Source organism: Prinia subflava, chromosome 2 (genome assembly GCF_021018805.1).
Source record: "Prinia subflava isolate CZ2003 ecotype Zambia chromosome 2, Cam_Psub_1.2, whole genome shotgun sequence".
Classification (NCBI taxonomy): Eukaryota; Metazoa; Chordata; class Aves; order Passeriformes; family Cisticolidae; genus Prinia; species Prinia subflava.
Window position 1 is genome coordinate 55,966,900 of NC_086248.1, and position 288,358 is coordinate 56,255,257.

Consider the following 288,358-nt stretch of genomic DNA (forward strand, 5'->3'; position numbering starts at 1 on the left):
TTTTCATTCCAGAAAGGGAACATTTTCTTGCCAAGAGAAGAAAAAAAATTAAAATGTTTTCCAAGTTATGTCATGCTAATAAACCTTAGAACCATTACAGAGAGAAATGTTAACAAGTCAGTAGTAATGATGGACTACAGTCTAGCAATGAATTTTGTGAATGAAGAATAAGAACAAGATTCAAATGCAGTTGTTGGTTTAAAATGGCACATGCTGCAATGCTAAACTTTGGGTACCAAGGTAATGCTCTGAATATCCCCAAACCAATGTCCCCTTCTGGAAAGGTCAGCCATGGATTCTACTGCACTGACATTTAAGTTAAGGTCATGCTGACCTTAGAGAAAGTTGCCTCTTGCATCCTATTCATATTGGGCTTTTCGGGGAGTAGGTTTTTTGTATCAAGTTTTTGTAAATATTTTTAGTTTTCCTTTTGTAAGACTGGCCTCTGGATAGGCAGCTTCCTGTTATGTCCTTGCAACATTTCCAAAATATAAGCATGTCCTTAAAGCATTTTTCAGGTTCTCCAAATATGAGCTTTTTTCAATGTCCACACTTCCACACAAAACAAAACTGTTGAAAAGAGGGTAGTTTGTTTAGCTGTTCAGGATTTGTTCTCCCAAACGTGAGGCGTGTGAATCAGTAGATTGTGTTTTACTGTGTCTCCACAAGTATTTCCACACACTCTAATAAAGCACAGCAATGTAAAAGGTGTAAACCCACTTACAGCCTATTCCACTGATTTTCTTCCATACTCACAACCTTGCTGTTTTCTGGATTCACCCTTGGGAATAGCTTTTCACTATCTAACAGTAGGAGTTAGAGTTTCCCTGAAATCTCTTTATGACTCATGTTGTTGGTCTATTTTAAGAAAGCCATCCCATTTCCAAAATTCAGTCACTTCTAATATCCCCTGCCATGTTCACCTGCCACTCCTGGCTGCTCTTCAGCAGCTAATCTGCACACCACACAAGCATTTAGAATTTGCAGTTAAACTGGGAATAAGATATCAGCACTTGGCATAGTTGATGACCTTTCTGATAATGACATAAACAGATTAAGAGGTATTTTTTTAAAACAGAGGACCTCCCCCGCCCCAAAACACCAGCAAGACTTTACTTGTAGGAGTCATGCATCAGGTCCTGACTCATTTGCTATTCTAAATGGCTGACACAATTATCTTATGCTTAAAATATTAGTGCTGTAAATAAAGCTTTTAATGCTTATGTGGTTTTCTAGGAAGGCCTTACTAAGAGATTTCATTTTTTGTCAATCCTTGTAGTAGACAAAAGTCTAGAGGCCCAATCTCTGTCTAGACACTACCCCCTTAATATCATACACACAAAGTCTGTATTGCATTTCTCCATAATAAGCTATCTAGTCCACAAACAGCATGGCACTAGTAAGAAGATATGAAATGTCTAGCTCCACACCTCAGGCCAAATCTTTTCAATTTCACACAAAGATAAATAAAAGGAGGTTAATGTTAAAAACAACTAGACAAAAGGAGAATCTATTGTTTTTCTCTGTAGTAAATAACCAGAGGTCAGGAGTACTGTTGGAAGTGTTTCTGAACTTCATAGGCTGTGAATTCTCCACAATATGAAGCCAGTTGCCAAGTCATTTCTCTTGCTCGGAGGAAATGAAACATTGACACAGAAAAACAACTTTCTGTCACCTCTCCTGCCTTTTAATGAAGGAACCAGGTAAAAGAATTTTTATTGATACAGAGTGACTTGTGCTATTTAAAAATGAAAATCATGATTTGCTTTACTTTGGAAAGCTGAGGGAATAAACTGCCTCTGGACATGCAAGCATTGAACAGAAGGCAACTGATGACTGGGGCCATGAGGTATTAACTTCAGTGCAGATGCTGGGGCCTCTGCAAGCTTGGCCCTAGCCCCTGACTCAGATGCATAGCTGTCTGCCTCTGTGCCCCAGGTCAGCTTGGCTCCAAGCTCCCTAGAGCGTGAGTTTCCATGAGTTACAAGCTGTGGGATTAGCAAAGACTATACGATTGTATGGGTTGACAGCACTGTATTTTAACTGCTCCCTGCAACTGTTAATTGCTATAAAATTTGAAGCATTTGAAAGGGCTTCCAAATACAAGGAACACACTTGCAGAAAATGTATTTTAACAATGTCAAAAATACATCCCCAAAAAGAAGTGAGTGTTAGATCGTTTTAGGAAATTCTGAGTTCCTTTACTTAATGCGAAAGAGAGGTGGTAATAATTTAATTTTTAGTTGGTGGTACCCATTAAAACCAGTTCTAGGCTAGAGAGAAAGAGGACAAGGTTCACTGTCCAACAGGGAAAATGTTCAAGGACTGAAGTAATGTACAGATACTGATAATGTGTTTTAATATCTTTTTATTGCAACAATACTGTGAGAAAGACAGCCATGATATCTCTCCTGGTAAGATGGCAGTTGTGTTCCACTCTGAAGCTTTAACCCATTTAATTTATGGCATAGGAAAAGGTACAGAGACCAGTCTGTAAGGTAGTAGAGGAGACATACACACTGTAAAGTATTTTATCATAAAACTCATAGCAGGAATGTCCACTGTTGCCCTGCAGCAATAAATTCTGTTCAACAGACAAGCTATCAGAGAATTGTTTTAAAAATTAACTTTGATCAAAACTCTCAAGGATTGGCTAAAAGCTCTGGTAAACCTAAAGAAATAGAAATCATGGAGACCCTGCTCTTACTAGAAGAGCTGAGGTAAACTTCCTCATAGCCAGAAGCCTTGCTGAGAGGATTGATTGGAATCTCTACTGGTAAAATAAATAAATAAAACTTTGCATGTCAGCACATAGACTTTCACACACAGCACAGAAGATCTGTGAGTAGGTCTAGAAAAATGATGGGAAAAGAGAGAGAAGAGTATTTTCTCAGGAGCATGATGCCAGCAGGTCATCCAGTGTTGTCAAGGAGAAGCAGTTTCCTTTCTGGACATCCTCTCTCATTATGCTGAGAATATATCTCACAGTAAATCTGGAGATGATGAAAAAAACTAATTTGTTCTTATTATTTCTTTTTTTGTTTTCTTCCTTTCTTTGGAAGTTCTTCCACCTGTGCTATCTTTTACTGAAATTTGAGTTGCATGGTGACTTGTCTGCACCTTTTCATTCTGCCACTCATCTGAACTTTTTAAACCAGCCTTGTTTACCACTAAACCTCCCTGGGCAATGTGAGGAAGGTGTTTGTAGCCTGCAAGAAGTCCTTTATTCATGTTGCACCTGCAAAAGTCACAAAAGGAAATAATGAGCAATTCGTTCACATGAATTTCTACAAAAATGCCATCCATCAGTGTGCTTCTAAGAGAGCAGATTTTTCTAACAGCTTTAATTGCATAGCATAAAGAATTTACTGCAAAGAAAAAGAGACCCTCAGAAGGTTGTTTTTCACCACAAAGTATTCAAGTTCTTCTGAAGACCACATATAACTTGCTAGAAAGCTTAGAAATCCTTTATTATTTTCTTTTCAGAAGTGTAAAAAAATATTCTGAAGTACATATATGGACTGAACACAGATTTACTGCCACTAGCTCTTTGTAAGGCAGCCGGAACGAGGCTGCTCGTCTACATAAATGAGTCCAGCTGGTACATTTACTGGCAGCTTTATAAGAACACCTCCAGAACTGCTGAATGCTTGTGAAAGGTAGGGTATCAAACAAACTAGACTGGACATGTGGGCCAGTTGATGGGCAAGGCACTATAAACCTATCCATAATTTGTGCAGCTGTGACTATAAAACTTTTCAGAAAACCCCCCAAAAATCAGACACACAAACATTTAATGAATTTCAAATGAAAAACCTGGAATGCTTAGAGGGATCACATAATGATTTTGGGGGAGTCCATTATAGGTCACACTTAAAACAAGAAGTGAGGTTTAGTAGTCAATATATTTTGTTGCTTCCTTTAATCAGGCTCAATTAAAATTTCCCAGCAACAATTAACTTTCTATTTTTAAAATCACATTTCAGAGTGCAGCCTGTTATTAATATCCAACAAAACAAGGGGACCTCTTTAATATTGCCGCCAAGAGAGTGGTAGCATTGTGGTTCAAAGGCAAGCTTTGCGTAGTTGTGTTAAACAGAGAAAGCAAAGCCATTTGCCTTGTGTAATAAAAGCCTATCTGAAATTTATTCTTCCTCTACTAGTGAAGTGCCCACATCTGGTCACTGCAGTGCTCCTCAATGAAAGTTTATGTCCTCAGGAACGATTGTTTATTTAACTTTTTCCCACCCCAAGTGTCAGCCATTGGTGGTCAAACCCTGAGGACTGATTGCAATATGTTATCATCTGCACCTTTCCTTTGCATGAACAGGCAAATGGGAACTAATTATTTTATAGACTTAGCAAGGTATTTGTAGAGATGCCTGTTGTGAGTGCACAGCAGTAGGATCTCTTCAAGTTCTGAAAGAACCAAGAAAACTTTATGAACCTAGTCTAAGACATATCTGACCATAGACCTCAGACTGGTTCAAAGATAGTGAGCAAAATGGGAAATATTTCCCAACAAGGATCCAGAGAAAACATTTCAGTATAGTAGCAGTGAACAAAGCAGGACTTTGTAGCAGTATGTGTAGACAAGATTTACTTCTAGCACCATTCTTGGGCAATGGCTCTGAAGAATATCACAGTGATTACAACCTGCACAGCATCCTTGCTTAGCTTCACTTTCTTTAGGATGGGAAATTTCCCCATCCCCTTTTGCTCCGTAGGATGCTGAACACCCCAGTCAGGCCCCATATGCAGGGGCAGCTCAGGGGCCATCATGTCCCTGATCGTGGGATCCAGTCCTCCATACCTAGCCTGAGCCATAAAAAGCACTGATTGTGCAGCCAGACACAAGGTATGTTTCAGTTCTTTGGAAAATTGCCAGAGCCCATGTTTCTGAGGGACTCATAGCCTAAGTCTCCGCAGAGTTTGGAAGCTACTTCACAATTCCTGAGATGGTACTGCTGAGAGATGAAATTACTCTGGGGACTGTCATTAAGATAAAAATGTTCTGCAAATTGAACCTGGCTAAGCAGACAGACCAAGCCTCTATAATAAAAGGGAGATAAAAACTGTCTTGGAGGATCTTTCTGACCGTGGTACATCATGGAAAATGGCTGTATTTCATTCTTATCTGAAATGCTCTCTTAATATAGCCTCAGACACATCTGTATGAGGAGAATGAAGACAGAGCATGTCCTCTAGCAGCATGCTGGTGTTCAGGCACCATGCAGATCATCTTCTCCATGCACAGTTCATCTGCTCAAACCTGCTACAAGCCAGACAATTTTCACACAATAAAGTTGTCCAGAGACAAAAAATTTTGAGACTATCAAATCATATTAAGAATATCTTCTTCAAGAATGAGGTGCTCACTTTTCATTACACTGACATGTTACAGCTTCCTAACCAGGGTAGTAAAGCCAGGGGAGTAAAAGCAGCTGAGAGGGCTGCAGTTTCCCTGCTCTACACAGGTTCAGTGGAATGAGTGAAATATAAAAAAGTTGCCAGTTTGTTTTCTAAATAAACCCATTGATAAACTACTCCCTGAAATACAGTAATAGATCAACTGATCCTGTGCTTCAGCTTCTCAACTCCTCACCTATGACCTGCAAGGCTTCTTCTGTAACAAGCAGGTGCTAAGAAAATACACAAACTTCAAAAGTAATTCCTTCTCTTTGCCTGGACTTTTTAACCTTAATTTTCTGCTATTCCTGGCAATCAGGAGTCTCTATTTTTACTCTTGTCCTAGTCTTTTTGAATTGGATCAGCAGCAGTACACAACAATGCAACTCTGGGGAGCTATGTTTATTTATGCTGGCTCTGGGGCTGGCCTCAAAGCATTCAAATACCAAAAGATTTGACTCAGTAATAAATATTCCTGCTAAGATCCTTCCTCTTCCTTGGGATTTTTCACTCTGGCAGAAGCAAAAGAAAGGGAGGAAAGTGCATTGTTTACCTCAAACTAGAGGCCAAATTCCAAATTTTCATTTCCTGCTGCTAACGCATGAATTGTGGGGCAAGAACAGTTTCACGTAGGCTTGAAAAGGCTATCTCCAGCAGAACCCCTGCTCAGGCACTGTCAGAGTCAGGCCATGTAGTTATCTCCCTTTAGCATTTTGAGTTTGGATTATAATTTCTTCCACTTCAGCTGACAGACCATCTTGAAGTCCCATGCTGGATTAGTAGTGATAATCTTTCCTTCTTTGGGTGAAGTCCACAATGGTGGGAACACAGCCAATCTCTCATCTCACATAGTCCTTGTCTAATTCACCCTCAATGCAGACATCTATTTATTTGTTCTCAAAACCAGGAGTCAAAAGCTGCGGCTTGTCTTAAATACACAACGTGTTTGTTGGGAACTGCAAACCATCTGGACATCTGGTTTTAAAAATCGCATGTAAACTAGATGATGTGGCTTCAGAGGGATTGGCATCATATCCTGCTTATTCACCCAGGTAACTTACCAACTTCCGGGTATCTGCTTGTGATATTTATTCTGGTAATTTCTTCCACCAATGACTTTGTTTCCTCATGTAAAACTTTTATTCAAACAGACAAAATTGAAAGTAGCAAACCACTGATACAATTTTCTGACTACTGGACAATTGGTGACTCAGTCAGCATGAGCTCTCTGATTCCTTTGATCAACATGACAATTAAAATGTTCTAATGTAATCCCAAACACTATGAAACCAGCCCACACAGAGAATCTGCTCCCCTCCTTCCTGCTATTCTTTCACCACCTCAACATGATTAATATGAAACATTGCTGCTTGGGTTGACACAAGCTATAATAAGAGCAGCAATATTATTTTGAAAGATATCTGCTTCATCACTCAGTATTTTTGCTAACATTCGCTCTCTAGGTAAGATGTCCTTAATAAAAATTTACCCACTCCAATTTGCTATCATTATATTTAATTGTGGGTGCAGAAAAGCCTTCAGTCTGCACCCTTGCTGATCATTCTTCTTAGAGATGTGGGGATACAATAAAGATACTGCAGTGTGAGCAACAGGAGCTGCAGTGCGAAGAACTAACACAGTGCTGTGCAGAAATGCTTCCTAAAGAACAATGCCCCACATGCTGGGTAGATCATATAGTGATGTGGACCATGGCCAAACTTCAAATGAATCAGGTTATAAACTGTGGAGTCTGATAGGACCTCCACCAGCCTCTGCATCTGACACCATTTCTGTGAAACTATACACTTTAAGGAGAGTTTTTCTCTATTTCTCCATTACTGGCACCAGAATACCCCTATGGCACACTGGTACAGTTTTTTCTTCTAGTGAAATTTTAGAGGTCACTGCACTCACCAGTCTCAGACACCAGTCCAGGAATCTGTCCTGAGATATCTTTCCAAGTGATAACCTGACTGCGTTGTTTTGCACACACAAAATATTTAGGTGCATGTCTATTTGTATCACCCTGTAATAAGAGTAACTTGCTTAAAACTGACGTTGATTGTGTTGGTATCATAAATATCTCAGCAAAATTACATTGCAAGCCGCACTGCTACAATGTGGTTTGCTAATCCAGCAGTGTGTTTTTCTAACTCTGTGATTTATGTCAAGGTTGTATCAATCAAGGATTGCAAATGCATAAATCTAATTGGTTTTGTGATTTGTTTTTGGAGAGTGCACTGAATACTAGCTGCAATAATACACTCCAGGCTACACATTTCCAGAGGATTACTGAACTTATTACTCTTCTTGGGTGGTTAAAGTCAGTCAGTCAGACAAATACCTTTATAACGCTGCATATAGAGGGCAATATTTTTATGTCACAGTATATGAAAGAGATAATTTCAATGGATAACGGCCTCCTACCACTTCATAAATGTTGAGGCAAAACCAGGACTTTATTAGAAAAGGAAATTGATCTCAAGACAATATTCTATTGGAGTTGCTGAAGATCACAGCTATGTTATTACAACAAGTTCAGCTTACTATATGACAGATGAAGGGGAGCTAGCTCTTGTGGCCTTAAACCTGCAGAAAGAAGCCTAGGAGACTGCATGTGCAAGTGAAACCAAAATGCTCAGCATGCGAAGATGGAGAGGACACTGGTTCTGTGTTAATAAATGTCCTGCAGTGGTGCTACTGCACTACTCCTGTGCGCCACTGAAGGAGGAAAAGCTAACAGGGAATCCCCTGTTAGTGGGACAGGCAGAGTGGAGATAACAGATAAAGTATGAGATCTAGTGAAAAAAATGGGAATTTTCTCCTTGGATCTTAATCTACATCCTTTGCCAGTTTCAACTCCTGAAGATGCTGATTTATGCCGTTCCTCAGAGATAATGACTGAACATCAGGGAAAAGCAAGATCCTGCTTACGCTCTGTGCAGGCAGCCTCACGCAGACATGCATGGCTGTGCAGCACAGCTGGACCAAGGCTTTGCACCTCTGGCAGCCCCAGTCCTGCGTGTGGGCTGTGGGAGTCAGGCACACTTAACTTCTGCTAACTTACTGTCTTCAGCTGGGCTGCCGTGCATGCCATGCAATTAGGAGCCAATCAATCTCAGAAATACGTATCTGATGATGTCCTGCCTCTTGAGCAGAGAAGGGAGTACTGGAATTGTTGCATTGGATCCGTGGGTTGGGTCTGACCATGATCCCTGGCAGGTGCTCAGCAGATGCCAGCGTACCACAGTTGGCAGATGTGGGATAATATCTACTCCACACACATTAGGCCTCATCCTGATCTCAGGCTTAAACTCTGAATCAAGAGGTTTAATGGCTGGACTGCTTCCAGTGGGCCAATATTATTTATGTAACTGAATTGGGGTTTGTCCACACAGCAAGATAAAAGCGGAAGGACATCATGTTTTGGAAGCACTGGTTTAGCACATGGACTGCAGCCAGGTCAGGGGAGTGCCCCTTGTATACCAAATGGACTAGATGGATGAGTCAGGCCCTGACCCTGAAAAATAGTGTGTTTAAAGAAATCCCACTGAGTTTTCCCAAGGAACTGGAGTATGTCCATGATATTTCCAGTGCTTTAGCACTCTGGCCAGCTCAGGCTGTGATGCATGCAAATGGCAGGAGCCCTTCCAGTGCCTGCTGCCAGGCACCTCCCTGGCCTCATGCCCCTGCTCCCCAGCAGGATGGCAGCTGTGTCCCAACAGCCTTGCTTCCACTGGTGTACATCCTGCTGGATCCAGATGGCAGGGGGTGACAGGATCTGCCAGTTTTCCTTGACGTGAAAGCCCAGGTCTGGAGTACACAGAGCCTCCAGCACAGGTTTTAGAACAGATTCAGTCTAACCTTGCAATGCATACAGTGATAGGACTTAGCAGGTTGTTTTGCCAGGTTCACGTAATCAATTGTCTTGTCAGAGAAGTCCAGCAGGTAGAGTAATACCAGACAGGTATTTATTAATATTGGAACCATACTTCCTCATGCCATTTGATCTCATCAGCTCCTGATGTTTCCTGCTTAGCAGAGACAATTGTCAACTGACATCCTTTGTTTGGCACATGAATCTCTTGTATTTCACCTCCCTGTTCACAGGTGATAAAATAAAAGAGAAAGGGAAAAGTAGGGTTTACATGGTTGTCCCTGCTGGGCAGTGGGAACACTGAGTGAGGTTGGTCTCATTTTCCATTCCAAGCACCCAGAGGCATGATAGGGATGGGTACCTGTGGTGGCAGATACTACGGGGAACAGATGAGGGTACCCCTAACTTCTAGGTGGCATACCAGGATTACAGGCCTTGGACACACTTTTTTGATAGAAGTGTCATTTTAAGATGATGTCTGGAAAGGCCCATGGGAAGAGCTTAAAGCTGTAAGATGTGGGGTGGAACAGGAAATGTAGCCACTTGCAACCCAAAGGGGCAAAGATTTATCTGTGTGTTTGATTTTACACAAGTGATCCAGAAGCTGGGGAGAGACTGGTGACTTAGAGGATTTTGTATCAGATGCATGAATGTTTCAATCATCCAAATGTGACAGGCATGGAGTCATAAATATATGCCTTCTTTTTTTTTTTTTTTCCCTTAGTTTTTTTCAGAACTTGGTATGAACAAATGAAATTCTTGTTCCTGTATCTATTTTAGCAAATTAACCCTTTATGGATTCATTTTTTTTAATGCTTGCTGTTCTCCAGCAATAAAACTCTTCTGCTATCAATATGTATCCAAAGACAACTCCCTTTAGACTACCCAGATTGTTTGGAGTTTTTTGAAACAGGCCACAGTGTTAAGATGATGTTCTTAACATACATGTTATATATTAAACATATAGATCCTAGACGAATTTTTCATTATGTCTTCCTTCCTGCCTAATTGAGGTATTGTTGAATGCTTACAGCCCATGTTTGTTGCAGTAATTAGGTGGAATTTAGGGTAGCTCTTGGGGTGATAATTGGTAGAAATAGATGTTTTGGCAGTACAAAGGAGAGTACTGGAATAGTTTGGTGGTTTGGGGTTTTTTTATTTTTATGGCATTTAGTTTTGCAAAATTTAAAAGTTATATTCAGAGAGATGGAACACAGGGAAGAAGAGAAATATGTTTGTGCCTTTGGAGGAAAAATATTTTTCATTCATGATGCAATAGCTTAGTGAAACTTCATCATAGGTGGAAGTTTAAAGAGAGCTCTTACAGGATAAAAAATTTCAGGCAATGTACATCCTGGAGCACTGCTGAAGGGATCTCAGCTGCTCCCTGCCAGTGCAAAGCCCACCTAGGCTTGGTGAAGACAGAGATTTCACCATGGGATGGTTACTTGGTGTGACATTCAGTGACCAGCAATGCTGGTTCCTTTCGGTAGGTGTGGGACTCATCAAGTCCTTGCCTGTATTGCCATGTTTGTTAAAGGCCTGAGTCCCACAGCTTTAAAGCTAGACCCTAATGGATGGAGGTAATGAGCCCCTCTGGCTCCAAATAGCAGCCAGAGGTGTAAAGCAGTGGGAAATGAACAAACACACAAACTAAAATCAAAGAAAGAAAGAAAACAAGAACCACTGTAAATGCATCGATCCATGCACGGAGTCACTTCAATCCTGAGTGCACAATTGCATATCTTCATTATAACACCAGAAGTCCCTTCTCTCAGGTACTAACTTCACAGCCTTCACGAGGAGACTAGCTCTGTAACCTAGAAGTCTGCAGCCATGAACCTATTCTGCAAACCTTAGGAGAAAAAAGTGAAATTCTCCCCCTTTCACGGCCACAAAGAGAGCAGACATTTGTATCTCTATGTAAAAATCCTTTGGATTTCTTTATGTATTATAATTCAGAGCCTTTATTCTACTCTTAAAACAAGGTTAAGAGAAGAAATTAAAATGATAGGTGTACTCATCTGTTCCTTATGTTGTTCTTATTCTCATTTCTACTAGATCTCACCTCAGCAATTATATCTGGCTCACCTACTTGACAAATCTGCTTTTGTAGCTACTGTGTTTGGTGTGTTTGCTATGTGATAATATTTTGTCTTTTTAAGTCTCATACAAATTGACTCCATTGTAATATCAGAAAAAAGTCTGAAACACTTTCATTGACACAGGAAACTTCCACAAGACCTTTCATAAACAAGGAAATTAGCTGTAATTTTTAAGTATGGGCCTTTTGTGGGATTACTTTTTTTTCTGACTTCATTCTGACACTGCTTCTAAAGTATCTCATTTATCACTAACCAGGTAGAAATATTCTTTTGCATGTGTGATTTTACAATGATATATGTATAGACATAAATAATTTCGGGAGCCAAAAAACGCCAGGAAAATATTACTTCCAGTGCTAGTGTTGAAACAGTGCCAAGCCTAAAGTTTTGTAAATTAGGCTGTAAGTGTGAAATCCCTCCAGCTGTTAAAAGTATTCCATATCTAATTATATGCACAGTTTTTCAGACTATTCTCTCCATTTGGATAATCCTGAAATTACATACTGTATGCCTGGAAGTGAGGGCCACATGTGTTCTGTGAAAACATCCAAACACATAAAGAAAGCAAATAGTCAAAATAGATAAGCCACATTTTTGTATGGTTTTGTATGGTTTTGTCAGTGTTTTCCTATGTGGCTTTCTTTGTTTTCAAAACATTTCTTTCTAAACATCATTTACTGTAATGTGCCCACCCTGTCATTCCAGATGCTGCCAACAGCTATATGTAAGGAAGTTATTTTTTTAAACCTATTTGTACAGGAGGCTAAAACAACAGCTGCATGAGAGCAGTGAAGCACCAAAAGAAGAGGAACTTTTTTGTAGTCACTGCTCCAGCCCTCAGAAATCAACTGTGAAAGCTCTTTGTGAGCACCAAATAGTACAGTCAGAAAGGGGGTAAGCTGTCCATTTTGTGGAATAACTTAATCAGACTGATCGGAATTCCATTTTTTAAAATTAGTTACAAAACTTCCTGGTTGTATCTGATCCTCTGCATTTTCATATTGCAACAAAACTGTGTCACTTATTAGTAAAGATACTCAGTGCAATCTCTTAATAGGAGCCTAGTGACAGAAGCATTAAATAAAAGCTAAGTCCTACACCTTAAAAAGAGCAATATGTTGGCAAGACTGGGACGATGCAAAAACCATTTGTCTTCAAAAACATTTGCCATCATACTTTCATTGTTCTCCTCTGACTACACTACAGTTCTAAATATTTCCTAGGTAGAAACTTATATGTGTGTATGTGTATCTTATATATGAGGCTTTATTTATTCCTTTGTTGAACATCTGAAATTTTCTGAAACAAATACATGTTCTCCAAGATCCTATTGAAGGTTCCTATTGAAGACTGTTCCCGTGTCGCTTTAGTTTGAGCACACCTTCACTGCATACATATTTTAGTAATTTTAACAAAAAGCAAACAAACAAAAAAGTAAGCAATTTACCTCATCTATTGTCTCATATGAAAAATACAACTTTCATTCAAAGGTTCTTTGAACAACAACCCTGTGGTACCTGACAACACATATAACTGGCAGCCTGGACTGTCTTGCCCATTTTGCAATTTAAATAGCTCAGGAGTTAAATGCATTGAATTCGAAATACAGACAAAGGACTGATTAGGTCACCCAAGTAAATTTGCACTACCTTGCAAGGTAAACTGCTTTATTACAAATACACCTAGCAAGGCTGGCATCCCAGCATCCAACTCATGGAAAATTCCACAATGTATTACAAGCAGGGATAGCTTTTCCCTCCTTTATCTAGGTCCTTTCTCTGCAGGAAAGGGTGACTTCCCATCCCCAACAAGGATTCTTGTCCCACTGCTGTCTCCTTCTGTGCCCAGCTGTACACCCCTTCTGGACCACTCATGAACTTGGAACTGAGGGATCCCCAGAGGAACCAAGCTACAGAAAGGATCCATCTTTCTGATTCCCCAAGCCAGCCTGACCCTCTGCTGCTCTTAGTTTTGCCCAGTGGGGAAGAGTAGAGAGCAGAGGCAGATGTCAGCAAGGAAAAAACAGTGTATAGGGAAAGAGCACGTATGAGAGAGAGCCTGTGGTGTCAGCAGGGACTCCAGAGGCACAGGGGACAGAGAATGGAAATTTTGGGGAAGGAGTGCTCAGTCCTTATTTTATGAAAGACAAGTATAGACATTTAGCTCAAGAAGGCTTTGAAAATCAATACAGATATCAAGAAAACATGGTGAGATTTTCAAGTAGCTAAAGGAAAAAGCTCTGTACAGCATAACTTCTCTCCATATCATGGTCCAGTGAGGGTGGCTGTGCTGCTCCCATGGGCTGCTGCTCTCCTCCTCGCTGGGGCCTGCACTATCTGCAGCCATGCCAGACAAACCTGAAGATATTCTGAAACTCAGGGAAAAGCATGGTGGCACCTGCACTCCTGATATGTATTAAGCAGAGCTGGAAAGCATTTTGATTTTTCCAGAGCTTTCTGTTTCTGGCAAGACCAGGAAGTGTCATGACTAATATTCTTAGGAAATCTCTGATCTGCAGAGGCAGGGCTCACTACAACCAGAAAGCAGAGCAGTATTAACAGTTGTAGGAGAAGAAAACACTTTTACAACCTTCCATGACACATCCATGGGTTTGCACATAGCCAAGGTTGTAGCTAAGTCAGAAATATTGATGTGCCTACACACGTGAACAAATTGAAAATTTTGAGGGTTGAAATGTTCTGAAGTAAAAATATTTGGCACATTGACTGAAGGATCCATTTATTATTCAGCTTCTTCTGTTCTACCAAGTGTGACATTAAGTTGAAAATAAAATTCTGAATAATGTGTTCACCCTGGACTTGATTTTATTTTTTGCTGCACTGTGGTAACTTTAGAGCAATCCTGTTGATGAGTCTTTTTAACACTCAGAACACTGCAGAACTGACCTAGCTGTTTTCAACAAGACCAAATTATTCTCAACAAATTCTCATGGTAATTAGCATATTTTTGTGAAGGATCTCATTGTGAAATCATTTTCAGATAGAAAATATTCAAGTAATAATTTAAAAGAACTGGACATAGAAATGTTCTTATTTTAATGATCCTACCCTAATTTAGAATATCCCACCCATATTTTTACATGCAGTCACAGTACTTATTTTGCTTTCCATGATTCCCATTCATTAAAAAAAAAAAAGAAACAAAAACAAAAAACCCAAGCCATCACCAGCATATACATCTGGCCTGCAAAACCACAGCATTCCAGGCAAATCCAGGGGTGTACTCGTGCCAGAGGGCCCCAGGAGTGCACGCTTATGCTGTGCAGTCAACGTAAAATCACTTCAGAGTTCACGCAAATACAACTTGCTTGGTTGTTGACAATCAGCTTTACCTAACACATGGTACATTTAGTAGTTTTTGTTACTAACCTATGAAAAAAGATTGTTGGAAGGGTTTGGTGGTTGTTTTGATTTAATTCCAATGCATAAGAACATCTTTGTTTTGCTGCTGCTGTGGTTAATCATTGCCATATTGTAGGATTTCCTTGATTGGTTTATATGTCTTATATTTCAGTTTTCTATTTCTAAGAGGGTATTTTATTTATTTTCTTGCCACAAACAATAAACACCCATTAAATGTGTAGATAAGGAGAACTGTACAGGACAATACCCTGCTATAGACCAGCAATGAAATAAAAGCGCATAGAAGTGCTGTGGCTAGTAAACTAAGGGGATGCCTTAAGACCTAATACACAAGAACTGGGGCAGTTAGGCACATTAATGTTTTAATCTGATCAAGCTCCCATCCAAAAGCTGTGTTTTAAAAACCTGGCAAGATGATTCAGGGTATTTTTGCCAGGGACAGGCATCAGGCCTTCAGCATTAAAACGAGCCTGCCATTTACAGCACATTATGTCAATGAAAGTTTTCCAAGAGACCTAAATAAACCAGGGATGTCTGCAGGAGCAGGAAGAATATGAAAATGTCTACTAAGGCTAAGTGTCAGGCAAGTTTGAAACAAGCTATTTTACTTTTCAGCCATTCACTACCATGAATGGAAAAATTGACATTTCCTTGGATCAAATTTCTTTCATTTCAGATATTAATGTTTCTATTCCAATATATAAAGTATAAAATCAAAAACGACGTTTTGTGGCTAAACTCAAAAGCACGTGTATCTTGTCATTCACTTTAGAAACAAAATGTTTTTAAAATCAGCACATTCCTCAGAAACTTTTGATCTTGACAGAGCAGCATATCTATTAAAAATTTTATAGCCAAAACCACTATGTAGCTATGCGTAGCCAGAATAAAAACTCATTTGACTTTGCCTTTTGCCATGCATGTAAATATTTTTCCTTTCTGTAGCATATGTTTATGCCACTTTCTTTAATTTGAAAGTGTTACATCCCAGTCCTGCCACTTGCTTTGTGTGTGTGTGTTATTGCACCTATGTATCCTTTGAAGTCATGCCTGTTTAGTAGATTAGTCAAGCATATGTGACAAATAGATTTTCTTTGTGAAATATATTATCTAATAAATCTTTGATATACGACAAAATCATTGGTGTGTTTCTGGTTGCTTTCAGTCTTCCTTTGAGATCAGAAAAGGAATGTTTTGATAAAATGATCAGTCAAATACATCATCACTTTTTCTATCAAACTTTAATGTTTCAAGTGTGTATTAACCTCTAGTATAGTAAAGAATAACAAAAAATCTTTTCTCAGATTTTAAAAAATGCTTTCAGCACCAAAGAACTGCAGCCATCTAAATCTTACAAGTCCATTTTTCATGGGCAATGAAAGTGTAATTGCTGCAACGTTTACATATTTGGCAACTGCCACAGTGAGTTCTTAAAGCTCCAGAAAATGGATAATGTAGAAGTTCTCAAAAAGAACATAACTAATCATAAGATAAACAAAACTATAAAACTACTGCTCTGAATTTGAAACATGGCAGTTAACTTAAAAGGGAAAAGAAAAGCAGAAATTTATTCTGTATGTTGTGATGCTGTTCATATAGAATAGGTTCTATACAGCTTCTATGAAATAGATTTGGTTAGTTCCAATACATTCTATGTGTCTTCAATGAAATGCTTGATTCTTTGACCATTTTCCTTTTTTTATGTTGAAAGTAAAGAGCTGTAGCAAATTTGGAGGCAATAGCACAGTCCTTCCTCTGAGGCTTACAAGTGTGAAGTTGGCAGGAGACATCAGAAACTGGAAGATCCTTTACAATGCTAGAAGCTGGGAACAACCTTCTTGTTCCTAGAAGCATTCAGTTCAACAAGTCCTGCCCCAAGCTTGTACCAGAGCTGCACACAGGGTCCAAGGATGAAATGCTGAGAACATGTTCCCCTGAAGGTCATGTCCCCTCCTGTCACACAGGGTTGTCCCACAGCAATTTCTGTGCACCACATGGTCTGGAGCTAGCTCTTCACCTGTTGCTGGGTGTACATGTGAGGCAGAGATTGACTCTCTTCACTCAGGACATCCAGTGTTCACTGTGTACATTTAAGCTACCTAGTGGTCCTTCCCATTCATCTTGTCCTGAGATCCCTCTCTCAGATAAAGCAGATTTTTTGCCTCTTATTTCTTTCTACTGCCCATAAAGGAGGCTTGATATGGCCACCTATGAGCTGGGCTGTGTCAGCATTAGAAAATAATTCCAAGTATCCTCTTGCAAGAGGAGCAGACCAGGAGAACAAAGCAGTTTTGGTGCTCAGCCCCCAGCATCAGTACTGCATGCTCACAGGATTCAAAACCACGTTGCTGCCTGCAATTAAAATGCTGATGTAGGCACAGTCTCCACCAGACAACTTTCATAAGTCTCAAATTACATCAGGTAAATCTTTACCAATGAACATAAATTTGGACCTTACTAAATACCTGTCTCTTCATAGATGCATTTTGAGACAACCCAAGCTAAAGGAAAAGAACATCACCCTTTTTTAGGTTCAAGTGCAGCAGTTAAATGGCCTGTCCTTGTTTTAATGAGCTGAGGGGATGTAAAAGCCATATACTTTTTGGGGGACCTTCAGGACCATCAATATTCTTGATGTTGAAAGAAAAGCAACAGGCAACTGAACAGATTGTGAAAAAAAAAATCTATTAAAAATGCACCATTAGAGTTTATAGTACCTGTTCTTACAAATCATCTGAGGGGAGGGGAACATTTACACTTAAAATTATGTATGGAGCACAGGTACTTAATATACAGGACAGCACACTCTCTGAGGAAACCTTGGAGTTGAGCTTGATAAACCCTTGAAGTGGCAGCTTTTAATTTCTTATTCATCCTTCTCTGCTGAATAAGATATCTTAATGTAACCACAGAGAAGTGAAAATTAGTTTGTTAGAAGAGACAGCAGTTAAGGTAGTGCTATGCAGGCTTTATCTGGCTAAACTGTACTTTCTAAGCCTGTATGACAGCCACTTCCTTGGAAACTGTGCATACATTTGTGTGTTTGCCTGCACAGCCCTGTGTAACGGAGCCCTGGATATTGGATTACATCTGCACATCCTTATCTGTCTGCCATGGCTTCTGCATCTTTAGAGTAGGAAGATGTATTCTTGTATCTCTTTCTAGTATAGTTTGCAGGGCTGCTCAGTCATAGGAGAAGGGCTTTGGTCCCACTTGAATCATAATTTTTAATTAGAAAAAAATTTCTGAGCATGATTTCATCTGCTCCAGCAGGCAGATCAGCTATTTATACATGCAGACATACGTTTCCCTTCATCTGATGAGTATGCCATGTTGTGGTCTCTGGCTGCATGGCCCAGCCCAAGGTTCTTTGAAGCCAAGGGAAAGACATTTGTTCATTTGACAGCAGCAGGATCAGGCTAAGACATAAAAAATAGTGCAAAAAGACCTTTCCTGTAGAATTCCTGGTCTCGTCTGAAGGAAGTAGTGCTAAATATTTCTCAAGAAAGCCTGATCCTGCAATCTAATTTTAGACATGATGTAATAGGAGCATGTACTAAACAACAGGAGAGAAGGAGGGGAATTAAGGACAAGGATAGAAGTAATAAGAGCATGTCTTTCTCCAGCCTTGTTATTTGTGCCTATTGGTAGCTCTACTGAATGGGAAGATGTAGTTATTAACTTATATATTTAGGACTTACTTTGCCGTATGTAGCAACAATATGTGGAGACTATGCCTGCTGTTGTGAAACTTATTTTCTCATCTCCTGATGGACAGTTTCTTTACAGGTATAATGAATAAATATGTACAATGTGTAAAGTGTTCTGGACATTGGTGCTGACTCCCTCTGCCAGGTCCTGTCCAGCACCCACCAACATTTTCTTCATGTACATGGCACATAGGCAGCAGTAGGCAGGGGGGGACCAAGTTTTTGAGACAGCTCTTTTTCTCCTCCTACGTACTAGGTCACAAGGCACAGCCTTCAGCTGAGTTCTGGAGGTGGATGCTGGGAACAGTGGTTGCAGAGGACCTCACAAAAGGCCTGTGCTGGCTGGGAAGAGGGCAGGGTATGGAAACTACAGGCATTTGGGGTGCAAGAGCACAGTGGCACCAGCACCCTTGGTGACCAGTAAGACCACTGTTTTCATGTCTGCTACAAATCTCTGTTTCCATGGCTTCTTGGTGAATAATGCAAGTTTCCACTTGCAAAATAAAACAGTTCTTTCTTCAAATGTTCCCTGCTCACACCTACAGCAAGTGTGTGTGCTGGATTAAGAGCTCAGCGTGGTTTTCATAATGTGGGAGATGCTGCTTTGTACAGAAATCCGTGGAATGGCATTCTTTCTTCAAGTGGATTGTGCAGCTCTCTGCGAGCCAAATCAAACATTAATAACATTCAATCAACATTTCCATATGTAGATATTTTTATCAAACCACAGTCTCTTTCATTGTTATTTTTCAGTATCGCTTTGGTCTCTTGCACGTATTATACATTGACCAAAGTAAATAGCAGTGTAGCTTTATGAAATGTTGCTTCACATTTATGGGCATTTCTAAAAGTTTCTGATTTTGTTACTCTTGCCAGTACCAGTAAATGTGTTTGAAGTCCTTCACATGTTGCTTTGTTTATAATAGAAACACCACATTTTGCTGAGGAACACATCTCCCTATTAAAAAAAAGAAAAAAAAAGGAAAAAAAAAAGGAAAAAAAAAAGAAAAAAAAAAAACCTGACGTTTTAAAAGTTTGTGTCCATTTTTGTTAATGATCTCATGAGTTTTGCTAGTTAAAACTGAAAGCAAAGAAACCAGGACTGATGCTTAACTGGCAAGAAGCCAGTACAATGAAATTAATAACATATGTTGAAGAACCCATTTGTAACAATTTTTCCATTAAAAAAAAAAGTGGCAGCTTAAAACCACTGACAAGACTGTCTTTTCTTTTTTCCTTTCCTTTGCTTCTTCCCCTCCCCCTTTCCCTTCACTAGATAGGACACTTTGGCTTATGTCCAACTATGCAGTACCAAACTTGTCTCAGAGTTCAGATTAATGCTTTATGCAATTTTAAGTGATCCTCTTGCAGCTGCTGCTCAGGGAAATATTGTACTGGACGTGTTTGCTCTGAGGAGCCGGTGGCAAAGCCACAGATGCAGCAGCCATCCCTTGGCAAGCAACAGATGTGGGGTGTGACGTGTTCAGCCCATCCTCGACACTTACCTTACTCCTGAGCAATGTGTGGGGCCAGCTCACTGACCCAGCTTGCTGCCTTCCACGCACAAATTCAGCCTGAATGTGTTTGGCTTGTGAAATTTTTGTCTTGATTGCTCTCTTCTCACATGCAAGCAAATCTTTTTTATCGATACCTGCATTTAAGGCTGAGAAGTGAGGACCTTGGCTGCCTCTGTCATTACCCTCTGGGATATGTCACCTCCCTGTATTTTTATCTTCCTTCTTAGGCATTGTGTGTTTTCATTGCTGTTCGGATTGGCTTCTTTCCCCACTCCCTCTAGAGACTGTGTTGTATGTCCTTTGGGGCAAAGTACTCCCTCTGGCTAAGCTCCCCATCACATTTTCTATGTGGAGCTCCAGGCACACCGGGGCTTCCTGGCTGTGCTGGGATTCTCCCACTGAGAGTCTTGAGTGCCTTCATTTTGGTCATCAGAGCTGACAGGAGAAAAGCATTGTGTTTTGAGAAATTGCTGCTCGGCACAGGGGAGACACCTTAGGTTTTCAAAGTGGCCAGGGAGTTGGGAAGATTCTTTAAGGATACCCTGGTGGTTTATAACCAGGGCACAGGGAATTACAGGAGAATTCCCAGCTGTGGAAGTGCAGTGAGATGCCTGGAGATAACTAGGGTATGGGGAAGTGAGTGAGCTCATAAGGTAAGGCAGCTAATAAAGCTGTAGATGTCCAACAGGTTGGAGGCATTGAATGACACTGAAGATTATTTGGGAAGTGAAGCATCACTGCACAATGGGTGGAGACACCAAGCAGACAAAATAAGGGAAAGAGAGTTAAAATTGCCAGATACTACAAATGAAATTTAAGTTTTCAAGGCAATTAGTGTTCATAGTGGGCTGGGAAAATAAGTTAAAGCCTTTTTAATACTGAATTGAACTCCTCTTTGTGTAATTTCTCTGACTTCAGTGGCTTGTACAGAGTGGTACTATTCTGAACCTGGCCCAAAAATCAAAATGAAGTTAAATGCAGCTATCATGCTGTGCCCTGACTTGGAAAGAAACTGCAAAGATTGTGAATAGGAAAATCTTCAATCATCAGTTCATTGTATGACTTCAGTAGAAAAGGAAAACAGGTGTAGCAGAGTGGAGAAAGAAGACTGACTGTATGAATGAGGAGAGAAATCCAAATTAGTTCCAGTGTTTGGAGACTGTATGAGGTGCTAGCTCCATTTCCTCCACAAAACTGGACACATTGGGTCTTCTCACAGAAAGTATAGCTTTGCTCTGGAGATGGAACAGCTCTTGGAAAACACTGGAGACTAAAGCTGTTTTCCACTGGAGAAGGAAAACCAAGATAACAATGTGCAGTATTTTTATAACCGGTGGTCTGCAGGGGCTGGTTGACACTTAAAAATATAATTTCTGATAGGCAGAGTGAGTGTTTAAAATACATTTAGCACTGGGAAAAATGGAAACTTTTAAAAATATTTGGATGATGAGGAGGTATCTAAATCACAGGATAATCACAGCCAATGGCTAACACAGCCATGTAACATTGTTTAATATTTGCCTTGCACCCTGGCCAAGGTACCAGTCAGCAACAGGAACACCTGTGTGCAGAATTGTAGAGAGTGTCTGTATGGGCTGCACACTACATTTCATTAAAAAGTGGCCAAAAATGAAGTGCAAAAATGACAGGAGGGAAAAAAGTGGCTACAAAAAATATTTAGAGCATAAAGTCTAAGGATGACTGAGGATATTTTGAAAAGGTGTCCCTTTTCAAACATGGTAGACAGGCCAGGTCAGGGCTTTTAGGTATAATTGACAAATGCATATTTTATAGTGTCTAGGCATAGAAAATCACCTTCTATTCACCATGGCTTACCACGCATATTCAGGTTTAAACCACACTCCTGTTAATTTTAACCTCTTTTTTTGTTGTTGTTATTTCATGGGTTTATTACTGCATCTATTATTCTGTCAATCTAATGTCTGACTTCAGGAGTATTTTTCTTTCCAAGTTTCAGCAGTAAGTTGAACAAACCACATTTCTAGGTGCATGTGCAGTTCTATATCTAAGCTGTAAGAAGCTCTGTGAAATCAAAAGAAAAAGTGGCTGAAATACAGCCCTTATTCGAATCAATTACCAAAACCTCACTGACTGCAGCATAGTCAAGACATTGTGTATGTGGTGAATTATTCCAGACAGCTCAGCTCCGTTGTTATCTGTTCTCGTGTCCTCCAGCTGGCCACAGAAAGTGCAGGCACCACACTTGATTCCTAGCAATTGACTTCCAAAGTTAAATTAATCCAACTCCTTAAAAGAACTCTGTAGAACGGCCTTTTCATTTTCAGGTAGCTAACTGGATGAAAATGAAACTGAGGCTCTATTATTTCACATTTTACTTTGGCAATTTTTAGTCCCTCTTTTTTTCCCTTTACTTGAAAAATGCATAGCATTAACTTATATTCACAGATTTGCAAATCTCTCCTTTTCTATAACCATTAAAACAGTTTTTCTTAGACTTCTGCACATTACATAAAACTGTTTTTATAACAGTAATTTATTAGGTTAAGTTGGAGAGCTTCTACTGCTCTTTATATAAAAAGACTGGGCTGATTTTGGATCTCTTTAATGTGGCCCTTTAGATGTAGTAGCTCTGACATTAGAACTTTCTGGGAATGTATGCCCAGTAGCTTGGTAATGTGTAAAATATACCAAGGAAGCCCATTTCCTTTCAGGATAAAAGGGCATTGTTCTCATTCATTATGCATAGGAGTAAAAATGCCACCAGGAATGTCCACGGAAAAAGGGTCTGATGCCCAAAAGACAGTTTTTGTGGCCCTCTGTGCTGAGATAGATCTGCAGGCCACAGTAAAAAGGCTGGGTCAAACTGGAAAATGATTTGCTGAGCAGAAAGGCTGAATTATAATATGCATGCAAAAAGGCTAAGATGAAAAATGTGATCAGCTGTTAGAGATCTTGGGGCAGAAGAAAAGTTTGTGTAAACAAATGTGTTTTGCCACTCTCCCACAGGAATCCCCCATGCAAGGTCAAGTCCTTTCCACCTCACCTATAGGATGTCATTCAAGAGACACCTCTATATCTGTCACCATGTTATTAATCACACAAAACCTCTAAGACATTACACAGTGATGAGGTTAGGAGAGGAATTAAGTTTAAGGAGTCATTGGCAACTACTGACTGTGCCAGTCTCCAGAGATCCAGTCTCCATTTCTTTGCATATGTCGCTTTAAGGACAGAATCCTCTCTTTGAGTCAAACACTTTAGCCTGGTTAAATTATTTACTTTAAATTAACGACTTTGTAATTCCAGAGTGAGGAGATATTTCCAAATTTTTTTTATTATTGTTGTTAATTGAAGAAAAGCATCAATGTAATATGGAATATTCTTCATGGTCAATTCTGAAATAAAATGTTGAAGTAAAAAACCATAACTATGTGCAATTATTCAGGACAACAAAAGTCTTATTTTATGTAAGCCTTACTTTATGTTTGCAGGCGGTTGTTTTGGCATTTAAGTTATTCTTTCCTTTCTTCCTTTTCCTTCTTCCAGGATGGGAAGGCAGCATCTCTGTGATAAAGGCCAGTACAAGACTTACAGGAATTAAAGGTCATCCTAGGGCTGAATGAAAATCCTTCTATAATTAGAGCTGATTAGATTGCTTTTAACAATGAGGCTGGCATAAAACTTGTCCCTTTTAGGAATTTCTGTAGTATTCCAGTATCCAACTTTCTTTGTCTTCTTTCAGTTGTTTGTGGGGTTGTACTCTCAGTGAGGGTTCTTTAGTTAAAAAAAAAGCCCTAAATTTTAAAGCTTACTGGGGTGTACTTGACTCTAGTCATGCCCTGCTCTTACATTTTTGGGGATCTGTTTAACCTGGATATCAAAGACACAATGTGTCATCACCTCCTGTTGTGGAAAACAGTTTCAGAGCTAAAGTTGTGCAAGGAGATGGAAAATGCACGTAGCCATGTTTTCAGCTTTTGGCACTGTGTGTCGAATGATTTAATGTGATGTTTGTGGGTTACTTTAACTGGGGCTGAATTCTGGCTTGCACTTCTTTGTGGTTTGGTTTGTAAGTATGGAACCAAGCTGTCCAGAAGCAAAAGTCAGCACTGCACAGCATGCATGATCTAATATTAGACTTAAGTAATTTTAACTTTTGCTGAACTCTGTTAACTAGCCACTTTAGGGCAAAACTGCTATAAATCATACAATTTGAAAGGTGTAAATCAAAGTTACAAACACTCACATTAGCCATTCTACCTAACAAGGAATCAACTGCTTCATGCCGTAGCTCACATGAATATCTAAATTACTAGGAATGTCCCTATGGTTCAGCCTGATAGATGAAGTTACCTGACAGGTATTTAAAAGCAAAGTGAAAGATTCTGATAAAATATAAGTATGCACATCCTCTCTGGCTTTTGAAATTGGTGAAAATATGAAAAGCGATAATGAACTTTATAAGCACTTCCCACAGTATTTCACAGTCTATATTTAATTTTTGTGTTATAGTAAGTCTTCCAATACAAAATATTTATTTGCTTTTAACTGGTGATTTATTTGTTTTTAATGTGAAATTCATTACTTGACCAACACACATCAACACGTATTTCTGAAAAGTGAATTGCTCTTTAAAGAAGCACAGGAAGATTTATCATAGAAGTTGTGAGTTTTTTGTCTTTTATAAATGAAGACATCGGGTGGGGTTCTTTTTACTAAACTGAAATCAAAAATATGCCTACCTAAGTGGGAAAACACAGGACATACTGAAAAAGAATGACTAATTTGGGGTTTTTTTTGTTTTGTTTCATTTTGGTGGGTTTTTTTGGTTTTTTTTGTTTGGGTTTTTTTGGGGGGTTTTTTTTGGGGTTTTTTTGGTTTTTTGGGTTTTTTTTTTTTTTGTTTGTTTTTTTGTTTTGTTTTGGTTTTTTTTGTTTTGGTTTGGTTTTTTTGTGTTTTTTTTTTTTTGGTTTTTTGTGGGGTTTTTTTTGTTTGGTTTTTTTTTTGCCATGTAGGCTTTATATTAAATAAATTTTTGGATCCTCTGAATTCTTTATGTAGGAATGTAGGAATTCCTTGAAGAACCAAAGTGTGTGAATGAGCCTATTATAACACTACCACTTTAGTGCCTGAAATGTTAACTTGCTCGCGGAAAAGTCCCTCCCAGTCATGGCACATGCCATTAATTTGATTTGATTCAGTCTCTTACAGTTTAGACCAATAAAAGCTGTAGCTTAGTTAATACTTGTTCAGGTAGGTAGGCTGAGCTAATCATGTGTCCCTGAGGAGTGTCTTGTCTCCCACTGTCACAGAAGTTGGCCTGTCCATAAACCCCTTGAATGTACCTGGGGTGACTTGTCATGTTCCAGGTAACACTCAGACTTGTTCCTGAATCCTGGAGCAGCAAAACAGGCCAGGAAGAGGGAGTTCCATTTGACAACTCTGTTGTACATTACACAAGGATTTACATGGAAAAAATATGTAACAAAAGAGCAGTTTCTGAACTCAAAGCTATGAAAAAAACAAATGTCAGAGCTTTTTTCATTTGCACCTTTGATGACATACAAAGACTTGTGGCACAGTTTCAACAAAGCACTTTGGCACATGGTCAGTTAGAAGAGGGCATGTCCCCCTGTGCTCAGTCAAACATTTGAGCACATGCTTAACTTCAACCACATTAAATGGCTTCACTGAAGTCAAGTGGTGGAAGCAAAATGATTTAGAGTGAGACTTAAACTTCATGTTTCACAGATTGATAGCATTGAAGGTCAGGAAGAATCCTAATAGTCATGTAGCCTGACCTATGGAATACAGGACCAAAAGGTTTTGCAAAGTGTTCCCAATATGAAATCGACTTCTGCTGCTGCCGGAACAGTAACTGTGCTGGGAACTTCACAGGAGAGAGAATACATTGTATTCCAAGATAAGATTGTTTTAGCCATGAAGAACCTTCATGAAAACCAGCTGTATCCTTGAATGCTGATCTAAATTTGTTGAGATCCAGCTTCCATCTGTAATAACCTTTCCCATTTAGTTAAAAAGATTCTCACATTTTCTTTCTACATAAGTATTATCAGACCATCATTATTCAAATCTTAATCTGCACTTTTCGGTGATTAAATTAAGATGCCTTTTTCTCTTCCTTCTGTGACTGAAGTTTTGTTTGAAACTCTCTTCTGAATATTTTTCAAATAGCCAACATCCTACTTAAATGCCTGCACTCAAAAGTGGAGAGAGCTATCCCAATAATAGTCTTACTAGTTTTGGTATTCCCCAGTAGTAAAACTCCTGTATTTCTACCTGATAGTCTCCTCCCATACAAACATCCAGGACAGCATTTGCTAGCTCAGCCTCTCTGTTGCCCTGAGATTTCTTCTTTGTCTGTTTGTACACCAAAACCACCAAATCCTTTCCTGAGTCACTTTTTGCCTAACGACTGTCAACCACTCTGTAAATAGAATCTGTATAATTCATCCTCAATGAGAGGTCTTTTAATGAAGGCCAGCATTTCATGTGGCATTTAACAGTGATATAGGGGAGGCCAACTTACAAATCAGCGGATCTTTCTGTGTAGTACTGGTATCTCTTCATCACTACACACGTTTTCCAATTTTTGGTGTAATTTGTAATGATTTTATATCTTCTTCTATATCTTTTTAAAGACCTCAATCCTGTTGAGCAACAAATTTATGCTACAGAATGTTCCCATTTAATCATTATTTATTAATAATATTTGATTTTTTTTTGAGATGCATTGCCTATCAGAGGGAAGGGAGAGAGAACATTTGCTATGCTCTTTGCATATGAAAAAAAATAACTGGTCAACTCTATTGACAGAATGAGCCAAAAAAAAATGCGCAAGGAAAAGTAAAATAAACAGTGAAAAGTCTTTATTATGAATTAATACTGTTGGTGACAAATTTTTCATCCTGAACTTAGTTGTTCTGCTGTAACATATTCTGCTTTAACAGTAACTATTTCTTTGGCTTTCATCACATGGCTTTCCAGGAGAAAGTGAATTGGGTAATTGTGAGTGAGTTTTCCAGATTTAGGGACTTCAGTTAATATCATGGAGAAGGGCTCTTAAAAATATGTGGAAATTAGAGATTCAATTGATTTCATTGATGATTCAAAAGAGACAATGTGATGATGTAGCACTGAGGCATTTATTTTACCTTAAGAAATAGTTATGTCCCGATTGGTTAGTTTTTAATTGCCTTTTTAAAAATGTGATTATTTCCCAGCTGGCTGCTTTCCCCATTCATTTTCTTTCTAAATTAGAACAATTAGCACAAGAAATGAAATGGACTCTTACATCATATACGAGAAACATGCTTGAGCCTGACTGACTCAAAACTATTTTTGCAATCTCTCTTTAACTGGTGAATATCATCACCATCAATATATGAACAGTAAAAACTCATTCCTGGTTGAGATATTTTGTAGAGCACCTTCTAAATACAACCCTGACACTTGAGAGGAAGGAGTTTTATAGTCCTTTAAGTCACTTGCCTCCTTGCACAATTTGTTTTTTCTCCTTGTGACTAAGTTTTCAATTTAAAAAACCCAATAATAATCTTACCTTCTTATATGAAGTGCTTTGAGCTCTGTCATGGAAAAGTGCTTTGTCAAGCAGAATTATTATGCAGACCCCCTGTAGCTTCAGTTTTTTTAGAAGGTAGTTTTAGTTTGGCTAAGGACACTTGTGTGACGACAGGTCATACCATCCTCTATTGGGCAACTTCTGGATGCTTCTGACCGTGTACCTCGGCCACACAGAGGAAAAATGGCCTAGGGCACTGGCAGACAGGTTTGTAATTTAAAAGACTAATTTAAACAGAGAAGCAGTCACTTATTTCCCTTTCCAAGAGGCCCAAAACTGAGTGCAAGGGACCATGACACTCTTGGCTTAGTTTTTGAACAAAATCCCCTCTATTCCTGAATAGTTGTGTTTCCAAATAGCAATTATTATTCACTGTCGAGGAGGGAAGGAGTGCAAAGTAGATGAACACTGGAGACTCACACAATATCCAGAGAACTTTTATCACTGCAGAAGTGCAGGGTAGAAAGCAATAAAGATTGGAATCCTCAACTTTTACATGAATTGTAATTTACCAAGTAATACCTTTATCACAGTCATATCACCCCAAACTCCCTCCCTGCTTCCTGCTGTTCCTGCAGCCTCCAGGACTTCAGTGGCCTTTGGGTTTTCTTTTTTACTTTTTTCCTTTCTTTTTTTTTATTCTTCAGAAACATATATTTTAATAAAAATATCAAAGACATACTTATCAATGACTGAGGAGAGAGAGCTGCAGTGCAAGCTATTTTTTAACTGGAACACGCACCATGCTGTGACACACTCATCCAGGAGCAGAAGATTGATGGCTAGACATGTGGAGAGAACTGCCACTGATTGAAATCAGACAACTGCAAGCTGTGAGGGAGATCCAGGGGAAACCATTTTAACCACAGCAGTCCAGTCTTAGCACACTTGGACAGGGGCTTTCCTCTGTCTGAAGTCTGCACTGCAGGACACAAAGAAACTCGGCAGTACACTGAGGCCAAAGGCAAAATGTAAAACTATGACAACGTGGAAGATATATGTGTACATCTCTATCTATCTCACCTCAGCAAATTATTTCCTTCACTAACAGATAATAGATCAGAAATTTCATTTCTCAAGTACCAGTCATCTTACACCCTCCAGATTCTTCCTCAAAGACTAGAAGAAAGAAAGAAAGAAAGAAAGAAAAGAAAAAAAAAAAAAAAAAAGAAAAAAAAAAAAAGAGTGGTACTAGAAACCTGATTTTCAGAAGTACTGAGCACCTGGAGGGTCAATTACAGTTTCTGTGAGCTGGAACTGTTCACCATGTCTAAAGACACCAGACTGCTGCCACACAAAATCGTGGTTTACTTAATTCCAGTTTGGAAACATATCTCGTATTTGCTGCAAAAGAGAAAGAAAAGCATGGTGTGGAAGGGCATGTTCCCCAGCACCCATCCCTGGGACTGCCAGGGTGGGTGTTGGTAGCAATTTCACAGCCGCACACTTGCACCGAGACATTTTTATTTCATTACGGGTGTCAGTTTACAGCCATTAGCTAAGCAGATTGGCCTGGACCAAAATGCCTCCTTTTTGTGTGCATGCATGTGTCTTATCACTAGATCTTACTTCCATTATTCAAGTATTTAAAGAAAAAAAAAAAAAAAGGGAAGGAAGGAAGGAAAGAAAAGACGAGAAAATGAAGGGAGAAAATAAAGGGAGAAAATAAAGGCTTTATTTGCATTATGTTTTGTGGCTTATCCCCGTCCTCTAGCCAGAACAGTCTGAAATAGATTTTATTGGAAATCATTACCTAAATTCCAGCAATGAGAAGAATATTGATCTCTTCTACATAATGGTTACCAGACTGCAGAAAGTAGCAAAGAGGGCTCCAAGTGGGCCGACAGAATGTCAGTGACAATTCATTTTTTTTACTAATTAGGATTCTGGTTTAATATCCTTAAGTAAAAGGCACTTAATGCCAGGCTTTTCACAGCATCTGTCCGGCCCTGGCGGCGGCAGGGGGCTGCTCCTGGGTTGGGGGCTGGCAGACGCATCGGAGATCAGCTTGGCAGAGCCCCGGCATTCCCCCGGCACCCCGCACGCGCTCACCAGCTGTCCCAACTTTCCAAGGCCCTTCTCAATTTTCTAAATATGTGTCACATAAAAATAAAAATTCGGACAGTGATGGTCAGAGGAGCCCCGTGCCTGCAGTGCATAATTCATTCACAGTGTCCATAGCCCATTATTCCCACATTCCTCCTGCAGAGCTATCAATTTCATCTCTGGCCAAACTGGAATCTGAATCTTGGGAGAGCAGTGAAGTGGTGGTGCTGTGGTTATGCCACTTTTCCTTTTTTCTTGCCCCACTCTTTTTTGACTGCTCTGTAAGGAATGTTACATTTTGTGTTTGCAGACATGAGCTGCTTAGAAAGAGGCACATAAGTAGCTCCAGATTCCCAGATTTGGTAGATTTCAGGGGAATAAAAATATGCGACTGTCCATTAGATGCTGAACCACACTGAGAAAAATATGATCTTCTTCCCAAAATAAAACTACCAGTTGTTCGATGCATTTCTCACCCACCAACTCCCATGGGAAGTCAGTGCTTTGCTAATGAGGTTTCTGCTCATCTCACAAAATGTGTGAGGATTCCTACATATTTCCCTGCATTAATCATTTCAGTAACCAGAAGCACACAACTTCCCAGAGATATCAGTGGCATTTAATTAACATAGTGCCTTGGACACCTGCCCCAGTGCTGCAATGCAAAAACCAGTGCAGAATGATTTGTACTGCATTTAACCAGGACAGCAACCAGGACAGCAAACTACAGTGCAAATTTGTGTCAGTTCTCCTAGCTCTTTTATCCCCCATCAGCCATGCTGAAAATATCATCAAAACACTGTCACAGAAAGGCTGATCCACTGCACAGCAAAACAGCAAAGGCTGCTCATATGAAAGAAATTAGGACAGATGAAGAGATATTAAGGACTAATGAAGGAGCTGGCAAAGCAATGTCATAATGGATTTCAAGTCTGTTATCTGTACCCTGACCAACTCTCTACTTGCTGTGTTTAGCAAAAACAATTCCTTTTTTTCCGTCAGAAATGAACATTCTTAGTTTAAGTTGTTCTACCTTTTTTTTTCTAATGGCGGTAACTTAAATATTAAATTTCTTTATATTAAATTTCTTTATATTAAACATAAATCACTATGTTTAACCAGTAATAGAAAAATTGATAGCAGTGACTCTGTTCAAAACCCATCTGGACACGGTGCTGGGCAGCCAGCTGTAGGTGGCCCTGTTTGAGAAGGGGAGTTGCACCAGGTCACATTCAGAGGTGCCTTCCAAACCGTTCTATGATTCTGTGATTCCTATATGTACAATTATGTGTTTACACTGAACCACACATTTCTAGCACAGGAGCACTGAAAGGTCAGAGCCAAATGCTAACAATCTGAGGCAGACAAAATGTTATTTTTAGTCCTATTTGGCAGCGTGAGAAGCATGTAGAGATGCAGTGTTAGAATTCATCATGTGTAATATCAGCCATCTCAAATTTGGGCATTTAGTCTAAGGCAGCTCTTTTGTAATCATGTCTCTACAGAAATAGCAGAGGCTGATGATGCCCAGCTGAGTGCCTACTGCATGGAGCAGACTCTGAGGCAAAGCTCTCCATTCATGCTCAGGGTTTGTCTTGGAAGGACACTGGGAGAAAATTGGTGCCTACACAGAACATCAGAGGCACAGAGACACAGCCCACGCAGAATCTAGAAAGGGCTGTGAAATGTATTCTAGCTTTAGAACAACAGACTGTATGAGTAAGTACAATAACTAACTTGGGGAAGAAGTTCCCTTTTGTGCTGTTTTTGGCCAGAATAGAGTTAATTTTCTTCTTAGTATGGGGTTGTGTTTTGGATTTGTCCTGAATACTGGGTTGATAACATAGAAATGTTTTTGGTTTTGCTGAGCAGGGCTTACACAGAGCCAAGGCCTTTTGCATTTTTCATTCTCATGCATGAGAGGTTGGGAGCAGACAAAGCTGGGACAGGTGACCCCAACAGACCAAAGGGATACCCCAGATCATACGGAATGCTCAGTATGTAGTGGGGGGAAGAAGGAGGAACATTTCGAATGATGGTGGTTGTATTCCCAAGTCATTGGTACGTGTGATGCAGCCCTGCCCTCCTGGAGATGGCTGAACACCTGCCTGCCCATGGGAAGCAGGGAATTAATGCCTTGTTTTGCTCTGCTTGTTTGCATGGCTTTTGCTTTCTTCATTAAACTCTCTTTATCTGATCCCACAGGTCCTCCTGCTTTTACCCTTCTGATTCTCTCTCCAGCCCAACTGGTGGAGGAGTGAGTGAGCAGCTGTGTGGGGCTTGGTTACTGATTGGGCTTAAACCACAACAGCATTCTAGATGACAAAGTCAGGTGAGATGGATCTGGATCCTGATGTCTTGCCTAAGACATTCAATTGCATAGAAGGTCCAGGGCAAAAATAAAACCTGCAACTACATAGAAGATCCAGGGCAGAAATAAACCTGAGCTATGTTTTCCAAATTCTAGTCCGCCAGGACAGACTTTTTGCTACCAACGATCCTCCACTATGAATATCTATAGGTTCCTTCTTATCATTTTCAAAAGAAAAAAAATCATCAATTTAGTACAGTCTTTTCTGTTATTTCTTTTGATGTTCTTAATTGTTCTTCTGAAACTGAGAGGCATATAGAACATGTAAAGAATAACTCATATGCAGTTTCCAGGAACAAACATATTACAGAATCAAGACATTAATAGTGCCTCTCCAGTAGTCCTCTAAAAATCATTACAGATTTTAAAGAATTCTAATTAGGCATGTCTGAAGTGCCAAATCCAGGTGGATTTTCACCCACTTCCAATAATATGGCCACTCTGAGCCCTCACTGAAATAGATCATATCTCTGGAATCTAGCTGTAATGGAGATCAGGTTCTGACTTATCCCATAACCTCCCAAAATAAAGTGAAGTTGCTCTGATGCAGCGTGTTTTAAAGCTCTGTGGGGGTTCCAGCTGCATGCCTGTTAACATATCCTCCAGTTGCTTTCATCTAGTAGCTATGAAACATAGCACTAAGGCAGAGAGGAGAATGGAGAGATGGGTCATTCTTCTCCTCTCTTTCCCCTGATTTTCTGAGTTTGCTGTGTGCTCATATGGCACTTTCCTGCACACACCTATGGAGTAACGCTGTATTGTCAGCATCTGCTTCTCACCTGAAGCAGTATGGGACTGCAGCTGCAGCATGCAAGGGGAAGAAATGTCATTTCTATCCATGGTTTTATTTTTGCTTAACAACTGTTCCACGATGAATATTTTAAGGTAAGAAAAGTGCCATTTCCATAAAAAGGCCCTGTCATCAACTGTTATAATGCCTGAATCGATATTTAATCAACAAATCTCTGTTCCTACAAAATCTTTCTTGTAAGCTAAACTAAAGAAGTCTAAACATATGTCTTCAACGTGGCCAGGGTGAAAGGAATTCAAGGAAACAATCTCAGTGGATTTGTACTCTCTTGTACTCAATGTAAAGAAGAACCATTTCAAAAATCTAAATCACTGCATAAAGTTAGGCAAATTCTACATACCCTGCCAGTCAAACACAGTCTGCAATATTAAGAAGGCCCTCATTTAAAAAGATATGTAAGTACAAATGGAGTCAATCAAGACACAATTTCAAATATTATTACTATTATTTATTATTATTACTATTATTTTTTATTATTATGACAAAATAACATGAAATCTATGAAGTCTGATGTTCTGAAACAAGTACATCTTCATACAGAAATCATCTCAGGTAGACAAGAAGATGTAGCATATTTTCTTTAGATCGTTGTCTGATCTGATTCTGCTGTTGCCTTGCTACCAGATGAACTGGGTGTGGGTAGAAACAACTTGTTTCTGAGTGCATCAAGGATGTTGCAGTTGGGAAGAAGCTGTGATGGTTCCTCCTGACCCTGTCACAAATCCCCTTCCTACGTTTAGAGAACACATATTTTTTAAACTCACATATTAAATCTGATGATAAATATGCAAAATTATTTTCAATGAGGCAATGAAATTCACAGATATACTGTGAATGCACTCATCATTGTTTGCTTAATAAAAGCAATTAAACGCCAGGAAAAAAAAATTACATTAGATACAAATACTTTCGGTAAGCCACATAACACGACCAAAATATGGTTGCGCCTCTTTCTTTATTTATAAACTAGTCACTAGGTTGACTACGTGACACACACTAAAGGTAACTTTTAAATATTAAATCTTCACTTAGGAAATAATTTAAAGGAACAAGAGCTGCCTAAAACCTGGCAAAGGCTGCATTATTGTTCACATATGCCATTCACAGTGCTTTAATGAGGAATTACAAATGTTTTGAGGTTGTCAAAACACCTGTCTGAGGGTCAGGAATAGACTGTCCAGTCTGATGACATGTGAGCCTTTGCCAAACAATGCTTGCAGGACAAAGGACAGCATGGGGAAATAAATGTTCTAAATGTTACTTAGACATTAAACTTTAGGGGAAAAAAAAAAAGCATAATAATTCTACCCATCTGAATGCTCTTAAAATGGCCTTGTAATATGCACAGCTTAACCAGGGATGCATATTGTATCATATTGTATTTGATTTTGGAAAAATTTAGTTATGATTAAAGGTAATAACAATGATGATGATCATCACATGCTATTGTTCTTGTTTCTATACTGCACAATAGACACATATTGAACTAAACCCCAGTGCAGAGAGAATCAATGCTCTCATTTAGATCTGTGTGGCCAGCAGGTAAACAGGCTGCACTACTTGTGGGTACAGCCTGTTTCACTGGAAGAGCTGAAATATATTCCATGCATCCCTGTGCAAACTTAGATTGGAGATAAATCTCAAGGTTACATATCAAGCTGATGTCCATGCTATAGGCATTCTATCAGGCTAAACTGCACAGCCTGCAAGACTTCAAAAATGGAGCCCATGGTTCTACTCTCAGCTCTGTGACCACACTACTGAAATATGAATACTAGCAGGAAGGACTGTAATTGCAACAGGACAAATAGTTCCCCAGTGACTTTACTGAAAGCAGAGTCTTTGTAAATGCAAATGAATTAACATTTCCTGAAGATAAGGCTGGAGGAGTGAGAAAAAGATACTCTTCCAAGGGTAAAGTCTTGAATAGGTAGAAACAAGGCTGGTGTCATATGACCTGGGGTTTTTTGGCTGAGATCAATAATGATTTTTAGGGCTATTAATGTGTCACTCTTTATTGCTCCAAATATTATTAACCATTTGATACAAAAAGGCCCAAACAACTAATAAAATATGGTTTCTAGTGTATCTAAATATCCAGTCCTAATATTGCTCTTTTTTTATTACCTTGTGAACAATCATTAGCTGAAATGGCATCATTGTTTGTAGGAACATTATGAGAAGAGCACCTCAGAGTCCCTTTGAAAAGGGGAAAGTAGCTTAGCAATGTTTAGAAGATCTGTCAGACAAGATTAGATGGCTGGAACTTGCTAACAAAGGGTCTCTGGATGTACATTTTCACAGGTCTGAACAAACAAACACAAAGGTTATTTTTTTGCTAGAATTGAGGTAGACTTTTGCACGTGTCATATGTACCAATATAATGAAGTCCAAAGAATGCCACACAGGTACTGGATAAATTTCCAGAATGCTTTTGTTCTGTCACACCATGAGGAAAACTGTACCATGGCCAAGTATCTTTAGGCTGTTGTGTCCAAATGTTGCTCGTACAACAGCTCTTGGGCCTCACTGACAAAGCTCCACCAGCCATGGAAATGCACTGCCCTGTTCTCTTAATGGCACAATGACTCTGAGCTCCTATCACTGAGCTTGAATGTGCAGGAGAAGGATGAAGATCCCTTAAGAGGAAGCTCTTAGTGTTACACTACCACTGGGGCTAACACCAAGATACACAAGCCCCTAGCATGTTGCTGTAGCATTCTTCCCCTCACCCGTTTGACTATGATTCTAATACATGACACTTTTACCCAGCTTGTGAGACAGCACAGAAGGAAACTGTTGCTCAGATTAGTCTCTTTGACCTTTGGCACAGTCAGTAAGTTTCTAAAATTGTTTTAAAAATCATGGTCAGTTAGTCTGCTTCTTTCCCAGATTTTCAGCATCTTCAGCTTCAGCCAACAAGTGGAGCTTCTGCTCACATAGATGATGTTTCAATGATGTCCACCTCTCACTGCTGGCTTGCCACCTCTTGACACTTCAAGAGTCGTGCAGCCACTTTATCACTTCTTCACCTCGATCCCTGCTGGACAGGGGGGAGAATCAGAAGGGTAAAAAGCTGGAGAACTTTTGGGTTCAGATAAAGACAGTTCAGTGAAGAAAGCAAAAGCCATGCATACAAGCAAAGCAAACAAGGCATTAATTCCCTGCTTCCCCTGGGCAGGTAGGTGTTCAGCCATCTCCAGGAGGGCAGGGCCCCATCACATGTAACAATGACTTGGGAATACAAACACCATCATTCCAAACGTCCCTCCTTCCTCTCTGTTCCCCCCACATTATATACTGAGCATTCCATATGATCTGGGGTATCCCTTTGGTCAGTTTGGGTCACATGCACCTGCTGTGTCTCCTCCCAGCCTCCTGTGCACCCTCCACCCCCTTGCCAGTGTCACAGTAGGAAAAGCACAAAAGGCCTTGGCTCTGTGTAAGCCCTACTCAGGAATAACAAATATATCTCTTCATATATATTCAGCACAATATTTGTGCTGAACCCTGTGTTCAGCACAAATCCAAAACACAGCCCCATACTCACCACTGTGAAGAAAGGTAACTCTACACCAGCACGAACCAGCACAGTCCCAAACAATTTTTTGACGCAAAGTTACCTAAGATTTGCATAAGTAACTGATTTTCTTCTCTCTATTTCTTCTTTTCTATTTGCCTACCCATTTGGTAGACAGCCTATGGCCATTTGGTGGATGAAATAGGAAAATGTGAGCTGTCACTAGAGCTGGAGGTGTCAGAGAAATTGGCATGAGCCTGTGATCTAGCACTGCGAGGTTAAGTAGTCAGGTCAACATCCTGACCAACCATAAAATCATCCATTAATGAAACATCCCTTTGACACGGTGGACAGGCTGATCCAAAAGCTGTGGAAACCCAGCTGGCTGCAACAGGCTTAAGAGGAAATTTTCATGAGTTTCCTAAACCCTTGCCTTGTAAAGCCTGTCTTGCAGATGAAATTCTTAAGGGAAAGATACTGGAAGATTTGATTGAAACAAGAGCTTTAATCAGATTTCCTAGCTGCCAAAATGCAGTGAATTGGAATATCAAGGATTCCAGGTCTGAAGAGCTTCAGCTGACATCCCCGTCTACTCCACTTTATACTGTATATTTCCCATCATGTGAGCTCTTAGTGGAACAAATCCACTGTTTTTGTCAACAGCATCACACAATGAGCCTCTTATAAAGTGTGAATTGAACAAAATCTATGAGTACTCTCAGAAATAGGATGGCACACGGCAAATATTTCTCATTTGCTTGCTCCAAATGTAACTCAACATCATTTCCTCTGGTTTGCCTTGAAGATGTATTTTGTCTTCAAGTCAGAAAAAACATCTATTTCTAACACTGCCTTTCTGTGCTTTTTAAGCATGTGAATTTAAAACTTTTAATTGTTGCTTTTAAATAGAATGATTTATGTGTAAGAGCACTACATCTGAAATAGATATTTTTAGACATCTGAAGTGACGTGCAATGCAAAAAAATAGCTCTGTCTGCTTTCAAATGAGCTCAAGGTTGGAAACAATGCTCCATTGCCTGCCTATGAATCAAACAGTGAAAGAATAAAAAATTCTTTCTGTCTCAGCTTTGTACGCCAAATGTTGGATGCATCTCTGTTGCACACAGGACCACAGCAGGAGAAGGAATAGAGTGTCTCTGTGTATTAGGGAGCATTTTTCATCTCATATATCACTGTCATTTTGGTGCTGTAATTCCAGAAAGTCAGCTAATCTTCTACATTCACATCAACACAAATAATTTAAAAGACTAAATTGAGGTGTTGGGTTTTTTTTTATAATTTGTCTTCCCCACAACTCCTCCTGCCTGCTCTTCCCTCCACAACAGATGGATAAAGCAGATGTGGCAGCAATGAGCTTTTTTAGCCAAATGTCTTGTTGAGTTCAACCCACGTGTCTGCCTAACAACGAGTACAGCATTTCTTGTAGTGGTCTTGCAGCATTACAAAAGGATTTAGTGTCACCACTTTCCAAGCTGCATAACAATTCCTTATAAAATATTACAGCAAATAATAAAAGGACTCTCTCGTACACACCTCAGCTCAAAGGAAACCATTCAAAAGTGAGCAGAATGACTGAAAGAGTTACTTCAGTGAAGTGTTTTCTGCGATTTTTTTAGAACACCAACCAAAGTCCACTTGTCACTGGCCATGCACAAATTGCTTCTTGTGAGGATTGCTGGAAGAGGAAAGTTAATATGAGAGCTGCTGGCAAGAATAGTAGAGAAACCACTGCTGGCTACAGGAATCTGCTTAGGGCTCTGAAAACAAAAGGTAATCAGACAGCAAAGAGAAAGGGTCAGTTCTCTGTGGCTGGGCAAAGCTGGATTGAAGAGCTGGGAAAAGGGAAGAGTATTCCTGAGTAGTGTAGATCAAAGAGGGAAGATGTATTCTTAGAGGCATGAGAAGCATCGGGTTTCTCAGGCAGACAAAGATGAACCTGGGTGCTTGTAAGCAAAAGTATAACTGAAGACTTTTGTAGCTGGTGAATCAATTATCTCAGTGGGGAAGATTTAGGCAGTGAAGAGCTGGAAGAGATGATGGAGGGATTCAGCAGTTTTGACACTGGGAAATTTTTAACATGCAAAGACTGGAAAGGTGAAACAAAGGAGTCTCAGAGCAGAGGCTTAGTGGAATTATAGCAAGATGGGAAAAATGCACTGTGGTGCTCCGCCTACGTAGAGGCTTCTGGGCTATTTGATGCCTAAACACATTACATCTGATTTCCAGAACCGTGGTGAGATTTGCTCTGAAAACTTAACTTTTCCAAACAATGTAACAAAGTTGCAAAAGTTAAAAATGAAAGCAAAAACTTCTAAATGGATCAGCTAATTTGAACCTTTCAGCGGACAAAATAAATAGGAGTAGAGAGTGTCATCCTTGGAGCTGTGGATGTTTCCTCACAGCTGCCTAAAATGCATGGAGACTTTCAGGCTCAGCTTTCTGCCTGTGCTGTGCAGAGCAGCTCTGTTGTACTTCCGAGCCATGAAGTGCAGGAAGAGTCTCTGCCTGGCAGAGTCTGGGGCGCTGGCTCAGCCCGCAGCAGCGTGACCTGAAGTGACACCTGATGATTGCTGAGGCTCATATTGTCGGGCTCCTCCAGTGCGTGCTGCGGGCTGCAGGGGGTAGGCAGCGCTCGGACGGCACACATCTGTCTATGCGATCAGAATGACCAATCCACCTTTATGAGATTCCTTTAAAACAAAGAATGATCTTTGTTGGGCCCTGGGGGGCCCTTACCGCCAGTGTGAAGGGTACTTATGAACCATAAAACCGTGTTTAAACTGATAATATTCAATATTCCTTTGGGGGAACGAAAATCACCATGCCTGCTTGAGCAAAGATAACTGTGACACAGAACCAACAGAGAGACCTCCACCCCAGCCTGTGGCCCCAAGCTCTCCAGACATGACTGCTGACCCCTAGCTTTGCTAGACTGACTGCATCAGAAGTGGTCTCCCCATGCATTTAAATTAAATTGGGTTCTGAATATTGTCAGTTAATTCTGTGATTTCTTGCCTGTACAACTTCACTAGGGGTATACCTGATTTCGAAATCACCTCTGTACTTATATTTAGTCTCTACACAGATAATCACAGCAGTGTGGTATGTGGCATCATTATGGCTGGCCACCTCATATTGTCTCCCCTGTGTCAAAGGGAAGGAGATTTTGTCCTCTTAGACTATTTATTTTTCCATTTTTTTCTTTAATCCAGAGCTTTCAGTAGCATTGAAACAAAGGACTGAAATGCTTTTGAAAGTTACGTGAAAAATTCAGGCCTTCTTTTACCAATTTCTCTTCGTTTTGTGATCTCCCAGAGCACGGTGGGACATTGTGGAAAATACGGATAGGAAGAAATAGTGCATTAGGAGCAAAATGCAAACATGATAAAATGACTCTAGAAAGAAAATAAGGAACAGAGAGTCACAAGGAATTATTTCCAAAACATTTCTAAATGTGTAGGTCTTTATGCCATACCAATGTCAACGTGTGCTGACACAGCCATTAGAGCAGTCTCTCTGGGACTCAGCATTTCAGAAGGTTAGAAATCATGTAGAGAAGAGACATGTGTCTTTCTCACTCTACATTTCCATTGAAGAGGAATAGGAACATGCGGGCTTGGATAGACTTGGATTCCGTTTGGATTCTCTTTAGAGGGAAGGAGGGTGAAGCAAGACATAAATTCGGATTATCAAACCTCTTATACCTTAAGTTCTTGCACATTTAGTCCTACGTAATACAAGTAGTCTCTAGAAGGAATTAAGGATCAGATCCCCAGAAAAGCTCATGATTTATCTGTATAAATAGGAATTAGGGAGAAGCCCCAGTAGGCATCCTCCACAAATCTGTGTGCAAAATGGTAAACTCTTCTTCATAAGCTCAGAATCAGAAGCATTGTGACACCAATTTACAGCACCTGGCAATATTTTGCAACAGACAAATCTGTATAAAATTATTCCCTTTAATCTGAACAAAACTTCGCTGGTGGGTTGGCAGTTCTGTAGTAAATTTCTTTACGAGTTTGTGTTGACTCTGATATTTTGAATTTTTTTTCTTCACTGAGGTCATATGATAGACAGGAGACAACACCCACAAATTCCCAGCATGGGAAAGGAAACAATAGTAAAAATTCCCCTATAGCGTAACACTAGCAGTGAAGAAGTACAAATGTATAGATATCTGTGAGGCCTCCTTGGAAAACAAAGAATGTAATCTATAACTAGCAATTTGCTTTCCCGTGAGACCACAGTACAAGTCAGAGTCAGACCTGGAGGTGACACATAGATGTTTCATGCTAATCTGCATACTTTAAGGGGCTATTGAAAATACTTAGCAGCCTAGAGTACACTTTAAAATATTACAGAAGGCTGAGCAGAGATGGAATATAAAATATAATTATTAACAATTTAGGCATATATTTGTATATGTGGAAGAATGTCTATACAGTAATTAAAAGAAAATGCAGTAACTATCAAATATAAAAAAGCACCAATCATAATGAAATGCAAGGTCAGGTATTGAAAGGAAACCACTACAAAGGTCAGGGTTGACTGCCTGAATCCTAAAGAGATAAGTCATTGACAGCTACAAAAAATGGCTTAACACTATGACAGCTCATTTAGTTGTTTTTGTGCATGTGGGAGATATCCATTTCAGTTGCTGAAATACTGGCTACTCTTAAAGCCAATTTTTGCATTAGACCTTCTTCAAAATGTGGACAGTGTGTGCCATTGTGCGGTGATGAGCACAAAGGAGGAGGAAGGTGCACTTTTTATTTGTGCAGCTGCCAGATAAAGTCAACGGCAGTGAAGCAGAGTAAATTAAATACCAGGAGTGGCAAACAGAAGAACAGGGACTGCAAGTGAAATCATCTATTCGTAATTAAAAATTGATTGGAGACATAGATTCCTTGTGGTTAAAATAAAAGAAATCACTTCATGCCTAGCTGAGAATGGAGTTCAGTTTGGCAGTGACTGAAGACTGTCATGTCACTGGCCCTTTATAATCCTAACCACATGCTTCCTCTCTTAGCTCCATCACAAAAAATCCCAACCAGGTTAAGCATTAATTACCTCTTTCCTTCATTCACAGGTGCTATAAAGAATTCAGTCTCAATGTAGCACCCACACTGCATTTTCATTAAACTGATGGAGCTGCAAACTGAAATACGTAAGTAGGAGATGCCATAATGGTGGCACTCATCTGCAGTGTTTCATGAAGGTCCCCTAGAGATTTGTGGGATTTATGTAGGAGATTTTAGGGCAACACTATATCCCTCAGTACATGGTGCTACTGAGAGAAGCTCCTTCACTCACCTAGTGCTGGGTTGAGCTTCATTATGCTGGGGACCTGATTTTGGCTGGCTGCAGGGTCCCCCATTAGGGTGTGTGCAGCAGGATGGAACAGGGTGGCCCTAGAGGGGTTCTAGGCCAGTGCCTGGCACCACGGGGGGCTCCGGCTGCCACAGCATTCCTGTGGGCCAGAGAGTGGGTTACCTGGGAACACTACAGCTCCTCAGGGCTGCCATTTAGGAGGGAGAAAGGGAACTGGGAAAACATGCTCCCCAGAAATAATGGAGAAGACAAATGCACCTTCACTGCTGGGTTTCTTTTGCATTTCCTTTCAATGAGACAGGATTTGAATGAGTCCTCATCATCCCTGCATGCTCCTAAAATCCTTTCCACATGCCTCCCCTTTCCCTTCAGATTTAGTCTCACCACTGTGTTCACATGACACAAAAACCTATCTTCGCTAGTGCATCATTTTCAGATACCCAAAAGGCTCTTTCTTTGCATAAATACCTGGAATTTGGATTAAAAATAATGATTAATAATTTTATTCCTAAAGCACTCCCCCTGCTGATGGACTTCGAGAGAACTGTACTATATATTTAAGTATATGATAAAATGTAGGAAAACATAAGAACACTGAATAAACCTTGATAACCTGTAAGAGGCATAAAGTAAGACAGTGAAAGGGACTGAATCCCAAGAAAAAAGAGCAAAGATTGTGGTAGGAAAACACGAATATGGAATAATCATGTCAAAAATTTGCTAAGAGGTAAGAGACCTTTCTCACATTTCTCAGTTAGGAGAAAAAGGGATCTTTGAATTCAGTGCAGAGTAACTTCAGCAGCCTAGGACCATTCCTGCACACTCCTTGCTGCTGGAGTGTGGCATTCCCTGAGGTGGAAGTGCTTGGAGGAGGTTGCTGCATGTGAAGGGCTTGGTGTGTGCTGAGGGAATTCAATGGGTGTGAGCTCAGGGAGGATGTCGTGAATGCTGCCAGGGCCAGGACTGTTCCCAGCTCCTAGGAGCCCTTCCCTCCCTACTTTAAAATCAAGCAGTTTCTTCTTAGGCTGTCCATGTAAAACAATCCTGTAACACACTAATGGCTAAAAATGGAGGCCTGAGCAAGCATGCATGTTGACAGCTCTGAAACACAGAGAAAGGAACAGAGAGCATGGGAGAGGTGTGGAAGGGGCCCTTACTGACAATCATGATAAATGTTTGTGGCTTTTCTTTCACACTTCGAAGTGTAACAAACACCAGGCTAAGCATTTGCAGGTAGGAATTTGGGCAATCTTTATTTAATGTTAAATTCTATGTGTAATACTATTGTGCGGCTTTATTATTACAATCTGTTCCTACCTCTCCCTCTCCTTGTGCCTAATCCCCCCAGCTCCCAGTGCAGTCAGACATGGAAACTACGGATGACCTGTTTCTACTGACAACCTCCTCTCACATCTTTAGAAACAATCAAGCCTTTTTAAAGGGCTGTAAATATAGTTCTCATAGTATTGCTTAAAAATCTATCCAGCTCTTATTTTCACAGGAACTGTTTTTCACAATATCCAACAGTCCTTCCTGTTGGTAGCCTTTCCAAAAGAAGGAAAAGTGTCACAATGGTAAGTCATCAGAATGGGGGAAAAAAACAAACAAAAAATAATTGGAAAGTTTTCCATGGCATTACCCAGATAATCCAGTCCACATGTAGCTCTGCACATGAGCAAGTGACCCCATGGACTGGAGCAGGTCTCCACACACATATGTAAATCAAGGCAGCATAGTTTTGTTTGCAGGCTCCGAGTTCTGCTTCAGTTCTGAAAGAGAGTAAAATTCACATGGTTGTGATTCACATTGAGTTTGAGCCTCAAATTTGAACAGGCCAGCTTGTCATCAAGCTAGCTGCCTTTATTTTACTTTTGGCGTTTCCTTTGTCAGTGCAAGCTTCTTATATTTCAGACATATATGTATTTTGTGAGGCAGCTCAGTCTGCTGAGCCAGGATCTTTCATCAAGGAAAGAAAAGTGCATTGCTTGATTCTTAGAGAAAGAAGAAAACATTACTTGCTTTTTGGAATACATCCAAACTGTCTGTGACACCTTAAAATACCATACAAGTAGTGCAATTTGTCATAAATTAAACTATAAATGGGCTTTAAAACATACATAGTCTGATTAGCATGAGACCATGTATAGCAGTCAATAGCAGTCAATAATATATCCTGATACAATTCTACAGCTCTAGTGGTCTCTAAGGATTTTCCTGAATCTTCTGTGTTTAAAAAGAATAATGGATTCACTGTTTTGCAGCATAATTCTCATTTTTATTGCAATGTCCCTCCTAATTTTGTCCTCAAATCTTCTGGAAGCCATGGTTGGATATTTTCTCATCTTTGTTCCTCAGCTCTCCATAGGCAACAATGCCACCACCACAAAGAGAATCCCCAATACCAAATTTTGACTCTGTCATTAAGATATTAAGCAAGCAATCAATTAATATTTTCTTGTAAGGAAGCCAAAATAGTTCAGTTATTTCCATAGTGATGGAGGAGCAAAAAGAAATATGGTTACCCTTTCCAGTTCTGCATCAGGTCCACAATTTATCCTCTCATTACAGGCTGAAGGCTGTGGCAGAGATTCCCACTTCAGGCACCATGCATCACTGCCGTGACTGTGTGGCTTAAGGGCAAGCCTAGGATCACATTTGGACAATCAGATTAAGATTAGAAGCTAGGAAACTCACTACCATCTCATGTCTGTGAGGACATGAGCAGTAAAAGAAGCTGTATTTCTGCTTTACTTCTCTATCATAGCCCTATGGAATTAAGTGTCAATTAAAGGATGTGAACATAATGTGTGGCCTTGCTATATTATTCCAGAGTTCCAATCTGTGCTAGGGAACCTTTCCCAGTCTCCTCCAGGTGGGGTTCCTTCCCCCAGATCCATATTGAACATCCAAGATTAGCCCTGGGGAAAACGTCATTGAATAGAAGCCATATTTTAGTAATAAACAGACATTTTTCATTTTACAATAACTTTAAACTAGAGTGAAGAAAACTGAAAATTTCATCATGAAGCTGCAAACTGCTTTTCTGCAGAACTGCTTTTATTAAATTTGTCCATTTCTCACAATTACGGTAGAAATAAAGAAAAGACCATGACTGCTATGCTTCAGTTTATTTTACTTGAAATTTCATGAGCAGTTTTCATTACCCCTATCACACAGATACCTTCTTCCTAAGATACATTAATGTATTGGTGACCATGGAAAAACTGAAGAGTCAAAAGCACAATCTCATCTCTGCATCTTCTAGTCAACAAAAATAATACTGTGAGTACACATTAAAACAACAGCAATTTGCTAATTTAATAGTAGCTATGTGAAATGTCATGTGTGGTCAACATGCTTTGAACTATAAAATATCTTTATATGTTTAAAGGATAGAAATGTACAAGATATTTCATGTAGCATTTTATAGCATACCAATACATCTTTTAATACGTGTGCCAGAGAATCAAAGAGATCTTTTGACTGCATACTATGTGATGTTTTCATTAGATACTTTTATAATGTGGTGGTCATTCTAGAATTTATCTCTCTATGGTACAGTCCACTGCCTGGCTCTTTTTCTCAAGAGCTTCCTTATGGCTAGGTGATGGTTTGAAAACCTGGGATTACTTCCAAAATGCATAAGCAGAAGAGAGTTGTTCTAACTGAAAACAATTTTGCTAAATAAAGAAGAATACTTCTATAAATATATGTCAACTGTAGACTTGCTTAATTTATTTGTTTTCGGATTAGTTCTGCTTTTGTGTATTGGATATGGTAGAATATTGTACAAAATTCAGCCCTTTCACATGACTGTATTGAAATCAACACAATGGGATAATTGTGAAGAATTTCCAGCAAATTATATGACCTCAAACAAACAAACAAACAAACAAACACACAAACAAACCACAAAACAACAAAAAACACTAGGATAAATCAAGTATCTAATTAGATACTTGAAACTGCCTTTTCCCTTCCCTTCCCTTCCCTTCCCTTCCCTTCCCTTCCCTTCCCTTCCCTTCCCTTCCCTTCCCTTCCCTTCCCTTCCCTTCCCTTCCCTTCCCTTCCCTTCCCTTCCCTTCCCTTCCCTTCCCTTCCCTTCCCTTCCCTTCCCTTCCCTTCCCTTCCCTTCCCTTCCCTTCCCTTCCCTTCCCTTCCCTTCCCTTCCCTTCCCTTCCCTTCCCTTCCCTTCCCTTCCCTTCCCTTCCCTTCCCTTCCCTTCCCTTCCCTTCCCTTCCCTTCCCTTCCCTTCCCTTCCCTTCCCTTCCCTTCCCTTCCCTTCCCTTCCCTTCCCTTCCCTTCCCTTCCCTTCCCTTCCCTGCAGGCCTAGAGGATGGTGATGAAATCTAAGCAGTACTTGAGCCCAATACAGACAGAAGTCTGTCAGTTATGGCTGAGGGATTTAACTACTTTGAATTGAAATAAAAATAATGCAAGCTAGAGCAGGATTTGAACAGACTCAGCAAAATCAAAAACAACTTGCAACTTCTAACCACAGCCACCAGGGAGAATACAAACAAGTTTGTATTCCTCGGTTTGCTTTGTGTTTTGCTTTGGGAGCTTTACAGACACCAGACTTTGATTTTTCCCAACCAGGAGTAGGTATACATTGAGTTTTTTAAGCATATACTTAGAGTATTTATGGATACCGCTTCCATTTCAAGTCAAAACAACACAGATCCTTCTCTGGTATGAAATGCTTCTTTCAGAGAAGAAATGACAAGTAACACTGGTGATTTTCAAGTCACATTTGGGATCTCTGCCACAGGTCAAACAGCTGTCAAATTTATTGCTGCTCCAAATCAACAGACAAAGCACACATTTTCACATCTGTTCAAACCACCAAACCAATTGTTTTGTCCTTTGCTTGCTTGCAGACTAAGGCTCAAAATGCAGTTAAGGCTCTGTGCCCAAACCATGTCAGAACTATTAGAGTTAAAAGCATATCTGATGGTAAACTGAGGAAAAGCTTACAAAGATGAAAAAATTGGGACACAATTTTGGTCAAGCTCTGCTTCAAAAAGAAGAAATCCATGATATACAGCCTGGCATCTGGCCTAAATTATTTAATCTGTTACAAGGTTGACAGTTTTGGCATCTCTGTCTTTCAGTGTTCCTTACAAGTTTGTAATGCCTGGGTCACCGGCATTCCTGGTAGGCTCTGGAAGCCCTTCCCTACAAGAAGGCCGTTCATCCTTGTCTCTCTAAGCAGTCTGGGGTCTCCAACTTCAGACACAGAGCTGCCCTTGGAGCAGAACAGAGAGTGTGCTGTTAACTATTTAACTGTTACCCAAATGAAACTCGTATATTACAGTCTTAGAGTAAAAATAAAACAGAACAACACAGTTTTAATTGCTATTTCTACAATAAAATTGTGGCTTATTTATAAGTTGGGATTTTATTACCTACTGCAATTTATACATGCTTTATCTGGAAGTTCATGGTGGGCAACAAAGGACTGCTCACTTTTTTTTTTTGTAATTTTTCCATGAAAGCATAACTGAATCTTAAAATATGGTAAAGTAGTTTATAAATGAAATGAAAAAAGCTTACATGGAAGATTACATAAAATACATCTGTCTTTTCAAACCATTGAGATATATAAGCAACTCATTAAAAACTGAAAAAGCCAAAGAAAAGGACAAAAGACCTTTTAATGAGAAGCCATTTTGAACAGACATTTTTCTGCTTTTTAAAAGGCAGGACGTTACATTGTTCCTAGGAAGATGATCTCAAATGATCAGGAAAAATACCAAAAATTTCAGTGAGTACTGTCCCTAAGGGAGCTTATGCTAAAGCAAAAAAAAAAAAAAAAAAAAAAAAAAAAAAAAAAAAAAAAAAAAAAAAAAAAAAAAAAAAAAATTGCAAGTGGAGATGTCATTTTAAATAGAATCCAGGCTCTTATTTTTCCATTGCAAAGAGTTTTCTTTCATGTCAAATGAAATTTTAAGATCACCTATGAATTTGCAACTGAAGACTTTACTGCCAAATCTGATTCCAATCCCTAAAAAATCTGTTTCTGTAATATGGCCAGCAATGCAGTAACTTCTAAAAGGTAGCCAGACATATTGGCAAAAAAATATATGTGGTTAATCAACTAAAACTATGTAGTAGTTTGGGAACAATCAATCAATTTCCAGAAACTTTAAGGCATGCAGTTGCTGTGAGGATATCCAAGAACAATAGTAATACAAATGGCTAAAGTACACAGATGTTTTTGAGATGGCCTTGTCTTTATTTTTTTATTTTCAAGGTGCTTCTGCACAATTTTAAGCTCTGTTGTTAGACAAAAATAAACCCATCACAAATAAATTCCAGACAATAATACAAATGTAGAGGGACAGTAGGTGTCACTTTGCACCAAGGTAAAATAAGCACTGTCAAAAAGATAGTGTTCAACCAGTGGTGTTTTCTCAATCTGTACTCACCCACATAAGGGCTTGCAGACTTAAGCAGGGTCTTAGGCAAAAATGCAGAGAACTGCATACAACATTGGGATACTGAAACTCTCTGAGTTAGTCCTTGAGCCATCATAGCTGGTAACTTGAAAGATGCTTAAGCAACTCAAAAACTGTTCTGTCTAAATGCAGAAAATTTCTCATTTTTAGTAAATAAAGCTGAGCTGCTCACTTCCACCTTCACACTTCCAGGAACTCTCTGCTAAATTCCTTGAGGGGCTCATTAAGATACATTGTACAAAGTCACCTCTAAAACAGGGCAGTAAGGACCAGTAACCCATAAAACATAGTAGCACTTTCTGGAGTTCTTTAGAATAGTTGGGGGAGGATTCCAACCACTCTTATGCCCCCTTAATACTGTAATACTGTGGTCTGAGATCTGACCAAAGAGATGTGTGACCAAGGTTCACTTCCTGGCTATATCTCAGAGAATTTTAACTCCCATTTACCACTTCCTGACTCTTTATACATCAGGTTGCTGGCTTCCATCCTGAGAGTGGTCTGTGTATGTACATTACATTAAACTTTTCTTGGATAAGTTAGCAGACTCAGCAGACAAACCAAGAGATAGGCAAAAGCAGCATCCGTGTGAGGACAGTACCTAATTCACTGTGTGTTCTACTGTCAATTATGGAATTGCCTTTAATCTCCTTAAAAACACTTTCAGAAACCTGTGATCAAAGTAGACATAATAGCCCTGTCACATGAAATGAAAACCCAGATTTTTGCACTTAAACCACCATAATCCTGTTTAGGTCATCTGAGAATGAAAAAGTGCTTGGGTTCTACAGTTTTGCTTTCCCTGATGAAACCAGCTGCTTTTCCACTCTAGAGTCCTGATTCTGATGGAGGCTACTTTGGCAACAATTGCTGCAGAGATGGTCTTCCCTTGAACTGGCGTCATCTAGTTGTTTTGGGCTTTTTATTGGAATCAGTGGGTACCGGATTGTGCCTAGCAGGCAGATGAACTGAAAATTACTGAAGTATTTTGGCAAAAAAAACTGTAAAAAATTGTGCCAAACATGTAGCTTTAATTTTCTGCATGAATTTGGCAAGCTGCATCATTGTTAATATGATGATTTTTAAAATCAATTTAAGATGTTTCCAAAGCTACTATGGTCACTCAGATCAAGGTAGAAGATTGGGTTAAACTTTACCTGAGTATTTTGGAAACACAACTTTTATGACATAGAACCCAATTATTCTTTTTAAATGTTTTTTCTCTTGCCATAACTCCATTTGTTTCAGAGGTCACAGTTAAAATTTTAAAGATTTTCAGGTGATTTTGATTCATATTTCCTTGATAAACATTAATAAAGCAGATCAGATTACTCTGCCCAATGAGTCAGTTAACTATACTTCTATTTATTTGAGGAGCAGTTCTTGTTCTCAGGTATGTAAAAACATTTTATATCCTAGAATATTTTTTTTCTTTTCTCTTAAAGGTTAGCAGCAATTCTCTTGTACATGGAACATTTGTGATCCCAAATAATTAACAGAATCTGTGTCTAGACTAAATACTACACTTTAAAGCAAAGTATTTCAAAAACCAGCTACTCCTCGATTTACATACCCAGGCTTAAATTTTAGGTGTTTGTTTCCACTGTAGCAGATGATGATGTCATTAACACCTAAATCAGGACAGAAAAATGCCTGGTTTTAGGTGTTAGTGACATCATAACTAATTCAGGGAGCACATTGCACCCAGAAATTCTAGGCCTGGCAAGAAAAAGAACTGATGTCAAAACACACTTACTTGTGTAAAAGATACTCATGTCTAAGACAAAACTAACGAGGATCTCGCAGTGGAGATCTTAAACACTTAAAAAAAAAGTTTAAAAAATTGCTGTTCAGAAAGAAAAGGGTTGAAAATATGTGTAAAACATATGTTTTGGTGTTTTGAAGTGCTTTGCTTCTAACAATAGAACTGCACACTCATCACTGGTCATGGGATAAATGTGGTTTGGGGGATCTGTGTTATGCCAAGACTCAAAGCATTTAACATGAGCTTTGTTTTGGAGCAATGGCAACAGCGAAAGTGAGCTGACATGCAGACAGTGGTGACTTCAAGCTTCTGAAACCTACATGATCACTTAAGATCCAAAGCTTCGAAAAGTCCCGTGTGACATGAAAACCTCTGACCCACTAAGCAGCTGCAAGGCCTTCCCAGACTCTCATCAGCAGATGTACCTTTGCAAGCTCTGCTAGAGCCCAAAGGAGGGTGAACTCCCTTCCTGCACAAGACTTTTGCAACTCTCAGTGGGCTGTGCTTCATCTCTTTGCATAAATAGACAGGTCTATGTCTGTTACTGGCTTTGTACCACATCTCAGAGGGAAAGCTCAAGGGCTGCTAGTGCCTACAATAGTTAACTAGCCTAGTGTGCCAGAAAGCACAAGCACACAATTATTTTCCAAATGCAATGTGCATTTTACACAGACTTAAATATTGTGTGTCTATGGATATATATCCAAACACTTTACGATATATAGTCTATCATTTACTTATTATATGTATTCTCCATTTTGTGTCCCCCTGCATACATTCACACACTTGCAGAGCCACCTATGTTATTTGCACATTTTTCCCTGCTCAGTTTTAATTTGTTGGGCCCCAATTCCTACTTGTAATGGAAGAAGGTGTTCAACACAGACACAGAGCCCTCAAGAGTGTTCGACATCTTTTAATCCAGACCTATCTTTTCCTCTCTAAGGCTCCCTGCCCCTCACCCATACAACTCTGCAAAATATGGTCACAGCTACAAGGCTGAAATAGACTGAGAAGAAATTTTGGGTCACCTGAGAAAATGAAACAAAGAGAACTAAGAGTCTTTGAGTGTCTGTGCTGCTCTCCTGTGTCACCGTAGGAAAGTAATGAAAGGAGCCAATGTTATCTTGTTTTTTCATGTGCCTCACATTTTGCTTTACACCAAATTTGGGTAAAAATGCAAGGATTGAAAAGACCAGCAAAAGCAGGTCATCAGCACAGTCTGAATTTGCTTGCCTTACTCAGGTAAGTAAATACCATGATGTTAACACATAGTAAAACCCCATTATCCCCCATACATGAAGTTCTTGCAGGCTTAGGTCTCCCACTGGAGACTCGAGTGCTTCAAAACAAGTAAATAGTGAGGAGAGACAGGAAAGGAGAGAAAAAATTCTGATGAAGCATGAATGGAAAAAAGAGTGGCAATAACATCAACCGCTGAAGTACCACTTATGTTCATGATACAAGGTCTCACCCATCTGTCATTTCATTTAACACAGAAGGTGGGGGCAGCCCCTCCATGTCCAGTCCTGTAGTCTGCATATTTCTTTAACCTTTAAAATCACTTCCGCAATTTCTTTTAAACAGGGATTACCAAACTGGCAACAAACTATAAAAGTAAATGCATTTACAATATGCCCTCTAGGTAGCTTTACTGTCACGGAAATAGTTTTGCTGTGACCATGGGCTGTAGGAGCAAAAGGCTGGCAAAATTACATGGTTTGCAATGATAAAATTCAGGTTTCAGCCAAATATTTTGCTTCTAACCTATAGCCATCTCAGCTGTGAAGTGCTTATTAAGTTCCTCTCGTGACCACAGGACCTGCAGTTTGTAAATGCTGCAAGTGTGAAGGCATTGTGTGGCAGTTTTAGGTTAGAGAAAGAAGATTGTTATTCATGGATGAAATATTCCATTTATTCCGTGGAAGAGGAGTAATGTGTGTGGGGGTGGAGAGTGCAAAGCTGATGATAGAAAGACATAAATAGAAACAGACTTCTACAGAGCACCTCAGCCGTTCCATTGCATTGCTGCTTCAAGCTTTTAAGTCACCCCTCAATGGCCAAGCACTGTGATTTTCCTCTAAAGACACAAACTTGCTGGATCTCCTGTCACTAAACTATTTTTAAAAGTTTACCTAATCTTACTTAATTGTTTTAGAGTAACAGTAATAGTGCCAGACCATAATAAAGCAGCGGCTTCTATATCTTTTTCTATATCTTCTGTAGAAGATATAGAGTGTGATCAGACTGTCATCCACTCTCATTCACGTAGAAAGACATCACCAGAAATCTGTGACTGAGAGTAGGCTTCATAAATACAGTATAATTTTAGAGTTATATACCCAGAGGTTGGTGGAGGACTTCTGATGGACAAGTGTATTTTTCTGCTTTCAATGAGATCTTGAGAGTGTCTTTGACATATCACTATGAAGTTGTTAAGATAGAATATATGAATGTTTGCTGAACTTTTTATCAGGCTAGCAGTGTAAAAAATACATTACCTGTAGATATACTATATGTATCAAAGGGCAGAACACTGAAAAGGGATGTTTTTATACTTAATTCCTCATTTTTAATTTTTTTTTTCTAATTTGGCTACAGGCCTGCGGGACTCTGAATTTTTCAGTTCGAAGTGTGTTGCATTTTTAAGTCAGCTGGGGAAGGGGGAAGCAAATATGCTGGCTGACATACTAAAGTATTGACAAACCCCACCAAAAAAAAAAAAAAAAAAAAAAAAGGCATATCAAAGTAGATGATGTAGACAAACATCTAACATGACTTAAGTTTAAAGAGTAGTTCAGAAAACTGAACTGAGGTGGGTTAACACTGAAACCACTCCAAGCTGAGTAACACAGCAGATTCCCTTACTTACGTCTCTTCCACATTACTGGCGGCTGCTGAGTAGGCAGCAATATTGCTCATTACTAACATCAGATGGAGAATATTCTGTCCCTGTGAAGCTAGCAGAAACTTAAGCAACATCCGAATTCACCTGGCATTCACATTAAAGGAGGGGGGTGTGTCTCAGCCAGGACACCAGCTTATTTTCTGCTAGATCATGAAATCTTCACAATTGTCAGAGCCTCAACACCTCATTCACAAGACAAGGACATGATTAAGTATCAACTCAAGGAGACTAATACCTCCTCTCCAGTTACCAGCATATATCCCCCTGCACCATTTGCAAGACCCTAAGCACTGATGGGAGCAAATGCTTAGCAGCAAGATTCCAGCAAATCACCCATAATAGCACTAAAGCTGGAAGACAATAGTTACAGAAATAGGAACAACAATGGCACATTCATCTGTTTTTTAGCAAAGGTGGTTTTTTTTTAGCGTTTAAACATATAACAGTACATTACAAGCCTGAATCAAAAGACAAGTGGAAGAGAATTTTGAACTCTCATTTCTTTCAGACACATATTACTTCAGGCATCTGAAGAAAGTGTCGAACAGCTTCCCCACCCACTTTCTCAAAGTGGAGGAGAAATTGCTCTCAAATGTTGGTTATAAACTTGTAATCTGAACTCCAGCCACTCGGCAGGGCTGCAGAAGAATTTATGATGTGCTAAATATTTCCTTTGTTCTTCCCAGTGGTAGCCTGCTGTAGCAATTAGAAATCAACTGACTGCACATGTAAACTGTGCCTCTTTTCTAAAGAATTGTTGATAATTGTTAGAAGCCTTCTTAAGCAGGACTTGCTCTGTTAATACTGCAAGACTTTAGATATGCCTGTATTAATTGTCTGTATGATTTTTTTCTCATCTTCTAACCTTAGTCATGTCCTCTAGGTACCTTACTACTGGGACTGCAAGCAGGCACAACTGTCGACCATTGCTATAATATAGCCATTACTAACTGGGTTCCTGAATCCCTCTGTCTTTACTGGGCACCTAGGTAGCTTCCATAGGAACGATGTATCTTTCATGGTTTTAACCACTAAAAAAATATTTGTTTCCATTGATGCATGAATACAATACAAAATAAAATGCAATTCTTCTGATTCCAACAAAGAAAGCAGTGTCCTAAGCCATTCTGTTGCATGCTGAGAGCACAGGATATCGAGCCCCGTGGTGGCAAATTTAATGTAAGCTTGCTATGAAGGAAATTGCAAAGAAACGTGCCTTGGAAAGACTGCAGGCGTTGCAAATAGAAAAGATGGCTTTAGGAGATATCCCTCCACCAGCAGCCATTGCCTTAGCCATGTAATAAACAATGTATATTAATTTGTGTTTTTGGTGTATATAAAATGTGAATATGTTTTGTGAAATAAAATATACAAGCTAGTCGGGCACGAAACGGACTAGTTTCAGGATGGGCAACACCCGGAGCCTGCTATTCCGGGAAAGACAATACTCTGCCAGGAATCAGAAAGCCCAATATTGACACCAGGATAATGAGTAAGTCAAGACTGGAATCAGTCCTCAGGGGGCTGTGGAACTGTGAAGTGCCCTGCCATCATGGGAGATACAATTGGGAGAATGCCTCTCATTCAGAACTTCACCTTCCAGTCATACACCGGAGGAACGAACTTAACATTCATCTTTATGAACCCCATTCAGCAGACCGACGGCAGAGATGAATTTGAAGAAACCAACCCAAAGACAAAGAACTGTGAGGAAATCATCTGGCACCAGCCAAATAAACTGTATAAAAAGGGGACCCCAAAAAGGGCCAATTTGTGAACAAGGGGAGTTACAGTGCGATAGAGGCCATAACTGAGGTTCACCCAGTGCCGATCCCAGGCATCGGCACTGTGCTTCCAATTGTTGGTTTGCCCAAAATTTTGTCCTGTAATTCTTTAATTAATAAAATTTTATTTTATGAATTGGAATTGGTTTGGCATTTATAACAGCCACAACTACAGACAAGGTAATAAGCAGGGCAAAGCAGATAAACTGGTACAGCTGCCATAGCAGCAGCACAGGACATGCTGAAGGTGGCAGCCACTAGCAAGAAGATAATAAACAAATGCACTAGCAAGAAGATAATAAACAAATGCACCAAGAAGTGACACCACTGCTCTCCTGGGAGTGGAAGCTCACAGTGAGGAATATGTTAGTTCTGCTGGGAGCAGCTTTAGCAAGCTTTTTGCAGTTGGTCACCTTCTGCCCAGGGCTCAGTATGCAGGTGCTGGCCAGGACCCAAGGGCAGCCCCACAACCCTGCTCCAAAAGAGGTTGAGAGCAGCGAGGAAGCCAGAGGGAAAGCTTCCTCTGCGTGCCAGCAGCAGGATCCATGGGATTTGACCTTGGAATTCCTGTGGAGTCTTAACCACTGCATCAAAGTCAGCTTCTTGGCATTTTGATCCCATTGCTTAGCCCCCTGGCTTTCCTAATCCTGGGGATGTTGTACCATATTTTCCCTCTGAAGTCTGAGGGAAACATAGCTCCCTAGTCAAAAAGCAGCCAACATACATTGAAAGACAGCAAAATACCACCTCTGGCAGGTGACCTTCAATGTAAACCACCGGACATACAAGTTGAAAGCAAGCTTTCACAGACAGGGTTTGATGAGAGCACATGCTCCTCTATGGTGGCCTCCACCCTGTTGCACCACCTGGCAATGTCTGGAATCAAGTTATTTATAGTCTATACAATGAGAAGCTGAGTGAGTTGGATGGTTCAGAGTTTCAGTAATGAGATACAGAGATTTCTGTTTTGGGCTTGCCGGGTCAGACTCAGGCTGGACTGGTATTAAGGAGTGGAAGTCATTGCCATCCTGTTGCTTCTCAGCAATACATGTGAAATGGATTTTGTTTGTGCACCCTTCCTTTGAAGGCTCTGCAGACAAGCCAAGGAGGAAGGCAGACTGAATATTCTCTTTCTTCCCTAGATTTGACCCTTACCAGGCAGAGCGAAGATGCTCCACAGCCAGTGCTTTAACACCTTCCTAAGAATTTGGTGAGACACATTTTCCAGAGAAGATCCAAACTCCTGGTGATGAAGTTGGTGGAATAGATCACAGCTTGTGCTACTGCCTCGTATACTTTAAGTGTAAGCATGAATGAAGAGACTCCCCAGATAACACTCACAGCTATCCATCTGCCACAAGAACATGTCATGCTTTTACTTTGTGCTATTGCATTGGCTGTGGTATTTCAAACACAGTCCTGCCATCGATGCTTTCATTCAAGACACTAACCAGTTTACTTCTTCAACTGGCCAGTTTCCCATTGGTGTTATGAACTTGTATTTCTTTGCATTTTTAGGGCAAATTGATAGCCTCTGAGATCAAACCATCCTCTGTGCCAGTGTGAGTGCTGAATATTGTTGTGGTTTGTTCTCACAGGACTAAAGAGTTCATCATCCTGACACTCCAATCTCAAAAGATGCTTTGAAGCATAACCCATCTGCAGCTGCCATGTTGCAGGGAGAATCCTGATGATCCCCTCTTTTTGCAATTTTAATAGTGATGTGAACAAAAACTTAATATTTCCTTCCTTTTGTGTCATCAGCAAACTACCGTATATGTGTCCTGGATGGCTTTTAATATTCAGCTCTCTCATATATAAAAATAAAGAAACACCAGGTGAGAGGAAGAAATCAGAACAAGGAACAAAATTCAGTGAGAGCTGAAGAGAAAGGTAACACTTAGAGGCTATGTTCAAAAGACTGCAATTAACACATGGAACAAAGGGTATCTATTTCATATTCTTAAAGCTCATTTATTACTTGTTTCTTGGAGATGTATGCTTCTGTCTCAGTTTTATATTGCAGGAGCACTGACATCATATGCATTCCCTCACTACTTTTTTTTTTTTCTTGCTTTGACCTACTGAGAGGAGCACTTCTCTGCAGGCTCTGCCAGCGTAAGAGGATATCACTTGTCTCCTGGACTGTAACTTTCCATCAAACTGCAGTTGTAAATCTAAGCTCTAAATTGATTAATTTTTAGCACTATGTGCTAAGGCAGAGCCAACAAGGCCAAAATATGATTAACTCATTAGGTACCACAGACACATTTCAATCGTCCTTGCTGCAAATAAGACAGACCACAGATGTAAGGAAAAACAGAGGCAAAGTGAACAACATAACTCATCTAAATTCTAGAAAGAGCTCTGAATAACACAATAACATTTGATGATACATCACCAAAAAATCTAAACGAGATCCTACATTTTGGCTCTTTTTTAGCAGAATTGCATAAAGATGTTTGAAAGACATTGTGTTATGCATTTCCTCTTATAAATTGATTGTCTATGTCATAGCATTTCTATTAGTAGTCTCTTACCAAGGATTTTAAACAACTACCATTTAGTGCAACCTCCTCATTCTCCAATGTGTGGATAAATACTGATCTCAATTTACATATTGTAGCCTAGAAAGTCAGGAGGTTGACTTAGCCTTCCTCTAGAGAATTAAAGCCAAGGCAAGATTCCAGGAGCAACATGTGTGGTTTTGCCTACTCAATAGGTGACATTTGCTTTGCATTCTACTGACTTATTTTGTAGTTATTCAGTGTTGGGGTCATCACTTTCAAGGCTTAAAGTGTGTTGTTTTAGGCTCAGAGGTGTAGGAAACCTGGATGGAGACAGAGGAGGAATAAGTCACTGTCTTTCACATGAAACAGCTGTAGAGAGTGGCAGAGAAAGCACAGGTTAATATGACAGCAGTGATTTAACAGCATGTGTGATGAAAGAAAAATCCTTCCCATTCGTTTTTTCAGGTAGCTGTGATAAAACATGGTCATATTGTTTATTTTTACCTCACAGATCACTGCATTTAGAATATCAGCAAGAAGGACTCCAACAATGAAACTAAAGTTACCAATGCACTGTTAAATTTCATCCACTTGAACATCAGCTAAAGTCACAGTACTCTGTGCCAACAGCCTCTGATTATTTTTATACTTTGTTTGACAGACACTTCTGGAAATGTCTTCTTGTTTTACGTCGTCAGCAGAGCTCTCAGGCTAAGTTCCTTACGTATCTCTCAATGCTGCTAAGCTGATTGGCATTTACTTGTGCCCCCTCACTGTAAGAATCATGGAGTCTGGCTTGGCAAGAACCATCTCCTTTTTTTTTCTTTATTTTGTTTTGAATAGAACAGCTGCCCTCCAAACTTAAGCCCATCTGGTCTTATTTGAAAAATGAAGGGGCAAAAATTAAAATCAGTTCTCACTAATTAGAGGAAAGTTGTGCATAAACAATTGAAAGGTCTTTTCATACTTATGGCCTGACATTTCCACAAAAAGCTTAATTGCTTGCATGGGCCTAAAGGGTTATGTTCTTTTTTAAGTTGCATATGCTGTCTGCCAAATACTAGCTTGGACATGCTGTGAGTGATTTTTGGATCACCAGCAGCTCTATTTTAGGCTCTGTCACAGCTTGAAATTGTAATTAATTTTGAGGATCCTGACAATCATAATTATGACCATCCTGGTTTCTGATAAGGCTCGTTTTGCGCCTTTTTTTTTTTTTCTGGGTAGGAAATCTTTGGGTTTAATGTCGGGAAAAAATCCATACTGCAGATTATCACGCTGCAATAAATCTTTAATTTAAAAATTAAACACCTGTCATAGAGTTAGGCAGGAAACATGGTTCTTGTACCATGAAATTTGTAAAGTTTTTATAAATGTTCCTGTCATGAATTCAAAATTCTCTGAAGTTCTATTCATAACATCATGTAAAGGAAAAGCCAATCAAAAGTGACTTGTCATTGCAGTTTTGGATGCTTAAGATGCATAAAAGAGACAATTACAGGTTTATGCAGGTGGAACCATCTATATTTTTGTGAAAGTAAGCACTAACTTGAGCTGACTCTTTAGCCAATGCCTTTCTCTGTACCTCATTAAGTTTCTTTTGCTATTTTGGGTTTTCTATCACTCTTTTCATCATATTCTTCGGTTTCCCTCTAGTTTTGATTAGGAAATCAAGTTTTGGACCTGAGAGATCCTGAAATATTGTACTGAATTTGTGTTCCAATTGAGAGTTTCCATTACCCTGCATATTTTCCTGTGGTATAAAAAAAATATAAAGTTTTGAAAAATTCTCATTTTTTCCCCTGAAACTTAAAAAAACCATTGTGTTCTTCTATGACTGGTGAAAATTCATGATGCTTCCAGTATGGCTTACATTTTGACTTCACATCACTTGCAATTTGTAATAGCAATAATGGCAGGAGTATATTTCCTTTCTGTTTTTTTAGACACATTGAACTAAAAAAATCACAGGAGTTGGGTAGTGAAACAAGTATAGAGTGAAAAGAAAATATTTGTTGGACCTTTGATTCACTTCTGATGGCCCTGGGAAATAATAATGTCCCTCAGCTGTTCTGTGGCCCTTGAAGAGAGAAAAGCAGACTTCATTTGCCTAACTGGTTAAGTAAGGACATGCGTCACGCTGTAGTCACTGTTTTCTGAGATTTATCCTCCCTCTTTAGCAGCTCCCATTAATAGCAGAAGGAATGACACAGTTACAGAAGGAGGATGTCCCTTCTGAAAGAATACTGCTGTGCGTTATTTGAAATACAACACTCAAGGCCAGCTTGTACCTAGCAGGTTTTGGCTGATTTAGGAGACTGCAGAGCCTCAGTGTAAGTAAGGAAGTAGCTCAAGGATCTTCCTAGGGTATGTATTCCTAGCCTGAGATGACACCTGGTTAAGGAAGAGAAGACAGGCAGTTCTGTGCAATCCCCTGCCTGTGAAAACAGAGTTTGGCTGCCCCAGGGTTCAAGAAAGAGAGAAAAGAAATGCCTACCTTCTCATCTGATCCAGGGGCATTTCCTCCATTGCTGGGATCAAGAGAAGTTTTTTCTATGTTTCCCCAGCACAGCAACACCAATTCTACTTGCTTTCATAGCATCCTTTTGTTTCCCTTGAGAAAGAGTTAACCTTTAGGACACTAAATATAGGTCTGCTTTCCTATTCATACCATATTCAAACAGTTCTTCCAGGAACCTTAAGCCCTAGTATCATTCACATTTGAAAGGATTATTTTTGATTTTTTTTTTTAAATAAATAATGTGAGTTTCTAGCTCCTTTTTCTTCACCAAGAGTCTTCCGGTGTAAACTAAGTAGATACTAAATCCTGTGGGAAAAACACCTGTAGAAACAAACAGGCTGTTACTTGTTAGGGTTTCTAAAGGAGCTTTGTGATTTTGTTTGAATTCAGATTTTTTCAACGCCCAGAACTAGTAAGCCTGGTTACATATTTACTAAACAGCATTAAAGCATTCAAATCTCTCCTCATTTTATTTGGAGTGGGTACAGCTTGGAACTTACCATTTTTATTCGGTGAAAAACTCAGATCTAAACATGCCCAGCTTTCAGGTCTAAGTGTAGATGTGAGAAATTCATAGGTGATGTCATAGATCCACTTCAGAGCTACAGCCATGAAGAACCTTTCTGTCAGAGAGATTTTTAACCTCCTTCTCACTTTTTGCCCAATCCTATTTAAATGTTTTATTTTTAAATTTCTGAGCAGCCAAAAATCTGCTGTTGGATATACCCAGAAACCCTTTTTTACAGGATAAACAGTTTGCTAGTTTCTCATTCATGAAGCTCAATGGGATTTGCAAATTAGTTGTAGCTACACTAGGTTATCAAATGATATTTTCTTGGTAGCCAGTTCTTTAATACCCTTAAATATTCAAGCCCAGCAAAACTATAACACCAAAGAGATTAGTAGTGGTTACAATATTTATACAACTTTGGTTCCATCCTTTATCTGCCTTTTTCATACACAAGGTTTCAGTCTGTCCTGCAGTATGAATTCCCTCCTCTTAAAACAGCTGCAGACTTTCAAATGAAGCCATCACATCCAGTAATAATACTGGAAACCAGGCTGTCCTTTCTTATCGCAGGTTGTCTGCCATCAACTGATTCTACTCAAACTTTTATTTAGGCCAGTATATTAAAATACCTATTTTTCTCTCCCAGTGTAGCCTCTAGACTGGCTGTTGTAACATTTCTTGATGATGAAAAAGAAAACACTGAACCCAGAGTGGGAAGTGCTGAAGCCACTGGGTGACTAATGATAAAGGAGGAATGAGACGCATGATAGTTATCAGCTCTAAGGCTGTACATATTGAAATGCCTCTTTAGATATTCCACTTTATTTCACATATAATTTTTACTGTGTGTACTTGATTAAGGATAGTGAAGTTTCACAGAGCTACTTCAGCATCAAGTTCTGGGTACTTGTCCTGTTCCTCTTCACAGCCATCCACTCAGTGTAAATGTCCCATCAGGACTGTCACTGCACTCCGTTGTATGTCGATTTCAGCCTCAAACTGTTGCACTGCACAAAGACTAATACACATTCTGAAATATCTGAGAAGCTTCTGGAGTGCTAAACATCACACACTGTGGATCTCTGCATGTGTGTTTTGCCAAGCCTGCAGATTCTGCTGCACGCAGCCTCTGAAGGTGACTGTGCAAAGCCTTTGGGGGACCTCACCAGTAACAGCGACAGAAGTAAAAAAGAAGCACAGCTACACAAGCACAGCTCTGAGGGCAAACGTCCTGCTTCTTGTGCTTTTCCATATATTTCCAGATTGGGGTATTCCTGAAACATAAGGAGCTCTCCTTATATTGCCTCCGCCTAAGAAATCTTCAGGAAGGATTAAACAACTAATCCTTGGTTGTCAAAAAAAGAAAGGAGAGAACATTCCAGGTACCTCGCTCCAGAAGGGGACATCACCAATCCTGCTGCCCTGCAGCCAGGGTAAAGCATCTGTGCCCTAGAAAGTCCTGACATGACACACCATGGTCCCTGCTCATTGTGCCACCTGCTGTGAATTCCTCCAGGCCCCGACGCAGGCAGGCACTGCCATGGAAAGAATTACAAGGCCAAAATTCCGTTTTATGCTTTGGCCCGTGGATGCTTGAGATTAGGCAGAGCACCACCCTGTGCTGCCATGGAGCCCTTCGCAGGCCCAGCCCTCAGAGCACAATTTCCCTCCAGATGTAAACGTGTAACAGGCAACTTAGGAGGTAACCACTTAATTGTCCTTTAGCTAGTAACTCTCTGTCCTGGTCATTAAAACATTTTATATACTGCTCAGAGTATGTACATTGTAGTGGCAATTATACCAAAATAGATAAAATAAAACAGACTGATAAACTTGACTGTTTGTTTTCCCTTACTTTTCTTTCCAGACCTGCTATAATTGTTTGCAATAACAGAAAGAGTAGCAATAATGCTGGTTAAAAGGGTTGTTGTTAAGTCATGGAGTGGATTTTGCTCAAAGCTCACAACAGAATTCCCATATATATCCTGAACCAAAGCTTCCAGTCTTCTTGTAAAGGGAAAAGAACACTCAATTTTTTACCTATTTTATGCGTGCCTTGTTCCCTGAGAAGTATTGGATTGGGGCTTGATCGTCACATCTGCCATAGGAATCTTCTTCAGAACATTCTCTGATTGTTCAGACCTCTGTTTGGGCTCAAAACTTCACTTTACATTGCAACTCCCACCAGTACTTCACTGGTTGCACTGCATGTCCAAAATCTATGTAGTACAAATCCAGATGCAAAGCCTTCCCTACTCTGTAGAAAGAGTCTGCTTGGTATATCCAAAACCAAATAATTTGCTATCATTTCAATCTAAATTATGCTCAGCCTGTCCGGAAAGTTGTGGAGAAATGCTAGCTGAGTAACTAACGTAAAAGCATTAAAAAGGCACCCTATTTATTTTACTTGAACAAGTTTAATATGATAAAATGGTGCCTCAAATAAAATGAAACAAAACAAAACCCCTCAGTAGTATTAAATTTTTTGTTCTCACAGAAATCTAACCATTCACTAAAACATAAATTATTTTTATCATCCATACTATCACAAATATATAAGATTTATAGACTTTAAATCTAAAAGGGAAAATTATGGTTGATGACCCCAAAAGAACACAAATTATATAACTACATATAACTGTAATTCATGAACAAAATAATGCTGTTTACCATAGCATCAAGACTTGTTTAGAAAGATACAAAGAGATGGTGCAGGTTTTATTTCCTCAGGGAGTTTGTTCCTATGACAAACATCCCTTACATATGAAAATATGTGTGTTTCAACTTCAATGCATTTAAATTTCACACATTTGTCCTTCCTAATTCTTTTTTCTACCACATGCAGTAGGTATCCAGTAATTCTCTATACTCTGAACATCACCAAACATCACTGAACATCAACACCATGAAGACATCACCAGTGGTCTCCACAAATGCTTAAAACTAATTGGATTTTCTGATGGGCTCCTGGAAGGAGATCTGTTTCCAACTAGTTTAGACTGTGCCAAAGTCCAAGGCTCTTGCAGACAATACCTTGCATGAAGTCACGGACAACAAAATGTTCTAAGACTTGAAAAGCCAGACCCAGATAGGAATTAATATCCTAAATTTATGAATAAGTAATTATAAAGATTAGAAAAGCATTGCAAAAGAGCCTGTGGAATCATTATTTAGCTCCATTATCCATTTATTAGTAAAGAATTAAATGGCATTGCCCTTACTAGCTGAAATCGGTCAAGTACTCTTGAACATTCGCAAAGAAAAAGAGAAACTTATTCCTAACTTCAAGCTGACACCAGAAGGCATCTAGTTTGTTCTGTGAAGAGGATCAGTTACATGTTTATTTATAGCCTGTGAACCAGGATGACAAAATGTGGGCCCATACCTGGGATGGGCTCCCAATGCTTGCTGTTGGAGCATTGCGCAACAGTCCCACACGGAGCACGTGGTCACCCTGCTTTTCGGGATGAGAATGCAACTGCTCCTCTGTGCCTGCCCCAAACAGCAAAGGTGTCCAAGCACGGCTAACATCATGTAGCACTTCAACTTCTCTCATCTTCTGAGAGCTAAAGTTGAAGGTCTAACCCTGTTATCCTATTCTATACATATGATATTTATATTTATTCAGTTAGCCTTTTAAAGTGATCCTCTTTTTCTTTTATTTCCTTTAATTTCCTTCCAATACCTATTTTCTTTTTTTTGGTTATATTACTGCTTCTACTGTTTGAATCATCTGCATATCATGCAGTCACAGAGCAACATGAGAGAATCCCTCCAGCTTCAAAATTTATGTTCCTGACGCCCCTGTCTGGCTTTCAGATATGATTTGCTTCCCATTTGCACTTAGGAAATAGGGCCACGGCAAAGATTAAAGGTTGTGCTGTAGTGCAGACACACTGCCTAGATGAGATCTTGTAGTTTAAGAGGTCTTGATAGAGGTAAATTCCAAAACAGCATCATAGGTCCTCCCTTTCATTTGATGGGACAAGGAGTATCTGGAGAATCCCCATGGGACTCTTGCTTCTAACATCATCTGATGCTACCTTACTCCTGCCTAAGCTTTTGTCATCTCTTTGATCTTGGAACCAGAATCAGGGCTCAAACATTATAAAATCAAGCAGTGGCCTTACTAACACTAGTTTCTTTGGAAAAAAGAAAGTTAGAAGTGTCACTGCACCTTTATAGGAACACTGTTTCACTGAGCCATGGTTTTTCTGGTTGAATGAGGAACGAAATTAACTACTCATTTTGCAATCCTCACATCAGCAAAAGCCATGTGTTGAGAATTACCAAAATCATAGAATCATAGAATCATCAAGGTTGAAAGAGACCTTTAAGATCACCCAGTTCAGCTGTCAACCCAGCACTGCCACTGTAACCCCATAACCATTAAACCACATCACCCAGAGACAGATCCAGACACTACTAAAGAACCTCCAGTTGGGCAACCTATTGTGGTGCCTGACCACCCTAACAGTGAAAATTTCTTTTCTAATACCCAATCTGAACCTCCCCTGCCTAAGGCCATCCCCTCTGGTCCTTTGGCTGCAGGCATGGCAGGAAACACCACTCCCCACCCCACTGCAAACTCCTTTCAGGGAGTTGTAGAGAGCAATGACGTCTCCCCTGAGCTTCCTCTTCTTGAGACTAAACAAATCCAGCTCCCTCAGCTCTTCTCATGTAAGTTTTCTGGACCCTTCATGGGCTATGTTGACCTTTGCTGGATCTCTGTTAGCTCATATCTGGGATTGTGTCATGGGCATGCTTGGGGGGAAAAACCATGGTATTCCTAGGACAGCTGCTTTTCCAGCAGCTTCATGAAAACCAGTAGTTTCAAAACCATTTGTTCATACTGAAAATTCAGTTGATGCAGATTAACCTGGGGAAGGGACGTCAAAGGGTCCTGTTAGCATGAGCTGCCTCTGCTTTCTGATGAATGTGCTGTTATAGGCCTTCACAGCCCTCCAGTCAGACTGGACACTGTGGCTGCAGCTCATTATTTTCCTAAATATTTCTGAGCCTATAAAAGTTGAAGAAGTTTCCTGACAGGCTCTGGTTTTGGTAGTTGGAGGAAAGTATTCAGAAGTGATGATGGTATTAATTTTTAAAGGAAAAGGCAAGGAAAGAGCACATAGATATTCCTTCTTAAATAAGAAGTGGTCAGAATGTGTGATGGGTCCCAGCCAGGTCCTTAATAAAAAGGATGATGTCTGAGTTCCCCAGAGGGCTCATGACGCCACTTTGGAGTTTGCACTCAGCAAGAAGCAGCTCATATTGCACACCGCATGACACTGGAATAGGACTAACAAACATCAGGAAGTCCCCAACGGCTGCGAATTTGGCAGCGCTGTCTGAACAGGCCCATCGCAGTGTTCATGGACCTTGTGAACCTACTTGGGCCCAGTTTCAAGCAAATAGCAGAACCCTGGCTTTTTGATTTAAGGCACTTCACTGTTTCAAAGAACGTGGAAACTGAAATAATACAGGTTGCCTCTGAGGCCCAAGGTGCACCGGCTAAATCATAAGGAGCTGAAACTTGTTCAATGACTGTCTGGTTTAAATAAGACCATTAACATTCCTCGCTAGCATTCATATGCATGCATTCATATTAAAATTCTAATAAAAATATTCAAACCACATCTGGGAACTAGTATTCCAGGTCGGCACCACTATTGTAAATTTTCAGCTAAGCCACTGACTTCTCAAAAAGAGCTTCTAATGGAAATGTTGACAGGCCATTAGCTAAGTACAGTGGTGAGAATGGCACTGACCATGAGACAGTTTAACAAATAATAAAATACTAGCAAACAGATGAGGCTTTAAGCCTATTCATTAGGCTCACTTTCTGATGAGTTAAAACAGACTGCTTATTTCGTGTCCATAAACACCCTCAGGCAGTGGAAATCTGTCATGGGTAGGGCTGGTATGACAAAGTTTGTTTAGTTGTAGAATACAGTAGTCAGAAATATGCAAGAAACCACATATGGTGACATAGCGCCCTTAAGTCTGTAAAGTTGGAGGGAAATTTTCTGGTTAAAAATTCTGATATGTTATCCTACTAAAAATTAGATATCTGTGGGACTAGTTTAGAACAATGAGGCTGCTAAGAATATCATTACTAAAAAGTGAAACCATTGTCAGAAACAGTCTCCGGCTGGAGGGTTGTGTGGTGGGAAAATATTTTAACAGGGTTTCCTATTAGTGTGATTGTTTTCAAGATGCAGCACTCGTACTGGAATACAGTGGAATGTTCACCATGTGTGTCTCACTAATAGATGGCAAGTACTTCATGGTGATTTTGTTTTTAAAACCCCCTCTTTCTGATTTTTGCTCCATAAATTCACAGGCTAACACAGTATGTGCTTACTTGATGTACTTACACTAGAGAAGCAAATGTTAGAGAGCAGGATAGGCAGATCTGTGGAAAAAAGAGGAAGCCTCAGAGCTTAAGATGTATACTAAGACTGTATGGTGTAGCTCATAGGATCCAAAGCCAAGCCTACCCCTGCCAACAGTTCTTAGCCAAAACTTCTTAGCCTGCAAATCCACACAATTTGCAACTACTCACGCAGAAAATATTTGCAGTACAGCTCTGCAAGCAGATAAGATGTAGGTAAAATCTGGCAAAAGTAGGAGGGGAAGAAGGAAACTGGCTCATTTTTATTAGTTCCATTCTTCTGTCACTTGCCTATTGGCCATAGTATATAAACTTGTAGCAATATGTTCCATTAGTAGGTTTATTTATACAGCAGTAAGTTCAAACCCCATTTTATATATCTGGAGTAGATTTTTATATTGATGGTGGATTTCTGTGCAACATAGCAAATACATGCTATGATAGTTTTGGTGGTAATGAATGCTAGGATATTTCCATGTTACGATACTTTATTTATGCCTAAGGCTTCTTACAGTCTTTTATTTTTTCCAGCCCTGTGAAAACATTTTTCCTTGAATTGGAATGGCAGAACTGACAGATTCTCAGTGGAGAACAGCTTTGGTTAAGCTGTTACCCACTTTTACCACTTACAAAACTAGTACCTTCCGTAGGCTATCTTAAGTACCCTTCCAAGACTGGTGAAGTGGAGATTCTTTTTCTTAAGGAGATCTTCCTCACAGAGATCTCCTTTGGGATGGCAAAACTGAGCAGTTTAATCTTCTTTTCAGAGCACTGGTCTTCTAAGTGCCTACACTTCTCCAACCATGGAGGTATATTTAAGATAGACCACTATAACGATGGACTTCGAGTTGTCTCTTACTGTTGAGATTATGAACAGAAACAAAAGAGGATGAAACTCCTCAGTCCAGCATTATGCAAATGACACGTGTTCACCAGTTCTGCACTTCTTTGGAGATCACAGAACTTATCCTATGGTCTCCATGAGTAGAGTTTGTCTCCTACAGAAAAAAAAACCTAGACTGCACGAATTATTCATGCAGATGTTTTGCTACAGTTCCATCTTTAGTTGCACTTGCCTTTGATTTCACTATTCATGTAATTTAGTGAGGGATCTATGCTAACTAAAATACAAATGGAATTTGCACTGTACACGTCAATGCATCTATGGCATGGCACTTTCCCGGGTGTAAATTACAGTATCTTGGCCTAGTTAGTATACACATAATTTAATTTTGCTTACTCTAAGTTCATGCTGAGTGAAATTCTGATCTACCAGAAGTCAACAGTAATTCTGCCTTTGATTTTCATCAAGTAGCCCAGGACTTCCTATCCTGTGTTTCCAGTGGGGTTTTGATTTTTTTTTTCAGAGCTCTATGTTATGCTAATTACTTTTCTTGGATGGTTGCTGATAAGTGGTTCTTGCTTTGGTTGTTTTATTTCGAAGTCTTATGGATCATATGCAGTGGGGAAAACTCACTGTTTAAAGTATTTGTATCTCCCATTAATTCAGGTTTCATCAGTATTAGGAAAACTTAAAAAATAAGTGTTTTGTGAAATATTTCTCAGATTCCCTTTTGTGCTAGGACATCCTAATCTCCTTCTGCAAGTACATGAATAAGCATGTAATGTAATGAAATTGGGAAACATCTTCTGTAGCACTTGTCTTAGCAATTTTAGTGGTTTTTACAATGTGAAATCTATCTCCTTTCACAACTCAAAGCAGTTTTAAACTTGTTTATTAGAAAGAGAGAAGAGCAGTCCATCCGTGGCGAACATTGTCATCATTAAGGACATGCCTTTGAAGATTTTTTTCACAGTTCCATCATGGCAGAAGTTTCCTTTAATATATAGTAAGTGTAGTCCTACAGTGTTAACATGCTTCAAGAAGAAAAGAATTTAACAATAAAGTGGAGATTTAAAAGAAATTCTCTCCTGTGCCAGATTCTGCTTTGCTTCTGTAAGACAGTCTGAGGAGATCCACTGAAACCTAGGAGACTGTTTACAGAGCAAGAGCTAATGTAGCTAAAGCTATTTCTATGTCTGGCCTGAGTTTTGGTAGAATATCAGGCTGTCTTACTGATCAGTGTTTGTTCATCTTCCAGTTGTATTCTTCTCTGTTGTTTTTTCAGTCCTGAGTACCCTCTTCTCCAAACAGCTGTCAAAAGATGACTGGCCATATTGTGGTCAGGGCAGTAGCTCTGTACCTCACTATAAAAAGGGTATCAGACCTTTTCAGATCTCCTGGTTTTGCTGAAACTTCTACTAAAAACACTCCTCCTGAATCTTGGGGTGTGGTGGTGCCCTCCCCTCTCCCCCTCAGTGGCTGCCACCAGGGACAGAAAACATGCTGTCAGGTTCTCACACTAGGACCTCTGCCATATGAGATAAAAGTGGTCTAATTTCAGCAGAACTGAACATCGAGGGCACAGCTTATGCAGCATTTTTACCCAAATGCTTAACAGGTGAAGAAAAATATCTTAGAAAAGTTCTTAGGATAGTCCTATTACTTAATCCCATGCCCTTTTTGTTGATACTCACACTCAGGCTAATAAAAGGACCACTCTTTTCTACATTGCGGAAGTGATTGAGATACAGATTAATATGAAAGCATTCCAGAGCCACAGTATAATTTCTTCTACACTATTACTTTAGAGAGCCTGCTTCCATAATTTTTCCTTATCAAACAGATCCTTTGTCTTTAGTGTCATGAATCCTAGGCTGGCATGTGTTGGAAGGGGCCTTGAAGACCATGTAGTCCCAACGCCAGCCCCCGTGGGTAGACAAGATTTGTCCATAAGTGAGGATGTGCTGGTTGTCTCCAATCACCTCCTTGTCTTGCACAAGCCTTGATGTTTCATCTGTTTTTCTGAGAAATAATGGCAAAACATGAAGCTAATAGTGCGTTTATATACATAAAAACATTACCAGAGGCTGTTAAACAGGAGACTTTGGTTAGTCTTTCACAGGAGTTCTTTGTACACTTCAAGTTGGTGCACGTTTACAGCTCTTTACACCCTTGACAGTGACAAGCAACACTTTTGAACACTCAGCTGTTTAAAGATGGCACAGACTTCCTACCTATAAGTGAAATGTAAATGAGAAAAATGGGATTTATTCATATTTAAACATTTCATGGTGACTTTACTAGTTGTACTTTTTAAAATCTCTGACTTTGAAGTGGAAAAAGAAGGTTAAGCACAAAAATTTATAAATATCTTTTCCAGTCGGACTTTTCAGTCCATGCATGGATGGAAATTAAACAGATTCTTTTTTTTTTTGTGCTGAAGGGCAAAACAGAGGTGTTGCAGTGGTAGAAACAGAAAGAAAACAAAAGGCTGAACAGCCTTAGTAGTAAAACAATTTTTCTATATTTCATAAAAGCAAAATCAAGAATTTCATGGAGAAATTCTGAAAAACACCTTGGACCTTTGGTGTTCATAAAATTACAAATTATTTTACCAGACAAAAAATTAGATCAAACCAAGAATTAGAATTGTATGTTTTCAAGAGGTTTCTTTTTTCACACCAAAAATTAGCAGTTGCTGGTTTTCAAATGTTTTTTAATCAGTCTGTTGAAGGCAACTCTAATGGGGAAACATTCAGCTTCAATAAGAATATAAGAGGATGTACCAAACATATTTATCCTACGTCAAAAAACAAAAAATCAAACATATCTTTTCCCAGTGTAGTATAGAACTAGGAAGACTGGTTTAGAAGGTTTGTTTTTAATCAGAAACATCTGTGTTTCAAACAAAATAATATGGTACCAGCAATAATGGGGAAATAGGTCCTAAATACTGTAACTAAAGACTCCTGGCAAGATTTTTAGTAGAAGTAGCCACTTAGACAAGCTGTGTGGAAAAGTTTTTTTGCAGTAATTCCAGAGACACGAGTTTAGATTATGCTGGAGACAATCTTTCAGCTAGGTAAGGCAAGTAGGTACTTTGTCAGACAGACTGAGGAGCTAGATCTTACCAACACTTTAAGTCTATTGTTATTACTGCCTATACAGCAGAAAGCCTGTCTTAGTTCAAAAAGTGTTTGCACAACACTCTCAGGCACAGGTGTGACTCTTGGGGTGTCCCATGCTGGGCTAGGAGTAGGACTCAATGATCCTGATGGATCCCTTTGAACTCAGCACATTCTGTGTTTCCATGACTCAAGCTGTCTTGACCGTTCGAGCTTCTCAGGCAAGTTGCTAGTGCTTTGAAAACTAGCAAACATACAAATCCTAGTCATAAATGAACCCAGGGCAGAATATTTTTTATTTCCACTATTTTCTTCAATATTCTACCCTCATTCCTCCATCATTTAAGCAGAAATGCAAGATGAATGGAGAAAAGTGCCCTAAGTGTTATGATATTTTATGAGCTTTTATCCAGTTTTTAATCTATTAGATAGGGATAGGTTCTTATTTGATGAGTTGTGCCATTGGTCTTCACTCTGACACAAAAATCGTAGGTACCTCAAAGAAGGTATGTGAGAAGACTAAGGAAGAGGCCTTTCATGATTTGTGGTGGTTTCTTTAGTTAAATGCTTTGAGCAGAAATGGAGATCTACAGTAGGAGCAATTCAACTCTGTTAACACTGAAGCATGCTGCAGCATGTGGCTCAAGCCATGTAGGGCTGGCTTGTTCATCTGTGTAAATTACTATTTTTTAGCCTTGTGATTTTTTTAAATCAGCTAACACATATTTACAAGGCTACTTCTAGCAAAAAAAAGATACATGACTCTGCCCATTCATTTTGCCCACTAACATGATGATAGTTTATTTTAACAGAGCTGCAGTGCTAATATCAAAAATAGTCCTTGTTCTCTTCTACAGTAAGTTTAGTCTTGTGCAGTCTATTCATGCTAATAGTTAATGGTAATTGTAACAGGAATAAAGCCTAGAGGGCCATAACACTTAATTGTTTTTGCATAGGTAATGCAAAACAGAAGATAATTCTACATTTTGAAAGAGGGGGGATACAATCTATTCTGCAACTCTGAAAATTAGAAAAAAAAAGCCTAATAATTTGAGAATGAAAATTCCTATTTATTATACTTCCCATGTTTAGAATGCATGATACCACTGGACAAATATTGTTTGACAGGAAGCATGGTTTCTGCTTCAACTAATGGTACTGAGGAATTATTTTACTTTAACTATTCTATGTTTGTCTTCCTGCACCCTTGAATCTGAAGTTCTGCAAGGAGGTTTCTTTTGTTTTCACTAGATGGTCACTTAACACTCAATATAACAAGAGCCTCACCCTAGAAAGTGACACATATTTTATTTCCCAAAGCAAGAATAAATTTGGAATTCTCTATTATCCCACAACAGTGTTAATTTCAGTTGTATAAATCTCACATATGGAAACTTTGATATGGAAGCTAGGGACAAACAGCATCCTATTTAGTATCCCTTTATCTGCCTCTGTAGGATCATCTCATCAACCCTGTGGGGACTTGCCAACATTTGATTTTTCTTTCTTTCGTTTAACAGCTTTTCCTCAGGACTCATATATTATATGAGATTGTTCTATTTGATGGGGGCTGAGAGGGTTCTTTTCAGAGCTCATCAGTGCTTCTCTTCAATTAGCCAGAAAGACCACTGCTGAGTGACAGCAGAATATTCTTCCCACAGGTTTCCCCATCCCAGCTGCTACAGGGCATATGAGATGGGACCTGAAGGGCAGCAGCCAATTTCTTGTTTCCAGACTCACACTGTCAGCAGATAACCTCCCGAAGTCATGACGCCAGTACTACAGCTGACGGAAGGTTTTTCAAATTAAGACTTCCGATGCTGCAAACTTACCCCCTCTTTCAGTAATTTTAGGGGAACTATAATAAACATGTAGAAAGAAATAGCCACTAAACCTGTTGATATCTGAGAGATTTATTTTTCACACATCCATGGCTTTTTCTCTTTTCTTGACTTTTGACATTTTTCTCATACACTTCCTATTCCTACACTTGCCCAAGAACCAGGGCAATGACTAACTTAGGATTCCCATGGAGGTGTAGGAAGTCTTGTTGACAGCATTCACCACCTGTCTCCTCTGTAAACAGAGGATTTGTTTACAGCCTTATGACAAGCAGTACCTCAGTAACCAAAGCTCTGGACCTCCGCAAGGTCTGCAAACTCATATTTTGTAGTTTCCAGAAAATAATTATTCTTGCCTTATTTCCTTGGTTTTCATAAAATAATGATAGAAATATTTATGCACATTTCAGGGGGTACATTTTATATCACCAATGTAAAATTGTCAGGGAAATATCTAAAAACTGTAAAGTATTCCTTTAATTAAATGCAGCTTCTACATTCTGACAATACTAATGGAATTATGCTAAATGTGAGTGGAAGATGTCAAAAACTAAAATGAAAAAAAATCAGAGAAAAAAGACAGAGAATGAACTAGCTGTACTAAAGAGACTAAATTAGGGCATCTAAAGAATGATGTCTTAATCTCAAAGGAAATTCTACTAAATATGAATTATTACTAAGCTATCTAATAGTCTTGCTAAACTGACATAAAGGTCTAATTTAACTGAAATACAAATATAATTTAGAGAATTAAATATAATAAGCTCCATAAATCTCTCAAGCATTTGTATACAAACTACAAGTGTGATATTTGCAGTACAGACGTGACACACATTGAGTCACTTCAAAGAGAAGGGGATTACAAGGAGAATAAGTATGGGCCAACGTCAACACCTTGTTATGTCAGCATTATAAATTTCACCAAGCTCAGCTGCTACAAGAATCCTTCTTTCATGGGCATTTCTTGCAGATAATAATGCAGGCTGTACATACTATAGAAACTCAGCAGAATTCAGAGCAAGAACTCTGTCCCACCACAGATCTCTTTTAATGTTCTTCTTTAGGCCTGTTTCTCCATCATTAAAATCTGCAAGAATGTAAATTGCCAAGCACTTCCCAGAATTAAAGTTACAGAGACCACTTCTTCTTACTCTAATTTTCACCCAAATATTAGTGACGATAGGGGAAAAAGCCCTTATCACATTTCTACTTACAGGGACTGAGGAAATTCTTTTTTTCTGATGGAGGAAATCTCCATCAGAGATACCCCCTCTATAGGGAACTAACAGGTATGTCAGGGCAATATTGCTTTGCTTTTCCAGATTGTTCTACTTGAGAATAATTGCTGAAATAAACCCCTTTTTGTAATAAATCCTTCCCTTAAGAAAGTATTAATTACTTCAACACTACTGCTCACTTCTAGAAGTCCTGTTTCCCATTATGTTTCATTTAGAGCTGTATGCCTGATACCAAACAGGACAACTAAGAAGGGTTCTGAATACTTGAGCAAGCTTAGTACCTCACTTGCCTTCTCTGAATCTATTCCTCCTGAAAGTCTTTCATCACAACAAGACTTTTTTAAACTTTCGAACAGGTGAAAGCAAATCTGATACATGAACATTCCTGATTTTCTCCTGGCTCTCTGACAAAGGTGCTGTTACTGTTCATTTTCAGAAGTGAAGGTTCCAGGAAGGAATAAGAGAAAACATCTCTGTCCCATCATCTGGAACCTGGTGGATGAAGAAAGGGCTCCAGCACTGGTCACCCTCCTCCTTACCAATTCATCAAAGTCAGTTCTTCTCTGACTTTGCATAACTAACTGCATGTTTACACAACTGAAAAAGCATCTCCTCTTGCTGCCAACTATGGTAATGCCAGGTCTTAACTCCTACACTCTCAGAGCAAAGCCATGACACCATACATCAGAGCATCATAACTGTGGTTTATATTACCTAAGATATGAAAGTATTTATTAATTCTCACCCTTAAGTCAGTAATATTAAATTCTATTCACAATACAATTCATAGTGCAATTATTTTAAAAGTTGTTGCCTGTTTTCAAAAACAAAACTTAGGGAAAATTGATATGTTTAGAAAAAGAGAAAAATATTATTAATAGGATACATAATGAAGAGGACTGCTATAAGGATTTTACTATTTGTCTGCTAAGGTTGAGTAAATTGCCTATAAATTATTCAGTCTTCACAAGCTCTGAGCAGTGACACACTGTGTACCTCTAATATCCAATCTGAAGTTCATTTATCAACAACTGCTCTTTTGTAAACAATCCATGGAGAAACCTGACTCTTTTTTAACTTGTTATTGATGATCTTTCAAAACTCAGAAACTGCGTCCTCTTCAATTTCCTACCAAATTCCTAGGTAATCACCATATCAATAGTTCTCAACAAAAAGAATTGTTTCCAGAACAAAACTCTCTCCAGAATTTGGGTTCTTTAAGTTGGTCCCTCTCAGAGTTTCAAAAATGTGAAATATGAAAATGGGTATTTAAAAAAAGTCTCAGAACGTGTATATGCTTTTATGAAGTCAGAAGTGGAGAAAAGTTTTCCCAGAACAGGATATGGGGCACTGAAAATGAAACACAGGCCTTTTAGGATATGTGATTAATTTTTTTGTTTTGGTTTGTTTTTTTACCATGAAGTTCAATCTTCATTTACACAGGAGCACAGGCCATTCAAATGCAAATAAGGCACTCACATTTACAGTCAGTCCCAAATGTAGCCAGCTAATGGAAAGGTGAGGAAGAGAACGGTGTATGCCTTTTAATGAAGTGGTGTGCTATAGGACAAGGAGTGGAGATTTACACTAACTGCTTTGTTCTCATCTGAGGTCCACTTCCCTAGTGTCCATTTCCTCCACTCTCTCTTTTTCACCGTAGTAGCAAAGATGTTCTGAAACCAGAGCTGAAGCAGCCACTTCAGGCTGTAGGTCTCAGAACTATTTAGAAACTATGGTAAAACCTACACAATTTGGTTTTAATTGCTCAAAAAAACTCGTAAGTATTTGAAGTTGGAAAAGGAGAATATCATGGGAAGGGTGAGGAAGGATAAAGGTTTTAGAGAGCACATGTACCTCGATGAACCTCTGCCTCCTGTTTTAAAGTACTCAGGACTGCTTTGGAGACTGTTGTCAAAAGCATCCTTTTCCTGTCCCAGAACAGCTGTTGTCCAAAAACAAACTCATGGTGAGAAAGATGTGCATGTACCATTGCATCAACACTCATTCACACGCAGCCACGTGTCTGACAAATTCTTCTACCCCAAAAACTGAGAAGGTACAAAATATCTACTTGTCCAATTTGGGAAAATTGACAAAGTGCTGCTCAGGTAGGTCTCATAGCCCTTGATGTATTGACATTGTTATGTTAGCTGAAACAAAGTTATTATGGCCTTATGTAGTTTCACATAAGTATCTTCTCATCTTGCTTATAATTAGGAGCTGATGGTTTCAGGAAGTACATTGAACAATTAGCCACTTCTCTGCTGAAAGACTGTTCCATCAGCTGTGCAGTCCAGTAGTTACAGGAAAAATGCCCCCACAAAACCTATGGATATACATCAAGGCATGTTCCAGTTAATACTAGAACTGAAGTGTTTCTTTACATCACCTGCAATCAGTGGATAACCATGCCAGAGGAAACTGTGTTACTAATTTCTTTTGTGTGGTTTACATGGGGCTAGCTGGTAAGATCCCCAGGGCAGGGACTGTGCCTACCTCTGCATTTACCAAGTGCAGTAAAGACCCCCCAGCAGAGTGTATAAATTATGGGTAAATGTTAATAAGTAACCAAAAGTAAATATAATAACTACATTAACAACTACTAATATGTTACATTAATAGACACATTGGAAAAATGCAGAAACCATGAACATTACTGATTCATTCAAAGTACACTTATTACTTCACAGCCAGGACAAAACAAACTTTCCTCTTGCTGGATATCTCAAGATTTCAATGCATAAAGAATGATTTAGTAAAATGTGTAATCTCAGGATTAACTAAGAGACATACAAACTAGACCTCTACAACTACTGTTTAAATGCCCTTAAAATAAGAGCTTTATTTCTAATTTATATCTCTGAGATTCAGGATGAGGTTCTCACAGAAACCAACACCTAAAGAATCTGGTCAGGAGTATCCCAATGCAAGACAACATTGCAATACTTGCTACAAAGGAAGGGTAATTGCCCCTAAATGCTACGTCTGGCTTTCTGCCTACTACCATTCTGACAGTGCTGCAAATAAACTCGCAGTTTAAATCCATAAATGCTTATAGATTATACTGGAGCTGTAACTTACACGTTCAGAAATGTCTGAAGTCTTTGAACAGAACATTTTAACAGGAGAAAGGAACTTGTACTTTGAAATAAAACAGGTTTTCTGAAAATAGTCTTTGACATAATTTTTTTGAATCCCTGTTTTTCATTTTATAGTTTTTCTCTGTTTCCTTTCTCTATTGCACACCACCTGCAAATAAATGAGCGAAATTGCCTGAGCTTCATTTAATCTTATGCTACTAGGAGAATTGAATTCAATCATGCTGCTGGAAGTAACAGAGCTATTTTTAGTGTAATGGTAACATATAATGTCATTTGTAGCATCATTTGGCAATGACATTTTTACTTCTGTAAAACATGTTAAAAAACTTAGGGCAAATCATTCCTTGCTGTCTATATGTTATTATATTATAATGCAATACAGCAACAACATGATGCTACAGTGTAGTAAAAGATCTTGGTATGAATCTTTATTTTGAGTTTATTGCATAACAAGCTCTATCCTGCTGACAACAACACTGATGAATGCTTCACTATTGGTTTCACTGAAAACCTCAACATGCCTGAAAGTTGACTAACACACACAAATACGGGCTTACCCAGACCATTTCTGATCAATGACAGTAAAATGAAGTCTCTGGTTTATGCTACCTATATGTGTAATAAAAACCATTTTCAAAATGCCAAGTTTTACATCTCACAGATTTTGAAGCTGCTTTAAATACATTTTTAGGAATATTATGATGGCCATCTCAGAGTTATTCCATTGAAGAATCTTGTAAATGGATAAAAATAACCACAGAGAAGTTTTAAAAGATGGTGGAAATTCCTAGAAGTAATCAGAAGTGAGGAAAGTACATCTAACATAAAACTGATTAAAAAGGCAAATTCAAAGGAATTACACTAAGCAGCAGCACAAACATTTAATGGTACAGCTTAAAATGTTCACATTTTTATAAATCATCCAAGGATTGCTCTTTATTTTATTTGTAATGAAATGAAATCTGAAACAAGTTTCTACAGCCAGAATAAACATGGATGGATGTGGGGCACACCCTCAGTCCTTCCCCAGTGCCAGAGGCTCTGGAGGTGAGGTAATGCCAGCCCTGACGTTTCTCCTGCCTCCCCAACAACCTGACCCAATGTTGTCTCTGGAACATGTCTGAGAGTGACTTTCAGGCTACAGCTGCACAAGGAAATTTTCTGAAGATTGCTTCTTCTGACCTAAGGCCATCTGTCAGAGCAATGTTTCTGTTTGGCCAAGATTCTCAATATCAGCTCTCTAATTCATTCAGCGTAGGATGGATGCGTGGGCTAGACAAAGAACCAGGAATGGTCCCTCACCCACACCATAATCTGAATTGGACCAGGGCATTTCTTAGGAGAATGCTAATTGGTGAGAACAAATCTACAACAAGAAGTAGGCTAACAGATCTGTGTGCTACCCCTGATCATAGGTTTTGTATCCCACAATTATCAGGGAACACATGGATCATCAAACAAAAACACATGACCCAACATTTTCCCTGGGTCAGATCCATAGATTACTTAAATGAAACTTCATGCAACTTCCATGAAACATGATGGAAAGGTATATTGCAGGGAGCAGAGTGGGTCTCTCCCAGGAAAGAAAAAAAGATCCTGGTGAAATGGCAGGATACAAATTAAGATTGTAGAGCACACCTCATTCTGCCTGCATGGCTGAGAGCTGAAACAATGCAGACTTTCCTTTGCACTTAGCCAGCTTTGTTTTAGCCAGGCTTTAGAGACAAAACTTGCAGTAATGTCAGTGGGACCTTTGTCTGTGTATGGCATGCAGAACAGAGCCCTCTCCTGGTAAGCACTGGAGATAATTGAGGACATCCCTGGCACCGTATTTGGCACTGTCTGCAGCACATATCTCTGTGATGAAGTATTGAATGTAGGCACTCAAAATAAAATATTAGAAAAGCTCAGCTATTTGGAGCCATGGAACCTTATGATTGAGGTCAGATTTGTTTGGATTAAAAAATATATGGAAATCTAAGTAACACTGAAATGATGGCACACTTGAAAACTGAAACCAAAAAATAGGTTATATAACATACTTAAAGGCACAGTTGGCATTTCAAGATCACAATGACTAGCCAGTTGTAACCTGTTTCTGAACCCACAGCTGAATCCTGCATGTTGAATTACTGAAAAGGGTGGGTCACCTTCTTTTTAAACCTGAAATCTGATAACCAAGTCAAAAGAACCCCCATTCATTCTTTCTTTTTATGACTATAAAGCCATGAAACACCAATAATAACCTAAGTATATAGATCAACACTCTTTGTCTAATTAACATGCTTTTGGATTTCATACTTGAACCTGAAAATAAGAAACCATATTTCAAAGCCCTGCTTTTGCAAAACAATATTTGCAACAGGTACCTAATCTGGATGCAGGACGTGGCAGGCACTTCAACAAATCATAATAATGATCCATTGTCAAAATAGTGGCAATTTTCTCAGATTAACTTTACCATAATCCCTTTGCTTAAAGAGCAACACAACCTTGTCACTGAGATGCAACACAAAAGAATATTGGTTTAATTTAAAAATTATTTATCAATATTCCAAAATCCACATTGTTTTTTAGCAAAATATGCAAACATATTCTCTGGAGCCACACTACTTATGGCTGTAATCTCACTAGATTTCACAAGGTAAGAAGGGTTGGGTCTGTAGTATTTGCATGGAAGACTTCCAAGGAAATTCCAGGTTACTCTCTGAAATGGTATTTGCACAGGGTGGCATTCTTCTGCTGGCGCAGTATTGAACCAGCAGACAGAATATGATCACAAGTTCTGCCTTTAATTAAGAGGTAAAACCAAGGATACTGAGCACTTGTGGGCATTAAACACCCTATGGCACTTTTTGCCAGTGTAGGAGTGCCCGGCCAAATACCAGTCTAGATAATTACATCCTGCCTACTTACATTCCCATGTTGCTTTAAATGGACAAGGCATTATTCTTCTGTTCTGGTGTAAAAGTGGATCCTTCCTTGAGCTCTGTTAGGGCTATTTCTAGCATGACCTTCTCCATGGCCACACAGAGTCATTTATGTGAACCAGTGCATTGTACCACATTTTGGATTTGCTGCTTTCTGAAATCACTTCCACTGAGCTCGTGGGAATTTATTTCAGCCTAAAGACATTGACTTAACCGATATCACCATTCAATTACTGCCTTTGAAAGTCATATATACAATGAATCTCTGCAAAAAACCCTGTCTGTCTATCAGATCAGTTTCTGTAGGACTCCCTTTAGTATCTGGGGCGCTCAGTTTCGGCATGACCCTGCCCACTCTCACCAAAATCAACAGCAAAACAGCAGCATGGCTCAATGGCATCAAGACCAGGCTCCTTACTGGGAGATTTGCCTTGGGACCACACCATGTACCAGCAGTGCAGGCCTCCCACACCTCCTCAATTTGAAGCAAGTTACACTGAACAAAGATATAGATAATTTTTTAGGTCAGCTGCATATTTTAAGATAGAGCATAACAAATGGTTAAGAGCTTGCTTTAAATATGTCTGTTAAAACAACCAATGTTACTACAGGACTGGTCCCCACAACAGGAATTTGTTTCGTTGAAGTGGAAGGAAACCAGACTTCACAAAACCTTCATTACCATGTTGGAGTACCTTGCACTAGACCACCGTGCTGCCACTCACCAAAGTCCTCTCGAAAGGAAGGAGTTGTTAGCATGTTTCCCTGCAGAAGGAGCCTGTTAGCAAGATGGGTGCTGGCATTACTCACAACTTAGTCTGTGGCAGGGTTGTCAATCATGATTATTCCTCCAAATCTGAGTTTTCTCCCCTTCCAGTTACTCTCTGAACTCTCATTTTCAAAATTAATTTCCTATTTCTGGCTCGTCCTACACTGTGTCAATTTGAAGGCTGACTTTAGAAGGCTTTTTTAGTTTAAAAGTTTTTCTAGCTGTATTTGTGTAGGTCAAAAGAGTTTTCCAAGTCTGTTCTCTTTCTGAGTGGCGAGTCTCCCAAGACAGCAAATACAGGGCTTTTACAGACTTGTTTTCATGAAGATTAAGTCATGTGAAATCTGAAATTACTTAGGAGAAAGATGACCATTTTAGTACAATTCATAGAATGCAAATTATGAAATTCAAAGGCTTGAGTAAAGTTAAATAGTATCACCAAATGCAAAGTGAGAGAAGGCAGGTAGGAAAGAATTTTCACAAATCCATACTTTATTCCCCCTTCATTTCATGTGACTTGCTGACTCAAAAAGCTTCTAACATTCATGACTTCTAAAGCCCAAGACTTTTCTCTCACATCTCTCTCCAAATATAGGGCCTAACTTTTGCCTCTTCTTTTAAATCATTTACTTAGACCCTTTGGAGATTGAAGTCAAATTGACAGAAAGAGGGAGATGCAGCTGGTTGAACAAGAGCCACTCAATCCACTCAGTGAAACTGTAGTCAGAAGATAATACAAGGTGAAGGGCAAGAGTATGAAACGTGACTAAGCAATTACGGATTTTCTTCCGCTTCCCTACACAAAGGAGCAAAGAGGACCAAAGGCAGCTGCTGAATTTCTTGCAGGGAAGAGCATTCAGTTTCAGAGCAGGAAAGGACTTTGCCTTCATCCACACTGACCAGCTTGAGAGAAATGAGACAAACATATCCTATAAAAGGGTACGCCAACCAGACATGTCATGTAGCATTTGATCATACTTGATCATTCAAACTCAGGATTACTTTAGAGTCTTGGTTTCTTCTAGAAAAAAAAAATGGAAAAAGTGAGGTGCAGACTTCACTACCTGTACTCCAGTGGACTGGCATTAATCAATCACTACCCTTCAGGTCCCCCTCCTTTGCTCCCATCATTACCAACTGCGGATGTCAGGGAGCAGCGAAGTTAAAAGGTCCAGGCCGCGGGCTGCGAGGCCGAGGACCGCGGGAGGGACACTTTGGAGCAGTGTGGTGGCCGGGTCAGGCGGCGGTCGGTGCCCGCCGCGGTGTTGCGAGCCCGGGGCAGGGCGGTGCGGAGAGCCGAGCGGGGCAGCGGCGGGTGGGCAGCGGGGCTGCCGTGCCCGCAGGGGCCGGCACAGGGAGCAGCCCCTGCCGCAGCTCCGGCACAAGTGCGGAGCAGCGCCCCGGCACTGCGCTGGCTGCCGGCTCTCGCCCCTTACCTCTGCGCTCCCGGGACGGCCTTTTTGGGCGGGAGGGCGGGAGGGGGTTACCTTTTCTTAGGGAAGTCCCATCCCTTGCCAGGGAAACTTTTTACGTTCCTGTGCATGAGAGGCAACTAGTTGCACTCACTGAAGTGCGAGGAGTGTTTGGCTTATCCCGTACCAGCCTCCTCCTCCATCTACCCCCCCGCCCCGAATTTCCCCTCCCGTTTCGCTCCGAGTTGCGCTTTATTTGTGTGTGGAGCAAGGGGTGGGGGGGACGACTTGTAGGGGGGATGTTCTGGTTTTGCCAGAGGAACAGTGCAAAAGGGGAGCCTCGGCTCGGAGAAGGTACGAGAGTAAATAAATAAGGAGCGGCCCTAAAATAAAGGTAGCGGCATATCCCGGCAGCGAGAAGGTGAGTGTCTGACTTCCCTGTCCCCAGGTCTCCCTCCCACCCCTTCTGCTCGGAGGTGGAGGAAAAGGGTTCCCTGCCGCATGTGCATGTGTCCGTGGAGGGGTGTGTGCGTCTGCTTGTACTTAGCGTTTATTTAGCTCTGTTTTCGTGTCGGTTCGATGACAGCAGCAGCAACAATAACAAAGTTGCTGTAAAACAAATGGGATGGCAGGGAGCAGCGGAGCCGTCCGTCGCGGGGTAGAGACGAGCTTTCACGCCGGCCTCATGCGAGTTTAATTGCAAAAACCAAACTGGTTTTTCATGCCGACGGCGTGACTTTTTCCACGCCCAACAGGACTTTCTGCCTCTGTCCAGGTGATGTTCCCTGCCGTTCTGCCTCACCGCTCTTCGGCTGGGCGCTACTGGGGTTGCTGGGGTGAAGTCCCAAGACGGGAGCCAGCCGCGACGGCTGCCGTCGCATTGTTCCCGGCTAGCGCTCCCGCTCACTCCGGGCGCGGCGGGAGCGGGGGGCCCGGGCAGCGCCCCGCGACCACCGCTGGGTGCCTGCGGCGGGGCTCTGGGCCGCCGGGTCGCTCCGCCGCCCGCCTGCCCCTGCGAGGGCCGGCCACGGGGCCAGCGGCGGCCTGACCGCAGGCTGTGAGGAAACGACGTTTGTGCCCCTCCGGACAGAGCGGCATGAAAACACGCAGGGGTGGCAGTCCCTTCCCCAAACCACCGCTGCTCCAACGAGGGTCCGGGCAGCGCGGCGCCGAGGCAGCCCGGCCGGGACGCGGCGGCACGGGGGCAGCGGCAGAGGGCTCGCCCGGTTCCGCCGCCCGCCCTCGGCGCCGCGCTGCCCCGGCGGAGCTCGGGGGTCTCCGCTGCCCGCCTGCCCCGGGGCGGGGCGCTGCCGCGGCCGGGGTGCCGGTGACCGGGGCAGGCTGCCCCGCTGCCTCCTGACCGGCAGCGCCGCGGGGGCTCCAGCGGCCTCTTTTCCCGGTGTCCGAAGGCAGCGGGGACAGAGCTGCTCGCTGTTTTCGTTCCTCTCCGTTTCCTCTCCCTGAGTCTTTTGCCCTTCCCCTCCCCCGCCCCGGCTTGTTTTCTTGTGGTTTAAATACAAAACGTTGCATTTTCGGGTCGTCCCACCGCACCCCCGCCCCCGCCGCGGTGCCCCGCTGCGCCGGCGGACGGGCACGGGGAAGCCCCGGCGCGGGGGTCCCGCCGCCTTTTCCATGCGATGCGGGGACTTGTGTTTTGGTTAGAAAGCGTTTCCACGTGGGTAAGCCTTGTGTGTGTGTGCGGGTGTGTGCGCATACTTGATCCTCGAGGAGGTAACAGGATTCTCCGTGTTCGAAACCAGTGGGCTCCTAGCCATTAATCTCCCTCTCCCGCTGTCATTACAGACACTTCCCAAGTCAGACACCCGCGGAGAACCGCCAGCTGCGTTTCACACGGCGGTTCTCCCCAAGCCGCGGGGCTTTCGCGCCGTGCCCGGCCGGACTCGGGGCTGCCCGGGGAGCAGCCCCGCGGCGCCTTCCGCCGGGAAGGGAGAGCGGGATCCCACGGCATCGCCGCTGCCAATCGGTAGTTGGCATCTAAAGTTTCATTTACGTTTATGAAGCTGCCGGCCCGAGCCAAGCAGGCGCGGCGCTGCCGGCTCCGTCCCCGCGGGCAGCGCCTGCAGCCGAGCGCACGGAGGGACGCGCGTGGCGGCGTGGAATAGCTGTGTTTACAAAAATCCCGGGACGCACGCTGTACCTGACAAGGGAGCGACTCGGCCGGTTCCAGTTTAAGTATGAAGTCATGCTAGAACAGTAAGGAACCAGTATTTACAGTTTTCTGAGTTTTGTTTTGCGTGTTTCATTTGGGGAGACTAGAAGGCGTATCTAAGGTAAACTGATCAGCAGTTCAGATTTAGAGGGAGTTATACAAAGAAGGCATCTTTACTGTTTGGCAAATAGCATTTCTTTGTGACCTCGGAGTTTGATGTTAGAAGCATGTACTTTGCAATAAATCCAGGCCGTATCTTTGTTTCATTTCCTTAACACTCAAAAGTTTCTCAAAATTGCTGTGGGTTTAACTCGTCCCCTAGTATTTCTGAAAATGCTGCTGAATAACAAATGTTTTCATACTTGCAATATATATCATACTGTGAGTAAAGTGGAAATACAGGCTGACATTTCTCTCTCTTCTCGATGATTTTTTCTCTGTTTGACATCTGACATTCGCTGGACTATGTCTGAAACAGGTCTTTGTGCTTTTTACTTTTTTTTTTAATTGTGGTATTTATGTTACCAAATGTTCTTCAACCAAATTTAACAGAAAGGAAGGTGGAGTATGTTGATGAATCTTTTCTGTATCTTTGTTCAGATAATTTATATGCAGTTGTTAATTGTTGCAGGTATATGGTGGTACTGATAATAAATTTAGTTTAAGGTCACTCTTGCTGGATTTGTATTTATTAATGACCTTACAACACTTTGCAGTATAAATTTATTCTCTATGGATAATGCCAAAGGTATAAATAAATCTTAAACAAGCAATGTATTGAGTAGGGCGCTGGTGGGTTCTCAGTTAATTGCAGTTCTCAGTTAAAATATTTCAAACAAGGCAACTGTAGAAATACAGCTATAGATAGTATCATGTGGCATATTTTTAGCGTCTGATGCAAGTGTTAAAGTTTAACTCTTTAAACTTTACGCAACTTTTAAAACTGTATGCAAGTCCTCGAATTAATGTTAAACATTGGCATTTGGTGAGGGAAAGGTACCTGTCTGTTTCCTTGATGAGCTGGTGGTATTGGATGATGTTGTTGTGCGCAATCCTCCAGTGCTAAAATTTAAACAGCATTTTACTCTCTTAAATACAAAAGTTACCACAGAAAGAAAAAACAAATTCCTGGAATTTATGTTAAATGCTCTAGGACACAGCTAATAATTTTTTTTCATGTGTTATCTTTTTCCTTCTTGAAAGTAAGGATTTTATGAACTCAGGGTAAAGCAGGTCTCCCTTTTTATAAGGAGCGTTTATTCAGCATACTTCTATATTGCAGCTGCTGATCATATTTCATGGAGCTGTTAAAGCACTTAAAACCTAAAATTAGGTACTGTCTGGTAGTAAATATTTCAAATCACTCCTTGAAGAAATGGGCTTAAAAAAGACATTTTGAAATATATTGTTAAGGAAAAGTAATCTTGCATTGCTTTTACTCATTGCAATACCAACCTAAATCACTGATTTCAACACAGTGTACTTTTTTCCTTAGGTTTTCTTAATCTCATGGATTTTTATTGTGATTATATGCTGGCTTTGGTGATATCATAACCAACTACTTTGTTCAAGCTATGTTTACGACGGCAACGCTTGAATTAACAGGTGTCGAATTAACTTCTAACATACATGTATTTCCAATGAGTATTCTTGAGATCCTAAGAGCTGAAATGTAAGTTTCCTAAATGTAAGTTTCCTCGCTTCCTGGTGTGCGTGTCTCTGGCTGTTAGTTGTAGGAAGTGTACACTTGCTTTTTTCCACATTTTGGATGAGTTAATTTACAGATTAGTATTTTCAAATTGAAGGGTGGGGTTAAGTTTGTTTTTTAGTTGAGCATAGGAATAGGTTTATTTGCTCATTAGCTTTCGTTTTTGGTACTGTCGGTTTGCAAGAAAAATGCAAACGCAGGAGCATCAGACTGACAGACATATGTCAAGTTGGTAAGCATTTTTAAAGCTTTTTGGACGTTCACCACTAAACCAAGTCTGGTAGCAGCAACATTCAGATGTCTTTGCTTTTTTTCTTTGTACTTGAGAATCCAGTAGTATTTCTCCTACCTAATATATCTGTAATCTTCTTGACATTTTGTGTTAAAAAATCCCGGTATTTATGGTATGCAACTGGAAGAAGAGTGTTGATATTCAGTCATTGATCAAGAGGTTTATAAAAATGCCTAAAAAGAGCTATTTTTCTTTTTTGGATTTAAATATTGTGTAAATGTGTGCCCAACTTAACCTTTTTCTGTCATTGAAAAGCGCTAATTGATCTTGCTGACCCTGACATAATAGTATAGTTTGATATTCGAAACCTTTCAGCTTTGGCATGGCCCTTTTATCACCCCTGAGATTTCAGGGCATGGTTCTACTGAAGGCATAAACTACTACTCTTTGAAAAATTGAATAAAAATGGTTATTAAAAATAAATTATGGTCTTTTAAAGTCAATAGATGTTCTACCTATCAAAGCCTCAGGCTTTACAATATACGTTAAAAACTTTCTGATTTACTTGTATGTATTAGGTGACATTTTGGATGTTGCTGTACAGAAATCAGATTTTTATGAAATAATCTTTGGCCAATTCCACACTTCTGTGTTGCAATGTTATTAAATCTGTCATTAAATCAGAAGTGGTTAAAGGAACTTGGACCCACTTTGCAGTGCAAAAGCTCAGATAAGAAGAGTGCTTATATGTCAAATAAATAATAAAATCTGTTTGAAAAGGCAGTAAAACTCATATTTTTAGTCTACATTGTAATTTGCAGTGCTGCCAGAAGGATTGCTTTTGGCATGCCTGTAATATAGGACCTTAAAGGCAAAAACTATTTTAAAGCATTTTCTTCTTTTTATTTCTAAGCCTGAGAAATGTGTGGAATAGCTGGCTGCCTTTTTGCTTCAACGTTAAACAGTGAAAATTACTTTGATGACTGGTTAACCTATATTGAAATGCATCACTGGGCAGTCTCAGTCACAGGATTGTAGAGGCTACTTATCAGGCTTTTGAGCAAAATGTCAAATGCTAATGGCTGTCTGAGGAATAATAAAGCATTTTATTTTCAATTTGTTAAAAATTTCCTTATTTCTCCAAGGGAAGATTATAATGACTAGTGATTATCTTCAGAGCTTCTCACTCCATAAGCCAGTGAGACTTTTTTGGGTTTTAGGCTGTTAGGCTTGGGTACTAGACACAAAAGTTTGAGTTAGGCTGCAATTACCATGGATTTGAAAAGAAGTAGTTTGGAGGGTTTCTATACATAAATTAATTTGGAGATCTATGTCTTTTCCCTAGAACTAACTAACTAAATACTATTACAGTGACTTTTCATTAAACAGCTGTCTGTAGAACTACTGTGGAGGGCAGTTCAGTGGGATGTAATTTAAATGCTGTCTCTGAAGAACTCGGTCTGCCTGGGCTGACTGAGTATCTCTTTGCACTAGGGTTGTGCAGGACTCTACAATTTGACAAATTTGGATCAGAAAATTATAAAAAACCTCCCAGGGCAACCTGAAAATATTCACACAAAGATTGATTTTTGCATAGGTGTTAACTTATTACTTATGTATTTAACTTAGAACGCACTAGATTTTTAGCAGCACTAAAATTGAAGTACTATGGTGATGTGACCCAGTGTAAGCTCACATTCTCAGCAGTGTAAAAAATTACTACTGCCTTTTTTTTTTAATTGGGTAGACCAACGAGTAGCTACTCTGCCCTTGACATATATATAATTAAACCACAAAAACCTACATTAAAATACCATGAAGGGTCTGATTTAGACCATAAAAGTAAAAGAAACACAGAGCTGAGTTTGCAATTTTTCAAATAATTCTCCTCTATGACTGTGTGTATATAACTATTGAAATCAATGCTGATCCATGAGGTAATTGGAAACTTAACTTGATGTTTTGTGCCAGATCCTTAGCTGTTGCAAATTGGAGCAGGAATGCTGAAATTACTGGAGTGGTCTCACATTATGCCAGATGAGTATCTAGTCCTCTATTCTTAGTTCAGCCTGCTTTTTTGGTCGGGTATTGCAATATACATTATATGTGGGAGATCACATGCAGAGAAATAATCCTGCAATACTTAGAAAAAAAAAAGAGAGTTAGGTATAAATGTCCAAATTATATAATTTTTTTCTTTCAAGGCATTTTCATATGGCTGCTGAGATGATTTGGCGCCACTCTCAAACTTTTTTTTTGTAGCATTTTATAAATGGCAGCAGAAATACTCTTTACAGTAACTGTATTTTTGAAAATGATGCAGTTGGAAATATTGCTGAATGTCTGTATTCTTTTAATTCTGTTAAGGCAACTCTGTTGTTCAAAGGAATGAGTAATTAGGTTGTGCTTATTTAGGGACATTTCATGAATACCAAGCCTATTCAATGAAAGGCGTGAAGTCTGTATTAAATCCCATCTGGATATTTCTTTTTATTCACTGTAGTATATTCCCAGAACATCACAGAATATGAAGTTTACCTTACTCCAGAGAGAGCAGCTGAACCAGCCTCTGTACGCTTCAGTTTATGCATCTTGACATCATGCTGTATGTCAGGTCTTTCTTCCAGCGCTCCTGAGTGTCCCAGCATAGACATGGTCTCACAAAATCAGGCACAGCTCAGGGAGATTATGCATATTTCTTCTGCCAAGTCCTACCACTGCAACTCAACCTAGCATTTCTGTTCTGATCTTCTTAGCACAGAGAACTGGGAAGTTGAGAACTAATAGGGCTGAATGATAAAGATTTTACAAATGCAGTGATTATATTCTGGGAAAGGATCTTGAAAATAACATTTCTTGTTACCCCAAGACAAGATTTAGACTGTGGTAGGTTTTCCAAATGGGAAGAGGAAAGTAGTTTTCCACTCACCCACCTATTTTTATGTTTATTTTAATCTGGCGTGATAGAAGGATCTAGTATAATGTTCAAATTATTTTTTTCAGTTAATGGCACCTTCAGAGAAGCAATTTTTGTGTTCAAAGCACCATCTGAATCCTGAGCTCACTGTGCAGCAGTGTGTCTGGGAGTCACCTGCAACATGAGATCTTTCAGCTGAAATGGCTAGATGCTGTGTTTCTTACTAATTTCTGGTATCTAGTTAGCTATGATTCAGCTTGTTTTCCAATTTTCGGACTAAATGATAGTCTGATTTCTCCAAGGGCTAGATGAGCAGTCAGATTTTTGGCATCAAACAAATGAAATAGAAGAGTTTGCTCCCTGATGGTTGTGAAACTGCCCAACTTTTTGAAGGAAGTCCAGGACTGGAACAGCAGCTTGCGAGGTTTCAGATCAGGACTAAGTCTGAAATAGTTTGATTGTAAGGTCTGTAGGAAGAGATCCAGCATTTTTCTGTTCTTACATCATTATCTAGGGATATTGGTTCATATAAGCATCAATAGCAGGAATCTCATGTGTGGCTAACCCTCTCTGAAGTCCTGCTTGTCTGTTTCCTGCGGTAGAGGACAGAGAAGCGTGAAGCCGTGGTTTCACGTTTGGTGGCAGCGCTTCTGAAGCGGCCCCTTAACCCGCCTGTGCCGGCCACTCGTTTGGGTTGGACCCGTTCTTGCTGTGGTTCACAAACAGCTGTGCTGGCAGCGAGGCAAAGGTCGGGATGAGTGGCAGCACCCGTGCTGCTGAGCCTGGCAGCGGTGCTGCAGAAATAGCTGCAGAACCACAGTCTCCGTTACCTAATCTGCCACCTCTGTTAACTGAAGTGCAGGGTCAAGTCTGCGGGATAGGTGGAATTTTTCAGAATGAAAACATTGTCTACAAAAATGATCCCTTGATCTTTAATCAAAAGGTTGTGTTGATGCAAGGATTTTTGACTAAAATCGAAGTAGCTGCAAATAATTTGCAGGTACGTGTGCAAGTTAAAACAATAGGGAAAGTACTGGGGCCTTTGGAGGGGACAGCAATGATTTTCCTGAGGGAAGGCAGGAGTTCAGACGTGATACCAGATGACAGAACTTTTCCAGATCTTTGCACTGCTGTCCAAAAGCTGGGCTTGCAGGGAACAGGCGGAGCATAACTCCACTAAATGTAGGACGTCAGTGCCAAGGGCTGCAGCGCTCGTGACAGGCTGCATTCTTTTATCACTATTCCTGGGGAAAGAAGTGCAATAATTTCTCAGAAGTGGCCATTACATAGCTGTCACTGTAGACAAGTGCCTAATTTATGGTAACTATTTTTTATTAGTCTCCACTGTCACAAAGTATTAACTTACAGGCTATCACGTTCCAAATGCCTTTTTTTATGTTGTTCCCATATAACACTGAAATATGCATACTACACCACATCATGGGTTTGTGAACACTCAGGCAAGCCAAACCAGTGATATTATTTTTGATGTGAGTACAAGTTTGATTTCCAAAGATAAGTGTAGTGATGTAATAAAGTTCTGTAAGTCTGTCTTGAGTTGACATGACTTTTTGATTAATAAAGTTGAAGGATACAAAATCAACTTGGCGCAAATGAAATGGATTAAACAGCAAACGAAAGCATAGATTTCACAAATAGTTACTTGTTAACCAGTCTTTAAAAAGCATGCTATTACAAAGGGTTTTTCAGGAGGCAATCATCAAGTCAAAGTCTATTTATTATTTTAACAGTGACACCAAGATTAGTAAGTTCTACAAGAAGTAATACCCTTGATTAGAACAATTGCTGACCTAATAAAAGATATTTTTCTTCTTACAGACTTCCTTATACTTCTGTTGTTACACTGTAATGCCTAAAGTACTGCTACTACAAAGACCAAGGGATTGGTAAATGAGGGGAGCAGATTGGTGAGAGTAGTCTGGCTTACTGAGTAAACTGAGAGCAAGCAAATAGTAGGTACTTCACTAAAAGCCAGCAGTTTATTTAAAAAAAAAAAGTGAAGCAAAAATGGAGGCCGTAGAAAATGATAATGATGGTATTGTAATCAAGAAAAAGGAATAGTAACTTAAACTAAGTACTCAGCAGAGTGGGTTACATTAGCTGTGTAGGTAGTATGAGTGCAGCTACTACTGCAAAGCTGTACTCTTTCGTAGCTCTAGAAAGGAAGCTTAAAAAAACTGGAGGTTTCAGATTTAAGAACAGAGGAGTAATTATCCACTGGAAAATGTTTCTTCCAGGGAATTAACAAATGTTAATTGGCCAAAGGAGAATGTAACATAGTTTGATCATAACTAATAAATACCTAAATGAGGAAAAGGAAATGTGGTAAGGGTGCATTGTTGAAGCAGTTATTTTAGTTAAAATCTGCAAGTACCTTTTTCTTGCAATTACTTTTTGTGGCACACTTACTGCTGGCTCATAGTAGAAGAGATTTGCCTGTAGGATTGCAAGCTGTTCCATGGATGTCACAACATTTCAGTTGCCTGTGGGGACTGCTGATGGGCCAGGAGCCGAAATGAGTGCAGACAGCTCATGTGAGGATCAGCAGCATAAAAATGAAGATTACACAGGACATCTGGTATGGGGTTTTGCATTTTCTTTGTGCTGGACAAAAGTGGTACATAGAAAATTTTCTACTTGCAGTCATTGTGTTCTGATGGTTAGTTTGACTTAATGGGTGGGGTGCAGCAGTGTTAGTTTTGGTGAGTAATAATTGTCATTCTGTTGTGTCAGGAACACCCGAGCTGCATGCTGGCACCAGAAGGAGTTCCGTATGCTGGGACAGTTCTGCATTCACACTTCTTGTTTCCCATTGTTCATGGAATGAAAACATAACAAAAAAACATAACAGTTTCTCAAATGCAATATTTAGGGGCTACTGTCAACTTTAGTTAAGAAAAACATTTCCTTTGTTCTACAAACCAGAACCAAAGTACCCAGGTTTCTTTTTGGTGAGTTTACTTTGTATTTCTTTCTGACATTTCAAAATGTTCTGTTCAAGAATCTCATGTGAGACACTTGGCAGTAGCAGGAGTAGCAGCTGCTGAGCAATGACTCTCACACCTAAAAAGGATGGGCATGCTGCAAACTTCCTCCTTCACCAGGATGTTTCTTGTAAGCCTAGCGAGTATTTAAGCTTCTGCAGTAACTCTTATCGCATCCTCATACTGCTGAATACACTCCTCAAACTGGCATGATTTTTAAAGCAGATAGGATGAATAGGTACTATGCTGTCACAGCTTTCATGATACCATGTGGTTGGGTTCTTTGCACAAAGTTTTTCAGCTTTGTTGCTTTTACCTTGTGGATGTGCTCATTTTTAGGTTTTCCTAAAGTTTCTGTTTTAGAAATAACTTTTATTGTTATTTTATATTTATTTTGTGTCACAAGGTTTTTGAATTTTTTTTTATGTGTAAAAGGTGAATTTGACACCTTTTTAGGGAGAGAGAATAAGAAATAATGAATATTTTTAAGTTGACAGTGTGTCTTTAAACATTCTGGCTAAGCAAGTATAGCTTTTTCCTTTCTGTTTTCAATGGCTTGTTTATAAATAATTGAAATGTTTTCTTTGGTTTGTTCACAGCCATTTCCTACAAAAAAAAAAAAAAGAAAAAGGAAAAAAAAAAAAAAGAGAGAGAAGAAAATTGTCTCAGAAGTTAACCAAGATATGCTGTGTATCCAAAATCCTCCTCCCTAAAAAGATCTGTTTAAATTGTTGTTTAAAGCATTGAAATGGCCAGCTCATAGGAAAATAAAAAAATAATAAAAGAATGTTAAGGAGTGTGCTTCTATCTATGGCGTCTTTGCATTACGTGTTTGGGTTTTGTTTCTTTTCCCTTGGAACCACCTTTCTTTCTCTTTATTTTTAGGAAAACACAGTGGGATTCTAGATTAGATTTGTTTATAAATTGAGACCAGAAACAGTGTCATCATTTGTTTTATTCATCTATTTCTAGCTGGAAAATTCTGTAATTGATTAATTTGGAATGCGATAGGTGAAGTCTGTGTAGCTGCATGCCCTATCTAAGCATGAGTGAAGAGGTCTCTCACAGTTGGAAAGCACCCAAGCATCAGTGGATTTGTAGGTCTGGTCTCAGCAATTTCACAGTGTGTTGTGTATTGCTAGGATAAGGGAGGTATTGCTGAGTTTATAATTCTGTATTCTGAAATTCTCAAAGTTATTCCTTCTTATTCGTTACATGTATGGGATGAGAGGAGTAGGAAGAGTAGGGGAATCATTTTGGATGCCTGTAAAATCATATTTGGGTACCTGTAAACTTGGAACCCAGGTCTGCAAAAGATCAATGCTGCACCAGCACATTCTTTTACAAAACTAAAGTAAATGAGATCCAGTGCTTGTAGTTGTGTGCCGTTTGCCAGGAAGTCTTTCTGCTTTCCCCATTTTTTGTTGAATGATGGTAGTATCAGCAGGCACATCTGGCATAGATCCTTTCTGTTCCTTACCTGGTTTACGTACCTAACTGATGCAGGGACAGCCTGGTCTGTGTTGCTCTGCTTTTTTTGTCTTGGTGCCTGCTTTTGACTGGTACCAAATGGTTTTATGGTGGTGTGACTTGTTTCTATGTTGGAAGTACCTGATGCAGAGTGGCAATACCATCTTAATTTTTCTCGAATAAAATGTCCACAAATGCTACACAAGCAATGACACCCTTCAGCAAACTCAGTTCAAGGAAGCAAATTACACTAAAGTGACAATTATACAAATATTTATTGAAGACCATGCAGAATTTGCAAGACTGTGTCTAACAAATGTATAGTGACTTGCATGAAAGTCAATAATTTGATTTGAATTTTGAGGAGCTTTCAGTTTATTGCAGTTTGGTGGCACGAATTGTGTGTTTTGATTACTGTATTTAATGTCTGTCATTAATTCACATGCTCAGAAAGGAAGACAGAAGTAACAAATTATGTCACAGCTACGGATGTTGGTGTTTTTCAGGAGAAGGTAGAAGGAAACTAGATGAGCTCAGAACTGTAAATGTGTGGTGGATGTTGAAGACCCCATGCCTGTTCTTAACATGCATCCTAACCCAAGATCTGAAAAGAAATGTTGCATTAGCAGGAGCAAGCACTGTTTCATCTCCAGCAGTGATTGTAGCAAGACTCTAAATCCTGTAATGTCTGACACTGCACCTTGAAGCTTATTAATTTCAGGAGCACAGTTTCTAGATACATTAGAATATACACCATGTACCCAGTTTAGATATATTCATGTTCTCACACACATCCATGCTGGATACATGCTGGGATGAGGACGCTGAACGGGTCCTAAAGGGTTCCCTGCACAGCCCCCTCCAAGTAACCAGCACACTGTTACCCAAGTATTTACTGTGAAAATGAGGGCTGTTTGTAGAGAAAGCAGCTGGGTGGGTCCAATTGCTTTTCAGCTCATCCTGGAAATTCCTCCTGTATTCCTTCCCTGTTTGCAACAGTGTATATGACTAAAGGAGGGTATTCATAAGTTGGTCTGTGAAATCCAAGCATAATTAAGATTATTCAAAATAAGGAGTAATCCATTTTCTCTATTTAGGCAATGCATCTGCAAATGCAAATCAATGTAGGCAGGTGCTCAGCAGAACACAAAACCCAGGGAAGACTATTTCATTCCATCAGGGCTTGCTGGAAATGCCTGGAGCTAAAATCAGTGGTACATGGTATTGTGTCTTGCTGTCCTCTCCACTGCATGCCAAGTGTTGCCATGATAACAACAGCCAAGGGCTCTGGGTGAGGAAGGAGCTCAGTTTTTTGGAAGTCATCAATATAGAAGTGGGAACTGGATGTGCTGCAAAGGGTTCCAGAATGCTCTAAAACTTCTCTGGGAGTAAAATTCTCATCCTCAGCAAGCTAATGGTAGACTGAAATCAAACTGATCCAAAGACATCCATATTTAACCTCTACAGAGGAGGGCCCGAGGAAAGGAAAGAAAGTCCTAGAAGAAGAGGAAGGGAAAGACTATATTCCTGTTAATTCTCTAGTTTGTGGAGCAAGATTTGTTTCTATAATGAAATAGGAGGTTTTCAGGAGGATCATTTCACTCATACTGATACCAGATAGTAGACACCAGCTAAGTAAAGGACCTCAGGTAAACCTAAATACACGTGCAAAATTCCTGAGCCACTTCTGTTTTCGGCAAGAATCCTGGAATGAGAGAAGAAAAAAATTTGAGAATTAAAATAATTTAAAAATTTTTAGTTAATTTCTGCTCACCTGCCAGTTTTCCTGAGGAGAGAGTACATGTCCCTGACAAGGTCATACTGTCAGGATGGCTTTGTTTGACAGACAAAGTTGAAGTTCTAATAAATCAGTGTTTGGTTTCCTTTTAATTTAGGTTGTATTTTATCTTTTTCACATGAGGCTTCCTGTGATAGGCATACAGACAACCAGAAGAATGTTTTTTAAGGTAGGAAATTACTGAAGATTAGGCAGAGCCTGTTTGTTACTGCCCCTAGCCTTTCCCCTGTTCCTTCAAAGAAATGGGTTTCATGGGAAACAAACAGCATGAAATAATCTAATTTAATGAGGTTGCCGTGCATATGCACTAGTTTCTTGTATCGATTCTAAAGCAATTTTCTCATTACCTGTCTTGCATAACCTTTCACAGTGCCTTAAATGTGCTTTATTCTACTCAGATATTCTGTAGGTGGTGCAACCCAAAGTGAGACTTGCCTGAGAGACTGTGAGAGTTTGAGCCCTGGAGCCTGTCCTCACTTACTGGTTCACATCCTGCATTAATTCAGTGGCAGCTATCAGCACTGAGTACTAGTACTATCACAGGTTTCTGAAGTGGAGCACTAGAAAATGAGAAGTTGCTCTATTTCTGACCATTTCTCTCTTCACATTTTGACTCCCAACCTGGGGCTGTGACAGAAATAAGTTCTTCTATGTGACTGAATGAAGTATGTACACCACAGAAGCATCCTTCTACCAGGCTTATTACCAACATGTTTCAAAAAGTGTAAAACAACATAGTATATTTGTCTAGGATCATGAAATTTCTGAACCATATTGCCAGAGCATCACATGATATCTTTATCTTTAGATAAATAGTATCTTTATCCTTAGATAAAACAGAATAAAAAGAATATGAAAACGTGCCCAAGATAATCATAATGTGAAAAAAAAGAAGAGCGATAGAAGCTGAGGATAATGCTCCCCCTGCCCCTGAATTTCTTTTCAGAAGACCAATTCCTAGTGGCCAAAGAGAGGACTTTCTTACCAAGTTTTTGTGTTGAAGTGAAATGGGAGAGATCTTTTGTCTAATGGCCAAATCCCTCTTCCAGATGATGGATTCTTCTTGGAGATCTGTATCCCTGTCTGGCCGACTGGAGGACCTGAAGCAGCCTCTGAGATATTCTTGGGAAATGCCAAGTGCTTTAAGGCTAGTTTTTTACCTGTGCGTCCCCAAGTTACACATTCTATCTTGAGCCTGTGGAAGTTGAAGCACAGGATCATAGTAGACATCCCATAGAAAATAAAATTGCATTACATTTTCAGTCATTTATAAAGCAGTGTGCAGGGGATCCTCAAGTAGTTTATTTTCTTTAACTTATGTGTGTATCTCTGGAAGGAAACACATGTTTCTCCTCATGGTCAAGTCCTGGAAGTTGCAGTTTAAATTTAATGAAGTGTTTTATTCCCCCAGATAAAAACAAATAAATAAAAAATTAGATTTAAATGCATTTGTTGACGAGGAAAGTCAGGAATCCTCCTAATTAAGACATTTCTTAGAAAGGTAAAATTTTTATCTGGGAGCATAAAACACTTCATCAGTTTTAAAGCCACATCTGCAAGGAGTGGATAAAGAGGAGAAACAGGCATTTTTCTTCGTTCTGGCTTGTCTGTGAGTTTAAGACTTTTAACAGCAGTTTTAAAAATATTTAAACCCAGTTAGAAACACTTGCAACATAATGGGGATAAGAGTGCCCTCCCTCCCTCTGTTTTTAATCTGGTTCTCTTGATGGGATAAACTACAAGGTTGAATTGGTAACTGGATTATTGCCTCATAAAACAGCACGAGGTTACTATTATCCTTTAATTTTATATCTTTATTAGGGAGTAATGTTGGTCTTATTTAAATCACTGACTTCTCTAATGGTTTTTCTCCCTTTTTACAAATTTATAAAACTAAACCCTAAAGGATTTGGTCTAAGTGCAATTGGCATAACTGCCATTATAAAAATCTTTGTGTTAGCAGTTGGTTATAATCAGCCACTTTAACTGGGCTCAGAATGCAGCAGGATTTAGCTGTTGATAGGTATAATAATGCTGATAAAATATTATTTCTGAATTTTACTTTAAAAAGCTCCCATTTTTCAGAAGTAAGAACTTCTGAATTTTGAGGCAGTGTGAAGATGAACAGCAGTCCCCTGGAAACTTATAATTTAGCCCGTTTGTGCAAACAATGTATTTAACATATTGTATATTTCTGCAAAGATTTTAAAAAGTTTGTCTTTGTCTTGCAATTTAGTAAAGTAACTTTGAAAATTCACAGAAGTTAGTCTTTTTTATAAGGCGACTAATACAAGTGGCATATTTAATGATGTGTCCCAGTGAATACTCCCCACCTGAATTTTGGGACACAGCACATACTGCAGGTATGGATTATTGCCATACCTGTAATAAACTTAGTAATAAAACTCCTATTGGATTTGTGTCATCAGGATGTATTTAAAATTTTGATATGCTGGGTTTTTTTGGAAAAATGTGACCTCCATCTGTTGATCTCAGTGTGTTTTGATTAAGCATCTATAAATAGGGAAAGAAACATGTGTCTGTCTGTTCTGGTATAGCTCTGTAGTTGAGTTATAGTTGAGTTTTATACAGAAAGTGAAGTATGTGCCACCTTCAGTGACAGACTGACAGAATTAGAGCATTTACTGTTTGAATGAGAGCCAGGTACTGACTTTTCAGTCAGTACTTAGAAACTAGTCATATAATTTGTTACAAATTTTGTATTTTGACCATTTTTTCTCCAGGCAATCTTACCAGTGCAATAACATGAACACACTACAAACTTTTAATTAAATCAAAGCAGATTTTTATGTTTAAGTTACTAATGGAATATTTTAGTATCAGTAGTGAAAATCTCTGTGTTTGCAGTTGCCTGCTTTGATTGGGACTGCAGCAGGCAATGCCAGGTAGAGCTGCTTTCTCTTAAAATACCCATTGTTCATGGCAGGCTCCTTTCTGAAATTTGCCTAGAGTGGGTGTTTTAAAGAACCCCTTCAATTCCCCTTTTAGCTTCATTGAACAAAGATTGGAGAAGATGTTTACAAATACAGGAGTGTGGGCTCCACATTGACCAAAAAATCATGGGCAGTGATTACAGTTTTGGTGAAGACAGTGTGGGGGACAACATAGATGTCTTGGATCCCTCTGAAACTGAGAGGAGATGGAAACCATTCTGAAAAACAGAGATTATTTTTCAGCTGTATGATATGGTGAAATACATGCAACATGATTTTCTTGCTTTTCCTTATGTAAAATCATGGCAAAAAATAATGAAATGTGAACGAAAATAATTTTTAAACTTAGCAAGAGGCAAGAAAGACAGGAGGATGTCATTTGGTGGCAGGAAAAATCTAGGTGAAACTTGAAAGCAAAGTAGACTAGGGCTGTGCAGTTGTGTGTGTTCTAGAAAATATCTAGCGCAAAACAAAATGAATTTTTGGGAGTTACATTTTGGGGAGTAAGTAAAAGTATGGTAAGTAAGAGTCACTTGAGATTAAGAGAGGAGATGCTCACAGGGCAATGCAGGGCAGTGGGTGAGAATATGTGGGTGCCATGGCTTGTTCCACATAGGTCCCATGGCTCAGGTTCCTTTCAAGTATTGCAAGTGCCAATACAGCAGTACATGTTTTATCCTCACTTGCTTGCTGGTCAGAATTCAAAACAGAGATCCATAATATCTTAATGTAATTGAGCATAGTCGCAGGTAATGCCTTGTGGTGCCTTCTTGAGAAACAAATCTAGATAATATTGATAATCAAGTCCAGGATGTTTGGGTTTGTTAATGTAGGTGTTTACATATTAGTTTTTTTAATGTAACATGAGCTTTGATTAATAATATGATTATTGCATATATGAAATATCCCTGCCACTTTTTTTTTCTAAATTATGCAAATTTGCATAACTCCAAAATGTATCCTTTCTGAGAACTGAGATTGCAACATAATCATGTAGCTTTATAGTTAGGGTTACCATGATCATTCACAGGCAGAACTCCTGGAAAATAGAATTTTCCTACTGGAGATCTCCATATTTGATGAGAATGATTCACCCTATGAGAGAAGACATAGACATAGCAGATAATTAGGATAATGTCTGTTATTTTGCACTTTGTAGGGAACTGCTTGTTATAAACCACTTTGTGTATTTAATTTAATCCTAAAGGAATTTAATGAACCTTAGAGAGGGGACTTCATGCTGATAATTGCATAATAACCCATTTTTCTGCCAGACACTTAATGGCTAAGAGGTTATCATTAAATGTGTAATAAGCAGTTCTGTTCTATAACTGTCTTTCCAAGATGTTCTCTCAAGGGTTATCATTTGTTGACTACTTAAACAGCTGTCTGCATTCAACATTTTTGCTTCTTTACTGGTTTGTTTACTGAGCTATTTTTTTCTCTTGAAGGAGTCAAAGAAAAGTCCCTATTTCTGTTGGTGTATTTTAGTTCCCAAAATAATACTGAAGGTGCTGAAGCACTTTACATGAAATTAGTTTTCATATGGGAAATTTGCTTAGGGTTTTGGTGAAGCCACAGCCTCTGTTAGAGTGTTTGTTTATTGCAGATTTGCCTTAGGAGTGAGAACCATAGACTAACATATCTTTTTTAATCTTCTCTTTTAATTCAGACTACTGAGCTGTAAATTGAAAGAAAGATAATTTCTGCTTGTGGAGGAAAAGTGAATAACCTCAATGGAAGACTCTCAGGATCTAAGTGAACAGTCAGTAAGTACAAATGTTGCTAAACTGAATGGAATAAATTGAACTCTGTTTGACCAAGTTGTGTGAAAGGATTTTGCTTTGGATTTGAAAATTATAGTAGGGTCTGAGGAAATCTTTTGAGCTCCTAGTTTTAAACCTTTTAGTTTGTACATTAAATTTGTGGTTTTAATCTTTTTTCCCTATTGAAAAGGAACAAGATCTTTATTTATATAAGATCTTGTTATATATAAGATCTTATATATAACAAGAGATCTTATATTATATAAAATTTTGCAGAACTACAATAGCTGGAGGGATATAATTAAGGTACATTGGAAGAATAAAATGTTAGAAACGTGCACAGTGGTATGCCTTGTTCAAATAACTGCATTAAAATGAATATCCATAGTGGTCTGTCAGTTTTTCCAAATCAAGGGTTACCAAAAACAGAAACAAAATATTTCAAATGGTCAGACTGCGGCAGATGACATGCACTAATTTTTCAGGATTCTCTTGGACTTCCAGGAGTTTGTGAGAAGTGGTAGTCTATCTCCCTGTCCTATATCAGAGGCAGATTCTTCTTGTCACTGATGACATTTCTGGGAAAAATGGGGTGGACATTTCATCTCTTTTTTTCGTTTGCCTTTAAGGATATCATTTCCAAACCTCCTCACCACCAGACTGTGGTTCTGAGGAGACAGCAGGCTCTGAGCAAATTCAAAGCTATCTGGGCTTGCTATCCACTGCATTGGGCTTTTTAGCAACTTAATTTTCTGCTGTTTCCTACTGGTCACAACATTTTGCCAGTTCCGTGATCCCTACAATTCTTAGCTTGGACTTAGTGTACTAAAGATGAACAAAGGGATTAAGTATTTCTATTTCTGACATGCTGAAGGAAGTTATCTGTGCAATAAACTAGTTTGAATATATGTATATTTTTAGACTTTTATGGGTAACACAAGTGCAAGGAAGTGGGAAGAGTTGCATGTATTTCTAAAATGTCAGTAACTTTCTTTAATAAGGAGTACTTCACTCCTGGCTGTGTAGCTCCTCTCTGAGACTTTATCTTGGACTAGAGTTTTATTACTGATTTTAAATGGTACAGGACTGGAAAGTCTTAACAGTGTCTTAAGTCCCCATGGTGGCACTACTTGGGACAGCTGCACATATTTATGTATTTAAAGTGTTCCCAAGCAAAACTTTAGAGCCCGTAAAAGCTACATGGCTTCATAATTTAATAAAGTTTTATAAAGGTCATAAAAGATTAGGCAGAAGTTCATCTCTTGCAGTCTGTGAAACATTTTTTCTGTGGAGTATTCATGGTGCGATTATTAATAGGAAGTAGATGAGCCAGTTTAGGTTACAGCAGAAACATCTTTCCATAGTAGTTAAAATGTTTTTGCAACACTGGATGCCTGATAAATGCATATTTTAGAAGCAATTTTACTACTCCATCATAGTATAATCTCTGTAGTATTTCTCACAATTTTTTCATAGCTGTATACTACATGTGAAAATGGTCTGCACCTTGCAAATTGAGGTGAAATCTGTGCTGTGTTGCATATGAAGGTAGGATTTGCTGTCTTTATGCTCGTGTCACAGAAAATCATGATTCAAGACAAGTTTATTCCTCTTACTCTTCACTAACAGTGTCAGAATTTGAAGGTAATGGGTGAGAGAGCCATTTCCTCACTCCCTTTATCCAGGTGGGCACTGAGGGTAAAATCTCACCAGGAGCCTGGGCACTGTCCTGGGCAAAGGGCTTGTGTTAGGCCTGTCTGCCTAGAGCAGGCACTAAGCCTTCATTTCCCAACTTCAAAAGCCATTTCACTGTTATGTTAAACCTGTCTGGGAGCCAATTTTCAAAAAAGAAAATAGCGTCTCTGGCTTAGTTCTTCAAAGCCACAGGGTATGGCTTGGGCTAGAGATCCCAGGAAGCAGGAGGCTTTTGGTGGTTTAAACTCTAAGAAGGTGTCAGATCTATCTGCTTGAAGTGTAGCTGGTGGTGTTTCGTACTGGTTAATGTGTTTTATACTGGTTAGCTCTGGGCAGTTTCTGCCCATCAGGCAGGATTTCTAATTCTTGACGTGTTCACGGGGCATAAATACTTAATCACAGCCTCAAATTTTCCTTTGGGAGCTAAATGCATGACATTTAGTGTGTGAAAATTCATGGAGGATAAGGATCTGTTGCATGTGTATTAGATTGTGTGAATAAGCATGAGTGCAAGACCTGTGCTCAAACCTGTGCTGGTACCTTGGCTTTGAATAGTCTAGGCCTTGGTTACTTTAAAGACTCATCTCTGCAGCTGAGATGAGTTAGAAGGTGTTTGCTTTTGCATGGTGTGTTTGATGGACAGTTGAGTTTTCCAAAGAGAAAGATTCTTTTATTGGATTAATTTCCCTGGGCATTCTGTTAAGGAATCTTTCATCCTTGGGAAAAGAAGCCAGGCACAGTTCCTTGGTACAGTGAGCAAGATTAATTTGCAAGTTTTTATTTAAAGAAAGGAAATTATTCTAATATTTGAGAGTAGATCCTCCTCTTGAAGCATGATATACTGTAATGTACCTTTTATTCTGACAGTCTTCAATGTAAGTTTGAGATCACTATCATTATTTTAACTAAAAAAATACACCAACGAAAAGGATTGGTTCTGTGATTCCTATCCTGAAGGTATATCAGTTAGGTGAAACTTATATGATCATACCTATGAGCAATTCCACACCATCCCTGTTGCCATATAAGAAATAAATTCTTCTCCTTTTGTCTTAGACCAGTGACTGCATGACCATACGCTGCTTCAGAAATCTGTGCTCCTCTGTTCTCAGAGCCTCTGAAGAGTTGTGTTTGAATTGAGCAGCTGCTGTTTTTTGAGATGCTAGCTTGATTAGATGTAATATATATATATATATATATATATATATATACACCATTTATGACACTAGGTCAGTAATTTATTTGTTTTTCCTATTTTTGACCAGAAGTCAGCCTACTTGCCTAACTGTTGTGCTGTGGAGCCTCTTGTGCCCCCTTTCCTTTGCCTTCTCCTGGGTGGCAGAGGTAGGGGAATCAAATCTTAAGATCATTCAGCAAGAAAAAGAGTCTGAATCAGAATAGAGTTTATTACACTGTGGCTTTCCTGTCTTTACTCACAACTGACTAGGTGAATAGCTCTATTTTGAAGAGCAGCAGGAAAATGATGCAAGCTGATGCAGAGGTGAGCTGGGATCCATCAGGCATAGCTGAGATCCAGTGGATCCTTGCAGCTGGCTTAGAGCAGTCTGGGATGAGGCCTATCATGCTGCTGTACTTTCTAGGGTGGGTTTTTATCCAAAAAAGCTCACAACTCTCTTTTTCTTTACAATTCAGATGCACAATATATTTGTACATCCATGCATGGGATTTTCTTTTGATTTATGGGAAGACTCAGTTAATAGTACTCTGAGTGAAAAAGAGGAAAAATAGTAAGACATGTATTGCACAGACAGAAGAAAATAACCAAATGGTCCTTTTCATGTTCTGGTGTGAGGTCTGCCACCAGGTGCAGGCTGCACCTGGTTACCAAGTGAAAGAATACTTAAAACCACATAAATTGGTCTTACATGGACAATGAGGCTATGTTAAAAGTTTGCTTTGTTTTGAAATGAAAGAGAAGGAAATTTTACAGATCTTGTTTTTATGAAGAGGAGGAGACAAAAGTTTTTCAGGACTGGTCTTGGAGATGGTAAATAAAACGATAAATTTTTAGCACCTGAATTGTCCTCTGATGTGCTTTGGTATAGCAGACACAGTTAGGATTTTGAGAACTACTGGTTTACACTCTTTGTTTTGTCTCTTTTAGTCATCACTTTCTGTTCAGTCTGTATTAATAGAAGAAGAACAATTTGGCTGCTAACTTGCTAGTTTAGGGTTTCAAAGAGCCTTATTAGAAACTGGTGTAATTTCATCCCCTGGCCCTTTTATATAACAGCCTGCATATTTAGATTACTTCATTTTAACCTAGAATTAAACAATAGATTGCAGTGCTGTAGGACAGGACACTAGCAGATGTGAAGCTCAACCTGAATGAACAGGTTTTTATTTTTGTGACATTTGGACAATCATCCCCCTTGTGCCCAGGGTAAGTTATTTGGTTTTTATCAGATTGTACAGACTGTTATATCTGTTACTTGCATTTATAGCCCACTTGCAGATGGACGACCCTTGGCAACCTTTTTTGGACAGTGTTGTTTCCCCGTTTTCGTTTTGTTTTAACGTCTGAAGCTGTCAGATGTGATCCCTTTGCAGATCAGTTTTCAGATGCAGCTACTTCTCTGTTGCACTGTATCTGCAGCATTTAATCTTCCCCACCTCTGGGGTGGGCAGCCTGCTAGCCCTTTGGCTGGAGCTCATTGCAAGGAAATGAAAATTAGTTTAAACTCTTTAACTGAATTTTAAAATGCTTTGTTTCACTGTTCTGCATTGCAGCGTAGCATTTTGTAGTTCTTATATCTGTTATATCAGTATTTGTAGGACTTGGAATCTTATAGGCAAATCATCTTCTCAAGTTAGTGATGTTGCTTAAAAGAGATATCTGGAAGTCATCTTGTCTAGCTTCTGGTCATGAAATGCTGGCAGTATGCACAAATACTTCAGTTATGAAAGCAAAGAACATTTAGGATAGGTAAGTGAAGAAATTATAGATTTAACAAGAAAAACAATACTTTCCTTAATGAGTTATTATTTGCTTTTAATTGAGATCAGTCTTTGAAGAAAAATGCCATAACTTCAAGTCAGCTGCAATGGAAAGTAATAGAAAACCAGCCTGGTTTTTTGAAGGTTTATTTCAAAGTATTTTTGAGAATTGTGTAGGTGTTTCACTACCTCCTTTCTACAGACACAGTAATTGGCAGAGAGGTGGCTTGCCACAGAGGATCCGAAATTATCACCCATTTTGAATTACAGTAGATCAAGAATAAAGTGTAATATCATAATTCCTTGTCTCTCATCTAACAGGAATTTGAGGTAGAAACACCACTGTTGTTCTCTCTCACCTGGAAGACCTTTATATATGATGTAACAACTTCTGTGAACACACATTTTTTTTCTCTTTCCTTTGTCCTCTATCACTTCAGCATTCTGTCCTTTCTATACAATAATCCATCACTGTTAAATTTGAAGACTTTTTTTTTCAAACTACATTGGTAGTTTTACACATATTTTATTTCTGTCATTTGCCAAATGGGACAGACCAAATGAGACAGCACTCAGAAACAATTAATTCTTTTGACATGCAGAATAAACTGAGTTGACTTGTGTGTCGTATGAATTGCATATCATTGGAGAAGTAGTTTGGCATGAAGATACAAATGTTCACTGTTTACATATATGTAATAGAAATGTGCATTTTTTCTGAGTTGATTAAAATTCTAATTTGAAAGCATCTAAGTAGAATAAAATTCTAATTTGAAGCATCTAATTTGAAAAGTTTCTTTAAAAGCTAAGTAGGCAATCACTTAAAAATGTATCCAAGAGAATTCTACAGAATAATATCCATAGCTTGTAAACTTGCGAGATGGGATGAGAAGAGGGGTTGGCAAACAAACAGAAGTGCTCCTGTCATTGTCACTGTCATGTTTCCTCTGCTTCAGCTCCCTGCCTGTCTTCTGGAAGATGTTACCATGTCAGTATCAGAGGTTTAAATGGAAAGGCACTGCATGGGCTTTATTTAATAACAAGGAAAACCAATAAAATAAAATGTTCTGCTGTCACATACTGTCCTTGGACTGCTGACAAGGACTGACACATAGCTACTATATAGTTTGTTATGGCTGGTATTTCTGGCTACAGAAAGGCCCCAGACTAGAATTTTAGGGGTAGAGCTACTTGGGAAAATTGCCACTGCCATAAGCTACATGAACTTTCCCCAAGGTAGATATTGTCTTCTGCACAGGGGTCTCCAGGGTTCCCAGAACATGAAATTCTCTATTACTAGTGATGTTACACCTCTGATGTGATATGGCTATCAGAAGTGACTTCTATTGTATTGTAACAGATAACACCACTAGAAAAAATAATGGCAAAATGTTGCAGGTGGAAAAAATGGTCTTCAAGGCCTGAAAACTGGGCCAGCTTAGACCTTCTTTGAATCCTCCACAACGACGTGTTCACCTAAGGAATGGTTTGTATGTATGAATGCATGCATACGATTTGGAACAAATAAGTCAGTCTAATGAAGGTATTATCTCTCTCTATAAATGGTGGTTTTTTAGAATAAATCATCAGAATCACATCACACAGACACATCCCAAGCTCTGGAGATGAATTTTGCTTGTATAGTATGACACTTGTTCAAGCATTTAAAATACTGAATTTGTAAATGCTATACTTCTATTTGATTTTGATATTGAATTTTAACTTAAAATTACTCAAAAAATTTCCAAAAGTGTCCACATTTATCTTACTTGTGAATGCAAAATGAAAATACGAGTTTCCTTAGCACAGGGATTGTACATCACCTTAGGATGCTGATTTTGACAGTGTCCAGGTGAAGTTAACATGTTAAGAAGTGTTTTCTTCAGTAAAAAAAGTCAGGGTTTTGTAATGAAAATAAAATATTCAACAACATGACAGCAAATCAGTCTCCTCTAGGTTTTTCATTTTTCAAGGCTAAATGCTCAGTGCCTTCATGCCTATTAAATAACTAAGTCTACATTTTCACATGAAAAGCATGGTTTACACTGAACATACATTTGGTTCCTACTCATTTGATTATTGTAAGAAGTCCAGATGCAGCAGTGTGCTGAAGAATGTGTGGGACTTAGGGGATGTGATTAAGCCCATTTAAATCAATGGGATTTTTCATGTGCTTTAAGTTAGCCATGTGCTTAAATACTTTTCTGGAAAAGACTTAGAAATACAGTACAAAAGAAAAGCAATAATTTCAGAAATATTTTACTAGCAAATACATCTGAATGATTTGTGGCTGTGGCTAATATTTATTCAGCATCATGTAACAGTCATGGTTTCTTTCCTCTCCTTATATTAGTTTTTATCTGAGCTCTACCTCCATATCCAAGTGGTTGACTTGCAAGTCAACTTGTATTAAAAAGAGAAGAATGACAGGGAGAAATGTTAAATAATTTTTGAATAATAAAATGACACTAGGCAAAGAATCTGATTTCCTATTTCATAAAGTATGTCTTCATTGGCCACATGCAGACCCATTAAACCACATTCACATCCATGTCCTCTTTTGTATTTGGTTAAATCTTTAGCAACGTGAGGAAGACATTAAAAGCATTGAAATGTTATGTCTACAGTGAATGGAAAGAGCTTTGCCATAATATAACTTCAGGCAGAATTTATCCCAGAGGATCCCATTGGGTATAACTCATGTTGTTTATTTAGTTATTTATTAATTAGTCAAATAGTTCATTTTAAGATTTGTTCACGCTCCTCCATGGTCCTGAAAGCAACACCTGATGCTCTGTGAAAATATTGTCATGGCAGCATCCTTTTCCTTGTGTCAGCACTTGGAGTTCAGCAGTGATTGTGCTTTAGGCAGAGGTCACCAACCCAAACAGGAAGCCACTTGCGTCTGAGAGACCCAGAGATTTGTGTTGGAGTATTACTATTATAAAGGCAAGCTCTAGCTGAGAAACTGAGAAACTAGGTTAAGTGAAGACTGAACAAACCTCTTCTTAAATGTGGCAGCAAATCTACTTTATCGGATCTCTCCTTTTCTTTTTTGTGTATTTTAACAGCAGAGGAATGAATGTTAGCTGACCATGATTTTTTGATTCTTTTTTTTTTTTGGTTTGGTTTGGTTTTGGTACTGGAAGCAGTGACTAATGGGATTTCTGTCATGAAAAAGAGCATCTTTTACAGTGCAGGTCTTTAGTTGCTCCTGTTTTTGTGAAACCTTACTTGGCTTTAAATTTTTAGTCTTTGGTTCTGGGCCACATGAAATTTTTCTTTATGTGATTCAGTCAAAGTATACAAGAGAAGGAGCTAAAGCAAACATCACTTATTTCTGAAATGAAAAAGAATGTTTTTATATTTCAGTTAGCAATGCTGTTAAAAAATTATACAGGTTTTTAAGTTTCAGTTTGTCATGCAGTCACCTTCCCTGTGGGACTACTCATGGCTTGCAGTGAAATGTGTTGAGCTGCCACCTGAGCATTTTGGGGATTTACATAGTAACAGCCCACAGCCTGGGAGCCTTGTGTTGCTGGACACGGCAGTGCAGATACTAAATTCCATCCATTAAAAAGTCAAACTCTGCTTGTAGTTCAAAATCCAGTAATGTGTGCTTTAACTGTTTTTCAGGGATCCTTTTTACTGACTCTGTGCAAATAGGATTTGTGCATTTACCCGCCCAGATAGGATCAAGTGTGAGAAAGAACTTGCTCACTAAATGGTGATCCTCATAGTGGCTCTTGAGCAGTTAGGAAAACCTCTTCTTGCTCTTTTTCCATCCATTCAAAGACTCCTACTCTGTTAAAATGCGTCCAGCAGCCTGTGCCTTGAGTGCGGCACATTGCTTTCCCAGAAGTTCAGGCCTTTGCTTGAGTGGAATGGGCTGTCATTTCATCTCCTCCTTTTTAGTTTGTTTTCTTTCAGTTGTGAAATAAACTTGACAGTATGACAATTTTTGAAACAGTGCAATGAAATGTGTGGAGTATTTCTATCATTCAGTGGGTTTTACCATCAGAGGCAGCAATGTGTTCTGTAGTTAATGGTTAGTTATATTGGTATCCTCTGTTTTACTTCAACCACTGTTTATTTATGTAAACAGCCTGGCCCTGACAGGCCCTGATGCATAAGGGGCATCTGAGCTTCACTTGCCATCTCTTGCTCACCCTGGTTGCCACGGATCATTCCAGGATGCTTTTGATTTCATGAACTGGATTCACTGAGCCTTCACTGCTGTGGACACAGGAGCCTCTGTTCTCAGGGGAGTCCAGCACACAGGAAGCGTGAATGCTGTGCACAGTCAGTCAGATGCTGTATACAGGGGTACAAGTGTTCAGGACCTCAAATCCAACTACAGTTTCCCTTTACATGCATTTAATCAGTTTCTAATACACACACTGAGCTGCTGGTTATCTGCTTCCATTATCTATTTATTTTCTGCTTTTCAAGAGATTAGTTACTCAGGCTAAGCTCAAGTCATTAGCACATTCACAAGTTCAAGCCTATGCTAAATAATCTCAAGAGCTGTATTTGTTTGTGTCTTTCTGAATGTACTTTTCTTCCATGTAGTAGTAGTGGTTGTGGTGCTACTGGAGCTTTGGTGGGCTATGGACATGCAGATAATCCTGCTGTTTATACTGTGATCTAACTGCTTGCCTGCCGTGTTCTCAAATTCATTGCTCACATTAAACAGCTTTGATAATGAGTTTTCATGGGTTTTTAACCACATCAGTGTAAAACTAATGATCAGCCTGTAGCCTCTGTAGTGTGGCACCTGCATGGTTTCATAAAAATAAAACTAATTTTATCCCCTCATCCCATAGCTTTGAAGGTGCAAGAGCGAGCTTGTAATTTCAAATGGAATGCTTATCGATGACTGCAGCAAATGATAATTTCAACCGTACTCCTTGGGGCATCACAAATGAAAATCGTAGGCTTTCAAGAAGCTGATGCCATATTGCATTTCATGCATAACTTGCTTTTAAGTCAAGGAATCCACAGTTTAATTAATTGAAGGAAAATTACACATTTTCCTTGCAAGCTAATAGATTTAATCTGAAGATAACTGCAAATTGAAAGTAGAAGTAGAGGAAATAGTCCTTGTAGGATCAAGGGCAGTTATGTGATGCACCATTGGCTGATTGTTCATAAACTCTTCAGTTCTTTCTTCTTAGTACTAGGGTTCAACAGTACTCAATTTTGATAAAAGCAAACACATGAAGACTTAACATTGACCTGAACTTCTCCAGGTTGAAATAATACTTAATTCTAGAATAAACAGGGTAGAATTAGCTAGCATTTTGAGAACTTTAGACTAAACTATTTACTGAAAATCTCTCCATTCATGTAATTAAAGTGTATTTTTAAACATGTCTATGGAAGCAGATGTATTACAATGGTGATACACTTCATCTGCTTTTCCAGTGCTGCTGGATATCTTCTGTTTTGGACATTAAAGATATCAAGAGTTCTGTTGAAAGTCCTGGTGTTGAGCTGTGATAAATAAGACTGAATAACTGTATAACAAGACATCCTACCAAATATAACAGATTTGAAAAAGTGACTTGTTCCCAGTTGACAGTCTACAGATCTGCTTTGTATTTTTATCTAAATACCTGTGTATTGATGAAAGAAGACTTAGAATTGCTTTGAATATTGGCATTTGAAAATTTTGTAGCAATGCAGCTGTGGTTAACCAGTTACGTCTACGAAAATTAAATGCAAATCTAGTGCCTGTTTCCAACATAGTTATCCTGCTATTCAGGTAAAATTCACCTATTGCTGAAAGCCCATCAGTAGGGTACCAAGTAGAGCTACCATCCAAAAAGCTTGTGTCAGCACTTAAAAAGAGTAGGATAGAAAAAATAAGTATGTTTAGATTGTGGTAATTGCTACTTTCATGTTCTGTAGTGTATGGGAAATTGTGTATTTTTTCAGACAAGGAAATCTTGATGTGGTCATGCGAAAATATACCAGATAAAAAACAGACTAAAATGGTTAGGAAGCTTGTACTACATGCTCTTTAATGGATGAATTAATTTCTTATGCCTGCTGTGCAGGTCAAAAAGGACCTCTGTAAATATGTCTATGTTGAATTCCATTTGTAACTGGTCTTGCAATAGTATTCAGTCAGTAGTGCAGGTATGACCTGATTGTGGATCTGCAAATCATGCTGCAAAATTCAACAAGCTTACCTTTTGAGAGCTTGGAGCTGAGAAATACATGTAATTATCCCGGGGTAGTGCTGTATTCCTTGCTGTCTGGTTTCACCTAGCATGATGTGCACTGAAGAGAAAGGATGCCAGATGGTTGTGAAAGGGCTGCAGCCCAGCTTCTTTAAAATCACCAGTTGCAGAAATCCATCTGGCATATGCCAAGAGCAGGAGCTGACCAAGTAGCTGTCCTCTGATTTCTAGCAGTCTCAGGAGACATTCTTGGGGTCTTGAGTGAATATGTGATGCAGTGCCTAACCAGGAACACTGTAGCATTTCAAAACATCTGACATTTTCAGCTGAGTGCCTCACAGTCCTCAGAAATTATACTAGCTGATAATTATACTTGCATGATCTCAGAAAAAGATAAGAAAAAATATCAACATCTGTAATATCTCAATTCTTTTGGAACATTTACATTTTCACAGAGGACATCATCAATGGAGAGTATACATAGGAATGCATGGGTTATGGATGATTTTCCTGCAAATTTTCAGTGCTGAAAGAAAGCAAAAGATGGAAAATAGCATCCATGGGGAAAAACATAACCAACTGTGTAAATGATGACTGTGAGGATACTTTGATCAAGTATATACAGTAATGCAGAAAAGTGAAATGCAGCAATGCTGCCTGCTGGGGTGAATAATACAGACAGGGCTCCTTGGCTGTTGGTTTCACTAAGCCACTGTGTTTACTTTTCATTTTTTATACTTTTCAGTGCTTCTGCTGTAGCAAAACATCAAAGGGCCGTGACTAATACTTGAAAAATGAAATGTGTGTCATCTAGGGGAGGCCACTGGAACATTGCCTGTTGTTTGGGGCTTTGTCTGTTTCTAGTATGCACTTGTCCTTTACTACTAACTGCTGGGACAGAATGGGAGAATCAGTGGCCGCTATTCTGCTGCTGCTCAGTGGTAGCTTTGTATGTATCTCAGACAATCAGAACATTATAAAAGTCTTGAAGATCGTTAGAGGCCCAGATGTGTTAGTATATGCAGAGAAAATCTCCCGTTGCTTAATCTTTATTTTAGTTTTTTTTTTTCATATCCTTCTTTGTGTCTCTCTCAGAGGAGCATAAACAATTACCCTTGAAATTTGGGGTCAGAAAATGATCTTCAACAGAGGCCACAGGGCAAAGCAGGCAGCAAAGGTTTGTGTGTAAATCTGTGTAAAGAAGGGTGTTTTATGATGGTGATAAGGACCTCTGCAGTAATCTTTTCTCTGTTACAAATACTCTGCAGAGATGAGGCCTTTGTATTTGGCTGCATGGGAAGGTAACTGTCATGTGAAGACCAAAAAAGTTTCTGCCATTGTCTTCCATTGGTCTACAGTAAGCTTTGTCCATCTGGAGGAAAAGACTACATGGTCTTCTCGTCTATAAATGTTAGTAATGTCAACTGGTAACTTTACATGTATGATTTTTCCACTTTTCCAGAAGAAAATGCCTTCATTCAAATTAGAGAAGCCCAATGAGTGATTTACTCAATTCCAGACTAAGGTATGCTTGTGAGTTTGAATATATGAACTCCACTGGAACTTGGCTTTATTCCCAGGGCTTCCCATTTAACATCATGGGGTACATACTATGAAGGTATAATACCCTGTAAGTCAGAGACTTAATGATGTCAGATTAAAGGGGAAAATGGAGAAAAGATCCATCTTAGAAATTAAGAGAAGTAGCTGCCTTCCACATGGAAAGCAAATGATGGAATAAATCATTCTTGCATTCCTGGAACAGACAGGACTATTCTGCATTAATAAAAAGTGAATACAAAAAGTGCAATAATGGTATCGTGCAGTGTGTAGTATTTGGCGCCGCTTTTCACTGAAGGGATACATAACTAGTTAGATGTCATGTGGGCTTGTAACCATCCTTCAGCTTGTTTCTTCTTTTTGTACTTCTCTTAGTTGCCTGAAGAAAGCTACACACTATTCTAATGACAGCATTTACTAGAACACAAGAGATTACTGCTGTGCTTTCTCTGCTCAGTACCCACACTAGGGATGTGTAGCAAAGAAGATGTGCTGTTTTGGTGCAGAGAAATAGAAATCATTGTGGCACAACTAGCATTAAAGGGTTCTGGTTTAGGTGGTATAATAAGAAAGCACGGAAAATATGTGTCTGCTTCACCCAATCAGCTCTCTATCCCTACCTACCTCTGTACCGTATAAAGAAACACACTTTTCACACTTGCTGTCAGTGTAAATATTTTCATGTATAATATTTGGTGGTTTGAAGATAGTTTGAAGATAGTTTTTTATGGATTGATTTTAACATCTGTTACATCTCCAACAAAAAAAGTCACTGTTTAAATACTGAGGTATGTTAATATTTTGAATATTGAATTTTGGTAAGCCAGTAAACATCTGCTAATTCAGTAGGAAATTCTTGACTATCAAAATAACAGTAAACAAAGAAACAAAATACATGGTAACCAAAGCAAGCCCTACAGATCCTTCACTGCATTATGCAGTGGAATTAACAAGTATGTGCACTTTATATGCCAGTGTTTTGTAGTTTATACTGGAAATATTTGTCACGTGAGTAAATTCAGCCTAAAGATGAGAGAAAATCCAGCAATTTTTTTGAAATGTAATCAAGCACTTTTGTACTGCAATAGCATGTGTGCCCAGCACATATCTGTAAATTCTTGCTGTATTTTGGCTAGTAAGAGAAATTGGTGCAAAGAACGAATTGAAGAAAATCATGAGGAAAACCAAAAATCCAGCCCAGAGTATTTGTAATTAGCATGGCTGTAGGATGTGATGGGCTTCGAGGACCACCGGAAGGAAACAACCTCAAACAGAGAAGCTATTAGGCTGTAGTCTTCATACTCAGAGAAGAGGAACTTTTACATCCTTGTTTGCCATGCTAAAAGCACACAGTTAAGAAACTGCTGCATGATTCCATGGGTTTGTGGCTTGATACATGATCCTCTAGAGATCCTTCAGTGATTGTTGCATGATGATAAGTAAAGCCTTCAGAAACTCCAAGTCAGACTATGGTAGCAAAACATTAATTGGTACACAGACTTTGCAGCCCTCTGCTGTTTCTCTCCTACCTACTTGTTATGTTGCTGTGACTTAACAGAGCCTTGCTTCTCTCTCTGAAGTACGTTTGCAGCCCTGGTATTCTGCTCAGGTTATACACACCTTTCCATTACATAGGTTTGGGTTGGCCATCAGGATCTCAGTTCATGAGGACTGCCCATTGAAAAACTGTTCTGTTGGTTTAGTTGTGTGATGTTATGATTTGATAGGTGTAACTAAAAATAATATCTCATTACCATGGCTTTCAATCTTTCAAGATTGATTTGAATAAGTACGCTTATAACACTGCAATGGAATTGTACAAAACCCTCTGCATTTTAATAGATGGACTGATTGCAAAAATATGTTAGTAATGTTGTGAGAGTTTGTGTAGCTTCTGGTTCATGAAATACAAAGTTTAGAGTATCCAGTACTTAATAAAATTTCTGCTGGTTTTTCAGTGTTAATAAAAATTGCCAAGGAATGAAACTGCAACATATATTAAAATTATATTTCTCTTGCATTGAAGGAGATTCCAGTTCTAGCCTTTATCTCTTTGATCAAAGCTCTTGTGGGCAGCAGAATATTTTTAAACTTTGTGGCTCTCAGTGTAAAGTTTTGAATGGTTCTGCTGTTACATAGTTTTATTCAGCTTGAAATTATTTTTTAGTGATAGAAAGTCAGTGTGAACTAGGTGAAAAAGGTATCTTTTTTTTAGCAAAACAGTTATTTGAAAGTAAATGAGGGGTCTGGTATTCCCATACATGGGCATAATTACCATTCTAAGACTTGGGTTTCCCCAGTGCAGACCGCAGGGTTTTCCTGCTGGTTTATAATCACATGCAGATATGACAGCATATCTAAACTTGGCATTTCTCAGACGTTGCCAGTGGCTCTTAATCTGCCTGGCCCTTTATGTGTCCTGCATCAGCTCCCTGCTTTGCCTGGAGCAGCTGCTGAGCAACTTCACTTGCTGGTGGCCAGCTTCTTTTATGGCTTTGGATTTGTCAGAGAGCAGCATTGAAAGGAATGGAAAATGCAGAGATTTTTGCTCTGTAATGCTGCAAGTGAAAAAGGAATGACCTTTCTGAAGACATCTTCCCTGTTGCTCGATCAACACGTCCAGAGTAGTTTCCTTCCTTGCCTCCCTGTTTGTGCTGGCTCTAACTGGGTGTGCAACAGTAGATTCAAACCTTGTGACAAGCAGCTCTTTTATCCCCATTGACAACCCCATTGATCCCTTGTGACAACCAGTCATTTATCCCCATTACATCAATATGCCCAAAGATGTCCATCTGCTGGAAAATGAAATAACGTGAACAAAAGGTGCTCTGCATCTTTTTCAGCACTTTTCTGCAGTGGATTAGGTATGTGAAGATACCAATTAGGTCCTGGGATCTGATTATACTCCTTTTGTCCATGCTGCATTTTACCGAGTTGTGTGCTCAGCTGTTCTATGTCTTAAGCAGTGCATCATATCTTAAAAATACAAAGGTACATAAATGAAAGCTTATGCTCTGGGCCTATGTTCTCAGTTACTTTTACTCATGCATTTTATGTCTGTTATACCCATTTCCTGTGGTACTGTGGACCTGATTCAGAAAAGCATATAAGCATGTGCTTAATTAAGTGCTTTCCTGAGTAGGTATGCTTTTCTGAATTGGAGCCCATGAGTAACTGGCATTTGGGCTGTAATCTCCCACCTGGGACATTCTGGGGGTGGATATTAGAAGACAAACCAAGTTTTTTCTGTTTCCTGCTTTCTGGAAGTCTCCTCCTGCACTAGATGATTTCAGTTTTTTGATAATATGCATTCATCTTGAGCTGAATCAGACTTTATATTTATGGTATTCATAATTTAAATCCCTTTTTTTTGAATAAATACAGGTTGTAATTGATAGAAAATATATTTGCATTTCATGTTAGAAAGCTAGGTGCCATGGATACTCTTGAAAGAAATTAAAACAAGCTTTCTTAACCTGGAAATCACTTTCATGCCTTGGTTTTGGTATTTAGTATGGCTTAGGGTTTTTTTACAACAAAATTAATTTAGTTATTTTGAAGATCATGTGATCGACTGCCTAGAGTGTGTTCTTTGGCACAGTTCCAGATCCTTGTTCTCTTTTGGAAGTGTTACAGCTGCAATAAATTTGATTTCACTCTTGATAATTTCTATAATGTGTAGTAATAATGTATTGCTGATTTAGTGTTGTTGCCTTTCTACTAAGAAAAAAAAGGGTCACAAATCACAAAATTGCAAATGTTATTATATTTACCACACTTAAGTAGTTGTATATACATGAAACTCAAATATGCTTCAAGATTTGTTTGGTGTCTAGTTTTGGGAGGTTATTCAAATAACATAAACTCTGCAGTTTGCATGTTACTTGTCACTTCTGAGAATTCTGGTAGGTTCCATTGCTTCCTTTGAGGTCTCTGTTGAGTATGTAATAGAAAAAATGGAAAATAATCAAGATTATTTGCCTCTGTATTCATGAAACACAAAATATTTTTTAAACTTGGCAATTTAATGGAATGTTACAAAGTACATATATGAAAAAGGATCTTTAGATGAGTGGAAAAAAATGGCTTTTTATTTTGGTAAATCATTTATTTGGGGGGGGTGGGTGGTGTTATTTTTTGGTTGTTTTGGGGGTTTTGTTTGTTTGGGGTTTTTTTGTTGTTTTGGGGTAAAGCTGTTCTGTGGTCTTGGTGAGGTTATGCTCATTTCATAGTTGCGACATTTCTTCCAAACTGCCTTTCTGTTGTGTAGTTAACAACCTATTGCATTGCTTGCACAGACACATCTCAACATCGTAAGCTTATTTTTTCTTTTTCTTGGAAAAATGTTGCATACTTTATAAACTTTGCTAAAGGGATTGTCTTACGAGGGAAACTTAGCCCTGGAACAGAGGGGAAGACTACAAAAAGGAGAGTGACCAAACCACCCCTCCCAAATCCCAGAGTTCTCTGTGGTAATGTGGGACTTTCTCCATGAAGGCTGGTTGTACTTGCTGGGTGAACATTACCACTCGGTGTTTAGTCCCATTAAAGAAAATTTTGGCAGGTAAGATGGATTATGTGTTTCTCCTAGTTAGCAGTTGTTAATGTATGGGTTTGCCAATGCTTTGCAGCCCTGTGGAACACGGATTGTTCAAAGGCTTGACAGTCACTGGTCCTCCTGCCATGCCCATGTGCCACCCCTATGTGGTTATTTTTTCCATATTTAAACCTGTCCTCTGCTAGAGACCCCCCCATTTGTTGTTCATGTACCTGGTAGCAAAGAAAGGGCTTTGGACTCCTCCCTTTTCATGGTATTTCTACCTGCTACCTGTTTTACAGCTTTTCAGGAGTAGGTATCAGTAGAGATAATTCCCTTATACAACCTTTAGGGCATGTGGTGCTGTGATAGCACTGGAGCAGTAGCCTCATTTTTGTAACCCTTGAGGTGCAAGAGCTGCTGAATATGAAGAGGATCATGAGACATTATAAGTCAATATAACCAGGGAAAATAATGATTTCCCCTCAGGAAGAAATTTATTACAAGACGACATCTCTTGGTCTTCTGTTTCACCTATTTTTTATTTCCCTCTTCTGTAAATAGAAAAATAAGGCAAAAGGCATGAAACAACCTTTCAAGGGCATCTCTCCTCAGCTGCCCATTCAGCCTGGCAGGTTTTGCGAAACCAGAACCTTCCTTTGCTTCATTAGCTGCAAAGGAAGGTCCTTCTTTCCTTTGTTGTTCAGAGCACATTTTAAATAATTTAATAAGCACAAGTGATTAAGGCATTAAGAATTAAAGTAGCTGCAGAATGAGACTGTGGTAATGGAGAAGCATTGCCTAAGTTCCCAGCTGAGCAGAAAATGGGAAAAAGCCTTACCTATTCACCTAACTCTTGTGAAAGAGGCAAGGGATTAATGGAAAGAACCTGACTCAAAACCACATTTTCAGAAAAAAAAAAAATCCAGAGCAATGCTTGTTGAATTAAAGTTTCATGTTCACTCCTCTGTGAGTTCATTCATAGAAAGCACATATTTTTGGCATCATGTATTTTACTAGAAAATTCTAAATTAAAAATATCAGTCCTTACTCTTTCAAGATTTGGGTCATCAGTGTCACCCTAGCATTCTTTCAACCCTTCATTAATAATTCAGTTTTCTGAGTCTTCACAGACCATAGCTAAATAAGTAATAGAAATACTGTTAATGAAAATGCTGGTTTTACTATTCGATGGATGCCAGAAAAGTTACTCTGAGGGAAAAATATTTGCATCAAAATGTAAATGAATTATTGTTTCACTTTGTACCCAGTGGATGCAGAGCTGTGTTCTGTCTGTAAAACTGAATGTCAAAGCAAATATCTACTACTTTCTTGGTCTGCTGCTGAATTGATGTAATATGAACAATTCTGTGACGATATAAATTGTACTAAAATAATTTCACTTATTTGCTGAATTGCTAAACTTCAGGAAAATCATTCAAAGAAAAATTGGTAAGAAGGCAATCCGTTTTTAGTCATGGTCCCATAACTATATATGGTATAAAATAAAATTATTCCCAGGGAGACAAAATCAAAAGGAATCATAATCAATATCCCTAGGAGATGGAAAGCTCCCAAGAGGAGCAATAAGCTTTTCTTTTTTAAACAGAGCTTTGAGAGACTGAGCAGAATTACAGAAGCAAGTGCATACCCTTCCTTTTCCAGTCTTTTTGTTCTGCCTCTTCCACCTCTGTTCTTTGTAATTCATGACTCTGGCAGTATATTGGTGGAAAAGAGTTACACATCTCATTTTTGTGAGAGCACTGTTCCTTGTCACTGGTGAGTATTTCTTTCTTGCCTCAGAGGGCCAGTGGGTGGTCCTGTGGCAGGAAGGTTGGAACTAGGTGTTCTCCAAGGTCCCTTCCAACCCAAACCATTCTGTAATTCTATGATTCTAAAGGGAATAAGAGCAGGGCATGCCCAACAAACACAAATCTTTTCAAGTAAACAAAAGCATCAACTGCTGTAGCCCATGTTGGACTGGTCTAAGAAATCACTCAGGTGTGTTGTCTAAAATGTGGCATCTCTCTTCCTTTGAATTTTTCTGTTACCAGTATTAAATGGTTTCTGTGCAAGAGACATCAATAATTGCAATTACCTGTTTGAAGGCAGGATGGCTGTGAGCTCTGTAGTTCTTCTCCCTGAGTCTTTGCATGCTTTCTGCTTACGTTCAGTTACAATCATTCCTTGCTGGAGAAACAGCTTTTCCATCAGAAAAATGCAAGTAGAGATAGACTCAAGAGCGAACAAGGTATGTAAGGGAGAAAACAAATTCATCTCTGATCCACCTTAGTTTAGTGACCAGACTGTAATTTCTTATACATCGTTATACTAGCAATGTCCACTCATTTTGATCTACAATAATATGGAGTTGACTGAAGTAGTTGTTGCTGGTCTCCTAAACCACCAATACAGAGTTCTAGAGATGGTGGGCAAAGCACAGAATTGATTCATGCAGGCTCAAATAAATGGGATTAATGCACTTTCCCCTAACTGTGCAGCAGTTAGGTTGGTGTTTCAGTAGCATTGTTTTAAAACTCCACGATAATACCTCAGAATGTTTTCTTTCTTTAGTGTAAGGTTACCGCAGGGAGCACTCTATAATTCTTCAAGAAAATAGGATGACATAGCTCATACATCACATTTTTCATTTCTTTTTCCTGCTGTGCCCGAGGAAAACCAGAAGGTGTGTATTCTGGTGAGTACAAAAGCTTCTTTGCCAAAGCTTCTTTAAGGAAGAGAAGACAGAATGTAATTTTGTCTGCTCACTACTACATTATCTTAAAAGCACAATAAGATGTAGAAAATCTCTGTGCGTTAACTTTATTTTCAACTGCTCTGTAATAGATTTTTTTTTTGTCTGGGTTTGCTGACAATCCAGAATATCAGTTTTGTTTTGCCTTTATTTTTCTCCTTTGCAATGACACTTTTTTAGAGAAGTTACCTCTTGAAAGAACTTGGCATGCCTGCACCACGCAGTGGTACAAAGCAGGAGCACACAGAGGTGTCTGGGATAGTTAAAAGGCTGGAAGCAATGTGCTGAGCCCTGCCTGGTAAGATGTGTGGAAAGGTAGATAGAGTGTGAAACTGGAAACGTGAAGAAGCAGCTTTAACTGCTTTAACAACTTGAATTGTGGTGAAAATCCTAGAACTGGAATGTTATGTTTTTTCTATAAAACTACTAATAACTACTAATAAAATTTTCAATAAAAATATTGAAACCAGAAGAACAATTAAATGGGATTTTTTTCCCCCTCTCATTTTTCAGAGGAATAAAGCCATGAAAATTCAGAAAATAAGGACATATATGTCTTCCCTTTTTTTTTTTTTTTTTTTTTTTGGTAGTGTTTTCAGCAGAGAAATTGTATTTTTGATAAAGAGATATATATTATAATGTTTAAAATTTGACAGTGATCAGTGATGATAATTTGTGATGACGAGCTATTAAATGAAAGTGTAAGTGAAACTAGGGCTTCAGAATGACTAAAACGCAGCTATAGGAAAAGAAGCTGCTACAACAGGCAGTGGAACCAGGGAACTGACAAAATTAAACAGTGATTTTCTATATTTCCCATTTTAGGTAGTAGTTTGTTGCTGAGAATCTGGTCAAAAGGTGTTAAAGGACCGATGTTAAAGGACCATTAATTTTACAAATGGTAAGAGAGGATTAGAACAGATTTGTAGAACATAGGTGTTTGTTTCTGTAATGTTTGAACAAATATTTTGTATGAATACTTTAAAAATTCATACAGATATCGAATTATTGAGATTATATATATATATATGTATAAAAGCAGTTTCCAAAGATACTTGCAAGAATATTGAAGATGCATCATTCTATGATGCTTCATGGCGATAAACCAAGAGAGTTTTATCAATTTTTCAATATAAGACATTTCTGGCTTTGTGCAGAATAAGAGATATAACGTCAAGAAGAATAACACCTATTAAATAGTGGGAGTTTTGAGCAGTGCAGTTTTAGATGATGGCACGTACTACTCCATTCACTACCTGTCTCATTTTTGCATAAAAGCCAGTAGAAGGCTCCAAAGGAGTTCAAGGATGATGGTGAAGGGCCTTGAGGAGAAGCCATATGGAGAGCAGCTGAGGTCACTTGGTGTGTTCAGCCTGAGAAGAGGAGACTGAGAGGAGACCTCACTGAGGTTAAAATTTGCTCTAGAGGGGAAGAGCCAGGGCAGGCACTGATCTCATCTGTGGTGCCCAGTGACAGGACCTGAGGAATAGGCCTGAAGCTGTGTCAGGGGAGGTTTTTGCTGGATGTTAGTGAATGGTTCTTCACCCATAGGGTGACTGGGCACTGGAACAGATTCCCCAGAGAAGTGGTCACAGCACCAAGCCTGACAGAGTTCAAGAGGCATTTGGACAATGCTCTCAGGCACAGGGTGTCACATCTGATGTGATTCTGTGCATGGCCAGGGGTTGAACTCCATGATCCTTGGTGTTGTCTTCCAACTCAGGATATTTTATAGTTCTATGACTTCATGGGGCAATAAGGCATTAAGGCCCTTGGGGGAGATGGACTGTGCCTTCTCTGTGCCTTATTCTCTGTCTTTGATATATTCAAAGATTGTTTGGTGATCGTGAACTTAAATATTTGTGGTGCTTTTCATATACTAAGTTGTGTTTTGATAGAGTAGTAACATGTAGCAGATTGAGAGCTGGCTGCTGGTCATGCCTTAGGAAAATGCAGTTGCCTAAAAGTACCACTGCTAGCCCACATGCACTTACCTATTAGAGTGGTGCACCCTAATAATTCAGCTTCATACGTTTTCATTTTTCCTGACACTAAGACTTTTTAAAAAGGTCTGTGAGGTTTTTCTGGAATGTAAACTGTCACTGTGAGATATTGGACACTGGAGAAATATTAAAGAAAACACTTTCCCACTATTTCGAACCTGCATGTCACTGAATTTGGTGTCACTGCTTGCTCTTTGTTTGCTCTGTGGTTTATGAAACACCTTCATTATCAGGCCTGTTCTGATTGGATTGATTCACTAGCAGCTGCTATTCGACCATATTATTTTTTCTTTTTTAGTTAATTATCAGGAGAAAAACTGCATAGGATTATGAAAATGGTAATGGGAAGTATGGTACAGCCGGGTTCATGTTCCTCTGCTACCAGCAGATGTGACAAGAATGTGACAACATTCTTGTTGTCACTCGTCTATTTGCTGCAGTTCTTGAGACACTGAATTTGGAAATCTAGAGTAATTTTCTACTAAACTATCTGAAATAGATTATTTTGCAGCTGTCTCAGCTGCTTTGTACTCAGCTTACAAGGTTAGAGTTCCTTCAAACAAACTTGAAGCTGATCTTCTTATACTTCCTCATGCCACACAGCGAGAGCCTGTATAAGTATAAGCCTGTATGAGTATAAATAAACCTTTATTTATACTTGGAAGTGCCCATCTCACCTTATGTGAATAATATTTCGTTTTGTGTGCTTTGCCTATAAAAATTGCTATAAATCTGTTAAATAACATAGTGTTTCAGGTTAGGAGTAAACCCTTATAAATCTGTGTCATCAGCAGCATCTTTTAAAAGATGGCACAAATGGTGACATCTGGGAGCCAATTCATCATTTAATTAAATTATCCTGTAATGAAATCTGCCTTAATGAGATTAATTTTAATTATTAATCAGGAGCTGACATGGACACAAGGCGCCATAAATAATAAATGGGAGCTGCGTCTGGTCTGTTTCTAAGAAAAGACCTACTTTAGAAGAGCAGTGCTTTTCATGAAGCTGTGTTATTATGGGGTTTTTTGTGATTTTTTTTCTGTTTCAAATTTTAAGGCAGAATATTATTCTTCCTTCTGTTGAGCAGCTGTTCTTTTGTAATATTTCATTTAATTCAATCCTTTTATAACCAATCACCTTTGTTCTTCAAGAAATAATTTCTTATTTCTGTACTTAATTATCATAAGTATATTTTAGAGGTAAGCAGTGTAGGTACAGTTTGTTGAGTCTCTGCCCAAAATGTGTGAGACTTTGGGCTGGTCTGTGGTGTCACACCTATGTTTATATGCATTCATGTGCTCACACTGGTGCAACTTCTCCCACCTTCTGCTGTAAAGTCCACATTCCTGTGGACTGCATTAGTGTTTGTATTATGAATGCTGTCTACAAGGACTTTTGTGCTTGGCCATAACAGAAGTTTATTGAGGAAGTATGGATGGCCTAGGAGAAATGGCCTTTAGGGGTACCAGCCACAAATTCTCTGTAAGTCTTATATGAGGAGTGAGCCTTTTTGCCTTTATCTCCATTAACAAGCAGAGCACCACAGTGCACTCACTTGCCAATTGCAAACTGGTTCCACAAGTCCAGAGCTGATTATTTGCTGCTCATAGAGTGTTTTTTCCTTTGGCCTCCTGGGCTGGGCTCACCTGCCCATCTGTATTTGTTTTGTAGGAACTGCTATTTGTTTTAGTTTCAGCATTTCATGAATATTTGGTTTCCCTTCATTATCTCTTGTTGAAAAATCATTTTCCTTTAGAAAGAATCAAAAGACCAAAGTTAGAAAAAGAGCTGTTGGTGCTGAGGAGTGTCAGTAACAACCTCGCACATAAGGCAGCTCCTGATGGCAATTTTTGTATGCTACCATTAACCTGGTAGCACAACCCGTGTTTGGGCCTCATTGGATGAGAGAAGGAACGCATACAGAGTTCCAGAATGTTCTCAGTTGGAAGGGAGCTGCAATGTTCATCAGGTCCTGGGCTGAGGTAACTATCATATTCTTCAATGACACACAGCACTTGCCCCCAAAGAATTTCCCAGCTTTGTCAGCAGTGGTGACTGGAGAAGGTAGTGAATCCTAGTACCACCTTTATGTATCCTTTCCTTCCTAGAAAACTCCACAGTCACTCCATGATAACTGTGTGGCTTTTTAGAAAGGATAAACTGATTTGTAATCAAGTTCTTTACACTGCTAGGTATGTGATAGAGGGTGGCTTTGTTTCTTCATACCTCCCAAACTCTCAAAAACATAAATATACCATTATAGCAGCTGGACCTTATGATGACTTATCACTTCCATCAAACAGTGGAAAGAGCAGAAGGAGATAGAAATAATAGACTGAAATTACTTCCTCTCATTTTAGGACTTTTGAAAATTATTTGTAACAGGAATAGTTTCTATTCCAGAGAGTTTCTTGTCTGTGTCCGATAGTATTCTCAAGTGCCAAGGATTTTGGGAAGGACATTTTTTACTCTTTTGTCAGCTGCCATAGATTCTAAGGGGACATAATTGTTAACATAATACAGTTACGTTTGGACTATTTGTTCTGTGGAGTCCATGCTATATGATAGGAGTAATTAAAAGTATTATACAGGATAATTCTATTATGCTTTAAGTAAGCCGACTATGCAATACGATTCAGTAAAATTTTGTAAGATGCAAATTAAAGAAAGAAACATGTCTCAGCCTGAAAGAGTTCTTTGTCTCATTTAAATAAGTAAATTCTAAAAGTTCTGATGAAAAACCAAACCAGTTCTGATGAACCATGCCAAACTCTTGATGAAATTCTTCTGGTGGGTTGTTTGTTTGTTTGTTTGTTTGTTTTGGCTTTAATTTTTTTTTTTATTTTTTTTCTACAAGAAGATTGTTTTGGATTTTTTTTTTTATTAAAATCTTACAAATTTCTCAGTATATGTGACATATAGCATATACTTTGGTATGCATAATTCAAAATGAACTTTCCATCTAGTAAGAATTTTAGGTCTCCTTTCACCCCCAATTCCTCTTTTATGGGATTGTACAGAAGAGAGTTAACAGGTTTGCATGCCTCACTGTTGTTTTAGAATCCTCTCAAGAGAAGGAGATCTGGCTGATCAGTTTTTCATGCAGTTTAAAAGGCATACAGAAGTGTTTTGCATGGAACTGTTTGCTGAGGACATTTGACAGGCTTGGAAAGGAGAGGGTAGATTCTCAAATGGATAAAATTTTAATTTGAAGATTAGGAAACAAGTGAAATGGTCAAAAGAGATTGGTTGACATAATGGAAAGAATTATTCTTTAAGTGTCATTTTAAATAGCTAAGATGAGAGGGTTGGAGAATATCTTGGGTAAACATCACTATGTGATTTCCTTGTTCTTGCACATTTTCAGCATCTGCTGAAGGCATGATGTTCAGCTCAATGTGGGTTTTTTTGGTATTTTGAACATATATAGGTTCTTAGAGAGTTGACTGCAGAAAGTTTACGTTAATTTGGATCATGTCTGAGAAGCTCATGAGGCATAATGCAATAGCACAGTTTCCCAAGCTGACTGCAGGGAGATCACACATTCTGGGAATGCAGCATGACTCACTGCTAGCACAGTGTGTATCCATTTGGGATCTGCATGTGCCTTCAAACAGAATACCTTGTGCCTCATTAGAGGGGCTCATTTTCCTTGGTTCTGAGCCACTGAGCTCAGTGGCCAGTTGGCCCTTGTGTCGCTGCGTTCTGTTGAAATGCAGGATATACCACTGTGTGTCAGCAGACAGGTTTATTATTCTGCATCTGGTGGATTCCTGCATACATGTGTGCATTGCAGTCAAACTTTAAGTTGGCTTTGTTTTCCAGAAGCTGATCCAAAGCTTACTGATACTTAGAGGAGTCTTCCAAGTAACTGCTGTAGGGTTTGGAACAAGTCAAGTATTATAATATATGGCTGGGAACATTCAAAGAAAAACCACATTTTCACACATGCACACACACACACACACAAACTTAGATTTGTTCAAAAGATTCATTATCCAAAGGCTATGGAGACTATTTTGTTCAACAAACTGCACATAAAAATAATACTGTCCAATCAGAAGAGAGAAAACTCACTTCTGGCATGGTGGCTTGGCAGTATCTGGTTTGGAGGGTGGGTGTGCACCCACACCCAGTGTGTCTGTGTTTGCAAAGTTGTCTGCTGATCCAATTCATTTGCAGCATCCAGGGAGAACTACTATTGCAAGATTTCAGTGATCTCTGGATTTATTTTAAAGGTTGTAGTTTTTTGTCCAGCTTCTCCCAGATGCATTCAATAGATGACAGATTTGAGAGTAATACTGGCTAGTCTTTATATATTTAACACTCTGTCCTATTCTTTCATCAGGCACATGCTGAGATCCGGACAAATGTTTAATATCATTGTTAAGTTGCAAAATTAGACCTTGGCCAGTGGGACACCCTCTACTTGGAAGAGTTCAGCTCTGCAGAACCTTCTGGTGTTCTTGGGCAGGACAGCCATAATGCTGTGCAGTCCCCTTCAATTGCATTGGCTCAAAGTCAAAACAATTCCCATGCTGTTAACTTAGCCTTCCCTTAACTGCTGAGAAGTGCCTGCTCCCCACAGGATGTGGGCCTAAACTCTCTGCATTTGGACTTGTACCCATTTACCTTTTTTTCCGTGTTCTGGAGTCCCCTTTGGCTCCTACTGAGTATAAAATATGCCATCTGAAACCATGTTTTCATTAGGCTTATCACCCTTGCATACGGATCTGCTTTTGATCTCATGGAGTCTGTGTCTGTTCCATAATTGGTTTGCCCACATTTCCTAATGTATAAATGGATAAGGAGATTTTAGGTGAGATATCTAACTTGCCAAGAAATTGGAATTTGTAAGTTCAGCCAATCTAGATTTCCACCCACTTTCTGCTGTATACTTGTGAATGTAAATTGGTTTCAGTCACTTTAATTTACATACCAAAGAGCCACAAGAAGGTGTAAGTTACTATAGGAATGGATAACTAACTTATTAATGTGTGCTCCTTTTAGTTGCATTACCTGCTCATCCTTTCTCGTCACCCTACACTGTATCAGCAACATTTTTATAAGCTGAAATGCAGTAACTTGAATTCAGAAATTACACATATAAAGATGTAATCTACAATCTGTGAATGAGTCTGGATTTAAATTTGCCTATGTGATGGTTATAGAGTCACTCATACCCGTCTTAAGGCCTGTTCTGCCACCTGGCCTATGGCATCCATGGTAGACCTGCTCTTGACTTCAGTGATGGAAGATCAGATGTTAAAAATTTTAGTCTTCTTGTTCTTGTATAAGGCTTTGTAGAATTAACTCAAGTCATTTAGCTTCCCAGTTGCCTGGTTTCAGTCAAAGTGTTTTAAACAACAATTCTATCTGCAGTTTGAAGCCCCCAACAGAAAAAAAAAAAAAAAAAACAACCAAAAAACCCAAGAATTTGTTTTGCTTTTTATGAGTATTTTAAAATTGGATTTTTCTTCTCCTTGACAATATATTCATGAAATGTCTACCTGTCTCACATCACTACTGAAAAAGAAGTAATTTTTCAGTCTTACTCAACCTCTGATTCTCAGTTGAAATATTGTTAAAAAACAAGGATACTACATTTGTTATTTTTCAGTTCAAATCTAAATTTGAACTAATTATTTGGATCAACCTGCAGTTTAGATGCAAATTAGGGTTCCAGACAAATACAGAAAAACAATATTTAATTTCTTTTATTAAAATAAGTTAGTCATAAATAGTTTGTATATATAACAAAAATATTTACATGAAAGTCTAAAGGATTTATTAGACAAGAGAATTATTAATGGCAGATACTAAGTGAACTAATCATCATATTTAGACAGATTTTCAAAGCCATCTGGATACATGAAGGTGTTGAAAGATATACAGGAGGATTTTCATATGTTACAAATTAAATTGATTGTTGACCTCTGAAAAAATGACTTTGAATTGCCAATTAGTTTTTTTCCTGCTTAGATGCCTTTGAAGATCCATGTATCAGAAACCTTCAAAATATTACTTTGACTAGTGAAGCTCAGCTCAGCTTCTAATTTTTTGTCCATTATATGGATTGGAAAGGAAAAAAAATCCTGCTTTTGTGTATCTTAATTGAATTCCTTTACATTAGAGGAAGAAGGAATTTATTTCCATTGCTTTTCTGTCAGTCTTCTTAAACTGAAATTAAAAGTGTCTAGGAAAGCTCATTTCTGTGCAAGTGACAACAAAATGTTTCTCTGAAAAACAAATAATTACAAGGTTTTATCCATTATGATTAAAACATTTACCTATTAGGTATAGTTAGATTTGTAGTTTACTTCTTAGTCTTGGGGTGTACTTAGAAATTTTTCTTGCTATTTGTGTGCGAGATTAAAAATGGAAGTTCTTGTTTATGTGTTTAATAATGTCTCATTACCACAATTTTTTTAAAATGCTCAGTATTTACTACTCAGTAATTGTAGTTAGTTTTGGAACTGTCTAGTTACAAAGATAATTTAACATACTTGAAACAAATACAAAATATTTAAATTGCAGAAAATGCCTGTACTTTGAAATGTGACTTCTCTGACAGTTTTTGTATATGGTAGACACAAGTCTTTTAAAATGTTTTGATACCTTTCATTATTTCTGCTGCCTTTCCAGGTACTCTAATAGCCCTATAAAGAAACCGGCCCTCATTTAGCAAAACAGATATGAAGAAAGATCACCATGTCCACCATGCCTTCCAAGAGTTTGCATGAGTGAAATTGGTGCCTTCTTTCCTCCTCAGTCTTATCCTGGTAGACTTTCAGACCAGCTTAAATTTGGAGGGGCATATGAATCAGCTCATGAACCAGCTCTTCATAACCTCCTGACCCTGTAAAATTTAATCATCAAGACAAAACCCAGAAGGTGCTTCTCTGTAAACCCACTGTATACCATAATCCACCAACAGCCAAGGGCAGCAGGTTAGGGACTAGGGGGTTGTTAGGGTCCCTTACAACTCAGGCCATTCTTTGGTAATGGTTGTGCTGGTTTATGCTCACAGTTAGTCAATTTTAGTTGTATTTTATAAAAATATGACACCTTTGGGGTTTTTAAGTCGCTCTCCAGCTCTAATTCTTTTGTGCTGATTCAATTAGTTGTGTGTCTTTTTATTTAGCCAAGAAGCGACTATGAAAACTCTGCTTTAGTGACTGAAATGTCAGAAAAACCTGTGATTTAGTGCCCAAAATTCCTAGGTATGTTTAAAAAATCTCCCAGACTGTAACATTTTTGTAGTAACCATTTTCTGCCTTTTTGCTGTTAGTACAGCTCCTGTTTTTATATTCATTCTTATTTTTATTCCCTTTGAGTTGATTTAGCCATCTGAATTTGCTCTCTGGCCTTCAGAAAATGGCTTCTGATTAACTTAATTTTGATGAAGAAATCCTCAGCTGATTTATTTATTAAATTCTGAAATCTAAAAATCTGTAATATTTTATTAGAAAAACAGACATGTAATGAAAAATTCAATTTTCCATCTTCAACTTTTAACGACCCCTGATTTCATTTTTGTCTGTGCTGAGGAGATGCATATGATAAACATCTAGAGAAAGCAAGACACAGAGTTTTTTATATGCAGTAGGAAGCTGTATGATTTTTTCACATAGTGCCAAAAGGAAGGCATGAGTTAATGTTTTCCAAATGCTCAAGGTTGATTGTTCATTCACACATATGGTCTTTGAAACAGTCCTTCAGCTCTTATTTCTGTTTGATTCCCTACATTCTGTTGAGGTAGTAGCTGTTTCAAGCTGCTTGTCCCCTCCTATAGAATTCTGTTTTGAGCTGGTGCTTAGGTTATTCTTACACTTGGTGCACCTCCAGATCCTATTTATGTTCCTCTCTCAATAACCAGCTCTGAGACAATGTGTCCCTCTGAGCTTGAAAAACTAACATACTAATCTGTGGTTGTCACTCCCTTTTTGTCTATATGGTAAATCTTACTACAGAAACCAGAAATTTAGGTTTTGTTTAACTAACAACTAAAGTATCAGCGTCAAGGTTCACCGTGTTGGGTTTCTTTTCCAGTAAGAAAAAAATTAAATCCATGCCTTGTGTTCAATTCTATTTGCTCAGCATGCTAAGGATTTGGAAGAATTACAGATATGAGATATGAGAACTGGAAATTAATAAAGATATTCAAACCCCTAACCCTCCTTTATGGACTGTGACAGATACAGCTGACAGATGAGTGCAGTAATGTGTATGCAATAATTACTACAATAGAGTCAGTGATGCAATATAAGGAGTATGAAGAGAAAGTGAAATGTATTTCAACCTAGTAAAAAGGAATATTTTTCTACCAACAGATAATAAAGATTTAGAATTCACTGCCACTAGAGAACATGGATGTCTCTATGTCTGAAATTATTTCATGAAAAATAAAACATTCACAAATGTTAAATAGTTTTGTTTTGGTCAGATAGAAATATTTGTATTTCACAACAACAAATCCATAGTATATAGGTAAGTTTGAACTTCTTGTCCTGGAAGATTGTTCCATAACTTCACCAGACCAGGGGCTGACCCTTGGATCTACTTTAAAAATTATCAGTATCATCCACTTTCATAAGCATGTCATTGTATCCTGTATTACTCAAAGATCTAATCTGGTAATCTAATTCGTAGTAGAGAATGAAGGCAGAGATATCACAGTTGGTATCTTCTAAACTGAGCTCTCAGCCAGCTCTGGAGTCCAGCATTCACTGAGAAAAAAAAAAAAAAAAAAGAGAAAAAAAAAAAAGTCTATTCCTTTTCTATTGGCAGTGGTAACTGCTCCACTCACACGGGAATTCTGGGCGGTAGAACTGCATTTGGGACTGTCTGTTCTCCTACCCTGCCCTTCTGTGCAGGCATAGCCAGGCACTCATGTAATTTTTTTAAAATGCTCTTGGAAGGTTGTTTCCATTTTCCTTTTTTCCTTTTATCTCTCAGTTGGTTTACTACAGCATTTGTGCATTCCCAGCAGAGACAGAAAGCAGAACTGCAGTTACACCCAGTACCAGGGTACTGGTTGGGGTTATGCCCTGCTCTGTCCAGATGCGACAGTTTTGGGCCAAGTCACCATAAACCTTGCATACATGCTTCTCCCAGTCAGCCACTCTGAATAGGTGATGCCATTTTTCTTGCAGTGAAAACAGTTCTGCTTTATTTTAGCTACATATTTTCGTTGCCAAGTTGCATATTTTCTCTCTCTGCTGTGCACCTTAAGTTATTTAAAATACTCCTTGGTATTTTCTAATATTCCCTTGAACTCTTGCTAAAACTGAAGATATTTATAGCTGATTCATTTTGAATTGGTATATGTGTGCTTGAAATGTTTCAAATCTCTGAAGTAATATTTTCATCCACTATATATATTTCTTTTAGTAATATCTCAAGGTGTTTGTACATCTCTAGAAATAAGTGTGAGCAGTTAAGTCTCATTTCTAATTGCATATACCACAGTGCTGTGTCTTTTTTGTTGAAAACAAGTATTACAAATCTGGATAGGAAAATAGACTGAAATCCCTGGTAGAAACTTAACACTTTTTCAATTCAGATTCCATTCTTGTGGTGATTTACACATATGCCTAACTGCACACTGAATTAAACACTTACTAAAGCCAGTGAAACAACTCACATGTGAAGAAATAGTCACATGCATATGCTTTTTAATAGATTATGTTGAATACTTGTATTGGCATAGAAGCCAATATTTTGAAAATTTTTTGCTTAAATGTGTATCTCCAAACCACTCCCTTAAATCCTAAAAATTGTCAAAATATAGTTATGACTGTGTGAGAGAGAAGAAAAAGGTTTATTTGTACTCTCCTTGTTAGGTAAATCACCAGATTACTTTCAAGGTTAAGAGAAATTGCTTTCAGATACAATGAGGAAATACCATCAATGGTTTTTTACCTGTATTCCATTTGGGTTTAGTACTTGGTTCCCAGTTTGGACAGTTTTGTTTGCATGCAAAGTTTACTAGGTTTTATTCTTTCATTTTGTGTGTTCATTCTTTCATTTCAGTTTAGTTCTTTCTATGAAGAATAAAAAAAAATAAGTCTCTACATTTTATTCTCAGTTTTTAAAAGATATTGTTTGATATAATGAAAATTCCAGTTGGAAAAGCAGAATTCAAAGAACCCTGATTAGACCTTAATAAAAACTTTTAGAAGTCTGTTTCAAGGGAATATAAATGTTAAAGCATACAATATAAAAACTCTCATTGTGGGATTTTATTTTTTTTTTAAATTTGAAACACTGTGTAAGCAAGGCAGTGACAGAAACCTGATTTCATTAAAGCTGCCGAATCATGTTATGAAATACTATGATTTGTGATACTTTATTCTTCATTTATATGTGCAGATCTAACTAGTAGATAAAAGCAACTTATTTTCATTTCTGCACTTGTGTCCAGAAATAGAGATGATGATGTAAAACAAGTAGTTCTTCCAAATGCTTGTGCTGATGCTGAGAGATTTGTTATGATGATGGAGGATGTTTGCTCTCCAGCTCTAGTCACTTGTAAGATGATCCACCTTTGAAGCTGCGGTAAAATCTCTGAAACACTATATTTTTGAGGAGGGTGGTGTTGAAATCCGTATCCTGGTCCAGATTTTGTTCTCACAACAGTGCAGCCCCATTGAGTGTAGCAGAATTGCAAGTGTGATGAGAAGAAAACCGGATACAACAAAATAAAATTTTATACACAGAAATTTAATTCTTTATAAACAGAAATACTAGGTAAAAAATAAAACGCAGCAAGGGCCAAATTCTGCTACTCTATCATGGATAGTTTTAGATGGATGCATTACTCAAGGAGAGTGTTGTCATAAGGGGACATTAATATAATTGTATTTCCAGTTGCAAATCTATATGTTTGAAAAATACTGAAGGAGTGTAGAATTCTTAGATGTTTTACAAATTTAAAAAGCTTGTAGTTTTAGTAATACTGTTAGTCACTCACTATACTGTAGTGATCAGTTTAATGCAATGAACTTATGGCAAAACTATCCACATTCTGCTCTGGATTACTGGGGTACATTCCACCAAAAAAATGATGAGTGCCTCTAAAGAACAGAATACGACCCTGTGTTTTTCCGTGTTTCCTAGGAATAAAAAAAATAACTTAGGCTTCAGAATAGCTTAAAGCAAAGGGAGAATTTAATAAAATTGCAGAGGGAGGAGTAAGCAATGTGCTGCCACTGGAGGAGAAGGGAATAAAAGGCTATAGTTTAGCACAGTAGAAAAAGGAGCAAGCTGCTGAAAGCTTGGATAATTTGGGGATATAGAGATGTCACTTCCTTCCTTTGCCAGGCTGTGAAATTCTTTGTAATTCCCATTGGTAAAGTTGCCAACACAAACAAAGGCAAAAATGGAAACTTCCACCCAAGTCCTCCCTTGATGAATAAAAAGACATAGACATTCAAGGGGACAAATTTGTCTTCACCATCTTCCCCAAATCAAGAAAGAATTTGTCAATCAAGAAAATTTGTCAATTACTTATGGTGAAAGATTGTTAGAATTATGCTTTTAAGAAATTACTTTAGTATCAGATGTATATCTAAAAAATGTAAAATACTAACTTGTCTAAAAGCTACAGTATCATCTGTAGCTTTGGGAGAAAAATGGCTGTGTGATACCAGAGGATTTTGTTTTTTTAACTAGCTGTTAGCCTCTTTATATAAAAAGACTGAGACCTCAGTGGTTATTATGACTCAGCAGGACTTTCAGAGTATGGATTCTTTATTAAAGCATTCATAACATATTGCATAAAAGCTAAAAAGAACATAGTATCAAAAACTGTTTAATTTATTCTTCTTATTTTTGATATATCATTTGTTAACAATAGGTAGGATAGTGTTTTGTAATTGCCTGAGAAGAGCTGTTTCCAGTAAAGGCTGAGTTGACTGACCAGTATGCAGCTGGAATGTCCACAAGTAGGGATGGAGAAACTCAAGAATTTTCACCATGTAACTCATGTTTGCGGTTGCTTTTTACTTAAGGCTTCTTTTCAAGTTTTGTATACAGCAAAAATAATTTCTTTATATAAGGTGACTAGTTTCCCTAAATATATGAAAGATAAGCTTCATTCACTCACAACCAAAACTTTTCTCTGGTTGTGTTTAAGGGAGTTAATGTACTGACAATTTTTTTTGTTCTTTTTTAAACTGGTTTAGTTTTAGTGCATGCATAAATTTACCTTGTTTCATTGCAAGTTTATATTTTTAAAAAAAGGAAAATGGAATTTTTCTTACATACTTACATATCAAGGGAAGAGCCTTCAGTAAAAAGTGCTGACTGTATTAATCCTTTAAACTGAAGAAGGCCTAAAAGAAAAAGAGTTTATTTGCTAGGAAAGAGGCATATAGCGGATCTTTTTCAAAGTCAGCCATTCCTTAATTCCCATGTCTCCCAAGTCAGAACCTAAACACCATCTTTTCCATCATGCAAAAAGCACTTCCCCTACCACACTAGATTTTGCTCCAGGCACAAATAAACAGTGTGAGTCCTAGCACTGTGCCCAGAAAGGTTGGGATCTGTTGCTGCTGCTCCCGCTTTCCCCTGCCCCGGCACAAAAGTACCACCTTGAAGTGGTTTGCATACCGCAGCGTAGGAATCCCTGCTTTGGTTGTCTCCAACCTGATACTGCTCCAGCGTTCTGTTGAGAAGGTCTGTGGTAATTATGGAAGTGCCAGTCAGCCTTCAAAATAAACAGTGTGTTAAAGCAGGGATACAGCCCTTGTTTTACATGAAAAATCTATGGTGCTGTTCCTCAGACCATCATTTTGGGCTGTGTTCACTGTAGTAGTCATGTATGCACAGAGGGAGAGGGCTGAGGGAGGAGAGCTGGTCCTGAAGCAGAACAAAAGCTGAAAGAAGGGCTCTGTACAGGTGGTGAAGAGCATTGTACACATCTGAAAACACGAGAGATGCAAACGGGCTGCATTTTGTGTACTCAGACTGGGTGTTACCTGGAACAGGAGGCGTGACTGAGAGCAGTCAGATACGCAGACACTCTGACTGAACATCTTTGAACACTTAAGGGTTAAAAGGATAGAAAACGGGGCCTGGTGATAAGGAGTTCAAGTCAAAAACTCTAAATGGTTCACACTCTTCCTTCTCTTGCAGCTTTTGAGATCCACTTCAAAAATTGCAACTTGTTCTGAACTTTCACATCCAGTCTCTCCTGTACTTACTTAAATAAACTTTTTATTTGGTCATGATCTAAACTTGGAAGATTATACTAGAGTTGACTCTAGAGCCATAAATAAAACTTAAGATTTCAGAGTTGGGATCATATTTGTGCCTAGCACCGATCACTGAACACATTACTCATCTTAATTGTAACCCTAAAAAATGTGGTGATAAAAACATGTAATAATTAGCAGGGATTAGAACGAATACTCTTGCCTTTTTTTTTTTTTTACCTTGGATGCCTTTTAGAGATAGGGTGTCATATATCAACTTTCCCTAAGGAGAAATTTTATGAAAAACCTTTTCAGAAAGTTTGCACCTTGAACTTGACCTGCATTTTATAAAGCTCAGATTTATTTGTTTATTTCAAATTAGAATTAATATCACAGATACTTAAAATGGCAGGTGTAAATGACTGGTAAATGAGTAATTTTTAGAAAAAGATTCAGTGAAACCAGTGGAAGTAACAGAGATGGAGACAAAATATTTTGTTGCCCATTGCAACAGTTTTATTGTGTTGGTCATTAATGTTTCAAGTTGAAGGCTTGATATTTCAGTTTAAAGGCTGAATCGCAAGACTGCAGAAATAAATCAGAAGTTATTGGTGCTGAGAAAATGGAAGACAAAATAGAAAGACCTCTAAACTTTCATTTAAAAAGTAGTGTTTTAAAGTTCGTTCAGGAATGTTAGTTGTAAATATATATCATTTGTTGTTCTTATAAATTTTTGTTTACTGTGTGTAATTCTTATGTTTAGAAACTTTTTCAGTTACCACTGAAAATCTGATATGCACAGTTGTCTATTTTTTTCTTTGAACTTAAAATGTAGCTGTCTTCCATCAGTTTTTCAATTATTTTACTGAGATTTAGAATCATAGAATCACAGATCTTTCTTTCCATCTGTTTTCAATCTCTTTTCTGAGATTTACTCGGTTTTTAGTTTTTGAAAACAGTTTCAGTTGTGAAAAAGGTGCATGTTTTAAAATCCATATAGTATCCACGTTTTGTTATTGTTCTCTGTATCCAAGAAGAGTCTCTCTGCAAGGCCAAGGTGAACAAGGAGAGGGAAACCGGGGGGACTGTGATGGAACCACAGACTTTGCTCTTGGAAGCCTCAGGCTGGTCAGTGCCCAGGCAGAACGTAACACAGATTTAGCGGTGGCTGGAGGGTATAATAAATGTAGCATCATGTATAGATAGAAGTACTAGAATAGGAATGATTTTGTTTTGATTCCTTGATTTTACAGACAAGTCCTGGAGCAGCTGGGAGGCATTCATAAAGTGAAATTCAAATGGTAGTTTTTCTTTCTGTAAAGTGTGATGAATTGTCAGATAAAGCCCAGATAAAACAAACAAAACAAAAGTTACAAGTCGACAAAGCCATCTTGGAGAGGGTTGTAAATTTAAATCTAATTTAAATTTCTTGAAAAAGCACATTAGTTTGGTTCTGGGAATTTGTCATTTATCTTTGAACTAAAAATACAAACTAACAAGAAAAGGTAAAAGCAATTGAGTTAGGTTTTTGGAAAAAACAAGGCATGTTGGAGGTGCTGTTATAACATCATCCATTCTATAACTAAAATTTGCCTCCTCCCAGGGTCTGTGGTGACTTGCCAGAGCCAGCCAGCCAGGGAAATGTGGACAGACCTCAAAGAGGAGAGAATTAGAGGGTGTTGCAACTCTCTTGATCAAAACATCTTGAAAACCTCTAAATGCAAGATCCACGAAAGAATTCAGGAACATACCTGCTTGTCAGTGAATTTGATCTTCAGTTACAAAAGTATTGGCAAACCCAAAATCTCACAGGGATCGCTTTCTCCAAAAGTATCTCTACTTACTTTTTTTTTTTTGTGATTTTTATCATTCTGTTGCTTGAAAACTGACTCAAAATGGGAAGTGGTTGTGATGGTTCTCAGGTTGTATTAGAGAAGGTTGCTCAATGGCAACAAAATCTGCTGCTGCTGCTGCTGTGTGCTTTTCCCTGCAATGTACGTTGAGAAGTACTTCACGTCCTATAATGAAGTCTGAAGGAATAGTAAAAAAGCGACTCATTTGCAACTTGGCAATGTCAGTTTGTGACATTGCCTAATATGTAAAGGCTTGCTGATAAGGTTTTCTTTTTGGTTTGGTATTCTGTTCTGCAGGCAAACAGTGAGCAATAGCAGTTTAGAACAGGAAAAAATAATATTGGAAGTAGTTTTCACTACTGTGGCTCTAAACCAAGCAGTTTTGGTTGCAGAACTGAGAAATTCAAAATATTTTACATTTCATGCTTTCATATTTTCAGAAATTACTGCAATTTTTCTTTGCTAATGTCTGCTGTTTTCCTTTCTGTTACATTTGTGTCCTTAGAATGATGTTGTAAATAAGGGGCATGGAGGAGCTTCTGATTTACATGTCAATAAAAATCATCTCCCTTTAGTAATCTGTTTGCAGAGAAGTTAATCCATCACAGGCATGTTGGGACAATGTTTTCCCTGTCAGTCATTCTGAGAAAGGAGCACATGCTGTAATAATTTTCTCTGGTCATCTCTTGACACTACTAGCTTGTGCACCAAATTCTGGCATAGAAATTTTTTATTGCCACTGTGATAAGCACCTTTACAAGCGTGAGGGACTGTACTTTGCCTCCAGGTATCCAGACCTGAGAAACAATAAAATTGTCTTGTGTAGCTGGGAAAAGGAGGAAGACTGGTAGTTGTTTCTTTGGTCCTTTTGTCCTTGGTTTTTGTGTGTGACAGAAGATACGAATACAGAGGTGAAGTGGTGGCAGGGAGTGGGAAACAGTCTGCTCTGGTTTGAAGCTGCTGAGTGAGGACTTCCTGCACACAAAGGTGGGCAGAGGGAGTGGTGATGTGCTCCTTAACTGTTGATGGAGTCCAAGCCCAGGTATGTTTTCCTCTGCCTGATGCCTGGGATAAGGAGATACAAATTTCGTTCCTTATCTGCTACTCCTTATCTCCACTACTCTGACGACTCTGCAATTCATTGAGTAGGATTGGAGCCTTGGAGCCCCCTGTTCGTGTACATCTTGGTGCTTTCAGTCTTCTTTGGCAGCATTTTTTGCAATAGCTTTTTCCTTTGTTTCCTCTCTTTTGGTGCTGAAAAGCCCAACCAATCTTGATTAGCCACCTTCCACATGATGTGTTGTTTCAGCAGTTAAGAATGAGGTTATGCCCAAAGCTAAGGTCAAAAACAGCATCTGAAAGCTGATTATGTTCTCCCCACTACTTTAAATATGCTTCAGTGGGTTTTCATTGTCATAGAGGTGGGCCTTCATTATACCACATAATGCAGTAAAATGAGGACTACTTGGATTTCAGTGCATGAGATTATAGCAGCTGACAAGCACCTGTTTAATGAAGTATATTGTATTTCTAAGAGCAAGTATTTTATAAAAATTGAGTGAGATTTCACATGAAAAGGCTTTTGTATTTAAATTTCATTAGTAGGTTTAAGTATGAAGAAAAGCATCAGTGAGTCTGGATGGATGTATTTATTAGTGGCCCTTATAGTCCTGACAGTCCATTCTAATAATAAAGTGTGGAACCTGTCAAATGATGGCACAAATATCCTAATCTGAACTGACATGGCTTTCTACCCCAGTTCATCAATCATATTTTATTAGCTTTAGCAGAGCCAAGCTGGTATCTGTCATTTTGATGCTGCAGTGGTGACAAAAAATGGTGCCGAAAATGTTCTACAGGTGTAACTTTCACTCAAAGAGCATTTCTGAGCAGCAGTCAGGCTTGTGTTTGCATGGGGAGAGAGTGCCATCTTCAGTTTCATATCCCCACTGAAACAAGGCTGAAATTCCTCGTGCTCCCCAATGGCTAAGGAGTGAGGAAAAATACTGGCAGAAATTCCGAATTCTCTTTTTTGTAAGACTTCTGAAGGAAAATACTAAACACCATTTTCTTTTTAAGAAAAAAAAGAATTTTTTTCTTAAAATTCTCTTCCTCATTTTAAGATACAGTTAATTTAGACCTATCCGTTGTGATAAGCAATTTTCAGGTGGTTTATTCTTTTGATTTGCAGTGCTGTATGAAGAAAACAGCAATTGCCAGTTGGATCACAAACCTCTTGTAACCAGTAGCACTTGTATGCCTAAGAAATGAGAGCTAGGAGGCTCTACATTGCTGTGGATATGCTGTGTTTTGTAAGAACCATGAATTCCATGTATTCTTTCAGCCCAGAACTCACTTGGTGTTTTCACTGGGGTCCTGCCACTTGACCCTTGTTTTTCTTGGCTCTGAATCATTTTACAGCAGAGCTCGAGGACACTCCTCATCTCTTGTTTCCAGCATGTTAACATATTCAAGTAAATATTATCTGGGACAGACACATGCATTATCCTTCTGGGGAGTATTTGTAAAAGTTTTAAATTCCAGATCAAACAATGACATCCATCTTCCTTCCTCTTGAATTTCTTTTATTCACAAGATGAATGTTGCTGGCAAAATTCTTTGATCTTTAAAAAGACTTTCTGTTGCTAATATTCACAGACAAGGTAAGCATTTACAAATACCTGAATTACTTGCAGAATATGTGTCCAGGTATGACTTTTCTGTATATTTTAACACTTAATAGGGCTTTGCACAATAAGGAGCAGATGTGTCATAGCGACAGCAGGCGAGCAGGGACCAGGAAGGTGGTTTCATTAAAAGAGCCTTGGGATAAATGCAGCACACTAGATACCCACTGAAAGACAGGAGCTGTTGATGGGGTGACCTCTGAATGCAAGTCATCTTACTATAAACAGGAGGGTGTGGAAAGCCATTGGACAGAGCCAAGCTTGTTTACTATCTAGGTCTCCTCCTAGTTAACTTAAGTAACTGGACTGTGCTAGGCTCGGCATGACAGTTCAAGGAAGAACAAAGTGTCTTCAGTTTTCCCGAGTTTGAAAAATCCTAGCTGACTGATGCGAAAGCTTTTCGGTCCCGGAAACCTGCCTGCACACCTTAGCTGCTCTGCAGTGGAAGTTAATTAGTGTGAAACGTAACAGATATTCTCTTCTTTTTTTTTGTCCTGGAAACTGACTTTGCATATCTGGGGAATTGGTTTCTGTTCTTCAGAGGCTACTGAGGTAAGGCTATGATGGATTTTAATTTGCAATATTGCTGCAAATGTTGTTTAGTGATAAAATGGGAAATACAAATGAGTATTAATTCCCATTCAGATTTTGTTCTGGAAAGGAGATTTGATTTTAACTGAAACTGCTAGCAGTTTCAAACTTGGTTTTGGAACAAGGTATTTGTTCATAGTGGCTCTAGAGTGCAGGAGTTTAGATAGGTCACAGGACTGGATTTATCAGGTTCTTTCAGGAGCAGCTTTTGTTTACCAGAGGAGGTTGCTTGTTAAGTACTGTAAGAAATAAAATGTGTCATTCTGTATGGGCTGCAAATATCACAAATCTGTGAGCAGTTCCTTGGTGTGTTATTCAATAACATATTTATTTTAAGAGACACTTTAAGGCCAGTAGGCTGAGACAGGTGTCTAGACAGAAGTTGAATTCAAATTAATTATCCCTAAACTACAAAAACTGAGGATACAATAAAATAAATTTATTTTCCTAATACTTAATTCAAATCCATTTATTTATTTTCTAAATTGATTGGACATGCATTTGAAACAAATAATGCCAAAGTGTAAATATGCTAAAGCATTGATCCTACCTCCTCCAAAGTTTGCTGTCTCTGTACTGTCATCTGTTATTTTCAGTACACTTTGCAATTGAACGAACCATTTTTTTGTGACTAAATTGTGGTTAAAGCTTTCTTCATGAACCCATGTGCATATGCTGCTGTTGTACTCGGATGCTGTTCCCTGGCGCGGGGTCTGTGCAGCAGCAAGGGCAGCAGTGCAGAGGCCACGGTGGGAGCTGGCGTGGGGATTACTGCTCCTTAAATGTCTGTTTCATCCAGGGAAACTCAGCCGGGCTCACTCTGGGAGCGCTGTTTTATTATCCTAGAGCAGCAAGCAAAGTCCCAGGAAAGAACAAGCAAGGCAGTTTGGTCCAGCTGTAAAGAGGCATTTACAGCCATAGGGATCTGTAATAGGTAGGGAACCTCTTTGGAAGAAAGGTATGATGAATTCTTACAGCCAGTAAGTTCTTCGATTTTTGTGCCTGTGGTCTGGTAAGCAGCAAGCAGCAGGATCCAGTTACATGTTTCTTTTCTTGGTCTGTTCACTATTTTCTGAAATACGTTTCAGCTAAACAGCTTTTGACTGTCTCAGTAACTTTTGCGCCGTTACAGTTTCTTCTAAAGTAAATCAAATGTAAATTTGAAAAGGGTGTATAAACCAAATAATAGTTTAAAATCCTGAATTAAGAAATAGTCCTTGCCAAAGCATTTTTCCAAGATAATTTGAGATGTATAAAAGAATATCTTGATAAATGGTACAGCAAATGAAATAGCAGAAACCTTGCGTGAATGTGGATAATATCAAGCCAAAGAACTTGAATTTGGCTCTGGAAGGCATCTGTATGTTTGTATGTTTGCACGATCATGCACACACACATATGGAACTCTAATGCATGTTAGAGTGTGCACACAAGGAAGGTGATTCATCTGGTACAGAAATTAAAAGTCAAGTTATTTTCTTAAACAGAATGTAGTTTGTGAAAATGTCTGAGCATACTGTTAAATAGAAGAAGCAGATGAAAAACACACTGCATACTGTCCCATTCACATGCTCACCTATCTTTTTTTTTTTCTTTTTCTTTTTCTTTGGAAATAGCTATAGGTAATTTTGTTGAATTTATACTTACTTTGGGACAATAGAGGAAATAATTTATACTTTATTCAGTTTTAAGCTTTGAATTGTAAAACTTATTTGGTAAATATTCACAAGGGATTAAAAATTTAACATGTTGTTTCAGTGTTTTTAAATAAAAGGAGAGCACGACTGTATTAAATTTATGTACAAAAGGTATGTGAGCAGTTTGAAGAATTTAATGCTGTAGCTAATATGTTACTTTCTTCCTTCATAAATTTTATTTTATTAAAGATATTTTTAATCATATTGATGTAAAAAATAAATAATATACATTTCAGTAATAGCTTAACAGGAAAGATAATATCTATGTGGTTTATTTCTCTTTGCAATACTCAGTCATTGCTCTGAATTAATACATAATTAAACAATATTCAATTATAAGTAAATATCTGCCGAAAAGGTGTAGATTTTTTAAAAAGCTGATTTTAAGGTGGATCCCTTTTTAGCCTCAGAAGGATGCAGTTAAAAATACACATTGAAGAAGAACCTGGATTGATTTAAAAAGCATAATTATTGTATTGTTTGCATTAGATTGAATAGAAATTGCTAGGCAGAGTCCCAGGATAGTAAAATTTACATATTAGTTTACCTAGGGTTAATCGATGATTTGCTTGCTAGATACTGAAGAAAAGTCCTTTGTTTGTTCTCACAGTAAATCTGTAATGTTCTTCACATTAATTTCAGGTATATTTAAAAGTCACTAACTGACCTTTACAATCACATAAGTTTGGCTGCTCATCTGGTATAATTCATAATAAAACCTTGGAAGGTAAAATAATCTGAAGTGATTTAACATAAACAGAGGTTCTGTGTGTATTATCTGTATTTATTTGCACACATGCACCAGAAGGTGCTTTTGTGTGTTTACATGAACGATTGAACAATTCTTTTTATCAAGGGTGTTCTCATGGATAAAATGAATTGTCCCATTATGAGATTTTTGCTGTATTTGGAGTATTTGTACTGCTGTCCCAGGTGAGCTCTGCATTCAATTAGAGCCACAGCTAAGAACCAAATGTCCACGTTGCTCTGAGCATTCAAACTGTTAGCTCCACTGAAGCATAGTTTAACTTGATTGATACTTGGGTTTTAAAGCAAATAAGGACTAACTTTTGCCCGTGGCAAAATATCTTTGAAGTTTCGTGCCTGTGCCGATTAGCTAAGTGATAGCACTGGGGCTGGGACTGTGACCCTGTTGTGCTTGGCAGGTTGTGATAAATGGGGGAATCTTCCTTAACCTCGTGGCCAAAACATTCCAGGATCAGGTTGGGGAGACAGGAGGGAAGGGAGGAGAGTGGAAAGATGCCGGAGATTTGGCATGTTGAGCTGGAGACAAAGGACTTGTCTGGAATAGGAGCGAATGCACAGACTCTTGTGGGGGAAATGGCTGCAGATGCGTTGAAAATGTACTTTATTGTAACTCCTGGGCATTGCCCTGGGTATATGAAAGCCATCTGTCACTATGAAGCTGCCTCTTTATTTTTGTGTTGAATGCTTTGAGAGTTTTGGGAATTTGGTTGTTATATTTTCCTAAACTAAAGCTTTTTTTTTTTTTTTTTTCTTTAATACTTGAGATGAGTATATAAAACCATCCAAAATAAATTGGAAGAATTCCTTATTCCAAGTAATTGCCTGCTGGCTAAAGAATTTGCTGGAGGACAGCAAATATAAACAAAATGGTATGAATTTGGAAAAACAAACCCCGACAAAGTTAATTGATTGCTTCTGGAAAGCTAATTCAACTATTTTGTATATAAAACACCTTTAAAATTAAAACATACTTTCAAATATTTTAAAATTATGCATTTAAATATAGCACTATTAATAACTAAAAAAAAAGAGAAAATCATTTTGGATATACAAAAGATCTGTAGTGAAATATTACCAGTCAAATTTTCAAACCTGAAAAAAGAGACAAAATTGGCCTACATGTGAGCTGAAATATGATTTGTCAAGTGGTTCTTTCTTGGGGCAACATTTTAAGAGCTATATTGCCTCTGATGTTGTCCCCCTTGGCTAATAATGAAAAATATATTATTAGCAGATAGTTTGAAATTTATTTACATACTTTATGCTGTAAATACAGCTATTCTGACTAGTGCTAAGAACTACAGCATAACACAAGTGACAAAACCAAAATTAAATATTCATAATGTGATTTCTAATTGTGGCTGTTGTTACTAGTGTACAACCAAATGCATGTTGTACTGCTATGTATAGATACTATTAATCATTTATCCTTTTATGATTAATTTCCCTGAATGACATTTTAACCCTACAATATTAACAGGGTTTTTAATGAATGTTGTGTTGTAAATGTTCATTAATATTTGAATAATCAAATCTAAATCATATAGAAAATAGTCTTACTGCATAAGAGTTTGCTTCTGTGATGCTCCCTAGCATATAGTAACTATAATGCACATTATGTGTGGTATATTTTCCTGTGTATTTATTAAGAAGGATTTTATCTGTGGTTTGCCTTTGCTAAATTAGTATTATTTTCCTTATATCCCTAAAAAAACCCAAAAAAAAAAAAAAAAAAAAAAAAACAAAAACCAAAACAACAACAACAACAAAAAAAAAACCCAAGAAACCCACACACAAAACAAACAAAACTAAAAAAAAAAAACCCTCCTCATTTTCTAGCATCATTTTTTCACTTTTACTGACGTTCCAATGGCACTGAAAATTAAAGTAACTAGGAACAAAGTAAATTTGGTTCCCTGATGATACAAATGCATGAGAATAGATGTATAGTTTGTATCCAGTGTTTGTGAGATTTTACACTGCAGCATTTTGTGTCCTTTTATCTGACCTCTTACGAATTATTTTTTCACCAGCTGGATAATATCTGAGCCATGAAAAACTGATTATTTCATTTTCATGAGCAGTAGTTTGAACTACAAATAACCTTTTGCATCTTTACTACGCGAGAAACGTGTTGCTGAAGTTCTTAGTTATCTGATGAAGTTTATAATTGTTACAACAGCTGCTAGAAATTGTCGCTAAAAGTCTAAACAAATTAGCTTCTGTAATGTGGGAGAACTGAAATGTATGAAAAAGCTAGGAAAAAGCACAGCTGTTCACTATAAGTGTACAGGAGAATTACTTGGTCATTTTCTACATAGACTATGATGTGCACTTGTTTATTACCTTCTCCTTCCACTTTTTTCAAAAGTTTTGAACACACTTTTTAAAATAATTTGCAGCATAGTCATTTGTATACACTTTAAGCAGGCAGGTTTAATTGGAATAGCCTCAGTGCATTGTGCAAAAAATACCAGTGTTGTACAATTAGCTGATGACTTCAGCTTGGGCTTTTTTCATAGACCAAATTATTTGTTCATGATCAGATTCATAGATATGATCTGTGGAAAAGTCAGATATTTATAGCTGAATACCTTTGATCTACTACCAGGAGAAAAGCTACCACAGACCAGCAGAACAGTTTTTATTGTTGGGGCTTTGCAATGGGTTTATTTTAGGTTTATTTTATTTGAGTGCTGTTTTAACGTAATTCCCATCTTCCACAATACCTACAGGACTCTGCCAGCTGTTAATAGGCAGGCAGGTGCTGGGCTAAAATCATGTTCATATTACCTGCTCATATTACCTTGTTCATCTCTGTCCAACCTGTCTTATTGCTCTGTCCACCTGTTGCTTCTTGGCATTAATTGAGCCTCCTGCCCTACAAAGGCATATTCAGACTTACCTTCATTATTCTGAATTGTTGTGTCGACAGTAACAGGCCAAACCACCGCGACCCGATTTAGGCCTAGGCTTACATCTTTGTGGGCTCTGCTCAGGGAATGCTTTTTGCTGTGGGAGTGGATAAAGCATCACCTCAGGCAGCTGTTGCTGAAGCCAATGCAGAATTTGGCAGAACTGGATCTCACTCCACAGTCGTTGCAGTTGGTCACAAAGTTGGTCACACTCTGCACTCTCAGGTCTCCTACACATACTCACCATAGATGTGCTCTTGCCTTTCAGGGTTGTGAAGGAGCTCAGTGGATAACAGGCATTTTTTACTGATAAAAATTATCAACATTTAGATAATTAAGAAGTCAGATGTTCTTAATTATCTGTGAATAATGCTCAGTTACATTTTCTCATCTTTCTGGTACTCTGTCACTTACAACACTGTCAATTGAATATGGTTGTCTCTCCTGAGAGATGAAGAAGAATCAAAAAAACAAAGAAGTGGCTTGAGTCCTTCTTACTAGCTGCACACTAAGAAGTGTACTGAAAATCTGCAGGATTTCTCTCCTTTTCTGAAGGACATGTGCAACATTACCTCTGATTGTGTCTGACACATATGTGATGGACAGGTCACACAGGGTGGATTAGGCTGGCAGACACTGCAGATAACAAGTGGTCTCCTACCATTACATCTATGGCTCATACAGCTTGGGTAAAACTACCAAAAGTGAAGAAAAGTTGGCTAAAAAGTGTCTGAGCAAAACTGGCACCAGTGAACAAGTGGCTAAACTTGGAAGAGCTTGTAGGAAGAGCTTACCATGTTGTCTGGAATAATTCAAACCTCAGCATAGGAACTTTTTGGATTGCCAATAAATCAAGCTGTCATGTAGCTGCATCCATATACAATGCTTTCAGTGTGCCCAAACTATTCCGTCCCATTCTGTCAGACCATGATCTGAGTCAGGTATTCATTCATTCTTAAACAGACTGTACTTCTATGAAGACTTTAGTGCTTGAAAACTGATTAGTACAAAGGTCACATCAAGTAAGGGTATTGTGAATACATTAGAGCTGTTTTTCTTTTCCTGAGCTTTTTGAGTACAGTTCAAAACCACAGTCCTTGTCTTTAAAGTCCCTTTAGCTCTGGGATGAAGAATGCAGCTGATGAGTGTGCTTCTCCAAGACAGAGAGGATAAGGAAGCTGATGGTTTTTCAAGCGTTGCTTACTTAACACTGACCCAGCATTGGTAGGTTAGTTCTCAATGGCGCTAACAAACATAACATACTTGATCAAGAATAAGGCACATTTTCTAGGGCCTGATGTCCTTTAACGATAGCACATGGCAATATATATATAAAAACCACAGAAGACAAACAAAAGAGTACAAGGAGGGTAAAAGAACATCTTTGCTTAATCACAATATTTTACAGGTATGTATATCATCATCTGTAGTGGAGATGAGTATTTGATAGATGTGAGATCATGTTGTTTACTGCACCAGGGTATCAATATGCTCCTTGGTAAAAACCAGGATAGTGAAGAACAGAAAGGAGGAAATGATCGACAAGGCCATTTGCTTAAGTTTCATCTAAGTGAGGGATGGAAAAGTTGTGACAAGTGTTCTTTGATCTCAGGGGGAAAGACAGATTATTTTCTGATGAGGCAAATGAGTCAGGAGAGAAGTTGTCCTTTGTTCCTTCGGGGGTCAGTATGCAAGCTCTTGGGTGAACTGCAAAGGGAAGCTGGATTCCAATGAGACACTAGCATTGTCAGAACAGAGAAGTGCCTTGAGGCAGAGATACTGGACTTGTGATGGAGAAGTCAGCATTAGCAGTAGAAATACACTGTACTATTCCTAATACAAGCTGGTTTCCACATGAAAACAAAACAGCATGTTTTATTATGCTTTATGGCACAGTACTATAGGTCCTTAAAAAAATAGCTTGAAGTATTTGCATGATCTATTTGCAACATGGCCAAGTTAACACAACCATAGGAACATTAACTTTTGAACTTCCTGACTTTCATTGCTTTAAACTTCATCTTCAAAGTTTCCTCTTTTTTTCTTTGCATTCATTGGCCCTGGTTGGTTTTGAAAACAGGAGGAAAGAAAGTAAGTTCAGGTTTTCTGAGGAGGCTCTGAATTTTATGCATATAACAGGAGATGACTTGGTATTCCTTTGAATATTAAATGATACCTCCAAAGCTGTTTTGATACACCTAGTTTACTTACAATATTTCTGTGGAGCTGAGGAATCACAAGATGAAATCTTGAAAGCATAGCTGTCCTCCTGTATTTCAGTATGTTTGTTTTTTTTCCCTGAAAAGATGTCAGTGGTATTTGGGAATGCTGATATTTGAAAAGCAAACACTTAAAAAAAAGGTGTGATTGTAACAAAACTGGTGGACATCATGGGACCATAACTGAAATAAAAACAGTAAGCATTTGTCCATGTCCAGATTAAGAATGGTATCTTCTAGCTGATTGCCAGTTTGGAGATAACCAGGAAGACACCAGGAAGACACCAAGGCTGTACTTGCAGATTCAGCTTCCCAGAGATACAGTACTGACTTGGAAAGGAAAAAAAAGCCAAAGGTTTGTGTTTAGGTGGGTGTGGGCATTTTGTAAGAGATAGTGGGAATGGGGCGGGGAGAGAGAGCTGGGAAAATAATGTGAGAGAAAGAAAAAAATAAGAGAATGAGAGAAAACCAGTGTTAGTGCTTTAGTATTTTTTCCTGGATCTGAATTTATTGATAAATCACCTCCAGGCTGGTGGAATTTCCAAACCTTTAGCCTTTGGAACATCTGAATGGGAAGCTAATGCCTTCCTTCTTCTTCTCTTCCCTTCTCTTCCCTTATTTTTCTTTTTTCTTTTCTTGTTTCTCTTCTTTATAAAAGGGAGCCAGGCCCACCCTCCCAGCTGCAGGAAAAAAGCTTTCTGTGAGCTCTGAGCTATTAGGTAACCCAGGCTGAAACAAAAAGTGCCATTGTAGTATGGCATTTGCCCTGCTTGACCCACTAGTTAAGGGAAGGCATATTTCCTTCTTTCATTGTACACAAACAAACAAAAAGAAAAAAGAATGCCAGTTTTTCCCACAGTGCATGCATAAATGCTTTTCAAAATGTAGAAGTTAGTACTTTACAGGTTCCAATCGCTTAAATTATGACTTGACTGTTACACCCTCTGATATTTTTAGTGCGCTTGTGCCAAAGGCAATTTAAAATGTGTTTTAAAAATGTTTGCAGGTATAAAAGATTTTAAAGACGCTTAGAGCTCTGAACTGTGTGAACCCATTAGTCATGTTGCAAAAACAAACACGTAGGAAACCCTTCCACTGGCAAGAAATTACCAAGGAAGGAATGTTTAGTCCCCAACGATAGCATATGAATAAGAAAATTGAGGAGTTAAAGTTGTCTCAGATTTTATCAATTCATATCACCTTAATGATACCTTCACTCTCTAAAACTTCTCAATATAAACAGAGTTTCATATTGGATAAAGCTTTCTGATTTATATTTTAGAAAGGCTTGTGTCAATGGTAAGACTGTGCCGTGTGCCCAAAATAAACTATCATTATAGTCTCACTGGAAGTATGAAAAAGGCATTTACCTGGATTGATTAAATTCCCATTAACTCCAATGTGTATGTAATGTGCACACCACCATGAGCTCTAGTGTGTCATTGCTCATCATTCCAGCCTGGTTAAATAAGGCCTAAAGGAAATGCAATGCCTCTTTGCAGCTCTTTCGGCTGTCCATTCCTGATTTGACCACACTGTTCTTGGCAGCAGTTTGCACAGAAAATCCAAAACGTTGTGAGAGTCATCAAAATTGTCATCCCAAGAAGTGGAAGCATTTAAGATTATTGTATGCTTTTTACGTCATAGCTCCTTCTTAAAATTATCAAGTTCAGTGACTGGTTGAAAGGAGCTGAGGCTCTAAACATGCAACTTCCATGGGAGCCGTGTCTCTCCATTGTTATAATCACTGTTGCCAACAAAGAGGATTTCATGGAGGATGTCATGAGACACACAGGCTTTGTCCCTCTCTTTTGCAGCACGATTCCATTTCCTCAGTGTTTCCCAATTACCTGCATTTCAGCAGGTACGTGGAGAGTAGAAGCCATTAGTCACAGCTCATATGGTGTAATTCCCCTCTGTCTGAAAAAGGTGACTGCTCTAGGACTGGTGAAACACATGTGTATGTTTCTGTAAGGAAGCCTTACATGAGAAGCCTAGACTGATTAAGATGCCTGAACTGTAGGTATTTGATACTAAATATATCCCTTCTGGATTAGTTTTCCTTGTACATCTCAAAGTGGTGAAGACCAGAGTTACTACTGTACTACTCTGGCAAGAGAGAGGGGAGGCAGGAAGGTAGCAATGGTGCATTTCATTGAGAACAAATCTCTCTCAGGAAAGGTTTGCAGGGAAAGCAGAAGTGATGGTGAAACAGCAGTGACTTTCCTTGTTCCCATCCCTTGCTCTCACCCCTTAGAGGCATGGAAACATATCTGATGTCTTTGAATATGAAGTCTCCTCTATTGTGCTACATAAAATGCAAAGGTCAGTGTCAGCGGTCTGCTTTAATACTCAAAAATTTTAAATAATTTGCACTTTACTTTCAATTAAAAAAAAAAAAGCCTCAATCTTCAATATAATATTCAATTTAATATTCAAACCTCAATCTTATTGATTAGAGTTGTCCATTGTAGTTGATGGCATAATTTCATTACTAAGAAAATAGAAGAGACCACTGAATAGCTAAACCTGGTTTAGGTGATGAGCAGAAATTTTGTTTCCACTAGAGAACAAGCTCATATAGATTTTTGTTAAGAAAAATCAAACCAACAGCCAACTCTTTTAACAGTGAATTTTGAATTAATTAATGTAGCATAGTTTTCTTCATTCTTCCATTGCAGTCAGAACTCTTCAGATCTGCTGAAATATGACAAATCTACTTCAGGATGTGATTCAGATAAAATACAGCTATGTACAGTCTTTGCACTGTGAAAAATAGGGGAAAAAATCAATTTTCTATTGCTTCAGTAGCATCAGTGTTTGGGTTTTTAACTACATCAGAAATGTAATTAAAATTTGCTTGTGCACATCTATATAGTCTTATATTTTCATATGCGTTTTAGTTTCATTTAATATTGTATTTTAATACAAACTTTATAACATTTTATTATTGTCACTAGGTTTAAGTAAGTGAAATCCTTATGAGATTTATGGAAGTGTGGCAGAATAGTGAATTATGGTGAAAAAATCAGTTCAGAATTTGGCATTATTTAGAATTCTTTGCAGATGTTTCTCTAGGTCTACTCAGCATATGTTTGATTTTGGAGAAGATTCACTGAGATTTTGTCTTCACAGGATATACACAGTTGGAGTATTATTTTAATTCAGTCATCAAAAAACTGCTTCATTTTCAATAATATTTGTTTTTCAGGTATGGAGGTGTTTTTAAATTAAATCAAAAGCACGTATATTTTCTGCATGGCTACAATTTGTGACTAAATCCCAGCACTGTAACTGTAGCCCTTGCCCCATTTTTGTTGGTCAAGCAAATGACATTATTTGTTTTGTGGTATCAGTGATGTCATGGCAGCAAAGGAAATTTATGCAAATTATATATATAAAGGCATTGTAAAGACCTGGTAAAATAACACTCTCTGTTAAGGTTTTTGTTGTTAAGACAGTTATAAAACTCCATGTAAACACTATCAAAGTCAGCATCTAAAAAACATTTGAGGAGAACTACTTTTCTTTAATATTCATTCTCATTGCAATGTCACTAATATTCTTCTGCCTGATACTTCCATCACATTGTTCCCCTGCCTGTGCCATCCTCTCCTGGAGTTGTTCTACAGACAGTCCCTACCCTGGACAGCAAGCAAGAGATGGGTCAGCTTCCTCCAGAGTAATTGACTGTAGGGAGTCAGCCAGGCAGTCCAAGTGCACTTGCTCTTCTCGGTACTCCAGAGCAATCACACAGGCCGAGCAGGTACAAAGATCTGCTTTGAGGTTGTCTTTGGGTCCCCAAAAAGTACTTTTCTTGCTTCATTCTTGTCTCCTTGGTGTTAGAGCCTCCACAGCTCCACCATGCATAGCTGCTTCCTCCAAAGCACTACAGGCTCTAGTCAGCCCTGTTGCAACCCTACTGATTTAGGAGGGATCCTCAAGGCCATAATTGGTGCAGTAGATGAGAGAACTCAGCAAATTCATTGCCAGAATAATTTAGTGCTGATGTGGCAAGATTTTTCAGCTGTAAGTGTTAGAAGGGATTTCTCACCTGTGTTGCATTACGAGTTTAATACCACCAGTGTGTGTGTGTGAGAACACCTCATAGAGCAGGACCATTTCATGGTTTAACATTTAGTGTAATGGGCTCCAATAAAATCATGTTAAAAGATGTTAATGTTGCAAAGAAAAACATCAGAAGCAAGGAAATGCCAGAATTAATATGGCCTGTGGAAATTCAGCCTCTTACGCATTATGGTGCAGATCTTATTACCTGACATCCTAGGCTTTCCAGGGGGTGGGTTTTTTGAGGTTTTTTTAGTGAATGCATAGTTGGATTTTTCTTTTAATGTTCCTCACTGTCTTTGTTAAAGGTGAAGCATCCAAAGCTCAATCAATATAAAATCCTTCATAATGTAATTATTTATCATATACTTTTATTGCAGTTCTTCGTTGCCTAACAAATGCATGTCTCTTTCACAGTGACCTCGAATTATCAGACACTTTTAGCAGTGTTCATATTGGAATTCTGATGAACCAAGTCAGAAGTTAAGGTAGAAATTGTATGAAACTTTGATTTTTTTAATAAAAGTTTAAGCCAAATGAGACTTCCATTTTTCTATGTAAATGTAACATTTATACACAATCTTCTAAGTACAAAATGTAGTTTCCCAGCTTGGATTGTTAATTAGGTCTTCAGTACAGCTGGAGTAGCAGAACTCATCTGTTGCTCTGGGCAGACTGATCACTAATGACTTTTGTAATGAGTTTTGCAGGTATCTGATGAGTGCTTAGGCTTGGGTTTGTGGTCTTAGTCCCAAATCTGGAAGAGAGGAAACTATGGTGTTCCATCTCAGCCAGTCCCAGTATTCTTCTACTGCCCACACCACACCCCTGCATCTGTCACCTTTTTTTCACTTGGCTTCTGCTCTCCTTTTGTTTTGCAACCATGGAGAGCCATTCTTCTTTTGTCCCTTGATTTCTATTCTCTCTCCCTGTTCTTTTTTTTTTTTTTTTTTTTTTTTTCCACCCTTCATCTGAGTCTACAGGGTTTTTTTTTTTCTTTTGGGGTACTGCCTGGGTACCCTGTACTCAGGGTACCGCACAGTGGGAGATGGAATGGACAAGGCAAAGAGGGACATTTTGATAATGTCAAATTTCCTGATGGCATGGGGTTCTCCTGGCACTCAGAAGTAATCCTAAGGCTCATTCAGCACCAGCATCTTTGAGATGGAGAGCATTCAATGCAGATAGGGTCTTCAGAAATTCATGAGCCAGACTGCAACAGGAGTTCGCCAACAGTGTGACAACAGGCCTTTTAGAATCTTACAAACTGAAACAAATGTGGGCACCATTTCACAGAAATTATAATTCCTGGGCATTGGTAACTCTCCCCCTCCCCTTTCAGTTTTGGGATTTTGGCTCCAACTTTCAGGCGCTGAAGCCAATCAGCAGCATAATGACGTGACATTCAAAACATGAACACAACAGTCTGTTCTCACAGATATCTGTATTTAAACATTTTTAGCTGAAACTTTTCAAACATTTTGTAGCAGGCAACCAAAGTTCAGTGCACTTCCAACAAAATTCAAACTGAAACTGGAATCTTACTCTTGTGAATGATTCTCAACATGCATTTAACTAAAATGGTGAGAAAACCTGTGTAAACAGAGAGGGGGAAAGGAAAACAGAGCAGGAGTAAAGAAAAAGGTTCTTTTTATAGCATTTAACACATGAGAATGTAAATAAATGTGGTGTTAGTGAAAGTTAATTATTTTGAAAATAGTCAGCAAAGCAGATTAAGAGGTAAAACCGTGCAGCTGAAGACAAAGGAAACAATATTTAGTCTTTGATCAGACATTTTCACAGTGATTTTCTGTTCACCTTCAAGGGTGGCATAATTTTATGAATAACAGAATTTATTTTGCTACTTGAAGCCTTGAAGAGAAATGGTGTTCATTCCATATGGCCACTTGAAAGAAAATCCCATGCCTGTTTGTTCTTTAAGAAATAATATTTTTATTTATTAAATATTTTCTCCCAAAGAGGGACCCTAAAGATACACAATGGAGCTTACATTTAGTCTCAGAGGAAAAGCTAAAGTTAGTCTGTGCTTCTTCACATTTCTTCAAATAATGGTCACAGATGAACTTCATCATATATATGCCAAGTGGCACACATGAAATATTCTCACTTTTTGAAGTATTTTGCTTTCATTTAAATATTCTTAAATAAAAAATACTCACTTTTTCTTCCCAAAGTTTGTTGCATCACACAGGAAGTGAGTCCTTTTGATACAATTGGCCAGTGGCTTTTCTGCTATGACCTTTCAACTTTTATCAAAATTTATCAGTTGGGTTTTTTGTTATGTTTTTTTGGTCCTTGTTTTTAATGTTTAATGTTAATTTAATGTTTAATGTTGATTTATGCAGATAAAGCATAATCTTTCAGATATTTTGATTGCTTTGTAATGTTGGTCAAAACAAAATGCAATAGTAGTGTAAGCTGTGGTAGGAAAACTTGTCTGTGAGTACTCAATCACTGCATTTCACATCCCTGCCCAGGAAAACCAGGGGTCTTAATATATTCTGTATATTAAAAGTGCTCAGATTACATTAATGTGTGCTGGAACTATCTTTGGGCTTCTGTGGTAGTTGCCCACACCAGGACATGCCATCACTTTGCAAAATCTGGGTGTTGGGGGGTCTGGGTGACAGACTCTCCAGCAGCTGGTTAAAATCAGTGGCTGAACTTTCCTGACCTGGGGAGTAAGATCTGAGCCCCAGTGCAAATGTGAGAGACAGTGCTACTGGTGGCAACGACAGAACAGCAAAGAAATTGGAAAGGAATGTATAAATGCCAGTAAATTTAAGAACAAGGAGATAGCAAAAATATGCTATAGGTGAGTATATGCTAAAGGGACATGGAAAAAGAAGCTCAACTGAGCTTTATACTGCATAGCTACTAGGCATATACATATTTTTCTAATAATTTTAATTATGTTATGTTATTGTCTTTTATAGGTCTAAATACATTATGTTTTCAATAATTTTAAATTATATTTTATATGTGAAATGAAAATATTATTCTTCTGGTCAAATCCTCTGTAATTCAGTTGAGACAAACTGCTCCTGAAATTATACACGTCCTGTTAAGGAGAGGCTGTTGTAATTTCAGTGACTTTTAATGACTTTGAATATATTTTTTTAACAGTTCCCTCTGATGCTGACACTCAGGAGACAGTACAGTAATCTGAATAACTATTTCTCATGTTCTTATATAACACACACTGAATGCATTTTTCATGGTCATATGCTTATATATCTGAAGTATTTTGTTGTATTTCAGATGTTACACGACTTTAATAACAATGTGGTTAACATAAAACTATAGCAATGGTGTTTATTATGTTTATTATGAATATTTATGAATATTTATGAATATTTATGAAATAGAGCCTGTCAGGTTTGGGTTTGTGTGAGCCCTAACTGTGTCTCATGCCCTACAAGTGGCTCATCTCTATGAGTGACGTTGCATGGCATTCAGCTAAGGGATTTTATATATATAAATATAATATTTAGCATTGGTCTAAAACTTTTTCTGTGTTGGGCCTGGTGAATGTTTTGTCATTTGTCAATAACTTCAATAGAAGTGAGTCAAAATAACAATTTTTTTTTTCTCTGAAATACTTTTAAAGTAGCAAAAAAGTATAGAAGAGTTTCTTGATGCAAGGTATCCTGAAACTTGTCATTGAACTTGCTTGTTGTAAAAGGAATGGTTTTTTGTTTTTTCTCTCAGTGAGTGATATTTCTAGGTGGTTTTAAAACTAGAACTATGAAACCTCCCACAGAGCCCTGGATTTTGCATTAGCAAGCTAGTGAGCAAAATGTTTTTCCTCTGCTGAAAATGCAAGTAATTTAGATTACCATAAGGTACAATTAAATTTTTGCTGGAAATCATGAAGATCCCAAGGAGATACCTAGTCTGCAAGAGAACAGTTTTCTATTTTTTTTTTGACAGTGATGGATTTCATCACCCCCAATCAGTCTACAGCAGTGTACTGTGGAGATCAAATTGAAAGCTAAAATTCCTTTTATGTACTTATATATTGTAAATATGAGTGAAAATGGTGCATGTGTTCATTGATGCAATAGGAAAATATAGTTAACATACAGTTAGCAGATCCACAAAATTAAAAGTACCACATGAATTATTTAACTAACGGTGCGCTTTGCCCCAGAACCTGGTGTTTATTATTTTGAGTTTTAGCAGGAAACAGAAGCAGTACCAATTGGGGAAACATTTCTTGGCCAAGCTGAGAACAGTATGGCTTTCTCATTTCTAAGTGGGGAACCTGGTTCTTTGGTTTCTTTGTTCCTAGTTAAGACTACTCCCCAAGCTATTTTAGCTGGACATTTTACCTACTAATGGAGCCTGGGGAAGTGCAGTTGGCAGCTGTTCACGGGGTAATAATGAAACACACTGTTTAGCACTGCAAACCGCTGCTGTAAAGTGCGGGAAATATTTTATAGAGATCACGGTGAGCAGAGCAGGATCCGCTTTAGTGCGTGAGTGGGGAGCAACAGGAAGTTGTGTTTCAACTGAGAGTAACCAAGGCTGCTCTGCTTTTGCAGGTGAAGAAGCCGTGTCCAGAGTCCGATGGTTCAGAGCCGCAGAACCCCAGGTATGGCACCGGGGTGCCGACGCTGACTGGCTGTGGCGCTGTGGTGGAGGGCAAGGGCCAGCTGTGCTGTGGATCTGTAGCATCACATTTTGCAAAGAACGAGGGGTTGGATCAGTTGCAATGGCCCTCACTCTGGAAAATGTTTTTTTCTTGTGTCCCAGTCAAAGATGCAGCCTAGAGTCTGGGCTGTTGAGTTTAGATGGTGGCATAACACTGAATGGTGACATTCAATGAAAAAAGAATCCCAGCTATTAAATGGTGTAGGGAAATCTGTGTGATCAGATCTCACTTTCTTCAATTATCCCTTTTCTGCATACCTAAGTCTTGAAGTTTATTGAAAGTATAGTTTATTTCCAGTGTGGAAAATTAATCATTTATTTGGGAAAATTTGCCCTTACCAAAACTTCATTTTGTTTTCACATATGAAAAACATGCTGTGTTCATAAGCTGGAAAGAAGCCATGCATTCCTTTCCAGCACAGTCATTTCTAATTTCATGTACATGGGAAAAGGAAATGGATTTAACTTCCATGTTTTGCACATGTATGTATGTGTATGGATAATTTCGAGCAAGTGAACAAGTAGCTGTTTTGGATGCACATCTTCCTGGTGGTTAGTAAACTGGTGGATAGTTTTCTTCAATTTTTAGTGAGTGCTTTTTGTCTTTGTCTTGCTTCTGTGTAGAAGACTGTATCAGTGTCATAAAAACTCAGCAGCTTTCATTGTGAGGGGAGAGACACAAAATAAACCTGACGTTTCACTAACACAGTCACTAAAAACTCAGAAAAGTTAAATAATTCAAGGTTTGCCCCCTAAACCTGAGGACTTGTGCAATGACACCTCCTGGATGGATTATTTCAGCTCTGCCTGCAGGTCTGTAATTTGTGCTTTATCATTTGATTAAAAACTGATATTAGCTGATATTTTTGCTAACTTTGCTTCCTTACCTATATCTTAACTATATTCCTTAACTATTGCAGCAGGATCATCTCAGGGTTACCTGCAATATCCAAGGCCATTATAGTATCTGTGCCTTGAGCTGCACTGTGCACCATCTGAATTTCTTTGATTAACTCATGTCTGTTATTAATATGTCTTTTTATTTAGTTTGGTAAGAGCTGAAAAGGGAAGAGATAGTTCAATGTCCAAGTATGCTTTCAGTGTAGTTGGTAGCAGTTTTGACCTGGACTTCAGTGGAAACCTGCTTCAGTACTCATAACTTCTAAATGAAAAACTTATCTGCTGTGCTGCTGCTTTGGATTAAAATTTATTATAAAGGTCAAGTTCCTTCTGAGTATTTTGACACCATGGAGAATCCCAACTTAGCATAACACTCATATACAAGTATGTAGTTTTAAATGTCATGATTGCCCAAATGAGACTATTGTATGTCAAGCCTTTAAAAACTATGAATTCCAGTCTGATGTAATTTCATCAAAGTGTGATGAAAACAAACTGCAGCAAACCTGAGGACCCAGAATGTGATGTATTGTTACTATCTCTGCACATCAGGAAATTTCTTACAAGCTGTAGTTAAGTTCTTCATGGTGAGTCTGAGGAATAAGGTACTTTCTTTTCTCCTGAACGTGCAAGAGAACCCATGTTACAAATAGTCAGTCAGGTAGTTCCATTTTTTGAAGTGCATTTTCAAACAGAAACACTTTTCATTTTGAGCTCTGCAGCCTCAGTTGGAGGATATATCAGATGGAGTTGAAATTAGTGTTTCTGGCCTGAGCATACACAATGCTGCATATACAGCCTGAAGTGTGATTTTTTGGTTATGATATGACTTTTGGTCTTGGAGAGGAATCTCTGACAGGCCTCAGGATGGAGCGGCACTAGAGGGCTCTGTGTGGCACATCACACTTTAGAGCCTGGAGCAAGGTAATTCTTCTCTAAACAAGGCTTAAGTGAAAACACTGCACATAAAATGAAACATCAGCATAAAAATGAATGCTGGAGACACACAGCCTTACAGAATAGCTCCTGGCTTGGGACCTAAGGCCAATATCATTCATTTATTTAGCTAGCTTTATAGTCTGTTAGTTTTGGATTTGAAACTATTACAATAAATGCAGATGGAAAGTGTTTTTACAGTAGGGAAGTAATTAAATTGGGTGTGGGAACTTTGTCAGGAGAATTCTTGGAGTGACATGTGTGTATCAGCAGATTCTTTGTCTTGCTTGGCCTGGGTTTGTCTTTTAGAAAGAAACATTCAAGCTGCAGATGTGACTACTAAATTTTTTTAAGGGATGTACTAACCTATGCAGCATATCAAAAAATGCTTTTCAGAAGTGACCAGCTATACATGCAGTAAAAATCAACCCTGCCTGCATTTATTTAGAGAAAGTGGTTGTTGTCTTAACAGACAGGTAAATTGCACAAAGGGAGAGGGATCTTGTAGTTAAGAATTGAAGTTGTGGTGAATAGGCGAGTTGTAAACACAAAAGGAAACATATGACTCTTCAATGTCGCTTACAGACATTTTGATTCACAAACAACTTTGTCTTACAAAGCCTTTCAGAGTTTCGTGGGAGTCTTTTTTATCAAATCCCTATGAAGGAGTTGTGAATACTTCCTTTTATACCTTGGTAGTGTCATTATACCTTACAGTGGTTGTATTGTGGCTCTAGCAATATTATGTCATTCTTTCTTCATAATTCTGCAGTAAAAATCAAATTCACCCTGCAAGCCTGAATAGTTGTCCAGTCATGCAAAATGCTTTCTGGGGATGTTGGTGTGTGACACAGAGCTAGTGAATACTTTGAATTTACCAACTCTTCCACCACAAGGCTGGAGCAGGCAGGAGTAGCATGGTGGACAACTGTGACATGCTGGCCCTGTACCAAATTCACTGGCAAGGTTAGGGAGAGAAGTTCCTGTGTTCAGAGCCTACAAACATACATTGTTCTTAATTTTCTTATATGACAGGTAACTTTATAATGGTATCAATCCTGAGTGTGCTGAACAGCTCCTATGTGAAATTTAATGTCATACAAGAATTGCAGAAGTCTAGGGCAGTGCTTGAAAGTTAACTTGTTTGTGGTTATCAACGATCTTCATTTTTATTTAAATAATAGAATAGCTATTTTAATTGTAATAAGGAATAAATTTGGTGCCCCAAAACCTGTAAGCTACACTTAAAAACTTCATACTATGTGACCTGTGGAAATGTGGAATATGTGTGATTCTGAAGTGTGGTAAAACAATGAATATGAAGTTCGAGATTCCTTCTCACACTCAGCAAGAGCATGTTCTATTTGGCCACACATCCCAGGGGAGCATATTTCTTTGAGATAGCATTCTGTTTGATGAATGCATCTCTCCTACCCCCAAATCCTCCTTCTCATACCACCAGATCTGCCAGAGATTCCACTGTAAGACCAAAGCCATGTCAAGAACTGAGGTATGAGACCAAGTATTGGTTTTTCTGGAAATGGAATAGGGAGAAGAGAAATTAAATGAGGGAGAGGAAGTCACTGCAAATGGAAATTCAGCAGGGTCTTCAACTGCTTCCTCAAGCTTCACTGATTGTAGGAAAAAAATCATGGTTTTTTACCATCTGGAGAGGATGGAATACTGCAGCAGAATGAAGAGATTTTTCTGACAGTTTAAACACAATTTCTTTTTTTCCTGGAAGGATAAAGGAAAATGGCTAAATATTTCATGTACTTTCCCCCTTTAAACTATGATATTTATGTTTTGATGAAGCTATGTATAGGAAGAAAGGGAAAACTCGAAGGTTTTGATGAGTAGTTTTTTAAGTTAGGGATAAAAGCTGACAAAGCAGCTTAGGAATACTTAGGATACATAGTCTCAAAAATACATTACTTGTGTATTTGTAGAAGGGCAGTGGATCTTTGTATTAGCAAGTTCAAATGTAGAGCAAGAAGCCCTCCATTTTATTGTATGATTTTTACTACAAACCTGTGGATCCAATACTTCCAGTAATATCCATGTTTCCTGACTTTTCCTTTACATACTTTAAAAAAAAATCCTAAAAGCAAAGGAAAAGGAAATGAAACCAGTCTTAAGTAAATCCCCCCATTTAAAGCTTTATCAGATGCTGTAAGAAGAGTGTAAATCAGGGGCACTACAGTTACTGCATTGATACCAATTAGATGGGGTTCATCCGTATGTGTTACCAAGGTACCCAGTGACAGTCACTGATAAATATTGAATCCTATGCACAGATTAAGTTGCCAGATAAAGTGGTTATGCAAAAAAGCGCACAGGAATTTTTTTATGTGTTTAAAAGCCTCCAACATTTCAATTTAATATGGGTTTCAATGAGGTTCTTAGCATAGATTGCAGCTGTTCATCAGATGATTGCTGTTGTGTTCTTCAACACCCACACTTTTATGTGCATAAAGATTTAAAAGATAATGAATTCCTGTTTGTGTTTCATCTTAAAAGTCTCTCTTAAAACTTTTGAATGACAAGTAGGCTTTCACATTTTCTCACTAGTCTCATTTTGATATCTACTCATGGTTTTTCATTGCTTAAGATACAGAGTGCACATAAACATCCAGAGACAATGATTGTCATTAATGCATTCAGAAGTAAATAGATGGTGTTGAATGTCAGTGAGAGCTACCATGGTTTTCCCATTCACTTCACTTGACGAAAGTTTGCTTCCTCTGCAGTTTGGGTGCACTGTTGTGGATGCAATGTTCACTGTGTTCCCTGTATCTGAGTTATGCTAATACTGCATGTATGCACTACCAAACAGTGTTTCCACAACCATTCATACACTTAAAAAAATAAAAACAAAAGTAACATGTATCTTCTACATCTTATTCCAGACAACCAGATCATCATGTTTCATTCTGATCAGTTTCAACTAAAATACACCTGAGATTTCTTCCACCAACTAATTCCCTCAAAAAGACCTTAACAGTCTTATCTAAGACTGATCACAGTGACAGTTCATTCTTTCAGTCAGGCATCGGCTGGCCCATATTTACCAGACCTAACACTGAAACTCCTGAGCCCAAATCCAAGCTTTACAGGCATCTGACAGATTCTGTGATGAAGCTTTCATGCTTTTTCTATGAGTTTGAAAACAGTTGACCGTCTGCATACATGTTCCTAGTAGAGTGGGATCAGCAGCACCTTCCCATTTGTTTGCAGTTCAAGAGACAGCATTTTTGTTATATAGTAAAGAGGTGCCTGCAATTGAGCTGCTGAGCAAGAAAAGCCAGCAATAGCTGTGGAAATTGTGATTAAAGTTTCAGCAGTTATAACAGAAAAAAAAACCAGTATTGGTTGTGCAGTAAAAATGAGCAAACCAGTCTACCTGGCTTTCATATTTGTTTAAACACATTAGGCTCCCTAACTTTCTTCACATCCGTGTCTTAGAAGCTTTTTAGAAGGTAAGGGTTTATTGTCTTGTGAACCACATGTAACTTACCTTGACCAGAGGGTAATGCCTTTCTGAGTCAGAAGTGTAGCTCCACTGTATCCCATACTGAATAATCTGTAGATCACAGTGACATGACAAATGGGCTTAATTTGAGGAAATGAGTTACTGAGAAGACTCTGATTTAGACTTTGGAGGTGAGATTCCTCTCATCCTGAAGTAGACCGGTAAGGTAGGCACTTTTGATATGCCATTTATTTGAACTTCTTTCCATTGACATCTTACTGTATCCCTCTTCTCCCAGGAAACCATGCAGACTCCACCAGCAATCACCTGTTGCTCTGCTGATTTATTGTAAGACCAACTAGATACACAATATGACCAAAGGAAATGAAAGCATTTCTTTGAATTTTACAGATTCAGCATTTCTGCAAAACTGGGCAATTCCAGAAGGGAATACCTGCAAAAATAAGATTAATCTTCAGCCAGGAATAAAGAATTTTGACTGGTTTCTGGTATTTCTTTGGCTTGGGGCACACTATAAGGAGGAACAGACACAGCAAAACAAATTTTATGTGAAAAGACAGGATAATTAAATTGAAAGATTGTCACAAATAATTTTGGGGACTGGAAGAAAAACTAGTCCACAAGAGGGATGGTATATGCCAGATTATAGCATTCATGTCAATGAGGCCACTACAGTTACAAGCACGTCACCTAAAAGAAATATTTGGCAGGATCAAGCCCAAACTACTCAGTCAAGACAGTGACTGGCAAAAAACATGCAATAATTTTCCAATTTTAAAATAACTACATTGTGGAATAAGATTTCTCATAAAGACTACATTCTGGGACACACAGACTTAGCTTACAGAGAATGTTTTATACAAATCTGGTACTTATTAAAGTTTTGATGCACTCATTTAGTCTGCATGCCACTTAGGCAGTTGGAATCAATCAAAGTGACATGGTTGGGAGATGATTCTTCTCATACGTGTAACTGAGAGATACACAGCAACCATGACAGTTGCACTACAGTTCCTACAAGGAGTAGTGCCTTGTTGTGTGAATTTTATTTTCAGACATGTAGTTTTCAGGCAACAGAAGTCTCTCCTTTTTTTAGATCAGTCTGTGTGGTATCTCTCTGCCTTCTGAGCACTGATGTTCTCACTCTTTACTTTAGAAATTCAGTCTTCTCATTACCCAAGGCCTACTGAAGCTGGTCACTGTCTGCCCATCAGTTTTTGTTGGCCCTGGATCCAGCCCCCAAAGAGTTCTAAAAATATATATGATATGTTTACAGAAATTACAATAATCTATTTAGAGTGCAAATACGTGGTAACTGATGACATCACAGGGAAGTATTTTAATGGTTTATATTAACAGATCCCTGTGGCTTATAACAATAAAAGCAATTTATTTTTTATATTTCATGTCTGTTAAAAATTCCTGGGGTTTTTTGTTAATATTGGGCATAACATATTTTCTGTGATATCAATAATAATTTATCCCTGTGATCCCAAGCCAGATCATGTCACTGTTAAGACTTCCATTAACCTGAGTCAAGGATGGGTCAGACTTTGGAGTGAATGAAAGCAATAAAACCTAAGGGGTTTTTTATCACCACATTGAAAAAAATTTTATAAACAAGACATATTAGAGGAAGTGTTAGTGGAAGTGATCTGAATGTTTTGGAGATCAAAATGCCTTGTGATTTTTGAGTTTGCTAAAGAGAGCAGGATTTCTGGATTAATGTGTCCATCAAACTTTTATAATTGTTGAATCTGCAGGAGTATCTTAGATAGGGTAAATACTGGTTTTGGGTGAAAGAAGATAACCTAGGATTACACCTACAAATGTTTTTGCTTAATCCAGTAGTCTCTTAGAGCCTTATCCTAAAATTTTAACTGTATTTTGAGCCATAAAATAACAGTGTTTATTCTTACGTGTGCAGCACATGCAGTCACAATGAGAAGGAGCTCTGTTTCTTTCTCCTGTGGTCTATTTTTTGCTCTGTCATATCACATTACAGCAGTACACAGGAGAACTAATTCAGACTCTGTTCCAGCTTCTTTGACCTCTTGTATACTCTAAATATATTTTACCATTGGTGAGCCTGAATAGTAAAAGTATTTGATTCCACCTACTTTGCACTTCAAATATAGCTGAAAAAATTCTGAGAAGAATGTAGACAATAAAAATAAAATGTCCATTGAAATCCAGATCGCCTGTTGTGAGATTGGTTTGCTTTCTACATGAATCACATTTTTACTCAAGTATTTTTAAGTGTAATTTCTTGGCTAGATGTTTCACATTTTAAATGTTGTCAGTCAGTCCTATGTACTCAGTGAGCATTTAACTAACACCCTGCAGTTATTATGCTGTGCTCATATTTAACATACCAGAATTCACCTCTTTACCGTCCTACTAGACCCTGAACAGTCATTAGGGAAAAAATAAGTAGGAAATAAAAATAGAATTGTCATGGTTTATGCCTGACTAGCAACCAAGCACCCTGCAACTTCACCCTCCACACACCCACCCCAGTGGAATGGGGAAAAGAATTAAAAGTAAAACTTGTAGCTTGAGATAAAACTGTGTAATAATTGAAACAAAGTAAAATATCTAATCATAGTAAACAATAATAATAATGATGATAATTTAAAAAATGTACAAACAAGTGAGGCACAATAGAGTTCCTCACTGTTTGCTGAGTAATGCCAGACCCCATCCCAGCACCCAGATAGTCCTGGGTAACTCCTCTGGTTCATAAGATGGGCATGATAGTCCATGGTGTGGAATATCCCTTTGGCCCATTCAGGTCACCTGTCCCACCTATGCTCCCTCCCAGCCTTTTTTGTGTACTTTCTCACTGGCAGGGCATGAGACACAAAAGGAAAACGTCCCTAACTCAGGATAAACACGACTTGCCAAAACCAGAACATTCTCATGCTGAATCCAAAACAGTGCTGCTGCAGCTACTGAGAAAAAATTAACTCTGTCACAGCTAAGGACAGGAATGAACAAAAAAAAAAAATCCAGATAAAAAGATACCACATACAAATAAGGTGATTGAGACCACAGGTAAATAAGGTAATTGCAAGTTTGCTTTCTTTTATTCTACCACCTGCATCTTCCACACATTCCACAAATGCGTGTTAAGCCTGCTGTAATATTTTAGGCTTTACCTCCCCTCCTTATGTTAAGACAGCCTTATCAGAGAGCAGTTCTGTAACTCAGCTCCCTGCAAGCACCAGTCAGTGTTGTTCTCCTCTGGGGACAGAAGTCAGAGGATCCAGATGACGAGGAGGGAAAGAGGCTCCTCCAAAAGCAGCATCTGGCTCTTTGGCAGATTTGTCAAGCACTTCTGCTAATGGGTTTGGATTTGCCCAGGGGTCTTTTATGTGGTTACGTTGCAGATGGTCTGTCTGTTCTATCTTCTCCTTTTGAACACTTTTATTAAAAAAACCTCCAAACTGATAAGGTTCTTTATGGGTCTCACAAGAGGCCTGTGCAGGCTCCTTTCTGTTAGTCTGCGCAAAGCTTTCCATACATCCAAACGTGTGTCTTGAGTTTTGTTGGCAATTCTGTACTTAGTTCTCCAGTTTAGCTGCCAAGTGATATAGTTTACTGTGATCTGAGTTTGTATTATTGTCAAATTTCTTTGGGAATTTCTTAATGTCATTTGTAGAGCAGAAGTAACTTTACCTCCCCTTGAAACATGAAATATACTTGCCTTCCACTAGCCATCCACCTTTGAAAACATAAGTTTAAATCTGGTTTTGGTTAAACGTGAAAATTAGCATGATGGTCTCAATCTAATTCATAGGGGATTTGTGTTTGCCATTTAAGAGAGGCCCAGGACTGAAGCAGCAAGTCTGTGGGAAGGTATGTTTGGCAGAGCTATGGGGAAAGGCATATGCAGTGCCCAAATAAATAAAGCAATTCCACAGATCAACTTTTTAACAGAATTATTTATTGTGTGGCGCGAGTGCAGAAGAGGGCAGAGAGGGGGAACATCCTGTTTGGTGAATTCCGTTTAAGTTCTGTTTCAATTTACAACTAAATCTCTGTCACTTTAATTTTTAAGGGGTTTGGGATTTTATTTGCTTTTCAGTGTAGAAGTAATTGGCAGGTGACTAGACATAAGATCATGTTTTATTCCTATGTTATTTCAGGCTTATGACTTATTTTCCTTCTAATTATGTAGATTAAATTAAATAGAAAATAAACCCCCGTGCTCTCAAAGATGTAGTGCTTTTCATGACTTTCTCAAAATAGTACCAGAGAAGCACATTCATCCCACTTAGCATTTCATTATTATACCATGTTTCCCAACATGGTATAATATTTTAACATTTGCTGAGAAACAACAATAAATGTATTATAAAAAGCAATCATCTTGCAAACATCTCGCACCCTGACCTGAATCACAAACCAGGTTTTTGGGGAACCAGCGGGGAACCTGTGCTAAATGCAGTCAAGTTGCAGTCTGGCATCTGCAGTATGGACGTGGGTGGACATAAAAACCAACAGCGCTGTAGAGTTTGTTTCCTGCTACCTTGTTTTTCCCTCAGTACTTGGACAGAAGTGGATATTTAATGATTTTAAAAGGCTAAGCATTATGTCAGAAGTCTTGGTGAGATCCAACCATGTGGTGTAAGCGATGTTTTGAACAGAGAGAGCTATAAAGAAGGGTGACCAGCAGAGAGGCTGGTTCCCAGGGCTGCTGTGTGTGTGCTGGGCAGTGGGAGCTGGAGTGGTGCTCCCCTCCTGTGGCCCTGGCCAGGCAGGCAGGTATGCCCTGGCCTGGGGACTGGGTTATCAGCATGCAGGCTGAGCTGGAAATGGAGGTGTTACAGATTTGCAGCTGCTACCTGCCCCTTCTTGTGGCCTAAGGGGATAATTCAGGGGAGGGGAACTGTGCCCCAGAGTTCTCAGTGACACATATTTATTAACTCTTAGAAAAATCACCTACTTCACCCCAAATGAAAAAGGTGTGTATGCTTTCAGTTTCAAATTATAAAATAACTTGGGGAAATCAAACAGCAAAGCAAAATGAAGTGTACCCATTTTGTATCAGTTTTAAAGAACAGTCAGCATCAGTGCATTTATCAGAGCATCACTCTCTCTTGCTCAGAATAATGGAATTTGCTTTGAGTGTTAATTGGTTATGCAAAGTTCTTTTAGATTCTTCCAGGCAATGAGGTCATCCTTGGCAAAATGACAAGGGATGTGTGCAGCACACCTAGTGTACCTTGCCATCCAGAATGGCTGTGCCCAGCTACACCTTCCAGTGATCAGATGCTGAAGCAGTTCAGGCATCAGGCAGTCAGCAAGTTGCATGTATTGGCTTTATAGTCTAAACCAAACTCATTGTTGGGACTGCGATTAGAGAACAGAAATAATTGCTTTTGACACAAACTGCTTTGGAGCCAAACATAATGTGCTCCACATGAGGTAAACTACAGAATATTTGTCTTGGGAGCCAAGATTCAGATCAGGTTTAACTTATAAGGGGAACTTTGCTGTTAAAAGTGAGATGTGTTAATGTTTCCCACGTTAAGACTGCTTGCCAGTAACTCCCTGTATATTGTATTTACCAAGAGAACTTTCAGAATGTTTGCATTAAAATATGAATAGAGCATGAAAACTACAAGTTTTTGGCAACTCCTGTATTCTGCCTAGGCTGTCATCATAGCTCTGGAAGCTGATGAAGTTCTTGCAAAGCCTCTGTACTAGTGGCTAAAGAAATTACATTGAAATGAGGTATGATCACTCTTAATACAGCACACCTGAAAGAACTTATTTTGCTTTGGACATTCCCTGGTGAAGAAGAACCATGTTACAATAACTAGTTTGAAATATAACAGACATCTCAGTTTAGGGTGAGTCAGACACAACCCACCCATTGCTCTTTTTTTTATGAAAATATGAGTTCACACTTACATCATGCTGTCCAGGCTCCACTAAAGCCAACAACAAAATTCCCAGCCCTTCATCCCTGATTTCCCAATTTTATATTTGCTTAAATATTGTCTGACATGAATACAGTTGACATTATTATATTTAAATTCATAATATTATCACTGCAGTAAGCAGTGTCATTTTGAAGGCTTTGTTTTACAATGGACAGATTAGCAGCAAGCTAGTAATTAGCAGAGCTGATCATCTCCACATTCCTCTGTATATATGAGAAACAGTCTTTGTTGCTCAAATCAGACTCAAACCTTTGTGAGATCCTTCAGTCGTTGGGTTTGTTACCTGTTTGTTAAGTCCAGCCAAGTCGCCTCTCAGAGATGTAGAAGGAACTCTGAAATTTCCAGCAGATTTTTCCAATGATGCTCTGAGCAGTTGTTCTGCAGAAGTGGTGGCAAGAGGGGAAGGCCATAGGCTCGCTGTTTGCATCTCCACAGCCATCTCCACAGAAGTGTTTGTTATTTGTTTATGATATAGCACATCAAGTTGTCAGAACCACAGCATTTGCAAGTGCCCATCACATCTGGAAGAGATCAGAAGCTGCTGGGGGAACTACTCTTTGAAAATGTGGCCCTGTGATCCAAAGACTTGCAATTAGATCTTATGTATCTGTAAACTGGTAGTTTATATTTCATGTAAGTTGGATACTTGACAGCTCCCCGTGGAACTGTGGTGTCATTATCACTTTTGATTTACTCTAAATGCTCACATAAGGCCTTCAAAACCTGCTTTAGTGTTTTGTTTTGTTAATTTGGGATTTTTGTTTGGTTTTGTTTGTTTGTTTGTTTTTGTTAAGTAGCAGGTGTCTGTGTACTTCATGTGTTTTCAGTTCACATGTCCAGGCTTAGGATGGGCCCGTCTCTATGTGGAGTAAAAATTGAGTACCCAGCCCCTATTTCTTCTATTCTGTCAGCCCCTGGTCCCTGACACTTACTGGTTTAGATGTTCTCTCCCTGTCTCCTGGAGTGGTTTTCTCCAACCAGCTGCCTTTTTCCTTAAGAAGGGAATTATGTTTTCAGACACCACATGACCTCTTTCCAGATGCTTCCTCCAGTGACTGGAGTGGAAACCCTGAGCTAAAATTGCATTCCATCAAAACTGTTGCTGTCACATTAGGATAGCCCAGAAAAGAGATCTCAAAGGCTGGGATCCAGCTGGCCAGAAGGTATTGTTCTACATAGCTTTGCCTTTTGTGTGTGCATCAGTCTATTGTATCAGAATGGAACAGTTCCCCATATAAAACTATCATTTGCTTTCATCAACTCAAACCAATTTTAAGCTCCAGAATGGAGAGATGATGTGTAAGGGGAGGATATGGAAAAAAAAGTGCCTCCCTTTACTTTCCTTTTCAGTGTCAGCCTGCCTCTTTCCCTACTCTGAATCTGTTTTTTGTAATTGAAAAATCTCCTGAGCATAGAGCAGGTGAGCTGGAAGTTTATGCTGAGGTAAAGAACTTAGTATGTTCCACTTCCACTGATTTGTCTTGATTTTTATTTATTTTAATCCTTGTTGGCTTTGGACAAGTCGGCTACATGTCCAACAGGAGAATCCAGAAATGGCTCCTAGGTATTCCATGTTTTATCCAAAAGTGTGGAAATCCAAATTAATTTTACATTGTCTTTTAATTGTGACAGGGAAATGACATTCATTCCCAATAAAAGTCAGAAAGCAGTGAAAAATTATTGTAATGTGGATTTGTGGCCAACTGAACTGCACTAGAATACACAGTTTTCTGTGGCTTTCTGGAAACCACATTAAATGACATTAAACTGAAATCAAATGTCTCAGTCAATCAGAAGCAAGAGAAACCATGCAGTAACTGACTTCTAAGCAAATAATAGTTTTCAGCAATTATATAGCACAACAATCCAAGCTGTCTAAATTCATTGGTGTGTTTAATCATCATAAGAGCAAAACTTAACTTCCCACTTTGAGGCACAAGAAGAACATTCCAGTTTTTCTTTTCTGACAAAAATAAACTTGAATTTTTAAGCAATTATCTTTCACAGTATTTAGTCATATATTCTCACTAGAGTCACAAAGAACAAATACATATATCCTTTTCAGTAAAAAAATTAGTATCAGTTTATTACTAAAGTAATAGCCATATACTAGATCAACAAAAGCTTCAGCCTTTGGCAGTTGTTCTTGCATTGAGAAAAGAGGGAACATAGATTTAATAGAAACAAAAAATATCTGACACCTAATTGTTAGGAAGCACAGAGAAGCTCAAGGTGGCACGGGGTCAAAAAAGGGAGGGTGATAGCTGAAGCTTAACCGAGGAAATGGGAATGGGGGGTGGGGAAGAAGCTGCAGTGCTGTTAAAAGAAATCCCTTTTTCTCTTGCTGGGAATGGTGTAAGGGGGCAAACTACAATGCCAGCCTTTGTCACCAAACCTGCTCGCCCACTTCTCAGCTGAGCCCTCTGCATCAAGTGCATCCCAGGCACTGACACAGCCTGCCTGTCAGACAGCTCCTGTAAAGAAATACTGTTTGCATGAGGGTTTTTTTCCCCTGGAATTAGGCTTGAATAGCCAAGTGAAGAACAATAGGCAGGAAAGCAAAACTGAGATACAATCTCAACTTGTGCCCCTTTATGCCCCAAAAGAATTATCTAAGGGGTTTCATCCTCTGTAAGACAAGCAGTTTATTTGAGATCAAAAAACTATTAAACAAATTCAGGCAGTTTTGAATTTTCTTCAAATTATTGTTCCTTTGTACTTGAAGGATCCTCTCCACAGTGCAGTTACTGCAATATCTGGGTATGGGGTTTTTTCCTGTGAGCTTGAACTCACATGTTGGGAAGTTGCATGGTGATATTCAAGCTTGTAATGAGTACTCCATAGGGAGTCTAGTACAGTTCTTACTTTATACTTAGAGTTTTGCAAAGCTCAATCTTCTGATATTTTTATTTTTTTATTACCTATGTAATTACCTTCCTTAACATTGAAGAAAAACGTGGTTGTTTAAATTCTTTGCTTCACTAAGGTTCCCTCACTTTGATACCCTTTGTCTGACATTGGTTGCAGATTGATGGAAGCATTTTTATTCTTTGAATATCAGTGTGGCTTTGCCTCTTTCCATTACTTTTTTAATATGAATGTTGACACTTTACTTACACACACATAAGAAACAGAAATTATACAGCTATAATCCACCTCCTATCCCCAAATGATTTCAAAATGTTTAGCACTTATTTTCTGTATTGCTAAAAAAAAAGAAATAAAATGAAACCCTGAGGAGCATTTGCCGGTTTTATCAATATGACATGACATTATTTTACTGCTTCTTAGCACAGTACTGCTTTACAAGTTAAGAGAGGAGGCCTCAAGTAGAGCGGGAAGGAGGTCCAGTACTATTATTTGTTTTTAAATCTGGCAAGCTTCCAGAACTTGTGTGTTGGAGGAGCAGCTTTTGCGATATTGTGCCTAGAATAGCAAAAGTTCTGCTGTGTTGGCCATCTACTAAGCTTAAGAAGGTCTGTAAGTGGGCTTGATGAGTTGGGAAAAACAAGAGGGGCAGTTGTCTCACTGGACCAAATTTATCTCGTTGGTTGTGCTTTTCCTTCTTTACCTTTTGCATGACAAAAAAAAAAAAAAGACAAAGGCTGCCATAAACAGTGTAAAAGCACCTGGAAAAGAAAATATTATCTTGTACTTTGGGGTTGATTGGAAGTGTTACTCATTTGAGGAGTTTATTTTGGCTGTGTGTTTTGTTGCATTATTGGTGGTGATCTTCTATGGAAAGGTGTTGGGAAGTTTTTTGTTGTGTATACACTTAAATACAATTTTTTGTGTATACTGAGCACCAAAGAATTATTATAAGATTGGATGTATTTCTGTGTTAGTGTACATGAATTTGTATACAACTGTATTTTCCCTGGAAACCTGTCCATCATCCAGACTCTCTCTCTCTTCACCCTCTTCCTTACTGCCCACTGTAGCCTTTGAAGGGTTGGTGTAACTTCTTTTTAATTGCATTATTTACAGTTCTTGTAGGTGCAAGTAATCATGAAAAATACATGGTCTAACTATGAATGTAATTTAAAGAAAAAATCACCAGGAAAAAAGCTTCTTAATTGTGGTGTTATCTAAATTACTGATTGTTTTAAACTTTGTTGCAGATTTTATGTAGATTGGGCAAATGAAATGTGTGTATGTGCATCCATTTTGATTGTTTTTGTCAGAATAAAGGCTTATATAAACTAGTTCAGATTGAAGGGGAGGTGAGCTCACTTGTCCTGCTCGGAATATGGCTGAAAGATCTGCCTAAAAAAAATTATGCTGGAAATGGAAAAAAAAATTAATCTACTTGTCTTCAAAACAGTGCAGTTAGTCTGAGATCTGAGCTGATACCAGTAGGAAACAAATATAGCCGAGTTTGAACGGTTCCAATTTTCCTATTGCACTAAAAGTTAATTTGAAATAAAGGGAAAAGTCTCTGTTTGCCTCATTTCAGAACCTCCGGGGTAGCTGATGACTCCAGGTTTCTGTGAGAAAGTATGGAATCTTTAAGAATTGGTATCACAACAGGAGGGATACTAGAAAAACGGGGGGGGAAACTAACCCAACAGTAATAGTAATAGTAATAGTAATAGTAATAGTAATAGTAATAGTAATAGTAATAGTAATAGTAATAGTAATAGCAGAAGTAACAATATGCATTTTTGCCTCAGTGAAGTTTAGTGAGAATTTGCTAAAGAAATGTATGTGGTGAATTTCCTGTCAAAGAATTCTAAATACTTTAAAAATTTTTGTTATGATTATTTACAAACTAAATTAAATTATTCAATTTCCAATAGCCTCCATCTAGTCCTTCTTTCAGTTCTCCTGCAATTTGAATTTGCTTCAAATTCTACAGAAAGGAATTGGTATTTGTAAAATGTCCTGGTAAGTCTAGAATTTGAAGTATTTAGTTTTCATGTTAGAATATTTATTCTTTTATAAATCTTTGATAAATCATTTCATGCTTTCGATCTTGTTGGTAAAAAAGTTTGAACTGGATTAGGAAGCAAAAAGTTTACATTTTAGAACATCTCTTTCAGTAAAAAATATAAATATGTTCTTCTAGAATTAATAACTAATCAGTGGAGTTGCAAGCTTTAGAAGGACCCACCTCTTAGTCCACGTTAATAATACTTAAACTAGAAATGCAGGTGAATAACACAGTTATAGCAACTCAGATTTTCTGAAAATACATTTTATGTCTGCTGAAGAAAAGCAGTGAAATGAATATGTGATTGTAATGAAGGGTGGGGGAGGGAAAGACGAATTTTAAAAACAACTGTAGAAGCAAGGCTTGAGCTTTTTACCTTTAAAACAACACAAGTGAAAGCTACACAGAAATAGAGAGATGCAGTTGTCAAATGGGGCAATCATAATTAGTCCTACTTACACCTTCCTGTGCAAGGTTGGGTTATGGTGCTGGGCTGCGCGCTCTGGGGGTCTGGGGTAGGGCACAAGTTCTGTTCATCCAGACTTGTAAAGATGGGACAGAAGAGGGTGGAATTTATCTCTTTGGATGCTCTTCCTTAATCCACTTCTGAGCATAGGCTAACCCTTGAAAAGATGTAACTTCAAGCTGGGGAACAGAATATGTCTAATAGGGAAGGCTCAGAATCCCCACACAGACATATTTTTGATTCAAACCTTCTTCATTTGGGTAGGGTTGGAGTAGGTCCACAAGTTGGAGTTAAAGACCACTGAGATCTGGGAGACTGTTCTGTGAAATGAGATGTTTTAGAGAGTTTTCCAGTAAGCCTCTGAAATGATCCACTAAGCATGTGCAAATACCAGCTTTCAAGGACTTTAAGCACAGCCCAAACAGAATAAAAGACAAATCTGTCTTGCCAGGTTCCAGGTTTTTGCTGAGAAGCTGGGAATAGTGCAAACCTTCCTCAAACAGTCGAGATAATTAAAACGTCTTCTTATCAAGCAATCCATTTCCTGACAAAGTGCATCTTTTTATGCAATGTAGAATTTTATTTATTCTAAAATAAAGTTGAGACATTGCAGGAGGGGGAAAACTAAAGCTCATTTATGTTCCTGGCAGAGAAACAAAATATGTAAAATAAAAATGTACAGTGTGTGTTTTAAGCACCTTTAACAATAAACTTTATTCCACCTAAATTGGAACATACTGCATTTACTAGAAAGCAGTCTTTAATAAATAGCTGTATAAACCTAGAAGTATTAATTACTCCTTCAGAGATTCCTTTTAACCTTTTTTTTAGTGCAGGAAAGCACATACTGAACCTGAACCTGCTTCTGATTAAGTCAGTGAAAGCAGGACTGATAAACATTTAGTTTGACAAAATTAATTCAAGATGTTGGAATTATTTTGTCCATTTTACAAAGCATTTTTCCTGAATCCTCTATTCACTGGAAGATAAGTCTTTTACATCTCTCTGAGAATTTTTTAGGCTAAAGGTAAACTAAATGTATCCAGAAAGGTAAATTGAATTAGATGTGTTACACAGAAGGTAACACGTGCACTTTTGTAAATAAATCACATAGGGATATATTAAAGTAATCCCTGTCCTTGTTCACACAGGATGGAGCACCCAGGATAATACAATGTATACACATGGTTTTGTGAAGCTTTTTATTGGTTTGGATATCCTTTTGATTCTTAATAGACTACCAATAAGTACAAGGTGTCTTTTACTCATGCAGAAAAAGTGTCTATATGTGAAGACACTACTTTTAAAATAATTTTAGTTAATTAACTTGCCATGTCTGTGGACGGGATGCCATTTGTTACAGAAAATAAATTGGGGCAATAAAAATATTTCTCTGTACAGAAGCTTTCATTCTTGTTTGGAACAAAAATTATTAATTTTTTCAAAATTTGATTGTTTATAGTCTTTGCCAAGAAAATGATAGTTGGTGGACTTAGTTTTCTGATTAAAAAAAATCTGATCTGATTAAGAAAACTGGATTCATTTGACTGTGAAAAGTGCTAAAAATGGATACTTCTTAAAAAGACTGGATAGGTGAAAAAGTGGGTTTGCTTCTAAAATGCTGCTGAAGTATTTGCATCTGTGGCAATGACGTACGCCTGTCTGAAAAGAAATTGTTGTAATTTTCATGCAAACCAAGGGGAAAAAGCCGTGTGTGAATTTTCTAAGCTGGAACTGCCCATTAGGTGTCTGTGTGCTGATCATGCTTCAACAGGAAATCATGATATTTAAAACAGCCAAGTGAACACGTGGGGAGCATTACACTGTATATGCAATGAAACACGCATTGTTTATTTTGTGTAGCATTCCTCTGCTCCCTTAAATACATACAAGACGGAAACTCGTAGACGTTTTTTAACCTTTAGCTGCTATACTTCTACAGAAACTGCTAAACAAAACCTGGCAGACTTGTAAACAACCTGAGTTCATTTTATTTCATCTAACACTGATCACATTTCCAGTAGACAATAAATAGAATGCACTGCTGACAGATGTGTAGAAATGCATATACAATTAGATGAAGAAATCGGGTTCAGTGCAGTTCAAATCTCAGTTTATTCCTTTGCATTTCCTTGGATATGGCTGTAAAATTCTAACTTGCTGATGCATGGCCTGTAGCAATACCAGTTTTGTCCTGCTCAACCAGAGTGCTGCTGGGCAGCGGCTTAGCCAGTTCATCTCATTGTTGACTCATGTATTTACTTGAGTGAGTGGGTTTCTTTGCTTCATGTGGCTTTGGGTAAGGCCTTAATTTATTTTCCCAGTTGAGATATAGTATTTCCTACATTTTCTCAAATATATTCAAGACATGAAAGCCCTGAATCTCTGTCTTGAGTTAAATGAATGTAATGTGAGGGAGTAAATCATCCAGGAGATCAGCAGAATTAGGTGCACAAAAGTCAGATCATTTCATTTTCTGGAGGGGAAAAAAAAAAAAACCAAGTTCAGCCAGCTGATCCACATTTGATGGAAAGGTGGTGGTGTTTTGTTTGTTTGGCTTTCCACAGAAGGAAGATGCATGGAGCACAAAAGACAGGCAGTTTCAAAGTAAAACTTTCTTAAGATGCTGGATGTTGCCCTTAATGATTTGCCATTGATTGTCCTGGTCAGAATGTGAATGTCTGGGAGCTGTTGTTGTTACTGAACCATTCCAACTGTTCATCTCTTTCCTGGCCATCCCAGCCTTCTACAATGTAATTGGGCTTTTACATCCTCTGTGAGACAATCATTCTGTTGGCCTTTGGAGTATACATATGGTAAATCGTTCTCTTGTTACAGATGGGCTGGCAACTTTGCTTATATACAGCAAAATTGTTTCTCTGGGGAAAAAAAATCTGTGTAATTAATATATAAATGAAGCAAGGAATAGGCGAGCACACGCTGCAAATTGGATTGCAATTACCGGTCTAACAAGAAATGTTCCTTGTCTGCTCTGTCTTTGTCTGAAAAGGGCAGATCTGTTGACACTGCATGAAAGCCATCTACAGGCCCCCAGTGTAACTGTGATGCTGGAATTCATTGCAGTCTAAATCCACTTGAAATTTTGCAAGCTTCCCAGAAATTACGCAGAAGAAGACAAATATCAAGTGATCCAAGAAGAACAATACACATTTGTAGGAGTGAAGAATTTTCCAGATGTACATGAAGGCTCTGTTCATTCACTTGTTTGGTCTGTTCCTATAATTTACTGTGGATGTCATAGCTGTTGGTGGTTGGAATACAGATAATGAGAGGCAGAAGTTCCTGTTCAGCTCCCTGTGTAATGCCTGACTTTTCACCTAATTTCTCTATTTTCTTCTATGAAATACCTATATACCTGAATTTGTTCATTTATCTCTCCATCTGTCCATCCATATCTGTGCACTACCTTATGAACAAACTCTGTGGTGTGTTTGAGTGGCAGTTTCATAAGCCTGTGTCACTTCATAACACTTAAAAGAAAACTGGAAAATAGTGGCATTGTTGCTGTTACCTACTTTCCTAGGTTTGGTAAAAGGCAAAGATGTCAAAGGAGCCTGTACTGATTTGTTAATCCAGATGCATTGCAAACTCTCCACACTAAAAAAAAAAAAGTTATTTTAGAAGAAGCAGATTATTTTAGATAGTATTACAATGCATTAATACTGTCACCTTTGTTTTTAACAGATCTATGGAAATGCAGGATCTAGCCAGTCCTCATAATCTTGTTGGAAGTAGTGATGCGCCAGGTAGTTCCAAACTGGACAAATCGAATCTCAGTAGCACATCAGTCACAACAAATGGAACAGGAGGTAAGTGTAAGACACAGCTGGCACATGAAAGTTTGGACAGGTTTTTAGTCACATGCATTTCTTACCATAATTTCAAGAATGACCATATACCTGTTTATAAATATAAGGCAGGAATTATGAAAAACTGGGGATCATACAAGTGTAAATTTCTAATTCCAACATCACTTCTTTGACTTGAACCAACTGAAGTAAGAGGCAGAACTGAAACAAGGTGCAAAGATGGAGTAAGGAAAATTTTTGAATGGTTGTTAAATGTTTGCTTATACCTGTTGGTAACTTACAAAATAAATTGTATTTTCTGTATCATACTTCCTTGATGAGTAATAATTTACTCTTATATCCTGAGTTACATGCATTTATGTTAAATTAAAATCATTATCAAGAGATGTGCATCAAAATTAGATGTAGGTGGGTTTTTTTCCGATTGATTCCATTTCTTGGGAGGTAAAAGTTCGTAATAAAGAGATTGTTAGATTTTCCTCAGCAGCAGCTGGTCATTGCTGCTCTAGGTGATATGTAGGGACAGCACTGCCATGCAACTACAACACAGATATTCCAGTGCTTTCAGATCACCAATTCTGCCGCAGCAGTGGGAGGCAGGGTGCCACATTCTGAGGTGCAGTCCATGAAAGTGACCCCATGGATATGAGTCAAACTAGAGTTTCTTTTTTAGAGTTTATACATCCCTGTCTATTTTAACAGTTGTTACTAAGAAATTTTTTTTTTGGTTTGTACTTTCTGGCCACAAGGTAGAGCATTTTATTCATTTACTCTATTTAAATAAAAGTCTGTCAATGTCAATAAAAAGTGGATGTGCCTGGGAGGGCAACAGCTCTGCAAAGAAGAGCTGAACCATATTTTTAAACAGAATCCTTATTCCAGCATAAAGAGAAGAGAAAACTTCAAGCATGCAATTAAAGAACGCTAGTAACTGGATGCCTCTATATTATACAATGTGCATAAATAAACCAATTGAAATAATACCCATAAAACCAATACAGTTCCATTAAAAGGCTTGATTTAAAGTGCCAAAACACTGATGTGCCTTGTTCATTTACCCTGAGCAGACATTAGGAGAATGAACTGTTGTACCATTCCTGTTCTCAGGAGACAACATGACTGTGTTAAATACTGCAGACTGGTTGCTGAGTTGCAGTACTCCCTCCTCTGCAACAAGTATGAGAGACCCTGGTACAGTGCATGCATGTGCGGTGTCTCCGTGACTGCTGTGTGACATCTCTCGCCGTTTGCTCCCGTCTTTTCTTATCCAGCTTGAACGTTCTCATGGGGTTCCCCCTCACCCCGAGCATTTTCTTCCTATCCTTTCTCAAAGGCTTTTCCCACAGCCAGAAAACTGTTAGGAGGTTGCAACAAGTCGTTGTTTTACAATGCTTTGAAAGTCATTTGATGAGCAAGGAGAATTTAACCCGCTTATAATTAGCTTAGCTGTCTACATGCTCTGAGTGACTGGGATTGTCTCGTGGTGTTCAGCATTGCTGGGAATTGCCAGTAGTCAGCATTGGTGGAAATCAGACCCATGGAATTTTGACAGAATGCCCATTTGCTTTTCTTTTATTTTTATGTAGAGCATTGCATGATTACAAGTCAAAGTTGACAGTATTTTTCTTACTCCTACTAAGACTTTCATTATTAATCCAAGCTTATGTCTAATGTGCTGCCACATGTAACTTGCCACTTTACAAAAATTTGGCCAAATTTTCCAGGCTGTTGTTTTCATTTATGAGTTTCCTGACATGTATTATTAATTGTCATAAGTTATAAGGATTAATAATAACTCTATATGGGACATTGTTTCAGTACATATGGGATTAATCATAGGTGTAAACATGTATCACCATGTTTCTCTACAAGCCATTGCAAAGGTGCTTAAGTTGTGCAGGTTTGCACTAAAGTTAGGAATATTTCAAAAACTTGCCCTTGTAAAAATTCCCTCAGAATTAGCTTGCCATTTGTAAAGCACATATGCAAAGAAAATTTACAAAAAAAAAAAGGTTGACTTGAGCACAAAAGATCATGTGCACTAGAATAAGTTGTTCCATGTGAATGCTACTGCTCAATTACAAGATTTTAAGTTTAACACTGAGATGACTTGGTCTGTCACCTCATTTAACTGTTTAGCATGTTCAGGTAAATATGGAAGCTAACAATTTAAGTACTAATTATTAGTAGTAAGGAAATACAATGTGTTACTTGTATTAAATCTGATTTTCCATAGGCAGTACAATTTTTAGAATTGTGCTTCTCATTCAGTATATTCCCAGGAAATCTCTCAAGGCTTGCTAAAAGAGGAAAATCATTCCTATGACAAGCTGTGTGGTTTATTGTTTTACATAAGCTTTTAAAATCAGATTTGTTTCCTGTAACTTCTGTTGCATTTGCTTGTCCTCCTTCATGTGTAGTATTAGCACCTCTTGCCCCTAAAACTCTGCATTCATTTTTAGTACTTAACAGAGGAATGCTTCAGAGAAAATAAAAAAGGGTCAGCAGAGTAGCAGTCATTTTGATCTGCTGAGTCTTTTCACCAAGGTATATTGTAGAAGCCATTGCTTGTTGGGAGCTGTATTCTGAGTTAGCCTTAATGAAGCTTGGACGAGATCCCTGGAGGTCATTTGGGCCAAGCACTGTTCAGAGCACAGCCAACTTCTCAGCTCATGTTGCTCAAGGCAGCATTGAATTTTCCTCCTACATCTCATTGGATTTTTCCCTTAGTGCAGCTTGTATCTGTTCCCACCTGTTGTTTCCAGGGCACCTTTTGAGGTGAGTGTGCCTCTGTTCTTTGTTGTCTTTGCACCGTCCCATTAGATAGCTTCAGGCAGCAATCAGTTCTGCCCTCAGCCTCCTCTTCCTAGGACAGACCGAGCCCAGCTCCTTGTGTCTCCTTGTACATCACGTGCCTCAGCACCTGATGATGCTGGTAGCCCTGCTCTGTCACCGTGTTTTCATGGTCTAAGCCCAGCTGGCAATGAAGCAGCACACAGCTGCCTGCTCTATCCCAGCTGAGAGCAGAAAACAGGCAGTCCTCGCTGCTAGCAGCACTCATGTATTTCTAGTTAGAGATTGCTTTTCATTTTATTTTCACTCTTTCAATACATTAAACAAACAAACAAACAAATTATCTTGAACTGGTGTTAGAATATTTTGTTTTTCCTAAGTTAGCTTTGTGCTTTTTCCCCTCTTTATTTAATGACATGCAACATAAAGAAAAGTAGGTCATAGTCAAAATCTCTAGCTACACTGAGGAAGGACCTAGATGAATTCCTTACTGTCATAAAATCTGAATGCAAAAAAGTAGAACTGTTTAAAATCAAACATATATAAAAAGACTTTCAATAGCTATTTTTCAACAAAACTCAGTGCCAATATAATGTTTTTCCTCAAGGTAAGTGCAGGAGGGAGTTTCTTTTGGTTGACATTATTTGCTTGAAAGGGAAGGAAAAAAGATGGTGTCTATTAGTGCTGATGGCAGTGCAGTGCAGCTGGTATTAACCAGAACTAGATACAATTCTAAAATAAACATTTCAATTCGTGACTGAAGTTTTTGTTAAATAAGACAGTTAAACACATACTGTCTTCTTGGATGCAGTAATGAACATTTGTAGCTTACAATGGACATTAATGAAATACCTTCTTGAAGAGAAAGAGATAAAGGTACTAAAAAGGTTTTTTTTCCATGTAGGTAGATGCCCAGACTTTGCAGAAGTACGTAGAGGTATCCCTATGCAGTAATCAGCAAATAAATTAATTTAGGTACTTTTGAGACTTCAGGCAACAGTACATGTTCCACTTGACTAAGAGGTTTAGTGGGGGCCACCATTTTGTGACAAATGACCTTTGAACTTTTTCTGGATAGGTGCTCTATTGATATGATGAAAATAAAATCACATCCTTCTCAAATAATTATAGAAATGGAACTGACTGATCCCTCTATTACTCTTAAGAATTACTTTTTTCCATTTTGGGTTGGTTTTGTCACAGCTTTTTTTTTAAATAAAAAGATAATAGCTAGCAAAATGAGGAGTGCACAACAGCTTGAATAAATGTGGCTAAAATTCTTCTCTAATGATTCGATATTGAATTAATATCCTGCTGCTTGCAGGGAGATTATTTGGACATAGTAGTTTTATGAAAGAGAAGCAATAATGAAAAGAAGTTTAAATGCAAAGGACACACATTCAAAAATTTGTTACTCAGACAGTAAATGGAAGGATACAACTTTATGACTGAAACCAGAAGTAACCACTTGGTTTGTTTGGCACTGCTGCACTGGTAATGCTGCAGGGCACTCTACCAGTCACAGTGACAAATGTATCCCAATTTCTCCTGCTTGATGTGTCCCTCTGTATTCAGCACAGGTCACTTGTACAGTTGTAGACATCAGCAGCATCCCATGTGACTTCCTGAATTGAGATCTCTTCGGCAATGTGACTGGAAATGGGATGTGATTTTGTAGGAGAGGTAGCTCACACAGGGCCAGTCACAGGCAGCTTTACTGGCAGCTGTGCAATTTCTAATGAACAACTCACAGTGCTCACAGATGCAGGGGAGAATCGCAGAATGCTATTGCTATTGCTTGGCTGCATCAAGGGAAATATAGGTTGAATATTAGGGAAAAGTTTTTCATTGAAAGAATAATAAAGCACTGGAATGGTCTGCCTGGGAAGGTGATGGAGTCACCATCCCTGGATATGTTTAAAAAAAGACTGGATGTGGCACTCAATGCCATAACCTAGTTGAGGTGTTAGGTCATGGGTTGGACTTGATGATCTTGGAGGTCTTTTCCAACCTAGTGATTCTGTGATTCTGTAATGGGTCTGCAGATGTTGTTCCTGACATTCTTCCCATGAAGAAACTAAATCCTTTCTTTAGCTCATGCACCGCCTTTTCTGCTGCAGATTCTATGAGGGATAGTGGACTTGAGGGCAGCTCAGGCCATACTTGGACTGAATCAGCCTCTGAAAGTAGCTCCCTGTCTCAGCTAAACATAAAGGGAGACTAGCAGGCACCTTTTATACGCTTGATTTAGGTGACTTGAATCTGAGCCACCGTTTTTAAGTACATTGCCAGCTCGGAACATGGAATTCCCCCCTTTCCCATACTGTTGCCAGTGCAGTCAAACGTGGACGCAGCGATGTTGACAGATGAGAGCTTTGGTCAGCTTAGCTGAGGCCTCTCAGAGGCGTCAGGTAACCAGCTGGCAGAGAACGCCTTTCCTTGGCGTGTGTTCCACCTGCTGGGGGGCTCTGCCAGGCTGGCTGTCACAGCAAAGGCTTCTTCACAAATCCCAGGCTGTGCCCTTGGAATTTGGGTACCTGGCATGCAGCTGTGGTAGTTGCTTGTGCAGGTCTTCACTGCCTCTTCCCTGTGTGCCCTTGGGCACCAACCTGTGGCATCCATAAGCATGTGATGAGTGTCCATGCCCAACCCTAACTGACCTTCATGAAGAAATTGTGTTAATGTGTTGAGGCTTCCATATTTGCCAGTCAGACAGCTGATAGAAGCTGCGGTATATTCTCTGCTGCTGTTTCTTACCACATGAATTGGATGGGTGGTTCCCAAATTCCATTAGAAAAAGTCCATGCCAAATGTTTTGTCCAGGTAACATATTAAATTACAAAATCTGTATTTCCTCTGTGGTGCTTTTTGTGCTTTCAGTTACAGCTTGGATGGTAAGATTGCATGATGATGCCCAAGAAATGCATTTGAGTTCAGAGCAGACCAAACAGTTTGGTAATCTCTGAGTAAGAAGCTGACTTGTCATGGCTGTCATTTGTGTCCTACCTTAGTTCTTTGGCTTTTTTTTTCTTTCAAACTTCTCTCTTCAGCTATGGAAAATTGCTTGCTGGTGACCTAGCTCAAAAAGACCCCCATAGACTCTGTAAAAGAGAAAAGGGAAAGGCGATAAGCTGGAACTGTGAAAGTAATTTGCTTCTGTATTAGCATGAAACCATACTAGAATTGTTTTACTTGTCAGGCAAAACTATTTTTGTTATGTGCTACATCCCTTGACAGCTAATGTTTCCTTCCTCTGTGCTACTCTTGGGGAATTGCTAGAATCCATTAGATTTAGGTTGAAATCTCCCTAGAAGGTATTCCAGTTGCTAAAACCAATAGCTGGATGAATGCAGAGATACAGAGCTGTGTAGGTAAATGGGCATTCCTGTCAGGTTCCTGTCGATTATCTCAGTGTGGTGCTAGAGTGAAGGTTGAAGCTGTTGCACGTGTGCTTGTTTGAGCTGGACTACTGCTAGTGAGACTGGCATGAGTACTCCAGTACAAATCTAGGAATAGAATCTCATGTCTACTTATTCTTCTATGTAGTGTCTCTTCTTGCAGTCAAAACAGAACCCATGAACAACAGTGAAACAGCAACCACAACTGGAGATGCATCGCTTGACACTTTTACTGGGTCAGGTAAAGCCATAATAAAATGACATTCTGTTAGATGCACATTAATGCGGCATTTAATAACCCTCACTAATGAACATTTGCATGGAAGCAATCTTTACAAAACTACTATAAAATTATAATATCTTATACCTAATAATAACAATAATAGTAGTAGAAATAATAATAGCTTTTTCATTTTTGTAAATACAACTCAGCAATTTACGAGATGTGTTCTTAAAGAATGCTTAATGATGATGCCTAAGACCGCTGATGTTTGTAAAAGTCTCAAAATAATGCTGTTACTATGGTACTGTAGATCTTTTTTCTCAGCATTAGCCTTGTATGATATTAGAAAAACCAATGGGATTGTATTTGCATCAGCCATGCTAATTTGAACAGTTTTAAATCTTAAGGTTGATACTTCAGTGCTAATCCTTTTACTCCTATTAGCAGTGGGTTGGTTTAAACACTGACCAGATTGCCATGTTTGTCTCTTTCCACTGAGATGAGCTACTTTCTTTCCAAGAAAATAGTTTTACTTTAAATAATCATAGGCTTCAGTTAGTTCTCAAAAAATTCAGACAAACAGTGGTTTAAGTAGTTCCCTATAAATTATTAAAATGTGTACTGTAGAAAAGGACAGATAATCACCCTTCTAATAATTAAGTTGAATTCTGCTAATGATAATATTAAAAAGGAGAGGAGGGAGAATAAGTTTTGCATCTGGAAATAACAGCTCAGTAATGTCCTGACTGAAATGTCACCAAAGTCACGAATCACCACTCCACACTGATGCTACTGTTACTTTGGTAGACTTAAGTAGTCAAGCACTATTTAAAATATTCTGGAAATCACAATATTTCTGTGTAATTAATTTTTTTAAATCGGGTTTTGGAATTGTCTTTTAGCTATCAGTTAAACCCAAAAGTTGATTTTTCAGAAAAGTATTTATAATTAATTTAAGGCCTGAAGAAAAGATATTTTGTGAGACTTAAAGTGTTTACTATTTCTGATCAGAAAAAATGAAAACATTGTCTTCATTATAATTATTCTGAGAGGAACCTCAGCTTAAAGGCTAAAATGTTCCATAAAAAATTAAATAGTCTGGGCTAAAATTTTCTTTTTCACTCTGTTTTTACTCAGTGTTAAAATTTTATTAGTAATAGTTACAAATCATAAAATATCCAACTCTCTATATGTGATTTTTTCATTGTTGGTGAAATTTTATCAGCTTGTACCATGTATTTAAGGCAGGTGAGTTGTATTTTATGGCTAAGGCAATATTGGAGTGCCAAGAATTGCAGCCTTCAGTTCAGGTGTAGATAACAAAGTAACAGCTTGATTTCCCCAGGTGCCACTCACCCGTCAGCTTCCACCGACTTCAAAAGAAGTCTTGAGATCTCTACACTTTGGATGTTTGGAAAGTTGGTGCCTAAAAAAAAAAAAAAAAAAAAAAAAGCCAGGAATTTGAGCCTTGCACAATCCTTTTTTGCCTGTTAGCCACCTGCATACTCAAAAGAAATATGAACCTGATTCTCAATTTAGTGCACAAACTCAAGCATTAAATGAGTACAGGCATTCTCAGTGGGAAGTCAATGGTCTGCCTGTCTGGGTGACGTGCAGCCTTCATCATCAGAGTGAGACGCAGAGCTGCCCTGGTCACACACTCAGCCCTTCATAAAAATGGAATATGTTACTTTTGTACTTGCCTTTAACTTGTACTCCCAAATCAGACAATTTTTTTTTCTCTAATTTTATGGGAAAAGTGCTAAAGAGTGGTAAAAACAGCAAAACCAGGATTTCTCTGATTTTTTTAGTCTAACTGGTTAGTTGGGAAGTTCAGTGGGTTGCAAAAGACAGTTAGTGCTGAGTAGTAGACAGATGTAATGTCAAATGAGCCACCTGCAACTGAAAATATGTGTAACAAAGTCCAACATTGAACAGTTTGGTTTTTCCTGGAAATGAGGGACATACACGTGTTACTCCTTACTACGGCAAAGTCATGATGCCATCCCTTCTCTGTATTTTAGGAAAAGAGACATGGGTGAAAAGAGAACTCCTGGTGCTGAGATGCCTTTGAGAGTCTGCTATGCAGAAGTCCTCTCCTTCAAACACTCTACCCATTCAAATTGATTTCCCTGCTCCGAGGGCAGTCAAAACAAGTGACCTGTCCTGGAACTGAGCAGAAGGCTCAACAAGCCCTGTGGGGTGTAAAGGAGTCATCTCTGTCCCTAATGACCAGCTCAAACAGATTGTGTGAGGTATAGGGCAGCAGAGACAGATTAGACTTCACAGAAAACTGTGATCCTGCGAACTGCTGATAGAAAAACTGAACAGATAAAGCACGTAGATCTCTTGAATTTAGAGTGGCAGTTCCCCTGATGGCCTTGCCCTGGCTCCTGGGGTTGGCAAGGTCCTGTTCAGAGCTGCAGCCCATGTGTTGCAGCTGATGCTGGGCCCCCGTTCCCCGGTGCTGCAGAGCTGCCTCAGGACAACCTGTGCCTCTGGGCATGGGTTAGCCAGGTGAGGAGTCACACTGTGCACTCCCCTTCCTCCTCCTCCTCTTCAAAGAGGAACAGTGGTAATTAGTGTCCCCAGTTTGCAGCTCTGTGATTCTGCAGCACACTCCCACTGAGGTGGGCATTCACAGGGAGAGGTGCACAGCCCTTAACTGAGATTTTCATGCACTGTGAATTTGTTGCAGCTGCTGTACTGTAATACTGTATATATATTGCTTACAATAGTGGATTAATTTGAGAACTGTTTTATCATTTTAGTGGAGTGGAGAGAGAGATATTTGATGTTCTCATCATTTTTATTTAGTATTTATTACACACAGGATATAGAATACAGTTTCTAGATATAGAAAACAATTTCTGAATGCTGTAAAGGTGAAGTTAGGGAGTGTCACTGCTGTTTAACCTACATTTGGTTCTCTTGTGCATAGAGATTGTGAAATGGACCTTAAATGAGGTCCTTTTAACCTAACCTTTTGCACAGAATTTTCCAGATGTGTTATGGAAAAATAAAAAACTCAAGCTCATATTAATATACCAACACATGCTATTAAAACAGTTAAATCATTTAAATCCTCCACAACCACCTTGTCCAGTTGAACTAAGACAGTAACTCATAAGAGCTGGCTGTCAGCTTGCCCCCTCTGCAAAACAACACTAATGGGAACTGGAGAGATCAAGGGTCTTACACCTGCCCTGAAGGGAATTCCTCTGGTAATGTCAAGTAGTGAAGTCCCTGGAATATTTTAGTTTCTCAGAGAATAAACAATTTTGGGTTTTTTTTAACATAAACAACACAAAAGAGCATTTAGCGCCGTTCATACAATGCCTGTATAAAGCACCACAAAACTCACAGCAACCTGCCTCCACCATCTCCTCCACTGCCAGCAGTCCTCAGAGAAGGAAGATGTTAGGAGGCTGTCCAGCAGCCAAAGCTCTTAATGTTTGATAACCCTTAGAATCAGCGGTTTCATCTGTGAGATACATACAGGTGTGGTCCATAGGCTCCACGTAGTCATAATGTTCTCTTATGATGGGCCTTACACCCTGTGTTTCTCAAACATCTCACAGTCTAAAATGTAGTGAGCAAATTGCAGGGAAAAGCCACAGAGAAACAGTGAAAAGAGTAGATTTTTTAGCCTTGCCTCTTTCTCTTCCTTACAACTAGTAGTATCATCAGAGAAAAATGGGGATAAAATCAAGGAAATTTAAAACTAGACACATCCCAAAAATATTTTATTTTCTTGTCTGAATTTTAAAAATAAAGTATATGCAGAAAGAATAAAAAGGCAGGCAGGACAGTTTTTGCTGGAAAGTATTAGGTTTTGATAGCTCAAGTGATTTAAATGAATAGTAATTTTTTTTTTTTGTAGCTTACTTAAGGTGGAGTGGCATGGTGAATTTAACCAAATTGGTTAATTGATTGAGCTCTCATCCAGCAAATGATCAGACAAAAAGCGAAGCAGTACAGCAAAAATGATCCGATAAGCCGATAATGGATCACAAAGGTTCCTTGCCCTGGCAACCTCCAAGGTCACTCTGCTGCTATTGCTTGTCTTCAGAAAGGTCACAGAGCTACAACAGGGAAGACTAATTACTCATCAAGCCTTAAATAACCAAGAGCATTCTTTAGAATTCTATGAACCAGTTGCGTTGATAGAAACAGCTACAGGTTTGTCTGACTCTGGGAATAGCTGCCTGCACATGTAGTGGATTGCTATGTGGGCTGAGCCTAAACTACAGAAAGGCATTCTCAAAAAACCCTCAAAAACAGTATCCACACAAAATGAAATTTAGCAGATTTCCATCACAGGCAAACCCTCAATATCTTTTCAAACAGTGACTCTTTTATGAAATCTAATGGCACATATTTTAAATGTTGTTATCCAATTCTTCTTTATTTTCAAGCCATACTTAACTGCATATTTTAAAAATAAGTTAATTGTTTTTCTTCTACTGCATTTTCCTTTAAAGTCCTACACATTCTAAATGCATGTAAACTATCTTTAAAAATATGAAGTTCTGTGTATGTTCAAAGCAATAGATCTGAGAGACGTTAATTAGGGCTGGATGTAGAAATGTATCATGTTTCATAAAATAGTTAGGAACCTAAACCTATTTGTCACTTATAAAATTCTGAATGTTCATTTCTACTACCATTATGAATAACTCAGGAAGAGGGTACACTTTGAAGTACAACTATGATTGATTAGACTAAAGAAATTCCAGTGCTTCATTGTGTACTACTTTAATCTTTTGAAAAGTCAATGAACAGCAGATGGCCTAATAAAGACACTCTGTATGTTTGCCCAGTATGGATTTGCTCTGAAGGGATTGGTTCAACACTTTAGAGTACATATATTTGGAATACATCTGTCTTAGTCAAGACAGATGGCTAAAGGAAAGGGAAACTTCCAAACACTTGGAATTAATCCAGTGTGAGCACTGCTTCTGGATGAAATTTTAATGTGTTATGACTATTGTTCTTTTAGCTTTCTTGGAAGAATGCAGCTATGAATAGTATAGATATACACTGTTTGGATGGCTACCGAACAGGACTTTATGCATACTTTAAAATAAAAATGCTGTTGTTATGGGGTTATATTCCAATTGGCCTGTTTATAAAAAGTGTTAATTGCTTTCTAGTGCTCAATCCAATACCTTCCATCACCTAACCTAACTAAAATTAGTCACAACCATATAAAACATGCTTTTCCTATCCAGTATTAAAATTGAACTTCTTGTTAATGTGAGACTATAAAGGTATGTGTATGTTATTTCAATCCCATGAAATATGTTAAATCACAAGATTCTTTTTAACTACCCCTTTTAATACAACTTGCAGATTTGAGAGATCAACAGTGTGTGGCTCACAGGTGATGTATGAAATACATGCCTCTGCAGTATACTCAGAAATGTGTTAGTCAAGTTGAGAAAGAGTGACACACCCATGCTAACTGAAGAGTTCTGCAAACAGTGAAAGATTTGGGAGTTCTTAAATTTTTTTTAAGATGTTGCGGTTCTAGTGGCATCTGCTTCTTTGAAAAGCTGTTTATTTCAATAGGCTTCTCTGTTAATGTTGCTGCTTTAGTTCACACTGTGTGGCTGTGTAGGTCTCAAGGTGTTTCTAACTGCTGTACTCTTGTTTTCTGTTTTGCAGTAATAACAAGTAGTGGCTACAGTCCCAGAGCAGCGCACCAGTACTCTCCACAGATATATCCCTCCAAGTTAGTGTCTGCACCTCTTCTAGTCTTTTATAGGCCTTGGCTGTGGGCAGTTTTGTGGTTTGTTGTAAACAAGTGTTCAGCAGGAGAAACAGAGAAAAAGGAAAATTCTTAAGCCACGGTGCTGACTTGAGTACTGTCTCCCTCTCCCAACTTGTTTTTTCCTCGTGTGTCTACAGAGTAAGATCCTGCTTTGAGCAGTATTGCTGCAGAAGAAATACCCTTGAATATCAGCACACAACAGAAGTAAAATAATCAGACTATTTAATTCTCAGACATCAGCATATTAACAGCATGTGCAGGGAATATATAGAGATATATTTTCAAGAAGTCAGTTTATATATAGAAATCACAATTGCACGCACAAGTTGCATACTGGGGGGGTAACCCTGTCCCTGACCCTTCCACAGCCAGCATTGCCAAACGCTTCCAAACATTCCACAATCATGAGCCACCCTTCCCTTGTCCCTCTCTGATATCATGAGATTTAAAAATCAAATAAATTAGATTAGCTTTTAATCTTATTATTTTTAAGCCAACGGATGTTGTCAGATAGAAAATTTCTTTGTGCTTTTTTTTTGGTGGGGGGGAACTGACTGTTGGGCAATCACACAAAGCCAGGAGTGTGAAATTTAGGAAGAAACACTAAAGATGTTGTATGAAACTGCTGCAGTTGGCAGTATATTAGTTTTTTTGTCGTGTGATCAGTGTTGTGCACAAAGGTTCTTGATTCCAGTATGCCATCTGTTTGTTTCCATGTATTTGATACAGTTAACAGTGTGACTTTGGTACAGAGAAAACACTGAATCTAAAGATTCAAGAGCCATTTAGGCTCTTTCAAGTTTTTTTTTTAACAAATTTGCATTCATGTGATGGTAGCCAAAATTTGTTAATACATAAAGTAGGTGCCTGAAGTAAGAGCACACGTTGCACTTAAAACAGGTTTTGGCAAACTATATTAGATATTTTTGGCCAAATACATTACAAGGCTTAATAGAATTTTTAATCTACTGTTACAATTTTTTGGCATCTAAATTAACGAGTAATCCTTTTCTGATAGTAAATGCTGCCAACTGTACTGAATTAATTAGAAAGAAAAAAAATTAAGAAATTGGAATCTGAAATTTAGTCATGGCTTTTAATGGCCAGGTTTCAGTTAGCGTAATTCTGCAGAGTGTTTATTCAACTTTTGGTCCATAAAGTCCTATTTGACTTACAAAACAATCCAAGAAAAATGTTTCTCTGCATATTTTTGCAACTCTGGAGGGCAAAAAATTTGAACTTGATTTTATTCAATCTCTCTATAAAACCTCAGTATTCATAAATAAAAGACCATTTTTATTTCCTTTCTATTTTCCTAGCCCATATTTTCCGAACATTTAAAGCCCATCTGGTTACCAAAGTATTGGAGTCAGTATTTTTTATGGTGCTCTCAATGGGTAGGATCCATCTCCCATTGAAGCTAGAGGCTACATGTCTGTTGAAGCAGAACCTACACAGATGACATAATGTACTAGCTTCAACATTCACCTCTGTGGTTCCTCTATTCTTCTAGTCCAAATTTCCCTCCACTGGATTAAAAAAGTGTGGAGGCTTTTTTAATTGAAGCGTTCTCATCTCGGCTGAAAGAAGTTAAAGATGTGCAGCAGTGGCACAGCCCGCCTAAAAGTGGACACAGTAGCTTAAGAACTAAATTGTAGTGATAGGACAGCATAAAATATTCAGTGTGCCTTGGGGAATGTGGGACATACTGTCTTTCAGGTTATTTCAGTGAGGGATGGAATAAATCCCAGAAGAGGAGCAGTTGGCAGAATAATGAACTGCCTTTGGACATCTTTAAACCTTTTTCTTTACTTTATTGCTTGAATCAACATACAAAGTATTTGTTGCCACAGTAATGCTATTTTTCCTGATATTTAGGCCCTATCCGCACATTCTTTCTACACCAGCAGCTCAAACAATGTCTGCCTATGCCGGACAAACCCAGTATTCGGGAATGCAGCAACCGGCCGTCTATACAGCCTATTCCCAGACAGGACAGCCCTACAGCTTACCCACTTACGGTATTTGACCACTTATTATCTCCCTTTGCCTAGAACTAAAAGCAATGCCGACTGCAATGAATGCGTTCTGGTTTTTGCTTTCTCTTTTTGTTTTCCCAACTGCAACAAAATATTTTAAAGAATCAGTCGAAAATTAATTTCTTACACAGATTTGGGTGTAATGTTGCCAGGCATCAAGACGGAAAGTGGGCTCTCGCAGACCCAATCTCCACTGCAGAGCGGGTGCCTCAGTTACAGCCCAGGGTTTTCCACCCCACAGCCAGGCCAAACACCCTACTCTTACCAGATGCCAGGTGAGTAGCCACCTCTAAAATTTAAAGCTAAGTATTTCTTCCCACTGCTAGTAGGCATATGTGTACTCATTTGGATCATCTGTTAGTTTAGATCTGATCGTGGAATGCAGTCTCTACTTGCATCTGCTTTTGGATTTTTTAGTGGAGTGAAATCCACTCATTTTTTTAGTGGCAGAATTGGAAGCACTTGTTATATTTACTAATATGTACAAATCTCTTTTCCTTGTTTTTATGTTCCTGAGTATGACATAATTTGATACTTGTTTCTTCTTGGATTAACGTAATTTTTTAGAATCTCTCCTTAATTGTTATTTATTCTTTCATTTGCTATTCAGTTAACATTTCATTGATTACCCTCTGGTGATCGATAACCTATTTTATTTGGATAATTTTTAAGCTTCTTATTCAGTGGTTAATCTTCTGCAATATGATTACAAACTGCAATATGAATCATCCGATTTATGTTGAAAACAAGGACATGCCTCATTACAGACTGATTAAAAACACCCGGATTTAGTCTTTTGAAAAGGTTTTTGTTTCTCAAACGTAATGCTAAGTATTAGAAATGAAGACAAAAGAGAAAAACAGTGCTTGAGGAGAGGTGAGAATGCAATAAACTGAAAAATGCCTTCTAAATTGGTGAGATGACTTACTGCTGATATTGTCCTTGCATGGTGTGAAGAGGAATGCATGCCTGTATACATGGAAGGAGCATTTAATTTCTTTTAAAGTTTTATTACAGTGTTTTATTTTTCTAACAGAAAATAAAAGTTGTTTTTCTGTTCTGATTCATTTTCATCTTTATATGGAATATTCTAATTAGAATTTCATTTTGATTCACAAACAAGTTCTCACAGTTAATTGTATTTCTTAATTTTAGGTTCTAGTTTCACACCATCGTCCACTATTTATTCAAACAATTCTGTTTCAAATTCTACAAACTTCAGTTCACAACAGGTATGAGTATTACCATTTTTATTTGCCAATTACAAAAGGACTTTTATAACTCCAATGATAGAATGTTATTATAATTTAGATCTGTTATGTTGAATGAGACTCACTGTGGTTCAATGCTTTTCAGTGGAAAGTGATCAAAATCTTACTGGAAGCCTAGTTACATATTTTAGCACTTAAGTATTTCAGCAGCTTCCATGTAGTCTTTTAGTAAATATCTTTAAATTAAAAAACACTAAATATTCTTATATTTTTTTAAAAAGCTAAACCAAGCATTCAAAACACTTGCAAAAGTCATATGATTGCACACCAATATTTAATGGGAAAAAATTCACTCATGACTGTACTTAATTGAGTGCTGTGCTGCATCTGCTGTTTCAGGATTATCCGTCATACACAGCTTTTGGCCAAAATCAGTATGCACAGTATTACTCAGCATCAACATATGGTGCATATATGACCTCAAACAACACGGCTGATGGCACCTCATCATCATCAACCTACCAATTACAGGACTCTCTCCCTGGCTTGACTAGTCAACCAGGTACAGATCTACATTCAGGTGAAAACAATTTTTGTATTTTTTTTGCTGTTTGTATGAAGACAAGGTTTCCATATTCAGCTTGCATGGATATTGATATTTTATTATTATATTATATATTATCTATATTACTGATATTCATGCCTTTCAGAAAACTTTGTCATGTAAATGACCCAAAAAAAAGATTTTTTACTGTTTAGTTAGGAAACCTGTCCTGTTTGTTTGGTAATTAAGAAAGCTTCTTGCAGACTGAGATGATTGTATCACTGGCAGTGGAACAATGTTGTTTCCACCTATACATTCTGAAGAATTGCTGTAAAGAATTTTTAAAAATATACCATTTTTCATTCAATTATGCCCCAGCCATGCTGGCAAGAGCACATGGGCTTTATTCAAATATGTACAAGCCATGCTTGCTAGTTCACTAATTTAAGTAACCAAGACTAGAGAAATTAGTTATTAGCACCATTAAAAAAATTGTATTGAAATAGTCTAATTTGCAAGAGGAGCATTATCAGGAGACATAAGGAGGCTCCCTTTGCCTGCCCAGCCCTGCCCTCTTGTGCTCAGCCACCACAGCACAGGAGGCTGCTTCCTGTATTCCTAGGACAGCCCTGGAGGGTAGCAGCAGTTCTTCATTTTTCTGAAGCACTCTCAGAGCGGTGTCTCTCAGGGACACTGGCTTCACTCAGCCAGCGTGGGCAGTGTCTGCCATGCCCACAGACTGTGAGCATTTCTAAAAAGACTAACAAATTGGCTTTTGGATTAGGCTCTGAATAGGGGAGGAATTTGTGCTTTGGTCACAAAATCACCTTATTGCATAAATCTTCCTAACAACTGCACCATCTTATTGAAAAATACAGTAGAAAGACTAATGTATTATTGTAGTGAATTTGTACAAAGGAAAGGTAACACTGTATAAAAAAGTAAAAGCAAGGATCCACACATCATATAAACTGCTTAAATTTGCTAAAAATACTGGAATTTTTAACTAAATTAGTGGAAATTTTTCCTACCCAGATGTTTTCCTCAGGCTGATTTTTAAAGTGTAACAGTGCATGTGTTTGTGGGTGTATGTTTGGGGTAGGGTATGGTATGGTTATGGTATGGAATGGCAATGGGGAGATACATATTCCCTTGATTTTTGATGAAAAGTGTAATGTTATTCAGTAGTCTCAGAATGCAAATCTAGGAAGAACCTAAAGGTAATGGGAAATCAAGTGAAATTTCAACAGGTGGAGGATATCTATAACAGACACAAATCATGTGTAAAGAACTTTTAAAAGAGTATGAAGTGTACTCACAAGTTACATGTCTTGATAGCTGTGTATGCCCTGTATACTTTTACTTGCTGCTTTGTTATTCCTTCATATTCTCATTTGAGAAAATCAGATGTTTTCTCATGTTGTTTATCCTCTAGGTATCTGTTTCCTAGAAATGCTGTGTAAATGTATCATGTATTATTACAAATACCATTAGTATTGAATAGAATCGGGGAAAAAAAAGGAATCTTAAATAGTTTGAACATGTTGAAAAAATATTGAAGGCTTCATATCTGTGAAACAGAAAAGGTTTTTCTTGGTTGTGGATAGTTTAAGTATATGAACTTATTCTCTTGTTACATGGGTTGTGCATTTGAGTGCAACAAACCTGCCCCCATCCGCTCCTTACTTCTGTGAAGCGTGGCAGTGATCATGAGACCCTCTGCTGAGAGTGAAACGCCCACTTTGTGAATGCATGACATGCCTGTGCCCTTCTGTGTCACAGTAAAAATAAATTCCCATTGGTGAGGGGCAGTGTCTTGGAGATAATTCCAGATATCATAGATCATACTGCAGTTCTTTAGCACTCACTGTGTTCTCTTGGTGTCAAACACGTCCTTAAGACTTCCTCCAACAAAAACCTAAGACTGAACACAGCAAGGCACTTCATTCTTCTGGCATCTAGCTGTCAATTTGAATATCGAATCAAAGCCTCTAGTACTATCTGCACATACAGGATTTCTCATTTTCATAATAAAGCCCCATCAGATCAAGAGTTAATGCCAGCTACAATTTTAGTTATTGACTGTGCAAAGAAAATGAGATGAAATTTGAAATAGACTTTACTCTTTCTGCTATTCACGACAAGCAATGACACACTACAAATCAGGGAAAAAAGAAAAAAAAAAAAAAAAAAAAAAAGCTGGTTTGTAATGTTGAAGCTGTCTTCTGGCTGCTCTGCCTGGTAAGGATATGTAACAAAAGTCAATCCATAAGAACAATATCATCAATTCTACATCTGTGTAATGCTCAGCTCCTTAAACCAGGGACTTCTCTTCTGAGCTTGTATTGAGCCTGCCTTATATTAAGATTTTTCAAAATGCACTCATTACCACAGAGTATTTGTGAGATAAATAGGTGTCTCCTACGGCACTTCATCTCAAATATGGATAACTCAGACAGATTGGGAGATGAAGTCTCAGGAAATAATTGCACTCCAATATGTTTGATGAATACGGGAGTACATTTAATCTGGGACAAACAAAACTGTAGCAGAGAATATAGGCCTGGATAATGTGAAGGCACCTTGCTATCATACATCCAGGGTTAGGGGAGGCAAAACACTATAGGATATTAGCTCCCATTCCATTACTGGGATGCAGCAAAGCTTAATTTGGTACCCACTCACTCTTTACAGCTTCTCTGGGAGATGGCATTTGGTTTATACTCAGACTGCACAACCTCTTTTTTTCCTTCTTAAGTCATAGAACTGTGTTTTAACAAGGAGGAGGGGATGTTCACATCATCAAACTAGAGGTGGGAAGCAATGTCCTGGATATGAAAGGTCCCCTCCATTTGTAATGTGGTGCCATAATTCCCTTTGTAACTTGGTGCTGTAATTCCCTGTCCTCTATCTGGAGCTGCTGCAAGGTCTTCACAGCGTGAAAATCATGAAAAGCTTCATATTCAAGTGTATGAGTATGTGAAGGAACATCTGTGATAAAGAGGTCATTTCATGTTCTGGTTTTAACATTTTCCTCCTGTTTTCTTGGATCACTGGCACTGCTCACAGTCCCAGTGGGAAGAAGCTATGAGGTATATTTATTAGGCATGTGTTGAATATTGAAAAAGCTAAAAATTTTCAAACATTGTAATAAAAATTTCTGTCTATTATGAGCTGCAGTAGGAGCTCTTCATGATGGTAATGTTTTCAGTACTCTTTGGGACTAGAATTTCTTACATTCTTTTATGTTACAGGGCTGAATTTTAATAAGTTTTCATTTTATCAGCATTGATCTCCTTTCTAAAGCAAATGGAGGATAAGAAAAGTGCAGTTTTTCCTTTAGACTGCTGTTGGTAAAAGGCAAATCAAGCAATTAAGCCTACAGTTGTTTAAAAAAACAAGCACCACTGACTTCTGCAGTTCTAAAATAGATGCATACCTTGCACTCAAATAAGAGACAGCTGCTCATTCTGATTCAGAGATTAGTATAATGAAATAAAGTTGGCTTTAAATATCTAGACTTTACAAGGAACAGCGATTAGTTACAGTACTGATTAATAGATAATTATGCAATCATGCACAGCATTGACCCAAGCAGAAGCCTAGAGCAACTGGTAATGGCTAATGCTAAATGAAAATTGGAGTTATTTACTTCAGTTGTTGGGTAATTTCAGAGAAGATTTAGAACAGGTTTTTTTTTTTTAATATATATTTTATTTTTGGTAGATTAGAATAAACACTGTCATTGAGAACAGATGTTTTAATACATTACTGTGGAAATGAGTCTTGATTTGGTTGTAATGTGTTGAAGTGTTATAAATAAGAAGATCTTTGTGGTAAGAATGTAAACATTCACCTTCACTTTCTTAGTTTTTGCCTTTTTTTTCTGGGGTTTTGGTTTGGGACAATTTTTCCACTCCATCATAAAAGTCTAAGAAACTATTTTTCCACAGAGCTCTTGCACACTCAGAACTTACTTTAAAGCTGCACAAGGATTTTGATTTGCATGCTTCTTGTACATTTGTAATTAGCCAAGTAGATTTTGCTGTCCTTATGGGGAAAGAGCCAAGATAATGTGATCCTTATTGATTGCTTCACTGCCTGCTGTGACCTTGCTGACATCAACACCATGCTGGGAATAGAAATGATTAGTCAACAAGAACTGTCTCTCTCCCCATTCTGTAGGGATTTCTGCCTCTGTGTCTTGTCCTTTCTCTGCATACCTCTATGAAAAGTCACTCAGCCTCTTCTACTACGTGCTCAGCCCCCTTAACTGTCGTGATGACCCTCAGCTGAACTAACTCCAGTTTGGCAATATCTCTCTTCTACTTTGGGACCCAAAACTGTGCATTTTCCCAGATGTGGTCTTGCAAGTTTAGAGCAGAGCAGAAAAATTAATCTCCTTCATCTGCTGGATGCTCGGTGATGTCCTTTAGTAAAAATGAAAAAAAAAAAAAAAAATCTGATTCCAACTCAAAATCAGATGCATCACAGATGATTTTTGGGGAATGTTTGAGCCAAGTGTTAACTTATTCACGATGGCATATTTGCCATCATGAGCACTTTTAACAAATATTACCCATGGCCCAGAAATGCTCAATTACAGACAGCTCGAGGACTCTCTTGAACCAAAATGTGTATTAGATGTCAGATCAAAGCTGTACCCATTCCTCCTTTAGTGGAGAAAAATCAAATCATAATTAATAGGATAAATTATGAAGGAGGGGGTTTTTTTGGTCATTTAGCACTCAGGAACCTAGCCAAACTGCATTTATTGCTAGAAATTTTGAAAGCTGAAGATGCTAAGCTTCATTAAATGGGCAAAATTTATTGAAGCCCAGGGATGGGCTTGAGCATGGTTAAGACCAGCTATGCCATACCAGATCAAAGGCTGTTCCAGCACATCTCTGTGACAGCCCACAATGCCTCATACTTAGAGAAAGACGATCAGAACACAGCAAGTACAACTTCATCCTCTTTCAAGTACTAACTAGAATCTTGCATTTAATATTATGACTTCCCTCTGACAATTTATGGGCTGAGGTATGGTGAAGAAAAAAGTGAACTTTATGAAAGAGCAGGTGACGTGAGGAGGACATGAAGCTGGAAACTGCCTGGCTTTTCTGGATCATGGATGAGTGCCAAAGTGTGTTCTGGTAAAAGTAAAGCAGGACCTGGAAATAAGTCTAGCTGAACTAAAAACATGGGAAATTAAATACTTTAATTAAAAAGCACTTCATGTTTTGAGAAACCATTAGTATGACTTCTAAAACACACCTTTCTTAGATATATTGATATTTTGCCTGGGCTTGTGTGTATTTTTGTATATGCACATGTATATGTGACAATTTTGGTCTTATTCTGCTAATCTTTACAGTGTTTTATTGGTAAAGTCAAAAGTGTGTGTGGCATATGCTGATCCCATCTACCTAAGACAAGCCACATTATCATTCTTTTTATACAACATTTTTACATGCCTGTTGTCATTGAGTTTGCATACAGACATGTTGGACTTTGAGGGAAAAAACATTAATTACTTAAAAATCCAGCAATAATTTTGACATGAATGGTTGACTCTACAGGGGAGTTTGACACAGTGCAGAGCCCCTCCACGCCAATCAAAGATCTTGACGAAAGAACATGTAGGAGTTCTGGGTCAAAGTCTCGAGGTAGAGGGCGGAAGAATAATCCATCACCCCCTCCAGACAGTGACTTGGAGGTATGTCTGTGGTAATTGATGAATGTTAATGTGGAGGTTTCTTCTGATGAGGTGTAAATTCTGAACACTGCACCTGTGAAAATAGCTTAAAGCATTTTAGAAGACATCATGGACTCAGTCTCACTAACTGAATGTAACAGAGAGTAGCAGCTGTTTTAATCTACATGTACAATGAGACTGCACAGTTCTGCATGACAAAATTAGGCAGAAAGGTAAGTGTGTTTCAGCTTTGTGCTTTCTAGCTCTCAGATTATGAATCTGGCAGTTTCTCATGCAATAGAACCACAAATCTGCACTCAAAATTGTCATATTTTCTTGCAGTTTTTTGAACAGGAAATCTCAAATATATTGCTCAGCTTAATGTAGTTATTTTTGCTTTTCAAAGGATTTCATTTTTCCAGTGAAGAAACTAACTTTTTACAATTCAGCGTTTCTTTTGGTTGGTTGGGTTTTTTAAATTATTATTTTTATCAGTGAAAATCAAAATGGGTGAAATTGAATGAATGAAACTGAGTTTAAATGATTTGTTTTATCCTACAGTATTAAATTCTATATGGCAGTGGTGTTTAACATTTTTACCCAAAATATTAGTTATACAGTAGAAATAAAAATAATCTTGAATCAGGAAGACTTGAATCAGTAAGAGAAGTATCTGAAAGTACTGTTTATCTTTAAAAATTATGTTTGACGCCCCATCACATTTCTGAAATCTGTATTACAGAGCTTTTGTGAAAAGCTTTTTAGAGAAAAATAACAAATAGTTGAAGAGTTAAAAGGTTACTGCCTTTTGACTTTTTACCATGCATGATACACTGCTATTGCCTATTTTCAGAGAAAACCTGCTCAGTTAATAAGCACTTGGTTAAACTTCTAAGACTGACTTGACTTTTAGCCTCCCTGGGTGGTGTGGTGGTGGGACTGTGATGTTATTTGTTCAATAACATTTTCCTCAATTCTGCTTTCAGCGTGTGTTTGTTTGGGATCTGGATGAAACAATCATAGTTTTTCACTCGCTGCTTACAGGATCCTACGCACAGAAGTATGGCAAGGTATGTGAGCTGTGAATTTTGTGTCAATTCACTGCAGCTGTCTGGCCTGACTGTGTATATGTTTTTTCACCTCTGTGTTCGTTATGGCTCTTATGCATGAAGTTAAAGGTAAAATGTACAGTAAACCCCATTTTCAGAGGGATAATTTGAAGAAGTCAAGGAGAGAAGTGAGGCACAGACCTTAAGTACAATACAGGAGGCAGAGCTGAAGCAGATGCTGCAAATGAGAGGAGAATTTATAGAGGAACAAGAATGATGTTCCTGATGTGCGTTGGAAGAGACATTGCAGGGAGATAATAGATGAAATGCACAAATGGAAATAACTGACAGTATCTGGAAAGAGTAGAGGCAGAAAGAAGAAACTGGACTGGTGGCTGAATTTACCAGGAAATTTATGAATAGGATGAGTAAGAGTCTGACTTATTTCAATGCCAGCTGCAGATGTTGTTCTTTGATTCCCCACCTTTTTCATTGAATTTTTGGTTCCCTTGGCTGGCTCTGGGGTGAAACCCTCTCCAAAGTAGTTTTAAGCCTCCTCTCCCCTCCAATGAGTCCAAAAGGAGTTCATGTCACAGAGCAGTGAGTGGGAGAGCAGGAAGAAGAGTGAGGGAGGCAAAAAGAGGCAGTGGCAGACTGCAGGAGCAGGAGCCCTGGGGCTGGTGCTGGCAGTCCAGGGAATGGCTGCTTGGACAAGGTGAGAAGGGTCTGGTGTGCAGCAAGAGGAGCAGACTAATGGGAGAGGTAGAGCTAAAGGCCTGGATGAAACAAAAAATCAAATATGTGGAAGGAGGAAAATGGATAAAGGGGTTGTCACTATGTAGTGACATGTAGTAGACACTATATAGTTTTCTCTTATTTTCTCTGTGCTGTTCAAGTATTTCTTTTTAAGAACATAACCATGTCCATATTGTCCCAGATAAGGGGCTTGTTTAGCATGTTTTCAGCATCTTTATTCCAGCCAGAATCAGATACTTGAGAAAAGGATGTGAGAGACAGTACATTACAGAAATGCTCTTCACAACCCCCTCCCCTACCAATGGGTTAGAATGTCCAAAGCCAGAACCTGTGGATTATAACCAGATTATGGGCCAGTCTTCCATGCAATCAACATTTTGTGGTTATTAAGAAAGAAAGTTAACAGGAAAAGTCACAGGCCAAGTGCAAAATCTGAATTTCTGGAATGCTAAGATAAGGATAGATACTCATGTCTTGTAAAAAACATCCTTGCTTTGTGGCTTCACAGTGCCACATCTGTGCACTATCTAGTACTCTGTCAAAAACTCCTCTTCTGCTGTTTTACAGACATTTTTCAGTCACTGTGTCAGCAGTGGCTTTGTCAGAACCATTTCCAACTAATAGTTATCAAAACAAGAGATAAACCTAGCTGAACATGAACTTTTGTATCACTTTGAGAGTAGCCCATAGACTACCACAGGACTTGCTGAACTGTCACAGTGATAAAGTTATTCCTTTCATTCTTTTTCGATTGTGTCCTTTGGATGTTTCCTAAATCAACAGTAGCACATAGTTTTAAAAATCAGAGCACATTTTCTAGCTCACGAACCATCTCTGGATAACTGTCTTGGAAACAGCACCAGGAATGTAATTCCTCTTGGTATATTAGTAATGGCATATTAACAGACAGTAGTACTGACAACAGAGTCTTATATAAACCAAAAGTATCTCAAGTGTTAGTGAAATTAATGTAGTTATACTGCTGAGATCAACATCAGCAAACAAATGTCTTGGACAATAATAAAGCAAAAGGTGCAGAATTCTTAAGTAAAATCCTCTTTTCTCTTTTTTTCATTTTTTTTTTTTTGGTACTGATAGGTGACATCCACACTAGTAGGGAAAGTTACTCATTTCCAGACCCTGTAAAATGAAAGTAGTAGATGTTTTCCTTCCTGCAGTGGTTGCCATTGCCATATTTACATAGAACTTGTGTGATGAGTTACTGATAGAGAAAGTCAAATATAAATATTGTTGACTGCAAGGAAGCTAGAGCAGTAGGAAAGGGAATACAGGAAGAGCTTATAATGGCTTTAGCTTTTGCATGTCATTGTAGTGTTGCCTAAATTTAAGGTGGGATGTGTCTCAGCCTAAGTGCCCAAGAGGTTAGAAATGGGAAAAGTGAAAGATCCCACGGATAGACTTCACTCAGTCTCTGGTACATGAAATGTTTAGCACATATGGTCCCTGTCTTTTCTGCTTATGATTTGCATCTGTACACAAGCTCTTAATCCAGACTGAAGACTGGATTATTATGAGAATTGGGTTGCTATGAGAGTAAATGCTCCATGAATTGTGAGGTTGTCAGAAGAAGTCTTGTTAGCACATAGGTCTTTCAAAATTATTGAGAGAGCTGTTTGTCTTGGAAAGGTGATATAAAATTGTTGCCTAACAATGAAAAAAGAAACAGGGTAGTGTAAAATAGTGGAGATGGTAAATTATTTAACTGTGGTGATTTGCTGTCAAATTTTAAAAAGTAAAGCCATCTAATGTCACACAGCTGCTCAGCTGTGAATACCATGTTCTTCCACATGTATTTCATGAGCCCATTTTGTATAACATAATCAAGGTACTCACAAAAAAAAGAAACCACTTCAAGAAAAATAACACCTTACAGGACAAGCAGAATTTTCTTTCTCTCCCATTTTTAATTTCCTACATGAGAATATTGTGTCTTTAAAGCAAAAAATTGCTTTAAGGGAAGGCAATTTCTTATACCAAATGTTCTCACTTCATGCTTAGAAGGAATGTGATGCTGAGTTTAGAGCTAATGGGAATATACAGGCAAGCATATTCACTCTCAGTTCTTTCCCATGTACTCATTGACATGAAAACTTTCATTCCTTGTTTTCACCAGCTTTTTCCTGTTTCTTTGAGTACCAGGTAAAAAAACCCACATATCAGAAATTAGTCTTTTAATCTCTCTGTTCTGCTGCAGTTCAGGCTGCACAGGGATGCAGTGAGAGGAGGTGCAGCATATTATGGCCTGACATAGGGATCCTCATGTGAATGCAGGAGCACTTGAGAGCTGCAGGTGTATCCAGAAATAAACACTTTCAAAAGATTTCTACAGTTTAACAAGTGGTTGCAGTATAAGAGAAAAAGGAAAGTCAAACCAGCAAATCCTTAGGCAAGTAGGGCTTTCCTTGGCAGAGATTATTTGGAAGGCCTGGATCCAGTAGGCAAGTTTCAGGTTGTGTATTTGTCAAGAGAACAGCAGATTTCTGACTTATGCCTAAGGATCTATGAAGCTGAGAATGGACACTTTCCTTGGTATATACTTGTTCAGCACTTTGCATGGTATGAGAATTATTTGAAATGTCAAATGTCAAAATTTTCTAGGAAAATTATTTGATGTCAAAATTTTATAATAACCATGTTAAAACAGAATTAGTGATTTGCTGAAGGATGCAGCTGTAAGTATCTCATTTAAAAATGGGGCAGATTGCTGCTGCATATCTGGGTGTCAGTAGAGTATAGCTTTAAACTCAGCTGAACTGAAGAGATTTGGCCAGAACTTGGCCAGTGTATCACTTCTGCATTTAAAATATAAAGCTTTCCCAGAAGAATATTTAATGCCTTTCTGTTTTCTACCTGTGGCTGTTTCTCTGTGGCTTTTGGTATGCTGGTTATTCTAGTGGGCTAACACAGAGAATAAAAACTACAGTGCACCTGTGTTAGGTTTCAGGGAAGCTGTGCTGCCTTCCAGCAGTAAGATCACCTCTCACTTTTCAGCTCATTTGCTCATCTGCATTGTGCTTCATGAAACCAGTACACTTCTATTTTTAATTATTTACTGCAGCAGCAAATTGTGAACATTGGCATTGGAGCTGTTACATTGTGACTTGTGTGGATGATGATGGTTTTTGCAGCTGAGCACCAGTTGACAGATACGGTTTTCTACAATGCTGAGCTCTTAAGTGAGCATTTGTTGATGTGACAGGACATGTGCTAGGAGATGTCATCATCTCTTAAAAGTTTATGAGGTACATTCTTTTTCCCTGTGAACAGTGTGTATTCTTTGTTCCATTGCATTCCAGTTATTCTTGCTGGTTGAAGGATGATTAAGCTGGACTTTTGTTTAGCTCCAAGCGCTTACATTTCATTAATTTCTCCTAGGTCAATCCAGAGGGCAAGGATTCCCAGATAAATGCTATGACTCAAAGTGCAACTGTTTAAAAGAAGAATAAAATTCCTTTGTGATCTTAAAAGACAGAGAATGTGATTTCCAAGTGCAAAAATCAAAACAAATCCACATTTGATGATCATATTTTGCCATTTTTTATAACATTGCAAATGACAGAAGGTTGTCAGGGAAGCCTCATTTACTTTGTGCACTTTTCTGAGAAGGGCTCAGAAGCTTTCTATTTATCTTTCTACTGTCTGCTTATCTGGTCATTAAACAGAAAAACTTTGCCACCTATAACACCCAGAATGACGTTCCCAAATTCACTCATAAATATTCTCTTGTCCACCTGTATTAATAGTATATCTCTCGTCACCTCCAGTTGTCCTCTCCATTCACTCCCTCCTTGTCTGAGACCTCTGAGTTGATTTTCCTACTGCCTTCTAGAGAGCGTGGAACAGAAACTCCCTATGGAGTACATGAGTTTTCCTTCATCAGCCACCAGCTACGGTTATTAAGAAGAGATGTGTTCTCTTCCTCCATTGCCACCCATATGAATTTTTCCTGGGACAGATGTCCACTATGAGAGAGTGAGGGCTCAACTTAAATCTGAGAGTCCTTCATAATATAGAGAAGTCTCTCTAAGCTAAAATATTAGTACTTAACTTGAGCATTTCCATTTTTTCCCTAGGTCAGTTCTGGTTTAAGTCAGTTCAGGACAGCCACCCATTGAAAATCACTTCTTAAAATGTTGCTTGTTTTCTTGTTTATTGTTAAGGCTTCATGCATGCAAATTCCTGTCACAATGAATCTACCAGACAGTCTACTTATCTCTTTGTTTTCCAAGGTTTTATTAAAGTCACTTTGGTGTTTGCAGGAATTTTTTTGGTTTTGTTTTTGTTTTTTTTTCTCAAGAAATGAAATTATTTTGAATATATGCTGAAATCTGACATTCCAAGACAGTATTAAATAGATTTCTTCCACTATTGGGCACTGAGTTTTTGGGGCTTTATTCCAATTACTCTGCTCTTGATCAAAACACTTAAGTATTGGTCCTCCCAGGGTATTTTATCTAGTCCCCCAGAAGGCATTCCAACAGATGGACCAGTTTGGTACAGAAGTCCACAGACAGACAGTCTGGCTCCAGTTTAGTGCCTTCATCCTAACATATCTAAAGTAATTTGTGTTTAGGTGTACAGAAGTGTTGTAGCTGGTCTTGATTCTTCTGCACACTAATGATATCTGGCTAACATCATGCCTCTGTTGGACAAAGAGTTGTTCTTTGTTCTGTGAATTATCTGGGGAAAACTTCCAGATTTTTTTAAAATCATTTTTCCTCTATTGTGTGTGCTTGTGCAGAGTAGCACTAAATACAATTTTGCCAGTTCACTCTGCCTCTTACTAAGTTTTTCAATTTGCTGTGCTAAGATCTGTATCAACTGTAAGTTTCTTGCTTTCTTTTCAACACTCTACTACTTGTGCTACTTGAATCAATCTTTAACTTCTGATTCAGGCTGAAAGACAGTAAAATTATGACTGTCATGTTCTTTCATGTTGTGCAAACACTCTAAAACCACAAATCTGCTTTCATGTCTATTTTAGTCTGTGAAGAAAAGAACTTAACATGGCAAGAGCTGGATGGAACATGATATTTAATTCTTGTAAAACAGTTGCAGGTCAAAATTTTGGCCAGTTTATTAAGGGAGGAGTTGTTCATGTCTTGAGAATTCAATTCCAGCAATTCTCCCTAGCTGAAGTTGTTACAGGGAGATCTCATAGTGACTTTATGCTAGGCTGAAACAAATTCCCCTTGCTTTGCTTTATTTTATTTTATATAGCGTGCCTAGAAATAGGCTTCTCATGCCTTTGTCAAAACAGGAATGTAGGAAATACAATTTTAGTAGTAATAGTCAGGCATAATTGGTTACAAAACTGCTATTAATAAGACAATCATAAGAGCTTTGTCACATTTACATTTTTGAACTATACTAGGCAAGGCAGGAAAATGTCATACATAGTTGGTAGTTTCTGTCAAAACAAACTGAATTATAACAGAAAACATTATAGGAAATTTCTGCATTCCAGACTGCTTCTACCCAGGAAGGGGTAAAAAAGAGGGTGAGAATTAAAAGTCCGAGATTCCAGTTTTGGAAGCACTCCAGTGAATAACTTATATAAATAATAATAAGTTACCACCTGTCCAGAAAATTATGCACATGCCTTAGTGTTCATAGGATTAAGGTAAAAAAGAGTATTGCAAATACTCTCGGTTATATTGTATCTAGGGAGAAAAGATTCACGGTTTACAACGCACAGGAAAGAAACGCAAACGAAAGAGACAAACACACGTCAAACATGTGTGATGACATTTTGATAAAAGCGTTACAGCTTGATGAGGAATCTCATGAGTCCAAGGTATTTTGGTGATTTGTGTTCTCAGTGCCTAACATGAGTTTTGCTAGTCTGTTAATGGTGTTCCTTAATCATCCTCTTGGAAATCTGACCTTTGCACTTGGTGCTGCCTTCAGCCGTGTGACTTTCAAATCCAGTGAACATAACTACAGAAGACAGAATGGATGAAAATTCTGTTCCTGTGCACTGCATTTGTTGTTTGCTTCTGAAAGTTAGTCTAGACCAGTTCAAGGGCCAACATAAAAATATTTCCTTTCACTGCCAGAGAACTGGGTCTAACTTTGGATTGTAACAACTTCTTGAACACTGTTCTCCCCTTCAAGTTTGATTTTTTCATGAGCAAGAGTCAAAGTACGTCAGTGTTTCAGATTTTACCATTAGTTATTAAGTGCTTGAATGCAGAAGCCATCTTTTATTCTGTCATTGCAAAGCACTGGAATTGTGAGTGTCTGATCCTGGTTGGGAAGGCTTTAATTTTAATGTTAACAAATGATCATTTGAGGTTTTGTGAGATTTTGTTGCTACATGCTAGTAAATATTTAGACTTTAAAACTCAAGGTATTTCAGAGAGGATTTCTGAAAACTTGCTCATATCAATCAGAGTTTAAATTATAAAATATATGTATATTTCATATTTTGATGACAAGAGGACCGCATGTGTTTTAAGCACTACAATGTTTTAAGCATAACAAAGTTAACAGAACCCCACAAGCTCAGACAGATGACTAAGGCAATAATCAAACTAATTACTAGGTGTCAGCAAAGTATCAGGGAGCATTACTCTGAACCAAATGTAAGGTAACACAAATCTGTTTTACCTCTCTCCTGGCAAACCTAGAAAAGTTAGATTAATTACCTTGCCGTAACTGTACACATAATGCTCTCAGACAGTGTTATTGCAGATCTGTAGATTTGTGGTGTCCTGCTGAGGCAGAGCAATTTGATAGCGTGAAAGATGACCTACAAACAAAGGCAACATTTTGAATGAATCTTATCCAGGATTCCTGTGTTTCAGCAGCAATGACGGGAGCATCTGTAGCAAACAAAAAACTTATATATGCTTTCCACAGGAATGTATGTTCCCTACATGCACTGTTTATAAAAGTGCCATCCCTATTTCCAGTCTTCTTTATATTTGTTTATGTTTGTATTTATGTATATGTTTATGGCCACCACGTTTTTTCCTGTCAGTTCAGCCTGGTTGCTGAACTGCAGCAAATTGCTTGGCTTTAAAAAATTTGATTTTTCAACATGCGCAGCTCTCTGAATTTTCTCACAAGCAGAGGTTCAGCAGTGTCTTCTTATAGAATTACATTAAAACAGCTTAATGCTGAAAGGATTTCAGGGAAATTCCTTACAGTGTTTTTCAAACTACTTTATATACATCAATTTTTAAAGTAATTCTAATATGACTTAGAGATATGTAATTAACTAACCTTGTTTTTTGTTTTTTAAGGATCCACCCATGGCAGTGACTCTTGGACTGCGAATGGAAGAAATGATTTTTAATCTTGCTGACACACATTTATTTTTTAATGATTTAGAGGTAAGAGTCAAAGGAATGCTAGCACCGGTATTTCTGATTTTTAACTTAGTGGCTTTGTTGTGCATTAGTGTTTATTGTATGTGACATTTCTGCCTGTGTAGTCTTTGGGTTTGTCATACTCTAATCAGAGAGAGTTTGGCCAGGTGGCACTGACTTCTGGTGGCACCAGAGTCCTTCTGTGAAACTCAGTGAGAGAGAGAATCTGCAAACTATCCATTCCTTTCTTTGTCTTGTGGCCACCTTTTTTTGGGTCCATCTATGTAAAGCTGTCTGCTGTCATCTCCAGGATGGTAACATACATGTCTCACATTCTTCTCTCGAAGTTCTCCATATTCATCTGCTTTCAGTGGGTGCCCTCGTCTGACCAGAAGAGTCTGTTCTTCTCTTGATGCACCTGAGCGGCCTTTTGGCTACAGGCCCGTTACTTGTTCAAATGTAGAATGTTCCTCAAATTTACCTCAAAGAACGCAGCATCAGAGAGCTGGGGCTGTGATAGACATTCTGATCACTGATGTCTCTTCCCAAGGCAACCAGACAACCAATGTATTGTCACAATATACCCAGGGAATACAATTTGGCAATTGGTCAGAAAAGGGAGAGACCTCTTCTTAGGAAATGCCCTCTGTGGGCAGCTCATCTGTCAGAAGGACATGGATGGAGTCTCATAGGGACAGACAGTGGTCTGGGAAGCAGCCTTGTCAGCTGGGCTTCACAGGCCTTCAGTTTCACTCTTAGAGTCTGGATCTGTTAGCGTGGACAGTGGCAGCCTACAATCCATGTGTGTTTTCAAATTAACCTAGGGGCTTTTCAGACCTTCTCTTGGTCTAAAACAGTTGTTTTCTTACTCAGAGTAGATCCAAGGCTTCCCTCCATGGACAGATACTTACCATGAATGGGAGCTGGAAGACTTTGAGGTTTTGTTTAGAATCCCAGAGAAAGGTCTCTGGTGAGTGAATAGACAAAATAAAGATAAGTGAAATATTTCCATCCACTGGGATGTTGATTTTGTCTTTTGTTCCTTCATCAAGTAGGCAGTAAAAAAAGCAGATGGTACCAGTCTGTAGTTACCTTAGTCATCCCTTGCAGACCTCATTTATTCTTAGCTCTTTTTAAGTCAAGAAACTGGAATCTATTTTACCTCACACCTGAACTGCACGTCCTCCTTGTAGCACCAGAAACCTAAGAAAGTAAAGCCCTGGACGTGCTTTTCCCAGTGTGTGCTTTATTGCAGTCCTAGTGAGGCCTCTCTTGTCAATGCAAGTACATTCAGTGAACATCTCCTTCTGGTGCCCTGTACCAGGGAGAGATTCTAAAAAAATTTTTCAAAGCATTTCTTAAATTTCTTTTTAGCAGATCTTTGCCCCTGTGTGTTTAGGGTTTATGTGGCATGAACAAAATTTAAGCCATTCTGTAGAATCTGTTCTTCAATGTTGTGATGAGTTCAGGCGGAAGAGTTCAGCAAAATAGAACTTTGCCCTCTTTCCATATCTCTTTATTCTTGCTTGTGGCCATTCAAACATAATTCTTTTCTCTCATTATTTATTTTGTCTGTAGATCACAAGTTCAGCTGTCGTAGGTGGATCATTATACTTCGGTAATTTTCATAGGATGATTTTAATACCCTGTCCAAAAACTCATATGCCACTTCATTCCAGACCTTGAACATTTCCCAGTTTTAGATAAATCAAAAAATACTACTTGGGAGCTCTCTTAGAGAGTCTCGTAAATCAATCAGTTTGATTTGATTAAAAGTAATTTATAATTTGATTAAAAGTAATTTATATACATATTTAATAATCGCGATTTCTACAAGAAATTTAGTATTTTACGGCCCAGAATTCACCTTGCTGTCAAAACCAACTCTGTTACAAAATTACCAAAATTCCAAAGTTCACGTGCTGAAATGAGTTGTATGCATACATTTAGGTATGTGCAAGAAGACCAGCAATTTTCTATCTTCTTAGCAAATAGGATAAAGTGCCCAAGTATGTAGAGGTATCCTTTAATATGCTGATGAATAAACCTGTCTGTTTAAATCTGTTTGCAGAGCAGATGGCCATTACTGAATACTACAGTGCATCTGCATGATGAATGTATAATAAATTCTGAGAATTCCCAGAATCTGACTTGGGGTCATCTTCTGTCCTCTCCCCATCTCTCTTTCTCTGTCTTTCTCTCTCTGTCCTCCCCTGGGGGGCAGAAATGATTGCTGAGCTGCTGGTGATAATGGCCATCCAGACACAAGACCTTCAGTTCTCACTGGAGGAAGTGAGATGGGCCTTTATTCACTAGCAGATAGATTGCTTATCCGCTCATCATGTCACTTTTTGGATGGTGGACCCTCAGGTCCCATACCTTCTGTCTGGCTTTCATCCTCAGCCCACAGTAAAGCTCGTGGCTCTGGATGCGACGACTGCAAAGCACTACTGAACGGTATTCCTGTAATATTTACTCTAGTCACTACACCCTCTAAACCTTCTTTTTTCCTCTTTCTTTCTTGGTTACAAACACCGCATAGCAGGTTCTAGCAATAATAACCAAGTTACTGAAATTATCACATAGAAAAATAAAGCTTTCCTTCCTCTATGCAAATCTGTCTCACTGCAACGACTGCTGATGCAGAAATTCCGATCTGCTGAGACATTCCCTGCTGACCCAGTAACCCATGTTCTAATCAGCCAAGCTGCACTTTTATTTCAGGCTAGGCTGTTCTCCAGCTATTGCATTCTCAAGGTATAAATTTTAGTTAGCTTGAGAAGTAACGCTTGGAAGGGCAGTTGGTGTTCTGCCATGAACATAGGAGTCTGGTGCTCCAGAAAGTTCATGTGCCTAAACAACGCTTAGAGATGGGACTCAGATTTATAATAACAGCCAAACTAAGGCATTCTCTTTTCAACCAGGTAAGGAATAAAACTGAGTTTTTCTTCATATCTCAGTACTCATTTTAAGACAGCATTTAGAAATGTTGGCAAGGCCTATTATGCACACCAAAAAACCAATTTCTGCAAATTGCAAATAGTAATTCAGACATGAATCTTCCAACTCCATTATTCCACTCCACTCTCAGGCCAATGAAGAAAAAAAGAGTATTTATTTCAAACAAGCAGAATTGTATTTCCATTTTTATCATTATCCAAATATATTTTAAAGGAGATTTTGTCCTTTTTTTTTCTGTTTAGAAATAGAAATAAGAAATTAAAAATAAGAATTAGGTAAATCTCAGAATTTGGGAGGCAGGTAAAACTAGTTTTATCGGAGACTGAAGCATATGTATTAAAAAGGGTTTTCTGTATAGCCTGAGAAAGCAGAGTGCTGAATATCCCCTCATTAAAAACAGTTTTGTGTTCAGCATGATAAGTCAGTGTTTTTACTGGATAATGAAATTACTGTCCAGTTCAGGAGGATAAGTTTTATGGATGATGTGTTGATTCTTTACTCTCAAATTTTCAGGCCCTAAAAATTGCTGCAAACAATTGACTGCACTCAGATATAATTTAAATTAGTATTGTTTCAAGCAAAAGCTAGATAATATACCTAGATTCCTTTCCTGTATTTGCTCTAATAGGAAATGTATTTTTATGCTTCTTAGTTTTGACGTTGCACTGACAGCCACTCTGACTTGAGCTTAACCAGTGCTGTAGCTGATGTGAAAAGTATTTTACCTTAATATTTAAATTGACAGAGAGCTTGCTTTCTTTCCTTTTTTTCCCCATAACTGTTTGGCATCACTTAAAAGCAAACTCAGATATAGTGTTTGCCACCAGTTTCCTGTTTCTTTTGAGAAAAGGAGAGAACTATCTCAAATCTGCTCAAACTGCCTGCTTTTTCTTTTTTTTTTTTTTCTTTTTATGGCAAGTTTTTCCACCCATATAAGTGAATTTGTAAAAGGTAAACATTTTAGTTAAAGTAGATAAGTGGACAAGAAAACAAAGTAAGAGAAAACAAGGAGTGATGCTCACATGAGCTTATTTGTTGGTCAGAAAATGCTTATTGCCAGCATATAGAGAGGAGGTGACTCGTAGATCCAGAGGAGAAGAGGAAGGGGGAAAAGGAGGAACCTGGAGAGTGCTGTTGGGTTTGATTTCCTATATAACACATATGTTAACTCATGTGTTAACAAGCTTCTTGGGGGGACAAGGGGATGAGTAATCAGAAAACTGCAAGGTCCCCTCATGCTGTTCCTGGAGTCAGCCAGAGAATCACTATGAACAAACTGTGAGACAAAGAACGTTAAACAGCTGAGCCTTTGCTGCCCACTCATATTTAACTTAATAATGCAATTATCAGAAAAACAGTTTCCTAGAATTTTCAAGGCTGGAACAATGTAGCTGAAAGGCTTAACAAAATCCAAACAGCAGCAGACAATCCTTTTCCATCAAGGCTTTTATGTGCTGTCCATTTAATTAGTACACCTTCATATCCACAGGAATAATTTTTAAACTTTTAAACTTAACACTTTTACCAGTTCCAGGGAAATCTGTGAAGGTGATTAGGAAGCCATGTATTGCCCAGACATTGAAAAAAAATATAGAGTCGGAATTTTTTTCAGTGGAGATTTTTGTCTAATTTTTGAGTTCCTGTCCTACACTGGGTGAAGCATAGTTGCATTTTTTTCTGGACTGGTAAATAATGGATAAGGATAAAGAAATTAATCTTTTATTCCAGCTGCCACTTTCCCTTTATTTTCTCTCTTCATCTGCTGTTTACATCCAAAAGTAGCTTCTCTAAAGTATTCTACAGCTCAAGATAATCTCCTCTGACAGAACTAAAAAATTTTATTTCTCCAATGAGGGGAAGAATGCTTCATTTCTGTTCCTTGAACACAGTTCTGTTATCCTGTCTTAATGGATTAAGCCATGTGAGCAGAGTTTGGCAATTCTTTTAGCTTTGACCCAATATTTTAAATTATAATTGCTTGTATGATGCAATGAAATTATGTATTTGAAAATTAAATTCTATATATTTGTTTTATACAAAATTGCCTATTTTTTTAAACAACTTAGTTCATGCGAGTAAAACTCCCTTAAGCTTTTGTTCATTGCAAAGCAAACAAAGCAGAAAGATGGAATGATAATTCCCTAAATTCACACTCTAGGAACTTGTGGCTTACACATTTGGAAATCACTCCTCTGTTCAGATTTATCCTTTATCTGTACAATTTACCACTGTTATGAGACAAAAATTGGAAACTTAGAGCGACACACCCCTGCATGTCACAGAGCGCCTGAATTAAGTGCTGACACTGAATTTTAGGTGTGTCTTTGGGTTAAGATGTTAGTTCAAGCAACTACAGAAAACAATTATATGATGCAGGATGGTTTGACTTATTTACTTTTGTTTTCACCAGAATTTCTTGTCTTTGTGCTGTAACCAATGTGTAGATAAGGATATTTGATAGCTGTCCAAATATAAAACCATCTTGGAGGGGAATTTATTTTTCCAATGTACCTCAGTTCCCTTGAGTTGCTTCTACCCCTTCCAAAGCCAGGAAATAATCAAGTTCTGTAGGATTGCTGATTATATGTGATTTTCCAGCCAAAGACACTTACATAAATTAATACAAGAACCTGATAAATGTCCAAACTAGTTAACATAAGTTTTACACCTGTTGAGGTTTACCATCAGTTGCTTTTAGGGAGTGGGAAAATAAGGTTTATGTGATTTTCAAATATTAGTATACTAGGTAGACTGTGAATCAGACTTACAATTTTTGTGGCTTTACAATTAAAATAATTTTCCTCCCTAAAATCACACCAAAATTGCATATTGCTTTCCTAAAGGTCTGTTTTGACTAGTGATTTAGACTGTGTAGGAGTTGAAGGTTATACTATTTTAAAGATGTTGGTGGCAGTAAGGAGCTGTGGCTGTGCACAGGCTGCCATCTTCTGGTGCAGCCAGTGGCCTGCACCGGTCATTTCTTATCGGTACTAAGGCTGTGGTGAGCACAGAGTCATTCAGGTTGGAAAATACCTCTCATATCACCTAGTCCAACCATTAGCCCAGCTCACCGTGCTCGCCACTAAACCCAGATCCCAGGAATGGTGATTGCTCTCTCTTATAAGACAAATTTGTCATTTGGGTTTGCTTTTCTTTTCTTTCTGACAGGAATGCGATCAAGTTCATATAGATGATGTTTCTTCTGATGATAATGGACAAGACCTAAGGTAAGATATAGACTTTTTTTCTTTCTTTCTTTTTTAAGATGAAATAATTTGAGCATTTACAGGAATACATTGTATTTATTTTTACTATATTTTGGGTGTTTGCAGTACCTACAGTTTTGCAACTGATGGCTTCCATGCAGCTGCAAGTAGTGCAAACCTTTGTCTGCCAACAGGTGTAAGAGGAGGGGTTGACTGGATGAGGAAGCTGGCTTTCCGTTACAGAAGAGTAAAAGAGTTGTATAATACTTACAAGAACAACATAGGAGGTGAGTTCAATGGTCAAAAACAACTTTGAATGCTGATCAGTCTAAGCTGCATGGTGATAAGCTGCCACCCAGGGAAGGAGACACAGAGGGAATGGAGAGTGATGTGGCTGAACCATGGGCTGTTGAAAGCTACTGACTGTAAAGGCAAAGCCACATGCTGTTGAGCAGGAGAAATGCAGTTGGGAAAACGAAGCAAGCTTCCATTCAGCTTCCACAGAGCCCATTTTCCTCCTTCAGATCCAGCTAGTTTTACCTTACTGACTTGTTGAACCACTTAATGCTACATCAGATATTCTGTCGTTCTAGGAAAGATACTGTATAGTTTCACAGGACAAATTGGTTGTGGATGGCCATTTCCATCCTACGTTTTCATGATCTGGTTGGTAACAACGCTGTCGCCTAAACTTTCTGCTGGGTACCTGCTAGTCTGTTTTCACCAGTGGATGCAAGAAAGTTCTATCACTGCCATGCCAATAGCCCCGTTTGTTGTCTCTGTAGCTTACACAGTTTTATCTCCAATAAGTCCAAATCTCATTTGGGACCAGAACTTTGCTGTTACTGTTCTAATTCGTGGACCCTCTTGTGTCTGCACCAGCAGATTGCAGGCAGTCAAGAACCAAAAGAATCTGTTCTGGAGCGCCCTGTGTGACTTGCAGAGACAGCCAGCCTTCTTCTGAGGAGGGAGATGTGTCAGCTGACCCCCTCAATAATAAACTGTGAGGACAGGGAATACTTAGAAGTCTTCAGTAATTGCTACAGTCACGGATTTTCACTCTTAGTAGTTCAGTCTCTCCTTAGCACAGGATGAAGCAATAGGACCAAAGGGTGGTAGTAGGGGGCTGACTTTCACTTACCCTACTTTGTTCTTCATTGGTGTTGTGAATAGAGTTTTTATATATTAATAATTCTTGAAACAATGTTAACCAAAAGCTTACTGGGTTTTGTTATATCTCCTGATGCACCTAAGATTCTAAAGCGGCTGCATTTCATAAAACCTTTAATGCTGATAAGAGAACAAGTCCAAGAGCACAGCACAAGGAAACACACTGAGAGGAACAAAACATTGCAAAAAGAGTGCAGACAGGTGATGCACTGGATTAAGGTTTTTATTGTCTCCCACATATTCTGCATGTGAAATATAAGCCGTCCTTAATGGGCAAGTGTCTTCATTTGTCCACCACATCCTAGCCTTTTTAATAATCTTAGCTCATATGTATCTGTTTATTTCAAAAGAGCTGCTAGAAAGTATCAGAAGGCAAGATTAATCCATATATTTTTAGGTTATTTCACTTCTGATTTTTGAAGACAGTCATCATCACTTGTTGGGAACATAGAGTGGGAAAGAGAAGAGGGGTACTAAAGGTCAGGAAGCCTATTTCCCTACTCTTCCATGACCAAATCTACATTTAAAATACCTTGGTTCCAACAAATGCGTGTCTCAACATTCAACAGGCTGGGTATTTTTAAATGTCTGACAATTTATACTCAAAAAGAGATTTTGAGGGCTAACTTTCAAGGACTGAAATATGAGAAGATGTGCAGCCATTTCAGGCTGTAAATGCTGTGAAAGGAACCAACTACAACAGGACAGGAAGAGCAAGCCATCAGAAAACAAATATATTTCCATATGTGTAACTGAGGTTTACCCTATATGCAGAGTCATAAGCAGGGCAGTTTTAAACATAAGCAGGTACTGCAAAGGCCACTCTGTTCTAAAGTATCTTCCTTTGTGACCATCTTCACCTGTGATCCCCAGTGACAAGGATCTCCTTGTCACTGCCTCTGATAATTTGAGAATAAATATGTGGGAGGAGCTGGTTTAAAAAATATGTGTTTCTGAAAGGAATACTTTGAAATGCAGCCTGAGATATATAAAGAAATTCAACTAATTATTATTATTTGAAATACTTTTGACATTCCTTGATATAGTGAAGTAAAAATAAAACCTAAGATTTCCTGATTGTTGAAGAAAATAGATTTTCTCTTTGATATTTTTTTCAAGTTGTAGTGGAATTTAAAATAGAAACAATGACCATAAACTCTATCTCATACACAATTTAATTCTATTTTTCTCACTTTTCTTACATAAAAGGTCTCCTGGGTCCTGCTAAAAGAGATGCATGGTTGCAATTAAGAGCAGAGATTGAAGCTCTGACAGACTCCTGGCTAACAAATGCACTTAAATCATTATCAATTATCAGCACAAGGTATGTATCTGAGCCTGCTTTACATAAAAAAAGTTTCCAGACTTGTAATGGATATTTTTGTACATTTTAGATTACAATAAATTAGTGCCTTTAAAGAACAGAACAGGCCTACTATGACTTTAGAATAGGACACAGGAAAAGTGGAAAATTGTTTCATTTATCCTGATTCCAGCATTTACTAAAGATAGTATGAAATGTCTTCTCAAATATGTGTACATTGAAAGCATATTTTAGAATTCTGAGACCGCTTTTAATTTATTGCCTTGTGGACAGCATCCTCTGAACTCCACAGCTCTCTGTTCTGTGCTTCAATGTTTGTGCCTATTCACAGTGCTACCTAAACACTGTATAGATACCAGAACATAAGGGCATTTTTCTTCTGTCCTTCCAAGCAAACCAGTATATCTTAGTACAAGTCTTAAGTTTTTAGAAGAGCAAAAATCTCTTCTAAGTGAGTTAAAAGTCTGAGTTCCCAATATTGAGACATAAAATGTATTGTTCCTCTGAAACAATACAACTATGAACCCTCCTGATACTTAGAAAGCCATGTAATACGTATCTTATCAGAAATCCTAAAAAAACCTGGGTTTAAACCACAAAAAAGACCATTAAGTTATCTTGCTTTCTAAACATGTCTGGGAAGAGAATCAGTGTTAAGTGGAAACAAACTTGGAAAGACACAAAAACCTTAATTTCAGCATAACAACTTTTGCAATATGCTTATCTCTTAATTGTTTATTTAACAATGTGTGAAGCATTTCAGGAGAAAAAAATAACAAATTTGTGTAAGCTGTTGTGTTTAGCTCTGCATTTCTTTCTGAACTGTTAGTCTTCAGAGAGACTATTGGTAATGGAGGCCAGTTAAGCATTGGTAGATGAGTCTGGAAAACTGTTTTCTTTCACTCAGGATTGTTAAATAGTCTTTTGTCATGTCTTCAAAGAACTGTACAACTATTAGCTACCTTTAGCTATCTGTGAGTCAGCTAAACTTACTGATATGTTATTAACAGGAAATTGAGATATGTAAAGGTGAAAATAGCAGCCTAGGGTCTTCCTTGGAATTTGTGGAAATACCAGAAGGAAAACTCACAAGTATTTACATTCAGCTCCATGCCCACATCATGGCCATGCTCATGTTCCAGCATGTGAGTGCCTAAAGTAGCTCAGCTCTGAATTCTCTGGCCTCTGTTCAAGTTTTCATCCTCACCATTCAATGCTAGTGTATTAATATGATCGATATTCTTACTCTTGAAACATGAAGAAAGCGATGCCATTGTGGAGAAATGTGTAGATAAAAGAGTAGATAAAAGATAGATAAAACAGTAACAAATTATGGTTTTTCATTCTCTTAACTCTTATTTTGCTGGTAGATACTGACAATTAATTGCCAGCATGACAATTGTGCTTTCAAAGCATTCAAATACCTTGTTTTCAAGGTTGTTGGTAGTCTTATATATCTGTATTTTACTAGACCCATCTTCAAAGACCTGGTTCTTATAAACCAGTGTGGAATGTTTCCTGCAAATCAGGCCTACGTATTTTTAAAGAATTATCACCTGGGGTTTTATGTAAATTTTCTGTAAATGGTAGTGCTCAGCAGCTATACTGTGTGAACGAAGGTAAATGGTGAGAGATCCTTAATATGCTCTCCACAGCTGGTTCACCTCACCAACATCTGGGTACTGTTTTAAAACTATCTAAACTTAAACTGTTTCTCTCATTTTAGGAGTAATTGTGTAAACGTGTTGGTAACAACAACCCAGCTTATCCCAGCACTTGCAAAAGTTCTACTATACAGTTTAGGAGGAGCTTTTCCTATTGAAAATATATACAGTGCAACCAAAATAGGTAAGAAAATTATTCTTTCATCCATTCTGACTACACTGCATTACTATTTTTTTTTTCCAGTAATGGATGTATTCCAAAACACTCCTCTGACACTTAGCAGTTTTGGTTATAAGATTTAGGCACTGCATGTGTTCAGATGTGTTTATGTCAAAGAATTGCAAATTCGCCTTATTTTCAACGATGCCTAAATGAATAGAGATGCAGATTAAAAGCCTCAGAAACTCCTCAGTATGGTGCAGAAAACAAAAAACTTGCAGAAAAGAATGAAGATAAGTTTTTTTGTGAATTCAGATCTGAGCAGAAATTCTGTTAAGTTCTGCTCTGACCTTCAGCTCGATTCAAGCCAGGCCACAGCTTCACAAACCTTTTCCTGAGGGTTCGTATGTCAGTTGTGGGAATGACAGCTGTTACTTACAGAACTTGTGTTGCTGAATAACAAAAGGGCATTTCCCCATTCTGTTCACAACTGTGTGCCTTTTGTGCATTATGATTTAGAGATGTATGGTTTCTGGAAATTGCATCCAAAACTGTAAATCAAGAGGAGCTGTCATTCCTGTGAAATGTGCTGCCCCATACAATCACCGATAATTATGCAGATTTTGCCCATCATCAATTCAGGAATGCTTCATTTCCATACCTATGACAACCTTTATAGCTTGGAATGTGTCACTTCATTGACAAAAGCATTGCAATATGTTTCCTAAATTATTTTCACAAGGGAAAATGCGGTGCATAGTCTAGCAGTGTCAGGCAAAACTATTTTCTCAGCTGTCATTTAATTAAGTTTTTTCATTACTACACCACTTATCGTTGCAGATACATTAGAATTAAAATATCTACTTTCCTTGTAAGAATATATTTACAATCATTAAGTAAATATTTAAATTCAATTTTTCATTCACTAGCCCATTCACTTTTACAGTGCTGCTAATTGCTTTATCTTAGTGGATTTTCTGTAATGATTAAGAGATCTAGTTTTTACCTGAAACATCTTAGTGTCACAAAGGGAATCTATTGCTTCTTACCAGATTTAGCTCTAAATCCCAAGGCTGGGAACTTCTTAAAAGTAGTAGTAGCAATGTCTTACCACTGCAAAAATCCTCTGTAAGGCTTCACCATCACTCACTTGATAGCTTGAATAAATAGTGCATTGTTTTTCAGGCAAAGAGAGCTGTTTTGAGCGTATAGTGTCCAGATTTGGCACTAACATAACTTATGTTGTGATTGGAGATGGCCGAGATGAGGAACATGCAGCTAATCAGGTAACTTCACTCTGAACTCTTATCTCGTTTATCTTCCAGGAAAAGAAAGTTGCTTTGAACGAATAATGCAAAGGTTTGGCAGAAAAGTAGTATATGTTGTAATTGGGGATGGTGTAGAAGAAGAACAGGCAGCAAAAAAGGTAACCTGTCTTCTGAAATGTTGGTGTGATACATAGCTACTAATGCAAGCCTTCCTGTTTGCATTTCTGTCACTGTTGAACAAAATGACAAATAATTTCAGTCCACAGATGCAAGCCAACAAGAGCATAATGAGATCAACACTTAGAGTAAAATGAACCATTTGGATTCTAGCATTTGCTTCACTTCACTTTGGAAAGAAAAAAAATAAAACACAAAAATTATTTTAAAACAGCTGGAAAAATAATGCAGCAAAAATGTTTGACAAACTTCAAGCAAATTAAAAGATAAACAAAAGAGATTTTAAAAGTTATGATATGATGCTTGGGTGGTGTTTTTCTTAAAATGCTGAAATTGGGAATGTTTCAAGAGAAGTGTTACAGTGAATGTGGAAGACATCTAAAGGACTGTGCAATTTTTTTTGCTAAAAAAGATGAAGATCCATAGTTTACTGGTGGGAATATGATAAAAATATAATTTGCTTCAAGAAGGACATATCTGCTAAAGAAAAAAGAACACAATGTAGAGATCGTGCACCAAATCTGTGTTTCCAAAAAAGAACTGTTTCCTACTTTCCTCATTATGATAATTCAAGTCTAATTTCAGCAGAAAAGTTTATAATGTTCAGAAACAGATCAAATTAGTAATTTGTGCCATGCTTCCCAGTATAACCCCTGGAAGTGTGCAGAAATTGAATTTTTTTGCCTCACAATGTCTGTACAGGACTGTTGTGCTAGGAGTAGCAAAATAAAACACTCTCTTAGCATTGTAGATGGAGTGAAAACAAAATGGAAAAAACCAAAATGCTCATTCCAAATGGTTCCTTAATATAGGTACAGTACTGGTGATGGGTCCTTTCTAATTTTTGCTAAACTGTGGTGGTTGGATTGTGTGCTTTCTGGTTGGGCATGCTTTTTCCTTAACATTGGCTATATTGCATGGATAGATGTAGAATTCAGAGAGATGGATGAATATAGCACATTTCAAATAAATCTAAACACAACATGGAATTATGGGGGTTTTTTTCTGATGTTCTGATGAATTATTGAAGGAGAATAGGGCATATACCTGCATCTCTCACAGACACTGATGCCTTCTGCAACACAAATTATCTTTTCTTAAACTAGAAATATGTTATTTTCTTATCCAAAGAGATTTCTTTTTCCGCCTGGATGGAGAAAATATGTAATTCAGCTCTGTTCTGAAGTGTTGAGTGCGAAGCATTTTTTCATGGAAGTCTTACAGTTGTTTAAATGATGATTCAGTATTTCTCAGTGAAATAAGTAGAGCATCAAAGGATTTCCTATTAATGCTCTTTTGTATGGGCTTGCATGCTAGCAATAAGCAAGTAGCTCTTACTAACAGGCATTTTCCAAAGAAACTATTAAGGAAGGCTATCATCTAATTATTTTAACTTCAGTTGAGCTACTGAGCTGAGATCTATTTTGGTCTGATTTTTGTCAGTTCTTGAATAGCAAAAATCAATCCAAAACCACAGTGGTGTAAAATAGGTGCTGATAATCTCTAACTATCCTTGTGTGTCATATGCCGCCCCGTGTCACGGTGTTCATCTGTCCTGACCTTTTCCCTCCTCTAACAAACACAGCACAACATGCCTTTCTGGAGGATATCCAGTCATTCGGACCTCTTGGCTCTCCATCAAGCACTGGAACTAGAGTATTTGTAACTATGTTCTAAAGCTGGTGATCCTTTTATATATATATATATATACATATATATATATTTCAAGTACACTGAATTTTTATGTGTGATTCAATGCCTCTGGCTTTACACATATGAATTGTCTTAAGAAGGGAAGAAATATTTGGAATTAAAAATTCCAAATTGAAGAATTCAGATTGCTGAATGAAGTTAAAACATTAGTGCTACGTAAGAAAGCTCTATGGTCTTATATATGCAACATTTTTAAATGAATTAAAACTGTGGAGGTTGCTGGTACACACCAAGTGAGCCCTGACAGGAGTGAACAAAGGACTCGAACTGGCAAAGCACCAAAACGCATTTTCCAGCCAACAAGGTGGTGTTCAACAACATTCCTCAAAATGGGATATATTCTCAGCACTGAGGTTTGAACCAGACTTTAGCCTACCTAACCCAAAAAATCTGAATTGGAATGCACTCAGACTGTATAATGATAATCCTGTCTAGACCTGTAATTTGTGTAAATTATTGATGAAAATAATTTACTGTGACTTTATTAGCAGCTGATTTTGGAAGTGGATGCAATTTTTCTTTCTTTTGTTTTTTTTTTGGAGGGGGGGCAGGGGAGGGAAAGGGTTATATAATATTGTCTCTTTTATAAGTTTGGCAAACAGAATGTGCATATGATGTGTTGTGCCTTAAAGAGAAGACTGTGTTCGTGTGTTATAATGTAATTTTGGTTAAAAACTATGTAGATAAACAAAAAAACCTTTGTGATAATTTTTGACATGACCAAATTTGAAATTCAAAGAAATCAAAGAACAGGGCTGCACCAAAGAATTTAAGTATTTGTTGCAGTGAGAAAAAATAATAAAGGAAAGTTTGTGTTTTTATTTGGATTCTGAATAATTCCACTGATTTTTTGACAAAAGTTAAGAATATATTGGGAGGTTGATACTGGGGACCGCTACCTGGAAAAGTAAAAGAAGAAATAGTGTTGAACACCTTCAGCATCATTTCTTGATTCTCCAGCAAGAGAACTAAGAGCCATATTCATTGATTGCCGAGTCCACTGAAAGCCATACAATGAGTGCATCTGCTGTGTGTAAGAATAGAGTTCCACCCAGCAGACAGAGTGTTCAGGTGGCTCTACTAGCAGGTGAAAATGTGGAGTTAATCCCAGATGGGGAATAAAACACAAGTTCATTAGGAATGAAAATTTACTAAAGAACCTCTCATCAGTCAGATGTGGAAATAATGCTACATTTAGCATATTCAGGATCAGCACAAGCTGCTGAAATTGCTGGCTTGATGACACTGGCTGTTTCAGGAGAATAGTCCACTTTGGTAAAGAAAAGAGCATTTTGATAGCTTTTCCATTTGTTCCATATTTTCGTGTATTTTGTTTTGGGTCAGCATGATTTTTCTCATCCATTTTTGATTGCTCAACAAAATTACACAGGGACAAACCTAAATGGTTTTGAATCAGAAATTTCAATGCATGTCAGGCATCTGAGGAGAGGATAAGGAGGTGATTTGCATAAAGAAACATTGAGAAATATATCACCCTAACTTCCATAATTTCTATTTAAAGTTATGGTCCATAGAACTATAATTATCTTGCAAATTTTGAACATGGTACCTTTCAGCTATGGAAAATAAGCAAGTTCCATATTGCACACAGGGCCCTTAGTGTTCCATGTGCAGCCTGAGCACTCTGAAACAACAGCAAGTGGTTCATCTCTCATGGCAGAGGATGGAAACTTCTTTTAAAATTTTTAACACTGTATGTGGAGACACCTGAGACTGCATGTGTGTTGACTGCATGAAGAGATATTTGCAAGAGAAGATGTTAAAGGCAAACTCCAGGATGTCTGCACAAGCACAGTTGTCAGCACTGAGATGAAAATCTTCCCTCTTTGTGCTCTTAAGCCACCATATGCCATAGTTACTAAATAGTAACTTAGTTCATTTAAACTTTGTTGAGGTTTTAATAAAGTTACTTGGTAGGTGAAAGCCTGGAGCTGCTACAAGTCCAAGGTGAAACTCCTCAATAAATTCATAGAAATGGATTTCTTTGCTGTGTTGGAATTGGATATACAAGTCACCACACAACAAACAAACAATATTTTATCACTGGGCAGTTTAAAGCCATCACATGAGACTCACCACATATGAAATCACTGTAGACTAGGTAGATATTTGGGTGATAGATTTGTGTGTCCAAAATGCAAAAAATTATGCCTTCTTTACCTTCTCTGTATTTTCAGTACCTGGAAATACATGTCATAAAAATCTGTAGTATAGCCTTTTGTAGTTTTTTCAGGTGGGAAAAAAGTGTTTCTACTAGAATGGGAAAGAACTTTGAAGCCCTTCTCAAGTTCCAGAATTACATAAAAATCTCAATGTAAAAGACATGATAAAACAAAAAAATTGTATGGTTAACTAGCTTTTTTCTCTTTCCTCTTTTTTTTTTTTTTTCCTTTCTTTTTGACATGTCATAGTGTTATTTAAATGCATGAAGTAATGTTATTTCTCAAGTTATTTGTTCAGCTTTTCAGTGTTCCTTTCCTAATCAGTTGTAAGAACAAAAAGTAGCCCAGCAGCAGCCGTTGGTTCTTATTAAAGGTTTGCAGTGACTTCATTGGAGTTGTGCTTAGCTTTCTGTGGCAGATATGGCTCAATTAATATATGGACTTCTAGAGAGGAGATGGAGGCAAAAGGAGGGAAGTTTTACAGAGCATGACAGGGTTCTGTGTGCTACCATAGCAGAAGTTAATTGGTAAAACAATAATCCACACAAACATGCATCCAAAGAAAATTCAAGGATGTAGCTCAAAAAGGCTTCGCAATACCGAAACTCTAAAAAAAAATTGCAGAGCATGAATACTCTATTGCTAAGCAAAAATTGCTATATATCTTTAAATAAAATTGTGTAGTACATGCCTGTCTTGTAGAGAGCAATTAGTCTGATATATTTTCCTGCATGAGCAATACAGAGGAGAAAATAACCAAGGCAGTGACAATCACACCAGATTGTTCCAGGTGGGCCTAAGAAGATTAAACTGAAGGTTGGTCACTTTGACATTGAGTGCATTTTAATTCAGAATCATATTAATCAGAAACTACCTTCCCTTCAGCCTCTCCTCAACAACCAAGATTGAGCACAAGGTCCCATTTGCCCATAGTTTGGGCAAATAAAATACAGAATAAAATGCCTTTTGCTGATACTCTAGCAGTTCTCAGTACAGAACCTGAACATTCATTAGGCATTTGAGTGATCAGCTTGCAAAATACAAATGTTGAGTGATTACAGTCATGGGATAGTATCTTAGACATAACTCTGTGCAGTTCAGTAAAAGAGGGCAGATAAAACCTAAAAATTATGCTTATTTTTAGATGCCTGTGGAGATTGTGCACAAAGATATATGTAGCAGCTAGCTCCCAGATCTGTTCCCATTTGAATCCAGTGTGAGCAGCAGTGTTTGCATGCTCTGAAGCAGATGCAGAGCACGTTCCAGTGTAAGCATTGACAAGGGAGATGAGGCCAAATCAAAGGCCTCTATACAAGCACTCTTCATCTTGGGGCAAATGAAATCTTACATCCCATCAGAACTGCAGAGTTTATGGAATATATAGACTTGACCCACAATAGGAAGACGAGGTTTTAGCAGTGAAGTTGTATCCAGATCCAGGGTTTCAGTTCAAAAGTCATCTCTGCTATATAGGATTGACAGCAGGAATATGCTGTAAATGAATATGGTATTTAGTATCTCTGAAGAGGAGCTGAAGTGACATTAGCCAAAATCCCAGCAATAGCAGCATTTTGGAAATTTGAAGCCAAGGGTCTCTGTCATGTATTAGCAGATTATAGTTTATTAGGGCCTACTTAATTTAAGATAAATGTAAATTAAAAGCTTGTAAAATTATGTACATCTTTACTATTCTCAATAAATACACTTGGAAGTGTAATTTTCTGCACTATACAATGTTGTAAGTTGTTTGGTTTGTGTGAAAGATGCAGTGTCTCTTACAGGAGCCGTGTGTGAGCTGGGACTCTGACGTCTATGCTGCCCCTGCCACTCATGCCTGGAGAAGCCCTGAGCCCATATATGTGGTCTGGTAGACTCTGGCTCACCTGTGAACTGTGCCTTCCTCCAGATGCAGCCTGAGAGACAATTAGCAGCTTTTTTGCAGTGTCCTTGAGACAAAACACAGAAAAAAACCCCACTTTGATGATGTAGACACACAGTGTAGGCCTTTAAATCCCCATGCCAGTTCACTCACTTATGCTAATACTTTTCGGCCATGGGTTGTTCAGGACTGGGCTACTGAGGAGCAAGTTGCCTTTCCAGTTGAAGGTCACCCTCATGAAACTCTAAATTTTTTGGGAGCAGTACTTAATTTCATTACTGAGGTACTGAATTTCGTTTGGAGGAGGCAGTCCCTCCACAGTCTGCTAGCAGAGGGCAGAGTGGGATCACAGAATTTCCAGCACACTTAGACGTGACATTATGATTTTGGGAACTACGAGGCAAGTGGCAGAGCCTTGGTAGCCACAGTGATTCAGCCACAAGAAGCAGCTTATAAGTAGTGGATTTCTTTGCAAGGGGTTACATTAAAGCATGTCCCTCACAAACACAGCTGTTCTGTATGTACATCTGCTGCCTTCTCAGTTTTAGGAACAAAAAGGAAGATTTACCAAAAATCAAGTGGACAAAATACAAAGAAATCTCTTCTACTGAGCAGACAAACCCATAGTAAACAGTTTTACAGTGTGTCTCCCAAATGGGTTTCATGTGACTCCAGAGAAGAACCGTTGAGTAACATTCCAGAAGAGCGAGATAAAAGGTGGTCAGAAAATGGGTGATAGCACAACATTAACTTCATTTCTCATAGCTGAAAAACTCAGTGCTCTAAATGTGATCTTTAGTTCACAGTGATCGACTAAAGCAAAAATATCATACTGAGAACATTTATAGGTGAATTCTTGGTCATTTGCGGGCAAAAATGTTTCTTCATCATTATCATTTACCTATAAAACTCCTACAGAAAAATGCACTTTAGAGTTGACTTGTTTGATTAATTTTCTTTTTTTTTTCAAACAAATAATGGATTCTGAAACATTTCAGAACTGTTTATAAGTTTGGGAGAACTTTTGTGATTTTCCAAAAGCCCAGGCAGTAGAAGGAATTCTGAGAAAGTCAAAACATCACAAGTTTGTTTTTCCATGTTAGTTTCTCTACAAATGTCAAGGTCTGATTTTCAAAGGACTGAGTATCTAACTTGAAATAAGTAATAAAAAAAGAGAAGAATTTGTTTTTCCCAGTTGGGAAGTAAAAATAGAAAAGAAGAAAACACCAGAAAGTTTCAGAAATCGATTTTTTAAGTGGACAATCAAAGAAACTCCTTTGGTACACAAAAAAAATGTTTCTCAAATTGTCTGGATAATTTAGGCATTAGACATCCATCTAAACATAGCCTGTTAGAAATTCACATATTCACTTCATTAAACATGAAGCAAGAGAGCAGAGAAGTATGAAGGACAAGATTTATAGGAATTACATGAAGGAGTCAGGCTAGAATGGAGCTTAATTAGATTCAATTTTTCTGCCTTGCTCGTAGTGTCTGTGAGAATTGGAGTATGGCAGAGAGGCAAATGGAAAGTGATTCATGTTTTCTACACTACTACACTACTAATACAATCTACTGTGCTCCTTGCCAGGAAGCACACACTTTTTCTACATGAAAAAAACAAAAACAACTGGAGCTATTTGGAAAATATTGGAAATTGTTGACTCATGGAAACCAAAATGTGTTTTGGGAGTGCACACACCAGTGTCAATGAATGGAACATTTCTAGTCCTGTTTAGAGAAAGAGTGAATCAAGGGCCCACCAGATCAGCCAGAAAAACAGTCTGAGCCATTTCAGGAGTCTGGTGACTGTGGCTCTCCACTGACATATCAAGCCCCTGTTCTTTGCTTTCAACTTGTCTGAATTAGGATCTTGGTTTTTAGCTTTCTGACTAAAAACATTTCTAATTTGGTCCAGCTGTGAGGAGTAATGTCTCTAAAATCAGACAAAAAGAAAAAAAAGGAAAGATATTGAAGGAAAAAAATGAATAAGCATAAGGAGATCATGTCTAGTATTGTGAGCATCCTGAATAGTGGAGCAAACTTCTGGCACTTAGCAGTAGGACTTCTTTGCAGGTTTTTTTGGGGGGGTGGTGTTGGGGTAGCCTTGGCTGGCAGCCAGGCTCCCACCCAGCTGCTGCCTCAGGGACTGCTCTGTGCTGGGGATGTCTGGTGCCAGGGGAGGCCTCTGCCTGTATCTCACCAGCATACCCCATGAGCAGCCTATAGTGTTATTTTCATAAGGATGTGTTAGCCTCAAATGCTGTCTTCCTCACATGGAAAGCTTTTAGTTTGATTTGGTTTTATAGTACAAGCCATGACTGGAGCATGTGTTATACCTCTGCAGCTCATGCAAACCAGAAACCCTTAATGAGATCTGTGCCTCATGATCACTCATGTTTAAAAGCAAAACAAAAGAAGGAGGAAAAAATGGGAGAGGGAGAAAAATGGAGCCAAGTGCAGAGGGCTGCTCCAGTCAAATGGCATATACACACTGATTTATGGAATGCAGTCCTGTTCTCAATAATCACCACAGACCACTGACACATGGCAGCTGATGGAGGTAGGGTAATTAGCAAAGCCTAACCTCTCCAGTTACTCACTGGAAGCTAAAATGAATTTATTGCAAGCTCTGAATAGTCTTGATGAGGAACATAGTTGTGTTCAACATGGAACTGCTGAGTGGCCAAAACAGATGCAGTGTAGCCACCTGACCTGCATGACCAGCTGAAAGGGGAAAAAGCCAATTCTGCACTGGTCCCTTCTCAAGGGGGGCAATCACCCCACTCACCTGGCCCCTCACCTTGCCCACCACAACCTTGCCTTCCACCATCCCACTGGGGAGAGGCAATGGCCCAGGCAGCATCATGTCTGGGTGTAAACCCCAGGGAGCAAGGGGTGCAGCTCCAAAGTGCTTTGCTGATTCTCTCTGAGTTGCTTTAACATCCCCCTTAAACTAAGCTGGTTCTCAGTGGAGCAGGTATCCTAGCTGGGAGACATCTATTCACAGAGGTAAAGAAACAGCTGATTTGGGGCTTCCCGAGGTCAAGAACTGCTCACCCTGAAAGGTATCCAAGCACTTGCCTGTGTTGTTATTTTTGTGTGCCTAAATGCTTACAAGTGAGTTTTCTTCTCTGGTTGAACTGCAGTTTCTTAAAGGAAGTTTACTTACAATGGAAAGGCTGACTCAGTCTTCACTCTAATAACCAGGAAAACACAACAGTAAAAGGAAACAATAAATCATTGCTCTGACAGTAATGAGACACTTGCTTAGAAGTTTATCTGTCCTTTTACAGGGCAGTAATATGATTGAAAAGCCTTGGGTTAAACTTGTATCTGCAAAGAAATTGTGAAGCCCTGGCCAAAATTGCCTCATTTAGCAGATGGTAAGGTTGTACATAATCAGTGTATTCATTTTCATTCTTAAAAACTTGTAAATGCAGCTTATTTGAACTTCCTCCTGAAAGCTAAATTTATTAGCTACAAAACACTGAGACTGTGCCAACAGTTTCAAGGAAATTATGCCCTGTCTTTCCCCTATTTTCTAACAGCTTTCCACTAATACCACCTGGGTGGCTCTTGTCTATAAGAAACTTCAGTGCAGGCAACAGCTTTCTCCTGTCTCTTTTGTTGCTTCATATGTTTTCATGATAAACATTTCTTACCTTTACCTCCATCTAAAAAGCAGAGAGGCTGCCACTTGTTTGCTGAAAATGACTTTAAATTCATCAGCTCTCCCAGACCTAATAAAGTGATGTGTTTACAGTGCTAAAGGAAATCAGGTGTTTTAATGTTGAAGGGAAAAAACCCATATTTATGTAGTGTTACAATAATACTGTTTGCCTGGCCTTTCTCAGCCTATTCATCACCCAGCAGTCTCCTCACAAAATGCTGTGGATTCTGTGTGCTTCAATGCCATGCAATACTAAGTGCAAATTCAGCATAAATCAAGTACTGCAGCGGCCTCCCCCTTGGCTGCTGGCAACTGCTGCAGTGGGGCACATGTAGGGGAAGAGTCATTCCCCGGGCATGTGGCAGTGAGGATGGAGCAAAGGAAACCCAGTGGCAGGTTGATATTGCTGCTACATGCCCCTTCTGCTTCCCAGGTAAATCCCATCCATGCTACTTGTCACACTGCACCCCACCAAGAGCTGCAATGTTCTACCACTGAGCAAGCCCAGGTGAGAGCTTTTGGGGAGACAGGCACAGTTCCCTTCTTCCCTACTGAGTGGAAAAATGCTGTTGCTTTGTTCTAACACACAGGTAACTGGGGCTCTAAGGGATTTTTGTTAGCACATCACGGCAGGATATGAATCACACGCCTGAAATTAATCTCAACCCTTTGCCTTTACCTGTTCCTAAATCCTGTATCTATTATTCTCTGGCCAGGGCCCCATGATTTTGTTAATCCTGGTTGAAATTTTTTATTCTGCTCCATGTGCAGAGACTGATGTAAGTCTATAATGAAAGGGTTCTGGATTTTAAGAGGAAATAATATTCCTTACATATGAGCTGAAGGAGACACTGAATTTCTATCTAGTATTTCCACCACTTTCATAGAGGTGGGTAGAATATGTAAATCTTCAAAAGAAAGATGTGGTTCCTTACTTTCTTCAGCTTGCTGTCTTTATTGATTTGCAATCTTCCTTGTAAATCCAGTGGAAGTTGTGAGTTAAAATATCTTTTTTTTCACCTGTAGATATCAGAGCCAGCAGGTCCTTCATTCAAGTATGCAAATCTACAGACACACAGCACTCAAATTGACCGCTGGGGTTAGTAAAGGAATCTTGTCTCATGAAGAATCTGTGGTAGTGATCTCTGCAGTGCTGTAATAGCAGTGACCTCTGTGATGATACAATAACACCACAGAACAAAACATCTGGCTGTAGAAAGCAGCCACTGGGCTCTGGGACAATAGTTCCTTTTAAACGGTTTTAAGAAGATGAGGTGCTTAAAGAAGTGTTTGACATTGTTTTGGCATATTTCTGAATTAAAAGAGGGTGAACCTCTTTATCTCTGGTAACCATGGATTTCAATATTGGGATGCATTACAAGAAAAATATTGTCATGATAAATCATCACATTATACTCCAAGCCTTGTAACTGGAAGTCTTTCTTGACTCTCGCAGCAGTAAACTGACAATCTGTCTCCACAATGTTCTCTCATCTGGAGAAGTGGTGTTTTCAGAGTTTTTATCATTGTGGATTTCAAGACAACATAATGAATAGAAGAAGCCAGAACTCTTTTCACAGTGTTGGATTTATAGGACAATAAAACACAAAACAAATGTGTTGATTGTTGGGAACATCATTGTTGGGAACTTGCTTTGTTGGGAACATCAAACTGAATAACACAGCAGACTCTCTCTAGTGCAATCCAGACTGATACATTTCTTTCTGTTTCTCCACCTTTGTACTTAATCCAGAGTTTCTCAGTGGTTTTCAGTGTGTAGATTACTCCCCAATGCAGAGCTTTTCTCATGGTCCAGCTTACAATTCCATGCCTGATCAGCTACTTCCCCTTTCACAGCAGCTTAGTGCTATGTAACACTAATGCTTGGTTTGGAAAACTCACGTACTGTCATTTATGTCTGGCTTCTTCAGTGTAGTAAGGCTGACCAAAGGAAAGATGACTGCCTTATTTTTCTGCAGATGTAAGCATATGCTTGGAGCACTGTCAGGAGTTCCAAAGCTGTAGCTGTGGGAAAGGTTGTTTTCCACTTGCCTGCTTGCCATCATTTCTTCTGATAAACCTATCTCCCCTGCAATTTTCCATATCAGATCTGATCAGAACAACTATCCAGGAGATCTAGCCTGTCTACTATCAAGCAGCATGTCGGAAAAGGGTAATTGTACTTGGCAATGGCAGTGTATTTTTCCTGGTCCCTTCTTCCTACTCCCACCTTTCATGAGATTAATTTTCTTGAATATTCTGTAGTGCATAGCTGTGAATTCAGTGAAGATGCCTGGGATAGCTGAAATAAACATTTAGATGTTTCACCCTTTCTTGAAATTTGGTGATGGAGTATCTCTGTTCGTACAGCATTTTTACAATCTATTTTCAGACTAGTTCCTCGTACACTTCCTAGTCTGCATTGTAACTATCGTGCTTTAAAAAATATCTTAATTATAATCAAGCATTTGCATTATTTCAGAATTATTGTTTTATTCTTTTAAAACCAATGTTAAACATTTCATTCCACTGATGAGTGTGCCAGCTGCTAGCAGTCAACACAGAACACTGCATCCAGGTATTTAGACAGATTTTCAGCTGTCTTATGATGGCATTTGCAGTCTGAGATTGAGGGATGCCAAAGAACAACCTTTCCATAATGATTCAGCGAGTTTAGTGGTCAAGAGATGTGCTGGTTTGGGCTGAGGTAATTTTTTCACAGTGGCAGGTATGGGGCTGTGTTTTGGATTTGTGCTGAACACAGGGTTGATAATACAGAGATGTTTTTGCTATTGCTGAGCAGGGCTCACACAGAGCCAAGGCCTTTTCTGCTTTTTCTACTGCCATGCTGGCAAGGATGCTGGGAGTGCAAGGGAGGTTGGGAAGAGAAACAGCCAGGACAGGTGACCCAAACCGACCACAGGGATATTCCAGACCATTTGACATCATGCTCAGTACATAATGTGAGGAGAAGAAGGAGGAAGGAGGGGATATTTGGAGTGATGGAGTTTGTCTTCCCAAGTAACCATTGCATGTGATGGAGCCCTGCTCTCCTGGAGATGGCTGAAGACCTGCCTGCCCATGGGAAGCAGGGAATTAGTGCCTTGTGCTTTGCTTGTGTGCATGGCTTTTGCTTATGCTATTAGCCTTTCTTTATCTGAACCCATGAGTTTTCCAGCTTTAACCCTTGTGGTTCATGTGGCTGCATGGGGCTTGGCCGGGGTTAAACCCTGGCAAGGGAGTAAAGATCCATTTTGTCTCAGGATTAGCACACCTTTAGAACTACTCAGACATCATCCTAGAATGTGGCAATAATATTTTGGAGGCCTTTTGAAAAGAAGATTGTGCTGCTTGACCCATTAACTGAGAGCCAGCAAGTATCTGAGAGTCACTTGAGAAAACCTCCTGGAATTGCTATCTCTAAAGCTGATGGTCATCCAATAAACTGAGATTACACGTGTGTAACATTACCCAAGTGTCAGCTCCACAGCATGCTGTCTGCAGTGAAAGTTTCTCAGACTTGTGTAAGCCGTCTTGTGATTTGTTTGAGAGATGAGGGAAGACGTGCACTGTAACATTTGGCCTCGGCTGCAAGACGATGACTTCAGTGATGGCAGACAATCTAGTAAGTGCATTTGTTGATACAGTATGCCTCTCGGCCAGGCAAATGCTTCCACTGTTAGCCAAATTTATGTCTCAGACAAATTGCATAATTTATCAGCAAACCAGACCTGACCTATTGTTGCCTACAGACGAGAGCCTTCAGAGATGGCACAGGAGTGTGGTCCAAAGAGTTTGCAATGCAGTGTGTGTGGCTTTTCCAGCTCTCAACATTAGAACAGGCAGATGGGATCTCTGCAACTTTACCACCCTGTGCTTAACAAGGCAATGAGTTGGCCATGGAGACAATGCCAGGAGACATTCCATAAGCTCCCTGGAGCCGGGACCGGATTTTCAAAGAAGCCAAGATTAAAACACAGTATTTTCCATGAATGAGTTTCCTTTCTACTGAGGTCATAGCATATTGAGAATGGGTAATTCAGCTATCTGCAAAATGTTCCTGCACTCTCCTCAGCTTGACATAAAGAGCCAGCATTCCCATGCTCTTCCTGCAGAGAGACTTTGTGCAAAACAGATTGTCAGCAACCTTAAGCAAGCTGTGGCCCTGTCTTTGTTTATACACCTGTTTGGGGTCCCAAATTTTCTCTGTATTGATTCATTCTAGAAGAAACAAGTGAAATAGAGATGGTAGGACAATTTCATAGGTATCTGGTATTCTCAAATTCCTTGGACCTCAGCCATTTAAATAGGCTTATTCATAGCGTTATTCACAGCAGCTGATGGTCTCCAAAAGACTTTGGCAGTGCTAGTACATCTTGCAGCAAAATTCAGTTCAACTGGTCAAGACCATCTGTTGGGCTGAAGAGAGGTAGGAGGCCAGATATATTCAGTTCTCTTCTGAAAATTAGGATAGTACTGAATGCTCCCCTTCACCAAAGTTTTCTAGCTATAGTGACTTCTTGGAGATTTTACTACTCAACATTTTGGTAAAATTGGTGGAAAGAATAGCAAACAGATGTCAGCTGCAGTGTTTCAATAGCACTGAGCTTTCTGGGATTACTTTACAAAATTCACAGTTGTTACCACGTTTTTCAATTTCCCATTTCATTCTGGAAGCTGACTGAAAATTATTGGTAGTAGCAGATATCTAGGTGTTCTGAAACAGTGAATAAAATTTGTACTTGTAGATGTAACACATTTTTAAGCAACTGTCTTGATGGAAGACATCCATACAAGTTTTGGATAAACATTTTATAAGTTCCTAGATCCTGTGGCCTCACCACTGTGCAGTCTCTGACACAAACACATTGACACAAATGGAAAACAGATTACAGCTTTTTGTTGTGGAAGGAGAATTGATCTTATTATCATGATGCTCCAGCACAGAATTTTGTGAAATGCTTTGCCAGCTCAGACATCAACAAATAATAGTGAAAGCACAGACTAATTCAACCACTCATTTTCTGAGCAGACTAGTAGCCTCAGATAGACACATTACTGGTATCATTCAGAAAAATGCCAGTTCTGTTTCTCAGAGGTGACTTGGACTATCTGTGGAATTGCAGAATATTCTGAGTTGGGAGGGACCGAGAAGGATCACTGAGTCCAGCTCTTCAGTGAGTGGCCCATACAAGGATCAAACCTACAACCTTGGCATTATCAGCACCATGCTCTGACCAACTAAGCTGAGTCCAGAGATGTTTAAGAGTAAAGGAACTGATAAAAGAAGACAAATCCAGTGAATATTTTCTTGCTTTTGAAACATAATTTCAGGAAGGAAGGAAAAGCCTTTTCAAAAACCTGTTGTTATTGTCCTTCAAGAAAAGATAAACAAGAGGGTCCCAGGGACCCACTCACTTTCACCCTGTGAGTCCTTGAGACTCAGGGGAGGAGATGTGACATGGGATCAGCTAGCTAGTGGAGAGGAAGAGTTTGGGAAATGTGTCCCCTCCTTATTGCCAAAGTGAATCTGGTGCACAAAGAGCTGTGGGGATGAAACTGGGATAGGAAAAGCACACAGTGGAGTTGGGACAGGGCTGGAGGTGGTACAGATCAGGGCTTGAGATCCATATAGTCATTTTTTGCAGCAGCCCTTGGGGTATGAGCTGAGTACTTGGGGTATTAGCTTCTGGACTTCTGTGATGCTTGAAAGCAGTTGTCTTCTCCAGACATGGGCTAGTTTTGAGATGGACAATGTCAGCCTCCCTTTCTGCTTCACACTGAACCCTCCCAGAAAAACATGAGTTATTTCTCCTCTCACTCAGCCCCTGGTAGCATCATGGGTTGTCACCCTGATGAACAGCAATGTGGTTGTTCTTGCCTTGAATAGTGAAGCCTGTGAATGTTTGCAGTCTATTACCCCTATTTTATTTTTTTTTTAACAGGTTGATCCCAAGCAGATACTGCTGCTTTGAGCCAGCTTTTCATTCCTCCGTGTCACCAGCACGGAGCTCAGCAGGAGTAATTTCAGCCTGCTTAGTGGTGTGTGCAGGTCCTGACGCCGAAGTGAGGAGCGGGCAGCGGCAGCGGGGCGGGCGGGCAGCCTGGCGGCTGGAGGAGCGGCACAGACGCTCCATGGCACGGCAAAGCACCGGGGGATCACCGCGGCACAGCTGCCGCCGCAGGCTGGTCCCACTGCTGCTCCCCGGCCTCCAGCCACCAAGATTCTCCGTCATCTCGTCGAGAAGGGCTTGTACAAACTCGGAGCTGAGGGCATTTCGGGCAGAACGAGACGATCGCTCGCTGCGGCTTTCTGTGCTGCCACAGCCCTGTTAGCTCCGGCTGCTCGTCGGCGGGGAGACACTGCCATCTCCCGACGCCGGGCTCCGGCTGGGGGAGCGCTCTGCTCCCGCCTGCCCTGGGGATGCTGCGGGGGAAGCAGCGCGGGATGAGGTGCTTGGGGACCCGGGGTTGGATCACCCATGTTCTGGCTTCAGGCCGGGTTTGAGGCCTGTCCACAGGGGCCTGACCGCAGGGGCTGCGCTCCGGGCCGCGGGGTGGGGCGGCGCTGGAGGCCGCGCAGTGGCACGGAGGTGACACAGGGAGATAAACCCGAATCGCAGCGGCAGCGTGGGAGGCACACAGAAGTGCCTGAAGCTGAAAACTGAGCGGGCTGGCACAGGCCGTTCCTGGCACCATCATTGACAGCAGGGTAGAAATAAGTAAAATCAGGAATCAGTAAATTGCGTGTGCCTCTCCCTGCCCACCCTCTCACTGCACCTGATCCACCTTCCCAAAGGAGAATGCATTTAAAGGAAGCAAAAGGGTGATTTTACTCTCCAAAAAGACACTAATACGTGCTAGAAATCAGCAGAAATTCCTGCACCTTTAGGTTTAGCTATTACAAATAGCATTCCCACTGAAGCAAACCAAGCTTGGGAGACAGGCAGGGAAAAGGCGTTCAGCCGCTGTGCCTGCTCCAGCACACCGGCCCGACTGCGGGACGCCGCTGGAAGTGCAGTTCCGGGCTAAAGCGAAGGCCAGTAATTCCCAGGAAAAGCACCAGGGGTCATTCCACACTTTAGCTCGACCTTAGAACAGCCTCTCAGCATACAAGAGCCAGCAAACACCTCTCCCCTTTTCCTACCCCTCCCGACTGCCTGCGATAAACCTGAACTGCAAACAAGGTTGTGTTTAGACAGGAAAGTGGTGGGAATATTGTCTGAGTAAAGACAGGAGGATCTATCCCAGTGGAAAGGCTTTTGAATGGTTTACAGTATTTGCCTGTAATTGTACACATTCCTTGAACAAATCACATCCACTCATTTATTATCGTGCTAAACAACGCAGTAGGTCTAGTATACAGGTGTGTCACCCACCCTGCTTCAGGCTAGAGACATTTACAATGGAATGCGATTTTTCCACACAGAGTTATGTTAATGCAACATCAGAGGTGACCAGTTTAGGGAGATGAGGAGAGAAAGGAATACAGGAGGAAAAATAATGGGAACAAAATGTTCACCCAAACATGAAATAAAATTACCAAGAACAGGTGTTTGCTTTCTTCCCTGACATATATATATATATATATTAAAAGAAAAAAATATATTCTTTTTAAAATTTAAGTATTTCTCTAGCTGGTGATAGTTTGATCTGAAGGGCCTGATAATCAATGGGAACATGCCCTGGACTTTAGATTGTGTCCCACCTGTCAGCTGAATTTATTTGCCATCTGAGTAATAATGAAGAATAAATTGTTTGAGGCTAGAACACCTAGGGCTTTGCTCCTAGTTAAAGCAGGTTACACATGAGAAAAATGTGTACCTCCTGTCAACTACTGTGAGCGTTTTCCATGTTAAATGCAATGTGTTTGAGGCCCACAATCCCACAGGAACAGAGGTGCAGGTTTAAGAGAAAGTAAAAGCTACACACACACACAAACACGTTTTGTGCCACTTTTCTATGGTTTAGAATTTCATCTCATACATGAGCAATGCAGTACACAGGATTGATGTGCTTGGGGCAAAGAACTGAGTGCTGACCCAGCCATGCCCACCAGAAAGTTAACTCCTTCTTGCCTCTTGTCCTGACTTGCCTCTGCACTCCACCTATCCACTTCAAGAAAAGGTAGGTCACTCTTCTCACAGATTTTTTTATTTTTCCCCCAGGACGAATGGCTAGAAAAACAAACATCCTCAGTTCCCAGTGTATATCAACATATGAGTTTTGCTGTTCTCACAGTCTTAACACTTATTTGCTATAACAGACTCTGGTGCTTCACTCCATGTCTGTCTAGCACTTACCCAGATAATATAGCCTCAAGTCCTTAATGGATGCCTAAGATTACACCATGTCGACACTCACTCCCTGGCTTGTCTGAAAGTTTTTCATCATCTTGGCCAGGAGTTTCCATTCTCTTTAGTCTCCAGAAACGTCAGGCAACCCCTATGCAATCTATTGCAGTTTATAGTTTCTCTATATGAACGTCACTTCCAAAATATTCATTAGAAAAATTAGTCATTTACAATAAATGTTACATTTTTACAAGAAAATGCAGCAATTCTTTATTAAGCATCTGGATTTTTTCAGCACCACTTCATAATGAGGATGAGCCTGAACTGGAACACCTGATCTAAACCCTCTTTTGACTTTTGGAGAATGTCAGATCCAAGTTTTTAAGGGCTGGGATTGTCTTCATTTTGAGTCTTCCACAGCTCTGAGCACATAGTTGGCACTTAACAAATAAACAATAGTAATCCAGAGCTGGACCAGAAATTAATGGCTAGACTGTATCTGTACTTCATAAAAAAATGTATATGTCTCCCACATTACCCGTATTACGTCAAATGCAATGCCTTCTTTCTTTTGTAACCATACGTGATTGCAATTAGAAAATACAAATTCCAACCCACAGATCATGGGGTCACTAGGGATAAGCAACATCTTTCATGTGGCATGAAGGATAATCCAGAGGTGTGCTTTGGAGTGATGAAATGGCTTTTAGACAGTGGCACTGTTGCAGAGAAACAATAACTTGAACTACGGCAGCCCTGCTGCAAAGCTTACCTGGGCAGAGGCTCAGTCTCTGACCTGCAGCCACACCTGGCTGGAAAGGAACAAGCTGTAAATGACGGCAGAAAGGAAATATGAATTAGTGACTGTGTCTTATCATGGAAATTAATCCATGTCTGATTCATTCCAGCTCTCCGGGAGGACAGAGAAGGTGGCTTACCCAGGCTGGATTTACATGGATACAGCTTCATGTCAGCACACTCAAGGGAATGAGCACTTTGTATATGTAACGGTCTCATGGAGCTTCCCCTTGAAAAGTATCCCCTGCCAAAACCTTCCTGCTAACCTCACTGCTGTTTTACATGACCTAGAGTTTAGGCCACTGGAAGTGTCCAGAATTGTAAACTAAATAAAACATTGATTGAAAAGATTGTCCTCCCTCAGGAAAGAGAAGTGCCCATATTGAACAGGGACAGGCCGAAATACAGTGGGACAGAAGCATTAGTTGCAATCTGCATTGCTCTGGTCAAAAGCCTGTACTATATTTTCCTTAGCATCTACATTTGGGTGTTCGGCCTTCTCTGTGCTTCACAGTGGAAATGAAGAGACTGTGAAAACTTCTGGCTGTTTGCATAGAACAGAAGGAGAGAACATAGATGGAAAAGTGCTCCAACAGAGGTGGAGTAATGGCAACTGATATACAAGGGGAAGTCAGAGGAAACAATGCAATCTAACTTGTTCCAGCTGCCTGAGCAATCACAGGGATAGTGCCAGATGTAATATAGCTCTGGTTAGCATGAGCTGAGATCTGGGACAGCCTCCAAAAGCAAGGACAGGGAGAAGAGAAGCAGCAGCTTGTTTGTGAACAAAAGACTAAACTATTTGGTTGCTAAAATATACGCAAAGGAGGTATCCTTCCCTTAGCCCCATGTGCAAATCACATCTAATCTGGGAAAAAGACAAAGGAAGAAAATAATCCAGTTTGTGGTTGTGCTGAATTCATTTGATAAACATTGGAGACCATGCTAAATGGGGAGGAGAGCTTGGAGAGTGTTATTTTTGTTGGGCAGCGATTGAGTTCGATGTTTTTAACAAACTACTGCTGCTCTGTTTGAAAAACTGCATTTTTAAAATGTGAATCAACTGGGACAATTCACAACAAGGGAGCGGTTGTGAGAGCCCCTCCATTAAGTGTATGGTACATGGATGATCAGTCCTTTCCATGATAATACTGCGGGATGGTGGGATTGAGTTACCTCGGGACTACTTACCTAAGGTGCAAATTACCAAGGGCTGTGGTAACACACATAGGTCCAGCTGATGTGCCAAGAAAGAGATCAAATAATCTTATTCTGAACTTCCCTCTACTATCTCAAACCACTTCATACTATGTGCTGTCATGTCTATGACTCTTGAGTTTACCTTTCTCCCTGAGCCATTTAGATGATGAAGGAAACCTAGGAGTACTATGCCGATCAGATTGCCTTGTCCATGCCATCACCTGCTTGCAGCTGTTCCCCAATCTACAAGAGCATGGACAAAACGGAGTGTCAGTCTGGACAAAGACAGCACCAAGGCTGCAGCATTGCTACCCTGTGCAAATGCAGTCATAGTTTGTGATTCACTGCTTTACTCCAGTGCTAGAGCTGTGCAAGAACACAGGCAAGACAGGCAGCAATTTGAATGCCTCTGCAGAAATGTTTTGCAAAAGAGCCCTGCTGTAAGAAAGGATCCTTCTGACTTGGTTTCCAGAACACATTAAGAAGTACCTTCAAGATGTTTTTCCATTTTTAACTTGCTTGTATTTTTCCCATGAAGGTCCAGCTGCTCAATTTGCTCCAAGTGTAAAGTTAGTCTGCATGAAGGGGTTTGAAGGAAAGGATTCTGGTTTGACTAGACTGAATTTCAAAACAACTAGACAATAGTTATCATTATTGGTTTATATTAAATTGAAAAAGAGGCAGGAGATAAAAAGAGTATTATAATCCCTATTTTATAGAAAGAATGGAAGGCCTTGGAAACTCAGACACTTTCCTTACTCCAGGGTCTTTATCCAGCTCCATTCTTCTTCTGACACAGAAGTCACAGTTCTGAGGAGGGCAGCAGGCATTGCACTAGCACAGGTCTGCCACTCATCACCATTCTTGGCTAGGAAAACAGAGCAGGACCAGATCATTCAGTTTTGCGATCAGTGAAAATAAAAATCTGAAAAGCAGAGTTAATTCTCCTATGTGGCAGCAGAATGGGCTTCCAAAGAAAAATGTCTACTTCATTCAGAATTTCTGAGCACTACTGCAGTCATCCTTCCTGCAAATATGATCAATTAACATAGACTTGTTAACATTTGTAGGTGTTGCCACATAATGTAGATACGGCTGCTCCTTCCCCCGCAGACACAGACACAGACTATTTGAGTGATAAAAGCTGCTGCTTTCCTGCAATCAAAATGCCATCAGTCTTACCAGTATCAGATCTGCGTAGAGTTCTAGCCACAGAAACACTTTACATTTATCACCTGGCATGTGCCATCTCTGTGCCCTTTTTCCCAGGGACACCACTTCTGTGGAAATATTAATAAACGACAAATTGCATTTGTGTAATCCTCTGAAATGTTTTGACTACTAAAGTTGTTCTATAGCAGTTCATTAAAGGACACATAAAGTATTTAAGTTTACATTTTATAAAAAGATCAGGAATGCTCTGGCTGATAGCTTTCTTTCTATTGAGCATCTGTTTCCTATTTTTTTTAACAGTTTACAGCAGTGGTTGGCCAATTCTGTACTAATAGTTGATCTTAACTGGATCAAAACATTGTAACTTCTTAACAAAGGTTAGAGAGTGTCCTTCTAACACAGCTTCCTATGGCTGCAACCAGCAATGTCTGTGCATCAACATCTGTTTTCAAAATATTAAAAATGATAAACATTTTGAGATACAATCCATCTGGTCTCACAAAATTCTACATCTGCATAATTTTGCTTTCTTTTTAAAAACCAAACACAGACTTAATTTGGCCCTGTTACATTGCCAAAGAATCCTCCTCCCTCCTAGTGTGTGGCAAAGCCCATGGTCTCGTTTGTTGGAAGAGGACATCTGTGTCTGGCTGACTGTTGTGTCTGACATCGGCTGTGTTAGTGAGCAACAAGCGGAAATTCTTCATTTGATTGGCATACGGTATCTGAGTGAATCAGAAGGAAAGCTACAATGAAGAAGTCCTGGTCGACTGAAGGAGCAGTGAAGTTTGCAGTGCTGGCTGTGATCAGGCTGTTGAGAGCTGTTTGCTTACTGCCCATCTGCATCGTGTCAGACCCCTCAAAGACAGCAGCAAGCCTGCAGGATTTTGCTGCCCTGTGCAAATGCCGTCACAGTTTGCAACTCACTGCTTTTCTCCAATGTCCAGGCTTTCCTGAGAAGCATATTCCTTGGCTCCAACAGCTTGCAAACGGGTCTGCAGCACTGCAAGGGTCAGTATTGGAAGAGGGACCATCCCTCTCCGTTTTGGCTAGAGATGCTTCCTGTGGGATGGCTGCTGCCGCTGTGACTAAACAATACTGGACTACTTCCTCTGGCTTCTCTCCCCTTCCTTTTCATTTTACATGCCAATTCAGGGATCTCTTGTCCCTGACTGTTTTACCCAGATGGAAAGATTACTTGTATTTCATATGCACAAAGAAATAACAAGCCTTTCTTACACAAATAAATGTGTGCAAAGTACAAAATGTAATTGGTTTCATTAGTTTTTAATTAAGGATTCTACTTAGTGTTCAACATTATATATATAAAGAAATTGTGAAATGAAAAATAACATATGGAAATTAATAGATGTGTGGGAGATCACTATTCCAAGTCAGAAGTTCATCTTATCATTTTTGTGTCCCACAGTGGTCTACTTTGCAATGAAACAGTGTTTTTCCCTGACCTTTTAAAAAGCTAAACAGGTTCCAGTAAGCTCTGAAGACATGACACTGAACAGGCCTTTCACCCCAGATAGAATGCTCCATCTTAAAGCTGAAGAGGTATCAAGTTGGGAGTTAACACTTCTTTCACTCTTTCATGATTTTACTAGCTCGGATTTTATGCATCAGATCAGATCAGTTAACATCTTTAAGTTAATAGCAAGGACAGCATTTTTCAGACCAGGACAATGCCAAAGAAAAGTCACTGCAAGGTTGCCTACTTTGACTTGGTTCAGAGATACCTGAGACCCCCACGGTCTGTTGCACGATGCTAATCAAAAATACAGTAAGTGACACAGTCATAGCCTGAATGGAATGGGTGAAAATGGCAACCACAAAACCCAAAATATTCCTTTCATTAAGGAAAAAATTCCAGTCAGGCCAGCCAGTCTAAATGCTTCATTGTGCTGTCATGCTTATTAGTTGCAAGTATTTCTAAGTCCAACTTTCTACATTTGAGGCCAACTTTCCTGAAAAACGAGACACAATGAACACCATCCCAACACCGTGCCTAATCTGTCATGACTGATGTGGGTGTTGCTAATGTTTCCTGGAGTGACGATGCCTTGCCAGATGCTGAGAAACAAAAGCACAGTCAGACCATAGAGTAAGCTGAGTAAAACAGAAGTCTCCTGCTGCAGTACTCACACATATATCTATATAACCAAAAAGCTCGGGTAGAACAAATCAGTGGGAAAACCCTAGAGCAAACTACAAGGAGTTAGTGTCAAACAAACCTCCAATTACCCACAGCAACCATCAGAAAGCCAGGCAGAGAGGGCAACTCTTCTTTCTTGAATGAGATCTGAGGCAACTCTTTTTCATACTGTTCACACCTAGAGCTTCCTTCCCTTTCCATCCATATATTGAAAGACATTTGAGCACAGCTTACCCTCATTTTGAAAGATGTGATAGTTCAGTCTTGATAACAATTCTTTTATTTTTATTCTAAGCACCCAAAATAGAGTTTGCCCATTAGTGAAAGAAATCCTCAGGAAATGTAAGTGCCTTGGGGTTCTTAATGACCCTGAACTGCCAAAGTCACAGAATACAACCATCCCAGTATTATCACTGTGTCACACTGGAGTTTAATTAGTTTGATAATTTGATAACAAACCCATTTAATAACCATACATAATTCATAGGGTGACAAGTACCATAGTCATATGCATCATCCCTTGTTTTCACCTCCTGCACTGAACATTTTTTAAATGCTAAGCTTTGAAGTATTTTTATTCTTTCCTCCTCATTCCTGCTTTCATCTCCTTCAACTTTGTCTTCCCTTTTCTCACAAAGGACATTTTCCTCCGCTGCAAACCCAATAATTTTACTGTGATGGGGACATGTGGTTAGACAGAAATGGTCATGAAACTTTTGTTTCCCATCATCAGCTGAGAAAAAAGATGTCTTAAGATGTTTGGATTAATTTACTTTAAATTGTCTGTAAAGGAAATCAGAACCGAATTATGTTCTCTATTTTTTTAAAAGGAGGGAGTATATATTCAGTATATTATAAATTGTGACCATTGCTTCTGAACACCTGCTATCCTGCCATATTCCTAGGAGCTGTATAGGGCTCTACTCTCTCTGGCTTGTCTGGGTACCCATTTCAATATAAGGTAAATTTCTATTCTTGAGCAGAGTTCCTGTAGATATGAGAAGCAAGTGAGGAGCGCAATGGCTATTGTCAGCCCTGCCAGGCAGGAATGCTTGTAGTCCCTAAAAAGAAAATACAGAAGGCTGAAATTAGGAATGAGGCTGCAAGATGAGTCAAAATTCAGGGTTCATGATTCAGAAGAAACCAAAATTTTAAGCAGTTATTTCAGTATTGGTGTAAGGGTGAAGATCCTGTCTTCCCAGGTGGAAAGCAAAGGTTTCATCCTCTGATTTCTGAGAAATAACACTGCAGTGGTGAAGCAGTTCTTGCCCTTATTTTAAGACAGTCACTCACCACAAAGAAAACCACCTTGAAGAAGGCATTTGGGAATCTACCTCTGTCTTAAATTCTGGTAAAGTTATTAAAATAAAACAAATATAACATTGAATAAAGTAGCCTTACCCCTTAAGTCTGCCTCACAGATACTTTATCTATTTGGCATAATTTCAACAAAATATAGAGACAAGTGCCCTGTGTTGAGACAGAAGGAGTACTACCTGAATCTACAGACTTACTACCAATTCTTTTGCTTTACTATGCACTTAAAAAAATCTGAATCAGTTTGAGATTGTTTGACCAATGTTATGGTCATAATTTTTTTTTCTGCTGAATAAATTTGCCACCACCCATGTTCACTGAGAAAAGGATGTAAAGGCAATATTAAATGTTTTATTTGATACCACAGAAAAATCAAGTACACTGCATATTGAATTGTGTTGTCCTTTGAAACAGGAGTCTCAGAGTTACTCATTGAATCAAGACAGCCAAATTTTGTCACAGTCTCTATTAGAATACATGTTGTTGCATAGTTAAATATGCCAAAGTATCTCTGGAAGAGGCAAAAAATAATTTCATAATTCAATGTTGCAAACAAGCTAAGAAAATAAAATAGCTTCAGCAAATAATTTGTTTTCCTAGGCAGTTCACAAAAAGGAAAAGAACCAAATCAGATATTTGCATTTCCTTATTCTCTAGCTCTTAAAAGGCTTTCTTCCCTTTATGAAACAGAAATAGTTGAGTAAGAATCTGGTTTTGTTTGTGTTGAGACTAATAGCAATAACATGACTTCCGTAGTAAGGAAGCAAATCCATTTTGCCAAAGAAATGCTGTAAGAACTTATCCATACTCTCTGACATGTAGATAACATTAGCATTTGGCTATTCTGTCTGATAGCATTGTTTTAGTATGAACTTCATATTGCTTCGTAAATTTCCTTGGTCTGACCTCAAGATCCCTGAAGAGTGACGGCCTAAAATGATTTCATATAAGGATTAATGAAAAGAAAAGCAAACAATAAGAAAATTCTCCTGGCTTCAGATTTATCTGCTCAAGTGTCTAGGTTGCTGCAAATCAATTTTAAATTGTTCAGAAGCACATAAAAAATACATTGCCTCTTTAGTTGTAATTTTCCCTGTTAGCCTTCACTCAAATTGTAGCCAACTAAATGCTGGAAGACAGAATAATATTAATATAGAGACAAACAATATGCAAACATACAATCCAACTGCTAGAAGACTTTATGGATGCTCATGAGTATGACCAGTTAAGCTGGTATTAAGAACTAAATACCTTTGCTGTCCAGTGATGCACTTAATGAAGTTCCTGAGTTCCATTAAGTAACAGATTTCTGTCCATTCTGTTTTTATTATTTTTATTTCCATCCATGTTTCTTCAATTGTGCAGTTCAGTCTTATAATAAAGGAGTGTATTTTGTGCTCTGGATAAATATGTAACTCTATGGGATCCCTCTATGGGATCATTTACACTTGAAAATTAGCTTGGCACCAATGCAGGGTAGAAACTAAACATTACCTTTTTCTGTGTAATTCCTCCTGTGCGTATTGTTATTGCTCATTGAATTATTCAGGAATACAGATTATTCAGGAATCTTGATCCAGATCTTTTGTTTCAGTAGAACTGTTTAGGTGCAATATCACATTCAGAAAACTCTTTCTGATCTATATTCAGGTCACATAAATCAGAAAAGGAGTTAAGACAGATTGGCTGGGCTGACAGAAAATCACTAACAGCGATGCCCAGACCACTTGATGTTTTAATTCCATGAGATTTCACTAATTTTTGCAGATTTAACTTCAGTGAGCATGTACCAGTGATGACATCAGAACTATGCTTCCAATCAGCTCTGCCCTTGCCTAATTGCATGTTACCTCTCCTCAGGCTAGCTAACAGAGGCAGATGAGAAGTGTTTGTACCTCACATAGAGAAATTCTATTGACTATTATATTAAAGTAATCAAGGGATGCAATTTAATCTCAATTTTAGGAGCAATTGCTCAGAGAATGAGGAGGGAATCCTCCACTTGTTGCAACACTCGTCCCAGTTGCCTGTCATCTCGTCTAGAAGGGAGGTTTCCTATTCTTCCCCACCAAACTCTGAAGACTGATCTCTGAGTAAGGGACAGCTGAATCAGATCAGCTCTCTGTGGTGCAACGAGGGTTACTGAGATTTCATGTTGGTGAATCTCAGTTTTGTGTATGTGGTCAGCCCCTGGACTGGATGAATTAATGATCCCTTATGGCCTTAACCATCCAGAAACTTTGCTGCTCTCAAAATGCTCCTTTCTTACTGGGAACCACTGGAGGGTGGTGAGTTACACAGTGTCTTCTCCAGCTTGTATTCATTCTGAAATGCACACACAGACTTTGGCCTGGTGACTGCATTGTCTGCAGACATCTAGCTAACTACAAAGAAGACCTGCAGAGTTGCAGGACTGTGACAATAGTGGAGATACAAGCTTTGAATTGAATGTTTACAAGACCATTAAGAGCTACTGGAAGTTAAAGCTTTGCAGCTGACTGCTGGTCACACGTGCCCTTCTACTGCCCATTTCAGTCAGGAGGAGTAGCAAGAACATTTGTAGTTTTGGTTGCCTAAAGACAAAAAACTCTTTGTGAAAATATAAAATCTGGATACAAGCTGGCTGGTGAGGTCCTAAAATGTTGGCTGCAAATCAAACACAAGAAAGGTATTGGTGAAGGCCGTGTCACACACAGCAGAACACAATGATACTCAGCTTTGGAACCTTCCTTGGGCTGTGCAAACAAATCAAGCTTCATATAGACAAAATATATTCACAACTAGACAGAGTTCTGCTTTGTTTTTGTATCTTAAATGTAAGCATCGATGTAAGAGGGCATTGATGACTAAATGAAACTGTACTTTTGCTTTTTGTACAATCCCATGGTATTTTCCTAATGCCTATCCCAACCACATTACTCAGCAACAGCCTCTTTAAGAGTGTCTCCTCTTAAAAATAAAAAAAGATGTAATAATATTCATATGGTCATTCTTTGCTTCAGATACTTCTTGTCCCTACAAAGTACAAAGTGATAGACCTATAAAACTAAGAGTTCTACACTAAATCGACCTTGACCTCTAAAGGTCAAATCCATCATTAATTTAACTTCCCTGGAAAACTTGCTCACACCAGCTATCATTTTAATAGCTGAGTGCTTGGCTATGTTGAGAATGCGGCCAATCTTTAAATTTCAGTGAGGTGACTCTAGGATTATCATGTAGGTAAATATATGCCCCAAATGTCATCTTTACTCTCCATTAGGAAAGAGTTAACCAAAATATTTCAATGGAAAGTTTAATAACAAAAGACATTTATGATGTTTACTTAAATTTTCTGGACCATTAAGTCCAAATGACATGACTTATTGGATGCTATATCTGGCCAAAAAATCTTTTTGACCAGTCTAAGTTTTACTATGTGCTGAGCTGCCAGCATCCCTATTAGAAAAATAATAAAAAAAATTAAATATAAATCTATGGTCAAATCCTAGTTTTCTCAGTGAAATCTGGATTCAGAATAGCCATTCATGCCAGAAAGTACCTTTTGAAGTTTACATTAACATGGATATTTATTTATTTTCCCTCTGTAACAATGACAGTGGTTGAAATAAACTGTTTAATTCTAAATAGAAAACACATCTGCTGTTTCTGCATTGTTTGTGGTTGCTGGAGGGGTGACAATTTAAACCAAGTAGCACACATGACATTTTAAGTGAGATGTTGTATGAGGATTTGCAGCTGCTGTACTTTCCTATTTTTCTCTCGCCTGACGGCACTGCTCCACTGCAGGGCCTGCAAACTTTTCCATCCGCAACACAGCTCTCAAAGGGAAAGCTTATACATATCCTGACATACATGCATGCCTACTTGCATAGATGTGATATTTTTGACATGCTCGTGCTCATTTATTTTGGGGGCAAGAGCATTTTCTACACTGGCCGGGATCTTGGAGGTGAGAACATCACTGAGGGGGTGAGATTAGGCCTGGCTTTGCTGATGACTAGGTGGCAAGCAGGAGTCTAAGAGCTCCAAAAGCAACCTGCAGTTAAGTCCTGACACTCTGGAATTGGACAACAGGGCCCATTAGGAGATCAGTGTGTTTGAAGGACTCCTGGGCAGTGAATTTTTTGATGCTGGAGAACCACAAATCAGGCCTTGAGATGGCCCTGTTCTCTCTGGCAACATCCTCATTATCTCTAAAGCTGCTGCACAGCACTGAACAAACAGAAAGTGCTGTGGGATTGGATTGAAGGAGGTAGTCAGAGGTTAGAAAGGCTGGCCGTGCTCCAGTCAAGGAAGTTGTGAGAACAGACAGAAGCCCCAGTTCCTCGCTAGCATTTCACCTTGCCTGTGGAGGCTTTAAGGTGAGGTGTCATCTATCCTCCACCCCAAGTTCGTGCTGGCTGAGCAACAGACTTAATTTGCACCCAAGCAGCTTAGAAGTGTCAGCCCTAAGCACAAAGGGTGAATTGTACCTGAATGTCTGAATGTCATGCTGCAGTCCGAACACCTAAACCATGTTGATTTTTTTTTAATCCCTATAGGGCCTTAGTGTAAGGATGTAATGATCCTTTCAGGTTAATGAATTTGGCCCTAAATAAATGAAGATTACATTTCTAAATATTTTTGATAATCTTGAAATTTTGCCTTTTCATTAGGCTGAGACAGTGAAACTCTCTTCACTTGCCTGTTCCCACACTGCTTTTTGTTCAATAAACCCCTGAGGTTTGACAGTGCAGCAGTGCAATCCATTAACCATAAAAACAGTGTGGGCTGATATTTGACTCCTATATTATGGCTGAAGAAAGTCAAATACTCCCAAGCAGTGTGAAAACCTTAGGCAAGCACCTGAAAGAGGGCTGGAGCCCAGGAGTTCCCAGTGCACAGGCTCTGCTTCATTTCTGAAGATTTTTTCTTTTCGGTTCAAAGAAGGGCATTTCCTTTTGTCAGATCTTAATAGAGAAGAGGCTTCCTCTTTCTCTGGAAAAAGTCCTGCCTTGGATCTGAACAGAAATTTATTACGTTTTCTTTGCTGCTATGGGATATTGTGTTTATTCCTCTCTGTTGTCTCTCAGCAAAGCAAGAACTTCTCTTTGTGTCTTATGAAATGTCTTGAGTAAACTATTTCCCTTGGGAGGGACGAGATTACAACAAACTGCAAATATTAAAAAAATAAAATTCCCAGGGAGGAGCCTCCGGATCAGCCTCCAGGTCATCTTCCCCCACAGCCCTCTTGGCATCATACAAACTGAACTTTGTCCTGCCCTAGTAACTAATCTAAATGCCCAGTCCAGTCTTTGGAAACAAAGCATAAACACACCCAGCCAAGTGCAAGTTTAATATAAATGTACTACCTCTTCCTCCCATTACACTTGCAAGAAATTGTTTGTGTTTTAAGAGGGAGGACAGGGAAATCAGTTCCCAGGTCAGGTCTCGCTATAGCCCTGCAGGCAAGGACAGAGGCCAGCTCAAGTGCAGGAAATCTTCAAGCACTGATATTGTCACACACACTGACAGGGATGTGAGGGGCCATGTGCTCTCACAGGGTCACGGCATGTTTGGGTTTTTTCATAACGCTGGCCCCCACACAGCAGCCACAGAGAACGAGGCCATGGTTTTCTTTCAGTTCAAGGAATCGCTGGACTGCCAAAGAAACCACATAACAGCTATTCTTGCAGATGAACTCAAGTAATGGCACAGCACTTGGGTGGCCATATTTATACTGGCTAGCCAGGAATGTCAGGATTTCAGCATTCACAAAAAATGCACTTCTGGCACAAACTATCTCTGTCATTTCAGCTCCACTCCTCAGTCTCAAATGATCCATATTGTTAGGAGAGCTTTAGTGTTTGGAGTAGCATGTGTTTCCCCTCTCCATAGGTTTTGGGAGTAAGGAAATGAATCCTGCCCAGCCGTCCTCTTCAGCAGTTCTGCTTTCCTCTAAGTAAGCAATGGCAAACATGAGATGGGAGAGAGATACATCTGAACTCATGCAATCTGTCACAGCACAGCATCTCCCAAGCACAGGCTTTTTACCCTTGGATCTGTCCCATCTCTGTCTGCAAAGCCATATTTCAAGGATTTGTCACGGGTCACATCTGCCAGCAATCATGTGGAGGAAATACAGAAAACGAGCAGCGTGCATTAGCTCCAGTGTTTGCCTCCTAGTGCAGCACTCCTAGGCTCTTGACAAACAAACGTATTCCCATGCTGAAGATGACCAGCCTAATCCCCACCCCAGAGAAGCAACTGGGGAGTCCCCATGAGCATCAGCAGATATTGTCTCACAGGATCAGAAACCTGTGAACCCCACTTTCTCAGGAGCAGTTTAGGAGATGAGCCACAGCCTCACAGGTCCCCAGAAACGTCAGCCCAGCAAGGACACTCTGAGAACTGCAGCAAGCAAAGCCACCATGAAAACTCACTCAGAAGTGTTGCCTAAGAAAAATAAGAGAAATTTGGACTTGTTAAAGATTCCTGGGCATCTGTCAGGCCAGAGGAATCATATCTGTGCTCCCTCCTACCTAAAGGCTGAGTGCTTCGGAGCCCTGGTCCTCCTTGGCCATGCAAGAGCAGATTGGCTGTACCAGTTCTCCCAGTGACTCCAACAACTCTCAGCAGTACCAGTTTAATTGCACTTGATCTATACGGCTCATTTACACATAGGCACAAAATCTGTGCACTTTGAAAGCCTCAGATTTAATGCATGTGTGCAGTCTACCTTCAGATCAGACATCTCCCAAGATAATTTTTGTACTTGGTTTCTAGACCAGGAAATCCCAGGTAGGAATATAGATGCCCTAATTATTATTAAAATGGACAAATAAGTAACTGCTGTAAATTGAAAGAGGACTGGCATCAGCCCTTCAGAATAAGAGTATTACTGTAGATCCTTTAATCTTGGTGCCCTGTCAAGTTGGACTGTTGTTCTAGACTGCTTTTTCAGAATTGTTCAATTTCTCTGTACTATGGGACAAAATAACAAAGGAAGATTTAAAAAACAAACAAACAAACAAACAAACAAACAAACAAAACCAAAAACAAAACAAAAAAACCCCCACAACACTTAACAATCTTGGATATTGAAGTACCAAAATCAAGCACTTCCAAGTGAAGATTAATTTAATTCTTGTAAGGAAAATTTTACCATCACATAATACCAGCTCCATAAAATGGTACTGATGCTTCTTGTGACAATTCAGAGGCTTTACCATGTATGGAAAAATCTCTCATAGAGAGTCCTCCTATTAGAGGACTTGGTAGGATCTCTTCTTTATGAGATCAATGAACAACCAAAGCCACCTGGTGTTGACATAAATATCTTTTTAAACATGGAAGCCTAACACATAAAAACATTTCCTCAGCCAAGGCAGTGGGCCAAGTGTTTAAGATACAAGGTTTGCCAGAGTACTTGGAGATGAAATGGAACCAAGACCAGAGAAACATAAAATCTCTTTGCAGTAGTTTAGTGTCTCTTCTACAGGTTTTCTTTCTTTTTTTTGCTTTTTTGGATTTTTGGTATGGTAAATTCAGCAAAGAAGAGAGACCTCCACATTTTTCATTGAACACTTTTCTCAGAAGAAAAGACAGTAGCTTAAAGTAAGCACCAAAGCTAATTAAGCAATTCATACCAAGGCTTTATTTCCTTAATAGAAGATATTCTATAGATATGCCATGAACAGGAAATACTGAACCCAAATAATATACAAACAAAAAAAAATCTCAAAATCGCAGTGATGGGAAACCGATCCCAGCTCTATTCAAGCTAGTGGCAAGTTTGCCATGTGTTTCCAGGGAAGTCTAAGTTTCTTCTGCTTTGTAAAGAGTCAGTCATGAACCACAAAAGACAATTAACTGAACCTCTGGGCATGAGGAATGACAAATGAAACTCAGGGAAAAAACAGTTTAGTGTCATGTTTACAAGTGTTATTCTAGAAATAAGTCTAGAATGGGAAGGCTTACTGATTCAACTGTGATCACTAAAAGCCAGGGTCAGGCTCAGCAGTAAGAGTCATGCATCAGCCACCCAGCTGATAGTTGACAACACAATTTGTAATTTGTGTTGTTTGCCCCTCTGAGGCGCCTTCTTCCAGTCAGTAACAGTATATTTGAAGACCTGGTAGGCAGAAAATAGGGACAGGAGCACTTTGCACAAATCATACATAACATCCTTTAAAAATCCATCCCCGAGAGCATTCAATGGTTTTACACGTGACCCAGCCCCACAGAAGTCTTAACCCATGCAGTTCAAGTTACTCCAAACAGAGTTGTACCACTAGTAATCCATGTGGTATGTGAAGCTGGAAAATTCTGAAGAATTTGTACTTCTGTTAAATCTCTGATAATATTTGGATTAAAACCCCATTGAGGTATGGACAATCTCCTGCTGTATTTATGGAGAGCCTAGGAAAATCTTTGAGGGAGTGGAGAGAAGACTGAGGCAACTTCCCTGGGTCTATTCCAATGAAAATTTCTCTTTCTATTTCTGCTGTTCCTACATCTGAAAGGGGTGACTCAGATCATACTGAAAAAAAAGGCCTAGGAGCAAAATTGGTTATTCATGGGCCTTTTCCATATATAGGTTGGATATTAATACAACCTCAACTTTATAAACCACTCTGAGTAAAGAGGTATAAAATAGAGTGGCTTCATGGCACCAGGATTATCCACGGAAGATGTTTCTGCATGATACTTTTTTTGCCCAGGGCCCTGCAAATTTGAGACTAAGCCAGAAATAGCTGTTTCCTCTTTGCACTGGATACAGAGTGCCAGTGAGAGCAGAGAAAGCCTAAGACCTTCTTTGTGCTGTTGCTCTGGTGTGAGCAGATTTCATGTTGGACTGCAGTTGTGTCCCAGGTAACTTGTTCAGTATTCAAAAAACCTTCAACTTTCATCCTTGGTCTCCCTGCTGGTCTCCCTGCTGGTATTGTGAAAATGGGTTCCTGCTCCACATTAAAAAGAGTGGAAAGAGTGGATGTAATCCAAGCTTACAAATTCCCCCACACCTGCTGCTTATGTCTCCTGAAGAAAGCCTTGCTGCAGAGGTGCAGCAGGGATTTGCATTTCCAGATAAATGGGAGCTCAGGGCATGCTAGGGAGCAGGCGTGGCTTCTTAGCCATCGGTGTTTCAGTTAATATATAGGGGGCTCCAAGAATTACTCCAATAAATCCAAATGCTTTCAATCTCTTTTCACCCTAGTACCTCCTCCTTGAGATCACGTCTCTTCCTGTGCCAGCAGCACGGAAATACACTTTTTGAAGTCACATCAATTGTTCTAGTGATTTCGTAATTGTCACAGAAGTGGTAATCCTTTCTCTCACAGATGATGAATCGCCTGAGTGGTACTATACTATTGGGAGGATTACAATATCCAAGAAGTTTGTAAGCTTAAGATTTTCTAAAGCCCTTCAGTTTTTCCTATGCCTTCCTCTATCCATTTCTATGACAGTGTGTTTTTAGGTTTGGCTGGATGAGTTACTGAGAAGGGATCCACGGCAGTTGCAGTATCGGCTGATCGGATTTTCCCCAGCTCTGTCTGTTTGTCTCCTGTTCGGGTTTTCATGTGGTCCACTACACTAGAGAGACTGTAGGGCCAGTGAGACTTAAAGCGTGCATGCAGTTGATTGGATATTATTTGCATAGAGGTGTACGCAATTGGTTAGACCCATTCTCCCAGATCTAGGCACTAGGCAGAACACCCAATTGTGGGGTTAGCTACCTATCCTTTTCTTGCCTGATCTGAATTATGGAAAAATCAGGAAAATTCCTTTGCACCAAGGTATTTTCTCTGATAACTTCAGAAATTTTACTCATCAATATACAGTTCCAGTCAATGGAAGACATTTGCTCCTGAGTGGATGCAGCTGCCAGAAACAAACAATGACACATGAAGCTCCAAGAGAAGACTTTTAATTCTAACAGAACATGTCCAGGAAATACCAATCAATTCATATGGTAACTGATCATCTTCACCCTTAAAAACTCAAGCTAACAGCTGTGCACTGTCTCTTCTTCCAAAAGTTACTCCAGATCTCTTTTGACCTGGTGTACACTATTCACTTCTATTGTAGATTTTGGCAGTTTGCTTCATACTTTTAATTATACCCTCTGAGCAATGAAAGTCATCCTGAATAGTTTACAGCTCATGCCTCATCTGCAAGCTATAACCTCTTTCTTTGGAATTAGCAACAAGTCACACAAACTTTTATTTGAAACAACCCATTCCTTTTCTGCTGTATACTGGACTGTATTTCCTGCAAATTCCTATCCATTCCAGCTGCAGTGGAACTTGTCTCCATTCACTTGAACCCAACACAGATATTTACTACATGGATCCTAGATTTTTAGAGCCTGAAGAAACAATTATAGACTAGCCTAACTTCCTGTAAAATTAAGATGTTAAAATTTCATTTAGCTATTTTTTATGTGAGCACTAACACATTGCACTAACTAGAATGCATATTCTTCTATTTTTGCTAAAAGTTAATATGAAATACAGTCCTTAGTGCATTCTTAAGCTTCCATATTCCTTATACGGGCCTGTACATGACTCCTCAAGGTATTAGCCATTGAAGAATCACATCAAAATTGTCAAAAGGTTTTAATCTTTCCTGACCAGTTTTCATGTATCCTTAGAGGATCACAACAAGCCCCTGCAATGCTACAGTCTGGGACAGAATGTCTGGAAAGCTGCCTGGCAGGGAGGGACCTGGGGGTGCGGTCAACTGCGGGCTGAACCTAAGCCATCAGTGTGCCCAGGTGGCCAAGAAGGACACTGCCATCTTGGCCTGTATCAGCAGGAGTGTGGCCAGTAAGACCATGGCCATGGTTGTTGCCCTGTGCTTGGCACTGGTGAGGCCACACCTGGAATCCTGTGTTCAGTTTTGGGACCCTCACTTCAAGAAAGACATCGAGGTCCTGGACCATGTCCAGAGAAGGGCAGCTGAGGTGGTGAAGGGTCTGGAGCACAAGTCTTACAAGGAGTGGCTGAGGGGGCTGGAGTGTTTATCTTAGAGAAGGGAGGCTCAGGGGAGACCTTATTGTTCTCTACAATTGCCTGAGAGGAGGTTGTAGTGATATGGGGGTCAGTCTGTTCTCCCAAGTAATGAGCTACAGGACAAGAAGAAATGGCCTCAGGTTGCACCAAGGGAGCAAGATTGGATACAAGGAAAAATTCACTCACTGAAAGAATTGGAACAGGATGCCCAGGGATGTGGTTGAGTCACCAACCTTGAAAGTATTTAAGAGACTTGCAGATGTGGCACCTTGGGACTTGGTTTAGTGATGGGCTTGGCAGTGCTGTGTAAATAGCTGGGCTTCATGATCTTAAAGGTTTTTTACAACCTAAATGATTCTAATGATGAGTTTGGAATGGATTTTGCTAAATCTATTTTCAATTAAAAATAGTTTAGATGGATGTTTTGGGTTTTTAAAAATTATTTGGTTATTATTCCTGTTTATTGATAAAAATACTCATCTTCAGATGGGAGAAAACATAACAAAAGATTCATCTATTGTGAGTGGAAAAAAATTAAAATGGTCCCAAAATGTGAAAAAGATATATTGGAATTGCTTTTGAAGAGGAGTTTTATATCTTTCATCTGAAACCTTGCACTGCTGGCACTGAGGTGGCAGCCTCAGATTCTCAGGCTGATGTTACAGACTTAATGAGAAATTTCAGATTGGCTTTTGAAAACCTATCTCACAGTGAGATACCTTTTCCTAAAAAGCAGAGACAATTTATGTGGAAAACAGAATAGAAATACAAGAGTGATCACTCCCTGTCCTGTATTTAGATCACAGTTCTCAAGTATCTGTCTTGAGTGTGGGAAATGAGGTAAATGGTCAAAAGCAGATTCTTGTAGGATTTGGTATTTTTGCAACATTTGCTGTAGAATTAGAACATAAAATATTCTTCATCCTCCTTTATTTCCCACTCCTGTGTTTATTTCCAACTTTGCCTAAAACTTGAAAGCTTAGATATCTGTTAAATTTTAAGTTTGGTTTTAGAAGCTGCTTTGATTTCAAATAATTTTCAATTCTTGAGGAAGTTGTCCCAATAAGTGGGAACTTTGGAGATTGTCTCCTGCACAATTTAATAAACAAAACCATGGCATAAAAAAGTTGCTTAAATCTGCAAGACAAGTAAAAACACCATTCCCGCTGAGGGACCCAGTGGGCTCGTTGTTATGATGAAGTAGGTGAATTACACATGCTATTTCAGTATCTGAAAGTTGAGCTTGCCCTAATTGATTTGGGAACTTGGAGTGAGTAGGCAGCATTTTGGTATTAATTGAGGTATAATAATCTTTACAAATGTCTATCCCAAAGCCATAGAAATCTGATGTAGGAGTGGCTTAGTCATGCAGTATTAGAAGGTTTTCTTCCCTGGAGGAAGTATCAAACACAATATAATCTCTCATAAAGATTCTTTAGAATGACCATTTGCAATCCTGTTATTTTTCTTCTTTTTTTCTAGTATTGATATGAACTGGTCTCCTCCAAATTACTATGTGATTCAAAGAGAATTGTAAAGAATCATAGAGTATTAAATTATTATAGACTGACTCTTGCCCTCTATCCTACTTGTTGTAAGCTCTGTTATGCAACTGAATGTAGTGACATAAATAGGATATAGGCTCTCTTTATCTTTTTGGAAGAAGTTATAGTGTATTCAAAAGATTTTTGGTATGTGAGTTACTTTATCTTCATTATAAAAAAAACTTGGATGTGGGCTCTGGGGGAATTTATAGTTTCTCCATGACACAATTAAATTACAAATGTCTCATTAGAGACTGCCAGTGTACTTCAGATAACAACTCCAAAGTATTCATCTTAAAGCTCATTTCCAGATTGTTTTTCCTTTGAACTCATTGTACTTTAGGATTGTACTAACTTTTATGAATATGTTTTTAAGGGACACTGTCCTTTAGGTCTTGCCATAAATATTGGTGTGCTTGGAAGAAAAGTTGTTAAGAGTCCAGAGAGCAGAATAAGGGGAGAGGCTGCAAAAGGGAAGCATAAAACCAATCAAAGTAGCAAAGCCCAGTTATGAAAACTTTTGTCAAGCACATGATCAAGAAAAAGTAGTCTTGAACACACAGATACTTTATCCACTGCAAACTGCAGTTAAATTGCAATTTCAGAAGATGAAACTAGAACAAGGGATTGTATTTGCTGTGATTGACTGCACAAAGGAAGTTTGACACCAATTTTTTCCAACACTGACAAAGTTTTACAAAGTAGCCCCTTCAGTGAATGTTTTCTTGTATTTTTGGCTTTCTCTTCTGGCACCAATAATACTTGATTACTGAAAGATAAATATTAATGAATTGGAAATTACCCCTTTTCTCCAAACTCTGACATTAGGTAATGAATCTAAACATCTAACTGAATAGACTTAGATTACTTGTTAGTTTGGGTTGGTTTTTTTCCTAGCTTTTAGAAAATAGAACAACGCTGTATTATTCTATCTTTCATGTATTCCAGGAAATGGATAAATTAGAACAATGCATCCTTTATACGAAAGCTCAACAAAGAATTTCTGCTCCTCTTCATATAAAGCATAATTTTTACAAAAACTGAGGCTTTGTTTGTAAAGAATGCACTACTGTTTAACGTTAAGTAGAGGTAACCTGCTTAAATTTAGTTCTCTTCAATGACTGCACTGGTGAGGGAAGACACCCATCATCCTGCTGCTTCCCCTTAATGTGTCTGTCTGAATGGAACATAACATATCATATCCTTCCACTCACCCCTTTGTGTGGAAAGGGAGAAAGTAACTCTAGGTTCTCTAGAGTGGAAGAGGCTCTTTATGTCTTAATACCTCTGCTCCCTTCCTCCTGACATCAAAGAATTGAACCCAGAGCTGTATATTCCTGTTAATTCCCAGAAAGAAAATCCAGCCGTCAGCAAGCTTGTGAAAGAGCCTTCTCTCTCAGACTTCAAATAGAGTGATCCCTCTATTTTTGTAATGGTCTCATGAGCTACAAACAGAAGAGTGCTTGGCTCTTCAGCTGCTCTATTTCTCCCTTAGACTGGATGATACCATGCACACTGGCCACTCTATGTCATCGGTGACACACACTTGACAATCTATATCATCAGTCATTTCTTGAAACTGTGATAAATGAATATGAGGAACACTATGAGTTTAAAAAAAAAAAAAAAAAAAAAAAAAAAAAAAAAAAAAAAAAAAAAAGAAGAAGAAGAAGAAACCCTGCCAGGTCCATGCAGCTGTTAAGGTTATGATGTCTTAATTTTGTTTGAAATTTTCCATGAGTTCATACACTGTTCAGAATTCTCAGGCTGGAAACTTTAGCAAAATCTCCTACTGTTAACTCAGGTATCAGTTATTCCCTGAAGATGAATAGTGTGAAAGAACAGGCACTGATTTTTGCAGCAGTTTATGACCTCTGTTTTTCATTCATCCTTTTTGTTTCCAGGAACACAACAGGACACAAAAGTTCAACTGATGCGACAGGAAAGAGCGTCAGCACTTTTAAACTTATTCAGAGGGTATAGATATGAAAATAGAAATATTAGAAAATAGAAAATACAGATATGTGTGTTGGGGGGAAATGATTCAAGAATATCTAATACACAGCACTCCATTATCCTGTAACTGTTAATATAAGGAGCACTCTAGCCCACATGGCTGTGGAGAAGAGCTGACACATGCAACCAGTTAAACCTCAGAAATCAGCAGGCAAAAAGAAGGAAATGAAGGTACTCAAGTCTCGTAGCTATTTCCCAGCCTGACATATAAGTGCAAGAAGCCAGCAGTGCTGTACTGCTATCTCTTAACAAAAAGATAGCTTTTGCTCCCCTCCCTTACATTTGGTAATTCCGAGAGGTTGCATGTGTTGTATCAGATTGTGGCTAGTAGTGACAAGAGTGAGATAGCAGTAGGCTTTATTAAAGATGTTAGGAATGTTTAAAAGTGCTAAGTAGGCCAAAAACACATTTAAAATATTTCAAAGACAAGCTAAGAGAAATGGCCTTTTGGATGCTTTGGAGCAGATTCTCCAGGGAGCTCAGTATCCAACAGCTCCTTCTGAGGCTCTTCACGACAGGACTGGGCTTTCCACAGCACTAAGATCCACAGCCTGACCATGGCATCAGGAACCTTACCCAGCTAGAAGCAGGATTTTCATTTTTGAGCCCTAGATGTCTTTGCAAGCCCAATATTGATATCTCAGGGAAATATTTTCCGATTATTTTTTATGAAGAAAATTAAACAACCCCCCTGTGTTTCCTGGAAGTCTGGCGGGACTCACACTGTAATTGTAGACAGATAATGTCCCTGCAGATCAGATCTTGCACTGTAAAGTAAAACTATACGAGGTGAGAGTTACCTGAACTGCCTGGCAGTAGTATGGCAGTATGATTACATATTGTAATATTGTATTTAAATATTCAGACACAAGCAACCATCTTTTCTGTACATTTAAGTAAAGGAAAGATTTATACAGCTATAAGTGAAACCATTCTTCTGGAATAAATACTATTCTAAAGTTTAGAAATCCTCAGGCTATTTTCTAAACAAAGATGTGGGAAACTATTACTGTTTATGTTAAATATTCCCATGTGGATCTTTTGGTCCTTGTGGAATATGAATGGCAATCTCTTGTAAAATCCCTACTGCAGCTGTCAACACTTTTTATGTGAGGCATCCCAGACACAGAGAGGAGTGGAGCATGTATGTGTGTGGGACATACCTGTTTCCTTAAGAATTCCTCACCCCTCTGGTGGCAGATAGGTTTTCTGAGGCTACACAGATATCAGAGCAAAGTCACTAAAGTGATTTTTCATAGGGAAGGAGATGATAACGCTTCCTTATTACCAGCTTTTTGAAACAGGAAAGCTGCTCCTGATTTAAAGAAGAAACTTGAGACTAAAAGGTTTGCCCTGTACCACAGATGAATCTTCATTCTCACAAGCCCCATCTTCTACAGTCAGCACACACACTTACCAGCTTCACCTTGAACCTTCCCATTTTATCTGCTGCCTTAAAGTAAACCTGACCCAGAAACCACCTTCTTCTTCAAAGCCTAAGTTAATTTCTGGACTGTTTATAACTATTTCTGCTTGTGACTTTTTTTGTCTGTTTAAACTTCTCCTCTTCCTAGTATTTCTCCTTCTTCCTTCAGTGTATTTGTGGAAAGTAACCTTGTCCTCCCTTAGGTTTCGCTGTGTTGCTGACTCATGCCAAGCTATTCTGGTCTCTTCTGCTAAGAGAGGATGCCCAGTGGGCCCTTTAGTAGGGCAGTTCAGTGAGCTCTTAATCACTCAATGAGCTCTTCTCTGCTCTTATTCCCTGCTCACAGATAGTAAAAAAAAAAAAAAAAAAAAAAAAAAAAAAAAAAAAAATAAAAAAAAAGAGATATATTCAAAATAGACCAGAGGATCTCACACCACCTTGGAGAAGGCCAGTCCCTACCAGAAACTAATAAACTACAGGTTATCCTTCTCATGGTCAAGAATTCTTTACAATTATCACAGCATTTTTTCATTCCTCTATTATTTCCAGATGATGAAATCTGACTTTATCATTTATAACACTTATACAATTAAGTGAGAGGTGAATAAGGGCCAGGTTGTTTGCCAAAAAACAAGTAAAACTCAAACACTTCATGTCACTGTTTATTTTCACACTCCTCTTGAAGAAATATCTAGGTCAGCTATACCAAGATTTGACTTCAGCAGGCCTTCTATAAGATTTAAGTGATCTTGTTTATACCTTTTTGGATTAATTCTCCAGATATATTTGTAGCCCAAAGTATGCTTATTGATGAGAATTAAAACAAAAATCAAGATTAAAAGTTCTCTGTTGTTTCTGTATTCAGAAACAAACGAACTACTAATATTAATCATATTTGATGTTATTATTTTACCTCTACAAAAAGAGATGTTCTTATTCTATAGGAACTTTTTTTCCCTGGAAATCAATGGTAAAATTCCTGCTGAGTTCAGTAGACCAGGATTCCTTCCAGAGTCTGATTTACTAGTTCACTGCATGAGTTGTATGCCAGGGTAACTTTGCTGCAATCACTGGAATTCCCTTGGCATGAAAGAAATGAAGTCAGAGACAATCTGAGTACTGACAATCACAATAATTTTTCCTGGAATGAAAGGATTACAATTGAGGCATGACAGTTTTGGTATATGCCAGCTAACTGAGACACTGTTGGCTGGCTCATCAAACAGTTGCACACTGATATAAAAGCCAAATATAAATGCATTTCATATATTCATACCATTTTATAAAATTGGAATATTCCATAGACAAAACAGGGAAACTGCAAAAACTTACATCAATGTTAAGTTACTTTCTTTTTAAAAAGTGTTCCATGTGTTTTAGACCAAGAGCCAAATTCTGCCCCTTCACATACACATGCAAATGCCATTAAGTAGCTGGAACTGCGTATTTGTGCTTGTGGGAATGATTTGGCTGTGGAAAGGCAATTCTGGGAGCATTGACTTGTGAGGACTGCCCAAGAACTCACCAGAGAAAATGTTTTTTTGTTTTATTTTGTTGTCAAAAACTGTTGATTTGTCAAAAATAAACATTTCTGTGCAAATATATGTAGCCTGTTTGATAATGAGCACATTTGTGGTCAAGGAAAAAGAGACAGCTAATATCCACAGCACAGCCAGCAAGTACTCATGCCAAACTGAGAGCTAACATCCATAGATATGCCTTCCCAGACATACTCCTTTCTCTTCCAGTCCATGATGAATCCATTGACCAGGACAAGTTGTCATCATTCTTCTTCACTGGAGCTATTTCACACAGCTTTATAAATTCAATATTAATTGGACAAAGAGTCTGCCTAATCAACACTTCCCCATCTCATCGCTTTATGCTCCTGTTTTTAATAACAACTGCTTGAACGTTTCCTCCCTTCCAGGGGATTGTTCTCTTAGAAGACACTTGTCCTTAATTGAACAAGGCTTTGGCATATCTAATACCTGCCACAAAAGGAGAAAACTTTTGACTTATCATAAATGAGATATTAGTTTTCCTGTAAATTCCACTCACCCCTTCAAAAATACCAGTGAAATAGTAACTTGGTTTTGGTTCTACTATGAAAATGTATTTATTAGTCTATATCAATAGCAAATATATTTGCTTCTCACCTCTACTATTTCAGAAATTGAGTTAATACTTCACTGTGCTCTCAGTTTTCAAGGTGCTTGGGGATACAAACTAAGTGACAGACTTTTTACATTCATACGTGCAACACCAGCAGCAGGAGAGACACCATGCCTTTGCTGTGCTATTTGCCAAAGCAGCTGACATATACGTGGGGGAACAAGTTGGGAAGAGAGGAATTTAACACTAATAGTGCATTTTATGGATAGCTTATCTGGTTGACCTTTGGAAGGCAGAGTGATGTATTAAAACGCAACTTGTCAGGAGAGCAGCCAGTAGGTTAGGATCTAAATCCATCCCGACGTCAAGGAGTGAGGCTGAAACAATGCCTACATGCCAGTCCTGCTTAGTCTTTTTGTAGGACTTTCCCAGTGTGTGAGCCCCAGGGTGGTGATTCCATGCCCCCACAAATGGGATCCTCCTCAAGGGAAGTGCAGCAGACGTTACGAGACACGAATATCATTGCACATTGCAATAAATATTTTGTGTGACAAATGCTCGTGCAATCAAATAGACCTCCCATTTCCCAGTTCTGGCAGCTCAGAAAGGAAGTCTTAGGCCCTGTGAGCCACTTTTGCTGGCTGACAAACACAGGGAACCGGACTTACAAAATGAACAATTTCAGTTCTTGTTCTTTGCACAGGCTGAATTTCCCTCCATACCATTAAAAGTAGTGATAGTGACTTTTGGCCACTATTAACCTTTTTGGTTAACAGCTCCTTAACTGTTTTTAAAGAAGTCCTTACTGCTTGTACATGAAGTTCAAATTAAACATTTTTTCAAATTAAATATTTTTTTTCAGAACTGTTTGCTTGCTCTGGAATGATGAAATTTATTTTTGGTACTTTGAAGCTTCTTTCTTTCTTTCTTTCTTTCTTTCTTTCTTTCTTTCTTTCTTTCTTTCTTTCTTTCTTTCTTTCTTTCTTTCTTTCTTTCTTTCTTTCTTTCTTTCTTTCTTTCTTTCTTTCTTTCTTTCTTTCTTTCTTTCTTTCTTTCTTTCTTTCTTTCTTTCTTTCTTTCTTTCTTTCTTTCTTTTCTTTCCTTTCTTTCCTTTCCTTTCCTTTCCTTTCCTTTCCTTTCCTTTCCTTTCCTTTCCTTTCCTTTCCTTTCCTTTCCTTTTCCTTTCCTTTCCTTTCCTTTCCTTTCCTTTCCTTTCCTTTCCTTTCCTTTCCTTTCCTTTCCTTTCCTTTCCTTTCCTTTCCTTTCCTTTCCTTTCCTTTCCTTTCCTTTCCTTTCCTTTCCTTTCCTTTCCTTTCCTTTCCTTTCCTTTCCTTTCCTTTCCTTTCCTTTCCTTTCCTTTCCTTTCCTTTCCTTTCCTTTCCTTTCCTTTCCTTTCCTTTCCTTTCCTTTCCTTTCCTTTCCTTTCCTTTCCTTTCCTTTCCTTTCCTTTCCTTTCCTTTCCTTTCCTTTCCTTTCCTTTCCTTTCCTTTCCTTTCCTTTCCTTTCCTTTCCTTCCCTTCCCTTCCCTTCCTTTTCTTTTCCTTTCTTTCTTGTTTTCTTGCTCTCTCCCTCTCTCTTTCTCTCTTTTTCTCTTTCTTTCTCTTTTTCTCTCTTTCTTTCTCTTGAATCTTTTCAGTTTTAACAATTTTGCTTCTTACCAAAGTCCAAAGCCTGTAGGGAAATGCTTTCCCTTCAGCTGGGCCTCTTCCTATCTTATCAAATAATATTAGTTTGCACTCCATTTATACCACATAGAGCCTTAGAAACTCTCATAGCTTTTAACCTGTCATGCAGATTAAGACCTCATTAAATTTCTTACTACCTTCAGCATGATCATGTAACCCAATGCTAAAGATTTTGGGGCAACATAATCAGTACTGAAACAGAATGAAAGCAGAGGTATCTTTCATCATGGGGCTTCATTTGCTAGAAAGAGAATTTACTGTCTGGTAAACTCAGTTCAGTTTAGTTTATGTTTCTGCAAGTGTTCTGTCTGGACAAAGCATGCCTTGCATTTCCCCTCACAAACACATGACCTGTTCTTCTGAGTTTGAGTGAAAGTGTCCATGTTCATAGGTAAAACATCTGTATTTGAGAATTAATAAAGTGTACGTGTGCATGTACATACACAGACATTCATACACATGCACATATTTACTTTATAAGTAGGTACCAGATGAACAAGCGTACATAGAGACAGGAATAACATTCACCTACATTTTTTTCTGTCTCTTCTCACACATCTGCAAAATAACGTTCAGAGAGAAATAAATGGAATCAAAACTGAACTCTTCTCCTGCTTCAGTGTTTGCAACACAATAGCAGCTATGGGTGACTATTCCCAGACTGGACATTTTTGGTGTGAGCACTGCATACACAGTGTAGAAGCCCTGTCACAGGAACTTTACAGTTGAAGCAGATTAAACAAGAAAAAATACTGTTATTCCAGTTTTATTAGTGAGAATAAGAAATACCAAATGCCTTGTTCTCAGTCTCATAGAAAAACAGCAATGAACTCCTGTCACAGCTAATACCTCTGCTACCAGTTCTGTCTTTGAAGTCTGCTCTCTGCTGTCCTGGCAATGTTTGTAGTCCCCTTTCAGAGATAGATGCAGTACCTCTTCACAGATAGAGAAAATTCTGAGAAAAAGAGAAAAAAAGAGGCCTCAAACTTGCACAGCACATGTCCCTCAAGAGTATGAGCATCTCACAACAGTTCTGAGTTTGTCTCATAACAAGCCCCTTAGCTGGGATGTAAGGCATGGCTGACATAGAGATGGGCAGCAGAGGCAGAGACCATGGGCAAGAGCAGTCCACGGCAGCTGTGGAAATGCAAAAGTTGAATGCAAGTTTTCCCCAGCTTTGACCTGGAACTCAAGCATTTGGTTCACCCTTTCTCACTGGGTGCTTAGCTAATTATCCAAGAATCCTTATCAGGGCATTACAAAACCTCTCTACAGTACAGCATTGATTAACAATCACTTTGATAAAATTTTCCACGTATTTTCTTTCACCTTTAAAATTACTTTTTCTGTTCAAAGGATTTGGCCACATAAGGACATAATACAATTTTCCTCTCAGACACATACCTTGTTGGATTGAGGGACTTGTTTAGGGAGGGGAGCAATGCCAGTTTTCTCCCGGCACATGGTACAATCCCCTTGCTGGTGGAGGTGGGCGGGATTGCCCTTCTTGACCTGCCTCCTCCTAGCCCCATTTCCTTCCCTGCTGCCTGCCTGCCCAACAGCAGCCACCTTTGGGCTGGGCTGGCAGAGGCTCTCCCTCTGCCAAGCCCAGATAGCCGCTCAAAGGACTTCCCTGTGTCACGTCTGCTGTGAACTCCACCATGCTTTTCCTGTGTCTGCACAACATCTCAGCTCATTAGGAAGACACGAGATAGCGGAGGACCCGATACGGAGCGCTTTGGATCCCCCAGCCCTGTAGATCCTCCTTCCCATACCATGCATGGGACCCTTAACTTTAACCCAGCCGTGCCTTTTGTCTGAAAGGGAGAGACTATTTATGAGGAGTCATACAAAATAAACACAGAGAGTTCACCATAAAATATGACAACCACTTTAAATAATGTTGACTTAATTAAACTTTAAACTTTATTTATATATTTTATGGCCGTAGTGTGAGCTCTTCTCGGATGTTTACTTCAGTGAAAAATCCATCATGTGAGGGCCTTGAAAGGAATTAATCCCCTTACCCCTGGCACAGAACTCAGCTCCAACAATTCAGATCTAAATATTTAGTGATGGATGATACATGTTTATAGAACAGAGGGCAGCATGACATTTAAATGGGATCTGGGGTTGCTATAGTGAGCGGACATTGTTGAAAAGAAACTGGAAGCTGAAGCCGTGCCAGTTATCGGAAGCCAATAAGTCAGCCCCTCGTTGCCTGATTTTTCCCTTCCGTCTATTCTTTTTTGGGTTTTCCAAGGCTTCTTCACAGAAAGTTACGAGCAATTTTCAGAAGGAAAAGTTCTGCTGACTCTTGTACATTTGGTAGTGCATCCCATGGTTAAACTAATAGCCTCGTTGGGTGTCAGCCAAAGGTTACAGGCCTCTCAAAATATTCTTGGAAAAAAAAAGAGTTTATCACTGAACTGAAGTTTCTCATTAGTAACCCTGTGTTGTCTAATCTGTGAAATTACATGATTAACTCTTTTGCAGAGACAGCTTCAGCCAGAGTTTGCAATCCCACAGGAAGTTATTAAAAGTATCGCCGAGATAATTTCCCTGCTTTGTACTTGGCCCTTAGGGTAAAGGAAATACATCATTAGATGAGTACTTTATAATAAAGCTATAGATCACCAACAATTATTAAATGGCTGTCAAGAATGATTATTATTTTAAAAGTTGAGCACTGTGCAATTTGAAAAAACAAATAAAAAACCTTGAAAGAAATTACTTCCTTTGTTTTTGTATAGAAATTAGAAACATGCTTTCCCCCCCCCATTGTCTTTGAAGTGATTATTGGAATATAATCTTTCTCTGTACACAGCCATCTTACCTTCGACATTACTTTCTGGAGCTCTAAAAGTACACCTATGGAAAGGCACCACTTGAGAGAGTATTGCTCAGTGACACAGAGGATAGCAGGGTCTTTTTGCATAAACTGAGAACAACACCTCAGTGCATGAACCCTGAACCCCTGATGCCTCAAGTTACTCAAGCGGAGGTGGTGGTTCTCACCCAGGAACAATCCTTGGTTTTTTGTGAAAGTTGAACTTAGAGCTATCTGGGACACAGAAAACCCTCCCATCTTGTATTATAGCTGAAGTCACTTGCAGATGTTTTACATGATTTGTTGCACTTGGTTTTGGCTTTGTAATGAATTCCTCCCAGATCAATGGGTGGTTTATTTTGCATCTTTTGGGAGGAGAGGTAAGAGTTCATATCTTTATTATATTCCCCAGCTACCCAGCTAGTCACCAAGACCTTTTTTCTTTTTTTTTTTTCTTTTATTTTTTTACCTTTTTTTTTTACTGTTTTTTTAACCATTGGTGAACAAGTGAAGTGGTGAGAAGCAGGAGATGTTGACAATCTGACAATGACCGTGAAGTCAGTAAGGCTGTGAGCCTCAGCTGGTGACACAGCTGCCCTGCAGAGATGGCCATGCAGCATCTGGCAGGATTGCATAAAAGACAAACAGTCGTGAGAGGTTTGACAGAGGTAAAGTGTGTGGAAGCAAGAGCCAGCAAGAACTCTGCTGGAGCTCAAATCGCATTCAGCCAAACAATCCTATGGGGTTCAGCTATAAGCCAGTTGAAAACTAAGCTGGAATTTGAAAGAACATCATTTGGGCATCCAGAAAAGAACAACTGCTACCAGACATCTCTGAGAAAGCTTATCTGTACTTGTGTGAAAAAGCTAGATCTTTAAAAAAAGTTGTGTTTAGGATTTAACATGCAACCCTAAAGGCCCTGCCCTGAAGTGCACAGCAGGACCAAGCTCACGGGACTGCTTTTGTGACTTCATCACATCACTGTGGCCAATGCACCCACTAGTTTCAACCTAGGAGTTAGAAACAGTGTTTTGAATCAGAATAGATTAAATCTAATCTGCATAAATGCAGATGAAGAGATTTGCTCTTTCTAGGCTGCATTTTTTTTTCCCTAATAACGTTTTCCTGACCTTAAATAAGCCATGATCTCTTAGGAGAGAAGTTGATTGACTTCCATATATTATAAACAAAATATGTGCTTATACATTTTCAAAATAAGTGCAGTTTCAGAAGAAGAAAGGAACTTAGAGACCAACTTCATTCTGAATCACTTGACATGGTTACTTGTATTCTCTTTAAGAGTTTGGAATAAAATTCATACCAAACTGCTCATTCTCTTTTGGTTTTGATAATGTGGTCAGACAATGGATTGCATTAATCCCTGCTGCTTTTAATGGTCAACCTAATGTCTAACTCTTTTCAAAAAGCTTGAATTGGTGAGGAGAGTTTGTCTAAATTATTGCACACACATGAAAATATTCTTCTTATTCTAGTTCTGGTTTCTAAAAATAAGATGACTGGAAGCAATTCGGAAGTGCAGGGAAGGATAATCCAGTCTCTGCAACCTTTCATGACCTTCAAGTGACAGAGAAATATTTTTTTACTGCATTTTGTAGTAAAGAAAAAGAAGACTGATGCAATTTCCCCTAATGCTTGTTAACCAATTAATAAGAGACAACCTACTTTTTTCCTCAAGAAATTTAGACACAAAAGGTTCTGGTATGTATTCAAACTCATACTTAAATAAGTGCTATCTGAATCTTTTGAGGTTTGTTTATTACCAGTGTAATAGTGGACTTCAATATGAAATGAGAAAATTCTTGAAGAATTGTAGTGCAGAACGTTACTATAGGTATGAAAACCAAACCTGTAGCCAAACAAGAAGAGTTTAAGCTGTCTATGCAAGTATCCATATTTCCATGAGAGAAATTTCTGGGGTCCAGAGACTGGAAAACATTGAAAATATTGATGCACATTTTACATTAATACTTTTGGAATGGAAAAACACCACAAAACAAAAGCGACAAATGTTAACCAAAAATCTCTCACTCCAGTCTCTTGCTTTGAACTGGAATGTTACAACATAGTTGCCTGAATTTGTAGAAGATGAGCAAGCACACACTCCAGAAATTATCAGGAAATCAATATTAACAAAATTGTGACTTGGGAAATGAGTGAAGAGTGTAATTTTCTTCATGTAGTTACACATCCTCAGGACATATGTTCTTGCTGATGTTAATGGTAGAACACTGATATATATGCAATTAGAGAGATCCACAACAGCTTATGACAGAATAAATGCAATTGGTCACAAATAAAACTCCCATCCTTGCAGAGAGAAATTTACTATCCTCACATGGCATGGCAAGTACCTAATTTTGTCATTCATTTGTTATGGGCATGGGGTATCTCTAGAAGAGGTACATGAATTGTCCTTTGGTTTTACTGTGAATTATGCCTTTATGCCTCTGGGACTAGTTTTTGTTTGGATTTCATTTAAAAACCAGCTTGTCACAGATAAGAAAGGAGCAATATGTTCCTTTCTACAGTACTGACTTATTTTCCTTCATGCACTGCTGAGTTTCTTATTTCTGTCATCCAAGAAAGAGATAACTCTTTACACATAGAAAATATGACTCAAATATCTAATTAATTTTTCTTTTTAAACCGCTACTGTTGATTTTTCAGAAGTCTTGTACAACTATCCTTTCACTAATTAATGGGAATGGCTCTATTCATTTTAAATTGCTTTTTGTGGTCCCCATTCTAATGATTTTGAGATGCTGGATCTGGCTACTCTTGTCCTAAACACAATTTTATAAGCCAGTGAAAGCTCATGCTCTGTATGTGTCCATGGCATTTGAAGAAAATGTTTCTTCTGCTGAAAAAGGAGGAGGAAAGGTCTCCTCAGACAGGGGTGGGTGATTCCAAAAGCATCTCATTTCTCTGTCACCAAGGGACCGTTCTACATTGCTGAAGGCAGCAGGAATGCAGCAGTTCCCAGGTCAGGGTCAACCTCCCATCTTCTAATCACACAGATTCAAATAAAGGTGAAAATATTCTAATCATACCAAAGGCTCATTCCCTGAAGTGTTAGCACCCCTTTTGCCACAGAAATAGGGGAGAATGGCCTTCTTTGCTAGCAGGGACCTGGCACCTTCTAATGTCATAATTGAGTGAGGCTTTGAAGATGAAGAACAGTGGAAGAGGAAGATTCAAAAGAAATAGCAGCTAGAACAGATGTGCAAGAAACCTCAAACCCCAAACTCTCATTGAGTATTTCCTTTACATTTTTGACTTTGCAGGCTACCCATTTTCCAAAACAGAGGTATCAGTTCATTTCTGCACTTTTTTGCCAAAGTAGAAAAGAGAATCACGCAAAGCATGATCATAGCCTGTATTCATATTTGCAATTACTCTTACACTTCAGATGTGGGGAAAATCCATTATTCATAATACTGTGTTTTAGTTGGTAGAGCACCAGGTTCACAGATGATTAGTGATAGTTGATGAAATGAACTTTTTCTGAAGTTCAGGGCTCTTGCGTTATATAAAATTGAATTTCTAAAATCAGTGCCTTTGATGTCTTCCCAGTACAAATATTTTACTCACTATTAAGTACTTGGGACAAAAGTCTGGGAGAAGGGGGAGACAGAAAGGGGAGGGGAGATGTGGTTAAAGACAATCCTCAGCAGGACAACTTAAAAATATGACTATGATTTCTCAATAGATACTACTGACTTTCTGGTTTTCGTGAATTTGCCAAATGTGTTTCTCTGACTTATCTTGCTCACAGAAGAATTCTTACTGGCTACCCTGGAGAATAAAGAAACCCAAATTTTGCTTACTGTTTCTATTTTGCTAGTTCTCTTAGAATCAGTTCAGACAAACTGGGGTCTATGTGGCTGGATCAATCAACACACTATGAAACTATACTAGTGCTCACGTTAGCTACATTTTCTTAGGGGAAATATGTGTGTTAATTTCCTTGGTTCTCAGAACAAAACAAAACAAAACAACAACAAACAAAAACAACAAAAAGAGAAGAAAAAGGTTTGTCTGCATTTAGAGTGAAAGCCCTGCTACCCACAGTTGGGGCTTATCCACATGCTGTGTCTAGCCCAGCCCTAAACAGATGCTGCCACTTTTGTTGCCATAATTTTGTTTGGAGTTTAATAGCTATTTTTCTCTCTTTGTTTAGTCTTTGGTCAAACTTTTTGTTTTCAGTGCAAAATCCAAAGGTGATCTGTGTGAAGGCTAACTCTGCATGTTAACAGCCACAGAGCTGTAATAAACTGAGCTTTTGCAAATCCCAGCAATGATACAGCCTCACAGTGTACCAAAAATCTATTAGTTGCATTTATACATGAGCCTGTGTGCATACTGCATGTCTACCTGTACCTGTATTATCAAAGCTCCTTTTGTACTTCTGTGTGCTCTATTTTCACATAACACCAGTCTCAGTTCAGGTAATCCTGCTGAATCTGTTTGGGGCAAAAAAAGAATTTGTAAGGACATAATGTATTCCCTTCATTGCAAAGTAAACTAGGAGCAAGCATGATGGATGAGTTAAGAGTGCAAGACTGCAGAAAGATGTGTCTGATCGGGGGGAGCTGGGTTGAGATTCCTGGTACATGGGTATTATTTCTAGAGTTTCTGGTAGGAAGACTTAGGAGGCTGAGTAATTGGCTTCCCACATTGTTTTAAATCTTGCTTTGCATAGAATGTGAACATTCTCTCACTTTGTAAGCCTGAGGTAGTGCCACAAACACTCAATTTCCAATGTATGTCTTAGATGACAATGTATTTTTTTACCTCAATATCATAATTCTCTTTCGAATGCACTGTATAGTGTTTTCAGCCCCTGCTGATTCAAAACCACTTGAATTTTTCTATTTTTTTTTGTCTGTGTGTTATAAAATCTCATTAGGAGGAACTTTTCCTCCTTATGTAGATACAATGCTGAACTGGTTAGGACATCAATTTATATCCAAGGATATTTATCACTACCTGCAATTAGATCAGATCAAGGACTTTGACCTTCACTTGAACATTCTGTCTTGCCCTTGCCTCCCTTGCCTAGTGAGAAGGTCTGCTGCAGACAAGTGCACATCTGGAAGAAGGCCTCTTTTCCTTGGGTGTAGGAAGTTTCCTCCTAACATCACACAAATGGCCACATGGATATTGTCAAAATCCAACAAAACTTGCCCTGAAGAAGAGATGAGTTCAACTCCCAATCTTTTGCCTGGGGAGCTGTTACTGAGCTCGGGGCAAAATAGTTTTCAGTCTGTAAACAAAAAGTTTGACCTGCTCATCTTAGCCAGCTTGTATAAACAGATCAGTTCACCAGAGAAGTGATGCAGGTCTCAGGAGGAAACAGGGCACTCTGCACTCCTGGGACACATTGTGCCTTGCTGCCCTGCTCCCCACTGAGCAAGACACAAAGCCCTTAAGAGGTCACCTCCTCCAGGTGAGCAGAGCACGGTGGGAGGGGAGAAAAGGGAATTCCCAGAGGGTGTCTGGATCCATAGGCACGGCAGGGCAGGGGAATAACCTCAGGTACTTGGCTTTCAGCATTCTCAGCAGGAAATGGTCACAGAAGGTGGGAGAGCGGGAGTACCTGTTGCCAAATGGCTGTGATTACAGCGGTGGCAAACTTCCAGGGAAAGGCAGCCTCAGTTCTGTTTTATCAGGATCCTTTGTAAATTGCTATTAAGAAGTATTTTTCAACAATCTCATTTTTATTAGCCGTTTGTGCCCATTATAGTTTTCTAGTTGCTAGTTTGTTATGGCTGTAACATAAATAAAGTTCTAAAAATGTCTCATTTGAGGCATTGCAGAGCTGGGCATGCCATTTAGACACAGATAAAAGCAGATGTAAAGGGCTTTCTTTGTAATAGGTCTATTTTATATTTAATAGAACTGTCAAATAAACCTGGACTACCATTTAAAATGCAGTTTCTAGGCTATAAAATAAACACCATTTCTAATATTGCTGTTGGCTTTCACCTATGGGGTACGGTTCATTAAAAGCTCTACAGGGCATTTATGTGGGGTTACCATATGATTTACAGCCTAGGAGCCACCCCAGGCAACAAATACGTTTCTCTCCCAGGACAGGAAACAGTTCTTCAAAAATATTAATGCTATCTGCAGGATCACCCAGCCGTGTGTGGTTTGCATGAACAGCAGTGCAGGGCTGGTGGAGACAGACACACCTTCTGTGGCAGCAGCTCTGCTAGGTGCAATTGCTTCCTTCAGGAGGAGTAAGCCTGAGGAACACTTTCACATTCATCTCTCCTTACTGAATTTTCTAGGACAAGTGCTACCACAAAAAGACATGTACCTGGCTCAGACTTCTGTGGCTGGGCAGCCTGTGCTGGGCTAAGGGATTAGCTTGCTTGCTTGCCTGATCTGTGGTTAATGATTCTCTGGAAGAGTCAGCTTCTCTTCTTCAGCTGTAAGAATGGGCATCTGGGTGGGATGGAGAAAATAAAGTGAAGCACCTAAACATAAATTCTGCATTACTGATGTAATTTGAAATTCCAAGTTTATGGATATTGCCTGCCATTGTTTCCAGTTTCATCCTAGAACAGAATGCATTTTTCTTAGTGAATTACTTCTCCAAATGCCCCCTTGCTTTCCAGGAGGCATTCAGGCTTGGTGGGGAAGGGGTCCTTTGTGCTGAACAAGTGTGAATCATTTCCTAACAAGATTCTACTGCCTTGAAAAATCAGACTAAGTGTACTGAATATAGAGTTTGTTTTTAGCAGCTAAAATTTTCTCAGATGTTCATTCTCACTAATTATGTCTGGTTTAAGGTAGGACTTGATGATCTCTGTTTCATCCTAAGTGATTTTATGAGCTCTTCACTGAAAAATGGTCTAGTACAGACCAGCTGATCCCTTCACCTTACCCAGTAATATCCAGATCTTGCCCAACAATGCTGCTCCATGAATGGTATGATCTGAGCAGCAGGCTCCAGATTTGTAGGGTGGCATTCAGTCCCCTGGGCTCTCACCTGTCACAGGAAGACTGGACAAGGATCTTGGAAGGGTATCCTGAGATTCAATGAACAGAATATTGGTTTGGGATGTGGGAAGGAGTCAGGGGTTGACACAGTACACAAGGACTATTTAGGAAAAGAAACTGGGAAGATATAGGAAGGTCTGAGGGTTCTGGATTGGGCAGATGTACAGAATAAAACTGAATGGTGAATGCAAGCTGTGCAGGAGAAAGAAGAGTGCCTGGAAGAAAGGGAGCAGCAGAGAAGAGGTGAAGACTTCAGCAGGTGGGAAAATAAAGGAAAATAAAAAGCAACAAGTTCTGTCTGTCCGTCTGTTAACATGAATGGAGTATACTCAGTGAAGAAGTCTACAAAAATCAGATACACATCAAACTACATTGGTCTCTGTGTGGTGTTTCCGAGGTTTTGAAATTGGAAGTAGGAACACTTCCATAACTGATCTTCATAGAAGGATTTTAAAACTGTTCCTGTATCAAGCAGTCATAAAATAAAAAATGCTAGTAGTACAGTGGTCCAGGAGACTCCAGCTGGGGTACCCTGTGCTTGTACCTTGTAACAGGTTGCCATATACATGGTAGTGTTTTAGCAAGGCTGAGTAAATGAGACTGGTGGGCATGTCCATATTTGTGTACATGTGCATCTCTCTGTCTATATGCAAGTCACTAGCCCAATTACCTGGCAAGCACTCCCTTGGTTTATTGGGGCTGTATTTGACTGAGGGACTGCACCCCTGAGACATTAGCTTCCCACACAGCTGCTGGAAGTGTATGGTTTCTGTCCCAGCCTCTAGCACAGACATGCTTGAGGAAACACCACAGGTCTAGCTAGAGGTGCACTGAAAAATTTCAGCCAAAGGGAACTCTGCTGTGACAGAGAGGACTCAGTAACTGGGACTCAGTATTTTCACACTTGGCCCCGAGGATGCATGGCAACTTATGTTTCCACCCCTGGGGCCTCAGTTTCCTGTTTGTCCATCAGGTCCTGTCACTGAACAGCAGAGTTGCCAGAATAATTTACTATTTGTGGGACAATAAGCAATCAAGTCAATAAACATTCAAGTTAATTCACAAAGGAACTCATAGAGGGAAATTCACCACTATTTTTCCATGAGCCTATTCATATGTGAAGATAGTTTAAAAGCCTGTTCACTTAACCTTAGACACTTCACATCAATCCATATGTTGGGATCCAAGTTGTTTTCAGATCTCTTTAAAGTAGGTGATGATCTCAAGTGGCCAGACACCCTCTGGAGATACGTTTCTCCTCCAATGACAGCGAGAATCTTTGGTGATCAGACACCTCTCTGGAGTGCCTGAAGTGGGTGGAGTGAGCTCAGAATGCAGCAGCAGCTCTCCAGGCTCTCCTTCAAACATCCCACACATTTATGGGAAAAATCTGGGCAATGGTCCTTGATGCCAAGTGAGAGGGAAGTAAAAATGGTTTCCAGCAGTGATATCTGTCTTGCCATAATTTTTTCATTTGGGTAGGACCATCCAAAGTTTCCTCTTTCCGAGTGATTTTTGTATTATACAGAGGTTCCTGAAAGCCTCTAGATCTATTGCCCCAGGTACTGAACAGAGTTGTGACTTATTTTCCATCACTGATGCCTGCATATAATTCTGTATCTTTATTCAGGTTAAGTATCTTCTTCAAAAATGGCTGTGCAGCCATTTTCGGTCACACACAAGCACTGTGATGGTTCATAAATCTTACCTGTAAAAATAAAAAAATCAGGCAACTTTTATTTATGACTGTATGTGCCAGGACCCAAAGCATGTGCCACGGATTTGGCAAGTCTGTAAGTCACACTGAAGTTAATGCACCACTGAGAGCCTCACTTGAGATGTAACATAGGGCTGCCTGGCAAACGGGAGATGGTGCACAGACCAGGAGCGCTCACAAAACTGGAGAGAGCTGTAATGACTTCCTTATGACCCATCTCCAAACTGCACTGAGTGGAGCTCTGGCACAGGAGAGAGTCTGGCCCATAGTATGTAAATAAATAACAACGAGCAAGTCAAAGCAGAGATGAATGAAGTGATTCACACAGCGTGGCTGTAATTCGAGGTTGTCTACAGGCTGTGGAAAGCAACCCATTAGACTTTGGTTTAGGTTCTTAAAATCATTTTCAGTGCCATAAGGGGTGACTTTTTTTGCTTGTAAATGAAAGCCCATATTCTGGAGCTGCTTCTAAAAATAAATAGAGCCAGGAGGTATAGCACTTTCAACAAAAGCATAAATAAGTGACTGTCACTACACGTACAAATGTAGTTTTCAACTGAAAGAAAAGTATAATTAATTTTAAATTAATAGGTCAATTTTTAATTTGAGTAATAGTTTTTTAAACCAGTCTGTATATTGAATTTTTCCAAAACTTGCATAGAAGATTACTTTCTACCTAAAGTAATAAGGAATATAATTGCCAGCAGGACTAAATGAAAATTTATAAAAGGGTAGGTTTTTAAGCAATTGCTAATCAAAATTGGTAATTTGTTCTCATGGATTGCATGAATTGTATGCCATACTCAAAAACTGATATCTCAGACAACTGAAGTGGGAGCATTTCAATTTTGCTTGCCAGCAATGGACAAATTATGTCCAGATATCTTCTGTAATTTCACCAGCATGTCCAGGGAGGGGTTACAATCAAGGAACACACTTCAAAATGTTAGGACGATGCTGAAAAAGACATCTGTGCACAGATGCCAGATAGCTCAACTGGCAGATGCTTGGTTTCCCCAGTGTGGAAAGAGTGAATACATGTAAGAGTCTAGAAAGATGGGTAGTAGATTCCTCTGCATGCGAAAAAGTTACTTAAAGTCTGTGTTAGCTCAGTAAAAATCCACTGAAAGAGTGCCATGTCTTTTGGTTCTGGCTGAAACAACCTAAGGGGAATATGATCATGGAATCATAGAACAGTTTGGCTTGCAAGAGACCATAAATATCATCTAGTTCAAATCCCCCTGATCTAGCAGGGGTACCACCTGCTAGATCAGGTTGCTCAGAGTCTCATCCAACCTGGCCTTGAAGGAATTTGGTTTTCCTAGCATCTGAGGTTAAGGAAATCTCCCTGTCCAATTTTTCATCCACTAGAACTCTCAAGTCCTTCTCTACAGGACTTCTCTCAGTGCTTTCTTCTCCCACTCTGTGCTCACGTCTGGGATTGCCCTGACCTAAGTGCAGCACCCGGCACCTGGATTTGTTGAACTTCATGAGATTCTCATGGGCCCACTTCTCAAGCTTGTCCAGGTCCCTCTGGATGGCATCCCATTCTTGTTATGTCAGCTGCACTGCTCAGCTTTGTGTCACCTGCAAACTTGCTGCAGGTGCACTCAGTCTCATTGTCTGTGTCATTGGTGAAGCTGTTAAAGAGCACCAGTTCCAAGGCAGAGCCCTGAGCAGCACTGCCTCTCACCAGACTCCATCTGGAATTAGAGCCATTGGCCACAGCTCTCTGGCTGCATCCATCTAGACAATTTCTTAGATGCTGAGTAGTTCATCCTTCAGATCTGTGTCTCTCCAATTTGGAGATATAGCTGTTGACTGTGACTGTGTCAAAGGCCTTATGGAAGACCAGGTAAATAACACCAATTGGTCTTCCCTTATTAAGACTTGCAGTCACACTGTCACAGAAGGCCACCAAATGGGTCCAGTGAAGCCATGATGCTCCTTAGACCATCTGGAAATTTCATCTATAGCTTTCGGACTTTGTCAACTCCTGGGCAATCTAATGTGCCACTGTAGGGGCAGGGATTGGGCTCCCCCTCCTCCACTGAGAAGTTCACTTTGGTGACCCTCTGGCTTGTCACCCCACATCTTCTTTTGTATCTGGCATGCAGATGGAAGACAGGACTGAAACAAACTTTCTGGTGCATGAACCCAATCCTTGGGCTTAGAAATGACCCAGTAACACACAAACAGCTGCATAGAACCACAGAAAGCAAGAATGTGCATCATCCAGTAGTCCAGATCCCAAATAACTGAGACTCCTAAAATGCCAGGATGATACTGCATTTTGCTGCCTGGTGGCTGGACAAGGAATTAACTCTGTAAGAAAAAACTATGAAGGTCAACCATGATACAGAACAGGCTTCTAGGTGTTCTGAACAGAAAGAATTGTCTCTTTCTAGAGGGAGGACATGCAAACTGTTCTGTCCAGGGAATTCTGCTGACAGTCTGGACAAAAAGAAGGATGCATAGGCACCAGCTGGCATTAGGGTCCTAATGGCTCGACTGGTAAATTCAGGGTCAAAGGGAATTGCCTCGTGTCTTTGCACACTTACAACCTCACCAACACATTTTTTGTGTCTTTACAATCTCCATTCCCAGGCTAGGTGGAAGGCAGAGACATATTTTCACCTGCTTGTGGTTTTTTTGGTTTTTGTTTTTGTTTTTGTTTTTGTTTTTGTTTTTGTTTTTTTGGGGTGGTTTTTTTCTGTTTTGTTTTGTTTTTTGTTTTTTTGTTGGGGGGTTGTTTGTTTGTTGTTTTTTGTTGTTGTTGTTGTTTGGGTTTTTGTTTGTTTGTGGTTTTTTTGGGTTTTTTTGTAAGGAAGACTAAGAAAAAATGGGAAAAAACCTAAAAATACCCTCCTCTGTGAGCCGAGGAGTGAAGACTGAAAGCCTGGGCTGGGAGAAAATGTCTGCTTACCAGAAATAATGAAAATAATTAAGCACTAATCTGACTTGTCTGTACAGATGGATTTCCAGCATAAGGGAGCAATGAAACAGCACAATCCCCCAAGGGGAGCTCCCAAGCAGGGAAGCATAATTCTTCCCTGGGAGTGAAGTCTCAGTATGGCTCATTGCTGTGAAATTACTGCACTGCTGAAAATGCACACACAGATGAACACAGGCATACTGACACTGGAAGAAAAGCTGTGTTGGCATTTATAAGATTGTAAGGTCAAAGTTAATTTTGTCAGATTTACTAATTGTTTTCAAGCTGTGTCTTTTGTTTAAACTTATTTAAAACTAAACTCTGACATACTGTGATTTGATTTTAAATACCTTTTGGTATCAGTCAGTCTGAATTATAAATAGCTTCATACTTCTTTCTTCTTATCACACTTTGACATATGCAAGATAATAAGAGGGATTTTAGAAATATTGATGCAAACCAGCCACCTCTGAATCATGTCAAGTCAATAGTCCCCAAGCATTAATGTTCACATCATAGAGAGATTGTGTAGAAAGAGGTTGGAGAAGGGAAACTTCTATGGATTTTGAGCCCCAAATGATTCATTATTCACTCCATTTTAAATTGTTAAAGACATTTTTTGTAAGCGTGCATCCGTTTCCCATCTGCATGGAGAGCATGGCAGTGTGACCACAAGTGAGCACAGTTAAATGAAGATAGACGTGTCTTAGTGCATGCTGTAAGTGGATTGCTGTCATCACTAAGACTAAACTAGGGGGACTAGGGGGAAGATGAGATTTCAGACTAGCATTTTTCTACACTTGTAGTCTCGTGGGTATTTCCGAGTTTTGCTTTGCTCCTTGAGGCAATAATGTTTTCATTTTCTAAATAAAGATTTGCTAGATTTGCTTTCCTGCATGAAATCTTCCAGAGACTAGATTTCTATCCTGTCCTTAGAAATACTACACCATATTAACAGAAAAGCAGTGGCACAAGAGGAAAGAGAAATCCAGACAGACTCCCATTTGGAGTTTTCCATTGTGTTTTCTCTGAACTGTCTTGGTCCCAGTCCTTCAATCACTGTCATGCAACCAATTTTTGTATACATGAGCATGATCATTCATTTCAATGGGACTGCTCCCATCAGTAAAAATGTTCATATAACTTAAGCATTGGAAGGACTGAATCTTGTGTAAAGTGGAGGTATTTCCCACAAATTCTCTTCTGAATGTTTTCAAGTCATGATAAGTCATTCTACTGCCATGTCCAGCCTTTCCTTGGTGAACCAATAGAACTAGGAGACTGCAAGTTTGTTCTTGTCTATGGAAAAAAGGTGTGATGTACCTGCAGAAATGTAGTCTGCAAGACTTGTGAAACAATCCTCCTCACCTCAGCACTCAGTTTCAGCTGGAGCCCATAATTCTGGGCATCATGCTTCAAGAAGACTGCAACTCAAATAAAGAGAGAATCCAGAGGTGAGCAAATTGAATAATCATAAGCCTAGAAGACATTACTGTGGATGCACAGGATGTGGCATGAAAAGAATTTGCTTAATCTAGAGAATACAGAGGGAGACATGACAACAGTCTGCAAGCATGCGAGGGGATGTCACAAAGAGGAAAGACTTAACCTGATCTTCATGTAGACATAACAAAAAGAGATGAGGCTCACTTGCAAAATGGGAGATTGATAACCCTTAGTATTTTAGTAATTTTCTAGTTTTAGAAAGAGGATAATGGTCAGCTTTTTTTGCCTGGAGAGGAAAGACAGAGATAGTGGAATCTTCTTCACAGAAGGCCTTCAAATAAACACCTCCAGCTATGAATAGTCAACCTCATGTACTGGCAAGGGGATGGTTAGAAGACCTCAGAAGGTCCCATCCATCCCTATCTTCTGTTAATGTAATCAACAAAATTCGCAGCTACATACTAAAGGCATGAGTCTTCTTGCTAGTAGTAGAGAAAAGGCAGAAATCATCAAAATATTGCTGTCAGACCTCAAATGGAGCTTGTAAAACATCAGCAATATTCTGTTTTGATTAGGGAAATGCAAAGAAATGACTTGACAAGAATAAGCACAAAACTCTAGTATGACCTTCTGGGAAAATATTTTCTTCCTACTCCAGCACTCCTTGATCACTTTTCCTCTTGGCCCTTGGATTTTTATCTCAAGGTGGAAAATGGAAATGACACCCCCAAGATGGCATAAAGGCAGGTTTGTACCTCAAAGACTTTTTGCCAAATATTTTTACAAACTATTATTTGTAACAGTGATGTTTATAATGATAAAATTTGTAGTCTTTGCTATGTCTGAAACACAAGTAGAAGACCTGAAAACAAACAACACCTACTGTCAAGCAACAATAATTCAGCAGGAATAAAACCTTGCTAATTTCTTTCCAAAAGTGAGTGGAAATGGGATCTAATGACATTCAGCTGACCTACTCAGGTTGCTAAGGCTGAAAGGAAGATGCTTTTGATGAAAATCTCAGGCTGAGCATGTATTTAAAAATACAGAAATATAAATTTTTTTTTTCTTTGTTATTGCATGAATCAACATCTGCCTAATGCTTAGGGAGGAAGAAGGCTGAAAAAAAAGTACGGAGAGAAACTAATGCAAAAGGCTATAACGAAACGGAGCTGTCTTGCCCCTAAAAAAAAGGAGAAGAAAAAAAAGTTCAGCATGGATCCATATGGTGTGAGATTTCTCTTCTGTGACATTTTTATTAAGGTTATGTATATGACCGTTCATCTTCATTCTGCTGGTGCTAATTGCTGTCTATTGGGCCCTTCGCTACTGTGTACAGAGAACACATGCTTCCCCTCGACACCGCCGCCGCTGCGAGCGCGCTGGGCTGCTCTGCTGTCCTCAGACAGGAACCTGCTGCTGCTGCCCGCCTGCAACAGCTGGGAATATTCTGCTTTTAAAAGCTTATCTTGTTGATACTTGAGTTGAGCTATTACACAGTGGAACAAGCAAACAGAATGAATGGACCCTCTGCGGGCAACTTATGGTAACAAAAAAGGCTTCCATGTGCTTTTGAATGTGTCTCTTGTCTTGGAATTGACAGTGATGTTTAGCATAGATGTTTCCTGCAACAAAATCATGATGGTATAGAGCCAGAAACAGGCTAAAAAGAAACATCCACAGAAGACATGTTCAGCACTTAAAGCTTCTTTGCAACTCTAAGCAACATCTAGAGACCAGTCCTGCAAAGGTTTACTCGTGCAGACGGTCCCGCTGAAGTGCAAGGGACTGTTTTGTTCTCTAGAATGGCTAATTTGATTAAGAGTTACTTTATGCACAAAATCAGTGGGTAAAGCATATTTCCTCAGTCTTCTATGGGGCTTTTAAGAAATCAGCCTGAGAATCAGGTTATTTATTTATCAACATTAGGTCCATACACACACATATGTATTGCATGTACAAACAGATCAGAGCACAGAAACACAAATATTCCCATGTTATGTTCAGACCACCCAGGGAAATACAGAAATCTATTAATTTTGCTTATCACTTAGACCCCAATTGAACAAAACATCTAACAGTGTCATGAATTTTTCTGTCATGAAGGAAGTGTTACAATCATCTAATCTGACTTCCTACATAATCTAGACTAATGTACAATTTCCCCAAGCAATTCTAACTTGCACATCCATACACTTTAGTTCAAACTGTAAAAGTTAGCAGTGGCAATAAAAATAATTACCAGACTTAGATTCACGAATTAGTGATTCTTAAGCTGTTACCTTAACACATTGCCTTTTGTGAATGGTGCTGCACTTAGCCATGCCCTGAACTACACACCAGTCTGCCAACAGACTCCACATGACCTCTAGGCAGGAAAATCTCTCTTCTGAAGTCTTAATGGAGGTGTTGTCTGAGCAAGCACAGGCCCTGAGTGACATGTGCATTATTCTGTGCATGGATGAACATCTGAAAATTTGGCTCTGAGACCACACTGGGCAATCTGTGAGAGTTGAACTTGACACCTAACAGCCAGAGTAGTGGTAACTTTGGTCTCACAGTGACGGTGATCCTCGCTGTGTGACCGCTGGTTTAACCCTTTAACATCAGTTAAGTGGCCAGTTGTAACTGACACGGGCAGTCCCTGGGTGCACGGCCTTTTCCTGCTTTCTTGGTGGCAATACTGGCTAAAGGAAAAGCTATTCTCTTCCCCTTCCATACCACTTTTGCCTTGTGTAACTTTCTCATTTGCGTTTATGCAAATGTTTATATGAAAAAACTGGATGAAGCTTAGAAGTAAATCCATCTATTGCCCTGTGCTATTATTAAGGTAAGAGACTTCCTTCAAGAGACATAGACAGACTTAAAAAAAAAAGACAGAGTCAATGCAAATGAGTTCCTGTTTTCTGATTTATCACTATAATGAAAATCTGAAAATTATTTGCATCTTAAAAAAAATTGAATGCAGTACCCACTACTTTCTGTCCCTGGCACTTTTTAATCACTTTCTAATTATTATATTTAGTTCATGTTTGAAATGAAACTCCAAAAAAAAAGTGCTGACAATACTGAAAATGAAACATCCCAATTATCCTTCTATTTATTTTCATAGCTAAAAAAAATCAGCCTAATTCAATGTAAAATTATTTTTATTTTTACACCTTTTCTGAAAATAACACATCTGAAACACTTATATTGTTATTATTACTATTATTTTCTAACTCTCATTAAGGGTAAGTAGCACCTCAAGAGGCTAGCCAGGAGTAACAAACACATACATTTTTGCATATGTACACACATAATATATAAAGATAATTTTTTCAAACTATACCAATGTTATAAACAACTCCAGAAATTACTGCCAAAACAAAATCAAAGAAACAAACCCCAAAACAAATTCCCTCCCTCTCCCTAAAAAATCCCCAAACAACTAGAAAAATAACAAACTATCCATTTTAACTGCTTGCCTGTGGTCAATGGCCTACTTTATCACTTTCTGTGCACTGCTCAGGGGTCCTGGCCAAATTCTTGTGGCACATTTTGATTTTGGGGCTATGATACTGCCCAGGTGGGTCTAGATGCAGCATTCCATACTTTGTTTATAAAACCAGTGATTTTGTGTGCTAACTTCATATCTGTCCAAGACTTGGCGGCATTTTAGATGATCAGGGAAAGTGGCTCTTGTGTTCACATTTTTATTTAGTTGGAAAAAATTATTTGCTGTACATCTAGGAAAATGCCATGGAATCTTTTAAATTTTGTGCCTGCAAATGCACCTAAATGTTAATCTTGAGTAGTATTTTGCTGTTCTTTTCTTCATCTTCTCTTTTTCTTTCTTCTCCCTATCATAATCCTGTATTTGTTCTTGTTTGAACACTTCTTGCCCCACAGGCTTCAGGCATGACAAATCAAATTACTACCTCTCTTTGTTCCCATGTACAAGAAAGCAAGGATGTTGTCCTTACTTGGGAAAGGGATGACCAGAAAACACATTCATATAAGTGTCTTGCCAGTTTTGAAAGATCTTGCAGAATTCTGTTAATGTTTCTCTGCCATGCATGAGGCTCACATCAAGTGCCTTTTTCAACAGCATCATTGTAGACAACCATTTATCAGGTGTATATTGTATGGCAGTGTGCTGTTTGGAAATTCCATTTGCCATATGTTATTCATGATCCTTGCTCACAGCCTTCATTTGTCAGGGGATTTAGAACTCAGCTGTGTTTAGTTTTTGGGGCTTGAGAACAAGTTGACCCACAAGCAGACACCTAATGATATAATTTGTTCAGTGCAAAAGGTTTGACTGCCCTCTATCAACCTTTATGCAGACAACTCCTTTGAATACAGTAATGGATGACAATATCAAAAGCATAAATCTCGGCAAACTTCAAGGTTTCCTGGAAAACATGACTCTTAAACTTTAGGCACATAGACATTTGGCACGATGTCAGAAACTTTCTGGACTATTCATTTATCCAACTCTGGCCAAAAATAACCAAAGACTCTATGTGTCTGTTGATTTGTTTTGAAATCCATTCAAAACGGCAAAGAAGTTAAAAAGTAAGAGACCAGCAATTGAGAAACAAGACTTCTGAAGTATGAAAGATCCTTTTCTGTATCTTACAACATGTGGTGCTAACAAGCCAGGTCATGTCCCTCTTACAGAAATGCTTTCTGTGAACTTAGTGTGGTTAAATTAGTGAGTAGAAATTACATAGTTCAGGTTCCTTAAGGGTTTAGAAGGTAGTAAATAGAGGCCTTGCCAGAGGACCTGCTTCAGAGGGGAAGAAAATGCTGGTGTGGGCTCATGCCCACGGGCATGAGAGAGCAGCCATGGTAATGGTCTTCTTAAGCCTGAGTGACTTCCAGGGTCACAGTTTCCCTTTTTGCAAAATCTGTCACATTCTTAACTTTACGCCTCTTCTGTGACATTACTTGTCTTTTTCTTCTTCCTCTTCTACAAATGCCCCTTCTACTTTCTGCTGCTCTACCTCTACCAATGGGAGGCGAAAAATCTCATCTTCCTCTTCTCTGCTCAGCTTCCCTTTGTCTTTCTCTTTGGCAGGCACCCTCCTTTTCTAAGCAGAGTGGGTTTTCAGGGAGCACCACAACGCTACACTTCCTCCTTCTTTTTTTGTCTTGTCGCTCACTCCTCTTGCTGCCCTGCCTGGGAGGACCTGTTTCTGTGCCAATGGACATCCTCAACTCCAGAAGGGAAATGTGGCCCTGATAGCACATGATGTCACTGTTGGGACTTCAACCCTTCCATCACTTTAGGTTTAGTTTAAACCACAAGGAAATGGGAGAAATTATTATGATTATGATTATTATTGTTATTATTATTTTTTTATTGTCAGTCTCTTTAAGCAACTTTAGTAGCACCAGAGACATGAAGTTGGCTGCACTGTTTCTCACTTTTCCTGCTGTATATCCATCATCACTTTTAATAGCTTGAGGTTTTCTTCATTAACTCCTTTTTCCCTCTCACTCATGCCAGAATGCTTACATGTCCCAACAGGAGTGATCAGAAAAGATGGGAAATTATTATAATTTATGAAAACCCTATTTGCTTTGTTACTGCTTCATGCTATTCCTCTTGTTATTGTGCAGATGAAAAGTTACAGTATTTGACATTTTGATTTTTATCTGCGCAATGTCTACTGAAAGAAAAAAGCCCTTATTTCTGTATTTCTCTTTGGGGCCCTTGGCTGCACTGTATAATCTCTGTAATAGTGCCAATAGGAGTAATAATGCAACAAAACAGAGAACTTTTCCAAAAAACACAGCGCACAGAAGGTGCATGTGCTCATAAAGGGTTGGTTTGAGATAAACGGGCTGGCAAAAGGAATCATACCTTCTGATACCATCTTCTACAGGTGCAGATTTAAGGTGCAATTACATTTCTCTCTGAAAGCCAAACTGCCTGTGAAAGAGGAAAGAATCAAAACTACACTCTGCTCTTAGAAAGAAAATATTCTGTAGGCTGCGAACATTGGCGTATGGCTTTTAAGTATTTTAAGGGAAATCACTTTTTTTAGTGTGACGGTTCTATGTACATGAAATTAAGGTGGCCAAGGAAGGCCAGCTGGCTGTGAAGAAGTGGAAAAGATGTAGAGACAGAAGAAGAATGGAAGGAAGATGTCGAGGGAAAAAGGGAAAAAAGCAGCAAGTTATTAAGACAGGGCAGTAAATCCTGGCCTGTATGTAGCTTGGAAACTTCTGTGTCTGCCTTTGAAATGTACCTTCAGTACTGCTGAAGACAATCTTTTGTGTTTCTCCAGCTATAGGACCTCCTTTTCTAACAACTAAATGAAAAACTCTTATTACTACTCCAGGCAAAAATGAATAAAAATTAACAAGAAATATTATTTCAATATACATATAATGGCAATACACATGGATGAGAGATGTCTACTTCTACTTTTCTTCATCAAGTGCTTACTGCAGCTATACAGCTGTGCTAACAATACATGAACACAGCCAGACTTATGAAACAGTGTGACATCTTCGCTAAAGAAATGGTCTGGGTCTTACAAGGGGCCCAGAAGCAGCAGCATCCTGCTGCCAAACAATATCTGTCTTGATGTGTGTTCCTATCAGGTAATTTGCTTTTCTAACCAAAAAGTCAGATTTAGAGGTGGCAAGATAACAAAAAGCATCACTGCTGCATTTTGATGTTTGCAAGTGGGAGATGTAGAGCTCCAGAATTTGGCTCATCTGAAAATGCTGAGCATTGTGCGTAGTTTGGCTCTGCTCAGAGCACAGGTTATCCCATCTTCTTCTGTGAATTATTTGGCAGGCCTTCTTCCCCTTGCCCCCACAAAACTGACAATTTTCAATAGTAAATCTCAGCTTTGAAAACGCCATCCTAATTGTGCACCCAAGCTTGATAGAAATCAATTCGTTTCGTCCAGTGGACCTCTGCTGGTTTCTGCCAGCTGAGCATCTGGCTCCGAGTGTTTCCTCATATGCATTGTTCCTCTGGTTTAACCAGTCCTTGCTCCCCTCTCTAACCAGGCAGAGGGGTAAATTGTAGCAGACATGCCCTAATTTCCTTATCACAAACAAAACTCCTTTTCCTTTCAGATCCCCTGTACATTTTGGTAAGACTTCCCTGACCTTATTCACCTCCGTCTCATCTTGAAAGCACCACTAAGGCACAGCATTGCCAGGTAGTTTTATATTTATGGGGAAAGCCTGTTCCAGAAAACAGATGATTCTGTGCTAATTGGTTTTGGGTAAAAGATTTCTGCCCTTGGCTAATCAATGTCAGGGCAAACATGAGGTGCCCTGAGACGATCCACTGATCCAGAGCAGTAGGTGCTAGCCCAAACTCCTCTAGAAGTCTCTGGTCCCTTCCAGAGAAAAGTGGAAAACTCACTAAGAAAAGAGCCCTTATTTATTCTTGTAAAAGTGAATAGGAAATCTTTAGAGTGAATCAAGATGAGATCCAAAGGCTCTTGCAGTGTCTGGTTCATGAAAGACATTAGAAGTTCACATTCATGCAAAGCTTCAAACACGAATGCAGTTAGAGCGACAGCTGGTGGCAAAAGAGATTTTGTCTACTGCCACTTATGGAGGTCAGGCCAGATCCTAGCACTGACAGTGCGTTCTTTAAGGCTCTACTACTTCTGTCTTCAAAAGAAAATTATGGCAGCTACCACCTGCAGCTTAGAAGAATTCAAAAGATAAGAGAAAAGAATCTTCTCCTGAAACAACCTTTGGAGGCTGTGGGGGAGTAAGCACAGTGGAATTGGATGGGTAAGACAAGAAGCATGGTCCTACTCAACATTTCTGCTGTGGACTTAGTCTGCCTAATAGACCTAAAAAATACTTGGCTTGGGGCCTACTTGCAATTATAAACAAATATTTACTCACTCTTGGCAAGTTCATTAACTCTTCATGTACATATCCTTATGCAGAGTACAGCCAAATCTGCAGAAGCTGTTGGCTGATTTTTAACATATATTTATACTTCAGGAAAGTGTAAACTTTTAATTTCATTCAGCTTTTACTTAACTGATTTGGCATCTACAGACTGTGGTCTGTAAATTGGCACAGGAGCACTGCAATCAATGCACCAAGTTCTCAGTAAGGCAGGCTTTGACTGTTCACCTTTTGGCTGATAGTTACAACTTCCAACTCACATATTTCAGATCACAAAGATTGTTCCTTTGGCTAAGCATTGTGAGTCATAACAGAAATACAGAAACTGTGCCACTATAATTTATAGAAAATCACAGGGAAATATTTTAAAGGAGCCAGAAGCATGCAATTTTATCACCTATTTTGGGTGAGAGTGCCTAGGAATAGACTGTTACATTAGAAAAGGTCCTCCAAAGAAAAGATTTCATAAATCAGGACCTATCTTAATGACCTGAATCTGTGAAGAAGTGAGCATCAAGAAGCCTTGCTGTGAAAAGGACTCGGCACCTCACCCTGTGTAAGGATTGTCTAACAAAAGAATATTTATTTTTCTGTGCATTTACCTATGCATGAATTCAATTGAGTGGTAATTTTGGGTGTTGTGGAGGGGTGAAGTCATTATGTAAGCACTCTGTACTGATCACTACAGTCTGCTGCCTTAACAAGAAACTTTCGGTTTTTCTCCAGATTAATGAAAAATCAAATAACTCTTTTTATCAGGGATTCGCTGCAGGAAGGAAGCATGGCAAGGCAAATCCTCAGGGCAGTGCCACTTAGTAGTTTACAGACACTTTTACTAAAGTAATGAACTATGGGCAACTTGCATTTCATAT

The 288,358-nt window shown here is 38.9% G+C and overlaps 1 protein-coding gene across 8 annotated transcripts; it reads left to right on the plus strand.

Annotated features, from left to right (window-relative positions):
* Positions 1-82,034: 82,034 nt before the first annotated feature.
* On the plus strand, positions 82,035-225,079 carry EYA4 (EYA transcriptional coactivator and phosphatase 4). 8 transcript variants are annotated; one of them, XM_063390044.1, is made up of 20 exons: positions 82,035-82,227; positions 99,733-99,829; positions 156,091-156,140; positions 176,587-176,711; positions 177,819-177,887; positions 183,051-183,143; positions 188,796-188,862; positions 190,780-190,922; positions 191,072-191,215; positions 192,096-192,172; positions 192,551-192,713; positions 198,278-198,414; positions 199,380-199,463; positions 207,470-207,559; positions 213,665-213,723; positions 213,829-213,989; positions 216,082-216,196; positions 217,923-218,044; positions 219,206-219,306; positions 221,051-225,079. In XM_063390044.1, exons 2-20 carry the CDS (start codon positions 99,797-99,799, stop codon positions 221,129-221,131), a joined length of 1,914 nt encoding a protein of 637 aa, XP_063246114.1. In that variant the 5' UTR covers positions 82,035-82,227; positions 99,733-99,796; the 3' UTR covers positions 221,132-225,079. The 8 variants fall into 8 exon arrangements, with proteins under 8 accessions (XP_063246114.1, XP_063246113.1, XP_063246112.1 ...); XM_063390043.1 differs by lacking the exon at positions 219,206-219,306 and adding an exon at positions 219,346-219,446; XM_063390042.1 differs by having other exon boundaries at positions 82,036-82,227; positions 192,551-192,731.
* Positions 225,080-288,358: the final 63,279 nt, after the last annotated feature.

What these genes read in the sequence shown, in the direction of transcription:
- EYA4 (XM_063390042.1), top strand. Translation starts at nt 99,797, where the DNA reads ATGGAAGACTCTCAGGATCTAAGTGAACAGTCA. An exon ending in CACAACAAATGGAACAGGAG is followed by an intron (nt 176,712 to 177,818) that starts GTAAGTGTAAGA and finishes TCCTGTTCTCAG; the next exon opens with GAGACAACATGACTGTGTTA. An exon ending in TGACACTTTTACTGGGTCAG is followed by an intron (nt 183,144 to 188,795) that starts GTAAAGCCATAA and finishes TCTGTTTTGCAG; the next exon opens with TAATAACAAGTAGTGGCTAC.